This window comes from Sus scrofa, chromosome 15 (genome assembly GCF_000003025.6).
Source record: "Sus scrofa isolate TJ Tabasco breed Duroc chromosome 15, Sscrofa11.1, whole genome shotgun sequence".
NCBI classification, from domain to species: Eukaryota; Metazoa; Chordata; class Mammalia; order Artiodactyla; family Suidae; genus Sus; species Sus scrofa.
Genome location: NC_010457.5, coordinates 6,605,013 through 6,893,370, shown reverse-complemented (window position 1 = coordinate 6,893,370; position 288,358 = coordinate 6,605,013). Strand labels below are relative to the sequence as shown.

Sequence of the window (288,358 nt, the reverse complement as noted above, 5' to 3'; positions counted from 1 at the left end):
AATACAATATTTGCCAAAGGAAAGGTTTTTTTTCCAAGTTTTTGCTTAAATTAGGAGATCATTAATATTCTTTGTTTATTGTACTTTATGACACAGGTTGCAAACTGGCACCAGCCATATTTTGTTTGACTTACACAATATATAAAATATTTTAAAGTTAGTTTCTAGCATTTGAACATCATGTGATTTTTCTACAATATCTGGGTATCTACCTTTAGTTGAAAAAATTCCCCATCTGAAAATCCTGAGCACTTCCTCTTAGAGAGCAAAGAGAGGAGGGGAACCAGTAGAAATTCATCTGTCTCAAGACCTAAAGACCCTTGAGTTTTCCAGTCGATAAAAAAATACTGAGCAAGGATCTATGAGAAATATGTATTAACTCTATATTCACTCTTGGGGAGCCCTCTATGTGAAAATCACTAGGACATGATATTAAGGGAAACATTATAAAAATAATAGGAAAAATGAGAAGTGAATGGACTCATCTTAAAAGACACAGAAAGATAAGTTCATATTCCTTTTGCTTTAGTACTTCAGAAAACCATGGGTGAGTCTTGGCGTATTTGGCAAATATTTCTCTTAGATTAAGAGAAATGAATTCTTAAATTTTGGTGCAAATAATCTTCCCATATGTAGTATGTGACATTTTAACTGAAAAATATTAAAATACCTTTGAGTGAAGATTGTTAAAGATGTTTGGGGTTAACTGTGTTAGATGCTTTCCTCTTCTAAAGACCTTTGCTTTTAACTAAATGCTTGCTTATCTTTCTAATTTAACATAGTCCCACATTCTTCTTTGTAGTAATTTTGGGCTATCTGATAACGTATAATGGAAAACATGTTTATGTCTTCCGCCCGTTCTTGTTGCATATTTCAAATGCTTAGAACAACAATTTTCAGAAGCTTTCATTAAGGTTAATTTAAAAACTACATTAAATACAAACAGATTTTCTCACAAACAAAATGCAATGTGTACTTAACAGACTTCTGTATGTTATATTTGATAAACTACCTCATATAAATGCAAATTTTGACTTTCTGCCAGAACCAGGTGGTATGGAAAATATTTCTATTAAACAAATAATGCTGGAAGAGCAAACTTCAAGCACTAGTATGTTGCATAGGAAAAGAGGATGTTTTCATTCAGGTTTGATGTGTATTTTCAGATTGACCTTTTTGTCTACAAAATGAAGGAAATATACTGAATATTTACCACCAAATATATGGTGAGCCATTGTCTTTGGTGTGAAAGAAGGTTCAGAAAAATATACTTGTGGAGGATTTTACATATTCAGAAAAATAGGCTAAAATATTTTCTTCTATTTTCATGGTTATTTGCTAGCATCATCTCATCTCCTCTGGTAGTTATCTGAATAGCTTTCATCTCAATCACTAAGTAAGACTGAACAAGGAGAGCCCAGTAAAGCAGGATGAGCCCAAATATTGCCTCACATGGAAAGCCTTTTTGAATTCTCAGCCAGATGAAACACAATCAGCACATAAAAGCAAACAGAAGACCTCTCCCAAACTGATAACTCTAGTCTAACTGTGAGAAAAATATTAGGGGGAAAAAAAGCACAATTATGAGATTTCCTACAAATGATTGGTACCCCTCAAGATTTGTCAAGGTCATCCAAGACAAGGAAATTTCGTGATACAGGCCAAAGGACACTATTAACATGTGAGAACTAGATGTAATGTTGTAATTTCTGTGGTATCTTGAAACAGAAAAATGATGAGGAAAAACCAGTAAGATCCAAATAATGGGTGAGTTTTAGTTATCTGTAATGTATCGATGTTGGCTCATTAAATCTGATGAATGTACCATAGTAATGTAAGGTATTAGCTGTAAGAGAAACTGAGTGTGAGGTACATGGGAATTCTATGCACAACATTTGCAACTTTTCTGTAAATCTAAAACCATCCTATCAATATTTTATTTATTTATTTATTTATTTATTTTGGCTGCACCTGAGGAATATGAAAGTTCCCAGTCCAGAGATTGAAACTACACTGCCACAGAGACACATCCCCAACCTGCTGTGCCACAACAGGAACTCCCAAAGTTTTTATATTAAAGAAATGAATCCAGCAAGTATCCATGAGGATGCAGGTTCAATCCCTGACCTTGCTTAGTGGGTCATAGTGGATCAGAAATCTGGCATTGCCATGAGCTGTGGTGTAGGTCACAGATATGGCTTGGATCTGGCATTTCTGTGGCTGTGGCACAGGCTGGCAGCTTTAGCTCCAATTCGATCCCCAGCCTGGGAACTTCCATGTGCTATGGGTGTGGCCCTAAAAAGCAAAGAGAAAGAATTAAAAAAAAAAAAAGAATCAAATAGAAGATAAATGAGGGAAATGTTATATGGCCTGATGGCCTTATCCCATAAGTATCGTTATGGGATACTTCTTATTCACTCTTGGTTGGTTAAGCCCTTAGAACTGCTATCTCAGAGATTGTGATGAACACATACAAACGATATACACTTAATTTTTTTTTCTTTTTGGGCTGCACGTATGGCATGTAGAAGTTCCCAGGCTAGGGCAGAATCAAAGTTGCAGGCGCTGGCCTACATCACAGCCATAACAACACCACATCCTAGCCACGTCTGCGACCTATACCACGGCTTATGGCAATGCAGGATCCTTAACCCATGGAGCAAGGCCAGAGATCAAACCTACAGCCTCATGGATACTAGTTAGGTTCGTAACTCACTGAGACATAACAGGAATTCCCATATACTTTCTTGCTTAGTTACAGGCACAGTGTTCTTCAGAGGGTTAGGTGTGCCATTTGTAAGTTGTTGCCTGCATGAAGTGCAATGGCAAAATCCATGATCTTGACCCCACTGGTACTGGGTTCTAAATATTAGGCCTGACACACTTGCTTCTCACTATAGTCATGGATTATGTTTGTGAAGTATTATTATTAAATTGATCTGAAGACCCTAGGGAAATATTTGATTTAGGACAAAGTAGTAATATTTAAGAATGTTGAAAATCATTCAAATACTACATTGTTGATAATATGCAAAATTAGGAACAGGAAAATAATACTTTCAATAATAGGTTAAATATCTAGAATACCAAAATTAAAATATATACACACACACACACACACACACACACACACACACACAATGATGAAGAAGGAGGATAAGCAGGACAAAGAGAGGAGGAAGAGGAAAGCTTCTTTATTAGGGACCTCTGTTTAAGCATTGAGCTTAGAACTTTATTTACTCTGTGCATTTGGTATTACTGTTCCTAGTTCATAGATTAGGCAATAGAATTCAGAGAGAATAAGTAAATTATACTCATACCTTGTAGATAATACAACTTTCATCTCATCAGTTATTCCTAATAACACTTATTGCTGTCTTTGTCGAATGTTCTTGTATTATTAAGTCCCCAGGTGTTTATCTTCTTGCCATTCATTCCTGACCTTCCCTTTAAATTGAGGACTCATTTTCATGGTCTCAGAGATCTCATGTGATAAACTTGGGATTCTAACCGAAATCCAGATAAACCCAACCATCTAAACCAGCTAAACAACTGAATTAATGTGCCTCTGGTAGGGTGTATTTGCTTTTGAGGTATTAGTAAATTAACATATTTAATTCCTGGAAATGTTAAAAGATTTCCTGACTACAATATCCATTACCAATAATTTTTTAAAAAATAAAATCTAGATTTAAATTTTCTCGTTGAAATATCTGTTAGCTTCAAAGTATATATATTTCTGTATGTATGAACTTCAAAATGTAAAATCTTATAGGAATTATAAAAGTGAATAGAGGACAGAAAAGAAAAAGTATGACACCATGAGACACTTTGAAAAATCTTAATGGAAACTTACCGGAGAGGGAACAGTAGATATTTTGTTGATGTCATTATTCTTGTTTGTTTGTTTTTTTGTTTAATGTAAGACCTTAAGTTTTCATCCCTCTAAAAAATAGTTAATGCTTTCGTAAAAGAAATGTATTCCTCCTGCTAGAAAATATGGACTAGGCTGATTGAGACTCTGAGATCTCTATAGACCTCTGGTCTGATGTGTTATTTCTGCTAAACTGAGATTAACACTACTGACTCATAAAATAACTTCAAAATTGCCTCTAATGACAACATCTGACTGAGCATACAACTCCTAAGGGACAATTAGTGTGAATAAAGTAATTTTCATTAATATCATAACATATTTAAATTTATTTTATTTTAAAATCTAAATGGCGGCAAAGTGTGTAGAGTTCATGAACTTTCTAAAGGAGATCTTTTCTCTCCCATTGCAATGAGAACTGTTTCCTAAGAAATCCTGTCTTCAGAGAGCTAATAAGTTAGGTATATATATAATTAGCACAAACATTATTCTGTTTCAAGAGGAAGTTAAATTTCAAAATTAGAGACATTTTTATTAATTCTTCATATTAAACATTTTTTGAATCCGTAAGAGAATTCTAAAGTCAGAAAAGGGTCTGATTACATAATGTATGATTTTAATGGTGGGTTAATAAAATCATGTGTACTCTAGCATATTTAATGCACGAAAGCCTGACAAATGGCATCGATTTTATAACAAAATCAATATTTGCTTTGCTAAGTTGGGTAAACTCATTTCTCTAAATTTTATTTAATATCAAAAGAACAAAATTCAAAGAATATGCAAAAAACCAGAGACTTCCAAAATTGAATATGAAGTGAAACATTATCAAAAACTGTATTAAGCTGGTCCAGATTAGTTATTATTTAAAGCAGATAGTCAAAAATATTCAGCTTTTAAAAGGTAAAGTTCTCATATATTTTAATGTGAGTGACTTCAACTTTAATACTATTATTATTTCTTTGGATTTTTCCAGGAGAATTTTCAGATTTTGAGCCAAATATGGAATTATATGGTTGGAGGTTACATAACGCAGAACTACAGAGTGTTTTATATTATGTCTCTGAGACAGAGCATTAGATTTCACAGAGAAAGTCATGGAGATGCCACATCATTGAAATTTCTGATCCGGTTGCAAAGCTTAGGTTTGAATGAAAAACCCAAGGGCCAAATTCACCAAACAATTACATTTGCTTTTTGTGTGCTTGATGCACTCAAAACACTAGAATGTGCACTTTTAAACAGGCAAAATAAATTCTCTCTTCCCTCCTTACTAAACTTTCAACTTACAGATATTTCTTACCTAACTGTAACTACCCTCCTTAGGGTATTTGCTGGCCTGAAAAAACTGCAGGGCATCCAAGAAAGGTGTCCCTGCTCAGCCCATCTTGCTTATCTATCTGCTCATCTCCAGTTCGGTTTAAAACACAGGCCCGTAAAGAATCCTACCGGGGCATCTATAAAATATGCACCATACCTTTAAAAAGTGGCTTATGTCATTACTTTTTTAACACGTTGCATTTATTTCCCAAAGAGGATTCAATAATACCACCAATCTGGTCAGATTTCTCTTTACTATCGAATAGCAAATTGTATTTTTTGAAATTTCACTTCTAATATTCTTACTCCAAGTGTACATGCACACATTATATACAATATTACACATATTAAATATATATCCTCATTCCTTCTTATTCTAAAGTTTTTCTTGATATTATGCCTTTTTAATGTCAAAAATCTATTCATAATTCATGTTATTAATTACCCATAAAAACATGACTTTCTTGCTAATCAAAAATAAATGGAAAATACATTTAGAATTGATACAAAGATGGCATTTGTCTTATAGATGGATACTCTGTCTCTCTTTCTGATTCTTTCTAAAGCTACGCCTACCTTCTAAGTACTACAGCAATCTTTCTCTTATCAGTTTCTCTTGACAACAACTAATACTATGCTTTTCAATCTTTCAGTCCTATCAAATATCCTAAGTCTTCTTCCTCTTACATTGTTTCCTAGCTCTCCCTTTAGATTAGGTTCTTTTCTTCATTATGTCTCATATTCAGGTTTTTAGTTGTGTAAGTCCTATGCGCATTCTTCAGATTGTCCTCCAGTGCAGCAATACACTTCTGCCTGGATAGAGGACTCTTCCATAACTGGAATACCTATGCATCCAGGATGGCCTATGAGTATTCCAGTGGTGAAATTACCAATACCTAGGTTAACCACACATCCAGGGTTGCTGAGGCAGTTCTATGGATACTTGTTATCCCCCAGTAATTACTATTTTTGGGGGGTCTTTTCATTTTTGAGGGCCACACCCATGGCATATTAAGGTTCCCAGGCTAGGAGTCCAATGGCAACTGTAGCTGCCAGCCTATGCTAGAGCCACAGCAGCATGGGATACAAGCTGTGTCTGTGACCTACACCACAGCTCATGGCAAAGCCGGATCCTTAACCCACTGAGAGAGGCCAGGTATTAAACAGCATCCTCATGAATGCTAGTCGGGTTCGCTAACCACTGAGCCAGGATGGGAACTCCCCAGGTAATTATTAATAGCATCCACTGTACTCTCAAAAGTCCCTATTTGAACACCATGTTAATATAGTTTGTTAATATGAGTCAGAATAAACTCATGAGACCTGAGGGACAGATTTTTAGGCAGAAACACTTTTTGAATTATGTGAAATGAATGTCCCTGTACTGCTAATAAGAATAAATGAATAGAAACCAAGCTATTCTGTAAAGGGTCTTCTATTTCAATTCCAGAGCAAGACCTTGGAGAAGGCAAATAAAGGATTTTCAGTCCAATAGCTTAGTGATCATGTGCTAGTAATTAGCATCCATAAGTTTAAATATGCCAAGTTGGTCTCAGTAACTAGATTGTGATAAATAGCTAATAATAAAAACATCTCAATTATATTTATAGTAATAGCATTATTCTGAGATACCTCCAATAGCAGCCTGGATTGAAAAAAGAAAACATCACATTTTAAGGGACAGTGATATGTCAGACATTGATAGGCACTGTAGTTATGCAAAAGGGCTAAAAATGCCAAAATGTTAACACAAGTTGATGAGAGGGCCTCACAGAGGATCATTAATGAAAAGATAATTTCTTGCAATGAATGAGAAGCCAGAGGAGAAGAGAAATAAGACAGGTACTGATAGGGTAGAGTGATTTGCCTTTCTACATGGACAGTGGAGAAGCTCAGCAATGCCTGGTTGACTGCTCTGTGAAAAGCTCATATTGACTCTGTAGGTGGGAAGGGAAATGTCTACAGTCAGGAATTGGCACCAGCGGAGAAGATAGATCACTGTCTCAGACATATCTGAGAGAGAATTTCTGACCAGTTCTAAGTAGTGGCATATACTGGGAAATATGAAGGCTGACCCTAGCTGTAAGTACACTGCAGTTTAGCACATGCACAGCTGAGAACAGAGAGAAAGAGGCTGGGGATGACAAAGGTTTTTCATATGGAGGACAACCAGAAATCTCTAAGGTAAAATACGGTGTATTTATTTAATACTAATGTGCATTTCCTAAGTTATAGTTTTTTTCCCTGTAATCTTTACAACAAAAGTTATTGTCCTATAGGCAGAGGTGATGAGAAATATTATATTTATCAGTGTCCTGTAAAACTTTTTACTTGAGGAACTTCATTAACAATTGAATACATGTAAGAATGAGTGTACTGAATATATGATATTCAATCTATCCTTAAAACAACTTCAGAAGTAGATATTTTACCCACAAGACGGATAGGCTGACTGAATAATTTATCCAAGGTTACACAAGCAATTAATGGCAAAGCTGCTCTAAATCCAGATAATTTCTTTTTAACCATGTTATTAGGACCATAGAACTGGGCTTTTCAATTATATGCTTGAAGCTATCACCTGGTTTTTATTTTTGTTTGGTTGTTTATTTTTGTTTTTATTTTATTTATTTTATTTTTTTATAACCTTTTTTTCCCACTGTACATCAAGGGGATCAAGTGGGTATAGAGGGAACCTTCCTGAACATAATCAAAGTCATTTATGACAAACCCACAGCAAATATAATACTCAGTGGGGAAAAACTGAAAGCCTTCTCACTCAAATCTGGAACAAGACAGGGATGCCCACTCTCAGCACTGCTATTCAACATAGTTTTGGAAGTCCCGGTTGTTTATTTTTGAAATGAATACTATGTAGCAGGTGGTCTGGGATAGGCCTGAGATATAATGATGACAAATCTGTGGGTACCCACACTACACTTTGAGTAGAAAGAGTGAAGCAGAATGGGTAAGTCAAATAATGCCTTTATTTTAAGTTTTCAGGATTATTGATGTATCTTTTGTTACAGGTTATTTAGACTTGTTTGCAGCAATTTCTTTTGAGTTTCATTTCTTACTATTTAAGGAACTCTAAACCATTGCATAGGAAATTGATTCCCATCATATTTGTATTTTCTAATCATGTGTAATGTAGTGTTGGAATGAATAATTACAGATGGATGCAACCCTCTGTGAGTTAATGATAAATTTTCAAAAATTAAACAGGACATAATGTAAGGTTGATGTAAAGTAATATTTCTTCATAGTCTATAGTTTGTTTCCACAGTTACTATCAAATTGACCACTGGTAATATTTTTGTTGCTCTAAGGTAGGGCTCAAAAATATCTCCAGGTTGTAAATTTAAATTTTAGTGGAACTGACTCATGCTTTTTATAAAGCATATTTAAAAATGGAAAATAAATACAGTGCAAGCAAACAAAAACGGATACCCCAACATTAAAGTTCTATAATCCAACCAGCTATCACCAGTGTAGTTTTAATGAGACTATTTTCATGATATAGATACTGAATGTTGAAAGGATTTCCTCCTCTATGTACTTCATAGCTTTTAATATAATTTCAGTTACATTAATTTTTCCCATTTCAGACTCTCAGAACATCTTTATTCAGGAGGCAGGGCATCTTAAACATCAAATATTCACCTGAAGATCAAGATTGAAAAAAGCAGTATATTTCATTTAACTACTTTAAAATTATCTCAGAAATTTATTATTTAAAATAATAGTAATTTTTATATATCATTGAGATAAAATAATAGTTATTTTAAATACTCTCATGTTTTCTACTAAATCCCTTCCTTAGACTCTAACCTTGTAGAAAAAACTCCAAGTATTTTATTCCTGAAACATTCCAGTTTTAAAAATTACAATAATCACTAGTATAAGTAATTAACATTAATCAACAGCAAATTTTCTATTATAGAAAAATATAAGAATTATCCTTGCCAATAAATCAGCTCTTATAGTAATTCTATCTCTCTGTGTAGTTCTTCTTTACCATGATTTTTTATAAAGGAGAGTTCTATAATTTGTACACTTTACTTTATTTCTCAGCCAACATAGAAAGAGAAACAGAATATTTAAAAATGTCTCCTTAAAAAAATGATTGACAAAGTGATTCAAAAGCTTATACGGAGAGTTAAAGGACTCAAAATAGTCAACACAGTATTGAAAGATAAGAACAAAGTTGGGGATTCATACTACCTGAGTTTAAGGCTTATTGTATAGCTACAGTAATTAGAAAAGTGTGGTATTGGCAAAAGAATGGATACATAGATCGATGGAACAGGATAGAGATCACAGAAATAAACCCACTGATATTTGACAAGGGAGCAAAGATAATTCAATGTAGAAAGTATAGTCTTTTCCATAAACAGTACTAGAAAAATTAGGCATCCATATGCAAAAATATCATCATCTAGGCATTGACTGTACACCCATTACCAAAATTAACTCAAAATGTAATGTGAGTTAATTACACACCTAAACATGAAACACAAAATCATCAAACTCCTAGAAGGTAACAGGAGAAAAACTAGATAAAATCTTATGTTTGATATTCACATTTTAGATTAAGTACCAAAGTTATAATCCATAAAAGATAGGATTGATAAACTGGACTTCACTAAAATTTAAAACTTCTGTTCTGTGAAACACACTATCAAGAGAACAAGATCAGCAACAGACTGGAAAATAATATTTACAAAAGACATGTCTGATAAAGTACTGTTACTCAAGAGAAAATAAAATGTGTACATGTACGTGTGACTGGGTCACCATGCTGTACAGTAGGAAAAAAATTGTATTGGGGAAATAACAATATATATATATAATCTCTTAAAATTCAATAATAAGGAAATTTTAAAAATGAACAAAAGATCTGAACAGACACTTCATCAGTGATGATATACAGATGGCAAATAAGCATATGAAAAGATGCTTAAAATAGTCCACCTTTAGGGAATTGTGTATTAAAATAACAAAGAGATACCATTACACACTTCTGAAAATAGCTAAAATCTAATCTCCTGACAACATGGAATGCTGGTAGGGATGTGAAGCAACAGGAACTCTCATTTATTTTTGGTGTGAAGACAAATAATACAACCACTTTGAAAGAGAGTTTGGTAGTTTCATACAAAGTGAAACACACTCCTTCGTATGATCCAGCAGTTACACTCTTTAGTATTTATCCAAACGGGCTGAAAAGTTATGCTCACACAAAAACCTGCACATGGATTTTTATACTAGCTTTTTTCATAATTGCCAAATTTAGAAGTAGTAGGTGCCTAAACTGTGGTACATTGAGACAATGGAATATCTTTTAGTGCTGAAAAGAAATAGGCTGTTAAACCATGAAAAGAGATGGAGGAATTTAAATGTGTATTGTTAAATGAGAGAAGCCAGTCTGAAAATTTTACAAACTATACAGTTGTATGAGTCCAACTATATGACATTCTAGAAAAGACAAAACTATGCAGGAAATAGAAAGGAGCAGTGGTTGTCAGGGATTTGAGGTGGGAGGGATGAATAGTTGAAGCATAGACATTATTCTGTATATACTATAAAGGTGGATACATGCCAACACACATGTGTCAATACCCATAGAATGTATAACACAAATAATAAACCTTAATTTAAACTATGGACATTGGTTGATAATGTTGCATCAGTGCTTGTTCATCATTTATAACTATTGTACTACATTAATTATGGATGTTTATGATAGGAGTGTTTGTGTATGTAGGAATTCTCTGAACTTTCCTTTAAGTTTAGCCATGATCCTAAAACTGCTCTAAAAAAAAAAAAGGCCTACTAATTTAAAAAAACAAAGGATGTGATGAACTTAACTTTATACATTCACACAGGAAAGTATAATATTCTGGTTTTTGTTTTGTTTTATTTATCTTAACACAAATGAGTTTTCTAACCCTTAACCCAAAAACGTGTCACACACACACATTTCCTACCATGTTTTAGTGCTTACCTCACACAAAGGTTATTTTTCATTATCTGGGAGATAATGTATTAAGGAAAATGTCTTATAATGAATTATTATAAATTTCGGGTCTAAGGCATTGACTTTCTTTGCCTCAGGCCAATAGGAATGATGATGGAAAGTATAACTGGTCTATCTAAATGACTGAATCTATCAAGGGACCAAACATATCTTAGATTCTATCATAGATTCTTTACCTAGAAGGGTTTTAGCACTAAAATTTCATATCTAAATGTTAAAAACTAAACTAAAAACTAAATATGACCATTGCTCAAGATAAGGAATAGGCTTAAGCATTGATAATCATTGGCCAAAAATTTTTTAACTCATCTGAGGTGATGAGTGTACTGACGGAGGACACACCTTGGTCTCTTGGAGTTCATGTGGAGGGCACTTACGAGGATATGGATGAATTCCTGGTCACCAAAGTTTCAGATTTGTATTAGTGGTTCATTAATAAATGAAAGTATTACAATTTTGATATACAGAAATAGAAGCCTGCAGCAATGTGTACGTGTTATCCTTTACAAAGAAAATGTAACAGCAATAATTTTATTTCTTATGCTATTTTCTCCAACTTTAAAAATCTGACTTTTGTGGTGGATCATGGATATGAGATTTCAAGCATACGGAAAAAAGAAAAACAGGAATATATGCAATATGTACGGAATCGTCTCTGGTGCTTTGCACTTGAACCAATTCATTCACCATTTAAAAACAATTAAAAAATTCATTAAGCTGGATTCTGCCCTTGGATACACACAACAAAACCCCCATTGAAGTCAATGGAAATTGTGCATGCATATCCAGGGGCAGAATTTGGCCCGCTGTGCTTAATTCACTCTGATCATTCCTATTAATTCAATATTAATATTTCCGTTCATTTATTCAATTAGTTCTGTGGTATTCAAAATTCATTGTATGTAGTACATTGTGATCAGTCAATCATTACATTTCCAGTCCACTTTCTAACAATCAATATTTGAAGTTAGTCAAGGCAAAATGCACTTAAAAACCAAACAGAAATAGAAGTCCCACTGCAGAGATATCTCCTACTTTGTTTCCTGGTTTCTTGGGCCTGACCTCTCCTTAGGGATTTAGTCAGCGTGAGAGACATTAGCAAATTGTGGGGCAGAGTTGGCCCTTAGATCAAATGCTGCTTTGTGGGATAGCCAAGTAGGGCTATCTAATAACAGCCAGATGTGAAAGACTAAGCTCATGAAATACCCTCCACTTAATTAGGTCACACAATACCATTTGGCTCCCAATCAAATTTGGGTTATCGCTGTTCTAAGCAGAGGGATCTTTTCTGTCTTCAAGGAACATAGATCAAAATGAACACAGTATGTTAACATCACAGTATAAACATCACATGCATGAATAAATGGGACTAAACTCAAGAAGTGTAATGATTCCTATGCTCCAAATTTGTCTAAGTGTAATTTCTTTGGGCAAGCGAACTTAAACTTCTTGTGTAAATTTTACATGCATTATAGGTATTCATAACACGTGAGATTATCAGCAAATCTGTAGAAGGGAATTGTGTGGGAATTGACAATTCATAGTTAAATATTCATTAAACATTGTAAAAATAATCATGTTCACCATTTTTGTTTTGTAACAGATTTATTGAGGTTTAATTGACAATAAACCACATATTTAAAATGTACAATTCGGGTCTTTTGCCCATTTTCAATTGGGTTGTTGGCTTTTTTGCTGTTAAGTTGTATAAGCTGTTTGTATATTTTAGAGATTAAGCCCTAGTCAGTTGCATCTTTTGAAACTATTTTCTCCCATTCTGTAAGTTGTCTTTTGGTTTTCTTTTTGGTTTCCTTTGCTGTGCAAAAGCTTGTCAGTTTGGTTAGGTCCCATTAATTTTTTTTTACTTAGCACTGGGAACTATGTCTAGTCACTTATGATGTAGCATGATAATGTGAGAAAAAAAGAATGTATACATGTATGTGTAACAGGTCACCATGCTGTACAGTAGAAAATTGACAGAACACTGTAAACCAGCTATAATGGAAAGAATTAAAAATCATTATATAAAAAATAAAAAAATAAAAATAAATAAAATGTGCAGTTCTACAAATGTGCACTCCTGTGAACCCATCAATACAATTAAGTTAGTAAACACATCTATCACTCCCAAAAGTTTCCTCATGTTTCTAAACACCTCCCATGTCACTGTCCAGGCAACCACTGATCAGTTTTCTGTAATTAGAAATTATTTTATATTTTTTAGAGTTTTAAAAGATCAAAAATATTATTTTATGCCTGGCTTTTTTCATTCAGCAGAAATATTTTGAGATCCAGCCATGTTGTTGTTTCTGTTAGTTCATTCTCTTTATGTCTGAATAGTTGTCCACTATATGGATAGAATTTATTTACACAGTCCTCTCTGCCTTTAGGCATTTGGATGATTTCCAGTTTGGGACTATTATGAGTAAAGCTGCTATAAACCAATCTTTGTATAAATATCTTTCCCCCACCTTGGGGAAATAAATAGGAATGGAATACTTAGATGATAGGTCATGTGCCTGTTTAACTTTTTAAGAAACTACTATACTGTTTTCCAAAGGGTGCATATTTTACATCCCTATTAGTAGGATATCAGAGTTCCAGTTCCTCCAAACCCTTAGCGATATTTGGTATAGTCAGTCTTTTAAATTTTAGCCATCCTCAGAAGTGTACTGAAAAATCTATTGTCTCTTTACTTTGCATTTCTTTAATGACTAATTATGTTGAGCATTTTTTAATGTGCATATTTGTCATCCATTTTTTGTTCTTTGGTAAAATGTTCAAATAGTTCACCCATTTTTAATTAGGTTGTTTGTTTTCTTATTGCTGATTTTAAAGATTTACTTACATATTCTGAATAAAAGTCCTTTATAAGATATATATTTGTCACATATTTTCTCTGAATCAGCTCTTTTTATTATTTTAACACTGTCAATTAAAGATGAAAAGTTTTTACTTTTGATGACACCCAGTTAAACAATTTTTTTTCTTCCGTACATCATGCTATCACTTTTGTATCTAAAAAATATTTGCCTAATGAAATGTCAAAAAGACTTTCTTCTGAAGTTTGTAATTTTGAATTTGTATATAGGTCTATTATCCATTTAGATATACCTTTCATATAGTTTACAAAATAAGGACTAAATTTCAATTTTTGTGTATATTTATATTCCCTTGTTCCCGCATCATTTGTTGAATAGACTAATGATTCTCCACTGAATTTTGCACTCATGTCAAAAATAAGTTGTCCGTATGTTGTGGGTCAATTTCTGACCTCACTCTTCTGTCCCACTGATGTATTTTTCAATCTTTACACTTATACTATTCTATCTTGACTATTGCCATATTGTAGTAGTCTTGAAATTAGGTAGTGTTCGATCTCAAGTTTGTTCTTTTACAGTGTTGTTTTGGCTGTCTAGGTCTTTTAAATTTTCATATGATTATTGGAATCAACCTGTCAATGTCTTCAAAAAACCTGCTGAGATTTTTCTTAAGATTTTGTTAAATCTATAGATAAATTGGGGGGAATTGATATCTTAAGTCTTCTAGTCAATGAACACAGTATATTTCTCCATTTATTTAGGTTGTCTTTAATTTACCTCAATAATAGTTTATAGTTTCCAATATACTGGTGTTAGGATTTTTTGTCAGGTTTATTTATTTTATTTTATTTTATTTATTTTTTTTTGTCTTTTTGCCATTTCTTGGGCCACTCCCACAGCATATGGAGGTTCCCAGGCTAGAGGTCTAATCAGAGCTGTAGCTGCCGGCCTAAGCCAGAGCCACAGCAACGCAGGATCCGAGCCACGTCTGCAACCTACACACAGTTCACGGCAACGCCGGATCGTTAACCCACTGAGCAAGGGCAGGGATCGAACCTGCAACCTCATGGTTCCTAGTCGGATTCGTCAACCACTGTGCCACGACAGGAACTCCTGTCAGGTTTATTTTTAATGATTTTTCTAAGCTATTGTAAGTGATATTTTTAAAATTTCAATTTCAGATTGTTGCTAGCATATGATTTCTTTTTTTTTTTAATATTAGAACTGTGTGATGCAGTCTTACTCAACTAACTTATTAGATTCAGGTATTCCATTGTAGATTACATTGAATTCTCTGCATAGATGATCATATCATCTGAGACAAAAACAGTTTTAGTTCTTTGTTTCTAAATTGAGTGATTTTTTTTTTTCAAAGCTTATTGTGATGTCCAGAACTTCCAGTACATTGTGGGAAAAGGGGTGAGAGCAAATATTCTTGTCTTGTCCCTGATCTAAGGAAAAAGCATTGTCTTTCACCCCAAGTATGATGTTAGCTAAAAGTCTTTCCCTAGATGCCATCAACAGGCTTTGAGCATCCTCTTTATTTCTAGTTTGCTGAGATTTTTAAAATTAGTAATGAATGTAGAATTTTGCCAGATACTTGCATGGATTTTTGTATATGTGCGTATCCATTAAGATGATCATATTTCCTCTTATAGTTTATTAACATGTAATGATGAATTACATGGATTGATTTTTTTGTAAGTTGAATCTGTCAGCCATGCATTCTGCAGATAAACTCCACTTAGTCATAAGGTAGTATTATCCTTCTTCTATATTGTCATATTTGATATTTTTCAGTGAGAATTTTGCATGCATGCCATAAGGGATATTCATCTGTAGATTTCTTTTCTTGTAATTATTTTATGTGTGTGTTTTTTTTTTTAATTTCCCCAATACATTATTTTTTTTCTACTGTACAGCATGGTGACCCAGTTACACGTACATGTATACTTTTTTTCTCACATTATCATGCTCCATTGTAACTGACTAGACATAGTTCCCAGTGCTACACAGCAGGATCTCATTGCTAATCCATTCCAAAGGCAATAGTCTGCATCTATTAACCCCAAGCTCCCAATCCATCCCACTCCCTCCCCCTCCCCCTTGGCAATGCAAGTCTATTCTCCAAGTCCATGATTTTCTTTTCTGTGGAAAGGTTCATTTGTGCCAACAAGCACATGAAAAAATGCTCAACGTCACTGATTATTAGAGAAATGCAAATCAAAAATACCATGAGATACCACCTCACACCTGTCAGAATTGCCATCATTAATAAATCCACAAATAACAAATGCTGGAGGGGGTGTGGAGAAAAAGGAACCCTCCTACACTGCTGATGGGAATATTTTGTGTGGTTTTAATATCAGGTTAATGCCAACTTCATAGAATGAGTGGGAAACTAATCTCTCTTGGAATTTCTAAATGAATTTGTGTAGAAATGGTACTATTTCTTCAAAATATTTGAGAGAATACACTACTGGAAAAGTTTTTGGAAGGTTTTTAAACCCAAATTCAATTTATTTAAAATAAATGGGGTTATTCATATAATCTCTTTCAATTTTAAGTGAGTTTTGGTGGTTTTTTATCTTTCAAGAAATTTCTCCATTTTGGTGAACTTTTAAAAATTTTTCACATGACATTTCTCATAATGTTATTTATTTTCCTTTTAATATCATAAACTCTTTAGTGAACTACTTTTTTCTTTCCTGATGTTGATAATATGTGTCATTTCTCTTCTTGTCTGAGAAGTCTAGCTAAATGCTCACAATTTCACTGATTTTTTTTACAAAGAAAAAAATTTTAGTTTCTTTTTTTTCAAAATTTTTCCAATTTGATTTCATTAGTGTCTGCTCTGATGTTTGCTATTTCCTTTTTTCATTGCCAACAACAACTTCTCCGTTCCTCTTCACTCACACAATCAGAATTTTTTGTTTGTTTGTTTGTTTTTGTTTTGTTTTTTTTTTTGTTTTGTTTTGTCTTTTGTCCTTTTAGGGCTGCACCCATGGCATATGGAGGTTCCCAGGCTATGAGTCTAATTGGAACTGTTGCTGCCAGCCTACACCAGAGCCATGGCAACGCCAGATCCGAGTTGTGTCTGCAACCTACACCACAGCTCACCCGGAACCTTAACCCACTGAGTGAGGCTAGGGATCAAACCCACTACTTCATGGCTCCTAGTCAGATTCCTTTCTGCTGTGCCACGGACGGGAACTCCTTACTAATTTTTAAAGATAAAACATCAAGCTGTTGATTTGAGACCTTTTTCATTCTTTAATATAGGCATTTAGTGCTATAAATTTCTAAGCTTATTATACTGCTTTGTACTGCTTTAGCAAAATCCCACACATTTTGATAAGCTGCATTTTCATTTTCATTCAGTTCAAACTATTTTCTTACATCCATTTTTATTTCTTTTTTCTGGCCAAATAATTATTTAAAAATGTGTTATATAATTTCTAAATATTTGTAGTATTTACAGAAAACTTTATATAGTTGATTTCTTATTTAATTTTATTATAGCCAAAGAACAAGTTTATTTTGATTTTTAAATATATTAAGGCTTGTTTTCTGGACCAAAATTTAGGATATTTTAGTAAATGTTCCCACATACTTGAAAAAAATGTATTTTACTATTATTGAGTGGATTGTTTTATGTATGACAATTAAATTGACTTCGTTGATAGTATTTTCAGTTCCTCTGTATTCTTACTGATTTAGTGTATTTTATCAATTATTGAAAGAGAAGCATTGAAATCTCTAAAAATAATAAGTTTATCCATTTTGCCTGGCAATTCTACCAGTATTTGCTTTGTTTATTTTGAAACTTTATTAGGCACATCCAAGCTTTATAGTGAAATGTCTTCTTGTTGAATTGATATGATTATCACTGTGAACTTATATTATTTTCTTTGGTTATATTCTTTATTCAGAAATTAACTTCCTCTGAAATTAATATAGTGACTTCATATTTCCTTTTGTTACTGTTAGTACAGTAGATCTTTCATTCTTTTAACTGTATTTCTTGTAGGCAATTGTAGTTAGGTATTGCTATTTTATCTAATCAAATAAATCTGTCTTTTAATGGGATTTTTAGAGTATATCTGTTTAATGTAATTATTAATTCAATTAGGCTCAAGTACATCATCTTCTATTTATTTTCTATTTCTCCTATATGTCATTTGTTCCATTATTTTTTTCTATTTTCTTTTGTCTTTTGGATTGAGTAATTTTTATGATTTCATATCCTTATTTTAGTTTATTAACTGTAACTCTTTATTATTTTAATGATTGTCTTGTGATTTAGAGCATATATCTTTTTTTTTTTTGTCTTTTTAGGGATGCACCTGCAGCATATGGAGGTTCCTACGCTAGGGGTCGAATCGGAGATGTAGCCGCCAGCCTACACTACAGCCACAGCAATGCCAGATTCAAGCCATGTCTGTGACCTATACCCTCTCGGCAATGCCAGATCCTTGACCTACTGGGCGAGGCCAGGGATTGACCCTGCAACCTCATGGTTCCTAGTTGGATTTGTTAACCACTGAGCCAAGATGGGAACTCTCTAGAGCATATTTCTTTAACTTATCACAGTCTACCTTTCTGTATAAGAACCTTACCATTGTATACCTCTATGACTCTTCTCCTAGAAATAAGCTGTGATTGTTTTACAATTTACTTACATATATGCTATTAAATCCCACAGTATATTTTTATTATTTTTGTTTAAACAGTCCCTTCTATTTTAAAGAAATTTAATATTAAGGTAAAAGTATTTACCCACATAGTTTTCTTTCCTAGTACTCTTCATTTCTTTGTATATATTCATATTTTTATCTATTAATATTAAGCCTGAATGAATTCCATTAACATTTCCTATTGTATAGCCTGTTGATCATTAATTCTTCTGGCTTTTGTAGGTAAGCAGAAGGTTTCTTGTTTAGCTTTATTTATTTATTTTTTGAAAAATAACTTTATTGAATGTAGAATTCTAATTTGACAGATTTATTCATTCAGTACTTTAAAGATGAGAGTCTGCTGTCTTCCTACTATCATTAGTTTTTTAAAGAAATATGCCACATCTTTATCTTTCTTTCTCTGTGTGTGACAAATTATTTTTCCCCTGGATGTTTTTAAGATTTTTCTGTCTATCCTGGTTTTGAGCAAAGTGATTTTATTTATTTATGTTTTGCGTGCGTGTGTTATTATTATTTTTTCTCTTTTATCATTTTTATTTTTTTCCATTATAGGTGGTTTACAGTGTTCTGTCAATTTTCTACTAAACAGAAAGGTGACCCAGTCACACATACATATATACATTCTTTTTCCCACATTATCCTCCATCATATGTGACTAGATATAGTTCCCAGTGCTGTACAGCAGGATCTCATTGCTTATCCATTCTGAAGGCAATGGTTTGCATCTATTAACCCCAAAGTGCCAATCCCTCCTGCTTCCCCCTCCCCAACCACAAGTCTGGTCTCCAAGTCCATGATTTTCTTTTCTGTGGAAAGGTTCATTTGTGCCATATATTAGATTCCAGATATAAGTGATCTCATATGGTATTTGTCTTTCTCCTTCTGACTTACTTCACTTAGTGTGAGAGTCTGCAGTTACATCAATGTTGAGTGGATTAAGCGGATGTGGTGTATATATGCAATGCAATACTACTCAGCCATAAAAAGGAACAAAATAATACTATTTGCAGCAACCTGGATGGAGCTTGAGCAAAATGATTTTAATGTGACTAGGTGTGTTTTCATTCATGTTTCTTGCACTTAAAATTTACCATGTTTCTTGGATCTATAACTTATACTTTTATCAAATCTGGAATATTTTTAGTTTTTATTTCTCCTAAATATTTTCCTGGCCACCTTCTCTCACCACAGCTACAGAGACACCAACTGCATAAATATTATGATATCTGAAGTGTTTCCACAGCTCCCCAATTTTCTGTTCATTTTTAAAATAAATATTTTTGATGTATTTTGTTTTGGATATTTTTATTCCTGTGTCTTCAAGTTCACAGTTTTTTTTTCTACAATGCTTTAGCTACTATTAATTCATTTTAGTGTAGTTTCATCTCTGATATTGTACTTTTTTTTTTTTTTTTTTTGTCTTTTTGTCTTTTGTTGTTGTTCCTATTTCTTGGGCCGCACCCGCGGCATATGGAGGTTCCCAGGCTAGGGGTCTAATCGGAGCTGTAGCCACCGGCCTATGCCAGAGCCACAGCAACGCAGGATCCGAGCCGCGTCTGCAACCTACACCACAGCTCACGGCAACGCCGGATCCTTAACCCACTGAGCAAGTGCAGGGACCGAACCCGCAACCTCATGGTTCCTAGTTGGATTCGTTAACCACTGCGCCACGACGGGAACTCCCCTGATATTGTACTTTTTGTCTTTAAATGTTTGATTTTGTTATTTAAAATATATATACATATTTTATCACTTTCTTTGACTTTTACAAAATGGTAATGAAAACTATCTTAACATTTTTAATCTGCTAATTGTAATATCTGTGGAATTTCTGGGTTGATTTCTTTTTATTTTTCTACCTAGTATGGACCATAGTTTTCTGATTCTTTGCATTCCTGAATATAGTTGATTAGATATCAGACATTATGGATTTCATCTTATTAAGTGTTCTACATTTTTGTTTTATTATGAATATTCTAGAGTTTTATTCTGGACAACAATTAAGTTTTATGAAAATTGTTTGATTATTTTGCCTGTTTCTATTAAGATTTATCACTTGAAACTAGAGCAATGCTCAGCCTGGGACTAATTATTCAGACAAGAATTTCTGAGTATTCTATTCCATGACATATATATTATGAGGTTTTCCAGTGTGATTGGAAGGCATAAGCATTTTTCCTATCTCTGAGTGATCACTAGAAAATGTTTCTTCTAATCCTTTTGAGTTCTTTTCCCCTCAGCCTTGGGTAATTCTTCAATAATCAGTACTTAGCTGAGTATTAGAGGAGAACCCTCTACAGACATCTGGAGTTCTCTCTCTGAGTAGCTCTCTTCCCTTTAATACTATATCATGCCGTATCACATCTTAGTCTTTCCAAATTTTTACCCTAGTCCCTTCACGTCAAGGAGTTTGCTTGGTTGGCCTGAGTTTTCCTTCCTTGGACAATACCCTGGAAATACTTTCAAGGCAATAATCTAGGGCAATTTCCCCATATTTCAGGTATCACTGTCGTTCATTATCTTATGTTCAGTGTCTTGAAAATCATTGTGTCATATATTTGCTGATTTTTTGGTTTGTTTCAATCACAAGGACAAAGCTGTTCCTTGTTACTTGTTTTGGGCGAGAAGTGGAAATCTCAGGTCCATCGCTGAGTCATTATTTATTATGTCGTGGCCTTCTCATTTGTACGTCAAACAGGACATTCAAAAGAATAGTTCATAGTCCTTTCTTGCTATGATACAGCTGAATTTTCACAAGATGAAGACCTGGCACACTGACAATTTTTAGGTTGGCTGACTAACTGTAAATAAGATCCATGATTTGTAATAAAGCATTATCTAGGGTTCATAATAATTTATTTTGGATAAAGTAATTCTAGTTTGAATTCAGTGACAGATTTTCATGTGACTATGCTCTTTTTATCACTGGATAAGTTGATGTGATTCCAATCATCCCGCACTAGCTTAGCAGAAGGAAATTCAGTAATTAGCTCAGTCATTTTAGCCTTCTCTTTGGGGATACTACAGTGTACCATCTATAGAATGAACTAATTATTTATATGTCTATACTGGTCATCTTGCCATTTGCTTAAAAAAAGAGCTACAGCTTTACTTTCCTATCTCCAGGAACATCTACTTATTTTTTTCTGTTATTTTATCTTTAAAGATACAGCTAAATAAGAAAATTATCTTGCTCACTTAAAATATTCTTTTCGTTTTCCCACATTCCAAAATTACATAAGGTTTTCCATTATTTTAATCCAATTATTTAAACAACTGTTGTGATTTCATAAGTGGAAGCATTTGACTACAGGTGGGGATTAATTTGCAAAGACAGGAAAAACTGTTGAAAACAAAGAGCAAGTGTCCAAGTAAGTATCTCTTGAGAAATTAGGAAGTACAAGCTACATTGCATGAGAAGAATTATTGCTAAGTATTATGATTTAAAGAATTCCAGGTGGTCTGCGTGGGTCATAATGCTAGCAATTAATCTTGGAATAATCTTTGTTGTTTCCAATACATTAAAAAAATAAAAAACTAGTACTTTTCCTGCAAAGTGCTAGAAAGTTTGTTCATTAAGACTGCAGCTACATAACACAAAATAAAAAGTGAAGAAATGTTCTGATGGAGAAATGTTCCTCTGTGCAAACTATAGAAATAAATAAATGAGGTAAGAGAATCTGGGGGTGATGATGGGTAAAGGACAGTTGAATTATCTGGGTCATATGCCTAATTCACTTTCCTCCTGTGGATATAGCCCTTGTCTCCACAGTTTGAAATTTTATTTTAATTCAATGCTTTTCTAATTTTTATTTGTGAAAGGAGTAAGGGATTAAAGTTCTTTATTCTTTGGCAGAGAAGGAAATCTATGTAGGTATATCATGAACAGGTGAAAGAGTAGGGGTTGGTGGTTAGAAATGATGAGCAGATTAAAATAATCATGGCCTCCCTGAACAGTTATCTTTTCTTCATCTGTCAAGACGGACCTATGGATCTGTCATAAGTGACTCTATAATAGAAAGTAGAAAATCCTACTAAAAACTCAAACAGCTTGTTCTCTTCAAGACTCATGAGCAAGTTTTGTTTCATCTTCTCTATAATTCTTCCATGCCTCCCTATTGCCTAAAGAAAAAACTCCTTGGCAAAGAAAGGCCTCTTTTACAATTTAATCCCAACTTGCTTCTCCACTGGCATCTCATGTTACATTGCCCCTTGCACATTATTCCTTGGTTGCCCCAAACAGTGACATTTCCTCCCAACATCATGCACCTTTATGCCACTTCCCTCTTGGATCATTTTTCTACTCAGACATATTTTCCTCTTCCTCACCAAGTGCAAACTTCATTTCTTCTTCAAGACACATAATGAAATGTTCTTATCAGAGTTCCCGTTGTGGTGCAGTGGAAACAAATCTGATGATGAACCATGAGGTTGTGGGTTTGATCCCTGGCCTTGCTCAGTGGGTTAAGGATCTGGCGTTGCCATGAGCTGTGGTATAGGTTGCAGGTGAAGCTTGAATCTCGCATGGCTGTGGCTGTGGTATAGGCCAGCAGCTGTAGCTTTGATTCCATCCCTAGCCTGGGAACCACTACATACCTAGGGTGCGGCCCTAAAAAGCAAAAAAAAAAAAAAAAAAAAAAAAAAAAAAAAATGTCCTTATTGAAGCCTTTCTCACCTCCCTTAGAAAGTGTTACATGTTTGCCTGATCATTTACCTTTATTATTATTTTTTGGTTGTATTCATTCATTTGTTTTATTTTTAGATTCTACATATAAATTGAAACACAGTATTTGTCTTTCTCTGTCTAACTTATTTCACTGAGCAAAATATACTACAGGTCCATCAATGTTGTAAATGGCAAAATTTCACTCTTTTTTATGGTTGAGTTCCAGGGATGGAACCCACAACCTCATGGTTCCTGGTTGGATTCATTAACCACTGAGCCACAACAGGAACTCTGATTCCATATCTTCTTTATCCATTCATCTGTTGATGGATGCCTTGGGTTGCTTCTATATCTTTGCTGTTGTAAACAATGCTGCTATGAACATTGCAGTGCATATATCTTTTTGAACTAGCATTATTTTCTTTGTATGTATAACCAGGAGTAGAATTTCTAGATCATATGGTACTTTTATTTTTAATTTTTTGTGGAAGTTCCATACAGTTTTCCACAGTGGCTGTACCAAGTCACATTCCCACCAACAGTGTAGAAGGGTTCCCTTTTCTTAATATTCTTGAGAACATTTATCATATCTTTCTTTCTTTCTTTTTTTTTTTTTTTTTTTTTTTGGCTGCACCCACAGCATGTGGAAATCCTGGACTGGGGGGTCTCGGGGATTGAACTCACACCACAGCAGTGACTCAAGATGCTGCATGCTGCAGTGATAATGCTGGATCCTAAACCCACTGTGCCAACAGAGAACTCCTATTTTGAGTCTTTTTGATGATAGCCATTCTGACAGGTGTGAGGTAATGCCTCACTGGGGTCTTGATTTGCATTTCCCTCATGATTAGTGATGTTGAGCATCTTTTCATGTCCCTGTTGGCCATCTTCATATACCTTTATACTAAGATTTAACACACGTTATTGACTGTCACCTCCAGAAACAACATATTCTATCTCTATCCTGTTATCTAACATAATAGGCACAAGGTAGGCCTTAAGTAAATGAGTATATGTATATGAATGTGTTAACTTAAATAAATGGATAAATGAATAGTTTCTTTCACACACAGAGATGTCACTCAGAGATGACCATATTCAGTTTGTCTTTTCTGTTCACATGCATAAATAACACACTGACCTTATCGGTAGAAATCATTCTAGCTCATTTGGGAAGGATTTTGTTGTGTTGGGTAGCTATTGCCAGCAAAGAAGCATTGGTGTGCTTGGATAGACAGAATTTAGTCTAAACTTCAGAAGTAAAGATTGCTGATGTTCAGCTAGCCACTGAATTGATGCTATGAGCAGAAAAATTAAAAGCAGCAAAGCAATGGAAGCTTCATGTCAGGGAACAGAATAGTCATGAGCCTATCTTTGGCTTGATCCTTAATCAGAGACTTTGTAAAGTGGTTCTAGTAGTAGTCCCCCAGTTGTGAGTACAGTGACTGCAGGTAAAAAACAAAACAACAACAAAAACTTAACAGCAGTTAGATATTATAATTGCAACCACCTTGGATTTTAATCCCTTCACCATTCTCCTTCAATATTTCCACTGTCACATATGGCTCAAGAAATGAAGTCCTTTTATAGTGGGTTTACGGAAAATTATCAGATAATATCCATAGATAAGCAACACATGAATTTTTAAAGATCATTTCTATTCTTAATACTTTGTTTAAAAAAATGACACCAACTTTCCTTGTCATGAGTATTAGTATTTCAAAATTGGGTTTGTTCAAACTAGTAAATAAATGATATAATTGTGTTTCATATTTTGTTTGTTTCTAAGGCTAAATAATAAATAAATTCAGTATATCTGAAGTCTACTAGTGAAAGATTTTGGACTGGCTGAGTGAATAAAAATCTGCTTTCATTTTTTTCTTATCTCTGCCCTCTAGCTTAAATAAATGATGAAATTAAGGTAAATGAAACTATTTGGTAAAGCCTATAATCTTTTGAGAAAAGATCTTAGAGTTTAGTCTTTTCAACTTCCGGCCTGGCTCTTTGAGACTATTGCCACTTTTCACATGCCCCCTTTAAGTAGAGGAAAGGACAAAAAAATGCATGAGACAACTGTGAAGTATTTTGCAAGATTTTAATATTACTAGCAAACTTTCATTCCCTTTGTTTAGTGGCCAGCTGTAGCTGACACAAATATATAGTTGCTAGCTGCTAGCCTGCCTTGAGAGTGAGATTTTATATGAAGATGTATTTATGGCTAGTTTCTTTATCTTTATATTGAATATAACACTTGCCAGTATCTTTCAGCTTATAATTATTTTGCTTCACATCAAAGAACAACATTAGAAATCAAAGTCCATTCAATGTCATGTGTGATTCACAGCCTATTTGCCGATTTTATAAAAGATGCTTGTTTTTCTTTCTTTTCAACCCTCTTCCTCTTTTCCTTCTGTTCCTCTGCACCTGTCTACCCCCACTTCACATTGTTTTATTATTTCAGTATTAGTAATATATACTAATATATATTAGAAATATATAAATGTCAGGAAAGAAATTTTTTCCTGCCCATCAGCCAGATACACAATCCAAGGAAACCTTAATTTCTTGGCTCTTGGCATCTAACTTTTACAGTTAGATTGTTTGTGCTGATGTCCTAGAGTGCTTGCTGATTAAGGACAATGTGGTTGGTACCAACATGCCTTCACTTTCTTCTCCTTAGTGTGGAATCCTATAGCACTGTGGAACTTATAAATAATTGAGTTATTTTTAAACCACTGGATGTTTTCCAGTCACTCTATTTCACACTGGATTAATTATGTAAGAAAACTGAATTGTTCCTCACCAGTGTTACAACTTTTGAAAACAACATGCTGTTTAAATTCAACTTTGGCAACTGCAGCCCAAACCCCCTCAAATTTATGGCACCACACCCATAGCATAATAAAACCTTTAGTGGTCCTTTGTCTTTTAGCTTGCCTTCTATTTTTTTCTCAAGGGTGTTTTAGGCTGGAAGATGCAAACAAAAGTTGTCCAGATGTTATTTGTATCAGAGCAGGATTTCAGTCCAGCTATCTGTGGTTGCAAATGTTTATTTTAATGGGTTATTGTGCAATCTTGCTGTGTAGACCTTCATGGCCTTATATGCATGTTCTCAGTGATGCCAGGACATTGTTTTTTAAAAGATATCATTTTAGTCCAATTGAAAGATTACTAGTCACTAGGGGAGCAAAAAAATGTAACACCTGTAGAAACACAAGGATGTTTTTGCCGATGCCCCCATTTTGACACTGCGCAAACTGCCTGATTATGAAACAATGACCAATGTGCTTTAGGTAAGCAGGAGGGAGGAAGGTGTGGTCCATGCCCTAGCAACAGTCCAGGCCCGAGACAGTTACTCAGTTACAGGGCTGCAGTAAACATAGCAAAGGGGCTGGGAAAAAAAAAAAAAAAAGCCAGCTGCTGCCCCATGCCGTTTGATGGAATGAAAGAGGCGCTCAGCTAAGTCACTGTAGTGTGAGCTGAGAGTTTATTTTAGCTCTTATAACAAGCGTGGAGCTGGACTTATTATTCATTTTTAGAATTCTAATAAAATCTTAACTGGTATTTCATTGATACTAAAGTAAATTGTTTACCCTGTATCTAAAAACACGTATTATGTCCAATGTACCAATTAGAAGTGAGGAAATTCTAGTCCTTAAAATAAATGTTGAAACTAAATTACCTCATATGAAAATGGATTTGGTTTTTGAGAAAGTGCTAAATTGGAGCTATTAGTTTTCACTGAGAATTTATTCCAAATCAAAAGATGCTTCTAGTACATATGCGAAAGACACGTTCTCTGCTGTTGAAAAAAAAAAAAAAAAACACTTTAAATTTAAAATCAGTTTTAGAAAGGACCCCTAAGAGGAAAATTATTTTAAGATGTTAAATACCAAGAAGTGCTATTACCTCGTACTAAAGATGTCACTAGGCAGTTTTTGATTGGCTCTGTAAATGAAAGCTAAATATTTGGTTGAAAATAAAAGCTGGAGATAGTCTTTTATAAATCCACTTTGAGGTAAATTAAATGTTGGTGTAGTTTCACAGATACAAGTAACCCTGATAAGATTTGATAGTCCAGAAATTAGTGTGTGATATGGAAAACAGTTTTTCAAAACTTAGGAAAGAAATAGCTTTTAGGTTAGTTCATACAATAGTGTGTATATGTCAGTCCAGATGTAACAATTTTATCTTACCTTTGTTTAGTAGTTAAATTTTACAAAGAATTTTGGGCATTAACTTACGGCTTTATACCTTTGGATATTTTACTATGTCACACTTTTGTCCCTACCCAGAGACTGAAATGTCCTCATGTACTGACTTGTTTCTCATAGGTGTGTGCACAGTGCTATTTCTGTGAGATTATCTCCCATGTACCCAAATGGCTTATTACTCACATGGATCAGGGCTAGAGTAGAACCAATCTGTACAATAGTTGGGTGTTGCATCAATTTCCCAAAATATAGAACTTACATGTAATATTGATTAATCCCCTCAACTTCTCTATCGAAATCACATGTAAGAGCAGTTAAATATGGTAAGTTTTTGGCTGAAAACAAAAGTACCAAAAAAGAAAGGCATGTTTTTGCTTTTCTTCTCTCTGCTCAGGAGCCTTTATTACTATAGTAAAAGCTCAGATAACCAGTATGCTTGGCATCTTAGTTTGGGTTTCCCCAGAAGCAGACTCTGAGATAAGGATGTGAGGGCAAGCACTTTATCTGGAAGGCACAGGAAACACCAGTTGAGGATGGCTGGGGGGAGATCTAGGGAAGTGAAGTCTTCCCTGGAGGAGTGCTTTTTTAAGCCAGCTGTCACAATGTATAGCTAGTGCCCAATCCTGTAGAGGAGGACCTCTAGCAGATAATGGGAAATCCCACCTCAGAATGGTCCCATCCTAGAGGCGATATATATATATCACCTCCTGAGAGTCACTGGGCAAGAGTTATTGGAAGGGGGTGGAGATAGGGGAGAAATCGGGTAGTTGTGATGCTTTGTTAACCCCTGGTATTTCTGGACTGTCCTAACTGCATAGAATAGCTTTTCTAGGTTCAGGAACAAATCTCTAAAACATACCGATGCAAATGAGGGTGGGTAGAAGTCAACAAGATCACAATGCAAAGTCCACAGCATGAAGATGGGACACAGAATCTTATTGCACTTGGGAAAGAAGGTAGCCTTAGATGTTGTATTTCCAATTAGATAATGGTTCAATAAAAACGTGTACTGTTTCAAGTTGCTGAAAATTACTCTAAGATATTATTTGTAAAATGTTCCTGAGTGAGTTGCCTGGGCAACATGATATATATATTGTTCTCTGAAAGTTTAAGATCACATCATATTGTGATCCTAATCATACTTTCTCAAGAAAGAGTAGTGAACACTCAAGGTATCCAAGGTATGTGGAACAAAGATGATTTTCTACTGACCTCAAAAAAATATTTCAGCAGTTTATTCTGATTGAAAATTTAAAACAAAATGCATTGGGATTTGCCACATTCTATTAAAAGTAGACTATGACAAGAAAAATTTAAAAATCCAGTGAATTGAAGGATATACAACACTAATTTCTGTTCATCAAGGTTTGATTATGGCTGCCAAAAGAAAGAAGTACCATTAATTCTAGAACTCATTCCTCTATTTAACCAGCACATTTTATAAAATATTTACCATGTACCAGGGAATTATAAAATGAATCACTTAAAGGTGGTCCAGGCAGTGATCAAGGCTTTTAGAGCAGTTAAGACTTGTTACTGAAATTCAACTCTGCTGCTTTCTGGCTAAGAGACCTCGTGCAATTTACCTTTATTCCCTGAGTCTGAATTTCCTCATCTATAAAATAAGAGTAGTAGAGTTAAGGAATTTAATGAGATTATGCTTGAGAAGCACTTTAGGTATGTCTGGCACACGTTAAGCACTCATTACATGTCATTTTCATAATGGTGGTGATGGTGATGCTAGGATTGCTGCCATCAAAGTCCTAACAATTTGCTTAAGGGGACAGATAAATACACTGTGTTGCAGGGCAAGATACAAGTGTTCTGAGCACTCTGAGAGAAATATCCTCCAAGGAGGTGGAACAAATAAATGGTTCTAGGAACACTGGATGGTTTCTGATATGTGAGGTTAGGGGTCAGATTGAGGGGGTGGATATAAATCAAAGCATAGAGGTCTAAATAGACCTGGTGTGCCTGGAACATTCAAGGATCCCAAGTGCCTAAGACTCAGAGCTCTTATATCTACCTCTAAATATTAGAGGTCCCAGGTCTCAGACCCCAGACTCTTCCCTTCCTGTCTACCCTCTGTCCTTTAGGCAATCTTCTATATTTTTCATAGCTTTAATACTGGCAGTTCACTGGAGAACTCCAAATTGGGGTTGAAGCATCCATATTTAGGTTTCTAGATAAGCTCTCTTCCATAAACTTTATTGTGCATTCAAACAAATCCACTCGTATATCTAATGGATATCCCAAATGTAACATGGACAAACTCAATTCTTTACATTTTCTCCTGAAATTTATTTATTTCCCCCATAGTCTTTCCCAGAATCAGTTAATGGAAACTCCACTCTGCTAATTGTTGAGGCCCCAAAACATAGTGTCCTCTTTCATTATTCCCTTTCTCTCAAATCACACATCTACTTCATCATCAGATCTGTTGTCTCAGTTTTGAAAATGTATTCAATGCATGACCTCTTTTTACCTACTCTACTAACACCATGTTGGTATGCTTCCTAGATTATTGCAGTAGTCTCTAAATATATCTCACTGCTTCCTTTTGAGAACCTCAAAAGTCTCTTCTCCAAAGAGCAACAAATTTAATCCTGTTTGAGTTGCTTATAGCATATTACTTCTCTTCAGGGGACTGCAAGTCCCCCGGCCTCATATCATCCTTATTAAAAGCTCAAGTCTCCATATGTTCTAGAAAGCCCCCCCCCCATAATTTCACCTCTGTCACTTTTGACCTCACTTCATTTCCCTCTTGATAATATCATTTCAGTCATATTCCTTATTCAACATGGCTTCACATTCCCAACTCGAGCCTTTGTTTTGACTATTACCTGTGCCAACAGCCCCAGACATTTTTCTGGATAATATCCTTATCTTTGAACTGTGCTTAAATTAATCTTCCTCTATGAAGTCTATACTGAGCACCCTGTTTTATGCTATAATCTCTGCCTCTGCTCACTTCTTTTTCAAGATGATTCTGCTCTACTTCTTTTTCCCTACCCCTTACTCTCTTATACCTCAGCGTAATATTTAGTAATTTTATATAATGTTTATCTATGCCCACTTCCATTGGGATAGATCTCCATGAGGGCAGCTGCCATTGTGTGTTATGTTGATTAAAAGAGTTCTCAACACATGTAGATGTCTAATAAATAATGAGAGACTTAATGTTCTTTCTTCTGAAATATGTTCCCGTACATTAAACACAAATAGTCCCTTCAACCCATAGTGCACAATACTTATTATTTAAAGGATCTTGGATATAATTTCCATACTCTTTAAACAGTTTCTCTATTGAAAACTAGAATATGATATGAAGTAAATAATTGTTATTTAATTTATGCTTTGAAAGATTCCTTTTCTTTCTGGAAAAGCCAATATTGTTAGATCTACATTAGGGGGAAAATATCTAATAAATAACATATTGAGTAACTCCAACATGGCAAGGGTTGTATGTATTATTTTATTCAAAAGTAACGCTATGATTGGGTGTCTTCTCTAATAATTTGAAAACTGCAGATCAGAAAGTTAAGTAATTTTCCAGGATTCACACGGTAATTAGGGTTATCTGGAGCTGGAACATAGATTTTTCTGCCTTCATAGCTCTTATTATTGATTAGCTATCTTGATAAGTAAATATCTCCTATGTAGGTATGAGAAGCATTAAAAATGTGCAAATGTATTTGAACCTAACGAGAGAAAGATAAATTCTTTTTAATAAATTTTTATCTTTATCCAATAAAATTTATCATATTCTTAACACTTATCTTGCTTTCAGGCCATTCCACATAGAGCATTTCCATTGATGAGGGGAAGACTTCATTATAGCTAAATAAGATTATGAGAATTAAGTATCCCTATAGAAAAAAGCCAGTTAGTAACTTATACTTACTAATTGTTGCAAAGATATATGAACATAGCAATGGTAATGTATAGCTGTACATTGGCTTTTTTTAATAGCTATTTAGAGTAGCATCCCATGATGTTACTGACTGCAAGTTATCTTTGAAATATTTTACTTTTGATTTATTGTTTGGAATTTTGTTCAAAACTTTAGTCTGACTTTACACAAGAACATTTTATTCTTGTATCCTATTTTTAAGCAAAATATTCACCTTTTTTTAGTGATATCTTTCCCATTCTGTTGAAGATAACATTCATGTTTCTAAAAGTTTATTTTGCTCCTTTCTTTATATATATCAACTGCATTAGGAGGCAAAAGCATCTGTTTCAATTTCTCTCCACTGATTTTGTATTACATCTTCTAAACTCAGATTACTAATTTGTATCATTTCCTTCACACTCTGTTGGAGAAGTCTTATTTTCCTTTCCAATGCAGTACTACTTGAGGAAGGAAAAATTTCAGATTTACTGAAGAAAAAAAGATATTTTGTGTTATTTCATTTCTTTTGTGGATTCCTATTAACCAACAACGAGGAGATCCAGCCCCACAATCACTTTGTACACGAATTTAGAAGCATAAAATCTCACAAAAAAATGTATTTTATCCACAGAAGATGTCATCTTGCCCATTTTGCTCACTTTGTATGTGATAAAATTGAAGCCCAGAGAGCTTAAATGCTTCCTTAAGGACAGGCCACTGGAAAGTTACTGGCCCAGGACCAGTCTGCAGGATTACTAAATTTTAATTCTCAAGTATTCTGTTTTATGACTTAGGTCTTCTTATTTTTTGAAAGTCAGGAATTGATACTATAAAGATGAATTTTCACTACTCTATCCGCAAAATATAGGGTGTCAATATTATTATTAAGGGATTATTTTAATTTATAACATTTCCCCAAATGACCATATTAACACATTTCTGTTTGGGGCAATGAAAATAATTGTCCATGAAATGTCAGACTTATTAAAGAAGGTTAAAATCAGAAAAGAGAAATTTATTTGTCAATTTCTGAATAAGAGTCAATGTAACAGACTATATAGCTGTTCTTTTTTATCTGTGTATGTGGTAAAGAAAAACCATGGTTAGCTTCATATACTTCCTTTTTTAAACCATACTGAAAAAAAAAGAGGTTAAAAAAAAAATCAAGTTAGATAGCAAGATTTCCAGTGAGATGAGTTTCCCCGTCCTTAGTTTATCTTCTGCAAATGAGCATGTGTAAAATAGCCCACCTCCTGTTCTAGTTGCCGCGGTTTAATGCAGTTCCACTGAATGATCCTGTTAACCTAACCTTCAATTTGCTGGGGTCTGAACTCTGAATTACAGCTTACGAACATAGTTTAACAGCTGGTACAAGGGCTCCTTTTGAATTTTTAATCATATGAATTAAAGATTACTGGAGATGCTTTTTTAGACTTCTCCTAAGAGTGATCTAATGTATAGAAAGTCAAGTATAGATAAGCCCAAGGGAACTGAAACACAAAGGTACCAGGCCTGGAGACATGAGGCTGCACACTCTGCCCATCAGATTGAGGTAGAAACTGCAAAGCACTCATTAAAAAATCGAATCTTAAGCAATGATAACATTATCAAATATTACACTGTCCTCAAATGTATAATATACATTTTGCAGTTACCTTCAGATAGGCATTAGTCAAGTAGAAGAGAGCATAGATTCAAAATTCTCATTACATCAAAACCTTGAATTGGTATGGAGACCAATCAGAAGGTAATCAACATACTAATGGATTATTTGATCGTAGCTATAGAATTTCTTAAAAACAGCAGTGTTTTTCAAATAAGGTTTTTGTGAAATTTACTGAATACTGAAATTAATTTAGAACAAAACAGAATAGGAAATGTCCGATATGTCTTATTTAGCACAGTTCAATCGTTGTGTGAAATTTTGTGTTAGCTGTGTGTGTCTGTGAGCATGTCTATGTGTGTGTGTATGTATGTATGTGCTGGGTAAAATGTGGCTTTTCTCTGTTTAAGAATAGTTTGAAAAACTTGTCATGTGGAAAGTTTTAATTAAATTTGTATTTCCAAAATTTTTACTATTCCAATGTACCTTCTTAAGAATATATTTCACCCTGCGTTGCTGTGCTATGGCATAGGCCAGTGGCTACAGCTCCGATTAGACCCCTAGCCTAGGAACCTCCATATGCCTTGGGAGCAGCCCTAGAAAGGGCAAAAAGACAAAAGAAAAGAAAAAAAATAATATATTTTGCATATAGGATCGGGTACATACAGAGTAATAATACTGACACATAGCAAAGTTCAAGTTTTAAGTAACTTCTAGAAAAATGCCCAAAGTATGGCAATTGTCCATAAGGTATAGCGATATGAGGGGAGAAACAGTTAGCATTAGCATTTGTCATTTTTTTTCAAACTATAAACATGTCTACATGCATTTTACTGAACCCTTTTCTCTACTGTTTATTCCAGCATGAGTGTCCTTACATGGCAAAAGTTGCAGGGGACAAGGTTAGCACAATTGGCTATGCTCTTGCATATTATGTCAGCAGACTGGTGTTTTGGAGTGTAGGGTGATTTTTTGTTATGTAGTATTCTAAGTTCCTGCACTTAACAAGTATAAGGACAATTATACAACTGTTTAGAATCATTTACCAAAATACATAGAAAAGTTAAATTAAAAATAAACTAAAATATCTGGTCATTAACCAAAGAGATTCACAGGTCTTCCTCATTCATAATTCTGTAAATTCTCTAAAAGCTTCATCTCCTGAGCACTTGCAGTGAAGCATTGTCTGGTTGTCTGGAAAAACACAGCTCAGCTTTATTTTCATAAACATGAAGATGCATGTTTTTCTTTTTCATAATTCCACCCCTATTTTTTTTAAGAACAAATATGTGTATTTGTGAGAAGCTTGGATTCTCTAGTAATGATTTCAAAAGTTGAGAAAAAAAATGATGTATTTTGTTCATTGGACAACTTTTCTTCTCATCTTGAGAATCTGTACCTGGCCCCTTTATTCCCTTTCTGACATTCAATCTTCAGAAAGACTGTTGAGAAGAGAAATTTACCTTTCTTTGGGCCTGTGTATAGACTTTAATTGTTTATATATATATATATATATAATTTGGTATGAACAGGGCAAAGCTAGATAAATGCAAAGGAATAAATGAAGACTGTTCAGTTAATTGAGACGGTGCAGGACTGGCCATGGAACAAGGAAATGCATTGAGACAATGGTTTCAATAACTGATATGGCTCCTTGTGGTGAGGCAATAAGGCAAGAAGTAACAGAGGAGAACAGATTTTGGAGCACTTTTGAATACTTTTCTTACCATGTGATGAAATGGTTGCTTAAAGCAGCTGGCTGCATTTAATTATTTTTATTTCAATTTTATTTTTTTAAATGTGGTTACTTCATAGACACATTTATTTTCCAACATCAGCTCCTTACTAGTATAATATAGAATGCCTCATTAGCAATGGAAAATGGGCTTAAGTTCGTAGCAGGAATGTTCTGAATAATGTTTTTAGATGTGGAAGAAGTTAGCAAGGGAGATTATAGAACCTCTCTCTTCCCCCTGGAGGACTTTAAAACAAGTAAGAACTTTTTATTTAATCCACAAATTTCACATAAGGCCTATCCTCATTTACTGGTACTGGTTTTAGTTCAGTTAAGTCCCCCAGACCCTCATTCTATATTATGCTGCCTTTGCTTGGAGAGGCCATGTGAGAAAACAGAAACATGCCTCTGCTGAGAGGAGGCTGTGGGTGTCGCTCCAGCAAATGTGCTGCTATGTTTCTCTGTACAATCCTCTAGAGTTCTCAGTTGTCATTTGGGGCTTTGATTGGTGCAGTAGTTTTCAAAGTGTGGTCTCTGGACCAACAGCATCAGAACCATCTGGGAATTTTTTAAAAATGCAAATGTTGAGGATGCACACCAAGCTAACGGAATGAGAACTCTTAGGGTTCAAGGGAGGTTGGATTTCCAGATGCTCACATAAGGAATGTTCTAGCATGATTGAAATGACTGAGAAATACAACCAAACATCTGGAAGACATGGTGAAAATCACTACCCACTAAACAACTATAAATGGGGACAGAATTTTTGACCGAGCAATATCCACTGCCCAATATGACACAAATATTTGAACATCAAATGTCTGTTAACACCTATTTAAGCCAAAAGAACCAATTAATCTTAGACAGCTCCAAAAAAAAGTTCATCTATTTGGTCAACAAACATCTGTTGAAGTTGTGTGTGGGCCATACACTGTACTAGGCACTTTGAAGATGCACTTTGAAGATGTTGGTTGTAGGTCCATTACATCCAATCCTCAGCAGAGATGAGGAAAATATTTGTAAAGCTGAATCAGGCACTCTTTTTTATTTTTTGGCTGCTGATGCAACCACAAAATTTCCAATAGTTTATACCCTGAAGGTGGAAAAGCCTTTCCTGCCATAGAGGATGGTTACATCCCCCCTGATGAAATTTCCTCAGCCTGACAGTATGTTTACCAAGAATGCTATCTTTAGGGCATTCTAAAGAAAGGCAAACGACAGTACCAGAAAGTGCAGCAGCTGAGATGTTCACATGTGCCTCTAACTCAGATCTGAAGGGTGAAGCTGAAGCATCGGCCACAGCTGTGAGAATAGGGAGCAGAACACTGGCGAGGGGCAAAATGGTTATTCATTTCCTCTCTTGTGATCTTTCAGATTTCATTTTTGTGAATCTCAATACATAGTTGAGACTTTTCCCAGATTCACAATCAACTCTGATTATCTTCCTCCTCTCTCCACTTTTCCCTTTTTAGTTTCTTGGAAGCCGTGAGAGGAAGAAGATTAAAAACTATCTGGCATCGAGCATTTTTGCTTTTCCTTTTTTTTTAGGTCGCTTAGTATTTGTCTAAGAATTGAGAAAAAGAGACAGAGAGAATCAGGCCAAGGGATAAAGAGAGACAGAAAGTTGTTTCTCCTCAAATATGTTTTTCATCTCTGACCTCACATAAAACTTTGCAGTGGATCCAGTCATAATATTTACACAATTTTAAACAGGTAGTGATTCTTTCGGTGACAAAATTATTATACAGTGTTAATCCCCTCTTATGCTCCTGTAGTTTGGTAGCTTTTTATTTTCCTTGGGATTTAGTGTGAGTGGATAATTTAGTTTGTGTGGACAGCCTAGCAATAGATTGACTGCTTTCAGCTGTTCGTAGCTTTTTGCTTCCCTGTGCTCACCTGAGCATCAACTCTTCAATGCCTTTTAACTCTTCCAAACACACACACAAACATGACACAGTCCACACAGGGGTTGAGGTTGTACTGAGCACAGGACATTGAGAGACACAGTTTAAGCTGTAGCCTAGAAGCCCCATCTGTCTTGGAGCCTGTGTCTTCATCCTGAACAGGAGTTTAAGATTGTGTATAGCAAGCCTTACTCAGTTAAGAGGTTTGTCAGTGAATTCCATATACATTAAAAGTCATGGGGCTAGTTTTGCAAAAAACAAAAGCTTTAAGTCCTGAAGGCAAGTGAATCTATCAAATGGTAAATTCAATGATTTCTCCCCACTCTTTGCCACTTCTCCCTGTAACATATATGAAAAGGTGAAAAATGCAAAAAGTCTGGAACCATGATTATATTTGATGGGAATGATTGTAAGGTCCTATGAGAAACAAGATACACAAAGGTAGGACTGGAGGAACTATGACTTAGCAACAGCGTGTGTGAAAGAGGCTTAGCCATTTAGTTGACAATAAGCTCCATAGGAGTCAACAGTACTGTGCCTGCCAAGAAGGCTGACTGGCCCCGAGGCTGTATTAATAGCAGCACTGCACTGAAGAAGGAGGAAAATTGTGCAGCTGTACATACAGCTCGTCCTGGTGGCCCCACATGGACCTATTTGAAGAGACTTGTGACAAGGCATGTAAAGACAGTAAGGGTTACCATGCATAAGGAACAGTTGTGGGAGATGAGGCTACCTTTTAGGAATAGTCTTGAGAAGTACATGATGCCATGAGTAATGGACTTGTCAAAAAAGGTTAGAGTTATTCTACATTATTGAGAAGAAGACAGAGAACCACTTGGTAGAGATCTTGGAGAGAGAAGCTAGAAAAATGTTATGGGCATTGCAGTCAGACAAGTCTGCATGGGCTTCTGGCTTAAAGGGCTACTCTATAAGTTTGAACATGATTATCCTTATCTTCTTTGTGCCTATTTTCATATTCATAACATGAAGATAATATCTGTCTTACAGATTTGATATGTGGATTAGAAATAATGTATTTAAAATACCTGGCAGAGTACTTGCCATCACAAATGCTCATAATCTATAACAGCAGGGATAAGAGAGATGTCTGGAGTATAATTGGCAAATTGGGAAGATATGAATGAAATTATGATCATTAGAAATGGTGCTGAGACAAAGAACCAAAGGAAATACAGGGTTGGAAGTGGACAGGTGATTAACCAAATGATATAAAGGGTTTCTTTGGATCCTGAGAATATGATAAATACCTGATAGAAAACAACACACTAAAAATAGACTAGGGAGTTCCCATTGTGGCTCAGCACATATGACCCTGACTAGTATCCATGAGGTGTGGGTTTGATCTCTGGCCTTGCTCAGTAGTTTAAAGATCCAGAGTTGCCATGAGCTGAGGTGTAGATCACAGCCGCAGCTTGGATCCAGTTTTGCTGTTGCTGTGTCATAGCCCAGCACTGCAGCTCTGATTTGACCTCTAGCCTGAGGACTTCCTTACGCTGCAGGTGCAGCTCTAAAAAGTAGAGAAAAAAAAAAAAACTAAAAAAAAGGAGCAATTGATCAATGAAGATACCTTTGCAATTTTTGTCCTTAGGTGTTTTATAAATATTTAGGAAGATCTTTTCCTTTTAAAATAAGAAACTTAGTAAAGGACTTCAGAAGACGGTAAAAGCAGCATTTTGTTGGGCACAGAGCTGAGATGAATTAAAATTATCATGAATGTTACCGAACATTTTTTTCTAAATTCTTTGAATAGGTAATTTATTTCATGGATCAAAATCCACCCTTCTTCCCCAGTTGAAATCCTGCTTTTTTCAAAACTCTGAGGATAGGATTCTTTAACTCCTACTGAGAACATGGTGTGCATTGTTCTCTTTCATGTAGCCTTAAGTCAGTTGACTTGTAAAATATGGCTTGCCCCTTTGGTATCTATTTCCTTTTTTTATAATTAAGGAGTATATGAGATGTATCTGAGATAAGTGTGGTTCAAGTATAGTCTTTAAAAATATGTTTAAAGGCCATTTGTGGCATTTAAAGATTCTCAAGGGAGTTTGTTGCAGTTCTGATGTTACTTCAAGACAAACATGTCCACAAAACCCTGGAGCTATTCAAGGACAAAAGCCAGAGTCCACAAATGACCTTCCCCAGTGTGGAAGGCAGTCCTTTGGTAAAGGGCTGCCCATTTTTGTGGTTCCTTAAAATACTTTGTATATACTCATGAGAATATATTCCACATCTGTTTTGTTCTTGAGTATGTATATTCTAACATTGACTCATAGAAGGTTACACTGTTTGTTAAGTGGACATGTAGCATTTTCTATATCAGTGGTTCTCAATCAGTGACATATTAGAATCACTTGTGGTACCTGAGCCACCCAGAACAAGGAAAAAACAGAAATTCTGAGGGTGTGGCCAGGCATTGGTGTTTTTCAAAACCTCCTTGTCAGTTCTTATTTGAAGGAAGGACTGAAAATAGCTATATTAAAATGATCCTGTTTGTATTCCTGAAGTCTATCTTCTCCTTCAAGTTCTTATAGACCACTTCTCTATCCTCTGTATTGGATAAAGGGTGCTAAGATTTGGTATTCCCAAAATCATAGCCCTTACCTTTATACCTTGGATTTTTATTTTTTTTAATTTTTTAAATCATTTTTGTTTTTTCCATTATAGCTGGTTTACAGTGTTCTGTCAGTTTTCTACTGTACAGCAAAGTGACTCAGTCACACACACACAGACACACACACACACACACACATATACATTCTTTTTCGCACATTATCTTACATCATGCTCCATCATAAGTGACTAGATATAGTTCCGGGTGCTATACAGCAGGATCTCATTGCTTTTCCATTCCAAAGGCAATAGTTTGCATCTATTAACCCCAAACTCCCAGTCCATCCTACTCCCTCTCCCTCCCCCTCCCCCTTGGCAACCACAAGTCTGTCCTCCAAGTCCATGAGTTTCTTCTCTGGACACTCCACATTTTTTGAACTGCACTGAAATGGAATAAGTGCAGGATGTGGCATCTCGTCACATCCTTGAGAACAGCATATTTCTTCTTGGTGTTTCTTTACTGTGTTAAATACTCTTTTAGACCTCTTCCTCTGGAATGATCACCGTACTTTCTTATTATTCATTACCTTTTAAAGTCTGTCTGCCTTTCACACTGTAAGAGCTGGGAAGTCAGGTTTTTCACTTCACATCCCCATGGGCTTCCTCTTCTAGGATGATCATTAACCACCTTCAAGAATAGGGTGCCCAGAATGGATCTGCCATTTGCCAGATGATCCAGCCAACTAAGGCAACCTAACTGAGGATGCTGTGCTTTGGATATTGCCTCCCTCCATCTGCCTAGGACCACAACAGCTTTGAGAACAGGTGTCATGCAAAGTTAGTAGCCAAGTGAGATCCCTAGTTTTTCTATGCAGGGAACTGCTTCTCCTGAGAACCTTCTTTTGCCATTTTCTTTTTGTTTGTTTGTTTTATTTTTTAGTTTTATATTTTAATTGTAATCAATTGTTATTTCCCCAATACATTTTTTTTTCTACTGTACAGCATGGTGACCCAGTTACACATACATGTACAGATTCTTTTTTCTCACATTATCATGTTCCATCATAAGTGACTAGAAATAGTTCCCAGTGCTACAAAGCAGGATCTCATTACTAATCCATTCCAATGGCAATAGTTTGCATCTATTAACCCCAAACTCCCAGTCGATCCCACTCCCTCCCCCTCCCTCTTGGCAACCACAAGGATACCTTAGAATTTTTGACAAGTGATATTATGCTGGTAGTTAGATGAACAAAACAATATAAGTAGTCTGTTTAGAAAATATAAAACATTTATTTTTGGTTTGTTATTCAGTAATTGCATTCTTAGGAGTTTTAACTAATAAGTCAAGCAAACCTTAAGATTAGTTGTATTTTAATTTTAAACTAAATATGACAAAGTGGGTTTGTTCTATTCAAAATTCTTCATGTGGGGAATTTTTTTTCCTATTTTGTTTTACTGAAGTATCCTATCTACCAAGAATACTATCTAGCAAAAGCAGTTCCTCAATAAGTATTTGTTGAATAAATGAATGGTGAGTAAATGAATGAATAAGTGAATGAATAAATTACCACCATTCATAAAAATCCATGCTTAATCTGAGTTCACAAAGCTACAATAACACATTTAAGAGAACAGAGCTTATTTTCCTTCAGAGAATTTTTCTACTGGACAGCGAAGTATGTTAAATTACATTATAAATATACTTAGGTTGAACAAGCTCTCTCTAATCCATACAAACTCTTCATATCTTATTGCTTATCATTAGCCTGATTCATGCAATACATTTTTTTTCCCTTAGGCTTTATAGGAATTTGAATAGATAACCACTCTATATAACTGTTTTACATATTTTGGTTCCTGGACCAGAAATATCAGTATCGCCTGAGAAATTGTTAAAAATATAAATTCTCAGATAATCTGTGCGTTAACAAGTTACTACAGGTGATTATGATACACTCTAAAGTTTAAGAACAACTACCAGTCTTACCCGGTAACATCTCTCAATTCAGTGTATACCTTAGAACAACAACACAAAAACAAACAAAGTAAAACAAAAGTGAAACAGAGTCTTATGCCCCTTCCCAGGTATACCCACAGAGCCAAAACCCATGGGATCAGATCCCAGAAATCTGTTTTTTTTTTTTTTGTTTTTTAATTAGTCTTTTCTTCCCTGCCCCCTAAAACAACTCTTTTGAAGTTAGGCCATTAGGGTCCAAAGATTGAATGTTGAGGGACTCTTGGTCTGGGTGACCTCACTTCTGCAAAGATGGCCACTCCCCTTTTGTGCTGTCAATGGAAGAAGCTTTAAATATGAGGGATCAAACTAGAGCAGTGAACACTGCTGTGCTTTCATTTCCGTGAGTATTGATTCATATCTCCTATTCTTCACTTTATACAAACCTCAGGTTCCCCTTTCTTCCCTTAGCTAACGTTCAACCTTGGTGACAAGCCTTATCCTGGTGAGCAGCATTCCTGAATTTATCCTAATAGAAACCAATTAACATATTTGAGATCCCTTAGCATATGGCACTATGGAGAATTTCATACCCCCTTTTTCTTTCTGCTCTCCATTTTCATTCTATATTTGTGTAGTGAACCTACTTAGCAGTATACTTACTTTTTTTTCCACCAAAAAGGTTGCTAATTAATTTAATTAATCAGTTTGGCAATGGATTTCTTCTATAATCCAATCCCAAGCCACCTTTCTATTCATGTCTCCAATTATTACCCAAATCTGTACACAGAATAGCTCTACATAAGCTCCTCCACCTCCTTTGCATATAGGTGTACGTTACACATCTTACGTGGACCAAATTGAACTACACCCCTTATGGAGAGTCTATATACTGTCTAGAAAAGGCTGAGAAGTTATTCTTACTTCCCCAGTAGTCATTGCTGAAAGAGCCCAAGTTGTGCTTATATTAGGAATAAAATGCAAAGAATATATAAAAAACACTGCAAAGATTTTCATAAGGTCACTCATAAAGACATCAAGGATGTATGTTTTTTCTCAAAGAATGAAGATCAAATTGAACTGTTACTGGGATTTCCCTTGTGGCACAGCAGGTAAGAATTTGGCATTGTCACTGCAGTGGCTCTTGTCACTGCTATGGCACAGGTTTGATCCCTGGCCTGGGAACTTCCACATGCTGTGGGTGTGGCCAAAAAAATTAAAGCTATTACTTGCCTTAATAATAATGCTTAATTAAAAAATGCAAAGGAGCCAAACCTCCACATCATAGTTTTTATATTCAAATAAAATTGGTCTTCTGAATAAAGTATCATGTTTGACTTAGTACTGAAAACAGTGGTAGTAGAATCACTATACAAACTTACTGCAAGAAGATCCTTCCCTCCCATTCTTCCATCTTTCGTCTCTTAAACAAATTCCTGCAGTGCAATGAGTATAACATAAAACAGAATACTTACTGGTGAAAGCAAAAGAGCAGAGACCTAATTCAAACAAGATAATTCAAATCACTTAACAAAGTATCATTTCATTAGGTCATGTTTTCACTTATGTAAAATAAGTATGGTAAAGATATATATATGTGTATCTATGTATAAATTATCTAATATAATACATATGTATAAGTGCTTATATAATAAGCTATAGAAGTTGGGAAATTTTTTAAAACCTCATTTGAATAAAGTTAGCATAATGTATAGTTTAAATCTTATCTTTTGATTTTTAATAAAATTGTAGGTCTTTAAACCTAACTTTTTATGTTAAAAATGATAAATAGATGTGAAAGACAATTCTTTTAGAGACCTTAAAAAAAGTCACTTCATTATATGCAAGTTTCATGACCAGGAATTATTTCTTGACTTAAAAAAAGTCGGAATTTTATTCCCCTTTCTATGAATGTCTTACGCAGATATTTGATGATTGTATTATATCATTTTATAAAATAAAATTGCTGAGTGGCTATGATTCCTGAGACATTTCAATTTTATATATCCTGATTTCATTCAAAACAGTACAAAAATACAGGGCTACTGTTTTTATGTCCTGAGTCCCACTCTTAGAATTTTTATACTAACTTTTTTAAAGGCATTAGTCAATAGAGAGAAGAAAGAAGATATTATATTGATGAGAATTTTTCCCAAACTTGATTTTGAGGAAGGAGGAAGAGAGGAGAATGAAAGAAAACAAATAGAAGAAAACGAAGCCCACAGTTCTGCATCTTAGTACTCCTCATGCGCTTGTCAATGTTTTATTGCTGTTTCATGTGCTTTCCTCTCTGTTGAAGGTGGTATGTATCCACTTGACCCTTCAAAATGGCAACAAATGTGATCTTAACTTGAAGGAAATTGAAGTGCCAAACGGCTGTATTAATCTAGGTTAGATGTTGAATAGATGTTTCAGCATGTCTGGTATTTTGACATTCCATGGAGAAATCTGATCCAGGTTGTTGCCTTTCAGACCAATGCATTGGATGATAACTGGTACATCGTCAAGGGACAGAAGTGTCAACAGGTAAGTTCCAATGTAATTGCAGGAAAGATAGATGTTTGTCCAATGTAATTGCAGGAAAGATAGATTTAAGACTCATGGATTTGTGATGTGATTGGACTATAAGAGGAATCTATTTGACATTCCACATTGCAAATAGCCAGGGATAAAGGATATAATGTTGAGCTCTTTTGTTTTTAAATCAGTGAATGCCTTAAAAACAAAAGAAATGAACCCTTTAATCTATGGAATACAAGGGTCTATCAACTAAATGATGACCACAGTTGGAAAGGTAGACAAATCTAAGATGCAATTCCCACAAAATTTTCCTGGGAAGAAAATAATGAAATATAAAATAAAATATAAAATAATAAAAACAGTGTATATATACATGTATGTATCTACAAATGTATAGTACATACATGTAAATTCAGTGCTATATTGTGCAACATAGGCAATTAATATTTTTGATGTTCAACGGAAGTATGTGCATTGGAATAGTTCCTTTGAGGAAGTAGCACTGCAACCAGATCTTTGAAGAGGAATAGAAATTGAATGGGAGGGGCAGGCATAGGAGGAAGATGATTGGACATTCCCATCAGAAGAAAACCAATATAGCACAAAGTACAGCCATTTGCCTTTTGAGGAAAGGTTGGAGCATACACCTGGTCAAGATTACCTTTGGGAGTATGTTGGGTGAGGAGGGTGGAGGGGAGAATTTTGCTGATGAAATTAGAAGGGGTAGAGATGGATGCTGAAATTCATAGGGCTGCCTACCACTTAGTCCTCCAGTCTGAACTAACAGGGATAAATCCTACTCCATTTTCCCATCTACTTAGTACAGGGAGGCAAAGTAATATTTTCCTGACCAAGAAGAATTGCACACACATTAAAAAGTGCTTCTTGTTTAGGTATCGTCTTACCTTTATGACATTTCACATCATTATGACAGATCTGGAGTAATGAAGTTATGATAAGAGAGATCATTTTAAAGTAGAGACATTTAAGTTAGAATTGAATGTACTGTGTTACATGTATATTACCCAGATCTCAGTAGCAACTGAAATAGTACAGTTTGCTATCCCTACAAGCACTTACTTCATTTCACTAGCTCTTAACTTTCTCCAAATGTTTATATGGAGGCAGGGAGCAGGGACAGAAGAGTAATGTGGCTCTAATTATGAGGCTTTCTGGGGTACAATAAACCAAAACAGCAAAGCAGAAATAATTTGAAAACAAATCCCTGAGTGCAAAACTATCCACCAGAAGAGAAAGGCAGTGCCTTTTCTGAGTACAGAAAATATAGGTCACAGGCAAAGGAACCTCTGGACCCAGGAACTCAAGAGAATGTTTCTTCAGTGGAGGCACAGCTTCAGAGCCAAAGTGCCTGGGTGTGGGTCCTGGTGCCATCAGTTATTACCTCTGCAACCTGGCTTCACTTCTCTAGAGCCCAATTTGCCCATCATAACTTGCTTCATAAAGTTGTGATGAAGGTTAAAAGAATTACAATTTGTGAAACTCTTAGCACTCAGCATGAGGTGTCACAGAAAGAGGGTAAGCCTGTACTATATCATTCCAAATGGGACATTTTTAAGAGTGAAAAGGGGTTCTAAAAGCTCTAAAGTTTATAGATTATTTTGAAATGTTTTATTTATTGGTTGAAAAAACCCCAAATTTCCTTGTAAACTAATAGTGGTTCATTCAAAAATAATTTTCAAAAACAAACATTTTTCTTAAAAGTGGAATAACATATATTTATATAAGATAAAGTTACTTATATTGTTTATTGAATATTATGAAGGAACATAAGTAGAAAATATATTTTTGGTACATTTTCATGAAAATAATCAGTTTTCTTATTTTTCATTATCGTGTTACCGGTTTTGTTCCCTAGAACATATTTTGTTTTTCAATGTTTTTTTTAAACATTTTTAACAGCTTTTGGAGTTCCCGTTGTGGCACTGTGGTTAACAAATCCAACTAGGAACCATGAGGTTGCTGGTTCGATCCCTGCCCTTGCTCAGTGGGTTAAGGATCTGGTGTTGCTGTGAGCTGTGGTGTGGGTCGAAGATGCGGCTCAGATCTGTGGCTCTGACATAAGCTGGTGGCTACAGCTCCCATTAGACCCCTAGCCTGGGAACCTCCATATGACATGGGAGCAGCTCAAGAAAAGGCAAAAAGACAAAAAGCAAAACAAAACAAATCATTTTTAATAGCTTTACTGAGGTATAATTTACATGCCACAAATTGAACTCATTTTAAGTGTACAGTTCAGTGTTTTGAAATAGACCTTAGAGTTCTATGAATATCATCAAAAAGGATTTCTATTTTTAACTGCATAGAATTACCTGTACCATCTTCTAAGCTTTCTTTTTTCTTTTTTTTTTTTTTTTTTGGATTACTCAATTTGAAATTGTTGATGCCATCAGTTAACACTTCTTCATGGAGCATAATAATTTTAAAGGAGAAAATGATATGTTAACAGATATTCAAGCACCTGACAAGCTTATGGTAAATTCTACTAAAAAGAAAATATAATCAATTCTAATTTCTTTAAAATAAAAATATATACATAGTGCAGTCTAATTACTTTCACAGATACTGTCTTTTTGTTTTATGTGCATTATCTTTCATCAATATCTAACAGCTCTTTTCTAAGATAACATTTTTCAAATAAATTATCTATTCATGACTACTTTGAATATTTCACCATATTTAAATCCTATTAAACTATAGGATTTCTAATTTTCCCATTTCAGTGTACATTTTTCCAATTAAAACTAGAAACTCCAATTTTTTTTCTCCCACAAGTTATTTTGCAACACCTCTGAATTGAAAAATTAAGTAGTGCATGCTGTTTGAGTATTCACATTCAAATTTCTTTTGTTTTCCATTGTTATTATAAGAATAACTTCTACTTTCTTTCTTGTTTGCCAAAAGTTCTCTGTTGTTTTTCAAGGTGGCTGCACCAATTTACATTTCCACCATCAAGGCACAAGTGTTCTCTTTTCTCCACATTCTCGGCATTTATCTCTTAGCTTTTTGATGAGAGCCATTTTAACGTGTGTGAGGTGATAGCTCATTGTGGTTTTCATTTGCATTTTCCTGATGTTAGTGATGATCGCCTTTACATGCCTCTGTTAGCCCTTTTATGTCTTCTTCGAAAAAAATTTGTTTAGGTCTTCTGCCCATTTTTAATGAGATTGTTTTATTGCTATTGAGTGTATGAGTTCTTTATGTATTCTAGATATTAACTCTTTAGCATCACTATGATTTGAAATGTTTAACCCATGAGGTGTGTTGCTTTTACATTTTGTTAACAGTTACATTTGCTCTATAGAGCCTTCCAGTTTGATGTAGCTTCTTATTTATTTTTGCTTTATTGCCTTTACTTCAGTATCAAAACCAAAAATTCATTGTAAAGACCCATCAATGTAAAGGAGCTTACTTGGCATTTTCTTCTAGTAGTTTTATGGTTTCCTGCCTTCTGTTCATGTTTTTCTTTCAATTTTGAGTTGATCTTTGTGTATGGTGTAAGATGGAGTCTAGTTTCATTCTTTTTGCATGTGGCTGTCCAGTTTCCCCAACAGCATTTATTGAAGAGACTATCCTTTCTACACTGTATATTCTTTTCCCATTTTATATTCTTGACTCCTTTATCTTAAGTTAACTGACAAATTATGTGTGGATTTATTTCAGATTTCTCAATTCTGTTCTGTTGATCTATGTGTATGTTTTTATGTCAATACCATAGTGTTTTGATTACTGAGGCTTTATAGCATAGTTTGAAATCAGAAAGTGTGATATATCCGTCTTCTTTCTTAAGATTTCTTTGGCTATTAGGGGTCTCTGTGGTTCCATACAAATTTAGAATTGCTTTTTCTATATCAGTTCTGATTTTTAACACAGGGATAACAAAAATTGTAAAAGAGTTTTAATACCTTTTTCGAATATTTAGGTTTACTTATGAAGCAGTTCTTCAAAAGATAAAATATTTCTAGACTGTTGATGGACAATGAAAAGTTAAAGCATGTACTACCATGGTTTTAAAAATATTACTTATAATTAACTTCATCATAAAAATTCTTTATGTTAGCCAGTCCTACTTTGCAGACATTTTTTTTTTTTAAACTGTAAGTCCTGACCACATCTACTTCTATTTTAATTAGAGATGTTCGGTTTGGAAACAAAGGATAAAGTATATGTTCACCATAGCCAATTCCAAGTATATTTCTATTCCATAGACTTCCTAATTTAGCTAGAATATTTTTAACATGACATTTTTCTTCACCAATATTTATATTTATGTTGTCATTACAAAGCCAAATAATTTTACTTATTTGTTTTTAAACTTTTTAAGTTGCATTTACAATGTTCAATGTTTCATTTCAGCAAAATAAACTACCTTAATCTTTACATAGATTTTATACATGAGATCATGAAATGTAACCACTATTGGAATTAACATGTTGATTTGAAACATCTGATAACAAGGACATAAAATTAACACAGTTTAACCATTTGTAAAGTTCTGTGGATATAACCAATACATTAAACCATCACTTTACTTTATGCTGTGCATAAGAAATTTTAGACTGAAGTATGAGCAAAATAAATGAGGAACATATATTTGATCTAAATGAATAGCCTTGCTTTAAGAGTAATATAAAAACCTAACTCTTGAGCAGCCCTTGTAGCTCAGTGGAAATGAATCTGGTTAGTATCCATAAGGATGTGGCTTCAATCCCTGGCCTCCCTCAGTAGGTCAGGGATCCGGTGTTGCCATGAGCTGTGTTGTAGGTCATAGACGTGGCTTGGATTCTGTGTAGCTCTAATTTGACCCCAAGCCTGGGGACTTCCATATGACATAAGTGTTGCCCTAAAAAGCAAAAAAACAAAAACAAAACAAAACAAAAAAAAAAACCAACAAAAAAACCCCAAAAAAACAAAAAACCTAACTTAACTGCATTAAATTGTCATCTTTGGCTAGTCATCTCTAATCTACTAAATTTTGAAGAAGATGATGATGCTTTTACAAAATTGTTGCATCTTAGTTTTCATATGTTTACTATCCCTGTAGTAGATAATAATTATCTACAAGCATGTTGGGCAAGTACAAGTGTATGCTCTTTCTTGGTGTGTAAAAAGTCAAATAGTCTTTTAAGAATATTTTTTAAAATATTTTTTATTTATTGCAAAATGCAAAAAAGCCACAAGGCATTTAAGGAAATATATATATATATATATATATATATATATATGTATAATACATAATTATAATTTATATATATGTATACATAGTCAGTGGCTGAATGACTGAAAGGTGGAGTTTGAACAAACCATCTCAATGTATTTGAATACAACTATTAATAATAATGCAGTCTTGGAAATTTAAAAATCTAGGACAATGCTAATAGGAAGCAGGGACAACAAATTTGAGTTTGGACTCACCAAGCAAACCCAGATATATTATCCCTCAAGCCCCATGCAAAAGAGTCAATGCTATTGCTTTGTGTGCCTGGATCAGCTGAACTATGCATGGGTCAAAATAAAGCATGATCACAAATTCCATTAGTTATGTGGATAGATAGCATTTTTATATAACATTTTAATATTGGATTGCCTGTGTGGGAGAAAACACATATCAAATTAATTTAGGACTGGCATTTTTTAGATTAAATTTTATTGCAGTATAGTTGATTTATAACATTGTGTTAATTCAAGGTATACAGCAACATGAATAATATACATATATCCATCCCTTTTCAGATTATTTTCCCATATAGGTCACTACAAAGAATTGAGTAGATTTCCCCCCATGCTATATGGTAGGTCCTGGTTATTCATCTATTCCATATATAGTTGTTTGTATAGGTCAGTTGCAAACTCCCAGTTTATCCCTCCCCCCAACATTTTCCCTTTGGTAACCATAAGTTTGGTTTTGAAATCTTCATGTCCGATTCTGTTATTTTTTGTTAACAAGTTCCCCTGTATCGTTCTTTATTGTATTCCACATTTTGTGATCTCATATGATATTTGTCTTTCTCCGTCTTACTTCGCTTAGTATAAGTTCTAGATCCATCCATGTTGCTGCAAATGGCATTATTTCATTCTTTTTTTATGGCTGAGTAGTATTCCATTGTATATATGTACCACATCTTCTTTATCCATTCCTCTATCAATGGACATTTAGGTTACTACTATGTCTTGGCATTGTAAATAGTGCTGCTATGAACATTGGAGTGCATGTATCTTTTCAAATTATGGTTTTCTCCAGCTATATTATCAGGAATGGGATTGCTATATCATATGGTATGCTATGAAATATTATATGGTTCTATTTTTATTTTATAAGGAATCACCACACTCTTCTCCATAGTGACTGCATCAATTTACATTTCCAGCAACTGTGTGGGAGGGTTCCCCTTCCTTCACACCTTCTCCAGCATTTATTGTTTATAGATTTTTTTGATAATACCAATTCTGACTGATGTGAAATGATATTTCTTGCAGTTTTGATTTGCATGTCTCTAATAATTAGTGGTGTTGAGCTTCCTCTCATGTGCTTTTTGTCCATCTGTCTGTCTGTGGAGAAATAGGGCTGGTATGATTTTGTCCACAGATGCTAACCTATCTCCTTCCCTAGCCACACACTGTATATCATTCCATTAGTTGAGGATACAAATAAGTTTGTTGTGTTTTTTAAGTATGTCTATTGAGAAGGGACTTAATATCTTTACCTTTTTGCTTTTTGATAATACATACAGGATAAGGACAAGCACATATGCTGGTAGCCTCATTTAAGGAGTCATTAAATAAGTGAAGTCTGTTGGTGGATAATCTGCATTGAACATCATAGGATTATAGTATATAACATTTGTTGAACATTTCTATAAACAAGGCATTAACTAGTTTTTCTGATACCCATGTGACCCTGGGTATCAGTCTTATCTCCTTTTCAAGTTCATTTCCTTGTATCTTAAGTAGACATGCATGATTATCTAAAAAGTCTGTATGGAATTCAATCTATTAGGAATATCTGTTACTTCAGGAAAAACATATTTGTTGTGAAAACCATAGTTTGGTCCCAATAAATTGTTAGCATGCTTGATCATTGAAATCTTTACACTTTTTAAAAAATTACTTTTATTCTCAGCTTTACCGATGAGGAAACAAGTACAGATAATACAAAGTAAATTGCCCAGGCCACACAACAAGGTCTGATAGAGGCAGGAGGGACTTTATAAAATCCAGATTCACATATTGCTGTTCTATCAGCTAGACCTCCATGTGTGCCTCACAAAAGTAGGTAGGAATAGCTTTCCCTAAAATGCTCATGAAGCAAAACAGCAATGCATCATTCCATGTGATTTTTAATTTGAAATGCAAACAATTGCCAATTTGTTTGACTTGTATTTATAATCATTTCCTTGTGAATTACTCATCACTAAATGCTTTATAAATATTTTCTCTTTCCCAATGTCTATGGAATTATCATAGCATAGAAAATGTTGGCTTTCAAAGATTTATTAATATCTCCCTTTGAAATAACATGTATTTGTTAAATAGAATAAAAGTGCTTTTAAAGAAACAAATCTTGAATTTGAATTCCCTCTCAGATAATGACTCATCTGGCATGCTTATTAAGATGAACTCTTATGTATGGTGACTTTTATGTAAAGGTAGCCATTATAAAACAAGGAGAAAGTAAACATACATATTCAAATTTAGTCAGTCACAGCCTTGCCATCAGTTCCTCCTGATAGACTTTTAGACTTTACTACATTTGTGTAAAGTATGGCATTGGATGTATTACTGAATCTGATTTTACTCTGACCTATAATGAAATAAACAGGCTGGTGGCCATGGCCATAAAATAGCAGCATGCATCATGTGCTTACTAAAATCTAGAATGTTTATCTACCTGAAGAACTGAGCCTTTTGTACTCAGTCATTTTGAACATGAGACATAATTTAAAGCATTCTAAATAGTAGTAGCATAACTACCCCTTCACTCAGAAACTTAAGTTCAGATTAGAATACAATGCTTGGTAACATGACTCAATATTGTTCTTACTCTGTTTGTAATCATTTCAATATTGAATTGTTTTTAAAGAAGAAAGAAAACAACAGTTCTCCCCCTTTTTGGTCCTGGTTGCTATCATATGGTGATTGTATGTGCTTTTCAAGCTTTACTGTGAAAATCCTGATACATGAATTTAAGTCAGCTTAAATACTAAAAAAAAAAAAAAAAAAACCAATATCTCTTTTAAAACCAGAAATTCAAAATTGTTAAATACTACAATGATTCCTTTAAGCAAGGGAGAAGGGGAACCATTAAAAGAAGTTCAGAGAAGTCACATACTTATTAAGAGCCACAGGATTGGCTTATAAGGAAAGATTAAAGAAAAAAAAATTAAAAAGGAAAGCTAGATTTGTTTCAGGAAAAGGCCATGATAACCAAAGCTGCAGTAGTAATATAAACAGTCTGGGTGGAGACATTTCACATTGTGGTGTAAGTGAGGGAAGAAAATGACCCAGCTCACTTGCTAATGATAGGTATTATTAAGTGCAGAATACAGGAATCAAAAAGCAAGTCCTTAGCTTTAAATATTATTTAAAACATATTGAAGAAAGACAATTTAAAGTGAGAAAGTGTGATAATAATCAAATAGATGTAGAGTTCTGAAAAATATTTATTCAATAACTCAGTCCCTACCCATTCCCACACCACCCAGATCTTCAAATAGTAAGAGAGAAAGAGTGTGCTACATAGATATAAAAGTCTCAACTCTATATTCTAACAGGGGACTCATTTTATGACTGACATAGAAATGTGTACAAAGGGGCAAAATAATATGAGGCATGTGGTCAAGGGAGAGGAAAATGCTCATTTTAAAAGGAAAAGAAAAGATTGGGTGAAACATGAAAAGCCACCCCATATCTGAGAGAGATTGAAAAGAGAAGTCAGAATATTGTGCAGTTTCCCATTCCTCTTACCTGATTTTTCTTGCCACTTCATTGGTTAGGTTTTATAGGTTGCAGTAACTGGCATGGAAGAGGTATGCCTGTCAGCTGCTCACAATGCAGAATTTTGAAAAGGTCAGCATAGTAGCAGTATGACAGGCCATGTAAGCCATTATGTGACTTATAACTCATTTGTAAGTAGAATGAGAACTAAAGCAAATTAATGTAAACTCTGCCATAAGACCTCTGAAAACATGTTAGTTATATTGAAAGCTAGGTTTTCCATTCTATCTGGAAAGACAGATATTTTTTCATAAACCCATGGCCTTCCTCAGCAGCAGCAGAAATGGAAAGTAAGTTCAATTTTCTCTGAAGGCATTTAAAGAAAAGACATTAGCAGAAAGAAGGCAGTTTAGGGAGAATCTATGTTTTATAACATATGTAAAATACATATATGTATACACAGATAGTATGTGTGTTTAGATTCTAGGTGGTGCCATTTGACATCATTTCCTGACAATGAAAACCTCAAGATTTTAAGTCATGTATTTTCCAGAAATATTTAATAGGCAAGAGAATAAATTAATGACATTCCGCAGTTTTATTGTGATGAATCAATTCATTGTGAAGCTTAATCTTACATTACCATAGGCATAGTTTTATACCATTAACCAAACTTTGGATTTTTTTTTAAATGAAAACTAGTAATGGACACAGACATCTGGCATATTCTTTAGTCCTGAAATGCTACAGTTGCTGAACATGCTACAGGTGATTGATATGGAGTAGTGAAAGAGTTAATTATCCATAATACCATTTTCCTGCCAGCCATCCCATTGTGCCTCTGTTATACACTTAGGCACAGTTCCTAATGGCAAAATCTATTAGAATGCACACTATTCTCCCAAGGGAGGTGGTGAAGTCTTGTCACTTGAGACTTTTAAAACCACATTGGATAAAGCACAGGAGAGCCGTGAGTGCATGTGCTCCAACCCTCAGGATAGAATACATGACCTAATGGGTGCTTTTCTATCCCTTAATGTCTTTGATTTGCTGGGTGTTTTAATAGCTACTTCATATTTAAGTAGATCTAGAACAACAGTCTATTTTTTCAATGGGAATTTAGTTTGGACTAAAAAGTGTCAAGACGGAGGTGACAAGGCAAACCACAAGGGAATGAAGGAAGCCTCGTGGAAATTTAATTGATTTAGAGGAGGGTTGAGCAAACACAACAGTGTATTAGGGTTTAGCAAATGCCTCCACTTTTTTCAAATGTTTTCAGTTCAAGGAAACCCAAAACACATTTGGCTAAACACTTTTTCCTTGATTTTCAAACCCATGTGTATTTCAAGGGAAATTTAATCCATGTGTTTCTGATTCATTTACACTTAGCTCATCAAAATGTGGTTTCGTAAGACCCATTTGATGTCTAAGAAGCCTTGTGAGCTTTTTTATAAGCCTTTTTTCTTTGAACCAGGAAGTTGCTTTTTGCCAAAAGTCAATGGAACTTCAGCCTGAAAAGAGTCAGTTGTGTTTGGGATTTTGGAATCCTCGAAGTTGGTAGGAGCTAATGAGGGAGGGTGGGGACAATGATTCAGATAGAAGAAACATTCCCATTTCTAATACATTATCTATTCACATGACAAAAAATCTTTTTTTCTTTTTCTCAATTTATAGGAAAAGATCCATCTTAAATCTTTGAAAATCTTATAGAAAATGTATGGATGGATTTTATGACTGGATGTGATCTTGCCATGTGTTCTGATAATTATCCACTAATGTGTCTCTTGGCGATGAATAATCAGGGCAGTAATGTCATATTTATCTCAGGACAATTATAAAGAAGTGACTCAAAAAGGTGTTTAGATTGGCCTTCTTTCTATGTTAACAGAAAAAAAAAAGCCTTCTGCCTAGTTTTTGTTGCTCTGTGCACTACACTACTGATTCTTTAAACAAGAGAGGAGACAAATAAGACTCAGTGAATTGCTGATTCAGGTGCACACAATCCCCTATCTCATTGCCGGTGTTCTTAAAGAGCATCTGGGGTAGGAAAACATACATCCGGTCCATCCGTCAAGAGTCCATGAGGAAGCCAACAGTGTTTGCACCTGCAGGATGAATTACATCTTGGGTGAGTGTGGGAAGCTACATAATGAGACAGCTGAATGGCTGATACATTTCTTTCTTCTTGCTCCTACCACACCTTCTTTTTTCATTACCTTTATTTTTTCCTACTTCCTCTCCCCTTTCCCCACCTTTACACGACAATAGAGCAAATGTGACACTTTCATCCAAGGATGGGTTGACATGGTTTACACATTGCTTTCATTTGGTTGTTCTTTGGATGAATTCTTCGTTGAGAACAAGATAATGAAAACCATACGGTCATTGAACACAAAAATCTGCCGTCACTTTGGCTGTTCTTTTGCAGCCCATTTCATTTCATGAGGGCTGGTCCCTGAGTTCACTCCAATGCAAGAGCCCAACCAGGTGGAATCCTGCCCCCTATAGGTTTGGATCATTCAGCAAATACTGCCAATTTAGTCCTTGCCTGTCTCCCTGCTCTTTTGAATGCAGCACCTCTTGCTAGCCTGGTGTAGCTTTAGAAACTTGGCCTTTTAAGTATTCATAGAGTTCTGTTCAGGGACCTTCATTGTGAGAACTGAAGACCGAAGAACCAGGCTAGATTACAACTGAGAACTAAAGAACGTTAAAAGTTTTTTCACTCTAGCTGACCTCAAATTCTGAACCACTGTCTAAAGGAAATGAATATTTTGAATGTTATGGTGAATTAAGGTGAATGTATCCTTAGTTTCAGGGCTGCATTTTGACAGTGTTCAGCAAAGTTATCTATCAATTTTTAACTATGGCAGCAAGTTCAGACTACAGGTGTGGCATAAAGAATTATTCATGGATTCAAACTCCCATATCAGTGAGTAAAAAAGCTCAAAGCAATAAAAATACAGATGAGGTCCCTGGCATTTGAACAAAAGAACTTTATTTTCATTTCTAATTTGTCACTTATTTTACATAGACACCAAATAGACATCTCAGTGCTATAAATTCATCCGTGAAAACACAAAGGTAAAAACTGTTATTTGAGGTTTAAGATACAACATTTTTTTCTCCTAAAATTGGCTGCAGACACTCCTTTGCAATGACAGAATTTATGAAAATACCCGATCTATTATGTCTAATTTCATTTCCTTTCTCAAAGACATGTAATTGCAAATAAAAACTGCAGTCAATATTCAAAATGTAACCCATACATCTTTCTAATACAGGAGAAATATTGTCAAGTTCTCTTTCAGTACAAATATATATTTTGCTTTTAATTATTAGAAATATTTGTCATTATTGATTAAGCAAAAGAAACTTTGTACAATATAGAATTGTCTTATTATCTCTCCCCTAAAAGTGTAGAAATGGAAGCAAAGTGATTAACAACAAAATATACCACCTGGTGAAATATATATTACTGAGGGATGGAAAGGAATCTAGAATCATTTTGTTCAAATTCCTAACTTTATGTGTAAAGAAACAAAAAAATGTAAAGCACTTAGAAAACTTGTTCAAAGTTTCCCAACTGGCTTGTGTCAGAGTGGGCATTAGAGTTTAGTTCTCTTAAGTATTAGCCCAGTGCTATTTGAATAAGCAATACAATTTCTGTAGGAGGAATATATTCTGGGATAGGACACATCAGATAAGACTACAGGGATTCTTTGAATTTGAAGTTCTTACTAGGTAGAAAGCTCATATTCAGAACAGATTAAAGTGGAACTCACTCCGTGAAGTGGAATTGGGGGCCAGAGATCTTCATATGCTTCTCTCTCTTACTCCCGTCTCCTGGGAGGACTCTAAAGCATCTTAGAGAAACACCAAGTCTTCCTTAGGACCATGTCTTGAAAACACCAGTAACTGCACCAATTGTGGAGGATAGACCCTAAGGGGACCTCCAATTACCCACTGTATTAGTTTGCCATTAAAAAGTACTGCAGACTGGGTGGCTTAGCAATAGAAATTTATTTTCTGGGGGTTAGAAGTCTGAGATCAAGGTGTCAGCAGGATTGCTTTCTTCCAAGTCTCCTCTCCTTGACGTGTAGATGGTCACCTTCTCCTTGTGTTTTTACTTGGTCTTTCCTCTGTATGTGCCCATCTCCTACCCTCCTTTTCTTATAAGGATACCAGTCCTGGTGGATTAGAGCCCACCCTAAGAACCTCATTTTAACTTAATTACCCCTTTAGGGACCCTATTTTTAAATGCAGCCACATGCTGAGATCCTGGGGAGTCACACTTCAACAAATGAATTTGGAGAGGCAGCTCAACCTCTAACACCTTCTTCTGTTCACACCTTTGTTATTATCTCATTCTTTGAGAGTGAGTGTGAATTTTGACTTGATTCTAATCAGTGGAATACAGCAAAAGTGATGGAGTCACTACTATGATTCCACATTTTACAATGACCCACCAATCTTGCTAGCAGACTTGTTTTAGAGATTTTTCTCTCTTGTCGGCTTTGAACTAGTAAGTGCCATGTTAGGAGGCCCACATGACAGAGCAGGGAAAGGCCTTTAGCCAATAACCAGCAAAAAGTTACATCCCTCAGTCTTACAGTCACCAAAAGATAAATTCTACTATCAGACTGAGTGAACTTGGAATTGAGTTCTTCTAAAGTCAAGCCTTCCAGTGAAAATCACAGCCTTTGCCAACACCTTGATTCTGGCCTTACTGAAGACTCAGCCAAGACATATCTGGACTCCTAACACACAGGGACAGTGAAGTAATGAGTATATGTGGTTTTTTTTTTTTTTTTAAGCCAATAAGGAGGTAGTGGTAATTTGTTGCAAAGTATAGAAAACTAACACCTAAAAATCTGTGAGTGACTAGGAAGCAGGTTGTGGTTGGAGATGAGGAATTTTGAAAAGCATGATAGAAAATGTCTAGATAGACTTGATCCAACCATTGGAAAATCTCTGGCCAACATTGCAAAAGATATTGTCAATGAAAGTGCACAATGAAGAAGGAGATTGTTACTAAAAGTTGGAGGAAGAAGGAGATGTTATGTACTTGAAGAAACCATGGCAAAATTGTCTCCTACAGATACACTGGAAGCAAAACCTATACATAATGAATTTGTTCATAGAACTGATTTCCAAGCAAAAGGGTGAAACTTCTGCCTGTTTATTTTTGATGATGTAGTAAAATGCTAGAAGAGGAACGGACAACTAAAAAATAATCAACATTAAGAGATTTACTGTCAGGAAAGTTTGCTCTAGAGAAAAAGTTGTGGATGTGACCTATAACCTTTTAATTAAGCCTCAGAAAATTAAGCTTAGGGTATTCAGTCCCAAAATAGGGCTTTTCCAGAGAGTAACAATGTACCTCCCAATCTAACTATAAAGAATCTTTTAATTTAAGTGTGGTGTCCCTTAGCACTTTAGCAAGACACCAAAGTAGAGAAGGGATTATCGCAAAAAGATCTGTGAGCCTGGTGTTTGTCGTATGATGTGAACCCCATTAAAATTTACAGGAGACTTAGAAAATACTTGAGTTAATAGTTTCAATGGGAGTTCCTGTCATGGCTCAGTGGTTTAAGGATCCAACTAGGAGTCATGAGGTTGCGTGTTTGATCCCTGGCCTTGCTCAGTGGATTAAGGATCTGGCGTTGCCATGAGTTGTGGTGTAGGTCGCAGATGTGGTTCAGATCCCATGTTGATGTGGCTCGGATCCCATGTTGATGTGGCTGTGCTGTACGCCAGTGGCTACAGCTCCAATTAGATCCCTAGCCTGGGAACCTCCATATGCTGCAGGAGCGGACCTAGAAAAGGAAAAAAAAAAAAGTTTCAATGAAGAAGTCACTACTAGAGGGATTAAAAAGGACAAAGAGTACAATATGAAAGGAAGCTGTCAGACACCCCCAAATTCTACTGGCAGGAAATTCTGATAAAGTTCCTCAGCTGTAAACTTATGCTACCTTTCATCAAAGAGGAAGAGTGACTCAAAAAGCCAAGCCAAGAGCCAGGGGTTGGAGCTTAGAGCCACAAAGAATTATCCTCAGTCCTTGAAATCAAATCAAGAAACTCCCCAACATTTGCCTGGCTGGATTTCAGGAGTTCCATGGAGCAGTGACTATCTTTTTATCTTCTATCCCCCCCCCCTTTTGAATTGCTTATAAATGTTATTTTTTGTCTGTCCCACCATTTCATATTGAGTTTGTTAAAGGCAGATAACTTTTTAAGTTAAAAACCCTGTTTTTAGTGTTACAGGGTTACAGATGGAGAGGAGTGCCTGAAGAGCTAGCTGTTCTTAACAGATTCTACCCAGAAACCTCATTCATACCTAGACCTGAGTTAGATGATGGGAGTTTTGAATTTTGAGCTTGTGCTGTATTGGGATGAGGCTCCTGGGAACTCTGGAGGGGATGATTTTATTTTTCATGTTTGAGGGACATGAATCATTGATGGCCAGATGGTGGACTGTGATAGACAGAAGATAAGATGACCCTAAAGAGACCTACTTTCAAGCCCCTGTATAGCCCCTACCCCTACACTATGGGAGGAAGCTTACCTTACTTCTAATGTTGCACAAGGTGAGGATAGAGTATCTCTCCCAAGATTGCATAACATCATTTAAGAATCATCTTGCCAAAGTCTTTTTTTTTTTTTTTTTTCCTCTTTGCTTTTTAGGGCCATGCCTGTAGCATATGGATGTTTCTTGCCCAGCCAGGGGTTGAATCGGAGCTGCAGCTGCCAGCCACAGCCACAGCAACACAGGATCTGAGCCACACCTGTGACCTACACCACACTTCACGGCAACTCCAGATCCTTAACCCACTGAGCAAGGCCAGGGACCGAACCCACATCCTCATGGATATTAGTCAGGTTTGTTTCCACTGTGCCACAATGAGAACTTCCTCATCTTGCTAAACTCTTAATAGCCTGAATCAGCTTGTGAGTGGACCTGTCCCTAGGCAAGCCTCCAGATAACAAACCCTTTTTCATTCTCCTTTTTTGTGTCCTCTCACCCATATGTGAACATGCCATCTTCAGGATGCCATATTCAGGATGGCATGTCCAGGAGATTGTAAACTTTTGAAATGAGGGATTATGGCTGTATATCGGTTATCCCCTGGCATTTCGGGGGGTTGTAGAGGAACACAATTGAATGATTTCAGGGTTAACTTGTTCAATGGCACAGATCTTTCTTCTCTGGTAATATAAGCAAGTTGGCTTATTCTTATGCTTAAAAGGTGGGTACCCTGGTTCCAGGTATTAAATGAGACAAAATGACACAGAGAAGTTAAGGAAGCATTTATTCTCTAAGTGTGTTTTCACTAGCAAGGAAATATTTTCCAGAATCCCATAAAATAATCTCGCCACATATCTCGCTGGCCATTCCTGGGTCACATTCCCACCACATAACAATCCCCCGCCAAGCAGACCTATAGACAATCAACATATTGAGAATAATCATGATTCTCCTGAGTTGTTGGAGAACTCAGGCCAACCTTGAACAGAGTTGGCATCTGCCAACATGGGGAAAAACGTGAATTGTCAGTTCTTTAGACAAACAGTATTTTCATCCAGAAAACAACGTAATTTTACAAATACTTGTATTGCGTAATGACTATAGAAGTCATGCATGTTAATTGAGCACCTCCTATGGGTAACACTCTAGGAGCTAAGGGTCTAACAGTAAAAAAAAAAAAAAAAACAGAACTTCTTCTATTTCAAATAATTCATGTCCCATATTAGTAACAGAAAAAAGATAGACTTGGTGAGGGTGCTGGAAGGCTTGTTTATGTAGGCTGGCCATGTATACATCTGTGGCAGAACTGCAAGTGATACAAACTGAACTGAATACATATTTGTCTAAATAAAAAGACTTATACCCCATTTTTCCCCCTGTGGCCAATTCCCCCATAGCCCTTGTCTTGAATTTCTCTCTCTCTTTCCCTAATATCTCTAACCTCTTCTTCTTTTTTTTTTTTTCATATATAATGATGTTTTTTTCATTATAGCTGGTTTACAGTGTTCTGTCAATTTTCTACTGTACAGCATGGTGACCCAGTTACACATAACATGTATAGATTCTTTTTTCTCACATTATCATGCTCCATCATAAGTGACTAGATACTGTTCCCGGTGCTACACAACAGGATCTCATTCCTTATCCATTTTAACCTCTTATTAACTATTGGTCACTTCTCAAGAACACTCTGACATGGCCCAAAGTCGTCTACTTTAAGAATGAGTGAATGAACAAACAGCAACAGTGCCACTGCACAGTAGAGGGCTGACTGTATACTTTACACCTCCATGGGGAGCCAGACACAGACTCAGGTATAGACATTTGCAGGGTGGAGTCCCTGCAATCATCCTTCTATCTCCAATCCATTCTAGCTAGGGTCTTATCTCTCTCTTCTCCTCTTCACTGAGAAACTCTTTAAAAATAATGTTTGGCACTAGTTGTTTCTTCATTTTATTCTATTTATTTCTAAAGCCACTGCAATCTGGCTTTCACTCTACCACTCCTGTGAGATCAGCAATGGCATCTTCTTACTAAACCAAAAGACCTTTTTCAGTCCTTATGTTATTTGACATTTTGACAACTCTGGATTCTCTTTCTTGAAATATTCTCTTCCCATTTCCTCTTCTCCCCATCTCCATCGGTCTCTCTGATTCTTCCTTCTTGGCCTTTCTGAGAATTTCTCACAATTTTGTGATGTTCTGTGTTCTTCCCTGGGCTCCTTTCTCTTCTCAAACATGTGATACAGAGAGAGCAAAACAGACTTGGGTGATCAAAATCTTGTTGGCCATTTTTTTTATTGGTGCATAAAAAATGATTTTCTGTATTTGGGTTATTTTAATAACCTAAACTATGTTCAGTTTAAATTTGGACCTTAGAGTTGATATTTTTGAAATGAGATGGATAGATAGATGTCTATAGATATATCTATAGACATGTCAAATCTATGCAATAATTAAGGACTATCTTACCTAAGACATTGTGATCTGGCACATACCTGACACATATTAGGTACTCAATAAGTAACAGTTGAATAGATTAATGAAGATGATATTCAGGGAAGTCTATAGAAAACTTAAAACCATGATCTCAATCTATAAAATACAGATGTATAATGGTAAAATGTGAAAAATAACTTAATGATTTACTTCCATCCCAAAATATTTACTTAAGTTCCTGTTTTGTATAAATAATCTGGCACTTGGGAAGACTAAAATTTTACATCCAATTTGAGATGGATTCTTTATCCTTTCAGACTTGAGGTTAAAGGTCAAACACTTATGTACTATGGCCTGTCCTTGGTCACAGTTATAAGAAGACAAACAAAAGTGAATAGAGCAGGGAGATTTATTTATCTGGTTATTTGGATATAAGATGCAAAGACAAAAGATACCAAATTATTTAAGGGTAAACTTTGATTATTTAGTTTATGATTTATGAGCAAGAAACTTAACTATCAAAGGAAATAGGAAGCTGAAGAAATTACATTCGTATACTTTTTGAGCATAAAAAGGAAGAAAAATGATTCAGACTTCTAAACTTCCAGCCAAGCTTCCCAAGGGTCAGTTAGACATTTTTATTAAAATGAAAAAACACACAATATAATACATCCATTATTCTTTCATTTTGCAAAATGTCAAACTCCATGTGATCCTTTTAATTTCTATGGGTGTTCTAAACAGCTTCTATCTAGAGATGGAGCTAATACACAGCTTGGCAAGTATAGATCAAAGTGTGCATAAAAAGCCATTATGACATACTCTCTCTCTCTCTCTCTCTCTCTCTCACACACACACACACACACACACACACACATTATAGGATCAAAAACCCTTGAACCTGATAGATAAAATAAAGTGAAAATTTTCTTTTTCTTGAATTTGCCATATCTACCATATCTATTTTTTGGCCAATTTGTTCTCATGAAAATGATTTTTATGTCTAAAGGCTACAAATTCCACAATGCCTCTGTGCTCCTCTTTCACCTCCTGGAGTTGAGAAAAGGTCATGAGCAGTTCACTACTTATTTCTTGAGTAGCCAAATGGGTATTATTTTCTAAAGTTGTTCATGGGAGTGAGACCACACAATGACAATGTTGGATAATTTCATCTGAAATGTGCAGCTTCTTTTCATCTACTCTCCGCTTGCCTAAGGCTAGAAGTCACTTATTTATGCTCATCTTAATATTTGAGATTTTAAACAATTCTTAGATGCAGTGAATAGACTGATCAGATATATGTTTAAAGTAAAAAAAAAACAAAAACAAAACTTTATTCCTCCTCCACAGAAGAGAAAGCTAATGACTTAAATGTAGAAAAGTGGATTTTTTTCTTCTTCGCTTATCAAAACCCACAAGGACTTCCTGTTTCATCATTCCTTAAGTATACCTATAGTGGTCTAAAGGTGAAATGCCTGAATATTAAGCCATAATCAATCATTGTACACACACTAATTACTTTCTGTCCTCCCCTTTTCTTGTCATCATGGTCCAAAGCAGGTTTTTGTGACCAAGTACATTCATCTGAGCTGTTAGCTGCTACGCTTCACTGCCTCCTCCTATGATCTGCTTGATGGAGACCCCTGGAGAAAATTTGTGCGTGCATACTGTATGTGAACTTTAGATAAATAAATAAACACACGAACCAGCTTCCAGATAATTGAAAGCGAATGAAGGAGGGAGCAAAAAGAAAACAATGTCTCCAGGGATAAGCAGCTAAGGTGGCAGGTATGATTAAAATCCATATGATTTATGGGTAGGTGGATTACTAACATGACAACCCTGTTAGTGTTTGTTTGTTTGGATGCATTTGACAATAAAGTTTTGTTGTTGTTGTTCTGCTCGCAGTGGGTTTTGCTCAGGAGTTAGCCACTCAGGAATTCCTAGTGCCTGACTGAGCAGTAATTTAGTAAGCTCTCTTGTGCTCTTTTCCTGTCAGCATTAACATGTCAATTCATTTTAATAGTCTGGGCATGCTCAGTGGGCAAGCATTTTCTCAGTAGGCATCCCAGGAGCCCACCCCGTGGTGCAGAAATGTGTTATAGCTTGTCTCAGACCTCGGAGACTTCAGCAGGTTTATTTTCATTATAGCCAAGTCTATTTGTTAAAACAAAGCCAAAATAATATAGAAAATCAAGACCTTAACAAATGAAATGGTTTATGTATATTTGATTGGTAATTTAAGCTCCTTCAAAGATCATGCTGGACAGTCTTTCTTTAAACACAATTATTGCAGAGTAGAGCTCTAAAAAAATGTGTGCTGTCACTGCCTGTAGTTTTTGGAAGTTAAATGATATTCTGTCACAAGGGGAATTTTCTGTAATCATGATTAATCGATGAAGTGGCTTTTATATTAAGAATTTGCCTACTATCGTTTTGTGAAAGTAGATTTTTGTCTAGTGTTTTGTTCATAAATAAGTGGATGAATGAATGTTGAAATAAGTATGTAAGTACATAAACACAGCCCCACAAATACTCAAATACCAATTAGATGTCTTGATGCTTCATAAATCTGTCCCTCAATCATCAATTCTCAATTTAAATTCAAATTTCAGATATATTAAAAAATATTTTGTCAAAGTAAAATAAAAAAAAGAAGTAAAAGAAAAAAAGAAGAAACCTAATTCAAAAACCCCAACAAAATTTGGTTCTCAATTGCAGAAGAGTTGGCAATTTATGCCATTTATAGAAATAATTGCTTTTGAAGGCACAGTTTAAAGTAACTAAAAATTTCAAGGTGTTGTAATTTTGACACATTTTTGGATCCCAGAATATTTTAAACTTCTAAATAAGTCTGTAATATCAAGAGTAAAGAAGAAAGTTGGGAGAAAGATATCAGGAGAGAGAATTATATCAGCTTTTTCTTTGAATGTTTCATCTAATTTTTTTTCTATTTCATCCCTTTTTTCCTGACCTTGAGTGGCAAGCTTTATCCATTCGATTACCTAAGGAAAGTGAGTTGAACAGCAGACAGGTTCATGAGATTTTTCTGTAGTACAGCTGCTGGGAATTATCTGACATTTGTGCATCATTACACGATAGAACAAAATTCTAAGATAGAATTTGGAATTCAACAGGAGGATATTATACCTCAGGTATACCCTTGTCTCCCATTAAACTTTCTTTAAAATAATTCTAAATTATATTTTAAAAATTATTTTGAATATAAATCATTTTAGCGTTTCTTGGCACAAACTTTTAGAATTCTCCACAATATTGTAGTTTTCACTTTCACCTTCTCTCTGTTTTAACCATGGAAATTGACTAGTTACCTATTAGCAAGAATTCTTTTAAGGCTTCTAAATTTCAGTGGTTGAAAATATAAACCTGGGTATCTAAGCAGGGATAACTTACTGCTAAATAATTGTAATAATATAAACTGCTATCACAATTCATAGGAAGTACAATGCTTTTTAAGGACCAAAAATAGTCACCAAACTCAGGAAGTAGCTGCTCATAAATGCTTGTTCAGGTCAGGGAAAATGTTTTCCATGCTCTGTATCAATGGGGCAAAGTGGAAAGATAGAGGATAATAGGAAGGAATACAGAGGAGATTAGATGGTTGTGAAGGCAGAGGTCAGCAAAGATGGAGCTGCTCTCCTTGCTGACACTTTCCTTTCCTTCCTGTGGCTTTTGCATCATTCTGCCTGGTTCAGGCACTGCTAGCGTCTTCAGGCTGCCCTCTGGCCAACCTTTGTGTGAGTGTATCTTTGAGTGTGCATCTACCTGTGTACTCCATGCACACTCAACTTTCTTTTCTTGAGAAAAGAAAATGAAGGAGAAAAAGATATTTCCTGTCTTCTGAATCTTAAACCATACACACCCTTTATGATGCCTCTGACGTTTGCATATTGGGAAAACCTTGACTAGCATTTAGTCATTTGCCAAGATGAAAAATGATAACTTTTGCCCTAAAATAGCAAATATAATCTAATTCACCAAAACTTTGTTCACATAGAGTAGAAAAAAGTCCTTCATCTATAAAATGCTTTCAAATTCTCAGTGAGAGGTACTTGATTTTCATGATTCAGTCTCCTTACACATTCATTAATATTATTATGAAAAAATAACAATCATAATTCTAATAAAACAAACTAGAGAATATATTCTGCCTGTCGCCTTCTCTCTGTGTTCAGTATGCAATGGATTACCTGGTAGCAATACACTCCCCGGCTTGTATTTTAACTCAAATATAGTGCTTCCAATTTTTTTAATAAAATTTTACATATATATAATTTACATAATCTGTGACTGATAGTGTTTATTAATAAAGCTCCAAATCTCTGTCTCTCTTGTTCTCTCTTACTTATACATAACTTCCCCCTCCTCCCAACATTGCACACAAACACACACACTCTCTCTCTCTCTCTTCAGGGATCATTCCAATCTAATAAGGATTATTTGCACAGCATTCCAGACATAATGTTCCAAATTATTATTCTATAATCCTAGTTCTGTTGTTGCAGATAAAAAGAGGATACATTTAAAGAACCATTGCTTGGAAGTCTCTTTTGCTTAAATGTTCAAACAATCAAAAAAAGAATTAGCTGTGAAATATACAAGAAAATTCCATGGGATTCTGAATAACTCCTCTAACATTCGAATGTTTATATATGTGGTATTTGACTAGAATAATGGAAATGGTAGAGAATACCATACTTTAATCAATTTTCAGAATTTTTAATAGGACTTTAGAATAAAAATGTAGCACATAAATGTCCAATAGCCAAAATATACAACCTAATCATTTGCTTTTTTATGGAAGTAGGGGTGGGAATAGTAAAATTATTATTTCCTTTAAATATCTTTGTCAATTTCTTTTAATCTTAGGATTTATGGCTTCCTTTTTTACAGTGATCTACCTTTCAAAGAAGTACTTATTCTTTGAAAACTTTACAAAGGCATCATACATGATTCATTTTCTTATTATTTACACCAAATATGTAAATCATATACTAATAACAGTAGTATCTTTGTAGTTCTTTTTTAAATATGCATGAAATATGAGTTTTCTTCCAAGGTACAAAATGTCATTAAGGGCTCAGGTGGTTAAAATCAACATGAAAAATACATGCTGCATTTTCTCCCCTTAAATGCAATAATGTAATCAGATTTCAAGTCATCTTACCTACCTCACTTACAGCTTTATGGAGATTAATTAGTTTTTAGACCCCAGTCACATGATCTTTTCTGACTGTCATTTAGCTGGCTGACTAGAACCTGTAAGCTGTCTCCTGCCCCAAAGGACAGATTAAATTTTAGTATTGTTTGTCTTCTTTCTTTGAATTATAGGTGGATTTTTAAAGTTACAACTTATTTTATTTTGTTCTTAATTGGAAATTTATTACAATCTTATTGGGGGGAAGGTAAATATTTAAATAAGTATAAATACTAGGTAAAACAAAATGTTCTCTCTCTTTTGCTATAAAGAATGTTATTGTATCAACACCTAAAAACTGGCTTTTGATTATTTATGATATAGATGTTACAAGCATTCAGATGAGTTTTCTAAAATAAAATTCCACCTTATAGCAGAGGTGACTCAGTTGCCCTAAGTTAAGGGCATTGGTAATTGGTGGTCCCCAAACAGGTTTCTAAGGTCGAAATGATGATCAATTTTTTTAATTACTTGGAAATTTACTAAGTAACAAACCAAAAAATAGAGTATAATTTGTCTCAATGGCAAAATTTCTGTTAAAAAAAGCAAACGGAAAACAAAAATCAACCCAACAAATGTTTGATAGTTATGCATTTTTTTACTCCTTAATAATGTCTTTTCTATGGTTGCTATTATCATTTATTTATTATTCTGTTGTGACTGAGGTGAGGGTTAAAAGGGAAAAATCACAGCCTTAGTTTTTAAGTTAGTATACTACACCGTGAATTCCCATTCGAAAAAAAGAAAAAGAAAAAGAAAGCATTGATAAAGTACTTCAATCTGCTTTACAATATGTGATTAAAGAAAGAAAAGAAACCTTGTCTGCTACAGTTGTTAAAACATTGATATTTCTAGCTGGGGTCCTAATTAAGGTGTAATGAGAGATTTGAAGTGCAGTGAATTCCCTTCATTCACGTCACTAAACCAGTGAACCACAACTCCACGTAGAGTTTCAGGGAGAAATAGGACCAAGTGAATTAGTTATCGTATAACTCTTGAGCAGTTGGTTCAGAACTGGAGCCACTGGGGCGTAGACGCATGGGGAATGTGTGACTGTCTGGCTGCTATTTGACTGCAGATTTCCTTTCATGGATACTAAACAATAAACAGTCACTCTGCTTAGGAGAGAACTTGATTCCATAAACACATGGAATTTCCTGGCTTTTGAATGAAGACGCCACAGGATTTTCACTGCTCAGGTGTTACTGGACTCAATGTTGATTCGGGAACCGAAATCATCTATTTCCCCTGCCTGTGGAGTTGGATCATTGCCTTTGGCAATAACCCCAGACTCCTGCAAATGATGAAGACATCCCCCCATGCCTACATGGAAAATAGCGCCAACGTGGATGCCATTAGAAAGATTCAATTGAGTGTATGCTGAGAAAATTGCGTCATCCATACCTTACATGAAGAGGGAGGCTTGAGAACGCCAGTGCAGGTTGAAGCCTATTCCCTTGAGTGGAATTACTGGGTTACTCAAAATCTCTTAAAGGACACTGATATAATATTTTCCTTTCTTTTTTTTTTTTTGCTTCTAACACATTGTTCATCCACTTGAGCTTCCTGCCTGACTTTGGCAATAAGAAAATAATCACTACTCTTTATGCCTATCTTCAAAGAGTCTTTAAATGTTTAGAACGAAGATAAATTATGTGAAAGGATCTCAATACTCATCCTGGAGCATTTGTATAAATAATAAATTTGATAAGCTTTATATTCATTTTCTTTATAACAGCCTTTGGCAAGTAAATGCCATTTCAAATTCCCAATTTGTAAATAACAAAGAACCAAAAGCAAGAGAAGGGTAACAGGATAACCCAAATCCACTATAGATTCACTGGTTTCATCAAGCTTTCTGTTATACTTAGGAAATATGTTAGTATGTTTGAGTTCTTTACCAGAAGGCCTTGGTACCATACCCTATGACATTCTTTTGGTACTAAACATAGATTTTGTATATACCATTATGCTGTGTTTCATTAAAATAATAGAAAAAATATTCCCCCATTGCCAAGTAAACATTACAATCTAATTAGTTGTCTCGAGCAGTCTTATAACTTTAGAGTTAAAATGGCGTAGTTACATTCTTTATTGGCACCTGTGAGTGCCCTTCTCGCCTTCTCCCACAAAAGAGACCTATTTCAGAGAGTAAGCACCTCCCCACCCCATACAATCCATAGAAATGATCATAAATAAACACATGCTTGAATATATCCATTTCTATCACCAGTAGGCAGCATTCCAAGCCAGGCATGTTGATCCTGGGTTTCTGTTCCATTGATAAAAGGGGATATGCCATTTTTGTTCCAGCCCAGAGCCGTCCAATGTGCTCTTGTAAGGCAAGTTTCCATGTTGAGTGAATAAGGATCATTGTTTCCTACATAATGAGCCTCCCTCTCCTTTGGCTCTCAGTGAAAGGCTGCCACCACACTGGCTAAGAAATAGTCCTGTTTAACCGCCAAGTGTCTGCTGAACACAGCATGGTAATGGGAATGGTTTTCTTATCCATCATTACATGACTGGCATGTGAATAATTTTGCCCACCAGGTCATAATGTCACATCATCCATGGCAACTAGCTTGATCAAATGTAAAAACTATATTACTCTACCAAAATGATCGTTTTCACGAGAAAAATAAGAAAATGTCTTTATTTCTACTCCCCTCCACCTTCATATATTGAAGATGTTGGTTTCAGAGATGAATGGTTAAGAGAAGCCAATAAAGTACATTGACTGAATTCATATTGTAATTTAAAATATGTTTTCAAGTGGTGCATATGTTTTATACCTGTTTATGGCCGGCATAGCCAGACTAAGAATCTAGACATTAATATTAGATCCAGTTCACTAATATTTATTGCTCTAAATCCAATCTATATTAGCATGTCAGCCCTGAATCAAAGCAGAAGACAGCAGTATTTATGATTATTAGTACAATATTGAATCATCCTGAACCAATTACTGATCCAATTACTGTGTCATTATTATCTTCTGAATAGGGCTTGATTTGTCTGTGATAAATATGATGCAATTAAACCACCTTTTTACATAATAAAACACTGCAGGTGTTTATTCTTAAGAGTCCACAGATACCAACAACCAATAGATTTAATTTAAAAAATCTTTTAAATAAGTGTGAATTTCATTAAATTTTTCTAACTTTAATGTACATTTAAAGTGTATCTTATTGAAAGATACAATTGTGTAATCTCTTGTTTGGCTATTATTTAGAAACTATACTAGCCATCAAACCAAACAAAAATTAACATGGTTGCTTAATATTCTGATTAAAAATATCATTTACTTAAGGCATATAAACATTAACTGAATTACTAAAGAAAGATTTTAGTAATAGATGTATTACAAAAAGAGATTGTAATAAATTCTATAGTATATATGTAATTTGAAAATGTTTTTTCCACTGCATATTTAAACATACTGTTATTTGAATGACTCACACCTCAAACAATTTTAACATTAAGAACTCCAAAAAACCTTCATATAAAAGACAAAAATCATTAAATGGAAAATGTGTTTAAAGTTATTTTAAATATTGAAGATAACTCAAGAAATTGTCTTAGTTCTTGATGTGTTTCCTCTTCTTATTCTCTCTAGTCCCAAATTTAAAATCAACATTTCTAATGAGAGGAATGGAAAGATATCAGGGTTATAATTTGGGAGGATTTTTTTTCTTTTTTTTTTTTTTTGTCTTTTCTAGGGCTGCACCCACTGCATATGGAGGTTCCCAGGCTAGGGGTCTAATCAGAGCGGCAGCCACTGGCCTATGCCAGAGCCACAGCAATGGCAGATCCGAGCCTCGTCTGTGACCTACACCACAGCTCATGGCAATGCCGGATCCTTAACCCACTGAGCGAGGCCAGGGATCAAACCGGCAACCTCATGGTGCGTAGTCGCGTAGTTGGATCCATAAACCACGGAGCCATGATGGGAACTCCATAATTTGGGAGGATTTTACAAAGATATGTTGATTATTACAATAATCTTATCATTATTATATTTTAAAGCACTAAAATTCAATTTAAATTGGAGATTTTTTTATAGAAATAACAACGTTGATTATCAATTTCTAAGATTTTAGCATAAATCAAGCAAGGAATTTTATGACCTTATTAAAAAAGTCGTATTAGAAAAATGGATTCAGAAACAAAACCACCTTCACAGGATCAACTTACTGCAAATTGGCCTATTATATTATCTATATTCTGCGTTTATCTTGATACCTTTTTGGGAAAGAAAATTTGATATGTCTTAATCTACCTATCAGGCTAATAGCTCTTTAACTAACGTCACTTGGCAATGAGTTGGTGGTTGGCCATCACCACCTTTTATAATATTCTTAGATGTGTTCATGGAACAGAACATTGCCAGCATTTACTGACTGTGTTATTGCCATCAGCCAAGGATTTCAAAGTGGTTGATAACATATAGCTTTTATTATCCACCTTGCTGTTGGCCTATCTAGGTCATTATAGAAAGTTTGCTTTTGCTTTGAGGCTGTAATTATACAAATTACAGTTTTTGTCCTCTTTTATCCTCTCTGTCTCTGTCTCTCCTTTCCATCTTCTCTTTTAATGAATGGTTCTAAATAGGAGGGAGTTCCCATTTTTATTGCCAGCATTTCAATAATTGTAGATGTGCTCTGGTAGAAATCAATTGATAATTCTGAACACCTACCATCAATATCCAATTCTCTCTATATTTTTAAAAGGCAAGAATAAACTCAAACCTACTCCAAGCAGATTAACCAAAATACATTTCTTTTTCAATCTGCATTGTATATAGGGGAAGGGGGAGAGTGCCTCACATAAAAGAGTATTAAAAATTAAAATAAACATTTTCATTGGTACAGACTAAAATTTACTCCTGTAACCACAGAAATTCAGTATAAATTAAGAGTTTGTAAAAAAAAAATGAAAATGGGTACTAGATTCCAGACAATATTTAATTTAATCTAAGTGTTAAAATAAAAGCAATAACACTGAGAATAAATTAATGAACTACAATTAATTATATTTACAATAAGTGGTTTGGGTTTGAAACCCCTACTCTCTGCACTGATAAAATAAAACCTACCTCTTGCAGAAGCTAAAGTAAGTTAAATGAAGATGCTTTTAACAAGGTTATTACTTAAGCAATGACAGGTTTACAGATTTTAGCACCACTGGGTTTTCACAGGAGCTACAGCAAGTGCTAAAATAACACACACCTTCAGGTTCATTAAATTCACCAGTGTGATGAAATAACTGATATTTTGCTATATTACTATAGTCCCTCAAAGAACCATCTATAAATAAGATACACTAATAACAACTGTTTGTATGGGTAAAATAATGAAATAATTCTTCCAAGGTTTATCTGCAAGGGAAAATTGTGTTTAAGCAGTATTGTTAGCATAACTATATATAGCAATTTTGATTTCTTTGGAGTCACATATTTTTATTTACCTAAAATAGGTATGTTCTGTAAAAGGTTTTCCATGGTGATGCACTCTGAAGGAAACTTGTAAAGAGGTGGTGTGTATGAAGAGGAAATAAACTGAATCTCACCCCCCAAATATTTACTTTATTGTGTGATGTTTACTAGGATATTTATGGTGGCTGTTTTATTTAAAGAACTTATAAAATTCCAACAACTGCCAGAAACAGCAGCATCTCTGATAAATCTTTTACTGTAGTTTGTTGTGAGATGAGCCAAAAGCATAAATAGTGGGTTTCTAATAAATCAATGGAGCCTGGCCTTTGGAGACCTAGAGACATATGGGCTGTAATAGACTATCTCAGGTTGTCTCATGAGTGATTCCATCTGGATGAAGTCTTGGTGTTATTCACAGCCTACTTCTCCCCTAAAACACCTTCAATCTTATCCACAGCCTCCATCTCAAATGTCAGACCACCTGGGATATGCAGCTGTCAGGCTGAAAGGGGAGCTGCCTGGGACCGGCCCCGGCCTGCTCATCAAGGAGACACTGTCACCAGCCTGCAGGCACTGCTAGGTACAAAGGGGTGACAGAACTACCAAAACATGGGCTAAGCCTGGCTCAGGATTTGAGATCTTAAGGAAAAAAATAAAGCACTTAATGGAGACTAGGGTTATCTCTATAGTAGAGCTGCCTCGGATGTGACAGTCTCTGCTTCAAGATTTTTTTCTTGTTAACATCCATGAAGATATCCATATATTCTGCTTATAAATAAATAAAAATGTGTGACATTCATAAGTATACTTCTTCATGCTTCATAAGATTCTCAAGCTTTTTGCCATAGGTTCTCTTACCCTGGTATTTATATTTTCCATTATTGAACATATTTAGCTTGATCAGTACCTGCCTTCTGAGAGAATCCCTTCTTTATTGTAGCTGTGCTTGTTAGTCCCTTTTCTTTTCTCCTCTGCCTCCTTATCCCCTTAGTGCCTGCTGATATTTGTGGCTCTGACAACTTGGGAGAGAAGCAGAACCCTAATACAGGCAGTTATTTTAATTGAGAAGTGACTAATAAGAATCTAATCAGGGAATTCTGGTCATGGCTCAGTGGTTAATGAATCCCACTAGGAACCATGAGGTTGTGGGTTCAATCCCTGGCTTTGCTCAGTGGGTTAAGGATCTGGGCATTGCCATGAGCTGTGGTGTAGGTTACAGAAGCGTCTCACATCTGGTGTTGCCATGGCTATGGTGTAGGCCAGCAACTACAGGTCCGATTAGACCCCTAGCCTGGGAACCTCCATATGCCATGAGTGCAGCTCTAGAAAAGGCAAACACAGACACACACACACAAAGAATCCAATCAGGGATTTCCCTGATGGCCTCCTGGTTAAGAATCCCGCATTGTCACTGCTGTGGCATGGGTTCAATCCCTGGCCTGGGAACCTCCACACACCACTGGCACACCACCCCACCAAAAGAACTTAGTGTTCTCTTCTTCAATTTCCTGAACACTCCCTCTAAGAAAATAGTAAATACAAAATTCCTATTGCAACTTCAATAATTGTACTCTTTCTTTTTTAGGGATTGAATTATGTTTCTGTGATTCTTATTTTTATCCTTTTTTTGCAATAGCATTGAAGGTCTCTTAACCCCACTAAAAATGGTCTCCATGAATCCCAAGTGATGATTTCTATAAGGGATAGATGCCATATCCAGCTTATATACTTGTATTTCTAAGTTTCAGCAATGGTTCTTGGCACTTCAAAATATTTATTCACTGAATGAATGAATTTACTTGTATCTTCCTATTTTCCTATAAACAAGAAATGGTCTTCATGGATAATCAAGACCCAATGTGAGGTAAAATTTTATTTGCCTTAAAATTTTCCTCTCTTAAATTTCTTTCCCATGTATACTTGTTACAATCCTTTTACTCTTTGTTTAGCTCCTTTCTCAATGTCAGGCTATACTTAGTTATTGTTTTTTGCTTCCTTTTTCTAACCTTTTTTCTACTGAATCTGGCTTTAATATAGGTTCTGGCAGTTAAATAAGTTATTTGTTGGTTGGTTTCCTGTTTTATGAAAATTTAATTATAAGTTTTCCAGGGAGGCAGCACAGCATAAAGGTTAACACCATGGATTCTGGAGTCAGGTAGGATAAGTTTCAAATTCAGCCCTGCAATGAATGGCCTGCATGATACTGCACAGGACTTCAGTGTGTGCTTATTTTCTCCCCAGTGAGAATGTGACATAACCTGCCTTGTTGGGTGTAGAAGAATTAATTGTGACAAGCATATGAAGCTCATGTCACATAGTACAGTGTTACCACTGAATGCCTGATATTTGCTCTATGATGTTGACTTGCTCTATAAGATAAATATCATCCCCAGTTCACTCTTAGGAAACTAAGCATGGAAGAGTTGATTGATATCACATTAATGGTGAGATGGGGTTTGAATCAAGGTTAATCTGATTCTAATTTTTTCTGTGAGTTACTCAAGAGACAACTTTTGTGCCTCTTTTTAATTTTACACTCTGCATACACAAATAGTCAAGAAGACTATTGTCCCCCTGCCCCCACAAAACAGGTCCAGAATCTTCTCTGTACCTCCACTGCTACCATCTTGGTCTCAGCCTTCATTATCACCTGCCTGGAATTCTCTATTGACTTCTTCCCAGGTCACTCTCATTCTATCCTGGTCCTAGGCATTCTATTTTCAACACAGCCAACTGAGGCCTGTCATGTTGTCGTTCTGCTGAAAACCCCATACCAAAACCCCATTTCACTAAGCCGTAAAAGCCAATATCCTTGCAATGGCAACCATGTCACATAAAGGGTTGGCAGTTATAACGCAAAATGCCAAATTTGCTCACCACCATTTTTTAATAACCCATGATCTAGGGATGGTATTATATTTTAAATAGTTAAAATTTTTCTTTTCTTTTTACTTTTATCATTTTTTTAACCATGTGATACATGGAAATTACATTAAATTTGACTTTCAGTGTCCATGTATCTTGCCTGTGGCTGCTTTGGCACTACATAAGCAGAAATGAGTTATTGGCAACAAAGTGTATTGCAAAGCCTAAAATTCTTAACATTGGGCTCTTTAGAGAAATGTTTGCTGACCAAAAAAAAATTGTCCTCAGTTATTCCTCTGACTTCATATACAACGCCCCTCCACTCACTGTGCTTTAGCGACACTGGCATTCCTATTCCTGTTTGAGGGCCCTTCCCCTAGATCTCCATTTAGCTGATTTTCTTAATCCCTTTCCAACATCATTTGCTGCATGGGGCATCCTATTTTTCACTGCAAGATACACCCTCACTTTAGAGTCTCATCCCCCCCACCTCATCTATCGTGTTCTACCTTTTCTTCTTTCATGGCCTCACCACACTCTAAAAGGCTATATTATTTGCTTACATTTTTTTTTTTTTACCTTTTCATTATTTTTTTTTTCTACTGTACAGCATGATTACCCAGTTACATATATGGAACATGTAATGTGAGAAAAAAGAATGTATACATTTGCTTACATTTTATGTTGTTGTTATTGTTTTATTCTGTCTACCCTTGCTAGAATAGAACCCCAAGGGGGCACAGATGTCTGTCTGCCTTGTTCAGTGGTATACCCTAAGTGCCTAGAATATTGTCTGAAAGGCAGTTATACTCAGTAATATATTATATTATGTAATATGAGTTATATAATAATATAATATGATATAACACTTGACTGTAGACTGTTGAGTGTTATATTATACTGCTACCTAAGCAAAGTATTTTGACATCTGACCTCTGGTACCTCACTAGAGCTGCTATATTTTCCCTCAGGTTCATTACACATGAAGGAAAATGTGCTTAATTCTATTGTTAAGTAAGTATTTGATTATGGTAGTATTTAGTACATTCTCAATTTTCCCCAAAGAAACCCATCCTTCTACTGTCTTCCCCCCAAAATGAAATAATTTAAAATTCTTAAATATATGAACATGCCTGATAATTAATGGTTTTACAATTTTGAGTTGTATATACAGTTATTTTAATATCTTTTATGTGAGAAATAAGATTGTCTAAATATTTAAATAATATAACTATTTCTTTATAAGGAATAACAATGAGAACAAATTATTCATATATATTTTAAATAGTGTCATAGATAGTCATATTAACAAGAATTTAAAAATGATAAATCATGGGGAGTTCCTGTTGTGGTAGAGTGGAAACAAATCCAACCAGGAACCATGAGGTTGTGGGTTCAATCCCTGGCCTCGCTCAGTGGGTTAAGGATCTGGCATTGCTATGAGCTGTGGTGTAGGTCGCAGACATGGCATAGATCCTGCATTGCTGTGGCTATTGTGCAGGCCAGCAGCTGTAGCTCTGATTAGACCCCTAGGCTGAGAATCTCCATATGCCATGGGTGCAGCCCTAAAAAGCAAAAATTAATTAATTAATTAATTAATTAAAAAATGATAAATCATGGTAAATAATCTATGATTGATTTGAAATGGAACTTTGTAAAGTACTTTGAGGAAAAGAAAAGTATCCCAAAATAACATTTCCTTCATTGCCTATGAATTCTCAAAATTTTAAATTTTTGGCCTTATTCATTTAAATAATTAATTTGAAATTAATTTTAATTGAAAAATCTTAGTTTTTTTACTCTAAATTTGATTTATCTGACTAATTTTCATTGAATGCTGCTGCACTGTTCCAAAGTGAGCAGAAAATTTGCTCATACGTATGGTAAAAATGACTGATACATGCATGTAGAAACTTGTTTTATGTAAGAACTCAAACAATTTCAACAAAGGGTCTGAGAACAGAAAACAATTATAGCATATTATAATATATAATATTATTAATATATTATCAATATGTTATAATAATATAGTTAAACTATTTGCTAATATGTTAAAAGCAGAAGTTACAGCTATGGCATTCCACCAGGTGAAAAATCATTTTAACCTCTTGTCTGGCCATATATAATAGAATGAGACTTGATATTCAAAAAATATAAATCTGAGAAATTTTAAAATCCTACAAGTCCATTTGAATTATCTCATTATACTTTATTTTTACTATCTTAGTAAATTTTATTTCAATTTCCTTATTTCAATGTTAGCCATCTACTTTAGAATAAAGACAATGCTTTAGAAAAAATCCCTACAGAGGATGTGAGTAAAACAGAGGATATGTTCATATTACACTGATTTAATCAAACATTTACCACTTGTTTGTGGGTTGGTAGCAATCTACTCTTGCTGCCAACACCAATGGTCCACTGCGAATGATCACATATCTGCAAAAAATTAACTAGCACCTTCCATCGAGGTATGAATAAAATGGCAGGGGAAGAGAATGATTCATTTAGTGAACTGGACAGGGATTAGAATCTTGAAAAAAGAGCCCATTAACTAAATACTATAGTTAGTGTGCATTTACCCTGAGAAACTAGTTATACATTGAGTTGACTTGATGTCAACTCCCATTGACTTTCCAGTTGATGCTGAAAATACGTGGCCTGGAGTTTATTTCAGGTTATAGGCAAGTTTTTACAGGGCCCCTTGCTCTGAAGAAAATCAAGTTCCCCCAATAGTTGGAAAAATAAATCACTCACTCAGGAATTAAAGTATCTAAAAGCAGATTCTAAGACAATGGATATTGAGAAATAATGCTTATGAAAATAAATAAAAGGAGAATGGCAGAAAAAAAATTGATCTTGTTTAGTGGTTCTAGATATTTTTATATGGATGATGTAGAAAAGATAGTGACCTCGTATCTGTAAGAGATAATCAAACACTGCAGCGCTGTATATATACAAGACATTATTCAGTTGCAGGAGTACAACTTCATAAACACTCATTATGAGTATAATGGGACAGACAATGGGAAGTGAAAATATGGAGGTGAAAACATTTAATGAAGCAGGAAACCCTATGGAAGCTTATCCTTAAAGCTTTACACAGGGAAGAGGGTCTCAACTTTGGAAAATTCCAGGAAACTACTGGGAGTTACAAAGGGAAGATGTGAGTAAACAAACAGGTATTGCAGTTGTTACAAGGTAAGGAGATTATGACTTGTGATGCTTGAGGGAAGGTAACTAGATCACATACAGATCAATCCAGTGGCTACCATCAACTTCTACCTACCAGAAATGTGCTCAACTATAACTTACTATTTTCCAATATCATTTTTTATACAACAGCTACACTTAGTAATTGTGCTCTTTAAGTGTTTCAGGCCTTCTTTGTAGATTTTTGAAGGAATTTTACTTGGTAACAGAGTTCTATTAAAATTAAGATTGTGCTACAAATGAAGGTCTTCTTTGGGAATGGCCCTCTCAGTAGATGGATCTCAGGAAATTTTTTTTTTTTTTTATGTAATACGCTGTGATACTTTGACTTTGGAGTGTGACAGTGAGTTAAAGAGATTGAAATTGTTTTATTTGAATAGTTCTGGGCCATTTTATTGCATTATCCTCAATGCTCTGTGTATAGAGTTTTCTAGAAAAACAAATGTGTCTAGGTTTCTAAGCTAAGACTTTCTCTGGACCTTGGTTTCCTTATACACCAAGTGAGGGTGATGACAATTTTCCACATCTAATATGTTTGAGTGTTTCTTTCTTCTATTCTTCTCCACCTCGGTGGAGAAAGGGTATCTTTGAACTCCTCAAAGTAGGCCAGTGGGAAAAGAATTATAGCAGGTTGTTTTTATTCTATACATTATTTTTTTCAAGCTCGGGTAAAAAGAGTGATTAGTGGAGAATGGAAATTGCCTCCTAATTCTTGAAGATTAGGTATTTTTGTGGGAGCTACTCTGACCAAAAATCCTTACTATCTCCAAATAAATTCTAGACACTACTTTCTTTGAAAATGAAGCTATTCATTAGTATTTCATTAACTGTTTTATTTATCAGTTTATTTGTTTCTGGAAAATACAATGTAATATCCTATTTAAAATAATTAATCCTGAACTAATTTTTTTCTTTGTTCTCAGTGTGGCTTCATTTCTTTCTATTTGGCAGACTTCTGTAAGAACTCATTCATCCCCGCTTTTAAGAGGCATTAGGCTAAATTTGCTTGCACCTATTCATAATGGTGTAAGCGGGTCCTAACCTATACATAGAAGAATGAATATGGTAGAATGATAAAATTGTTGTAGAATGGAAACATTTAGGACAAAGTCAGGGAATGCTCAAATTAAGTGATTCTCCAAATGTTTCAAAAACATCAGTAATAATCTCTTTTTAAAATCACAATGCAGCTGTGATTTTTTGAATACCTTTTAGTCTTCTGTGGTCTTATATTTCCATTTTACTGAAGCTCCATATTCCCAATAGCTTTCATTTATAAGATTATTTATTTATTTATTTATTGCTTTTTAGGGTCACACCTGTGGCATATGAAGGTTCCCAGGCTTGGGATGGAATCGGATCTACAGCTGCTAGCCCATGCCCCAGCCACAACAACGTGGTATTGGAGCTACCTCTGTGAACTACACCACAGCTCATGGAAATGCTTGATCCCCAATCCACTGAGCGGGGCAGGGATTGAACCCATGTTCTCGTGGACATTAGCTGGGTTCATCACTACTGAGCCACAACAGTCGTTCTTCCTCTTTTTTTTTTGGTAATGTTGAGAGTTTAGTGTAAACTTTTTATTTTATTATTAGTAGAGTATAATTTATTTACAGTATTGTATCAATTTCTGCTGTACAGTATAGTGAGCCAGTCATACCTATATATACACTCTTTTTCTCTTACAGTATTCCACTATGGTCTATCCCAAGAGACTGGTTATAGTTCCCTGTGCTATACAGTAGGACCTCCTTACTTATCTGTTCTAAATGTAATAGCTTGCATCTACTAACCTCAAACTCCCTGTCCATCCCACTTCCTCCCTTCCCCGCCTTGGCAAGTCTGTTCTCTATGTCCATGAGTCTGTTTCTGTTTTGTAGATAGATTCATTTGTGCCATATTTTAGATTCCACATATAAGTGAGATCATGTGGTATTTGTCTTTCTCTTTCTGACTTATTTCACTTAGTTTCTGCAAACTCTAATCTCACCCATGTTTCTATAAGTGGTGTTATTTTTGTTCTTTTCTATGACTAAGTAATATTCCGTTGTATATATATACCACTAATTCTTAATCCATTCATCTGTGCATGGACATTTAGGTTGTTTCCATGTCTTGACTGTTATGAATAGTGCTGTAATGAACACAGGGATGTGAGTATCTTTTTGAATTACAGTTTTGTCTGGATATATGCCCAGGAGTGGGATTGCTGGATCATATGTTAATTTTATATTTAGTTTTCTGAGATACCTCCATACTGTTTTCCACAGTGGTTATATAAATTTACATTCCTGCCAACAGTGAAGGCGGGTCCCCCTTTATCCACTCTCTCTCCAGCATTCGTTATTTATAGACTTATTGATGATGGCCATTCTGACCAGTGTGAAGTAGTATCTCATTGTAGTTTGTTTTTCCTTTGTTTTTAGGGCCACAACTGCAGTGTAGGGTTCATTACCACTGAGCTACAACGGGAATTCCTCATTGCAGTTTTTGATTTGCATTTCTCTAATAATTAGTGATGCTGAAGATTTTTTCATGTACCTACTGGCCATCTGTATGTCTTTTTTGGAGAAATGTCTATTTAGGTTTTCTGCCCATTTTCAAATGGGTTGTTTGTTTTTTTCATTGCTGTTGAGTTGTATGAGTTTTTTGTATATTTTGGTGAGTAAGCCCTTGTCAGTTGCATTGTTTGCAAAGATTTTCTCCAATTTTTTGGGTTGTCTTTTTTTAATGGTTCCTTTGCTGTGCAAAGCTTTTGAGTTTAATTAGGTTCCATTGGTTTATTTTTGTTTTTATTGTCTTATTCAAGAGCTTTCTTGACACATTTAATCTAATCTTCTTTTCTACCTGTTTTGATTTACTTACAAATAAATTTTAGTATTTTGCACATTAAAAAATCCTTGCCTTCTACTTATTATTGTAGATATTTTGTTCAATTATATTGTAATTAATGCCTTCATGTGGTGTTTTCAGTTTTTCTTGCTAACTAATTATAAATGATATCAAATATCATTTGTGTTTGTATTACAAAGTACAAGTGGATAAGAAAAAGTACACCCTTGTATTCTTTCATTGAGCTTGTCCTCAGGTCCTCAAGAGTCATAATTTTACCTGACAGGCCAAAATGGATTATACTGATGAAGAACTTGAAACCAATACTTAACAATAGATGAAATATTTTCTGTCTTTGGTAAGTATGTATTTTTTAACACATTCAAAACATAAAAATGGTAAACACAGCATAAACCATGTATTATGTATAGCATAGTATAGTATTGAAACAATGAATGTAAAGTATTTTGTATTATGTTTGGCCCATTATAGTGTTCAGTTAATAGTGGCAATAGTGATTGTAATTTACTATACTTATTATTATTTCATGGTGATTGTAATTTACTATACTTATTTCATGGAGTCATATCTTAATTCATGAAAACTTATAGTTAAATAAATTATAGTAATAAAATCAATAACTAATGTACAAATAGAATAGATGAAAAAGACTGGAATCTATTTGCTTAATATATACTGCAACAGAAATTTTGCTCTTATTTTACTTATGATAGATATCAATCTCAAGGGAAAATTATGACCATTGATGTACCAAGTTATCAGTAATACTTAGTTGAAAAAATAAGACCTGTGGGTTAACTTTATGATTTGACTTCAAAAATCCATTAAATTAAATAATTCTAACACTTTAAGTGGCAAAATGGCTAAAACATGATTATTTCTTCATTCATTTTGGGATATTTTCATTTGAAAGAACATTATATAAGTAACTAGAATCATGGCCATGTCTACACAGAGACAAACCATCTTGGAAAAGAGGGAAGGAAAGGCAGCTATCTCTGGGTCTTTGGTCTACAGGAATGATCCCACATACCTGACTACTTAGAAATATTTACATAGTTATAGAATGGATCAACACAATATTTGGATAACTGAAAATATTAATTTCTTTACATAGAAATATTTGGACATTTTTGCACAGGTTATCCCAAACATGGATGATATAATGTAATATGTCAAAGATATACTTTTTTCTTTGTATAATCCATGTATTCACTTGCCTGGCATGACAATGGCTTTAGTTTGTGAGATATACCTGGGTACCCAAACTTTCAACTATGTTAGCAGAATGGACTTCTAATTCTACTCTGTTGGCCTAACTCACTCTAAACCTATGGCTGAAATAGGCAAAAAGATTTGCAAAGAGTGACAGCACTGATGATCCACCAAGAAACTCATGCCAGATCTGTTATCAAAAATAAAATTTCCTGGAGTTCCCCTTGTGGCTCAATGGTTAACGAATCCAACTACGAACCATGAGGTTGAGGGTTCAATCCCCAGCCTCGCTCAATGGGTTAAAAATCCATCATCGTCATGAGCTGTGGTGTAGGTTGCAGACATGGCTCGGATCCCCACATTGCTGTGGCTCTGGCGTTGGCTGGCAGCAACAACTCTGATTGGACCCCTAGCTCGGATCCCCACATTGCTGTGGCTCCAGCGTTGGCTGGCAGCAACAGCTCTGATTGGACCCCTAGCCTGGGAACTTCCATATGCCACTGGAGCAGCCCTAGAAAAGACAAAAAGACAAAATAAATAAATAAATAAATAAAATTTCCATCTTTGCAGCTTTCAATATAGCACCTTCCACTGATGCTAAATTGGTTGATTATTTTTTAAAAAGAACAATACAAACAGACAGGGAAACAAGGTGCCTGCAACACCCCCTGTTGAAAGCTGCACTACTTATTCCACTTGGATGAATTTATGTTGGATAAATCTAGTATGAAGTGAAAACCCTATTTCCAGCTGAGACTTGAAGATGTTTTACTAAAATATGCTTAAGAAAATGCATTTTGATGCCTCACAAAGAAGATACACACAGAGCTCTTTGAAGAAGTTCAATAAATTGTGTATCAGCAGCTGAAGAAAGATTTTTTTTTTCCTGATTTGAACTCATAGGTTTTCATTGACTTAATTTAAAATACATGGTATGCACAGAAGAAATGGTTAAATGTGACTTTGGGGTGATACCGAACAAAAGAAAGTAACTTTCTCTTTCCTGGTCAGTAGTTAGCCATGCTGCCAAAACACATGCTTTCCCAGAAGCTACTTTTAACAGAGGGTCCCTTCACCATGAAAGTCTAGGACAGTGGAACTTCAACTGGCATCTCTCCACTTAACAGGATTCCAAAAGCTTTCATATCCACCTCAAGCCTAAGCAGTGGTGGAGTGGGAGAGGAAATGAGGAAGAAAAAATAAATATTAAAGTACCTAAGAATTAAATATTACCTATTTAAATGGCAATTATGCAGTTGAAAACAAGATCATCACACCTGTACAAGAAAAGGCATGCAAGCCCAAAACATCTGCTTGGATCCACCTGCCAGGCACCTGTTTTGCTGTTTCAATGCCATTTGATTGCTGGAGATGTAGAGGCTCTTGTGAGGTAATGAGTGATTTTACATTATGCATGATTGAAAACAGGTGTTCTAATGCTGTACAATTCTATGCATGAATAATTCAGTTTGTTTAGAGCAAGATCTTTAAAAGAAGTACTGCATGGGCTTTATTATTTCTATAAACATGAAGGTTATTTTTTTTTAATGTACAACAATTGTTCCTTTTCAGTCAGCTTGTTTATGGCAATTTTTGTGTAATTTTATGGATGAGGAATAATATCTTGAAAGGTAAAATTGATCATACTTAAAACATGTAAGAAGTAAAATTGAAAGGTCTGTTAGCAAGAGGAAAAATGGTATTAAGATTCAATGTTCTAAGTGAAAATGCCTGATTATTTCCTTCCTGCTTTGCCTGCTTTCTGATGGTAACAAAACATTTGTCTGAAAGCTATAATTAGGGAGGGGTGAACTATTTGGGAAAATAGAGAAATTGTTTTGTATCTCAGCCCAAACACCAAGCAGAGCCCAGGCTTCCTTAAAGAGAGAAGTGATGTCAGCAGCCTCTCTTCTGCTTAGAGATCATGATTGCACACCCTCTTGTAGTCTCCTGGAGGATACCACTGAGAATGACAATCTCTTTTACTCCAATTCCCATTGCAAGTTTTGTCTACCCCGGTTTTCTAGAGTCAGAAATGTTAGTAGCAGGATATTGTGTTTCAAGTAGCAAATAAAATCCCTACACTCTCAACGTTAAGATTTAGAACCTCACCAAGGACACATGAGACCTGTTCTATTAAGGACGTAGTCTCTTGGACACCAAAGACCAAAGACACTGCGGTGTCCGGAATCACATATTATAAAATATTTCACATTTCTGAGGGGTGAGACAGAGAAGACACATTTGTTTCAATTAGTACTATTTAAGTAATGGAAAGACAAAGAAAAAGAGTTATAGTCATCTTCACATTGCTATTACTAATTTACATCGGTTGACTGTTTCATGCTTTCCCTGTAAACCATGGTATAAGAGAGTTATTGACACATAATAATCCCTTCTTAAAATACACTGCCTCGGCAAGTAGTCAGCTTTGAGTTTTGAGGTTTGGCTCTCTTCCCTCATTTTAAGAGCTGTGGGGGGAGCTTCACAGGGGAATCTATTATTGAAAAGCTTTTCAGTTAGAAGTAAATTGTAAGACTGGTCTTTCATGTGGGGAGCGACACTGGGAAAGTCACAAAGAAAAATAGAAGATTTGGTATGAAGGAGAACACTTTCATTGCTATTGACATAGTGAATTGACCTTATTCCATCCCAGGGGGATAAGGTTCGGGTGCAGGCCTTTACAAATATTCACCAAATGTAAGTGTCGGCCTCATAAACTCAGAGAACCAATGCCAGGAAGGGCTTCAGGAATCTAAACTAAAGGATATAAGTAACCAGAAGATAAAAACGTTGGTCTGGCAATCCTGACCTAGCACAAAATGACCTCTTTCTCTAAGCGTTAAGATAGCAAAGCTTTCTTTTTGAATCTGTTTAAATAAAAATCTCTTTTTTTTTAACAACACATCTCAATGCTGATGGACAACTAAAATACTAAGTTGAATCATACAAAATTGCAGTTTTTATTGGTCAAATCTAGTTGGATATTAGACATGTCATTTGGTTCAATCTGCCTTTGCTGAAGGTCCCTCAGTTGAAGCATCACTTCTTGAATATGATCAGCCATACCTTTCATTGTGTGAAATTAGTAACTATTAAGAAAAACCTTGCTCTCTGATAGGAGGAATTGCAGAGACAGACTGAGTTTAAAACATATTCAGCAACCACTTTATGAGAAGGCACTTGAATACATGGTAGAAGTTGGGAAATGCTAAGAGGTGGAGAATTTTTTCCCCATGAATGAGCTGTTCTTAATGAACTGTTTGATCAGGAGATTGAGATGGAGCTTTGAAGCTCGTCCTGTGTGTCTCGGATTGCGAGCTATTAGGGCTGTTTCTCTAACTTGGTCAGATTATGAGTAGGCTCACACAGGTCGAAAGCTTCATCTGAGAGTTCAGCCAATTGCCAACATTAATTCGCAAACACACAAGGGAGGAAATTTGGCTGTCCATCCCAAAGAGCCTTCAAACGACCCCAGCCCCAGCTACTACCTGACTGCAAATGTCTAATTGATTAAATATGGCTTCAAATACTGTGACAATCCTCCCACTGAGAGGCAGGGCCTATTTTTCACTGTTGGTGAATGAGGCCTTACCTTGCGCTGCTTTGACCCTTGGAAGATGGTAGAAGTTGTATTCTGACAGTTTCGGGCCTACATGGAAGACAACTGCTAGTTTCTGCTCCTTCTCTCTGGGAACACATGCCCTTAAAAGCCAGTGTCCTTTAAGAAGTAAGCCTCTTCACCCCACTGCTCTGTGACAAACCTGAGCCACACCAAGAGGCTCTGGATCCAAGATGCAGTGTGGGCACTGAGGCAGCAGGCATGTGAATGAAGAAGCCACCTTAGAAGTGGGTTCTCCTGCCCAGGCTGCTCCAGAAGATGATCCCAGGATCAGAGAGGACCCCAGTCAGGCCTTTACCACATTCCTGACCCACCGATGTGTGAGTAAAACTAAATGGTCATTTTAAGGAGTTAGATTCTATGGAAGTTTGTTATAAAGCAATAGATAACCAGAACTTCCTTTAAGAAAACAGATTCAGCCCCCAAACTTAAGACAATTAGTTAAACTCAGCCTCAACTTTCCCATCTCAAAAATTGAAGACTGGTATCATCTGCCTCTAAGACAGAGTCATTGTAATTGTAATTATGAGTCATTGTAATTACCACAGTTCTAGGAAAATGCTTAACCTAGAATGTCCAAGCCATTTTAGAGAGAGATAGAGAGCTTAAGGATTCTTTACTTGTTACCTTATGCTTTTTTAAGTGACAAACATAGGTCTCCTCTTAGTTTGAGGTGGAGACTTTGCCAACTTTCACCAAGGCCTTATGGAACATGTATTACACACTGTCTGTCTCTGCCTTTCTCTTCTCAGAGATATTCACTTTGGAAGTCTGAAAGCCCAGACTAGAAAGTAGTTAGGTACTGTGCAACTGTAAATTATTACTTTAAGTGGAAATTTTCACTCAGAGCACAAAGAGCATAAGACAGCTCTTTGTGATTATCTGAGGTTTCCAAAAGGTGGGGCTGGGGTGGAGATTCAAAGTTAGGTAAGTTGGCAAATATAGATTGGTATCTTCTAGTTTTATCCAGGCCCAGACTATGTTGAGATGCCTGGTGTGTGCCCATGGGCTGATGTGACCAGTGATAAGTTTTTTGGGGATCAACAAAAGGTTAGCAAGCCTATTAAGAGTGTCTTTAGTGTGTAGTTATGATAATCCCACATATGATAAAGCTCAATTTCTGCTAAATGTATCATCAATGCTTTGAGAAATTATCATCAGTGGTGAATTGAAGAAGGTGAGTGTTATTGATCATTTGATGTAAGCATCTATACTAAATTGTCAGCACCTTAAGTATAGCAATTGTGTCTGTTTAACTTGTACATGCAGACAAAATCAAAGCATTTTTAACTGGAGAGACAGCATCATGTAATGGTCAAGAGCATTAGCTCAGCACTGGCTCATGACTTACGAGCTGTGTGTCCTTGAGTAAGTGACTTTACCTTTGTGCCTTTTCTTTCTAAAGTGTGTGGGGGGAAGACTAGCAATATCACCTCATTGAGCTCTTATTAGGATGAACCAAATTAACACTTGCAAAACCTTAGAATAGAACCCAGCACACTGCAAGAGTCATGTGAGTATTTGCTAATTGATAGTCTTAATATTTATACTTTGAGGAAGTTGAGCCTAGATAATTAAATAGCTTAGATATCCTTCATTGCAAGGTCATAATGGGACAAGAGTCAAAACACATACTACAGAAAAAGGAAAGTATTAAAATACTGATGAAAGTATATGGATATAATAAAAATGAAGGTTGAAGTGAGGGTTAAGAATTATATAAAACTGGAGTTCCCATTGTGGCTTAGCGAGTTAAGAACCTGATGTTGTCTCTGGGATGATTCAGGTTGGATCCCTGGCCCTGCTCAGTGGGTTAAGGATCCAGCATTGCTACAAGCTATGATGCAGGTCACAGATGCAACTCATATCTGGTGTTGTTATGGCTGTGGCATGGGCTGGCAGCTGCAGCTCTGATTTGACCCTTGACAGGGGAACTTCCATAAGCCACAGGTGCAGCCATAAAAAGAAAAAAAGAATTATGTAAACTGTTTAAGGTCATCAGTGCTATCATACTTTGATTTATATTAACAAAAAGGTAAAATAAGGAAATTTTAGAGGTGCACAAAGTTACGGTCATTTGAAATAAGTATTCAAATTACTTGGAATCCTCAATATTGGCAAGCACGGTACTGTTTTTGCCTTTCAGAACCAAATCAAACTATCTGCTTAACACTCCTGAATTGGAAAAACTTAAGTAAACCAATTGAAAACTTCAGAGAAGTGTTTTATATGGCATTCTCTATCTTGCTCTCTCTCTCTCTCTCTAATTATACTGGGGTATAGTTGATTTACAATGTTGTGTTAGTTTCAGTTGCATAGCAACATGATTTAGTTATACATATATCCATTCTTTTTCAGATAATTTTCCAATATAGACAATATTATTGAGTATTTTATATAGTTCCCTGTGCTATACAGTAGGTCCTTTTGGATTATCCAATTTATATATAGTAGCATGTATATGTTAATCCCAAACTCCTAATTTATCTCTCTGCCCCCACATTTCCCCTTTGGTAACCATAAGTTTGTTTTCTAAGTCTGAGTCTGTTTCTGTTTTGTGAATAGTTCATTCGTAGCTATATTTTAGATTCCATATTTAAGTGATATCATATGGTATTTATCTTTCTCTGTTTGACTTCACTTAGTATGATAATCTCTAGATCCATCCATGTTGCTACAAATGGCATTATTTCAATCTTTTTTATAGCTGAGTCATATTCCATTGTATAAATATACTTACCCATTCTTCTGTTGATGGACATTTTGGTTGCTTCCATGTCTTGGCTGTTATAAATAGTGCTTCAGTGGAGATTGGGGAGCATGCATCTTTTCAAATTAACGGTTTTCTTCAACTGGATGCCCAAGAGTGGGATTGATGGAGCATATGGTAGCTCTATTTTTAGTTTTTTAGTTTTTTAATTTTTTTTGCCTTTTCTAGGGCTGCTCCCACGGCATACAGAGGTTCCCAGGCTAGGGGTCTAATCGGAGCTGTAGCTGCCAGCCTACGCCAGAGCCACAGCAACGTGGGATCCGAGCCGAGTCTGCAACCTACACCACAGCTCACAGCAATGCCAGATCCTTAACCCACTGAGCAAGGCCATGGATCAACCCACAACCTCGGGTACCTAGTTGGATTCGTTAACCACTGAGCCAGAATGGGAACTCCTATTTTTAGTTTTTTAAGGAAACTCTATATTGTTCTTTATAGTGGTTGTTCCAGTTTACATTCCCATCCCAGATAAGTGTGTTATAAATTGAATTATTGCAAGAGGGTTTTGCAGTACTGGGTGAGGTACTTGTGAAAAGAGTTTAGAATAAGTTAAAAAGCAAAATGCCTGATTCCCAAATTTCTATGAGTATGCTGAGGAATGAAGATCTGAATATTTAAAACACCCTAAGGACAGTGTAGGCAAGACACATCCAAGAAAGGGATAGAATCATTGTCTGGAACAAACTCACACATGGTGTGAGGAAGTCAAAAATGGAAAGAAGAGTATCCTTCAGTAGTCATACACAGAAAGTAGGACAAAAAATAAGCACATTTATTTGGAAAGTAATTGTACAAATGTGTATATACATTTATAAAATTACAACATAGTCCATTTATGAGAAAAATTTGCTCACCCAGTAGAAGTTGGTTCTCCTACCCAGACATTGAGTCTACCCTATTCTAGCTTCATTTATTCTCCCCTAATTGTCACTTATTTAATTCCATCTCAGAGCACATTCCTTCTTATACCCATTGCAGATACAAACACACTCAACAAGACTTTGGCTTGTAGCAGGCATGAATGGCAAGTCAAATTTAGGTGTATGTGGAATTTAATTTTTCTATAACTGAACTTATTTTCCATGTAAACTTCATCTTACCATGTATTGAAAATTAAATCCCCATCCTAAACTCTGTCCTTAAGAAAGGAATACCTAGTATTAAGCACTTGTGGGTAAGAGATGGGTGGGGTGAGAAGAATCTTGTCCAGGTTGTCAGCATCCATCCAGACTGACATCCACTGAGACTAAGATCCCCAAGTGACCTCTGCTCCCTATAACATGCTCTTTATTTCTATTTTCTCCTTATTGCAAATTCAGGGCATCTCCAGGCTGCTCTCTCCCAGGAGGCATCATGTTCTTCTCTGCCTCATAGATAACTTTTACCTGCTTCTATTCTGGGATTCCTGGACACATGCTCAGGCAAGCTCTCTCTTGATGTTCCAAGAAGCCATGTGTGCTGCTGCCCCATTACAGTTCGGGTAGTGGGCAGGTCTGGATCTTGCTGGCTCCCTAGACTTGATCTGATCTGAGGACTATTCACCATTTTCTCAGCATCCAATCCCATTCAGGGTTTGTATCATCCCTATTTTCCTCCCTCCCTCTCCTCAACCTGTAGAATTTTTTTTTGTACTTTATGAGGAGAACTTCTCTTACTAGGGATTAGTCCAGGTCTTTCCTGGTCAAAATTTTATGCCATAAGTACAATAATGTTTAGAAACACCATAATCCGAGGCTCTGTGGCATTGCAAAACCCTTTCCACACTGAGGCCAGACTTTCAGATCCTGAGGGTGAGCATAAAAGGAGTCAGAGTCACTGACTGGAAAGGGCTCAGGGTACATTTTATCCAAGGTGATAAGTTTTTCACTTTTTGTAGAGTAACCCCTTGTGAATATATTTGCTGTAGTTTTTTATGTTGTTATAAGAGTCTCTCCAACCTACATTATATTATAAACTCTGCTTCTGCTACATTAGTACACCAGGAGGAGTGGGAGAGGGTGGAATAGAAGGAAGGAAAGAAGGTAAAAAAAAAATATTTTTACCAAAATATTAGTAGAACTGATATTTAGTAGAAAATTATCCCTTCTTTTTTGTATATCCCTTCTTTTTTGAATAAAGAAAAAAGTTAATGGAGATAGAATTACATATTCAAGTTTATAGGTCACATGGAAAGCAGTTAAATCATGACTCAGTTTAACTCTTAAGACTTCTTTCATCTTGGGGTTTAGTGACTGTAATTCTACTTTTTGTAGGAGTGTGCCTTCTCTGAAAAACGTGAAAATGATATCTGGGCATTAAAGACAGAAGAGATTTTGGTTCTGGAAACTAGACCCTGGCTTCTCTCACTGCTCTGCAGACCTGCCTGGCTTGTTCAGGATATAATCCCAGTTTCTTAAAGCTTTACTATAAAACTTATTGACTTGAATCTTGTCCCAATGTCTCGAGTTTCTTGCCACAGATACAGTTTTTATCTTAAAACAAATCCTTCATTTTCTTTGTCCGTACAAAATTCCAGGGCCTGGATATCATCTAGTCTTTGGGTAACATCTTCCAGATTTGTCTTAAGCTGATTACATGTTGCTGAACAATCAGATTTTCTGCTCCAAGCAGCACAAAACCAAGTGATGACAGCTCTGGCTTCTGGCCACCAGCACTGTGATGATGCAGCTTGGGGCTCCAATAGCCACGATTTGATCTTGGGTGTTCTCAAATGGCCACAGGCCCCTCAAGACGGAGAAAGGACCATCTCCAGTATTGTGACACAATGACTGTCATGTCCATTTGCACCTTCCCCATTCCAGCCTCTTCTACATTCAGTCTACTTTTCACATTTTTTTGCACAACTACTTACATTTTTATACACACTTACATTTCTAATTGAGGACAGCTAAATATTTTAAAGTAGCTACTTAAAGAAATGGAATACCAGTGGAGTCCATATTCTGTATGGAAATGCAGACAGAACTTTCATATATTTTTAGGAAATGTCAAACCTAAGATGCAGAAAATCTTGAGTTGGGAATGCATTTTTCTGATCTTAAATGTCCTATTCAAGTTTTCTTCTCTTGTTTTTGCTAGTCATCTCATGAGCAGCAATTTCTGATGCCATGTGCCAATGCATGACGGTGATTCCTGTAATTTGATTTCCTTTTTTTCAGTCTACTGCAATGGGGACTAACTGTGAAGGCAGAAATGTGAACTTGTTTTTTTTTATTTCTCCAATACATTATTTTTTTCGACTGTACAGCATGGTGACCCAGTTACACATACATATGTACATTCAACCACAAGTCTGTTCTCCATGCTCATGATTTTCTTTTCTGTGGAAAGGTTCATTTGTGCCATATATTAGATTCCAGATGTAAGTGATATCATATGGTATTTGTCTTTCTCTTTCTGACTTACTTCACTCAGGATGAGAGTCTCTAGTTCCATCTAGGCTGCTGCAAATGGTATTATTTTGTTCTTTTTTATGTCTGAGTAGTATTCCATTGTGTATATATAACTCATCTTCCTAATCCAAACATCTGTCAATGGACATTTGGGTTGTTTCCATGTCTTGGCTATTGTGAATAGTGCTGCCATGAACATGCGGGTGCATGTGTCCTTTTAAAGGAAAGTTTTGCCAGACATATGCCCAAGACTGGGATTGCTGGGTCATATGGTAGTTCTATGTATACTTTTCTAAGGTACCTCCATACTGTTCTCCATAGTGGTTGTACCAGCTTACATTCCCACCAACAGTGCAGGAGCGTTCCCTTTTCTCCACACCCCCTCCAGCGCTTGTTATTTGTGCACTTCTTAATCATGGCCATTCTGACTGGTGTGAGGTGGTATATTTTATGGTAGTTTTGATTTGCATTTCTCTAATAACCAGTGATACTGAGCATTTTTTTCATGTGTTTGCTGGCCATCTGTATATTTTCCTTGGAGAAATGTCTATTCAGGTCTTTTGCCCATTTTTCCATTGGGTTGTTGGCTTTTTTGCTGTTGAGTTGTATAGGTTGCTTGTATATTCTAGAGATTAAGCCCTTGTCCGTTGCATCATTTGAAACCATTTTCTCCCATTCTGTAAGTCATCTTTTTGTTTTTATGGTTTCCTTTGCTGTACAAAAGCTTGTCAGTTTGATTAGGTCCCATTGATTTACTTTTGCTTTTATTTCTGTTGCTTTGGGAGACTGATCTGAGAATATATTCATAAGGTTGATGTCAGAGAATGTTTTGCCTATATGCTCTTCTAGGATTTTGATGGTGTCTTATCTTACATTTAAGTCTTTATGGCACTTTGATTTTATTTTTGTGCATGGTGTGAAGGTGTATTCTAGTTTCATTGATTTGCATGCAGCTGTCCAGGTTTCCCAGCAATACTTGCTGAAAAGACTGTCTTCTTCCCATTTTATGTTCTTGCCTCCTTTGTGAAAGATTAATTGACCATAGGTGTCTCGATTTATTTCTGGATTCTCTATTCTGTTCCATTGGTATGTATGTCTGTTTTGGTAGTAGTACCACACTGTCTTGATGACTGTGGCTCTGTAATATTGCCTGAAGTCTGGAAGAATTATGCCTCCTGCTTAGTTTTTTGTGAAAATAGAGATTAAAAAAACAATAGAAAAAATCAATAAAACAAAGAGCTGGTTCTTTGAAAAGGTAAACAAAATTGACAAACCTGTGGCTACACTCACCAAGAGGAGGAGACAAAAAACCCAAATAAACAAAATAAGTAATGAAAAAGAAGTCACAACGGATATTACAGAAATACAAAAAACCATGAGCGAATACTATGAACAATTGTATGCCACCAAATTTGACAACTTCCTAGAGACTTAGAGCCTGCCAAAACTTAATCAAGAAGAAATAGATCAAGTGAACATACCAATCACCAGACATGAAATTGAATATGTTATAAAAACACTCCCTACAAATAAAAGTCCAGGACCAAATGGTTTCACAGGCAAATTCTACCAAAGAGGAACTTATACACATTCTTAAACTTTTTCAAAATGTTGCAGAAGAATAAACACTCCCAAAGACATTCTATGACACCACCATCATCCTATTTCCAAAACCAGACAAAGATACAACCAAAAAAGAAAACTATGGGCCAATATCTTCGATGAATATAGATGCAAAAATTTTCAACAAAATTTTAACGTCTGAATCCAACAACATATATAAAAGATCATATACCACAACCAGGTGGGACTCAGCCCAGGTTTACAAGGATGGTTCAACATACTCGGATCAATCAATGTCATACACCACATTAACAAAAGAAAAGTCAAAAACCACATGATCATCTCAATAGTTGCAGAGAAAGCATTTGACAAAGTCCAACATCCATTCATGATCAAAACTCTTACCAAAGTGGGTATGGAGGGAACATAACTTCACATAATAAAAGCCATTTATAACAAACAGCAAATATAATACTCAATGGAGAAAAGCTGAAAGCCTTACCACTAAAATCTGGTACAAGACAAGGATGTCCACACTCATCACTGTTATTCAACTTATTACTGGATGTCCTAGCCACAGCAATTGGGCATTCAAATAGGAAGAGAAGAGGTAAGACTGTCACTGTATGCAGATGACATGATACTATACATAGAAAACCCTAATGACTCCACCCAAAAACTACTTGAACTGATCAACAAATTCAGCAAAGTAGCAGGATATAGGATTAACATTCAGAAATCAGTCACATTTCTGTATAGTAACAAAGAAATATTAGAAAAGGAATACAAAAATACAATACCTTTTAACATTGAACCCCAAAAAATCAAATACCTCGGAATATACCTGACAAAAGAGGTAAAAGACATATGCTGAGAAATATAAAATATTAATCAATGAAATTAAAGAGGATTCAAAGAAATGGAAAGGTATTCCATGCTCCTGGGTTGGATAAATATTGTAAAAATGGCCATACTACCCAAAGCAATCTACAGATTCAATGCAACTCCTATCATATTACCCATGACACTTTTCACAGATCTAAAAAAAAAAAAAAAATCTAAAAATTTATATGGAACCACAAAAAACCCAGAATTGCCAAAGCAATTCTGAGGAACAAAAACCAAGCAGGAGGCATGACTCTCCCAGACTTCAGAGATGTGTACTTAGAATACACAGCCAGCTTTATTCAGTTTCTCCTCTTTTTGGAAGTCATGGCATGTCTCACCATTACAGAATGGAGCACTACTAACTTGAAAAAAAACATAGGGATTGAGAAAAGACAAGCAGAAGGTCCACTGAGATTTATTAAACATTTACTGGGAGTAGTGTTCTGGAATAGAAAATGCAAAGTATACCAAGCATAAGACAAACCCTCAACTTTAAGAATTGCAATCAGTTTGGGAGGTCCCAGCAAGATGAAACTAACTGGAAATACTGAATATGACATATAAAGATCCAACTTATTACTTGATGAAGTAAGTTCTATAAAATGTCTGAAAGTGAAATGGGGATCAGTATGCTTTTAGTGATCAGAGGATGCTTTAATAATCTGGAACATAAATCTCTCTGTGAAAAGAGAGTAGGATTCAGATATTTCAGGAGCAAAAGGAATAACATTCCAGGTAGAACGATATGTGAATACAATTCCTGTCTAGGAGGATTGAAAGAATGTGGGGAAACTAATGGATTAAGTTTAGTTAAGGGGCTCACATAGGTTTAAAGCAGAATGACTGCAGCTGCCACCTAGGAGGATTCAAAAAACATTTTTGAAATACATGAAAGGGTTTTTTAATGGGTTGATGTCACGGTGTGATACATGGTTATTTTCTCTGTACTTTTTCTAGTTGGTTAAAAGTGACTGTTGATGTGATTAAAATTAATGGTAGAATCTTAAAGTAGGCTTTCTAAATATGTGCTAAACCTTAACCTTAAATCTTAATCTTTATCCCTAATCTATAGAAAATGTGTTAGAGTTACAAAGACAACTGGGTGTGACCAGGTAAATGGGTGAGATGAGAGGTATCTGCTTTGTTGGAAAAGGACCCAAAGTGTGTAAGTAACATCTTAAAATACCCACCTGTAAATGGACTCTGTGAAAGCCAGAATTTTGTAAGCAGTTTCCTTTTTCAGTTCTGCAAATGAGTGTGCCAATGTTTCATTGCAAGAGTTAGAGGGATCACCCTGCGTTACACTGGCCTGTTTATTTGACTCTTTTCTCCAGATTCTGAACTCCCTAAAGTAAGAACTGTCTTCAACATTGTAACCCTTGCACCTAGCAGAAGGCCTGACATCTATTCAGTGCTCACTAGATATGTTACCTGAATCAACCTATTAAAACACCTGATGAGGTTAAGTCAGAGTCACATTAAGTCAATAAAAAGATGAACTGAGACAAATTAAATGTACACAATGGATATAGGTAGATTAGTCTAGGCATGAATACAACTTTAAACAACTACAGCTGGTGGACCTATAGCTCTGTCACCAGTTCTTCCTCAGGTACAATTAAGAGAACAGTATCTAGTTTGGACCCTCTGAGTTCCTCTACTTGGTAGGTTTTTGAAAAACTGCTGATTCTCTCTCTTTCTAGTTCAGGAAGGGGTCATTCCCAGTGTTTGCAGATTTTCAAGGTTTTTGTAATTTTCAAAGTTTATTTTTAGAATCATCCTGAAATTCCGAGGCATTTTGTTCTCTCTAGTGCTCTGCTACATGATTTTTATCAATCCCTTGTCCTAGAAATGACAAATTTGTTTCTCCAGAACTACAGCCTCTACCTGGAATCTCTGGTTATTATATCATCACTACTCTATTTTTCTTGCAGTACCAGGAAGGGATAGTTATAACTTGGTCCTTTTTGTGACAGAACAATTTTCTGTTGGAATTAAAACATGAAATGTAACATACTCTAGCAATCATCTCAATGCAATGCAAAAATTATTTAGAAAAACCAAATAAAAGCAAAACAAAAAAGAACCTGCCAAAAATAATTTTGTACATTTTTCTTAATAAATATAAGAAAATTAACATACCCAACACCACAAACATAAAGTTATAGATGTATATTGTAGATATGTGTAAAATAAAGTGTCAAATATAATTTTACTTACATTTAAAACAAGAATTTTAAAAATCTCTAAATAATGTTGAAGAAATTCCTGAAGTCCAAATATATTTAGAACAATGCCTAGATATACTAGTACTAAAAAATAAATTCCTCTCAAGGAAAAGATTATCATAAAAATTAAGAGGCTAAAGTCAGGAGTTCCTTTTGTGGCTTAGCAGGTTAAGAATCCAACATAGTGTCCACGAGGATGTAAGTTCGATCCCTGGCTTCACTCAGTGGGTTAAGGATCCAGCATTGCCACAAGCTGAGGCATAGTTTGCAAATGTGGCTCAGATCTGGTGTTGTTATGGTGATGGCTTAGGGCTGCAGCTGTGGCTCCATTTCAACACCTAGCCTGGGAACTTCCATGTGTGGCTGTAAAAAGAAAAAAAAAAAAAAAAGCTAAAATCAATAATTTTTACGTATGCTATAAAAAGAAGAAAAATGATAATTCACTTTTCTACCTATCCACTCTGAGTCTTAATGTTTTTAAATTATAAATAATTGTATGATGAGATTTGTAATAATTTATTTACATTTCATAATAAAATTCTCATAGATATTTTGAAGTTTACATTTACATATGAAATTCTTGCTCCTGGTTCATTTTCAATTGTCTCTCTCCATTCCCGAGGGATTTATTTGGAATTAACATTTGGTTGACTTGAAACAAAAAAAGCTTACAGGTGCTGAATTTCCTGAGAAATTCATACTTGAGTATGTTCTTTCATGTTATATTTAAACAGTATTGGGTCTGTATTAAATATTTTCAAACCTTTTATGCATTATTTCACTGCCTTCTGGCATTGGATTAGTGCAAAGGTAAACTCTTTGAGGGAGGATAGTTTTGTTTGTTTTGTCTTGTGGCCTGAAACAAAGCCGTTTGTGGAATGAAAAAATACTAGCCTGGATTTCATTCCTGTTAAGATACCTTTCATAATTCTTAAATTTTAATAGTTTAACTGGGATGTATTCTGACATTGACTTTCCATATACATTCATTACCGCGACACAAATGGACTTTTCTGTATTTGAAGAAAATATTTCTTTTTCTTTTTTTTTTGTTATTTAAAACCATCAAATTTAGAAAAATTCCTCCCTTAAAACCTGGGGATAGTAATGATATCTACCATGGGTATTTAAGTGAGTTATTACAGCAAAATATTACGTGGACATAACTGTTTTTTGATCTGACACATTCAACATAATTCTATATCAGATATTGTATTTTAATATGTAATTCTCCTTACCAAAGATCCACATAAGAGACTATAGTTGCATTTCTCATCTTGAACAATTTATGATTTCTCTGGAGTTAATAATTATCTTGATATTTGTTTGCTTTGGTTTTACTTGTATTAATGACTAAAGCTTCCCCCAAATCTTGCCTAGGGAAACCTCATTTCAGTATCTATCAATTGTATAATGTCTAGGACATCCCTCCTGGAGTCTGCTCTCCTGGTCTGATATAGACTAGATGATTGTTCTTCATGCTCGCTACATGGCTATCACCCCAGTTCTGCCCTAGCCAACTGCCCCCGTTCCTGGATTATATGTTTGTGCCTTTCTTGGATTATTCTTTTATTTGCCTATCCTCTAGGAATTTACTGAGAAGTATATACTGTAGCTCAATAATTTAGGAGCTTACATATCTGGGAGACAAATCACATTTATTTTCTTATTCTACTGAATTTTCCCTTTTGCTATAATATACTTTCCAGAGGCTCTGAACTTTCTTTATTGTTGTTTCTTTAACATGCATTTTTAAATACCATGCTGTTCTTGTTTCATGGATACAGCACCTGTTCTATTATCTATCTCTATCCATTGCATGCACTTAATTTGTGTCAATTTATCTTATAAATTTGGTAAAACTTAAATCTGTATGTATAACTCAACATCACTAACTGTGTCTATTAATTTATTTAGAACTTCTTCTTTTCCATATGTTCAGAGCTCTAATTTGGTAATACCAAATATTTTTGTATTGCCTATATGCTCACAATTTTATTGATATTGCTATTTTTTAAAAATCTTCAACCTTTTCCCTATAATTACAAATATTTTATGACACCTCTCTTACTGTTAGAGGTATAGTTCTTGTGCACATTCTTTAGCTTGTCTTTTCACACCTATTATAGCGATGTTCTCTTAGGTAGACCAAATCCATTTTCATCTAATTCTATTCTTTTTTAAATTGCTCATCTTTGAGCCCTGATGCTGTTCCAATTTAGGTTGCTATGTAGTGTCAATCAGTCATAGGGGATATTATTTTGATCCTTGTGCTATACGTTCTTCTAGACTGTGACCTTCTTCTTCTTCTTCTTTTTTTTTTTGAAACCTATATTCATTATGTGTTACTTTTCGCTTTCATTGCATTAATAGGGAATCTTTATTCAAGGTTTTATGTTCTAATATAATAGGGACAGGTTCTCTGTACCCTTTCTTAAGAGTAGATTGTCTCTACCTCAGAACTACAACATGGTTTCTCTATAATAAGAAATATTACACGGGAACTGTGTGTATATGTGTAGTAGATGAATTGAGGAGTAAGGGGGAGAGGGCAGAGAATATATAAATGCTACCCTGTTAGAGGTTCTGGATTCTGCTCCCTTTTCCAAAATTTTGGCATACCAATATTTGGGAACATAGGAGCAATGATACAGGACTTCAATTAATCAAATATTTTTTTCTATTTCCCTTCTTACCACCCCCTACTTCCACTTCTCTCCCTCTTCTTCTGCCCTTTGCCTTCCTTCCCTCTTTCTGGTCAAACTTAAGATCTATGCTTCTGTCATGGAGCCCGGTACTTGTTAATTTCTTCTAATCCCTTGCTTTTTGAAGTATGTTTGGACCAACAGCACAAGTATCATAAGGGAGCCTGTAAGAAATGCAGCATCTCTGGCCTCACCCAATATTTCCTGAATGAAAATCAGCATTAACTAGGAAACATATTAGGATGCTAATAGCACCAATGCTGACAGCTCGGGGCAAAGAGGTCACACAGCACCCAGGGCTTGTTATGTGTCCTCTTACATTGTCTATTTCCAAATGATAAGATAGTGTCTTATTTTCTCTTTATATTGAACTCTTACAAGTTCTGTTTTATTATCTGAGATATTTAGCTTTATTTGACTTCAATTATTGGCAGCTACCTCTCTGGTCACCCCCTCTCTAAACTAAGATTATGGATAATGGGAGGATCCCAGGTGGTCATTTCAGTGTTGTCCCCCAAGATCCTGCCACTGTAGAAAGGAGCTTTTCCCAGTAGATTCTTAGTAATTGCCCCACCCCACCCTGGGTAGTTGCTGTTTTTCTAATTTGGATAGTTTCTTTAAATTCTACTCATTCACATTGTCCTTCCAGCACTATACTTAGGTAATGAGAGGGAGAGCAGATGGCCAAGCAAAAATACAAGCCACATGAGAATCTCTGTTCAGGAATCTCTCCTGACTGCCATATTGAACTTACTCTTTTTATATTGCCATTGAGGCAGTCGTGGCAGTGGTGGGTTTTCCTTTTTTTCCTGGATCAGAGAGACATTGTGAGGAAAAGATACTGCTTTTAGTTTTACTATTCTTCCTTTACTTTTAGGTCCCATCTAAACTTACTTTAGAAGTAATGAGGTTTTTACAGAAACACAATCTTATTTAGACAAATAAATGTAGTTTTGTCTTCTTCCTAAAGAACACAGAAATAAAAGACAAAATACGCATTGATTTCATAATGCTTTCACAGTTGGATAACACTGATGTTTCTAAAGCTCATGTATTGATGGCACTCTATCACTATGGGTTTTACTGGCAGGTGCTTTTTACCAATATCCCCTCACTACACTTCTCTCAACCTACTCAAAAAATGCCCATTGAGGTGTCCTTATGAAAGTCGTGTTGTAGGCAGAGGCTGGTAAGCTGTGATGCTATTAGTGTGAGCTTCTTTGAATCTTTACCAGGAAGGGCGAAACTCCCAAGGTAAAAAAGAATTCTGTTTTTATGATCACTCCTGCTGGATTGTGCTATATTATATTTGGTATGACTGGAATGGTGCTAGGCAGTAACCACCCACTCTACCTCTAATACAGAGTAAGAGAAGGACAAACAAGAAATTATTGTTACTTATGGGAAAAAAAGACCCATAGGCTTTATATTGTAGACTTAACGTATACATGGAATTGTAGCATTTCTGAATAACATCAAGTAGCTAATGGATTTATGTTCTTACCCAACTGGTCAGAAAGACAATGCAATTCAAAATATAAAAGAAATGATGGAGTTCCCGTTGTGGCTCAGTGGTTAACGAATCCGACTAGGAATCATGAGGTTATCGGTTCGATCTCTGGCCTTGCTCAATGGGTTAAGGATCCGGCATTGCTGTGAGCTGTGGTGTAGGTCACAGATGTGACTCGGATCCCACATTGCTGTGGTTCTGGCATAGGTCAGTGGCTACAGCTCTGATTAGACCCCTAGCCTGGGAACCTCCATCTGCCACAGGAGCAACCCTAGAAAAGACAAAAAAATAAAAAATAAAAGAAATGATAGCAGGAAAAGTGATGAATGAAGAGGAAACAGGAGGGGACAGAGAGAGAGAAGAATTATCGGGATTGTCAAAGCTTATTTGATTGGATGATGATAATCTAAGAGTACAAACTTATGCAAAATTTACATTCTGGAATCATAAATTAGTCTTAAGCTTCATCCAGGGAAGTAACACATTAATTTATCAAACAATGAATTTTTTAGAAGGACATTGGCAACATTGTTTCCTCTTAGTATTTCACGTTAAAGGTATTCCTTCATTTTGTTGGAATGAATCTTTAGATATTCAGTTCCTTGTAGGATGTTAAGCAACATCTCTGATCTCTACTCACTAGATATCAGGGGCAACCCCCTGGTTATGACAACCAAAGATGTCTCCAGACATTGCTAAATATCCTCTGAGGACAAAATCACCCTGACTGATAATCACCACTCTAAACAAATTCCTACCAGCTAAAGGGATAGAAGAACCTGAAAATAGGTAGCTAGCCTCATAGCAAAATTTATTGGATTAATTTAGAAGCATTTTATGACTATTTAATACTATAATATCAATAACTTTGATGTGTGTGTTCCTAAATACTTAGTATTAGCAATAGTGAACAGTTACATAAGCTCATGCAGAATTTTTGGAACATAAGCAAAATACAACTATTTTTTGGCTGTCGGTATCCCTTTAAATTGTATTTAGTCAGCGAATGGTCTTTCCTAATCACTAGAGAAGTTCTATCAGGTCAATTTCCCCTCCCCTGAATGCAGGGCATTCACTGGTAATAAAAATCCTCTGATTGCTTTAAGTCACAAACCCAGTCTCAATTTAGAAAATATTATACTCGTCTTCTGGAATAATCCTGATTCCTAACTTGATCTGTCACTAAATCTCTCCTCCAGGCCAGGGCCTGCTTGGGGCAGTAGAAGAGGGCAGGGTGGTCTGGGCTTCTCTTTGAATCTCCCCTGCCATCCATTTTTCCTCCTCCCCCAACATTCTGTTACTTCTAACCTCTTAAAGGTCAGGCTGAAGGGTTGAGAGATCATGGGGGAAGAGTATGACTAGTCACATGTGGCAGGTGCCATTGTCTCCCGGCTTGGAGATGCTCTGGTGGGGAGATGTTTAATGCTGACTTTCATTTTATGAGCACTTTTCAGAGTTCTTCCTTCCCTGCATGGTCCCTCTATTTTGTGTCAGGGATGTTGCATCTCTTATTCCTCTGACTTCCCTTCACCGCCTGGTTTTCCAGTGTCCACTCCCCCTAAATGTTCATCCTTGGAGTTGGTTGTCCTGCCAGGTCTTCTACAGGAACCTCTGAGGCCACAGGTGGGCCTTCTCCATTTGTCCCACATCTGGTGCATGTAATATTTATGCCCTCTGCCCTGGGAATCTTGAGCACAGACTCAAACCCTAGGCCTCTTTACCTCTGGAAGGCAATGTAATTACTACACAGTCACAGTCACAGGCATCAGTGTTCTGAGTCTTTCAAAGAAAGCCCCTTATTTAATTTCTCACTAGGCTTGGGGCAGACCACTGAACCCAGATCCCTGAATAAGTATGACAGCAGTTCAGTAGCTCTTTTAAAAACTAACCATAAAATAATCTCTCTTTATTTTGAACTCTTGACTCTGTATTGAATCCCAAATAGAAGGTGAGTCTCTGAGCATCAGCTAATTGGGTCCTGGATAACCACTTTAAAGTTTTTTCATACGGGGTTGTTTCACCTTCAGTTTGGTTTTTGACATTGGTAAATATTGGTGCCAATGTCATACTGTTACTTGATCCTCTGATGTAGCTATATAAGAAAGTTTTTGTTTTATCCTAATTATTAAACTAAAATATGGACCTTTAGCTTCCTAAGAATAATGTACTAAACACTAATTATCCATGATTTTCTAAAGTCCACTTAAACCTGTCTGGACCTCTATATAATCACCTACAAAATGATTGAATTGCACTAGATGATTTTTATGTTCATATAAAATTTAAAATTCTGAGATTCTATATTCTATAATTCTCAGAACAAACCTGTACGGAAAAGAAATCTGACTTGATATTTCTTGGTTTTCATTAATTCGGAGGAAAATTGTATTTTCTTACTATTAGGCCAATTTAGGAATTTTAAAGCATGGAAAAATAGTTTAATCAACAATAAATATTTACTGAGTACTTATCATAGACCAAGAACTGTGCTATTAGAGTACGTAAATGTCAGTGTATAGCTTAATTTACTATTTCTTTCAATCTTTTTCTCCATATTAAAAAAAATCAATCAGCCTCTACAAGAGGATAAATTAAACTGCCCTTAAAGCACCTTGTAATGGATAGGAGACATCTCCTATGAAAGTAAAGTGATCATTTTGCCAAAAGGCTCTGTAAATCTTTAGGACATACATAGAGTTGTGGTCTTTATTAACTAGAACTGTCACTGAAAGTTGCTAATTCTTTAACTGTGTTGCTAATTCTTTCTTTACACTTAAAACAGTCTCCTTAAGAACTTATAACAATTATTCCCCAATTTAAACAATATTTCTAGGAAATCTTTTCCCAATTTCCCCAATTTTAACATTCCAAGGTATGTATTGCCATGATGCATGGAAGGAGAACCAAATAATGAAACTAATGTTTTGAATGGAATTACTCAGCGTTCAGTGAAAAAGTATCTCATCTCCTATTCCATCCCAGGGAATATGACTGACCATGATAGCTGATCTTTCAAAATAGTTGTGTACCAATTAAATTCACCTCTACTTTCTCCAGATGCAAAATAGCATTTTCCCATTTTATTGAATTTGAAAATTCTTGACTTGTCACTGAAAGATATACTCTTGGGGAGATTCTAGAGAACCCGAACTGTCTATGGGGGATAAAAATAAGGGAAGTTTTCCATGTCTACAATTTCAATTTTAGAGGAAGGAGGGAGAAGATAATGGAGTAGTAGGACATGAAGCTCACCTACTCCCACAAATACATCAAAAATACATCTGTATTGTGGAATGATTCACACGGAAATTTTTCTGAATGCTGGCAAAAACCTCAGAGCAATAAATCATGAAACCAGGTAGAACAAAAGAAAGAAGAAAAAAGGAGAAAAGAGAAAATAAGAAAAGAAGAGGGACAGGACCTGCATCCTTAGGAGGGAGCAGGGAAAGGAGAAAAGTTATTGTGCTCTCGGAAGTCGCCATCACCTGCAGGGACATCAGCTGGGACAGAGGAGGAATTTCAGAGTCTCAGAGGAGAATACAGCAATCAGTTTGAAGCAATTAAAATGGAAACAGTCTTGCACAAATGGTCAGTGCTCCACCCTGCATTTTCCAACCCAAGATGACCATCTGCTGTTGTGGGCAGAGGTTGGGAACTAAACCTTGAGCTTTGACAATCAGACTGAGAGAACTGGGGCTGGCTTCATGGGAAAAAAACTGGGTTGGCTGCGTGGAAACATTGTGTAGGGACTAGAATCTAGGGTGATCACACTTGAGGGCATAAGCTTAGGAAATCCAGATGGGCTTGGTGGTCAGGAGTCATTGTTTAGGGGTGCTGGAGGGGAGGGGTAGAACTCACCACTATAGCTTTGTTCCCTGTGCATACTCTCAGGCACCAAGACACCACCTGCTCCACCTTGAGGAGTCCTGGTGTGAGCAGCTGCTGTCTGGCACTGGGAGGGAGCAGCTTGCTTCAGCCCTCAGCATAGTTGCAGAAAGTCATCCTGCAAGCCACCTGGCAAATAAAGGGACCACAGAAGCTGCTTTTGACATTGCCAGCTACAGGGAGTGTTCTTGAGAGCCACCTCATAGCAGGAATGGTCACAGAAGCAGTCTTGTAAACCATGAACCACTGCCACCTCTCCCACAGACTCCATCCCTAGGAACAACCCATCTCCGGGAGAGGTGAGGAGCCACTGCTACTCCGATCATGTGCTCTAGGTGCATGTGAACTGCCATCACCACCTGAGAACTCCACTCCAGGACTGGGCACCAGCTGCCACACCTACATACCTGCTAACAAGATGACCAAAAACGTAGGAAGTTATACAATATGAGATGACAAATATGTTTCAGAAAGAGGAACAAGATAAAAACACACAAAAACAACCAAATGAAGAGGAGATAGGAAATCTACCTGAAAAATAATTCAGAGTGATGAAAGATGATCCAAGATATTGGAAAAAGAATAGAGGCACATATCAAAAAGTTATAAGAAATGTTTAACAAAGAGCCAGAAGATTTAAAAAACAAGAAAACTAAGGTGATAGCACAATATCTGAAATGACAAATACACTAGAAATAATCAATAGCAGGATAAAAGAGACAGAAAAATGAATAAATGAGTTGAAAGACAGAATGGTGGAAATCACTGCCAAAGAAAGGAATAAAGGAAAAAGAATGAAAAGAAGAGTGCCTAAGAGACCTCTGAGACAACATTAAATGTACCCACATTCACATTATAGCGGTCCTAGAAGGAGAAAAGAGAAATAAGTGCTAGAGAAAATATTTGAAGAGATTATAGCTGAGAATTTTCCTAATATGGGAAAGGAAACACTCATTTAAGTTGAGGAAAAACAGAAAATCCTATACAGAATAAACCCAAGGAGAACCACAGCAAGACACATAGTAATCAAACTGCGAAAACTAAATACAAAGAAAAGTCACCACTAGAAACAAGAAAATTATGAATAGGAAAGTTCACCAATAAAGATAAACATGGTCAAGGTAGAACACCAAGCCAGCATGTGAGAAGAGGAAAGAATAAATACAGGACATTGGAAAAACATATAAAATTAAGAGACCAGAAACTTAAAACAATTTTGCATATATATACCAGATGCTATATCATAACCTCGTGGGAACCGCTAAGCAAAAAAGGACAATAGACACACACATTAAAAAAAAAAAAAGCATGGTTTCATGCCTTGTCTGCCCAGGCTGGTCTTGGGGCTGGGAGAGGAATTGAGAATCCTGTCAAGGAAGGAGTATATGTACATAGTTTAATCCACTTATTTCCATAAGAAGATAAAGGAAGCGGGTGGCATGTTAACTGGGGGGAGGGGGGGGGGAGAAACAACTCTGTATTCAAACAATATTGTTTTTCCATAAGGATCATCATGAGTTTTCCCTTGTCATCTCAGAACCTGTTGCCCACTCCTCTTTTCAATTTAATTTTTTAAATTTTCATTATGATTTTTTTCTTCCTTCTCTTCTTCCTCTCTCTATGCCTCCTCTCTCTTCACTTTGACCCCCTCCTCCTCTACATCCTTCCTCTCTTCCTTCTACCCATCCTCTCTTTGTTTCTCCATCTTCCCCATTAAGCTCCTTCCCCTGCTCCCATTTACCTAATAGGGAGAGTATAATTTGTTCTTTGAACACATTCTCTCCCTTACTTATTTTTAACTCTGCAATAGATAATTTTCCTTCTATTAAGAGGAGGTAAGCTTTAAGCAAAGTGTGGAGAATGATGGCTCTGCTCTGGACAAGAGCTAGAACAAAATTACTCCAGGGCAGGTAGTCAGATTAACTTGGTTGATGAATAATAAGTAGCTCAGGGCCCTGTTTTCTTTAAACATAGACTTGACTTTCCTCCAGGAATTTGGGGTTGGGAGCTTTTCCCCACCACACTATGGAAACAATTTGTTCAGATATATGAGTGCTAAACAAATGTATTCCTTAATTTATTGGTTGTGTAAGCAAAGACTTTCTCCAGTGGAGACTTTGATTCTTCTTTTGTATGGATTTTGATGCTGTGGCGAAGACATTCATTCCTCCATCCTGGGCGCAGTGGTGACTGAGAACAGTATTTAAATCTACACTGCTGGAAAAATCTACACACTGAAAAAATAGACCATACAAGTGAAAAACAAATTACAGAACATTTTGCAGAGTAATGTGTCAATAAATCAAAATTAATTTGGCATAGTACAAATAGAAGACAGAACTGCCCCTTACCTGCATTATCTACCATGAAAATGGCTTTTGATTTTATTTTATTTTTTTTTTTTTAGGACCATACCCATGGCATATGGAGGTTCCCAGGCTGGGAGTCTAATTGGAGCTACAGCTGCCAACTTATGCTGCAGCCACAGCAATGCTAGATCTGAGCAACATCTGCGACCCACACCACAGCTCATGGCAATGCTGAATCCTCAACCGAGTAAGGCCAGGGATTGAACCTGCAACCTCATGGTTCCTAGTTGGATTCGTTTCCACTGAGCCAAAATGGGGACTCCACAAAATGGCTTTTTTGACTTAGAAATATATTTAGGGGTGCAGTAGTTGAATTAGTTAAAGTTAACACCCATTTAAGGAAAGATAACTGAATTTAGCATCCAATCTTGTTTAGCATGAAAATTTTGGTTCAGTTAAAAATTTCAATTTGACAATCTGTGAAAAAAAGTAGTTTAAATCTTAAGATCTGATATAATAGTTTAAATCTTATGATCATGTGCAATATAATAGAACATTTTAAAATATTGGCTTAAGGAATCATAACAAGTATAGATCAACCAAGGGTAATAACAAGTCTCCACTCTTACACATATTTGATATGTATTTGAAGTGTATTTTATTTCAATGGCCTTTTGAGCATAATATGCCATTTTGAAATGATGTCATATAGGAATATTTACCTAAAATGTAGGTATTTGCTTTATTCTATAAATAATTTATAATAATCCTATCATGAAGCTTTTTATAAAATAAAAAGCTACTCTTTATTCCTTATATTTTATTTTTTACTTTTATTGATCTTTTAGCCATGTCATTACAGAGCTAATATTACAACACCTTATAAATAGCTTCACGACAAGAAAAAAGCTACCTGTTTGCCACAGAATAGTCCATTGTTTTAAAGAAAATTGGTTAACTAATTTTAAATGACATTTAAAAATTGCCATGTATCATAACTCTTTCTAAAATCTCTTTTCCATTGGCATCAAACTTATGGAAAAGTTTTGGAAATAATGAATAAAGCTGACATCATACAAGAAAATAAAAATATAATCAACATCATTATTGAACATTGTGGGAAGGTGGCTGAAAATCTTCAGATAATTGTATTTAAATGTAGGTAATGATCATTCTGAATATAGTGTGAAGGTAGGATCCATTAGATCTGTAACAGAGACAGTGCTATGTACTATAGCATTAAATAATTTGATTTAGTTCCTTTCTTAAACATCTCAACTTAAAGTAGCACCAAATATTGCATGCAATTCATATACTCAGTGTCTTTTTTCTTTTTTTACGATTGAAGTATAGCTAATTTACAATATTATGTTCGTTGTAGGTGTACAGCATAGAGAACTTTTGCAGATTATATTCCATTATGGGTTATTACAAGATACTGTGTCTTATTTCCTTTGCTATACAGTAAATCTTATTACTTATTTACTTTATGTATAGTAGTTTATATCTGTTAATCCATATGTATATACAGTCATTTGAATTTTTTAGAGTCAACATATGAATGAAATCATGTAGTATTTGTCTCTGTCTTATTTCGCTAAGCATAATATTTTCTAGGTCCATCCACATTGCTGCAAATGGCAATATTTCATTCTCTTTTATGGCTGAGTAGTATTCCATTGTACATATATGCCACATTTTCTTAAGCCAATCATCTGTCAATGGGCACTTGCATTTTTTCTATGTCTTGGCTGTTATAAATAGTGCTGCTATGAACATTGGGGTGCATGTATCTTTTCAAAATTGTGTATTTGTTTTTGTCTGGATCTATACTCAGAATTTAAATTGCTGGGTTATTTTGTAGTTCTACTTTTAGTTTTTTAAGGAATTGCCATATTGTTTTTCATAATGGCAACGCTAATATTCCCACCAGCAGTGTGCAAGGGTTTTCTTTTCTTTACATCCTCTACAACATTTATTATTTGTAGACTTTTTGATGATAGCCATTCTAACAGGTGGGAGATAATATTTTTTATTTTGATTTGCATTTCCTGTAGTAATTTCTGATGAACATTTTTTTTCAAATGCCTGTTAGCCATCTGTATGTCTTCTGTGGGAAAATGTCTTTTTAAGTCTTCTCCACATTTTTTGATTGGATTGTTTGTTATTTTGATATTGAGTTGTACAGGCTGTTTATAAACTTTGGATATTAACCTTTTATTAGTACTATCATTTGCAAATAATTTCTTCCATTCCTTAGGTTATATCTTCATTTTGTCAGTGGTTTCCTTTGCTGTGCAAAAGCTTATAAGATTAATTAGGTGCCATGTTTTATTTTTTATTTTATTTCTCTTTGCCCTAGGGGAAAAAATCTAAGAAAATAATTGCTATGACTTATTTTAAATAGCATTTTGCCAATATTTTCTTCTAGGAGTTTTATGGTGTCATGTCTTGCATTGAAGTATTTAACTATCAAGTTTTTTTATTGTAATCGTGTAAGGAAATGTTCTAATACTTTTTTTACATGTAGCTATCCAGCTTTCCCAGTACCACTTATTGAAGAGACTCCACGATACATTCTTGATACCTTTGTTGGAGATTAATTGACTGCAGTTGTATGAGTTTATTTATGGACTCTGTATTCTGCCCCATTGGTCTATGTATCTGTATTTATACCAATACCATGCTATCTTGGTTACTGTAGCCTTGTCTTATAGTCTGAAGTCTTACAGGGTTATATCCCTGGCTTTGTCCCTTTTTCTCAGGATTGCTTTAGCAATTTGGGTTTTTTTGTGTTTCCATATAAACTTTGGAATTGGTTGTTCTAGTTCTGTGGGAAATGTTCTGAGTATTTCAATAGGAATTGCATTAAATCTGTGGATTGCTTTGGGTAGTATGGCCACTTTAATAATATTGATTCTTCCAGTACAAGAGGATGGGCTATTTTTTTCATTTCTTTAAATCATCTTCAATTTCCTTCATCAGTGTTTTATAATTCTCCGGACATAGACACTTCACTTCCTTGGTTAAGTTCATTCCAAAGCCCATAGCCAAAAAAGTTCATTTTTTGATGTGATTTTTAAATGGGTTGTGTTTTTACTTTTTCTTCCTGATATTTCATTTTTAGTGTAAAGAGATTTCTGTTTATAAATCTTGTATCTTATAATCCTGCTGAATTCATTTATTAGTTCTAATAGTTTGAAGGTGTGTATAGAGACTTTCAGACTTCTCCATATTAAGCATCATGTCATCTGAACATAGTGTTAGTTTTACCTCTTCCATTCCAATTTGGATAACTTTTTTTTTTGTCTGATTGTTATGACTAGGACTTCCAGTACTATGTTAAATGAAAGTTTGAGATTGGGCTTCCTGGTCTTGTTCCTGAATTTAGCACAAAGAATTTCAACATTTCACTGTTGAGTAGTTGAGTGTTATGTTGGCTATGGGTTTGTTATAAATAACTTTTGTGTTGAGATATGAGATATGAGATATGCTCTCTATATACCCACTTTGATGAGTTTGTATCATGAATGGATGTTGAATTTTGTCAAATGTTTTTCTGCATCTTTTGAGATCATCGTGTGTTTTTTTTCTTTCCTTTTCTTAATGTGGTGTATCACATTGATTGATCTGAGTATGTTGAACCTAAAATAAATCCAACTTTATCTTCATGTATGACCCTTTTTATGTGTTGTTGGATTCAGTATGCTAATTTTTGAGGATTTTTGCATCAATATTTATCAGAGTTTGTCTTTTCTTGTAATTTTTTGTCTCATTTCGGTATCTGAGTAATGTTGGCTTCATAGAGTGAATTTGCAAGTGTTCCTGCCTCTTCAATATTTTTGGAATAGTCTGAGAAAGTTAGGTATAATTGCTTTTTGTTTGATAGAATTCCCCAGTGAAGTCCAGTGTCTTTCTTGATAGTACAGTATTTGAGGAAACTATCATTTTTTAAAAAAAGACGAAGATGGAATTGTGGTTAAAAGGAATGGAGGTGTACAAGTCTTTCTGATTATATATTGAGTTTTATCCTATACTGCATGGAGAGTATTTTGTAGCACTTCTTCTCAAAATAATTTGATTTTTCGGAGTTCTGTTGTGGCCCAGTGGTTAATGAATCCAACTAGCAACCATGAGGTTTCAGGTTTGATCCCTGGCCTCGCTCAGTGGGTTAAGGTTCTGACATTGCCGTGAGCTGTGATGTAGGTCACAGATGCAGCCTTGGAGCCCACGTTGCTGTGGCTGTGGCATAGGCCAGTGGCTACAGCTCAGATTAGACCCCTAGCCTGGGAACTTCCATACGCTGCGGGTGCAGCCCTAGAAAAGAACAAAAAAAAAAAAAAAAAAAGACCAGAAAAACAATAATAATAATTTGATTTCCTTAGAAATTAGTTTGAAAGCCCTAAAAGAGGAGTTCCAGTTGTGGCACAGCGGAAACGAGTCTAACCAGTAACCATGAGGTTGCAGGTTCGATCCCTGGCCTCTCTCAGTGGGTGGTTAAGGATCTGGCATTGCCGTGAGCTGTGGTGTAAGTCGCAGATGTGGCTGGGATCCTGCATTGTTGTGGCTGGCATCCTACATTGCTGTGGCTGGCGGCTACAGCTTTGATTCAATCCGTAGCCTGGATACCTCCATATGCCACTGCTGTGGCCCTAAAAAGCAAAAAAAGAAAAAAAAATAGTGAAAAAAGAAAGCTCTAAAAGGGCTTATAATAGAGGAACAATGACAATGCCATTTTTAACTAAGACACTAATGGTTATAATAATATATGTACTTTTAAAAGTTGCAGGTGTTGAAGCTATTATGCATTGCAGACAGTAATTTTTAGTAGGTTTTGGAAAAACATGGTAATAAACCTCTTTTTTAAAAGTTTAATGAAATGAATAGTGACCAGAGAAAAGTCAAGTAGATTAAAGACTTATTGTGCTAATTCTGAAAATTGGGTTATGTTTTCCATGAGATTACTATTATCATGTTGAAAGTATGAGTTTTATGGGACTATTTGATGTCTTTTTTAAAATTTTTAACCCAGTTTACATATATAGAGTCCTTGATATAGTACAATATGTGGAAAGACTAACACAATAAACAGGGAATTTTTAATCTAGAATATCTCAATTCCATTTATATTGTAACCCCTGGAACACTCTACATGATCAGTGTTCTGGCCTTTAAGTTCATCGCTAGGCAATTACAAGACCAAAATCAACTTCAAAGACCAAAATCAACTGTGCCATTGTTGCATTTGCTTTATTGTAATGTGTTAACAGACCATGGTTATTTGCTGCCTGCCTTTGAGGACCTCTATCCAGAAGAGCCTTTTGCAAAATCACGGAGATTCTTTCCAAAGGGTCATTCAGACTTATGGCATGAACCAGATGTTAAAAGTGGAGGCCACATGTACAGTTGAGATCTTGAACGGGATGGCTATATCTGTCAGCTTCCATGATTGACTATACCACTTGTTTAAGTTGTTCTTTCCCAGAAGGCTCCTTGAGGATTACTTGTGGTCATTATTGACACCTTTAAACTTTCAATAGCCATTACACTTACACATATTTTTATCCTATCATAACATTTTCCATCAGAATTATATTGATTTTTTGTGAAAAATATAATAATCCTCAGAGTGACTGAATTTTTCTATTTCTGCAAGAAAAAAAGCTATTAAAACACTTGCACATCTCCCTCAAACTGATGCTATGCATTTAAAATACATTTGTAATGATAAATACCACACAGACATATGTACCTAGTAAAGGGTTTCCATTTTTATGACACTTGCTTCTCAAGAACAGACATATTCTTTAAAGGAAAAAAAAAAAAGTTGCCAGCTCTGAATTGATTGACATTTGTTTACTTAACTCTCTCCTTTTGAAAGCCTGCACACCTATTTCAACCTTGAACAGTTTCCAACTGTGGTATACTGGAACATTTTTTCATTTATTAAGTTCAGTGTTGCCAACCCAAACAAAGTATAATCAGCGATGATCCGAGCAGACCAAGCTGTCTAGCACCATACAATGTATCTGCATACTAATTTCCAAATTCCCTCACATTTCCAGAGAACTAATGGGATCATTTTCATTCTGTTACAGCAACTCAACAGTTACTGAATCACCATCTGTGTTTTCGTTAACCTGAATCAGATATGAATTCTGTTATTGCAAGGTAGAGCAGCTTGTTTAATGATTCTTAATCTTTTCTTTAATTAAATCATGCAGCCAACCTGAAAAATCTATCTTAATGCAAATTAGGAGCTTTTTTGGCATTCGCTTACAGTAATGCACTAATAAGGTTAATTTATGAAGGTTCTCTTCCAGTCTGTACAGATGATATTTGTTCACTGCATATTTTTAGCATATTGTCCCTTTTTGTAATATTTTAAGTAATAAAAACATAGTTATTTTTCACTTACACAAATGAGAGATACTGCAAGCAGCACTCTGTTAACCAAAACTAAGTACAAAAAATATAAGAAATCTAGGTAAGATGAGAGAATACGTTTTGTTGAGTTTCAAATGCCATTTCTCTGGAAATAACTGTCTCTCTCTAACCATTTTCAGTTTCTTAGCTATCTATATAAGAAGAGAGAAAACTAAACAATTAGATGAGGACTTGCCTTGAACTTTTTTTATTCTTTTGGACATGAGTTGGTAATATAAAAAGAAAATAAAATAGCATAAAACAATCTTATCAAAACTTATCAAGTTACACGCTTATTACAAATTACATTTTGATAATTTCAAAATACCTCATCTAGATGACATTTTTAATTATGTATTATAATGTATTTCTTATAATGCTAAATTCAGTGTAAATATATAATCATGGAGCTGGAATAGATTATAAGAAATAGCTCAGATTAAAAAAAAAAGTAGCTTGTAAACAGTGGGATTGAAAGTTAATGAATGAAAGAATAATGCTAACCTTACCATTCTATTATTTACCAGCAGGGCTTTTCCTCATGATAGAGTTAGCCGCTGTATTCACTAAGTCTCTTCTAAATCTAGATGTAGCGTTTGACCTAATAACACCAAAAAAGATTAGTTAAGGTAGAGGGAATATCATCTGAGTAAGTTTGTTATGTTAAGCATATGATTTTATTGAGAGCCACATACTTGCTAGGCATATTATACATATATACGTGTAGTGATGTGAATATAAACAAGACAAACCTGTCCTCAAAAACTTTATTATTTATTGGAAGATCATTAACTTTGCACTCATAAGGTTTTCAAGTGTGATTTCAACTCAGGTGTCAGTATTTCCTGAAAGAATTTTTATCTCCCTTGCATGGTTTGGCCAAGCAGCATGATTGCTATCTAGTAGTGAATGGCCATCTAAGAATAAAACCAAAATTTCAATAAGATTATTAATAACATCTATCTCGCACTATGCTTTCAAATGTCCTACAGTAGAATGCAATTTAACTGGTGAAATGAAAATTAACATGTTTTTTGCTTTGACCTCAACGTCTATCCCCATGATACTTACACTCAAATCCTAAATAGTTGTCTGATTAAATATATTTTTATAGCACAACCTTTTCCTTAGAACAAAATTGGGTAGAGATTATTTCCAAAACAAAATTCCCTGATTTGTTACTTTGGTGGAAATTTTAAGTGTTTTAAAAATGCATTTTAGGAGATTTCATTACGGAGTTCTGAAGTATGAGTATGTCATCCATCCCCCAAAGCACTGGGACATAGTGTAAGTAAAAGATGAGTGCTGTGGCCTTACAAAAAGTAATAAATTGTAGAACACATTTCTTTGGTTATGACCAGGCCCCTAAGCTTACCTCCTTTATCTATAGTATAAATATATGCAAATCTTGACCTGTGGTTTTATATCTCCTAGACTTTGAAAAGGTAAAAACAAGCTGATTAATGGGGTGACAAATACATTATTACCTTTAAATTCCAAAGTCCAGTATAGCTGTTGACTATATTTATTATACCTCTAGGTAAAATTCAGTCCAGAGGGAACTGGATCCAACAGAAAGTATCAGTCGTTTAGAGAATGATTGTATAGCTTAATGATAATTAGAATGAAAGTAAGACACTGATGTTCGATTGCCACTAGCAAGTGGGATAAAGTATTTAAAATACTTTGGATCAGAGATTAGAAGATATTTCTTTGGCATGAGTGAAATCCTCCTTTTGAAACCAAATGACACAGAAATAGTTTTATCTAGCAAATTGCTAAGTTACATTGCCTTTTTATTTCTTTGAGGCAGAATCTTTAAAATACTGAATTATTACTTCCAGCAAAGTTGCCATTTTAAGAATTTTAAACTAATATTGACTGCTGTCAGATCAGTTTCTAGATTTATTGACTTAAGTAGTAAATATAAACTGAGGTGAAGGCAAGGTCAGGTCAATATTTATCTTGTGAATCAATAGATTTTGATACTAACAAAAAATGAAGCTCAATGAATGTATGTAGTTGATAGGAAGAGAAAAACCTGACCAAAAAGTTTGTAATTTTGAAATTTCCTAAGCAAATTTGACTTGCCAGCTTTAAATATTTTGGTACTATGTACTGTGAGGATGTACAGAAGAAAATAATCATAGTTCTGAGCACCTGAGCTGGGTAAAAGACATTGGCAAAGTTCCTATTCCTCTATAAGACACATGTTTTTCAATCACGCATTATTTCACTTCTTTCCTCATTTTAACTTTTATTTACCTGCCTCAGAGAAAAAGAAACAAATTGGAGAATGTGTGATGCCGACACGGAAATTTATTCAGTTTTTGACCCAACATCACTTGAAATGTGGTTCATAAACATATGTAATTGCTTGGAGTACTTGTACTTCTTATTTTTTTATAGCTGATTCATGATGTTCTGTCAATATCTGCTGTACAGCAAAGCGACCCTATTACACACACACACATGTATGTATATTCTTTTTCTCACATTATCCTCCATCATGTTCCATCACAAGTAATTGTATATAGTTCCCTGTGCTATACAACAGGATCTCATTGCTTATCCATTCCAAATGCAATAGTTTGCATCTATTAACCTCCAAATTCCCAGTCCATCCCACTCCTCCACCTCCCACAAATCTGTTCTCCATGTCCATGTGTATGTTTCTTTTCTATAGATAGGTTCATTTGTGCCATATATTAGATTCCAGTTATAAGTGATATCATATAGTATTTGTCTTTCTCTCTTTGACTTACTTCACTTAGTATGAGGATCTCTAGTTCCATCCATGTGGCTGGAAATGACATTATTTTGCTCTTTTTTATGACTGAATAGTAGTCCATTGTGTATATTTACATTTTCTTAATCCATTCATCTGTCAATGGACGTTTGGATTGTTTTCATGTCTCTGCTGTTGTGAATAATGCTGCATGAACATATGGGTGCATGTATCTTTTTCAGTATAACTTTTGCTGGATCATAGAGTAGTTCTATATTTAGTTTTCTGAGGTATCCCCATTCTGTTTTCCATAGTAGTTGTACCAATTTACTTTCCCATTCCCACAAACAATGTAGAAAGGTTCCCTTTTCTCCACAACCCTTCCAGCATTTGTTATTTGTAGACTTATTCATGACAGCCATTTTGACTAGTATAATATGGTAACCTCATTACAGTTTTCATTTCCACTTCCCTAATAATTAGTGATGTTGAGCATTTTTTCATGTGCCTGTTGGCCATCTATATGTCTTCATTGAAGAAATGTCTATTTAGGTCTTCTGCCCATTTTTCATTTGTTTTTTTTTTGTGTGTGTGTTTTTGCTATTATCTGAGTTTTTTGTATATTTTGGAGATAAAACCCTTGTCAGTTGCATTTTTGCAACTCTTTTCTCCAGTTCTGTAGGCCATTTTTCCATGCTTTTATGATTTCCTTGCCTGTGCAAAAGCTTGTATGTTAGACTAGGTCCCCTCAATTTATTATTTTTTTTTATTTCTATTACCTAGGGATACTGACCTAAGAAAACATTTGCATGGTTGATGTCAGAGTATGTTTTGCCTGTGTTCTCTACAAGAAGTTTTATGGCATCTTGTTCTATGTTTAAGTCTTTAAGCCATTTTGAGTTTACTTTTGTGCATAGTGTCATCAACCTAATACCGAAACCAAATATAATCTCCAAAAAGAAAATTATAGGTCAACAACTTTGATGAGTATAGATGCAAAAATTCTCAACAAAATTTTACCCCACCAAATCCAACAATATATAAAAACGATCATACACCATAACCAAGTGGGATTCATGCCAAGTACACAAGGATGCTTCAACATATGCAAATCAATCATCATATGACACAAAAACAAAAGAAAATTTAAAAACCACATGATCATCTCAATAGATACAGAAAAAGCATTTGAGAAAATCCAACCTCTATTCAGGACAAAAACTCTTACCAAAGTGGGTGTAGAGGGAACATATCTAAAACAATAAAAGCCACTTCTGACAAATCCACAGAAAATATAATATTCATCAGAGAAGAGCTGAAACTCTTCCCTCTAAAATTGGGAACAATACAAGGATGCCCACTCTCACCATTTTTATTCAACATAGTTTTGGAAGTCCTAGCCACCAAAATTAGAAAAACAAAAGATAAAAGATATTCAAATTGGAAGAGAAAAGGTAAAATCATCACTATATTAAGATGACCTGATACTATACATAGAAAAACTTAAGGACTCCAAACAAAAACTACTGATCAACAAACTCAGTAAAATCACAGGATACAAGATTAACATTCAGAAATCAGTGTCATTTCTGTATACTAACAATGAAATATTAGAAAAGGAATATAAAAATATAATACCTTTTAAAATAACACCCCCCCAAAATTAAATATTAGGACTAAACCTGACCAATTAGGTGAAAGAATTATAAGCTAATAACTATAAAACATTGAGGAAATTAAATAGGATTCAAAAAATGGAAAGATATTCCATCCTCTTGGATTGGAAGAATTAATATTGGTAAAATTGCCATACTACCCAAAGCAATTTACAGATTTAATGCAATCCCTATCAAATTGCTCATGGCATTTTTCCACAGAACTAGAATAAACAATCCAAAAATTTATAGGGAAACCTAAAAGTCCCAGGATTGCCAAAGCAATCCTGAGGAGGAAAAAAAAAAGCAGGAGGCATAACACTTCCAGTCTTGAGACAATATTACAAAGCTACATTAATCAAGGTGGTCTAGCACTAGTATTGAAACAGACATACAGACCAATGGAACAGAATAAAGAACCCAAAAATACACCCAGACACCTATGGTCAATTAATCTTTGATAAAGGATGCAAGGATATAAAATGGGGAAAAGACAGGCTCTTTAGCAAGTGGTGCTGAGAAAACCAGACAGCAGTTTACTTGCATTTTATTCATCTTCATAGCTCATGTGTGCTCTAAGGTACTGGTCTACCTTAGTTTATTCAGAATGCTGTAACAAAATAGCACACACTGTGTAGCTTAGTGGTTTGCATTTCCATCAACAGTGTACAAGGGTTCCATTTTCTCTACATCCTTGCCAATGTTTGTCATTTGTGGTCTTTTTGATAGCAGCACTTCTGAAAAGTATGAAGTGGTCTTTTTGATAGTAGCCATTCTTACAGGTATGAGGTGATATCTCATTGTGGTCTTGGTTTGCATTTTCTTGATGACTAGAGGTGTTGAGCATCTTTTCCTGTGCCTATTGGCAATCTACATTTCTTTAGAAAAATGTCTATTCAGTTCTCATTTTAATTGGTTTGTTTTATGATATTGAATTATATGAGTGTTTTATATATTTTGGATATTAACACTTTGTTGGTTGCATCATTTGCAAATATTTCCTCCCATTAAGCTGTCTTTTCATTTTGTTGATGGTTTTCTTTGATGTGCAAGAGCTTTTAAGTTTAATTAGGTCCCATTTGTTTATTTTTGCTTTTATTTCCTTTAGGAGACAGATCCAAAAAACATTGCTACGATTTATGTCAAAGAGTGTTCTGCCTATATTTTCCTCTAGTTTTATAGTATCTTCTCTAATCTTTAATTAATGAGCAGATTTATTATTCATCCATAATTCTGGACTTCAGATTCTCAAGACCTCAATAAAAACTTGTTCCAATATCTATTGAAGGCTACCTCTGTGTAGGGAAATATAAATGAAAAATTCACAAAATATAAAGCAAGAATGTGGCGAGCAGAGATCATCAAATGTGGGATGGCAGGCCATATCAGACACTGAAGAGAATTCAGAAAGTATTGCACAGTTACTTAGGAATTGTCAAAGTGCAAACTATGTGCATGAGGCTCAGAGAGGTGAAGTGTAGTCACATCAGGGAAGACTGTTGGGGTCCTTAATAAAATGAATTACTGAGTAGGAAATAGACCTTTATTCCCATATATGTAAAATGAACAAATAAAACCCAAAAGTACAGAAAACAGCCATTCATTATCTTTGTCAGAACATTTGTTGAAATATTTTGATTAGAAATTTGTTCTCAAAGAAAAATACTTGCAGACAAATATATAAAATCTTATTTATAAAGTCTAAGCTGGAATATGACCTTTAATATTACAGACTTTCACATTTTTTCCCAACCAATAGGAAATTTGTCTTTGTCACAAATTTTATATCCTGATAACTAAGCTCTTTTACACACACTTCTTTAAGCTTTTTGAAGACAGAGAGTATAATTTATGTAATCATTCTGTCACCTCCTTGACAAGGAGATTAGTTTGCATATAGTAGGTCCTTATTCAACAAATGTTGTTGGTCAAGTAAAACTTCAATGAAAAGTATTTTTTGCAATACATCAGTAGTGTCCTAAACTAGAATTGGTTGTTAATATATTCTCTAACAAAATATTCCATTACCTAGATGTCTGTGATAAAAGATACTGTTGCAGTTCTTAGAGTAAAAATTAAGTGAGTTAACCATCTTGGGTGTCTCTATGGCATATTACATATTATTCCAATGTAATGTGCATCACAATTTAAAGAAATGTTTGTCTATTTGCTCTGTTAGATTATGTTCTTCTCAAGAAAGGAGTATATTTTCTTTTCTTGGCATCTATGGAAGGAAATAAGTCTAAATATGATCCTATATATTGGGGACTCAATCTTTGTTGAAATAAAATCCTTAAATAAAACCTTGTGATAAAGGAGTTATTATAATGAAACACATTCTATTATGTGAGGAGGGAAATCTTTTAGGACTGTTTATTTTTGCTGTGAAGACACCTACTTAATTTGTGAAAAGTAAGAGGAACAGATAGAATACTGTAAATTCCTCAGTTTTTAATATGTCCTCTTATTTTGCACCTATTGGCAGATTTATCTCCTATTGGCAGATAAATCAGCTTTACACATAGCTGATTTACTTTCAAGTGCACAAACAAATTTTCATAATTTTACAGGCTCAGGGAAAAACTCTACACCTTTTAGTGTAAATGTCATTAAGTGTAATCAGGTGGGGAGGAAGGACCAGTAAGAAGAAAACCATTTTAGTGTGTAGAAGTTGATAGTTAACTTTACAGCTAGTTCCAATCCACCACATCAAAACTCTTCGTTGAAACTTGGGAGCTCTGCTTTACTGAGAGGCAAGGACTGTGTTTCCTAAAGTGTAGTATGAGTAGGGTCACTATATTCTCATCCAAACCTAAACACTTTCAAGAGTTAAAGGGAGTACTCTTTTTTTTTGTCATTTTTAACCACCTGGTGGCATATGGAGTTCCAAGGCCAGGGATCAGATCTGAGCCACAGTTGTAAACTAAGCCACAGCTGCAGCAATGCTGGATTGCTAATCCACTGTGCCAGGCTGAGGATCGAACCCTCATCCCCGTGTCTCCCAAGATGCCACCAATCGCATTATGCCACCCAGGAGCTCCTAAAAGGAATACTCTTAATAATATGTTTACTGCTAGTATTAAGAATATTGCTGGGATAATCTAGTTAAGACAGGGTCAATCATTACCCTAAGTTGACCACTTGCATTGGAATTATCTAGGGTCCTTATTTTAAAATGTGAATTCTGGGCTCTGGTCTAATCTCCCTCCTATATCAGACACAATCCCTAAAAGCTGGGCTAGGCATCCATGTTCTAACAAATACCAATGTACATGGATGATGGCAAAATTGGAGTTGAATTGATTGGTCAAAAAGAATAAACCCAGCATGAAGGGGCAGGTTGTAAAATTTACACTGACCCAGGATAGTTTTATTCCTAATCAAACCTAAACACCTTGGACTTATTGTTCAGTAATATTTGCAAGATTTATGATATAAAATTTTCCAGTGGGGCCTTGAACACACCTTAGTGTTTTACAGATCCTTTATTTCACAAATACGGCACAAAAAAAAATCAGGCTGAGAAAAGATGAAAACTTTAGCATTCAGACAAAGTGGGATGATTTTGTTCTATACCATGAATGCCTCCTGGTGACTCACCCCTCCCCTCCCCCCAAATATGGGAATGAAACAGGAGGAATTTATCACTCCCAAACCTAAGATCCCCAAAACATTAACTATACATTAGAAAGAAACAAAGTTTCCATCCTCAAAAAAAAAAAGGAAAAATAAAAATCTTAAAAACAAATTCTTTAAAATCACATTTTTTAAACTGAAAATACCTTAAGATCACATTATTTTAACTTACAATACATTCAAATAGGTTCAAGGAAAATATCTTTTTCTCAGAAAAAAGTCACTCTCTCTGACTATTGCACCTATCATTCACCACGGTGAATTCTAGCCTATAAAAGAGCACAACATCGACCAGAACCTGAGAAGAAATCATTTATATTCAACTTTTCCAAAACATGACTCTTTTATTCTGTTTTTTTCTAAAGAATGCTTCTCTGCCAAGAAATGAGCAAGGGCAGGGACAACCAACTATAACAAGAGGAAGGTTGTTTTTTAAGCATCACTTGTGATATATGCAGATTTCTATATTTAAGATGAAAATATTAAAATTATAGCTTAAATGTTTAAATATTATTTGACCCAAAATAAAAGAAATAAATTTACCAATTGTAGTTTCTCAAAGCTGAAAGGACTATTTCTCATCGAGAACAAAAACGGCACCATTTGTTTGTTATCATTTTGATGAATTATTAATTTTATCACAGCTAAGATGACAGCTAATATTAGAACATTGAATTATTAATTTTCAAATGTGCAATAAAAAAGCAGAATAAACATAAACTGAGATGTTTTACATATGGGTTACATTGCTTACATATTCTATTTAAGAAAAATACCAAAGGAAACAGAAGGAATTAAAAATCTTGTCAACAGTTTTGATGGATTCTGTTACTCAGTACTTTCTATGCCACTTGAAAATATAAAGCACAAATAACATTATGTATTGTCTGATAATAAATGCGGTTATTGAACACTAAAAATACACATTAGCCACATTGCAAATCATCTTTGGTGGTTCCAAGAGGATAGTTAAATTACAAAGTGATAATAAGAGGAGAAATATCTGTGATCTTAAAGAATTCACCTCCAATCCTTCCAAGATTTTGAGATGAAAACTATTTCTTCAGAATAACTTTATATTTTTTAGTCACTATGTTTTGTCCTGACAATTATCCCTGTTATTTTATAGAATAAACCTCACGAGAGGTCCCAGACTTCCTCAAATATTGATGAAGTTTCTGTCCAAAAATAAGGACAGTATCTACACAGCTCTATCACACTAGGGGCCAATGCTGTGTCCTCTCAAATATCTTCTCATCAACATCCCCTGAACTGTTGAATCTCCAAAGCCTTAAGACTTGTTTCCATTTTATTGGTGTCATAAGAATTCAAGCAGTGTATTACAGAGCCACTGCTCAAACCAAAGGGACAGTTATGGGACAGGGCAAAGTGCGTGTAGACGGATGTATATTTTTAGGACTTAATTCCTTGTTAGAAGAAAGAAACTAGTCGTTCATCCCAGAGTTCACAAGGATTTAATTTGGATAAAAGATAAATTTACATCCATTAAAATAACAATTTTTGTGTATTATGCCATGTACTATTTAGGCTCAGGGAACATTGAGTACAAAAAAAAAAAAGATGGGAGTTTCACAGTAGATAGATTTTTTCTTTTCACTAAAGTAGGACTCTGAGTAGGAAATGTTATGACATATTTTATCTAATTTAGACAAAAATGATTTTAGCCAGAAATGCTTTTGCAATGATATTCAAATCAATAATGTTTAATCACTATTTTTACACTCCACCATTGCCATATATGCCCCTACTCTTCTGTGAAAGCTGCTAGATTATTTTGTTAATTATAATATCTAACAATGAAAACACATAATTTACATGTTAGAATATATATCAAGTTAAAAACTTACTAATAATCCAATTTACATATGAATAAGGTTTAGCTTGTGTTCTAAGCCTTTTCATTCTCATCAGCTTTCTAAAATAGATATTATATATGCATCTATTTTTAAAGATTAAATAACTTGCCCAATATGGCATAACTGGTAAGAAACTAAAGTAGAATTCAAATGTGTACTTATGTAGATTCAAATTTCCTCTTTTTCAGATAATTTACAATGTATGTTAAGCTATTAAAATGTCCGAGAACTCAAAACTCTGTAAATTGACTTAGCATTTGTTCCATTGGCTTTACATAATTCACTGAGTCCTCACAACAGCCCTTAAGATCTGTTTTGTTATTACTTCACTTTTACTTAAACGGGGCCTGAGACATGAGAAGTAAATTGTGGGTCAGTAATAGAAATAAACTGAGGATGGTTGACTCTTCATTGTGGTGAGTTAGTATGCTCATGCAGTAGAATGCATTGATAGAGGCATAATATAACACAACATCGTAGACTGAAAATATTGAAAATTCCAGGCAAAAGAGACTAATAGGCTCTGTGGCTCCTGACTCATCAGAAAGAAGAAATTTCATTTGTTTCTTTAAACAAAAATAAGAATTGAGTCAACTCCCTTCCTTTTCCCCGCCCCCCAAAAAAACACCCAGCTTTGAGTCTCAGCACACTTAACTATCCCATTCATTACCCTTCCATGGTATACTTTTTACAAATATCCTGGATCCCTCTCCCTGATTGCTGAAAGGTTTAATTTGTATGCTTATTGTTGCTTTATTCAATAACACTTCTGATGTAATTTCTGAAGATTTTAGTATCCACATAGTCATAAATGATCATATTGATATGCTGGCCTCTCCATTCCTTGATTTTTCTCCCTTCTAATGATTTTGGCCTCTATCTTTTTTTCAGTCACATTTGGTAGAACATGCCATTACCAGTGACTCAGCTTTTTCCCTAATGTCAATTTAAAACCTCTCACTCTTGCAGCACCATGGCATAGCCTTACAGCTAGTTAACTCAATTCCAGCAGTTCTTCAGACATATTCAAACATCCCACCATGTTTTCATTTTTCCTCATTCCCCTAGATCCTAACTTATTATCTAATCCTGCTTAATTCCATGGCCCATTATTATAATCATTCCCTTACACACACCCTCATATCTCTTGCCCTTTTCTCTCCTCATAGCACTTAAATGGCAAAACCTCAACCTTAATTAAACTCAACTGAGCCCTTAATATGGTCAGGCAATCACACCACTTTCTTCTAGTGCTTTCATTCTCTCACATTCCTAAATGACTATGACCTCTCCTTTTTACTCAATTTCCAACAACTCATTCCCCATTATCACTCACATAGATAACAATCTTGCTTCCTATTTTAGTGGAAAACTGAAGCAATCAGAAAAGAACTCCATGGGACTCCCACTGCCATGTTTATTCACACATCCACCATCTACTCTTCATTATGTGCTCTTGGTTAAGACAAAGCCCTTTGGTTATAGATTAGATCTCATACCTTCTGGTGTAATGAAGGATCTCACTCCAACAATTCTCTACTCTTTTCAGTCATGAACTCGTCTCCATCCTGGATCATTTCTAACAACATATAGATGTATATATTTCCCCCACATTATACCTAAATCAAGTAGACATTCTTTTTATATTGCCCCTTTCTCTATTTTCTTTTACAGCAAAACTCACCAAAGTAATGTATATATTCACTGTCTCTAATGTTTCTCTTTTTATTTGAACCCACTCCAGTCGGGCTTTTACACCCACATTTCTACCAGAACTGGACATCAATGGCCTTCTGATCTAAATCTGACAGCTAATTCTTATATCTCATTCTACTGAACCTATGATTGGCAATAGACACAATGAGTCATGATATATTCCTTGAAATACATTCTTCACTTGACTTCCAAGCATCACATTTAGTTTTTCTCCTACCTCAATAGTTTCTTTTCTTCTGTTTACTATGTTTACTTCAACTCTTCTTTAAGACTTCTTTTTGATCCTCTATTTGTCTCCATCTATACTTGCTCTAGTGACTTTAAGACTTATGTCTTCTATATCACAAAGATAAATGTCACCAAAGTCCTGCTGCATGTATTGCATACTTATTAGTCCAATTGCAGAGTGGTTACTTGTCCTTATATATCTAATAAGCAAATCAAATTTAAATTCCTCATCATCTCCCAGAAACCGTCTTATACATCTCATCTCTATTAAGGGCATTTAGTTCTTCCTATTGCCTAGGCCTAATATCTTAAGGTCAATAACAATTTCTCGCTTTTTCTTCTCCACAGTTCATAAATAAGCATATTCCATTAATGATATATTCAAAATATATCCACTAAAACAGCCTTCATTCTTAGTCTTCTTGTTTAATCCCTATCTGTTCTTACAATATTATTACTGCAATAGTTTCCAAATTTATTTTCCTTCATTATTTCTCATGGTAGAAACGTCTAAATATATATGTATGTTTTACTTGAAGGTGAAGAATACCTATCAAAAGGCTAAATTTTCCAGACCCCTACCATATAGGTAGAGCCATGTGAGTAATTCTAGTCAATTGAAGGCAGAATTATTAATTTTACAGTTCTAACTTCTTATATTCTCTTCTTCTCCAGAAACCATGGATATTGTTTGTAGACTATGGCATCACAAGATGAAAAAAATATGGATCCCTGTGTCACTAATTGGAAGAGAGTGATCAAGAGAGCTATGAACAATACATATATATTTTATTAAGCTCCTGAGATTTGGGGATTGTTGGCTACAACAGTCATACTTACACATTTTCCCATATCCTATTCTTTACCAAACCATCAGAATGAACCTATTAAAACCAAGGTAAAATTACATCACTCTTTCGTTCACTTACTTTATTCAATCACATAGGCCTTCAATCTGTTCCTGGAGTGTACCAACTACTACTTCACTTCAGGCCTTTTACATGCTCTTTCCTATCCCTGGAGGGATCTATCCCTAGTTCTTTGTAGGCCTGCTCCCTTATCTCCTTGATCATTCTCTTTGTGAGGCTTTCCTAGACCTACTTACTTAAAATGGACTCTTTCAATCTAATATATTGCCCTTCCCATTTGAATTTTCTTGAGAATGTGTATCTCACACATTCAGTATTTTATGTTTTATCTCTTTGAATCCCAGTACCAAGAAATATGTCTAGACCATTGTAGGAATTCAGTAAGTATTTGTTAAATTATGAATGGATTAAGAATATGTGGCATATATACATAATGGAATACTACTCAGCCATTAAATGAACAATAACAAAATAATGCCATTTATAGCAACATGGATGGAACTAGAGACTCTCATACTAAGTGAAATAAGTCAGAAAGAGAAAGATGAATACCATATGATATCACTTCTATCTGGAATCTAATATAAGACACAAATGAACCTTTCCACAGAAAAGAAAATCATGGACTTGGAGAAAAGACTTGTGGTTACCAAGGGGGAGGGGGAGGGAGTGGGATGGACTGGGAATTTGGTGTTAATAGATGCAAACTATTGCCTTTGGAATGGATTAGCAATGAGATCCTGCTGTGTAGCACTGGGAACTATATCTAGTCACTTATGATGTAGCATGATAATGTGAGAAAAAAGAATGTGTACATGTATGTGTAACTGGGTCACCATGCTGTACAGCAGAAAATTGACAGAACACTGAAAACCAGCTATAATGGAAAAAATAAAAATCATTTTAAAAAGAAAAGAAAATAATTTGTTCAACTAACTCATTACATTTTCATCTCTTCAAGCATTCAACATTTATTGAGTTCAATACATGTGAGGTTCTCTGGCCTAGAGAACTCTAACCCACCCACATGTATCGTCCCATCCTTTGCATTATACACATCTTTTAGGTATCAATGTAGATATCACTTCCTAAAGCCAGAACCCAGTTCTCTTCTGTTGAGTCCTCTCCTTCATTACCTATCATGCTCTGCTCATGTGTTATCATAGAAGATTTCATATGATATAATAGCCTGTCTGTATTCCCAAACTCTGTTTACTTTCCATGAGAGCAGAGATTATAACAATGTTGTTCATTCTTGCATCTCTACCATATATTACTGTTTAGGATTCATAAATTAACTCATTAAACTTTCTTGAGTTCACATATTTATGTAACACTATTGCCTTTGAATTTGGCAATTTAGAAATTTCTGATAATTATGGATCATTGTTTCATAATAGGAATAAGGCAGAAGATTGAAGAACAGGTTTTTGAAAAAAAGTATAAATTTTTTCATTTAAATTTTATGGCACAAGGAATGAAGCAAGGATGATTTTCTGGCACAAAGTGTTCATAGTGAGGCAAGGAGGGTATGGGCCCTGGGCATTGAGGAGGGAGAATATTTTAATTTTCTGTCTGAACTCACAAAAGGACCCAAAATACATGTGTCTGTACTTCTTATACACAAGTTGAACCAATATTAAGAGCTAGAAAAAAAAAATCATCCTCGTACTTCTTTCTTTGAAAACCGAGTTGGTTATCCACATTTTTTCCTGTAGTTGTCCAAATAATTTTTTCAGTAAATATTCAATCCCCTCTTATATCCATCCCTAACTTAGAATAGATTCTATGGTTTCATGCTGGGCAGAATGTACTTTCCCACTCTTTGACTTAAATTGTGTATTTGAGAACAGTCTGGTGTGACTCTTGAAACATGCTTACACTGTCAGGCTTGCATTCTCCTACTCCTGAATTTCTAAAGAGATAAATGCCTTAAACATGCATCACTGCCAGTCCAAGGAAGATGAAAATTATGTGGAGTAGATATGAGCCCAACCAACATATTGGACACAAGTCCAACTGAGCCTCATTGAGATCAAACTTTGGGTATGGAGAAATAAGTCACTGAGTTTTGTGATGGTTTTAGTAAATAAACATTGTGAAAACTGATAAAGAACTGACTGTACTTTTCTCTAATTTCCTTCTCAAAATTTTTGAAAAGAATTGAGATTAGAATAGGTAAGATATTCTACTTTTATGGCCCTAATGAAAATACAAGTTTTGGGTGGGATCAAGATGGTGGAAAAGTAAGAAGCGGCACTAAACCTTCTCCCACAAACACATCAAAAAAAAAATCTACTGGTAGAGTGAGCCACAGAGAACATCTACTGAATCCAGGCCGGAGACCTTAAACCTTCAAAAAGGGCAAGAAACCCTCCACATAAATGGGTAGAACAAAAGACAAGAGAGAGAGAGAGAAGCGGGGGATAGAAAGAATCATGACTGGATCAGCACTCCTGAGAAGGAGCTGTGAAAGATGAAAGGAAACTACACCCTGGGAGACAGGGAGATTAGCTGAGATGGAGGGACCTTGAAGCCAGGGAGAAAAGTCCTACAGCTGGACCAAGGAGGACAAAGCAGATAGCTGCATAAACCATCAATACCACTGCCTGGGACACCACAGGCTGACAAGCTTAGGCAGAGCCTGGGTGCTGAGACTCAGGCTCTGGAGGTTAGTTTAGGGGAAAGGACTAGGGTTGACTGTATGGAGACAGCCTGAGGGGAAAGAGAGTGGTGCATCATGGACCGGGGGGCAGAACACCTCAGCTAAGGGAAACTAAGTGGTGGCCTGGGCCCACATGAAAAGCAAGGCACCACTGTGGGGGAGGCCAAGAAGAGGAGGAGCAGACCATAAGAGGAATAGCTTTCTCTGCACACAAGTGTGCCAGGTCTCAGGCAGTGGGATGCCTCTTGTACAGGCTACAGATGGCAGGGCATGTTTTGTGTGGGTTATGGGCAATACAAGCAAACCACCACAGCTTCTCAGACTCCAGAGTTGGGAATGACATGCCACTAATGAACAGGCAAAACCTGAAGCCCTGGTTGCCTGATCAGTACAGAGAATGGCACTGCAACTGCTCACCAACTGTTGTTGCTATTATTTCCCTGGGAAAGTGCATTCCCTGCTGCTGCCATTGCAAAATACCCTGGGCACTGCCTACATCTGCCTGTGGGTCACTGCCACTTTCCAGGGCCCTGCAACCAGGAGCAACCTGTGCCACATCCACACAGGTCCTTGCCACATTCAAGGGCCCAGCAGCCAGACACTGGCTACTAGCCCTTCTCATTGCCTACAGCTCTCTGGAAGCATCCTCAGGCATACACTAGCACCCACTCTCAAGAGGATAACAGCCTGCACACACACAGAGGAAAGAGACAGTAAGCATCCAAACCAAAAGCAGCCCTCTTATCAAAAGAAAAAAAAGTAAGCCCTCATAAACTATGGAAGGGTGTGCTTGAATATATAGAGCCCTCCAAGACTATAGTAGTTGGTTTCCCTAAACTCACAGAATAAGAAAAATATAAGCAAAATAAAGAAGCTCAGGAACCATTCCCAGTTGAAAGAATAGGAGAATTCACAAGAAAGAACAAACAATGAAAGACCTCTGCAGTCTAACAGATCCTGAGTTCAAAAAGGAGATAGAGAAAATGTTGAAGGAATTAAGGGTGAATATTAAGAAATTAAGAGCAGATATGAATATTAATGCAGATTAATTTAGAAAGGAAATGGAAAATATAAGGAGGAGCCAATAAAAACTAGAAAATTCATTTGAAAGGACACAAACTGAGTTAAAGGAACTAAAGAGCAGAATGAATAATGCAGAGGAATGAATTAGTGACTTGAAAGATAGAATTATGGAAATCACCCAATCAGGACAGCAGACAGAAAACCAAATGAAAAAATATGAACGCAATATAAGAGGTCTATGGGATAATATAAAGTGGTCAAACCTACACATAACAGCTATTCCAGAAGGAAAAGAAAAAGGAGACTGAAAATATATTTGAAGAAATTATGGCCAAAAAAATTTCAAAATCTAAAGGAAACAGATGTCAAGATACAGGATGCCCAGAGGACCCCAAATAAGTTGAACTCAAACACAGCCACATCAAGACATAATAAAAATGGCAAAAGTTAAAGAGAGGACTCTAAAGGCAGCAAGAGAAAAACAAGGAATTAATTATAAGAGAAACCCTGTAAGGATATCAGTTGATTTCACTACAAAAATACTACAGGCAGGAAGAGAGTGGCAACATATATTCAAAGTTCTAAAAGTGAAAAATTTGCAGCCTAGAATACTCTACCCAGCAAGAATATCATTTGAAAAAGATATAAACAATTTATACAACAAACAAAAACTACAAGAACATAGCAGTACTAAACACATTTTAAAAGAAATATTGAAAAGTCTCCACTAAATAAGAAATAAATAAGAACACATACATGGAGGAAATAACAATTGGAAAGTAATCACGTAAATAAGCCAGTATACAGATCTAAAAGGAAAAGAAAAGAACAACTATCATAAAAGTGATGATAAACACGAGGAACAGAAAAAGGATAAACATTAAGATGTTAAAAAAGGACTTCAAAATCATAAAATGTGGGGAGGAACTTAGGAAAATCTAGACCCTTTTTTATTAAAAAAAAAAAAAAAAAGATGTTTGCGCCTATATGACCATCAGGTTAAAGCAAATAGATAGAAAGGGGTAAATATGTTTGAAAAAAAGGCAACTACAAATCAAAACCAAACAACACATTCACAAAAAAAATAAAACACGCATAAAATAAAAGGAAATCATTCAAACAAAAAAAAGAAAGAAAAAAAGGAGAAACATAGAATTAACCGCAAACAAGGTTTAAAATAGCAATAAATACATATTTATCAATAATTACCTTAAATTTCAATGGACTGAATGCTCTAATCAAAAGACACAGAGTGGCAAAGTGGATAAGAAAGCAAGACCCTAAAATATGTTGCCTACAAGAGATTCACCTTAGTGCAAAGGATACATATAAATTCAAAGTGACGGAATGGAAAAAGACTCCATGCTAATCAAAAAGACAGGAAAGCAGGAGTTGACATACTCACATCAGACAAAATAGACTTTAAAACGAAGGCCATAAAGAAAGACAGAGAAGGACATTGACGATAAATAGATTGATTGAAGAAGGGGTATTACACTTGTCAATATATATGCCTTGAATATAGGAGCACCCAAAAACATATAACAAATACTAACAGACATAAAAGGAGAAATTGATGGGAATACAATAATAGTGGGAGACTTTAACATCCAACTCACACCAATGGACAGATCCTCTAGACAGAAAATCGATAAGGAAAAAGAGATACTAAATTACATAATAGAAAAGTTAGACTTGATTTATATTTTCAGGACATTACATTAAAAATACCAGAATATATAGTCTTTTCAAGTGGACATGGAACATTCTCAAGGACTGACCACATACTAGGCCACAAAACTAAACTTATCAAATTTTAGAGTGTAGAAATTACTTCAACCACCTTCTCTGACCACAATGGCATGAAACTAGAAATCATCCACAGAAAAAGAAGTGAGAAAAAATTGACTACTTGGAGACTACACAAGATTACACTAAAAAACAAATGGGTCAATGAGAAATCAAAAGGGAAATTTAAAAAATACCTTCAGTACAAAAAAGGGAAATTTAAAAAATACCTTCAATACAAATGATAATGAAAACACAACCACTCAAAATCTATGGGATGCCACAAAAGCATTGTTTAGAGGGAATTTCATAGCAATACAGGCCTTCTTCAGAAAAGAAGATAAATCTCAAGTCAACAACTTAACCCACTACCTAAAAGAATTAGAAAAAGAAGAACAAACAAAACCTAAAGTCAGCATAAGGAAGGAAATCAAAAGATCAGAGAGTAAATCAATAAAATATAGATTCAAAAACCAATAGAAAAAAAATCAATAAAACCAATAGCTGGTTCTTTGAAAGGGTGATCAAAATTGACAAATCTCTGGCCATACTCACCAAGAATAGGAGAGAAAGAACTCAAATATACAAAATAAGAAAACAAAAAGGAGAAATCTCAACATATACTGCAGAAAAACAAAACAAAAAAGCAAACACTATGAACAATTATATGCCAACAAATTTGACAACCTAGAAGAAATTACAACTTTCTAAAGACATACAGCCCTCCAAAACAGAATCAAGAAGAAAAAGATCAGTTGAACAGACTAATCAATAGAAAAGAAATTAAATATCTAATAAAAGCACATCCTACAAAAAAAAAGTCCAGGACCAGATGGCTTCAAAATTGGAATTATACCAAACATGCAAAGAAAAACTTATATTCACTTTTCTTAAATTTTTCCAAAAGATTGAAAAAGTAGGAACAATTACAAAGATCCATTAAGCCACCATAACTGTAATACCAAAACCAAAGATACCACCAAAAAAGAAAATTATAGGCCAATATCTTTAATGAATACAAATGCAAAAAATTCTCAACAAAATTTTAGCTAACTGAATTCAACAATATATAAAAAAGATCATAAAAAAGATCATACAGCACGACCAAGAGGGATTTATCACATGTTGACAAGGATGGTCCAACATACGCATATCAATCAATTTCATTCAACACATTAAAAAAAGAAAAGTCAAAAACCACATGATCATCTCAATAGATGTAGAAAAAGCATTTGAGAAAATCCAACATCCATTCAGGTTAAAAACTCTTACCAAAGTGGGTATGGAGGGAATACCTTAACATAATAAAAGCCATTTATGACAAAAAACACAATCAATATGATACTCAACAGACAATGCCCGAAAGCCTTCCCTCTAAAATTGGGAACAAGACAAAGATACTCACTCTCACCACTTTTATTCAACATAGTAATCAGAAAGGAAAAGATAAAAGATATTCAAACTGGAAGTGAGAGGTAAAATCATCACTATATGCAGATGACTTGATACTATACATAGAAAAACTTAAGGGCTTCACACAAAAACTACTTGAAGTGATCAATGAAGTCAGCAAAGTCACAGGATACAAGATTAACATTCAGAAATCAGTGTCATTTCTGTATACTAACAATGAAATATTAGAAAAGGAATATAAAAATATAATATCTTTTAAAATAAAACCCCCCAAAAATTAAATACTTAGGACTAAACCTGACCAAGGATTTGAGAAACTTATAGGCTGAAAACTATAAAACATTAATCAAGGAAATTAAAGAGGATTCAAAAATATGGAAAGATATTTCACACTCCTGGATTGGAAAAATTAATATTGGCAAAATGGCCATACTACACAAAGCAATCTACAGATTTAATGCAATTCCTATCAAATTACCCATGGATTTTTTCTCAGAACTAGAACAAACAATCCAAAAATTTATAGGGAGCCCTAAAAGTCCCAGAATTGCCAAAGCAATCCTGAGCTGAAAAAAAAACAAGCAGGAGGCATAACTTTCCAAGACCTCAGACAATATTACAAAGCTACAGTAATCAAGGCAGTGGCATTGGTCCTAAAACAGACATACAGACCAATGGAACAGAATAGAGAACCCAGAAATACACCCAGACACTTACAGTCAATTTATTTTCAACAATGGAGGCCAGGGTAAAAAATGTGTAAAAGACAGTCTCTTCAGCATGTGGTACTGAGAAAAGTGGACAGCTGCATGTACATCAATGAAACTAGAACACACCCTCACACCATGCACAAAAATAAACTCAAAATGGCTTAAACACAGAAAAAACACCATAAAACTAGAATTGAACACAGGCATAACTTTCTCTGACATCAACCATACAAATATTTTTTAGGACAGTCTCCCAAAGCAATAGAAATAAAAACAAAAATAAGCCAATGGGACCTAATCAAACATAAAAGTTTTTTCAAAGCAAAGGAAACCATAGAAAAAAGAAAGGAAAGACAGCCTATAGAATGGTGGAAAATAGCTGCAAAGAATGCTACCGACAAGGGCTTAGTCTCCAAAATATACAAAAAACTCTTACAACTCAATAGCAAAAAACCAAAATCTGAATTGAAAAATGGGCAGAAGACCTAAATAGACATTTTTTCCGAAGAAAAAATATGGATGGCCAACAGACACATGAAAAAAATGCTCAACATCACTAATTGTTAGAGAAATGCAAATCAAAACTACCATGAGTTACCACCTCATCCTGGTCAGATAGCTACCATGAATAAGCAAACAAATAAAAAATGCTGGAGAGGGTTGTGGAGAAAATAGTACCCTCCTACAGTGTTGGTGGGGATGTAAACTGGTACAACCACTAGGGAAAACAATATGGAGGTACCTCAGAAAACTAAATATAGAACTACCCTATGATCTAGCAATCCCAATCCTGGGTATATATCCAGACAAAACTTTCATTGAAAAAATACATGCACCTGTATGTTCATGCAGCATTATTCACAATAGCAAAGACATGAAAATAACCTAAATGTCCATTGACAGAATAATGGATTAAGAAGATGTGGTATATTTACACAATGGACTACTACTCAGCCATAAAAAAGAACAAAATAATGTCATTTTCAGCAACATGAATGAAACTAGAGATCCTCATACTAAGTGAAGTAAGTCAGAAAGAGGAAGACAGGAGTTTCTGTCATGGCTCAGCAGAAACACATCCAACTAGGAACCATGAGGGTGAGGGTTTGATCTCTGGTCTCACTCAGTCTGTTAAGGATCCAGCGTTGCCATGAGCTGTGGTGTAGGTCGCAGTCATGGCTTGGATCTAGCATTGTTGTGGCTCTGGCATAGCCCAGCAGCAACAGCTCTGATTAGACCCCTAGCCTGGGAACCTCCATATGCTGCGGGTGTGGCTCTAAAAAGACAAAAGACGAAAAAAGAAAGAAAGAGGAAGACAAATATCATACTTTATAACTTATATCCGAAACCTAATATATGGCACAAATGAACCTATCTATAGAAAGGAAACAAACTCATAGACATGGAGAACATACTTGTGGTTGCCAAGGAGGAGGGGGGGAGTAGGGTGAACTGGGAATTTGGGGTTAGTAGATACAAACTATTGCATTTGGAGTGGATAAGCAATGAGATCCTGTTGTATAGCACAGGGAACTATTTCCCATCACTTTTGAAGGAACATGATGGAGGATAATATGAGAAAAAGAATATATACATATATACACACACACATATATACACACTCACACATGTATATATATACACACACAAACGTGTGTGTGTGTAGCTTGGTCACTTTGCTGTACAGCAAAATAGGTCATTGTAAATCAACTATAATAATTTTTTTTTAAAAGAAAAGAGAATACACATGTTCCCATCATGGCTCAGCATTAATTAACTCAACTATCCATGAGGACTCAGGTTCAATCCCTGGCCTTTCTCCGTGGGTTAAGGATCTGGCGTTGCTATTAGCTATTGTTTAGGTCATAGATGTATCTTGGATCTGGCATTTCTATGGCTGTAGTATAGGCCTGCAGCTGTAGCTCCATTTTGACCCCCAGCCTGATGATTTCCATATGCTGCGGGTGTGGCCCTAAAAAGACAAGAAGAAAAAAGGAAATAAAATAAGGTTTTACTGTCCTTTATGCTATGTCATTGATGAATGGGGAAAGTTGGAATAAATCACCTATTGGTTCTTTGTTACAAGCTTCATGTACATTAAAATGGCCAGTGAGGCTTCTACTTAAAATACAAATTCAAATGTTTCTAGTTGTAACTGAAACCCATATTTTGTATCCTTTGGAATTGGGTATCAACAGAGTGAAACCACATCTTTGGTGCTTATAAATGTTGTCAGTTCCTGAAGCTGCTAGCTACATTCTGGGAGTTTGGGAATATTTCAGGATAATAGCTAACTGCATGGAAAATTGAAAGGTAAAGACTAAACTTCTCTTAAACATGATACAGTCTCTGTGAGAGCAGTCTATCATTTATTTCCTCAAATGCATTCAGCACAACATTTTTGCAGCCGAGGTATCTTTGGCCACGCCAAGCAGGATGTTATTCTCTTATATCTGCTGCCAGAGGGACTGGAAGAGCAACAGCCTTAAAGGAAGTGTAAACATCTTTCATTTAGCTAAATGGAGTGTGAACTAGAGTTGCTATATTAAAGAAGGAGCCAAAATAGATAAACATACACACACACATGCATGCATGTGCACACACACAATCATCTTCTGGCTCTCTTTTCTGAATCTGTGAGAACTCAAACACATGATGCTATGAGATTGTCCTTTTATACTGTCTAAAGCATACCTTATTGGAATTTTCTCTTGCCATATAATTACATTTTAAAATAGTAGCAAATATTTATATGGCTCTTGCTATACCTGAGCCACTGTTCTAAACATTTTATTTATATTAGTTCATGTTATTAAAAAACGACCCTATAAGGGAAGTAATTTTATTATCTTCATATGATTCATGGTGTAACTACATCACAGAAAACTCAAGTGATTTGCCAAACATCACACAGTAAAGGGTGGAGGTGAGATTTTATTTCAGAATTCATGCTCAAAAATCTGAGACAAGGTTGAATCAAGATGGTGGAGCAGAAGGACATGGAACCCACCTCCTCCTACAAACATAAAAAATACATCTACATGTGAAATAATTCTCATTGAAAACAAACCAGGAACTGGCGTAAGAACTCCTATACAACCAAAGCTGCAAAAAATATTTTTGTGTAACTGGGGGGAGGGAGGGGGTTGGGGAGTTGCTGTCATGGTTCAGTGCTTAACGAATCCAACTAGTAACCATGAGGTTGTGGTTTTGATCCCTGACCTCTCTCAGAGGGTTAAGGACCCAGAGTTGCCGTTAGCTGTGGTGTAGGTCACAGATGTGGCTCAGATCCCGCATTGCTATGGCTCTGGCATAGGCTGGCGGCTACAGCTCTGATTCAACCCCTAGCCTGGGAAACTCCAGAGGCTGCAGGTGCGGCTCTAAAAAGACAAAAGACATAAAAAAGGGGGGGATTGGGAACCACACCATTGGGAAGGATCTATAAGGAAGACAACGTCCATTCAGGCAGACCCTCACACTGGGGAGCGGGAAGGTCAAGCCACAGACTGAGTGTCCCAGTCCTAAGGTCCTGCACAAAGGAAACAAGCTCCACTGGCTGCTGGGGGAACCACTGAGACAGACAGAAGGACTTGAGAAGCCTAGACTCCACTCCACACCACAGCTTGGCATTGGATCTGCGGCAGACAGGCCCCAAGAAAAGACTCAATCTATAGATGCATAGATGGCCCAGGACCCTTATGTGTGGGATAGTGGCAGTCACTGTTGGCGCTTACCCAAATAGCACCTTGGGAATCACAATATCAGCAAGCTGCAGTCCCACTCCCAGCTCAGCAAATGTTCTGGCCGCACCCACTTCATGCCACACTTGATACTGTATCTGGCACTACAGATTTTGGAAGAAGACTCAATCTAGGGATGCAGAGGAGTTTTGGGGGAACTGGAATATGATCCAGGCAGGGCCATGGCAAAAATGTTGGTGCTAGCTCAGTCAGCACCATAGAAGCAGCCCAGATTTCTGACAGCAGTGCAGCCATTTAAATTCCTGTACCCATAACACTCTGAACCTCAGTCCCAACTTAAGGAATGCTCCTGACCTGTCCACTTCACACCACCCACTTGGACTAGAACTGGGATGACCATAGCCGGGGAAAGGATGCAAATCTGGGCTACATCTGAGCTGAGCTTCAGCTATCTATACAGACAACAAATCAGACCTCTGTGAATGCCAAGTTTCATTACTTCATCACTCCCCTCCTTTGAGGCAAAATATGCATTCAAAGGGAACAGAGTTTGCTCAACTCCCAACCCTCAGGACTTCTGCTCCAGCAACTGGGAAGATTGCACCCCTGACAGAGCAGTGACAGCCCAAGAACAAAGAAGTCCTACCTGACACCCTGTACAGACTTTACATTCTCCAACAACAACCACACTTCTATCAGGGCAATAGTGGCCAACATACCCTAAGGAAAGATATGATTGGGGTCCACATCACCCTTTGCACCAAAAGCAGTGGATACACCAGTCTACATAGGGACCCTCTGACATAAAAAAATTATCCTTTCAAGACCATAATAGATAACAGTTTTTCCTAAATGCATAAAGACAGAGAAAGTTAAATAAAATGAAACAGCAGAGGAACTATTCCCAATTAAAAGAGCAAGGTAACCCCTGTGAAAGACTAAATAATTAAATTGAGATATGTATCTACCAGACATCAAGTTCAAAAAGGAGGTAATAGAAATGCTAAGTAAATTAAGAAAGATTGTTGACATAAATGCAGGTCATTGTAACAAGTCACTAGAAACTATAAAGATGACCCAGTCAAAAATAGATAATGCAATTTCTGAGATAAAAAAACAAACTAGAAGCAATTAATAGCCAACTAAATGACACAGAAGAATAAGTAATCTGAAATATAGAATAATGAAATCACCCATCAGAATAGTAGAGAAAAAAATGAAAAAACAAGAAAGTACCATATGAGAGCTAAGAGATAATATAAAATGTGCCAATTTATACATAAAAGGTGTTTCTAGAAGGAGAATAGAGAGAAAATGGGATCAAAAATGCATTTGAAGAAATTATGTCTGAAAATTTCCCAAACCTCAAGAAGGAAACAGATATTCAGGTGGAGGAAAGACAGAAGATCCCAAACAGGATGAACCCAAATAGACCCATGTCAAAACATATCATAATTAAAATGGCAAAATTAAAGATAAAGAGACAATTCTAAAGGCAACAAGAGAAAAACAAAGAGTCATTTAAAAGGAATCCACATAAGGATATAAGCTGATTTCTCTGAAGAAACTTTGCAGGCCAGAAGGGTGTGATGTGGTATATTTAAAGTGCTAAAAGGGAAAACTTGTAACTTAGGATATTCTACACAGCAATATTATCATTTAGAACAGAAGAAATAATTTCTCAGACAAAAAGAAAACTGAAAGAATTAGTGATACTAAACCTATCCTAAGAGAAATTTTTTTACTATAATGATTTTTATTGTTTCCCTTATAGCTGGTTTACAGTGTTCTGTCAATTTTCTACTGTACAGCATGGTGACCCAGTTACACATACATGTATACATTCTTTTTTCTCACATTATCATGCTACATCATAAGTGACTAGATATAGTTCCCAGTGCTGTACAGCAGGATCTCATTGTTATCCATTCCAAATGCATAGTTTGCTTCTATTAACCCCAAATTCCCTATCCACCTCACTCTCTCCCTCCTCCCCCTTGGCAACCACAAGTTTGTCCTCCTAGTCCATGATTTTCTTTTCTGTGGAAAGGTTCATTTGTGCCATATATTAGATTCTAGATATCAGTGATATCATATTGTATTTGTCTTTCTTAAGAGAAATATTGAAGAGTCTTCTCTAAATGGAAAAGAAGCAAGAAATTATAGGAAAGGGAAATTTCCAACAAGGCAAATATACAGTAATATTGAAGATCACTTAAGTCAGTATATAGATTAAGAAACAAACCAAAACAAAAAAGAATTGTAGAAGCAACTATAACTACAATCAATAGTAAAGGATAAACATAAAAATGTAAAATAGACCATCAAAACCACAAAATATGGGGGAGAGATGTAAAAAATATAGATCTTTTAGAAAGTATTTAATTTTAAATTATTATCGGTTCAAAGCAAAGTAGCTATAGTTATGATAAAACATACATGAATCCCAAGGTAATCATAAATCAAAAGCCTATGATAGATTCACAAAAAACAAAAAGAAAGGAACTTAATACAAAAAAGAAAATAAACTACAACAGGAAAAACAAAAAGGAGAATGATCAAAAAAACTACAAAAAATAATTGGAAAAAAGGCATAAAATTACAATAAATACATACCTATCAATAGTTATTTTAATGTCTAATGCACTAAAAGCTTTGATCCAAAGACATAGATTAGCTGATTGGATTTTAAAAACAAACCAAAATATCAAAGCAAGAACATGAAACATGCTGCCTTCAGGACACACCCTTCAGGGCAAAAGCCACACACAGACTGAAAGTGAGGGGTTGGAAAAGGAAGGGTATTGTATATTGATAAAGGGATCAATACAAGAAGAGGGTATAACACTGGTAAACATATACATGCCCAATTCAGGAAATAACAAATATGTTAATAAAAGCAAGTATTAATAAATAAAAAAGGATAAATTGACAATAACTTAATAGTAGGAGACGGTAATACTCCACTGACATCAATGGACAGATCATCCACACAGAAAAGAAATAAGGCAATACAGGTCCTAAATGATACAACAGACCAGCTAAACAATTGATACCTATAGGACAATACATACAAAAAGAGCAGAATATACATTCTTTTCAAGTGTATATGAAATATTGCCCATGATAGGCTACATACTAAGTCATAAAAAAAGCCTTACCAAATTTAAAAGAATACAAATTGAAGCAATTAAGTGTCCATCAACAGATGAATGATAAAGATGTGTTATGTATGTGTATATACATCTATATATACATATGTATACATACACATACACTGAAATGTTACTCAGCTGTAAAAAATAAATTAATGTCATTTGCAGCAACATGGATGGACCTAGAGATTATCACACTAAGTGAAGTAAGTCAGATGACAAAAATAGATAAATAAAATTAAAAGATAAAAATTAACTTATTTACAAAATAGAAACAGGGAGTTCCCATCATGGCTCAGCAGAAATGAATCTGACTAGTAACCATGAGGACACAGGTTCCATCCCTGGCCTTGCTCATTGGGTTAAGGATCCAGCATTGCCATGAGCTGTGGTGTAGGTCACAGATGCCACTTCAATATAGCATTGCTGTGGCTACGGTGTAGGCCAGTGGCTATAGCTCCAATTCGACCCCTAGCTTGGGAACATCTATGTTCTGTGGATGCAGCCCTAAAAAGACACACACAAAAAAATAGAAACAGACTCACAGATATAAACAATCTTATGGTTACCAAATGGGAAGAATGTGGGGAAAAATAAATTATGAGTTTTGGATTAACGCATACACAATACTATAAATAAATGAACAAGGACATAATGTATAGCACAGGGAACTATATTCAATAGCATTTAATAACCTATAATGGAAAATAATCTGAGAAAGAATAGATCTACATATATATGAATATATATGAATCATTGCTGTATACTTGAAACACAACACTGTAAATCAACTATTCTGTAAAAAATAAAAATTAAATATGAGAGTAAAAATTATAGCAAGTATCTCTTCTGACTACAACAGTATAAAATTAAAAATCAACTACAGAAAGAAAAATAGGAAAACAACAAATGCATGGAGGCTAAATAATAAACTGCTAAAATATCAATGGGTTAATGATGATATCAAAGAAGATAGCAGAAAATACCTTCAGACAAATAATATTGAAAACACCACTTTATGAAACCTATGGGATGCAGCAAAAGTAGTTCTAAGTGGAACATCATAGTAATATAGGCCTTCCTCAGGAAACAATAAAAATCTCGAATAAACAACGTAAACCTACTATTCAGAGAACAAGAAAAACAATAAACAAAGCCTCAGGTCAGCAGGAGGAAGGAAATAATAAAGATAAAAGATAAATAAAACAGAGATTAAAAAAATAGAAAAGATGAAACCCAGAGATATTTTTTATGAAAATATTATCAAAATTGACAAAATTTTAGCCAAACTTATCAAGAAGAGAGAGAACCCAAATAAACAAAATAAGAAATGAAAGAAGAGAATTACAACAAATATTACAGTGATACCAAAAAAAGTCAAAGAGAACAGACTGAACAGCTTTTGCTATCAAATTGGACAACCCAGAAAAAAATGGACAAATTTCTAGAAACGTACAGCCAGCAAAAACTGAGTTGAGAAAAAACAAACAATTTGAATACACCAATCACTAAAAATGAAATAGAATTGGTAATTAAAAGAAATAAGCCTAAACAAACAACAAAAAAAACCCTTCTTACAAAGTTCAGAACCAGACAGCTTCACTGGGGAATTCTGCCAATCATATAAATCAGAACTTATGCCTATCTTTTGAAATTTTTCCAAAACACTGAAGAATCATGAATTCATTATACAAGGCAACCATATTCCTGATACTAAAACAAGAAAAAGATATTACAAAAAATTCAAAACCAAAATCTTTGATAAATATGGGTGCAAAAATCCTCAGCAAGATGTTAGCAAACATAATCCAACAATACATAAAAAAGATTACACACCAAAATAAAGATGAATTCATTCCATGGTCACAAAGATAGTTCAACAACTGCAAATTAATAAATGTGATACACCATATCAACAAAAGGAAGACAAACAAAACAAAACACCGCATGATCATCTCAATAGATTCAGAAAAAGCATTTGACAAAATTCAATATCCATTCATAACAAAAACAACTCTTAAATTGTGCATAGAGGAAACATATCTCAACATAGGCCATTTACAATAAAACCCACTGACAATATAATAAACTACTCAACAATGAAGCTGAAGCCAAATTTAGGAATAAGACAAGGATACACACGCTTGCTCCTTCTGTTTAACAGAGTATTGGAAGTCCTAGCCACAGCAGTCAGACAAGAAAAAGAAATTAACTGTATCCAACTTGAAAAGGAAGAGGTAAAATTGACACTATTTGCAGATGACATGATGCTTTATTTGGGGAAACCTGAAGTCTCGATCTAAAATCTACTAGAAATAATAAATAAATTCAGCAAGTTTTCAGGATACAAGATTAACATACAGATATCTGTTGCATTTATTTACACTAATAATAAAATATCAGGAAGAGAAATTAAAAACAATGCCATTGAAAACTGCATCAAAACAGTAAAATATCTAGGAATAAATTTAATCAAGGAGGTAAAAGATCTATATGCTAAAAACTATAAGACATTGATAAAGGAACTGTCTTTAGATGAAGATGATCCAAAGAAATGGAAAGCTATCCTGTGCTCTTGCATTGGAAGAATCAATATTATTGATTCAAAGAAAGATTCTTCAAAGAAATGGAAAGATGATCCAGAGAAATGGAGATGAAGATGATTCAAAGAAATGGAAAGATGATTCAAAGAAATGCAAAGCTATCCCATGCTCTTGCATTAGAAGAATCAATATTATTAAAATGGTCATACTGCCCAAAGCAATCTACAGATTTAATGCAATCCCTATCAAAATACCTAAGACATTTTTCACAGAACTAGAATAATTCTAAAATTTATATGAAACAAAATATCCTGGATTGCCAAAATAATCCTGGGAAAAAGCACAAAGCAGGTAGTATAAACCTCTTAGACTTCAAACTGTAGTATACAAGGCTAAAGTAATCAAAACAGCATGATATTGGCATATATATACACAATGAAACAATGATATGGAGCCCAGAAAGAAACTCATATCTATGGTCAATTAATCTCCAACAAAGCTTGTAAGAACGTACAATGGAGAGAAGGTATTTCTTCAACAAGTACTGCTGGGAAAGATGGACAGCTACATGTAAAATAATTAAATTAGAATATTCCCTCACACAATATACAGAAGTAAATTCAAAATAGTTTAAAGACCTAAATGTAGGACATGACAACATAAACCTACTAGAAGAAAACATAGCCAAAACATGCTTTGACATAAATCACAGCAATATTATCTTAGATCAGTCTCTCGAAGCAAAATAAATAAAAACAAATATAAACAAATTGTACTAATAAAACTTGAAAGCTTTTGCACAGCAAAGGAAACCATCAACAGAATTAAAAGACCGACAAATTGCAAAATAATATTTGCAAGTGACAGAACCAACAAGGGGTTAATATCTAAAATTTACAAATAGCTTATACAACTCAATGTGAAAAAAAACAGCCCAATTTAAAAATGGATGGAAGACCTAAATAGACATTTCTCAGAGACATATAGATGGCCAACAGACACATGTTCAGCATCGTTAATTATTAGACAAACGTGAATCAAAACCACAATGTTATCACTTCACACAGACCATAATGGCTATCATCAAAACGTCTACAAATGGCAAATGTTAGAGATGATGTGGAGTAAAAAGAACCTTGTACACAGCTGGTAGGAATGTGGTTGGTGCAGCCACTGTGGAAAGCAGTACACAATTTCTTTAAAAAATTAGAAATAGGAGTTTCCATTGTGGCTCAGTGGTAATGAACCCAACTGGTATCAGGACATGGGTTTAATCCCTGGTATCACTCAGTGGGTTAAGAATCTGGCATGGCCGTGAGCTGTGGTGTAGGTCACAGACATGGCTCAGATCCTATATTGCTGTGGCTGTGGTGTTATGTCAGCAATTGCAGCTCTGATTTGACTCCTAGCCTGGGAACTTCCATATGCCTCAGATGTGGCCCTAAAAAGATTTTTAAAAAATTAGAAATAGAACTACCATTTGATCTGGCAATTCCATTCCTGGGTATTTATCAAGGAAAAAAACACACTAATTTGAAAAGATACAGGCAATGATACATGCCCAGTGTTCACACAAGCATTATTTGTAATAGCCAAGACATGGAAGCAACCCAAGTGCCCATGAATAGAGGACTGGCTTAAGAAGATGTGGTATATATGGAATGTTACTTAGCCATAAAATAGAATGAAATACTACCATTTGCAGCAATGTGAATGGACCTAGAGAATATTATATTTAGTAATATAAGTCAAACACAGAAAGAAAAACACTAAGTTTAACTCATATGTGGAATCCAAAAAGTAATACAATTAAATCTGTATACAAAACAGAAAGTGACTCACAGAGAAAACAAACTTATGGTTACCTAAGGCAAAAAACTAAGGGTATTGGATTAACAAATACAAATTACTATATATAAAATAGATAAGCAATGAGGATATACCATATACCACAGGGGATTATACCCAATATCTTGTAATAACCTATAATGGAATACAACCTACAAAAATTAGAATTAAATGCCTTTTACTTGAAATTAATAGAATATTATAAATTCACTATACTTCAATTAAAAATGAAAAAATAATTAAAAAACTGATAGTCTTTTGCATATCAATGCAAAAATAAGGCAAGATATAGTTTAAAATATGATTTACTTATGATCTCAGATTTCACCGGGTTTACAACTTTGTACAAATGAAACAAAAGGCTAGGATTCTTTTATGATCCACTCATTGATTATTCTGCTTTATTTGTCTAATTATGAAAACAATTTACTTTTTATTGATCAGGTCTTAGTTAACTAATTGTAATATGCTTTTGTCACACCTACAAAGAAAGCCTCATTTAAGGTGTCAAGAAGAGAGAAGAAAATGCTGCTCAAATTAAGAAAAATAAATTATACGATTTAAAAAATATATCAATTTTTCTCAAGTACCATAAAGTCAAAGCAAAGATGAAACACAACAAGTTAAATTCATCTAGCCTTTAGCAATAAATGCTGTTGTTTTCAAGTCATTATTGGAGACTTAGCTCTATCTAAAGAGTAGAAGTGCTTCCTTTAAGACACATATTTATAAGTAGTTGAGCATCAGTGTTTCAGACATTTTAACTACTCATTCCTTGACGTGGAATTTAAAGTTACATGGGTTTGGGTGTTCCAGATATGTTTACATCTTTTAGGTCTAATCTTCCATCCCACACTGGATAAGTAGAGAGCTACTGCAATGCCATGTTTTGAGTAATGTCAAAAAGCTATAATCACTGAGATTCTTTGAAAACTATTTTGTCCTGAGCACTATTCCCAGCATTCTGCCTACATTCTCTCATTTAGTCTTGAAATACACTTACAAGGTAAGTGCTGCTGTTATTGTTCCCATTTTACAGATAAGGAGGTTTAGGCCACAGAAGTTAACATGATTTTGCCCTTACGAAGGATGCACAACTAGGCAGTCTTGTTCCAGAAGCTGTGCTGTTAAGATCGTGATACTGCTTTTGTTTCTGTTTCTTGCCAGGGACTGTATTTTTTTTTTTTCAATGTCATTGCCTAAAAAATATGGCAGAGGGGTATCTGCTGGGTGTAAATATTTCAATAGAGAGCAGGAGGCATGAGGAGTGTGAAATTCTACAATGGAGAGTGACTTGGGAGAAGTCAACCTGGGATGTCAGAATGATGCATCAAGGCAGCAAAATCAAATGAAAAGAATTGGTAAAGACAACTTTCCTTATCCCAGAATTACTTCCATGATTGTCATTAACAACTACTGAAAATCCTTTCAGGCAATAACCTTGGTCCCCATCAGGTCCTGTGCCACAGTCTTCAGCTAGTATGGCAGCTGATTGCAGCTTCATCTCTATTACCAATCATGGTCGACTTGACTTTTCAGCACTAAGAATATCAGCTATATTTGTGGGGATCCAGTGTACCTGTCAGCCAATGGAGCTGGCCCTTCACCTGACACTACTCTACCTGACTGGTGTCACACATTATTACTTCATTTGTCTGATTTCCAACTAATATTCCAGCAACCTAGTTCCTGCGAAAATGAAGCATTGCTTTAAACACTTCATTACTTAAGTGGTCCATATGTCTTTCAAAGAGTCCCACAAAGACTTTCAAAGACTGTGCTACCTCACCTCTTTCCACTGTTTAGCAGCTACCAAGAATCCAATCTTTCTCCAAACTAGCTACCCCAAACAGCATCCACCTCACCCCTAACATTTTGAGCATTTCTGCTACTTAGCAAATATCATTGTCCTGCCTCACCTACCAGGCCATTCCTCTCAGGACAGAAACCACATAGAATGTTATCCCTGTTCTGCAATAATAGCAAGCTCTGCATCATAGGGAACAGCTCTTCTTCTATTTTCTGTAACTTGATAGTTACTCTTTTATTCCCATCTTCTATGACTTTCCTGGACCTTTATTTGAGTCCCTAAAGATATTGAGTGCCTAGCTCACATAGGTTATGACAGCCTTTACTTCCATCACTAGCTGGAAACATTAAGAAAATCTAAACTGAAGAAAACCTTTTCAAGTTGAACTTCTGTCAAGCAATTGTAGAAGCATGTGGTTTTGTGGTAAGATTTGTCAAAGTGAGTTGTGGAAGTGGCTAAGTGTTGCAAGTGGTAAATGACTAGTTCTGTGCTCACAGGGCTGTGTGAGGGATGCTCTACTCATTACCCTTCTGTTTCTCATTTCTTTCAAAGCTGAGAAAAAGTCCCACTGTTTTTGACACAACAATATCACAGGTATGAAGAATGAAAATTATCACTTGTTATTAAAAACTATAGCTTTCTGATGGAAATGATTTGAAGAAAAAACTCATTTTTTCAACTAGTGCAGGACTTTTCAGTAGATAATCTCAGTGGAGCAATTATTCTTTTTTTTAAAGATTAACTTAATACATATGGACCAGGTTGTGTTTTAGGAGCTTAGGATACACATGGGTTTATAGTCTTACTGGGGAAAAAATAAAGTATTCTATATGTGAGTTCTCTGATTGTCCAGTTAAATCACACATGACAAGCAGGCAAAGGAGAAAATAAGTGTGGGCAAATTGGAACAACTAAGATAAATTCAGTATGGCTAGAGCAAGGTGGGAGAGTGACAAGCCATGATATGATCTCAGAGGGGAGAGAATGTGTGTGAGCATGTGCTGGGGACATTTTCCTGGTCGATGAGAATTTAGTCTAAGGATTTAAGCAGTAGCATGACACACTCAGAATTTTTCCTTTAAAAGGTTATTCTGGTTTCAGTAAGGGGTTAAGTAAAAGCAATAATAAGGGAGATTTAGTGGCTTTGAATTAGGCTGCTAACAGTGGATAGAGAATGAAATGGAAAGAACAGAAAAATTGGACAAAATTGACATTGTTCAGGAGGTTAAATTTTTAACTATGATAGATTCCTCCGCTCATGATCTGAGCAAATGTACCTCACCAGTTTCAGCTAAAACCACTCTGCCCCTTCACTCATTATGTTCCAACCACAATGACATTCTTTCAGTTCCTCAACCTCAAAAGCTCCTCTTGGTCTTTTTCTTATACGTTCCCTCTCCCTACAGAACTTATAATAATTTTGCATATTTTAAAAGACATATGGATGTTGTTGACATTAAACATGAGTCACTAATTCTTTTTTACAGATGAGTAAACTGAGGCTTGGAAAGAAATGTTGGAATAATTTGCTCAAAGCACATATAGCAATTGGAGGAGACTGGATTCAATTCCTTGTCTATACAGCTTCTAAGTCCTGTTTCTTTTCTCAGTAGTAAACTGAATTCCCACTTTATTACTGTCATTTTTTATCTTCTTTTAAAATATTTTTAAATGCAAATGTATTTGAATAAATTTTTTCATCCAGTTTGTTGTTCTCACATAACCATCATTTCTGTACTTCTTAGAACTCTTACCATTAACTGACATAGAGTAGAAATAAAAGGACTCTGAAAACTTAAAACATTTAGAAAACACTCATTGGTCAAGACAATTCTCTAGAACTTGGCATAAATTTGCATAAAGTCCTAAAAACTGGAAAAATGTTGCCTATAATTTGTCTAATTACAATCATCCTTTAATCCTATTCGATGCAGAGAATTAACATGACTGAAAGAAACCAAAGATGGCATGAAGGAATCAGGCTAGTGTTCTAATAGAAACAAGCTTGAGACTTTCTCCAGTTAAATGAAATCATAGTAAATAACATTAAAGGGTGAGGAACTGCCTCTTATTTTTCAAAGTAATATTAGAAAGCCCCCCCCCCCACACACACACACACACTGATGGTAAATATTTCTATTGGTAGCGATGTTTGCAAATCAGCTGCAACTTTAAACTTTCAGGAAAACCAAAGTAGGCCTGAGAGCTTAAAGTTGATTCATGGTTGCATAATGCCTCTCACTGACACACAGTTTGGTTAAATTTACAGGGAGAGAAATCTTTTAAGTTTCTGCTATTTTTTTGCTATGCATACTGTGATCAATTTATAAAATAACAAAGAGTTATAAACAGAGTGTGTGGGTTCATCTCTGGATTCCTTGTATTTGAACAGAAATTAGCATTAAAGAATAGAAGGTTCTAGTTAATCAGCAAACACTGAAAGTGTTTCCAAAGGTTTCTGTTTTAAGTATTACATTATAGCCATATCTCATTTTATTGTGCTTCACTTTACTGTGAACCACAGGTAATGCTTTTTTGGATTTTGTTTTGTTTTGTTTTATACAAACTAAAGTTTGTTGAAACTTTTTGAGCAAGTATGTTAGCACCAGTTTTCCAACAGCATTTGTTCATTGCATGTTTCTGTATCACATTTTGATAATTTTCTTAGTATTTTAAACTTTTTCATGATTAAGTTTGTTATGGTGATATCCCATCTTTGATGTTATTTTTGCAATTGTTCTTGTGCACCATGAACTGCACCCAGGTAAGACAGTGAACTTGATAAATATTGTATGTGTTCTAGCTGCTCCTTGGACCAGTGATTCCCCCATCTCTTTCCTTCTTCCTATTCTTGGACTTGCCTATTCCCTGAGACGCAATAATTTTGAAAATAGTGCAGTTAATTACCCTACAACAGCCACAAAATCTTCAATGAAAAGAAGAGTTGCACGTCTCTCACTTTAAAGTAAGAACTAGAAGTGATTAAGCTTAGTGAGGAAGGCATGTTGAAAGCCAAGATAGGCTGAAACCTAGGCCTCTTTACTCATTAGCTAAGTTGTGAGTACAAACAAAAAGCGCTTGAAGAAATTAAAAATGTTACTCCAACGAACATATGAGTGATAAAAAAGAGAAACAGCCTTATTGCTGATATGCAGAAAGTTTTAATTGTCTGGATATACAATCCAACTCAACACAACATCTTGATCCCTAATCTGGATCAAGGCCCTAACTCTTCATTTCTAAGAAGACTAAAACAAGTAAGGAAGCTGCATAAGTTTGAAGCTAGAAGAGGTTGGTTTACTAGGCTTAAGGAAAGAAAGCATCTCCATAATATCATGGCGCAAGGTGAAGCAGAAATTGCTGATATAGAAGCTGCAGCAAGTTATCCAGAAGATCTAGCTAACTATTGAAGGTGATGACACTAAATCACAAATTTTCCACCTAGACAAAACAGTCTTATTTGGAAGATGTCATCTAGGACTTTCACAGCTAGAGAGGAGAAGTCAATGTCTGGCTTTAAAGAAGAGGCTGACTCCCTTGTTAAGGGCTAATGCAGCGGGCAAATTTAGATTGAAGTCAATGCTTATTTACCATTTCAAAAATCCTAGGGCCTATGAGAATTATGATAAATCTACTCTGCCTGTGCTCTATAAAGGGAAAAACAAAGTCTGGATGAAAGCACGTGTTTACAACATGGTTTACTGAATATTTTAAGCCCAGTGTTGAGACTTAATGCTCAGAAAAAAAAAGATTTCTTTTGAAATATTATTGTTTATTAACAATGCACCTGGTCACCCAAGAGTTCTGCTGAATATGTACAATGAAATACATTCTGTAAAGCAACAGCTGCTAAAAGTAGTGTTTCCTCTGATAAATTTTGGTGAAGTAAATTGAAAACACTCTGGAAAAGATTCACTATGCTGGATACTATGGAGAGTATTCATGATTCAAGGAAAGAGTTCAAAATATTAATATTAACAAGGGTTAGGAAGATTCTAGCCCTCATGCATAACTTTGAGTTTCAAGATTTCAGTGAAGGAAATAACTGTAGAGGTTGTGGAAATATCAAGAGAACTAGAAGTGGAGCCTGCAGGTGTGAATTTCTGCAATCTCATGACAAAACTTTAATGAATGAGGAATTGCTTCTTAAGGATAGAGAAAGAAAGTGATTTCTTAAGATGGAATCTACTCCTGGTGATGATACTGTGAAGATTGCTGAAATGACAGCAAGTGATTTAGAATATTATATAAACTTATTCGATAAAACAGAGGCAGGGTTTGAGAGGATTGACTCCAATTTTAAAAGAAATTCTACTGTCAGTAAAATGCTGTCAAACAGCATTGCATGGTACAGAGAAATCATTTGTAAAAGGAGAAGTTGATCTCTGCAACGAACTTCATTGTTGTCTTAAAGAAATTGCCACAGCCACCCTAACCTTCAACAACTACCAAAAACCTCATCAGAGTTAGTAGCCATCAACGCTGAGGCAAGATACCCCACTAGCAAAAAAGATTATGACTTTCTGAAGATTCAGATCATGGTTGGCATTTTTTAGCAGTAAAGTGTTTTTTTAATAAGGCATATATTTTTTAGACATAATACTGTTGCACACTTACTAGTTTATGGTATAGTATAAACATTATATGCACTTGAAAACTAAATATTTTTGTGACTCAGTTTACTGCAATATTCACTTTATTGGGGTGGTCTAAAATTGAATCCACAGTATCTCCAAAGTGTGCCTCTAAACAAAATTTTTGTGTAGAAGTTAAGACACTTTTTCTTCTATAAAATAACAATTGTTCTGAGTAATGCATTTGTAACCTACATTATAGCTAGAAGAAGAGAAAAAGTCAGGAGCAGACTGATATATCTTAATAGACATAATTTTCTTTTATGACTACGCCTAATATATAACATTAAAATGTACCTCAGATAACTCAGAAATATTGCAAAAGCTTACATGAATAGAAAAAATAAACATGAGAATAACTGGATTAGAAGATAAAACATGAAAACAAGGGCTTTCAAAATCAAGTCAATGAAAATATTGGTAACTAAAGTGGTTCCACACTCACAAATCAGACATTTGTCTGGCTGAATCTGGCAACAACCATGTAACATTATCTCAGGTAGGCAATATATAGTATTTATAGGCACCTTTGGTCCTAAAAATGTCTGCATCTCTATTATCTAATGTAGGAATGTCATAATAGGTACCCAAGACATGTTTGAGAGAGTTTGAACAAGTGAATTTCAAAGTTGATAATGATGCAGTTGCTGGTTATATGAGTTTAGTAGGTTCTAGCAATGCGTTTGGTTACTAGCTCTTTACATCTGTTATATATTCTCAGCTATTGCTGATTAAACATTATGCAGTAGTATTCTCTCATGCATATTGAATCATCATGATCATCTGAAAAGACCAGTGCTTATTTCCACCACCCTGAGATTCTGATTCTGTTGCTCTGGAATTAGACTGGGGTATCAGTACTCTAAAATATCCTCAAGTTATGCAGCTGTGCAACCAAGATTAGGAACCACTGAAGTTTAGACTAGGTTGCCTATGCTATCAGTTTAAAAATCATGGCCATCACTTGGTTTAAAGCTCATGATCATCACTTGCAAGCTGGAGACAGTCATCATCAAACATCTATTTCCAGCAGTAGGCCAAGTAAACCAAGTATTTTGGTCACACTGGTTTTACAATGATAGTCATATTTATTAGGATAGACTTAATAAAGACTCACCATCTGAGTTTGCTTATTTATTCCACAAAAATACATTGAGAGCCTACTCTGTATAGGCAGTGTCATGGCACTGGGAACGAGGTAAAGAAGAAGGTAGACAAGGTACATATTGTGGTGGAAGAGAAACTATCCCTCTCTATACTAAAGTACCTAAGATAAGTGATGTACACAAAAATCAGTGTGAAATGGGAATATATAATCTAGATTAGAGACTCAAGACAAGCTTCTAGAGGGAAGAGCTTGGAGGGGTTGACAGAGAAAGCATTCAAAAATTGCTCTCCAACTGTTTAGCTATATCTATTTTCCTATAGCTGTGGCAAAATAATTCAAGCATGACAAGAGAATACATATGACATAGAACTATGATGATGGATATCCTGTCATTTCTATATATAAGTAATGCTTCTTAAAAACTAGGGATATAGACATGATCCCTGACTCATGGATCTTATATTAATATTGGAAAGAAATCTAAGAAAATTCCTTATCCTATCGCTTTAATTTCAGCCTATTAGATTTTCTTTGTACTGTCTCTTTCAAGTCAAGATGAAATGGAGAAGCAGAGTCAGCTGGAGAGCACCTTTCCTCTTTGCAGTTCTATCTCTGTTTAACAGTAATCTCTACCTACTTTTCAGGAGAATTTTGAACATTAATAAGACAATGTCTGTGATATGAACTCCTCTGAGAAAGCAGAATATAAATGCAGGAAATTATAATTCACTGCTTCTCAACTATTATATAAGGTATTCAATGGGATCTGTTCTATTAATAAGAAAGCAAAGCTTTACAATAAAGAGGAAGTCAGATTTGGAAAATGTATGGAATTTTTCATTACTTAATATGGATATGCTGTCTAACTTTTAGAAGTCATTCTAGCTTCATGAAGTACTTTGTCATTTTAATTAGATAGGTCTTCTAGAAAAAAAAATAAAAGGATGAAATTGAGATGTCTCTTGAGGTACTTAGGAGGCCAAAGAGAAGATAAAATTATTTTGAGGTGTTTCAGTTTATTAAGTTGAACCATATGTGATTACTGAAACAATCATTTTTGTTCTACTAAATTGGCAATTCCATATGACTTGTTGTGGTTTGTACATAAAAATTGCCTTTACTTTTTTATTCATTGAGAAAAATACTGAGGTAACCTGATACTGTGTCAGATGCCACATTATGCTGATCATGATACTGCATGAAGAATTTGTATTAGTCATAAGAAATAACTACTTTACAGTTACTTTTATTAATTGGTAATTTATCCTATAGATTTTTGAAAGATGTTAACTATTCCCCAGATATGCAGTTGATGTTGTTCATGGATTTCATTCTAAGTTTAGCTTCAAGGATAATATCTGGAAAATCCAAAGCACTGGGGGAGTCTGCTTGGGAAAAGAAGATTTACCCATCATCCTCTGAAACTGGTAACAAAGGTGGAAATCCCTTTAAAATATTTCTGAAACCAAGTTCCATGACAAGGAACAGTCCATAGTTTAAATTATTAGCATATCTAAACTTAGGGACCCAAAACAGTAGACAACCTAATTTTAGGCTATTTTCCACACGAGAGGCAGACTTTGAAATGGGTATGTCTGAATTCCAAACAGCACACTTATATTACACTCATGTGTATATTTTCAAATAATGATATCCCAGAAGCATGTAATGAGTAGTCTAGAATATTATTCAGATCATTAGCAAGTGGTTGTGTTGTTCTGATGAGACCATTGCCAAGGATAGGGACTTGGGGACATAATTTTTTATTCTTCTGGGATGCCTCATAGAGAAGATAAAGAGATAAAAGACTTTCCTAGAAAATTAAACAGATGAGAATTGCTCCCACTGCATTATATAAACAACATAGTGTAAATATATTTGTATAAAAATTAGTTATGCAGGGATTCCAAATATATCATGAGAATAAGGTATATTCTTAACTGCTGAACTCGAAAGAGTGATAAGTGAATGCATATCTTTGGCCTGTATTTATAAATGAAATGAGGCTGAAATTCTAATGCTCAGAGGTGGTATCAGGAGTTGGAGTAATTCCTTTCATGATGAATGATCCTTAAGCAAATTGCAACAACATTTCTTTCTATTCATTTTAAGTTAGTCATCAAAATTGGTCCTTAATAATTTATTAAATGGTTAACTAACATTTGTCAAAAATAAATTATTTCATGTTATCTTTATAGCCATCATAGAGGATAGGAACAGATATTATCATTTTGTAGAGAAGACTACCAACAATTAAATAAGTTCCTGCAATTGACAGACTGCTAATAGCAAATATTCATATCTTTGGACTTGAACATGAACTCTGGTTGTTGTTCCTGTCTTTCACATTCCATTTCTGTATTTCAGAGCACTTGCTATTATAAATACTAGGGCATCAGAGACATTCTTTTTCCTTCTTCAATCTCTATTAAAAATCTTCCATTATAAAGAAAATAAAAATTGTTGCATTTTTCCATCTACTACCTCATAATATGATCTCTCTTATTGCTTTTCCCAGTATGTGATTATTAGCTTACAATCATACCATTAAAGACCTGATTTGAGTTGTCACAATAAAACAGGCCTTTTCTGTCTTTTTCTGTTGTTTCCACCATTTTAGAACATTTCATGGTAAGAGGGGAAGGCTTTTATTGGCTATAGAGTATCCTTCGAATTTCAGTCAATGTTACACTATATTTTATTTTTTATTTTATTTTATAATGATTTTTATTTTTTCCATTTTAGGTCGTTTACAGTGTTCTGTCAATTTTCTACTGTACAGCAAGCCATCTGCAGCAACATGGATAGAACTACAGACTCTCAGGCAGTAAGTCAGGAAGAGAAAGAAAAATACCATATGATATCACTTATATCTGGAATCTAATATATGACACAAATGAACCTTTCCACAGGAAAAAAAAATCATGGACATGGAGAACAGACTTGTGGTTGCCAAGGGGGAGGGGAGAGAGTTGGTACCAGATTTTAAAGAGGAGAGGATAAGGATAACAAAACTTTGTCTTGAATAAGTTTTCTAAGCTGTTTAGAGAGCCAAGAACAATATCATGGGAAATGTATTATTGCAGCCCTTAGAGCACCTAGGGTAACTTAGGTGATGTGAGTAGGTCTCTATGCCAAATTCTGAGGAGTTCAATGGCAATTTCCCCAAGCTCTGCAGACTCCCACAACCTTTGGTTCCCATGATCACCTTTGGATAGATACTGCTTGCTGAAATTATAAACCCTTGTTTCCACACACGTCATTCCCCATGGCTCATTTCCATTCTCCATTAATTGCTGTTATCTAGATATGGGACTCAGATCCTTTTGCTTAATTTTCCATTGAACAATTTAGAGATCATTTGTGTGTGGTGGGGTCTTTATTAAATTTTGGGGAAAATGATCAGGAGAAAATTAAATGACAAAAAGAAAAAAAAAAAAAACAAACAAAACAAAAAAAAAAAACCATGAAATAAAGTACACTTAGAAGTCTTTTGACCTCACCCCAACACGAGTGACTGTATTTCTTTGTAAGCTTTAGTTGATTATGACATTGTTGCATCTTCCTGCTCCCATTTTCTCTTGCTGTCATCCACCTCAAATTCTTCTTTTCTAATGCAAAGTGATATACCTATCTCTTTCTTCTCACAAACTATGACTTTATGGTCTCACCATTTGTATCCCAAATATCATGTATTTTCCTTCAAAATTAATTCTCTAAGAACTATGGTACAATGATGTCTTTTCAAATGCTGATAGAGTTCAGCCAATTCTATGTGTATGTGTGTGTTTGTGGTATGTGTGACTTGTTTAATAATATATTAACTGTGGAAGTTTTCATTGAAATCTATATTTTTAATTCTTTTAGAAAATTGGGGCTCTGGCAGCACCAATCACCCATATTTGCATGAGAACATTTATAATATGCTAAACAGTGACTGGCCTTGTTAGGAGAATACCTTCTCTGGTTTTCTGAAGCCCTCACCATTCCTGTCTTCTAGGATTCCTTCAGTCACACGTTTGGCCTCTACAGGCTTATCAATTTGCCTGACCTCATTAAGACCACTGAGAAAAAGGAATAGCCTATGAAATGTTTGTGACTAGGCAATATATAAGGGAAAAGAGTCAATCTCTAACAAATATGGTAAACTCTTTGAAAAGAAAATAAACTAAAATGAGTGAAGATTTATAAAGTGTCAAGTACTGCTTACAAGAATAAATTACCTAACATGACTGAAAGGAAGAATCAGAATGACCTGGGAAGCTTTTTAATTATACTCTACAAAACAGAATCTATAGAGATTCTGAATTTAAAACGTCTAGATTGAGACCTTAGAATTAGTGTTCCTAAATCTTTTTCAGTGATTCTGATATACAACCAGGAATTTAATATGGGCCATTGGTTTATAGTACCTAACATATAAACCAATATTTATTGAGCCTTGTGCCTGAAAAATATTAACTACACTATCTGCTAAGTATGCTTCCTATTCTAGGTGAAGTTTCCACTGCCAACTGTCCTGCTAAAGAAGAATGATTTTGCCATATGACCTATAGGCAATTAAACAATAGAATGCCAGAAATTCCACATGCTGATTTGTCTCAAAACAATAAACTGGACCAGTTAGAATCTCTCATTCTACATCTGAATTATCAAGTATGGAAAGAAGCATAGGGATATCCATTTGCAATAAAAGTTAAAAGGTCATAATAGAAACACTGGAAGGACTCTAACTGGGTCACATACAGTCAGAAATTAAGAGAAAGCAAAAACTACAATTAAGTTCAAAGAGCTATGACATGGATGAGAGAACAAACACACTAAACTTTGGTAAGAAAATAACTAAAAGGAGAGTGATTTGGGGAACAGACATACAAGCACGCACACACACAAAAAAACACAAATACTAACTAAGGAACTGGGAGTAATTTGGGGCCATTTAGAAGACCCAGGAACTTCAACAACTGAAACCACCAGTAATTAGTAATCCAGACCCACACTCATATTTTTTGTCTGATTATCTGTTTTATAATTTCTCCTGGGGTCCCACACATGTGTATCCTTGGACACATTTGTATTACTTGACATAATTTAAATGAGTCCTTTTTCTTTATAATCAATGATCAGTAACACATATCTCTTATATACACAGATAAAGAAGGAAGATAAAAACTTTTCAGATAACCAGCCTACCCATGAACATTAGACCTTCAGCAATGTTATTGATTCCCCACACCTACACCACCTTAGATCTGAGAACACTTTCCAGAGGATGTGTAAAAACTATTAAGCATTTGTTTTTTGCCTGTGTAATTAGGCAACTAAGGTTAGTAAATTTATCTTGAGTGCTTATTATAACATTATATAAGCATTTACAAGAATGGTATCACTTTGTTTCAGAGTGCCCTCTTGAGTTAAGGAGAAATGGCGTGAGCAAAGCCCTGAGAATTCAATAAGGGAGGACCAGACTTGAAAGTGGAATGAAACCGAGGAACAGGCTCAGTTTCAGGGATGGGTTGAGAGGAGCCATGAAGTTAGACTTCCTTTTGGGTACATTATTTGCAAAGTTGGTATTGTAGAAAGGTATTTTGAAAATATTCTAATGGCCACCTTCAACAAGTTGAATCAAATAACTGTATTATTATGTCATGTACTCAGAGTATTTAGAAAGTTGACATCAAAGCAAATAGTCAACTGCAGGGGAGAGAGGTCCATTTTCCTCTAATCACAATACAACACTTTTCACTTCACCAGCAAACTTAAAAAAAAAGAAAGAAAGCGCGACATTTACCACCTCCTTTTTGTACCTCTTGGTCTCTGTCATCCCTTCCAACTTAGCATCTGTCCTTATTACTACATAAATGGCTCTGAGTAAGGTCAACAGTAATGTCAATATCTTACAATTTGGTGCATAATTTTAAGCATGCTTTTTCCTTGTGAAGCCTGTTTCTGAGAACACCTTGCTTTGACTTCATGACCCAACTGCTCTCTGAGAGATCAGGATGCTTATGCTTTTCAGGCTCATCATTGTCTATCCAGCCATGAAATTGGAGAATTCTTCCTGTTTTCCTTCCAGATCTTCTTATCCTCTCAGTTTAATTTTATCCCTTATTAATTTCACCCCTGACCATGGGTTCAATAATATCTGCATACTGATGCTTCCCAGTCTCGACCTCTATCAAACTTCTCTTTTTTTTAAGGGGGCCATGCTTGAGGCATGCAAAACACAATCCACAGCAGTGACAATGCCAAATCCTCAAATGCTAGGCCACCAGGGAACTCCCAGAGTTCTTTTAAGAGAGGTCTAATCAGCTGCTGACTCAAAATGTAAAAGTATTTCAAATTCAACATATCTACTCATTAACTCCTGAATGTTTATCTACCTTTCCCTTCACTACACATTTCTTCTAAAGCTAGTAAACTTCAGAATATCTCAGGAAGAGTTACCTCCTTCCTTAGCCATGAAGCTTTCTTACATTCTTATATACAAACCATCACCAAATCCTTCAAATTTGGCTCTAAATATTTCTCTATTTCCACTACCAAAGTACAAGGCTCAAGTTGAAACTAATGTGATTGCTTGACTGGGAGTACTAGAATTGTCAACTAACTTGTTCACCACATGCAATCCAACTTCCCACCAATCTTCTCTCAAACAGCAGTCAGAATAGTACTTTCAAAATACTAAAATAATTCTATGATGCTAACTCATTGCTTATTGTTCCTTCTATTACATTCCATTATTCTTCGATAAAGTCTAAATTCTTAAATGCCCTTAAACGTGTTATCTAGCCCTAGATCTCTAATAACACCTTGTTCATCTCCTGGTTAGTCTTTTGCTCCCACCTATTTGCCTGACTTTATTTCCCATACAATTTAGTTTTGTCCATGACTTAGGGAATTGTGTATGAGCTTCTCTTCATGTCTCTTAAAATATATACAAGCTCCCCAGACCCACCCCCACCAACATCCATCCTACTGTTCAGATATCAGTTAAAATGTCATTTCCTCACAGAAGCCTTTCTTGATCCCTAGCCTCACCAATTTTCTTTGTATAAATGCTCATGGAAACATAATCTTTTACTTTGTTGCCCTTATCTCCACTCATTATTACAAAATAATTACATTGATCTAATGGCTATTACTCTCCTCACTAAATCCCCAATTCAGGAGGTAAGGGGTTGTGTTTTTGTTCAACATTCTACCTTAGGTTTAGAACAGTGCCAGCCTCAGAGTGGGAATTCAACTGAATGCCCAGTGAATAGAAATGTTTACTGAACATATGAAGGCAGCAATAAACATGAAAAAGAGAGGTACAGGCAAGAGAAATATGAGAAGAGATTTCCCCACAATGCCCTTCATCAAGGCCTTGGACTGTGAGGAATAGCACTTCACAAACTAAACCAGCTCAGTCAGCATGCTTGATGGAAATTTAGCAAAAAGGTACAATAGCATCTCTTTGAATCCAAATCAAGAAGCATAGCAGGGCTTCAGTGAGGACCGAAAATGGGGGCTGTAAAATTAGGAATTGAGATCGACTTCTCTATTTTTCTGGGGCTATGTGAATTTAAATTTATTTTTCTCCATTTCTGTTTTATTATACATATTAACTGCACAAATTTGTATTCTCACCAACAATAATAGAGGTCTCTTTACAATCTTCCCAAGACTTGTTTTTTGTCAGCTTTTTTTGTGATTTTTGTTTGTTTTTTTTTGTTTTGTTTTGTTTTGTTTTGTTTTTTGCTTTTTGTCTTTTGTCTTTTTTAGGGCCACACTCATAACATATGGAGGTTCCCAGGCCAGGGGTCCAATCGGCCTACACCACAGCCACAGCAATGCCCAATCCAAGCCGCATCTGCAACCTACACCTCAGCTTACAGCAACACTGGATCCTTAACCCACTGAGCAAGGCCAGGGATCAAACCCTCAACCTCGTGGTTCTTAGTCGGATTCATTTCTGCTGCACCATGACAGGAACTCCTCAACTTTTTGATAATAGCCATTTTTACAGGTGCGAGGTGATATTTCATTATGGTTTCAATTTCTATTTCCCTGATGACAAGTGATGTTGAACAACTTTTCATGTGTCTGTTACCTATCTGTATATCTTCCCTGGAAAAATGACTATTCATGTCCTCTGCAAATTTTTTAATCAGGGTTCTTTTTTAAATATATTGACATATAAGTTCTTTATATATTTTGGATATTATCCCTTATAAGACATCATTTATAAGTATCTGCTCCTATTCAGTCGGTGGCCCTTGTATTTTAACAGCTAATGGTTTCCTCCACTGTGCAAAAGCTTTTTAGTTTGGTGTTATCTCATTTGTTTGTTTTTGCTCTTGTCCTTTCCTGAAGAGACAGATTCAAAAGAATATTTCTAAGACCAAGGTCAAAGAGTGTACTTCCTATGCTTCCCTCTAGATTTTATGGTTTTCAGCCTTACTTTTAAATCTTTAATATATTTTGTGGGATTTTTTGTGTGTGATGTTTAAAAATGATATAATTTCATTCTTTTACACATAGTCATCTAGTTTTCCTAATACAATTTTTTTAATTTTTTGATTTTATTTTTTTACTCAATGGATTTTATTATATGTATAGTTGTACAACAATCAAACACAACCCAATTTTATAGCATTTCATCCCAAACCCTCAGTGCCTCTCCCCACACCCCAACCTGTCTCATTTGGAAAACATAAGTTTTCCAAAGTCTGCGAGTCACTATCTGTTCTGCAAAGAAGTTTATTGTGTCCTTTTTTTAGATTCCACATGTAAGTGATAATAGCATATGTTGCTGGTATCTCACTGTCTGACTGACTTCACTTAGCATGATAATTTCTAGGTCCATGCATGTTGCTGCAAATGCCATTATTTCTTTCCTTTTAATGGCTGAGTAATATTCCATTGTGTGTATGTACCACATCTTCTTGATCCATTACTCTGTTGATGGACATTTAGGTTGTTTCCATGTCTTGCTATTGTACAGAGTGCTGCAATGAACATTGGAATTCATGTGTATTTTTGAGTCATGGTTTTCTCTGGATAGATGCCCAGGAGTGGGATTGCTGGATCAAATGGTAATTCTACTTTTAGTTTTCTGAGGACCCTCTATACTGTTTTCAACAGTGGTTGCACCAATTTCCATTCCCACCAACAGTGTGATAGGGTTCCTATTTTTCCACACCATCTCCAGCAACTACTGTTTGTAGACTTTTTGATGATGGCCATTCTGGGTTTAATTTGCATTTCTCTAATAATGAGTGATGTTGAACATATTTTTATGTGTTTTTTGGCCCTCTGTATGTCTTCTTTGGAGAACTGTCTGTTTAGATCTTCTGCCCAGTTTTTTTTTTTCCATTTTTTTTTTTTTATTGCTCGAGTGAATTTATCACATCTTTAGTTGTATAATGATCATAACAATCTGATTTCACAGGATTTCCATCCCACAGCCCAGGTACATCCCCCCACCCCCTAAACTGTCTCCTCTGGAGACCATAAGTTTTTCAATGTCTGTGAGTCAGCTTCTGTTCTGCAAAGAAGTTCAGTCTGTCCTTTTTTCAGATTCCATATGTCAGTGAAAGCATTTGATGTTGGTGTCTCATTGTATGGCTGACTTCACTTAGCATGATAGTTTCTAGGTCCATCCATGTTGCAAAAAATACTGGTATTTTGTTCTTTTTAAGGCTAAGTAATATTCCATTGTGTATATGTTCTGCCCAGTTTTTGATTGGGTTTTTCGTTTTTTTGGTATTGAGCTGAAGTTATTGTTGATGTATTTTGGAGATTAATCCCTTGTCAGTTGCTTCATTTGCAAATATTTTCTCCCATTCTGTGGGTTGTCTTTTTGTTTTATTCAGGGTTTACTTTGCTGTGCAGAAACTTTTAAGTTTAATTAAGTCCCATTTGTTTATTTTTGTTTTTACAGTCATTACTCTAAGAGATGGATCTGAGAAGATGTTGCTGTGGTTTATGTCAGAGAGTGTTTCGCCTATGTTTTCCTCTAAGAGTTTTATAGTATCTGGTATTATATCTAGGTCTATAATACATCTTTAGTTTATTTTTCTGTATGGTGTTAGGAAGCTTTCTAATTTCATTCTTTTATATGTGGCTATCCAGTTTTCCCAGAAACTCTTATTGAACAGGCTGTCATTTCTCCATTGTGTATTCCTGCCTCCTTTGTTATAGATTAGTTGACTATAGGTGCCAGGTGCATGCATTTAATTCTGGGCTTTCTCTCCTGTTCCACTGATCTATATTTCTGTCTTTGTGCCAGTACCAAATGGTTCTGATATCTTTAGCTTTGTAGTATAGTCTGAAGTCAGGGAGCCTGATTCCTCCTGCTCCATTTTTTTTTTTTTCCGAATATCTTTGGCTATTCTGGGTCTTTTGTGCTCCAAACACACTTTAAAATATTTCGTTTGAGTTCTGGGAAAAATGTCCTTGGTAATTTGATAGGGATTGTATTGAATCTGTAGATTGCCTTGGGGAGTATAGTCATTTTGATAATATTGACTCTTCCAATCCAAGAGCATGTTATGTCTTTCCATCTATTTGTGTCATCTTTGATTTCTTTCATCAGTGTCATAGTTTTCAGAGTACAGGTCTTTTGTCTCTTTTTTTTGATGTGATGGCAAATGGGATTGTTTCCCTAATTTCTCTTTCTGCTCTTTCATTGTTAGTGTATAGAAATGCCGTCAATTTCTGTGTATTAATTTTGTATCCTGTGACTTTGCCAAATTCGTGGATGAGCTCTAACAGTTTTCTGGTAGAGTCTTTAGGATTCTCTGTATAGTATCATGTCATCTGCAAATAGTGATAGTTTTATATCTTCCTTTCCAATTTGGATTCCTTTTATTTCTTTTACTTCTCTGATTGCTGTGGCTAGGACTTCCAAAACTATGTTGAATAGTAGTGGTAAGAGCAGACATCTTTGTCTCATTCCTGATCTCAGTGAGAATTCTTTTAGCTTTTTGCCATTGAGAATAATGTAACTTCTGGGTTTGTCATATATGGCCTATATTGTGTTGAGGTAGGTTTCCTCTATGCCCACTTTCTGAAAGGTTTTTATCAGAAATGGATGTTGGATTTTGTCAAAGGCTTTTTCTGCATCTATTGAGAAGATTATATGATTTTTATTCTTCAGTTTGTTAATGTGGTTATCACACTATTGATTTGTAGATATTGAAGTATCCTTGCATCACTATGATAAATCCCACTTGATCATGATGTACAATCCTTTTAATGTATTGTTGGATTTAGTTTGCTAGTATTTTGTTGAAGATTTTTTCATCTATGTTCATCAGTGAATTTGGCCTATAATTTTCTTTTTTTGTGGTATCTTTGGTTTTGGTATCAGGGGGATGGTGGCCTCATAGAATGATTTGGGAGTGTTTCTTCCTCTGCAATTTTTTGGAATAATTTCAGAAGGATAGGTGTTAACTCCTCTGTAAATGTTTGATAGAATTTGCCTGTGAAGCCATCAGGTTCTAGACTTTTGTTTGTTGGGAGCTTTTTAATCACAGTTTAATTTCAGTACTTGTGATTGTTCCATTCATCATTTCTATTTCATCCTGTTTTAGTCCTGGAATATTGTACTTTTCTAAGCATTTGTCCATTTCTTCTAGGTTTTCCATTTTATTGGCATATAGTTGCATGTAGTATTATGATCCTTTGTATTTCTGTGATGTCTGTTGTTACTTCTCCTTTTTCATTTCTAATTTTATTGATTTGAGTCCTCTTTTGTTCTTTATAAGTCTGGCTAAGGGTTTACCAATTTTGTTGATCTTCTCAAAGAACCAGCTTTTAGTGTCATTGATCTTTTCTATGGTTTTCTTTGTTTCTATTTCATTGATTTTTGCTCTGGACTTTATGATTTCTTTCCTTCTACTAACTTTAGGCCTTGTCTGTTCTTCTCTCTCTAGGTGCTTTAGATGTAAAGTTAGCTTGTTTATTTGAGGTTTTTTGTTTCCTGAGGAAGGCTTGTATTGCTATAAACTTCCCTCAGAATTGTTTTTGCTGCATTCAGTAGGATTTGGAGTGTCGTATCTTCATTGTCATTTGCTGCTAGGTATTTTTTAATTTCCTCTTTGATATATCTTCAGTGATCCATTTGTCATTTAGTAGCATGTTGTTTAGTCTCCACGTGTTTGTGTTTTTTGCAGTTTTTTCCTTGTTATTGAATTCAAGTTGTATAGCGTTGTGGTCAGAAACGATGCTTGATATGATTTCAATTTTCTTAAAGTTACCGAGGTTGGATTTGTAGCCCAGTATGTGATCAATTTTAGAGAATGTTCCGTGTGCACATTAGAAGAATGTGTATTCGGTTGTTTTTGGATGGAATGTCCTATAAATATCTATTAAGTCCATCTAGTCTAATGCTTCATTCAGGGCCTGTGTTTCTTTATTGATTTTCTGTCTGGATGATCTGTCCATTGCTATAAGTGGGGTGTTAAAGTTCTCCACTGTTACTGTGTTATTGTTGATTTCTCCTTTTAATGTTGTTAGCAGTTGCCTTAGCTATTGTGGTGATCCTATGTTGGGTGCATAGATTTTTTTTTCCATTTTTTCATTACTCAAATGAATTTATCACATCTGTAGTTGTACAATGATCATAACAATCTGATTTCACAGGATTTCCATCCCACAGCCCAGATGCATAGATATTTAAAATTTTTATATCTTCTTCTTGGATTGATACTTTGATCATGTAGTGTCCTTCCTTGTCTCTTAAAATATTCTTTATTTTAAAGTTTTTTTTTTGTCTGATATGAATATTGCTACCCCAGCTTTCCTTTGATTCCCATTTTCCTTGAATATTTTCTTCCATCATCTCACTTTCAGTTTGTATGTGTCCCTAGAAGTGAAGTGGGTCTCTTGAAGATGGCATATATAGGGGTCTTGTTTTTGTATCCATTCAGCCAGTCTATGTCTTTCAGCTGGTGCATTTAATCTGTTAACATTTAAGGTAATTATTGATATGTATGTTCTTATTGCCATTTTAACTGTTTTGGATTTGTTCTTGTTGCTCTTTTTCTTCCCTTCTCTTGTTCTCTCTTCTTTTGGTTTGATGACTATATTAATGTTGTATTTGAGTTGATTTTTCTTATTTATTTCCATATCAATTGTACATTTTTGGTTTGCAGTTGCCCTGAAATTTTGGGTGATATAGAAGTGTGTGTGTGTGTGTGTGTGTGTGTGTGTGTGTGTGTGTATGCCTGTGTATATATATATGTATATATATATATATATATATGCCTGTGTATATATATATCAGTTTCATTTATATGTTTTACGTTGTTGGTTTCTTAATTGCAAGTGTATCTCCAGTGTTCTGCATTGGTACTCTCCTCATGATTTCTGATTTTGGTAGCATAATTGTGCATGGATGATTTCGTATCTTTACTGTATAAATATCTTTACTGGTGAGCCTTGCCATTTGTGGTATTTTTGTTTCTGGTTGTGGCCTTTTCTTTTCTGCCTAGAGAAGCTCCTTTAGTATTTGTTGTAAAGCTTATTTAGTTTTGCTGAATTCTCTTAGTTTGTGCTTATCTGTAAAGCTTTTGATTTCTCATTCAAATCTAGATGAGAGACTTGCTGGGTAAAGTTAATCTTGGTTGGAGGATTTTTCCTTTCCTCATGTTAAGTATATCATGCCACTCCATTCTGGCCTGCAGAGTTTCTGCTGAAAAATCTGCCAATAACCTTATCAGGGTTCCCTTCTATGTTATTTGTTTCTTTTCCCTAGCTGTTTTCAATATTTTCTCCGTCTTCAATTTTGGTCAGCATGATTAACATGTGTCTCAGGGTGTTCCTCCTTGGGTTTATTTTATATGGTACTTGCACTTCCTGGATTTGAGTGAATGGTTCTTTTCCCATGTTAGGAAATTTTTCAGCTATTATCTCTTCAAATATCTTTTTTGTCCATTTGTCTCTCTCTTCTCCTTCTGGCACCCCTATAATATGGAAGTTGCTGCATTTAATGTCCCAGAGTTCTCTGAGACCCTCTTCATTTCTTTTCAGTCTTTTTCTCTTTTCTGTTCCACATCAGTGATTCCCACTAGTCTGTCTTCCCCTCACTTATTCATTCTTCTGCCTCCTGTATTCTGCTGTTGGTTGCTTCCAATGAATTATTTATTCAGATGTTGTATTTTGCATCTTGCTTAAGTTTTAAATCTTGTATTTATTTGCTTATCATTTGCTCTAAATTATCAATCTTTGTCTCCAGTTTATTTCCAATGTCTTGTATCATCTTTAGCATAATCAGTCTAAAGTCTTTTTCCTGGAGCCTGATAATCTCCTGATCACTTAACAGTTTTTCTGGGTTTTCCTTTCTCCCTTATCTGGGTTATAGTTCTCTGTCTTTTCATTTTTATATGTTTTTGGTGTGGCATCCTTTTTGCAGACAATAGCCTCTGTTACTTCTGGTGTCTGCCCCACTGATGGCTGGAGTTGGTATGGGGGCTTGCTGTAGGCTTCCTGATGGGAGGGACTGGTACCTGCCTCTATTGGTGGGTGGGCTTTGCCTCTGGGTGAGATTAGAGGAGGCTGAGTGACTGGAGGGTCTTTAGGCAGCCTGTTTACTGGTGGGTGGGACTGTAACCCCACCTGGATTATTGTTTGGCTTGGGGCTTCTCAGCACTGGTGGGTGGGGTCAGATTTTCCCAAAATTGCCACCCCCAGAGAAATGCATGCTGATGGATATTCCTGAGAGCTTAGCCTCCAATGTCATTCCCCTATAATGAGACACAATCCACCCCTGTTTTCTAAGGAGATCCTCTAAGAACTGGAGTCAGGTCTAACCCAGATTACTCTGGAGACTTTGCTTTGCCCTGGGATCCAGTGTACATGAAAGTCTGTGTGTACCTCGCAAGAATGTGGTCTCTGTTTCCTCCAGTCCCATGGAGCTCTTGTGCACAAGCCCCACTGGCCTTCAATGCTAAATGCTCTTCAATGCTAATGCTCTTTATCCCAATGCCACATCCCCAGGCATGGGGATTTGATGTGGGGCTCAGAACTCTCACTCTTGTAGGTGAGTCTCTATGATAGAGTTACTTTCCAGTCTATGGGCTTCCCATCCAGGAAGTATGGGGTTGCTTATATCACGTAATCACCCCTTTTACCTCTTGATGTGGTCTCCTCTGTCTTCCGAATTAGGATATCTTTTGAAAGTTTCCAGTCCATTTGGTCGAAGGTTATTCAACAATTGGTAGTAATTTCATTGTTTTTATGAGAAAAGTTGAGTTCCAGTCCTTCTATTGTGCCATCTTAATTCTTTTTAGTTTTCCTAATACTATTTTTTAAAGAGGCTGTATTTTCCCCATTGTATATTCTTCCCTGCTTTATTGTAGATTAATTTACCATATAAGCATGGATTTATCTCTGGGCTCTCTATTCTATTCCATTGATCTATGTATCTGGTTTATGTCAGCACCATACTATTTTGATTATTAGAGTTTTATAATAGAGTTGAAATCAGGAGTGTGATGCCCTCAGCTTTGTTCTTCTTTTTCAATATTGCTTTGGCTATTTGGAATATTTGGTGGTTCCAACAAATTTTAGGATTATTTGTTCTAGTTCTATGAAAAATGCCATGGGTTTTTGATAGGGATTGCACTTAATATGTAGATAACTTTATGTAGTATGTACATTTTAACAATATTGGTTCTTCCAGTCCATGAGCATAATATTTCTATTTATTTGTGTCATTTTTAAATTTCTTTCAATAATATCTTAGAGTTTTCAGAGTAGAGGTTACTTCCTTTGTTAAATTTAGTTCCATGTATTTTATTCTTTGTAATATAATTATAAATGGTATTTTTCCCAAATTTCTATGTCTGATAATTTTAGTGTATAGGAATGAAAAAGATTTCTATATACTAATTTTGTATCTTGCAAATTGTTCATTGAATTCATTTATTGGTTCTAATAGCTTTTTAATAAATCCTTAGCTTTTCCTATATGTAGTATCATGTCACCTACAAATAGTAACAGTTTTACTTCTTCCCTTCCAATTTGGATGCCTTTTATTTCTTTTTTTCTCTTTATAGTGGCTAGGATTTCCAATACAATGATGAATAAAAGTGACAAGTATAGGCATCCTGTCTTGCTCCCGATCTTAAAGGAAAAGTTTTTAGCTTTTAAGTGTTCAGTATAAGAGCTGTAGGTTTGTTATATATGGACTTTATTATGTTAAATTTTATTCTGCATATATGCACATTGTTTAAAGTTTTTATGCAAAATAGATGTTGAATTTCATCAAATGCTTTTTCTGAATCTATTGAGATGATTGATAGTGAATCATCCTTTGGGTTTATCTTATTTGAGACCCTTTGTGCTTCCTTACCCAGGTTAGGAAAATTTTCAGTCACTATTTATTATGAATATATTTATGCCCATTTCTCTCCTCTTCTTCTGAGACCCCTGTAATTCAAATGTTAGTATATCCCATAGGGCCTTCAAACTATCCTCATATTTTTTGTTTTTCTTTTAGCAAAGAAAAATCATTTCTGATTGGGTTGTTTTCACTATTTTGTCTTCCAAATTGCTTGTTTGTGCTTTGTGCTTTTTGTGTCATCTAATCTGCTTTCCTTCCATCTAGTGTATTTTTCATTTGTTTTACTGTATTCTTTATCTCCAATTATTATATTTTTAACTCTTTGTTTAAATTCTGTGTTTCTCCATGCTTCTCCCAAGTTTGGTGAACATATTTATGACCACTATTTTGAACTCTTTATCAGGTAAATTACTTATCTCTATTAACTAGGGTTTTCTCCCCCTGGGATTTTATCTTGTTCTTTTATTTCTAGTATATTCTTAAGTCTCATTTTGTTTGATATTTTGGTTTGTCTTTATGAAATAGGCTAAACAATCACCTCTACTAGTCTTGAAGGTGTGGCTTTGTTTTAAAACATGTATCTGGGTAGACTATGGATATTAGGTGGCCTAGGCTGTCTTAGGCATATGCTGGTGGTATTCCAGGGTGCACCAGGCCAAGGTATCCTTGGCAGGACTGCTGAAGCTAGAACAGAATTGGCTGATGTTTTTCCCAGGGCATGCTGGGCCAGACTGGTGCCATGCAGGGAGGATGGCTGGAGCTGCAGTGGGCATGGGTCAGAGGCATGATGGGGGTAGCATTGGCAAACCCGCTAGATTACCAGGGGTTTTTCAAACTTCTACCTCTCTGCTGGGAGAGAGATTGTGAGTTTGTGAGCAAGTGAGTTTGTGCGTGAGCCCTTTAAGTGTGGCGTTATGGTTTACTAAAGCCCCTGGCTCTCTTCTCCCTTTGCTTTTCAAAGCTAGATGTTTAAGTTGCTTATCTCCTTTGTGCATGTCCCCAAGGCTGAGTTGCCTGATGTGGGGTTTGAACCCATCAGTTTTTGAGAGGACCTCCATGTTTGTCTCTATGCTCTTGTTTCATTCTCATTTTTAATGAGACTGGCTTTCTCTGCTTCAAGTTCCTTTTGAATGCTTGGAAAAATGTAACATCTTGTTCCCATGAACCAGAGTGATTGATGAAACTTCTATATCTGTGACTTCACATTCTTGAGATTATTGATGATAGAGTGTAAGTATGATCCAATAAGCTATGCACAGAGAATAAAAGTGTAACATGGCCATCCATTTCTCCTTTCAGGGTAAAAAAATGGTGGAGTCATTCTCAAAAATAGAATTGGGTTGTAAAACTGACACTCAGGAATGTTACACTATGCTTGGTAACAGAATGTGTATGGGATACACTAGAGTGTTAGCAAGGGGAAAGGTGGAAAATCTAACACATCAAGGCTGAGCGCTAATGGCAGGACTAAGTTAAAAGAACTATATTGGAGAAAAACATTGATAATAGGATATCATTGCATTGTGAGAGACATTGTGGATTTAGTTTGGAGAAAATTATTTATCATGGTCCATAACAATTTCCCCTTGATATGTAAGAAGGTGACCATAATAAAAATTTTTTCTATTTTAATGATTTTTTTTCCATTATAGTTGGTTTACAGTGTTCTGTCAATCTTTTACTGTACAGGAAAGTGACCCAGTCACTCACACACACACATTATTTTTCTCACATTATCCTCCATCATGCTCCATCACAAGTGACTATATATAGTTCCTAGTGCTATACAGCAGTATCTCATTTCTTATCCATTCTAAATGCAATAGTTTGCATCTATTAACCCCAGATTCCCTGAATAGAAGTTGAATCATATCTTGATTCCTCAATCTAACCTACCAACTCCTTTCTTTCTCTCCAAGATTTATGTAGATGAAACCAGACTACCATTTTCATCTGGCTATCCTCTGGCTGTCTTCTATGGCATAATTGACAAGGTTCACTGATTGTTTTAAATTAAATAATAGATATAGTTGTGCAAATTCAAGAACAATAGGGGCCATGATAAAACAATTCTCTGAAATGAAAAATGGTAGTAACTCAATATTTAAACTAAGGGTAAAATTACATTTAAGCACCATATCTCTAAAAGTCTCATGGGCTCAAAAATTTGCTCTGAATCTAGGAAAACTGAACCACAGTATAAAATATGCTTATTTTCCTTGAATTTTTTAAATTGCTATAGATAGGGGCCAGAACTTTTTGACTTGGTAGTCAAACTGTATATACTATGGACTGCAGAGCTTTATGGCCCCTGACTTATAACTATATGGAATTTAAGGATATAATTCATAAGTGTAATTATAATCAACTTTGGGAGAAATTCAAACAATTTATGATAGGGAAGTACTAAATATTATTGTTATGCTATTTTTTATAAAGCTTCTTAACAATATATTATATTGATAGTAAAAATGGGAGAGCTTTATGTCCATTTTCTAAAACTACAAATGCAAGAAAAGTTATCAGAGAATTAAATAACATGACAAAATATATCAGAAATTGAGATAATGAGAATTTATACATGATAGCATGTGTTTGGTGGGTAATGATAGCCTACCGAAATCTAATTTAATCAAATATTTAAAGAGGTAATAATTAATTTTTAAAGAATTGAAGTGAAACATAACTAGAAAAAAGTTACTGTTTTTTTTTTGATGCCAGAACAGCATTCCTGATGTAATTTTAATATTTCATTAAGGCAGTAACTTTCATATTACGGGTGTTATCCAAGGTTTTTATGTTTGATGATGTAGTTTTTCTTCTTGAAAAAAGTTATAATTTTATTGCATAACAGTGGTGGATTATGAGAATGCTCTTTTCCCATCCATGTGAATATTTTTTATTACCACTAAATTACTAGGACTTAAGCAAAAGTATATTGGCTTATGTTAGAACATAATTTATTAACAATACACAGCACTCTATATTTTATGAGAATTATGCAAAAACATTTTGCTAGATGCTTATTTTCAAAAATTTTCTTATGCTAGATAGCATGCTAGATAGCTCTTAGGTGTTCAAATTATAATGCAAAATCTCCTTTAAATTTGTCTTTCTTTTTTCATTAGTTTCAGAAAGCAAAAATGTTTCTCATACTTTGAGCATTTGCTTCTGAATTTGGGAAAATTTATTTAAATCTTTCTTGTTTCAGCCATACCTAAAAGTGTAAATTACTAAATTTGAAAGGGTATACAAACATTAACATTGTTTATGGAAGAAGAATGCAAGCTAAATGAATGTTTGATAAAAGAGTATTTAAGATTTAAAAAAAGAAAAAGATTCCTATATTTGATAGATGAAGACAACATATATTTGCAGTTTTCATTTGTGAAAAAGATATTCACACAGAATAGCACTTAAGATTTTAGATTTTTTTTTTTTTTGCACACTTTACCCTGGCTTCAACATGTGATTTTATGTTTCATCACTGGTACATTTATATTCTACCAGACTTAAAAACTTAGTCATCTGTGACTTCTCTGGCTGCTTTAAGGTCTGTAACCAACAAGACATTTTTATTTTATTCAAAGAGATGTTATACTTCCATAGGGTATTGGTTAATTCCTGAGAACAGTCTTTCCTCAGCAGCAGGGAATAATTAGTCTTAGACTGGGCATTGCTTTGGTCCTGCTTAATAAGCCTTAAAAATAAGACCCCAAATAATAAAACTTAGCTAAGTTTCTAAGAAACTTAACTGTGCCTCAGAAAATAGTTTGAGAATATTTATGAGAATGTAAAAAATATCTAGCACTCATCAAGTTAAGATGCACAATGTATGGCATCTGATAAAAAAAATGATGGGGCAGAAAAACTAACAGTATTATACAACTTAATGGTGATAGACCAATCAGTTGCAACTGACCCAAAACTGATACAGATACTAAATTTATAGACAAGGGTATTAAAACTGTTGTTATAAAGTACTCCAAATGTTTAAAAAGTTGAATTAAGATATGAAAGAATAATAAATACAAAGAAACCACAAATTGCATTTCTAGATAAAAGCCAGAATGTATGAAGTGTAAAACACAATGGATGGGATTAATGATCTGTTAAAAATTTGAAAAAAAAAAATAGAAGTATTAAACTTGGAGATGTAACTATAGAAACCATCCAAAATAAAACACCAAGAAAGAGAATAAACATTCACAGATTATCAGGTTATCTGTGGTATTTCAAGATGGTTGATATATATTTAATTAGAGTCCCTGAAAGAGTATATGAAGAAAATATTTTTGAACAAAAACTGGATAAATATTTTCCAAATGTAATGACAGTAAATTGGAGGTTCAAGAAGCTCAATTAAAACCAATATATGTATGCATATGCACACACACACAGTAACATAGTAAGAAAATAAAGAGATCTACAACTGGCACATCACAAGAAAATTGCTGAAAAAAATTTTTAAAAACCTTAAAACAAACTAGAAAGGAAAAATATAAACAAAATTCAGAATGGGAGGATTTTTCTTGTCAGAAACAAGGCAAGTGAAAAGATAAAGGAGTGACATGTTTATGGTATTTAAAAGAAAAAAACTGTCAACCTAGAATTCTATACCTAGCAAAATATATTTCAAAAACAAAAGCAAATAAAATACTTCAATACATAAAAAGTCATCAACAGACCTAGAATATAAAACACGTTAAAGAACATTCACATGACAGAAGAAAAATATAGACAGGAAGGTTAAAATTGCATCTACAAAAAGAATTAAAGATCACTAAGAATGATAACTTAGAGAAGATACATATTATAAACCCTAAAACAACAACTGAAATATCAAAACATTATAGCTAATAATCCAACCATGGAGCTAAAAAGTATTCAATTTATAAAAAGACTTGTTATTAAACCAATACTTATTTTTAAATATATCTATTTCAAAGAGCTCAATTAGAGACTTATTTCAGTAAAACAAAAACAAAACAAGAATGACATCACAACCTAAGGTACAAAATCTTACATAGAAATCAAAGAGAGAGATATTCACAGGCTCTAAGGATCAGGATGTGGACACCTGGGGGTGGAAGATGGGAGAGCACTATTCAGCTCACCACTGTGGCCTTTCTTGCTTAAGCAAAGTCTGATTTTCATAGCTTTGCTAGCCCCAAGCCTCACCAGGATGTTTTTCTATTATTGAAGTCTTCATTTCTCAGGTTCTTTCTCTTCACTTTCTAGCCAATGGGAAAGGAGATAATAAGTGCATTAGAATTTTGTTGGACTGTAAATATGTGGGGGCAAAGATGGCTTTATCCATCTATCCCCAGTGCTAAGAGAGGTCAAACTATATGTTCACTCAATATAGCAGGTGGTGGTGATCGTTATATTATGAAATGAAGGAGGGTGCAATTTTATAGTTTTCTTAAAGATGAACATAGAAATTAGATTCTCTAATTGTAAGTATGAATAAAGATCTATTCTATGAAAATCAAAAACATAAAACAAATAAAGAGAGAGAAAACAAGATTCCCCCTCCCAAAAAAAAGAAGGAATGAAAAAGAAGATAGGAGAAGATTATCAGCCCAGGTCAGGAAACTTGCCTATAAGAACTGCATTGAATAGAATTCTTTCAGGCACTTATTAAGGTCTGTGAATTTCCCCCAACCCCTCAATCAGAAAGGAGAAGTAGAAACCACATAGAAAGAGGTTTATATCAATACTAATAATCACATTAAATGTAAAAGGTCCAATACCCCACTCAAGATGTATAAATGACCTAACTGGTGGAAATAAAACAAAACATGATATTGCCTATAAGAAACACTTCATACAGAGAATAATATTTGATGAAAATAAAATAAGAGATTAGCTATGCTAACATTAAAAATAAACAACTGGATTAGCTGTTAAATGTCAAAAAAGGTAGATTTAAAATCTGAAATTGAGTATCATTTAATAATAAACAGTCAATTCATTAAGAGGTGAAACAAGCCTAAAAATGTACCCAATAACAAAACTTCAATATTCATGGGGCAAACACATAAAACCAAAAGGAACAATACATAAATCTATAATTATACTAATATTTTAATAGTCCTCACTCAATAAGCAATATAACATGTAGGTAGAAAATCAGTATGAACAGAGAAGATTTGAACACTATAAATCGACTTAACCTAATTGTCATTTAGAGAACACACCATGTGACAGCAATAAAATATACAATTTTTTCCCTAAGAGCACACAAATTTACAAAAGTACACCATTTTTGCACCATAACGCAAGTTCAATAACTTTTAAAAGAAGTTGTGTCATACGAAATTGTCCTCTCATCTCAATGAAGCAAATAATAATAATAATAATAAAAATATCTCAAAAGTTTCCACTATTTATGAACACAAAAACCTACCTTATATTACCTATGGGTCAAAGATGCAATCAAAAGAAAAATTACAGAGTGTATTATCTAAACAAAAATGAACACTCAATGCATTCAATTTTGTGGGATACTGCAAAAGCAGAACCATAAAAAATTATAGCACTAGCAAAAGAAAGCTCTTCAATGAATATTTTTCACCATAAGAAAAAAGAGAAGCATGTCCATTCTCCAATTTTGACTATTACTGTTCTACATTTTACTGAAGATTCTATCTAGCATAATTAAGAGAGATGGGGGAAAAAAGACATCCAGATTAGAAAGAAAAAAAATAATATTCACAGATTATATCATCCTCTATGAAGATTATCCAATGGGATCTATAAAAACTCCTAAAACTAATGACTTTAGCAAAATTATAGGCTACAAACTAATTATAAGAATCCATTATATTTCTATATATTAGTACTGAATAACTGGACAGAAAAGTTGAAAAAATCTTTATAATAGCTTAAAGATATAAAATACTTGAGGATAAATATAACAAATTATGGGAAAGATGTGCATATAGAATTCTATTAAATATTGCTTGATGAAATAAAGAAATACATCATAAATATGCATCAAAAGTCACAACAGGAAGATGCCAATTCTCCTAAAATCGATGTGCAGATTCAATGAAATTAAAAATAACATTCTAGTACATTTTTTCAAATTGATTCTAAAGTTTATATGGAAATAGAGGGACCTAGAATAGCCAAAATAACTTTTTAAAGGTAAAGCAAAGGTGGAAGACTAAGACTATCATATTTCAAAACATTATAAATCTTCCCTAACCAAGAGAGTTTTATTGGCATAAATTAGAAGAATGGATATATGGAATAGAACAGAAAGCCCAGAAATAGACATACACATATATGTGCAATGGATTTTTGACAAAGGAACAAAGGTGATAAAATAAAATAGAGTGGAGAAAATATTTTATTAGAAATTATACCTAAAGAGGCAGGACCAAGATGGTAGAGAAGTTAAGACATGGTACTCACCTTCTCCCACAAACACATCAAAAAATAAAACCAAAAAACCATAGGTAGAAAGATTCACACAGGACATCTACTGAATGCTGGCAGAAGACCTTAGACCTCCAAAAGGGGCAAGAACTCTCCACATAACCAGGAAGAAGAAAAGGGGAAAAAATGGGAGAGAGAAAAAAAAAGGAATAAGAATGGGGAAAAGAATTCCTGAAAAGAAGCTATGAAAGAGGAAAGGAACACACAACCTGGGAAGCTAACTAACTGACAGGGAAATCGGCTAAGACAGAATGACCCCAAAGCCACAGAGAAAAGCACAGAACCATCAGTACCACAGCCTGGGACACCACAGCATGAGATACTCAGATGGGGGCTGGGCACAAGAATAGGCTCCAGAGGTAAATTCTGGGGAGAGGACTAGGGTTGGCAATGTGGAGACAGCCTGAGGGAGGTAGGGAGTGGTGAGCAATGGGCTAGGGAGGGAAGTGCTACAGCTGATGGAACCAGGGATGAGTTCTGGGCCCACAGGATAAGCAAGGTGCCATTGCTGGGGAGGACAAGAGGTGGAAGTATGGACCACATAGGAATATGTTTCTCTGCACAGGAGAGAAACTTGGAAGGTGGGGCTATGGGTGGCGGTGCCTCCTGTGCAGTCTAAGTGTGGTGGGGAACTCTTGCATGGTCTACAGGTGTTGGGGGAAAATCACTGCAATTATCTCTGATTCTAGATGTGGGCATGACCTGCTACCACTAGGGGTCCATGAACAGGCACCACCAATGTCTGCTCACCTCAGAGGTCAGCACAGAGGAGAGTACTGCAACCAAACACCACCCACTGTTGCTCCCATGCCCCTGGAAATGCAAAGGCCCTGCCACTGCAACTGCCAAATGTGCCTACACCAACCTGAGGATCATTGCTACTTCCCAGCATCCTGCACCTAGGAACAACCTGAACCACCTTCCTGCAGGGCCTTGCTACTGTCAAGGGCCAAGCAACAAGGCACTGATTACTAATCCTGCCCATTACCTCCATCTCCCTGGAGGCAGGCACAGCACCCTGCCAAGGGGAAAACAGCCTATACACACCAAGGAAAGCCAACAGCAACCATCAAAACCCTCACACACAAAAAATATATAATAAGCCCTCAAAAAATACCCAGGGGCACTCTCAAATATAAATAGCCCTCCCAAGATTATAGTAATTGGTTTCCCTAAACTCACAGAATAAAAATAATAATAATAATAAGCAAAATGAAGAAGCTCAGGAACCATACCCAGGTGAAAGAATAGGAGAATTTACCTGAAGGAGAAAACAATGAAACAGACCTCTGCAGTCTAACACACACCAAGTTCAAAAGTTAGATAACGAAAATACTGAAGGAATTAAGGGTGAATATCAAGGAATTAAGAGCACATATGAACAGTAATGCAGATTAATTTAGAAAGAAACTAGAAAATATGAGGAGGAGTCAAGAAAAATTAGAAAATTCATCTGCAGAGATTCAAATTGAGTTAAAGTCACTGAAAAGCAGAATAAATAATGCAGAGTAACTAATTAGTGACTTGGAAGATGGAATCATGGAAATTGCCCAATAAGCAAAGGCATTTGACAAAATCCAACGTCCATTCACGTTAAAAAAAAAAAAAAAAAAAAAGCTTACCAAAGTCAGTATAGAGGGAAAATATTATAACATAATAAAAGCCATTTATGATAAAACCAGAGCCAGTATAACTCAACAGAAAAAAGCTGAAAGCCTTCCCACTAAAATCAGGAACAAGACAAGGATGCCCACTCTCACCTCTTTTATTCAACATAGTATTGGAAGTCCTAGGCACAGCAGTCAGACAAACAAAAGAAATAAAAACATGCAAATTGGAGGAGTAGAGGTAAAATTGTCACTATATGCAAATAACTTGATACTGTATATAGAAAACCCTAAGGTCTCCACAGAAAACTATTCAAACTGATCAACAAATTCAGCAAAGTAGCAGGATAAAAGATAACATTCAGAAATAAGTTTCATGTTTGTATACTAACCATGAAATATTAGAAAAGGAATATAAAAATATAATACCTTTTAAAATCACATGGCCCCCAAAATTAAACACCTAGGAATAAACCTGACTAAGGAGGTGAAAGACTTATATGGTGAGAACAAAATAATCAAGAAAATTAAAAAGATTCAAAGAAATGGAAAGATATCTCATGCTCCTGGATTGAAAGAATTAATATTGGTAAAATGTCCATACTATGCAAAGCAATCTACAGGTTCAATGCAATACCTATCATATTATCCATGGCATTTTTCATAGAACTAAAACAATCCAAATATACATATGGAACTATAAAAGACCCAGAATTGCCAAAGCAACCCTGAGGAACAAAAACCAACCAGGATACATAACTTTCCCAGACTTCAGAAAATATTACAAAGCTACAGTAATCAAGATGGGGTGATACTACTACAAAAACAGACATATAGACCAATGGAACACAATAGAGAACTCAGAAATAAACCTAGACTCCTATGGTCAATTAATCTTCGAAAAAGGAGACAAGAATATAAAATTGGAAAAAAAGACAGTCTCTTCAGCAACAGGTGTTGGGAAAACTGAACTGCTGCATGTAAATCAATGAAATTAGAACACACACTCACACCATGTGCAAAAATAAAACTTAAAATGGCTTAAAGCCTTAAACGTAAGACAAGACACCATAAAACTCCTAGAAGAGAACATAGGCAAAACATTCTCTGACATCAACCATACAAACATTTTTTTTAGTCGGTCACCCAAAAGTTATAGAAATAAAAACAAGAATAAAGCAATGAGACCTAATTCAACTTACAAGTTTTGCACAAATAAAGGAAACCACAGAAAGAACAAAAAGACAACCTACGTTTATGAAATGAGAGAAAATAGTTTCAAACAATGTAACTGACGAGGGCTTTATCTTCAAAATATACAAACAGCTTGTACAACTCAACAGCAAAAAAAGACATACAACCTAACTGAAAAATGGGCAGAAGACCTGAATAGACATTTCTCCAAAGAAGACGTACAGATGGTCAATAGGCACATGAAAAAATAACATGTTGATATCACTAATTATCAGAGACATGCAAATCATAACTACAATGAGGTGCCAACTCACACCAGTCAGAATGGCCATCATTAGTAAATCTATGAATAACAAATGCTAGAAGGGTTGTGGAGAAAAGCGAACCCTCCTTCATGTTGGTGGGAATGTAAATTGGTAAAACCACTATGGAAAACATTATGGAGGTACCTCAAAAAACTAAATACACAACCACCATGTGGTCCAGAAGTCCCACTCCTGGGCATATATCCAGATAAAATTCTCATTGAAAAAGATACATGCACCCCTATGTTCATTGCAGCACTAGACATAATAGCCAAAACATGGAAACAAACTAAATTTCCAATAACAGATGAATGGATTAAGAAGATGTACATATACACAGTGGACTACTACTCAGCCATAAAAAAGAACAAAATAATGCCATTTGCAGCAGTGTGGATAGAACCAGAGACTCTCATACAAAATGAAGTGTAAGTTAGAAAGAGAAATACCATATAGTATCACTTATATCTGGAATCTAATAAATGGCACAAATGAACTTATCTATAGAAAAGAAACAAACTCATGGACGTGGAAAACAGACTTGTGGTTGCCAAGGGAGAGGGGGAAGGAGTGGGATGGACTGGAAGTTAGGGGTTATTAGATGCAAACTATTGCATTTGGAGTGTATAAGCAATGAGATCTGCTGTATAGCACAGGGAACTATATCTAGTCACTTATGATGGAACATGACGTACGATAATGTGAGAAAAAAAGGTGTGCATATATGTATAACTGGGTCACTATACTGTACCACAGAAATTGACAGAATATTGTAAATCGACTGTAATTAAAAAACTAAAAAAAGAAATTATACATAAAAAATGGGTATCCATATCCTAAAAATCATCTACAATACAACCCTTACACTATATTGTATATTAAAAGAATATGCAAAATGAAACAGATTTTAATATAAAGCTAAAACTGTACAACCATTTTGGAAATATTTTGGCAGTTTCTTAAACAGCTAAGCACACATCTACCATGTGATCTAGCCATTCCAGCCCAGGCATTTACCCAATAGAAAGAAATCATATGTTCACACAAAAAGGTTTTTTTTTTTTTTCCTTTTTCATGGCCGCACCTGCAGCATATGGAAGTTCTCAGGCTAGGGGCTGAACCAGAGCTGCATCTGCCAACTTACGCCACAGCCACAAACATTCCAGAACCAAGCCACATCTTCAACCCATACCACGGCTTGCAACAATGTTGGCTCCTTAACCCACTGAGTGAAGCCAGGGATCAAACCTGCAACCTCATGTCAGTTTTTTAACCCACGGAGTCATAATGGGAACTCCCAAAAAGATTTGTAGGAATGTGCATATGTGCTTTATTTCTAATAACCCAAACCTGAAAACAACTCAAAACCCATCAAGAGGTAAGTAGATAAGCAAAAGAAAACTATTCAGCAACAACAAAAAAATAAACTATTGAAATATGCTACAATATGGATGAATCTCAAAATAATTTTGAGTGGAAAAATCCAGACCATAAAAAAGAACACCTAATTTATGTTACCATGCATAAAAAGTTTAGGAAATGCATCTTATGCATACTAACTTGAAGCAGACCAGTATTTGCCAGATTTGGTGGAGGGTGAGGGGACTCAGGAATAAGTGGGAAGAATTAGGAGGTGCTAAAATAAAAATATTGTGGGTAATGTAATATATTCATTATATATTCATAATGGCTTCGTGAATGACGATTCAATATGTTCATGATGGTTTCATGGGGGTATACATATATGTCCAAACTTGAAAATGTGTGCATTTCAGGAGTTCCCATCGTGGTGCAGTGGTTAACGAATCCGACTAGGAACCATGAGGTTGCAGGTTCAATCCCTGGCCTTGCTCAGTGGGTTAAGGATCCAGCGTTGCCATGAGCTGTGATGTGGGTCACAGACGCGGCTCAGATCCCGCGTTGCTGTGGCTCTGGCATAGGCCGGTGGCTACAGCTCTGATTAGACCCCTAACCTGGGAACCTCCATATGCCGTGGGAGCGGCTCAAAAAAAGGCAAAAAGAAAAAAAAGAAAATGTATACATTTCATATACAGATTATGGTATGTCAATTATCTCAATAAAGCTGTTTAAAAATGTAGAACTAAATACGATCAGGAAATAACAGGAATAAGAATACTTACTTGAAACAGGTACTAGGAAGTCTTCACTGGAATGGAAGAGCTCCAGCCATTCCTACCCCATCATTGTCCATCTTCTCCAGACTCAAATTCTGATACATATGCAGACAGAGGGGCACAGAGACACTGTTTTTCCTGACTTGAGTCAGGTATCTACCATTTGCCTCGGAGTACTCAGAATACTTCTGCTTGAAGTCTCTACACATACTGCAGAGAGAGAAAATTCCCCAAAGAACTTAGAGATGTTATGAAAAGAGAAACAAATGTCTAACTAACCATATTTTTACCTAGGTAAGTATATTTCCTCCAACTGACTTAGCATTCAACAAATCCATGAAACCACCTCACAGCCTGAGCCAGCACACAAAGGCAGGAAGCAAGAGTGAATATTATCAGACCATAAACATAGAGGAAACGTTGCAGGAGTAATGAATACCTGGCAGCAAGCATTTAGTGAAGAGGAGTGGAATAAAACAAGCTCCTTTAAATACAGTTAAAAACAGAAGAATGAGCAATTGCAAACCAAAAATTTAAGCACTTTCTACAAAGAGTAAAACAAAACCTTCCTACAAGTAAATCAGAATAGCATGGACCAATGTCAGCTCAGGATAAGAATTTCTAAAGGAAAGAAAGATTATCTGAAGCTGAACAGAATCGACTTCTAGAGATGTTACCCTTTCATTGGACAAAGAGAATTATATAACTGGTCAGGGCATAATATCTGTAGGAGGGGAAACCTATGCTGATAAACCTCCCTGTCACTTATGGGTGACAATTTAACTTGGAAATTAAGTTCTCACCTCATGGTCTGATATATTCAATGTTGATAATATTAGTAGCTGCTGAACATGTGTCTTATGAAGAAAGCATGGAAGAATGTGCATAAATCCCTCAATAAAATACTTTACTCAGTGAAAGGTAGAAAATAGGTTAGAGCTTATTTTTGGAAACTCACTCTCCATTACCTGTAGCTTATTAATTCTCCTGAAATTTATATTAGCTACATAGTAACTCATATGTATTCATCTTTTATTTTTGTATGCTCACAATGTCTCTATGAAAGAAATTCTCCAGTTATGGCTATTGCTAAATATCTATTCGAGAAAAAACATGATATGGACACAATACCTCACTTATCATTCCTCACTTTCCCTGCAGTGCCCAAGTTGTGGCCCATAGTTATTGAATAACAGAAATGATCTGGGTGAATTCCACATGCCACATGAATATAACAATCAGGATGCAGGTGATCAGAGTCAGTTATAAAGCAGCAGGGAGAATATTATCTAGTTACCTGAGAAATGTATTCCTAATTATATTCACAATTGAGTTAGGCTTCTTGAATCTCTCACATAATTTTTTAAGTTTGAAGGCTGCTCTTTCTGGCCTCAAATGTGATATTGCCCCATGTGATTTAATTTTTTTTTTTAAGAACACCTCTCACTACATCTTATAATTATAGATATTTCTATGTATGTGTCTATACATATTTATATTTAACTTACAATGGGTCAGTAAAATAAACCAACTAATCACCATTTTGCTTTTATTAAGCCCTGTGAATTTTTTCTCATGATACATGCAACAAAAAACTAAAATGTTTCTTTGTGTGAGCAAATGTACCTGCAATATAGGGTATGCTCATTCAGAATGAGATATATTCTATTACATTCATTCAACGTTTCTTCAGTTTTATATTTTTGGAAAGATTATTGGTCCTTTAATATACATATACCAAGTTAATGTATTCTAATTATTGCACATTTTTTAGAAGTTTAAAATGTAACAATGCAAAGATGAAGAAAAGTACTTGCTCTCTAACTTTCTCCCCCATAGTTTTTATGGAGGCCTCTCCTTCTAATCAGGATTTTTGAGCCCTTCAATTGCTGAGCCAGCAAACTGTTTGTAAGTTACATATGGTACTAGCCAAAACTGCAGACTTTGCAAGACTTTCCAAGAATTTCAGAAATCACACAAAAGGAAATATTAAGTGTATCCAGTAGTAAAGGTATGATGAGGAACACACATTCAATGGCAGAGTAAATTCATTCAGAAAAAGAGCGGCAAGGCAATCAAGATAACCCGTGTTACCATATTACCGAGAAAGGTATTGAAAATCCTAGCCTCCATCTTTGCTGGAGATAAACTCATCACTTCACAGCTCAAGCCATCCAAAATAGAAAATGCTTGATTATTACTCTCTCACAAATGGGTGGAAATAACAAACCAAGTAAAGGAAGCATTTTTCAATGGTCAGAAAATCCACCTTCTATGGTCCCTCACTCCCTCCTCTCAAAAATACTTCAATCCAATCATGATCTCCATAATAGCTTTGGACCAACAACTTAGCAAACTAATGAAAGTGACTTCTAACTCGGAAGCATTTCTTTCCATTTGGAAATATTGCAGTCAAGGACATTTTTTTGTTTTACTTTTGAAAAAATATAGAAGGCAAATAATAATGTCATAAGTGATGTGAATTGTGAATAAAATAGTATCCTGATGATGAAGAGGAAAGATGCCCGCTTGACTTTGCCAGGCCCTATGCAGCAAGGGCCTTTTTGGAAGTTGGGAATGACTGGCTTGGCCAGAGTCCGTCTTGCTGTGTATAGAGCTTCCTGTTGGCTGGCCTGACATAGGATGTTATTTAGCAATTTGGGCTGGAGTATTATTATTCTCCATGAAGAATTTAAAGAAGATCTTGACTTGAGCCTATTGTAAAAGGAGTCATGCTGTGCCATGCGGTATAAAAATATCATCAGTCTTATGCCACTGGCACATTCAAGCACCTAGTGGTATAAGCCAGGCACCAATGTTCAAGGTTTTATATAAGGTAACAGCTGCTTTGGTCAGACAGTTAATTAAATATGTTAATTTCCCATACAACCAACAGTAGCGACAACAGATCAAAGAGGGATTTTATGACTTTTTTGGGTTCCCTCACATACCCAGGAGGATGTTTTGTGCCCATATCATCTCCTAGTCTCTTTTGTGCAGTAATGCTGCTTTTCCCCTTTGGAAACAGCCTTGTTCTATGACACTGCAAATATTGTACATGCTTTGGTACCACACTAACCACTGCCAATTGTCACCACTCCAGTCTTGAAATGCTATTTGGGTCTGATCCCAAACATCCCATAGTGTTTGGTTAGTCAGTAAATATCACAAATCATGGTGAAGGCAGGGAATGGGCTTTTTCTCCATTTGTGTCATTCTGGCTTGGCATTTATGTTTTATCTTTGTGGAACTGATAGAGCACAGATTGTAAATCACATAAGAGTGATGACTAGATTCCATCCTAGGCATGAGGTTGCACCAAAAGATTGTTCTAGATAATATTATGAGTTAATCATATGGAGTGCACATATCTGAGAATACATTGTTTAAAAATAATATGCAAATGTGCTTTCTGGCAATATGTGGCACTGTAAAAGGAAGAAAATGCGTTCACTCAATTCGTGAAGTCATCACAATAACCAGGAGTTATAAACATAACAGGGACATGAAACCCATATTTTGTGTTGTACAGAAATCTTTGAATATTGAAAAGGAGATGGCAATCTAGTTTTGATAATGCAACTGCTTTTAGGCACCTGAATGCAGGGTTCAGAAAATCTGTACTATTGACAAAGAGTTGTAACAGGTCAGGTATTAGTAATTGGCATTTAGTGATTGGTATTTTGATGGAAATATTTATCAGCCTATAAGTTTCTCGGGGAACATCAAAAATCCCATGGTTTTTGATCAGCTAATCATCAGTAGAAAACCTATATCCTCATGTCAAATGCCACTTTTTTAGAAGGCATGATTTTTGTATGGCACATGTATTTTCTATGGCTTAAGAATATCTACAATCTAATATCTTTAAACCTGAATGCAAAGTGATATGGTAGGAAATGCTAATGAACCAGGAGTTCTGTCACAGTTGCTAGCAAGCCTCTATTTCTCCCTTTGTAAAATGAGGGGCTTGTGGAAATGAAATTTGAAATCACTCCCTGGTCTGATTTTCTATTTGAAGAAATATGATAAAAATCAAACCATTCTGATCTATCACCAACCAACCAACTGGTTACTTTGAACAATATACTCAACCATTCTGAGTCTCTAAAATTCTATGTAAGGATGTAATACATGTGAATATGATTAGTGAATTACAAAGTACTATAAAATATTATAAATTAGATTATTTGTGCTTTTAATTCATAGTTCATTCTTTCAATAAAGGATAAAATTAAATCTTAGAATATAATAGTTTTGTTGGCATAAATCAGTTCAAGTCCAAAAGCCTAAGAAAAATAAGCTCTGATGTCCAAGGTCAGAAAAAGATGAATGCCCCAAATGAAGATGACAGAATTTTCTCTTCATCTTCTTGTTCTTTGCAGGCTCTAAGAGATGAGATGATGCCTGCCCACGTGGGAGGAAGCAGATCTCTTTACTCAGTTTACTGAATCAAATGCTAATCTCTTCCAGAAACACCCACCCCAAACACACCCACAAATGATATTTTATCAGCAATCTATCTGGGCATCATTTGTTAACCCAAAATTAACCATCACATGTAACTATTAACTTATCTTCCTCCTTTTAATGTCACCAAAGGGATCAGTAAGAAATCCATTAGGTGAGAGTAGAGTCAACATCACAGAGTTGAGGAGGATTTTCAGGACAAGTGAGAAGAGAAAAATCAAACATCTAGTTTTTTAATCTGATTTCAAATCTCTAGGTCCATTGTAGTTTCTTCCTGAGGGAACAAGTATAGATTCTATGACAACAGGATGCATAAAGGAGAGGAATAAGGAGGCTTACTCTGGAAATTATAATGATCTTCACGAAAATTTTCAGCAACATTAAATATATGGTTTATAAGCTATTAGGAAAATAATAGTGACGGTTGATGTAAAACTATCTACTCTTAGCTGAATAGGCTCCTGGAAGATGGAAGGGCTATGTAGCCAGCAGTTTCCCAGGGCCAATGCTGGTGTATTACTCAGGGTTATCCAAAGGAGCAGAATTGATAGGAGATATAGATGTTATATATATCTATCTTAAGAGATTATATATAATTGGCTTACATGATTATGGAGGCTGAGAAGTCCTAAGATCTGCCAACTGCAAGCTGGTGGTGTGGTTCAGAGACTTTTGAGCCAGCGAATCAATGGTATAGACACCAGTCCAAGTCTTCAGACCTGAGGCCAGGAACACCAAGAGCAGAAGATTGATGTCCCAACTCATGTATTATATGAGGATAATTCAAATTTTCTCCATCTTCTTTTGTGGAGGCATTTAACATATTGGATGATGCCCAGCTGAGTTGGGAAGGGCAATCTGTTTTACTCAGTCCATCAATTTTAATACTTATCTCTTCCAGAAACACACTCAGACACAGAAATCTTTAAGCAACTATTGAGGCATTCCTTAGCCAGTCAACTTGACATATGAAATTAACCATTACTGATGGGAATATAGATCCAAGGTCTGATGATAAAAGAAAGTATTGTATGGGATTTCCAGTCAGTACCAAGGTAATCAAGGTTGCACTCATTTTCCAAATGCAAATGTACCCAAGGAAATAAACAATAATAATAAAAGATAAGATTCCTCAGCTGCCAAATCATTTGATTTCAGTTCACAAGTAATAATTTGTGCAGTAAAGTTGGATTAGAGACAAAATGGCAGAGTAGAAGGACCTGTGCTCACCTCCTCTCATGAAAACACTAAAATCACAAATACCTGCTGAACAACCATCAACAAAATAGACTTGAGACTGCAAAATATTTCAAATAGGCACCCAAAGACAAAGAAGAAGCCACAACAAAATGGTAGGAGGGGAACTTTTGCAAAACAAAATTGATAAATTAGACTCATAAGGAAAAGGCCCAAATCAACAAAATTAGAAATGAAAAAAGAAGGTACAACTGAAATACAACTAGATCATAAGAGACTACAATAAGCAACTACTTGCCAACAAAATGGGCAACTTTAGAAGAAATGTATAAATAACTAGAAAGGGGCCATCTTCCAGTATTGACCAAGGAAGAAATAGAAGATATAAACAGACTAATCACCAATGCTGAAACTGAAACTGTGATTTGAAAACTTTCAAAAAACAAAACTCCATGACTAGATGGCTTCACGGGCAAATTATATTAAATATTTAGAGAAGAATTAATGCCTATCTTTCTGAAACTCTTCCAAAAAATTGCAGAGGAAAGAACATTCCCAAACTCAGTCTATGAGGCTACCATCACCCTGATACCAAAGATATCACAAAAAAGAAAATTATAGACATATATCACTGATGAATATAGATGCAAAAATCCTCAACAAAATACTGGCATCCAACAATACATTATAAGTATCATATGCCATTATCCATTGGATTTATCCAGGGATTCAAGGGTTTTTTAGTATCCTCAAATCAATCAGAGTGATACATCACATTAACAAGTTGAAGAATAAAAACGATATGCTCTTAATAGATGTAGAAAATTTTCCTTCACAAAATGTTAACACATATTTATGATCAAAACCCTCCAGAAACTGGGCATAGATGGAACCTACTTCAACATAATAAAGGCCATATATGACAAACCCACAGTTAATATCATTTTCAATGGTGAAAATCTGAAAGCATATCTGCTAAGATCAAGAAAAAGAAAGATATCCTCTTTCATAACTTTTATTCAATACTGTTTTGGAAGTCTCAGATATGGCAAACAGAGAAGAAAAAGATATAAAAGGAATCTAATTTGGAAAATAAGTAAGTCTATCACTGTTTGCAGATGACATAATATTATACATAGAAAATCCTAGAGATGTGTTTAGAAAACTATTAGAGCTAATCAATTCATTCAGTAATGTTCCAGGATATAAAATTAATACACAGAAATCTTTTGCATTTATATACATTAACAATGAAAGAATCATAAAGAGAAATTAAGTAAACCATCCTATTTACCATCACATCAAAAAGAATAAATTTTTAGGGAATAAACCTACCGAAGGAGACAAAAGACCTGTACTCTGAAAACTCTAAGACACTATTGAAATAATCAAAGATTACACAGATGAAGAGATATATCATGCTCTTGGATTGCAAGAATCAATATTGTCAAAATGATTATACTAGTCAAGGCAATATACAGATTCAGTGCAATCCCTATCAAATTACCAATGGCATTTTTTTACAGAACTAGAACAAAAAAATTTTTTTTTTTGTCTTTTGTTGTTGTTGTTGTTGCTATTTCTTGGGCCGCTCCCGCGGCATATGGAGGTTCCCAGGCTAGGGGTTGAATCGGAGCTGTAGCCACCGGCCTACGCCAGAGCCACAGCAACGCGGGATCCGAGCCGCGTCTCCAACCTACACCACAGCTCACGGCAACGCCGGATCGTTAACCCACTGAGCAAGGCCAGGGACCGAACCCGCAACCTCATGGTTCCTAGTCGGACTCGTTAACCACTGTGCCACGACGGGAACTCCCCTAGAACAAAAAAATTTTTAATCTGTATGGAAACACAAAAGATCCAAAATAGTCAAATAAATCTTGAGAAAGGGAATATGGAGCTGGAGGAATCAAGCTTCCTGACTTCAGACTCTACTACAAACTTACAGTGATCAAGACAGTATGATACTAGCACAAAAACAGAAATATAGATCAGCGTAATGGGATAGAAAGCCCACAAATAGATGGTAAGAGCAGTTAAGATGGTGGAAGAGTAGGGGGACATGCTCGCCCTCTCCCACAAACACAACAAAAAAAAAAACGCATTTACAGGATAAACGACTTGCACAGAACAGCAACCAATTGCTGGCAGAAGTACCTAAACTCCAATAATGGCAAGAATCTCGTGACATTACTACGTAAAATGAGAGAAAAGAGGAGAGTGAGAGAAGGTGAATCTGAGCTGGCAAAGGGAACTGTGGAGGAGAAAGGGATCCCACACCCTGGAAGGTCACCTACTCGACAGAATGATCAACCAAACCAGAGGAATCTCCAGATGCAGAGAAGAGTGTAGCAGTAAGTCAGAGTTCTGAAAAGCAGAACGAGAACTGAACAAATCATCTGAACTACTGGCACAGTCACCAAAAATTGAGACGCTTGTATGGGGACTGGGCACCAAGACCTTGGCTCTGGAGGTTAGTCCCTGGGAAAGGGCTGGGGTGGGGGTGGAGCAGAGACTGCTTGGGAGGTCTAGGAACTTGTCTGTCAAGTATGACGGGGCAGAGACTGCCTCCTGGGAGATTAGAAAGCAGAGCGTCATGGGGGGAGGGAGCGATACGATAAGGTCAGGGAAGTAGAAAGCCACATCAGAGGGAACCTGGGAGAAGAGCTGGGTCTGCGCCAGTGTTGGGGAGGGGAGATAAGGGGTGGGCTCCCATAGAATACTCCCCAAGCCACAGCAAGCTTACTGGCCTGCCAGCTACCAGAAAGCTGTGCTTCTCAGTGCATCCCCCCCAACCCCTCCACCCCTTATGCATATGCCAGACCTGGGGCTGCCTGCCATCTGGGAGGGCTGGCTGCAACAATTGCTGGAAGCCTACCACTGCAGGGGCTGTCCCTGTACTGGTCTGCTTGCCCTTTGGAGGGGCTACACCCCCGCAGAGCAGCACCTCCAGCCCCCAGGAAAAGGCCTGCAGCCCAGAAAAGCTAGAACAAGCTTGGCCAGGCCATGAAAAGATCTGCCTACATTCTCAGACAGTCCTTCTGAGTCAGGCTGCCATGGGAAAGAGCCTCTTGGGTTTGCAGCAGCCCAGCTAACTGCTATAGCCCTCGGGGGGTGCCGCACTCCCACGGAACAGCTGCCCAGCACTTCCAGCCCCCTGCAGGAGCCCCTGCAGCCCAGAAAAGCTAGAACTGGCTTGGCCAGGCCGTAAAAAGATCTGCCTACATTCTCGGATAGTCCTTCCAAGTCAGGCTGCCCTGGGGAAGAGTCTCTTGGGTTCTCAGTGACCCAGATAGCTGCTCCAGACCTTGGGGGGTGCTGCACTCCTGTGGAAGAGCTGCCCAGCACCACCAGCACCCTGCAAGAGCCCCATATCCCCCAAACACCAGAGCAAGCTCTGCCTGGCTGAGTGAAATCTGCTTCCATCGTGGTGTGGACCTCCTAGTCCTGTCTGCCTTCAGGAAGTCCTCCTTTGCTTCAGCAAGACCCTGTCAGCCCTGCCCACCCTCCAGAAAAGCCACACTGCCTCAAAGAAGACTGACCAACAATGCCAGCCCTCAGGAAATATTCCACGGCAATGACAAGGCAAATACTGCCTGGCCACGGAGAGTACAACTCCTCCAGGAAAAAGAAAACAACAAGCAAGATGAAGAAGCTGAGAAACCACCCCCAGTCAAACCAACAGGAGAACTCACCTAAAACAGTCAACAATGAAACAGATCTCTGCAGTCTGACAGACCTGGAGTTCAAAAGAGAAATAGTGAAAATACTGAAGGAATTAAGAGAAGATATGAACAGTAATGCAGACACCCTCAGAAAGGAACTAGAAAATATAAGGAGGAGCCAAGAAAAACTATAAAATTAATTTGCAGAGATACAAACTGAACTAAGGGCAGTAAAAACCAGAATGAATAATGCAGAAGAATGAATCAGTGATGTGGAAGATAGAATAATGGAAATCACCCAATCAGGTCAGCAGACAGAAAACCAAATGAAAAAAATATGAAACCAATATAAGAGACATATGGGATAATATAAAGCAGGCCAATCTACACATAATAGGAATTCCAGAAGGAGTAGAAAAAGATAAGGGGATGGAAAATATATTTGAAGAAATTATCACTGGAAACTTCCCAAATCTAAAGGATACTGACTTCAAGATACAGGAAGCACAGAGGGCCCCAAACAAGTTGAACACAAATAGACCCACACCAAGATACATTATAATAAAAATGGCAAAAGTTAGTGATAAAGAGAGGATCCTAAAGGCAGCAACAGAAAAGCAGAATGTTAATTACAAGGGAATCCCCATAAGATTATCAGCTGATTTCTCTACAGAAACACTACAGGCCAGGAGGGAATGGCAAGAGATATTTAAAGTACTAAAAGGAAAAAATATGCAACCTAGACTACTCTATCCAGCAAGAATATCATTTTAAATAGAAGAAGAAATACATTTTTTTTCCAACAAACAAAAGCTAAAAGAATAAAGCAATACAAAACCCAGGCTAAAAGAAATAATGAAAGGGTTTCTCTAAACCAAAAAGAAAGGAAGGAAAGAAAGGGAGGAAAAAGAAAATAAAAAAGAAGAGGAAGAACTAGGATTGAGGAAACCACAATCAGAGAGCAGTCACTCAAATAAGCCAGCATACAGATTTAATCATGAACATGTTTCAAATTAAAATTAAAAAGAAAAAAAAAAAGAGTCATCAAAATCATAAAATGTGGGCAAGGGATGTTAGCAAATAAATAGACATTTTTTTGTTTGTTTGTTTGTTTCTCTTCTTAATTTTAATATAGTAATTAAGTGTTTGAACCTACAGGACCATCGGGCTAAAACACACAGTTATAGGAAGGGGTTAGTGTACTTAAAAAACAGGGCAACCACAAGCCAAAACCAAATATTGCATTCGCAAAAAATGGAAAATAAAACACTCAAACAGATAATAACCAGAGACCAACCAACCAAAAAAAGAAAGGAAGAATGGAGAACCATAGAATCAACTGGAGTACAAGGTTCAAAATGGCAATAAATAATCATCAATCAATTATCACCTTAAATGTCAATGGACTGAATGCTCCACTCAAAAGACACAGAGTGGCTGAGTGGATAAAAAGGCAAAAACCTTCAATATGCTGCCTACAAGAAACTCACCTTAGGACAAAGGATACATATAGATTGAAAGTGAAGGGGTGGGAAACAATATTTCATGCCAATAGACATGACAGGAAAGCAGGAGTTGCAATACTCATATCAGACAAAATAGACCTTAAAACAAAAGACATAAAGAAAGACAAAGGACACTATTTAATGATTAAGGGATCCATCCAAGGAGAGGATGTTTCTATCATCAACATATATGCCCCAAATACAGGAGCACCCAGATACATACAACAAATATTAACAGACATAAAGGGAGATATTGATGAGAATACAATCATAGTAGGAAACTTTGATAACCCACTCACACCAATGGACAGATCCTCTAAACAGAAAACCAATAGAGCAACAGAGATCCTAAAGGAAACAATAGAAAAGGTAGACTTAATTGATATCTTCAGGACATTACATCCAAAAAAATCAGCATATGCATTCTTCTCAAATGCACATGGAACATTCTCAAGAATCGACCACATATTGGAACACAAAGCTAACCTCAACAAATTTAGGAGCATAGAAATTATCTCAAGTATCTTCTCTGACCACAATGCCATGAAAGTAGAAATCAACCATGGGAAAAGAAATGAGTAAAAACCTACTACATGGAGACTAAACAACATGCTACTAAAAAACCAATGGGTCAATGAGGAAATCATGAAGGAAATAAAAAAATAACTTGAAACAAATGATAATGAAGACACAACCTCTCAAAATCTATGGGATGCTGCAAAAGCAGTGCTCAGAGGGAAATTTATAGCAATCCAGGTCTTTCTCAAAAAAGAAGAAAGACCCCAAATTGACAACTTAACCCTCCACCTAAATGAATTAGAAAAAGAAGAACAAAAAAGACCTAAAGTTAGCAGAAGGAAGGAAATTATAAAGATCAAAGAAGAAATCAATAAAATAGTGATTCAAAAACAATAGAGAAAATTAATAAAACCAAGATCTGGTTCTTTGAAAAGGTGAACAAAATTGACAAACCCCTGGCCAGACTCACTAAAAAGAGGAGAGAAAGAACCCAAATAACCAAAATTATAAATGAAAGAGGAGAAATCACAATGGATACAGAAGAAATACAAAAAAACATAAGGGAATAGTATGAACAACTATATGCCAACAAATTTGACAATCTGGAAGAAATGGACAATTTTCTAGAATCTTACAGCCTGCCAAAACTCAATCAAGAAGAAACAGACCAACTGAACAGACCAATCACTAGAAATAAAATAGAAGACGTCATAAAAACACTCTCTACAAATAAAAGTCCAGGACCAGATGGCTTCACAGGCAAATTCTATCAAACACATAAAGAGGAATTGGTGCCCATCCTCCTTAAACTCTTTCAAAAGGTTGAAGAAGAAGGAATACTCCCAAAGACATTCTATGATACCACCATCACCCTCATTCCAAAACCAGAGAGAGATACCACCAAAAAAGAAAACTATCGCCCAATATCATTGATGAATATAGATGCAAAAATTCTCAACAAAATCTTAGCCAACCGAATCCAACAACATATCAAAAAGATCATACACCATGACCAGGTAGGGTTCATCCCAGGTTCACAAGGATGGTTCAACATATGCAAATCAATCAACATCATATACCACATTAACAAAAGAAAAGTCAAAAATCATATGATCATCTTAATAGATGCAGAAAAAGCATTTGACAAAGTCCAACATCCATTCATGATCAAGACCCTCGCCAAAGTGGGTATAGAGGGAACATTCCTGAACATAATCGAAGCCATTTATGTTAAACCCACAGCAAATATAATACTCACTGGGGAAAAACTGAAAGCCTTCTCAGTCAAATCTGGAATAAGACAGGGATGCCCACTCACCACTGCTATTCAACATAGTTTTGGAAATCCTAGCCACAGCAATTAGACAAACAAAGGAAATAAAAGGCATCCATATAGGAAGAGAAGAGATAAAACTGTCACTGTATGCAGATGACATGATACTATACATAGAAAACCCTAAGGACTCAATCCAAAAACTCCTTGAAGTGATTAATAAATTCAGCAAAGTAGCAGGATATAAGATTAACATTCAGAAGTCAGTTGCATTTCTGTATACCAGCAATGAAACATTAGAAAAGGAATACAAAAATACAATACCTTTTAAAATTGCACCTCACAAAATCAAATACCTCAGAATACACCTGACCAAGGAGGTAAAGGACTGATATGCTGAGACCTATGAAACTTTAATCAAAGAATTTAAAGAAGATGTAAAGAAATGGAATGATATTCCATGTTTGTGGACTGGAAAAATCAATATTGTAAAAATGGCCATAGTACCCAAAGCAATCTACAGATTCAATGCAATCCCTATCAAATTACCCTATGACATTTTTCACAGAACTAGAACAAACAATCCAAAAATTTATATGGAACATCAAAAGACCCAGAATTGCCAAAGCAATCCTGAGAAACAAAAACCAAGCAGGAGGCATAACTTTCCCAGACCTCAAGATATATTACAAAGCCATAGTCATCAAGACAGTGTGGTACTGGTATCAAAACAGACAGACAGACGAATGAAACAGAATAGAGAAACTGGAACTAACCCTAACACCTATGGTCAATTAATCTTTCACAAGGGAGGCAAGAACACAAAATAGGAAAAAGAAAGTCTATTCAGCAAGCATTGCTGGGAAACCTGGACAGCTGCATGCAAAGCAATGAAACTGGAACACACCCTCCCACCAAGCACAAAAATAAATTCGAAATGGCTGAAAGACTTAAATATATGACAGGACACCATCAAACTCCTAGAAGAGAATATAAGCAAAACACTCTCTGACATCAACATCATGAATATTTTCTCAGGTCAGTCTCCCAAAGCAATAGAAACTAGAGCAAAAATAAACCCATGGGACCTCATCAAACTGAAAAGCTTTTGCACAGCAAAGGAAACCCAAAAGAAAACAAAAATACAACTTACACAATGGGAGAAAATAGTTTCAAATGGTGCAATGGACAAGGGCTTAATCTCTAGAATATATAAACAACTTATACAACTCAACAGCAAAAAAGCCAATCAATCAATGGAAAAATGGGCAAAAGACCTGAATAGACTGTTCTCCAAGGAAGATATACAGATGGCCAGCAAATACCTGAAAAAATGCTCAGCATCGCTGATTATAAGAGAAATGCAAATCAAAACTACCATGAGATACCACTTCACACCAGTCAGAATGGCCATCATGAATAAGCCCACAAATAACAAGTTCTGGAGGGGTTGTGCAGAAAAGGCAACCCTCCTGCACTGTTGGTGGGAATGTAAACTGGTATAGCCACTATGGAGAACAGTTTGGAGATACCTTAGAAATCTATACATAGAACTTCCATATGACCCCACAATCCCACTCTTGGGCATATATCCCGACAAAACTCTACTTAAAAGAGACACATGCACCCGCATGTTCATTGCAGCACTATTCACAATACCAAGACATGGAAACAACCGAAATGTCTATTGACATATGACTGGATTAGGAGGATGTGTTATATATACACAATGGAATACTACTCAGCCATAAAAGAGAATGAAGTCACGCCATTTGCAGTAGCCTGGATGGAACTAGAGACTCTCATCCTGAGTGAAATGAGTCAGAAAGGCAAAGACAAATACCATATGATATCACTTATAACTGGAATCTAATATCCAGCACAAATGAACATCTCCACAGAAAAGTAAATCATGGACTTGGAGAATAGACTTGTGGCTACCCTATGGGAGAGGGAGGGAGTGGGAGGGATCGGGAGCATGGGGTTATCAGATACAACTTAGAATAGATTTACAAGGAGATCCTGCTGAGTAGCATTGAGAACTACATCTAGATACTCATAGAACAAAGGGTAGAGGAAAAATGTATACAGATAAGAATAACTTGATCTCCATGCTGTACGGCAGGGAAAAAAAATTAAAAAAAGAAAAAAAGAAAAAGAAAGCCCACAAATAACCCACACACCTATGGTCAAATATACTACAAAGGAGGCAAGAATATAAAATGGAGAAAGTACAATCTCTTAAATTTGTGGTGCTGGGAAAACTGGACAGCTACATGTGAAAGAATGAAACTAAAATACCCTCTAACACCATACAAAAAAGTAAACTCAAAATGGATTAAAGATCTAAATGGTAGACAGATACTATAAAACTCCTAGAAGAAAATATAGGCAGAACACTATTTTACATAAATCATAGCAATATCTTTTTTGATTCACCTACTAGAGAAATGAAAATAAAACAAACAAATGGTACCTAATTAAACTTAAAAAGATTTTGTATGGAAAGGAAACCATAAACAAAATTAAATGACCATCCACAAATGAGAGAAAACCTTTGCAATTGAAGCAACTGACAAGGCTTTAATTTCCAAGATACACAAAAATCGCACAGTTTTATATCAAAAAAAGTGACCCAATTGAAAAATGATCAGAAGATCTGGACAGATATTTCTCCAAAGAAAATAGGCAGATGGCCAAAATGAACAGGAAAATATGATCAATATCACTATTGGAAAAATGCAAATCAAAACTACAATGAGGTTCCAACTCACACCAGTCAGAATAGCTATCATTTAGAAGTCTACAAACAATAAATTCTACACTGTTGGTGGGAATGTACATTGGTATAACCACTATGGAAGACATAGAGGTTCCTCATAAAACTAAATATATAAATACCATATGATACAGCAATCCCATTCCTGGGCATATAGCCAGAGGAAACCATAATTTTAAATGACACATGCACTCCAATGTTCATTACAGCACTATTTGCAGAAGCCAAGACATGGAAACAACATAAACATCCATCAACAGAGGAATGAATAAATAAGATATGGTACATATATAAAATGGAATATTATTCAGCCATAAAAAGAATGAAATAACGTAATTTTCACCAACATGGATGAACCCAGAGATTATCATATTAATTAAATTGTCAGACAAAGAAAGACACATTCCATATGATATGACTTATATGTCAAATCTGAAAATAGGATACAAATGGATTTATTTGCCACAGATTTATAGACTTTGAAAACACATTGTTACCAAAGGGGATATATTGGAGAAGAATGGACTGGAGGATTGGGATTGGCATATGCACATTATGGTATCTGGGATGGCTGGCCAACAGAGAACTGCTATGTAGCACAGGGAACTCTATCAAATATTCTGTGATAACCTATATGATAAAAGAATCTGAAAAAGAATGGATATGTGTATGTGTATAACTGAATCACTTTGTTGTACAGAAGTTATCACAATATTGTAAATCACTATACTACAATAAAATTTTTAAAAGTGATAAAGAATTTGTGCAGTCAGAGTTGAAAGTTTCCTTAAACTTCTATGTAGTGACTACTGTCTCAGGTGTAGGTCTCTAAGAAGATAGTTAAAAGAATGAATTTGCTCTTGTGAATTCGGGAACAAACTTTATGATCCATTCACCTCATTTACAATTTGAGATAATGTTATGAAAATGTCACACAAAGCTTTCCTTGAGTTCAATCTGACATTGCACACTCTATCTTATAGATTTGAAATTAACATAATAAATAAGATGGGCAAAGTTTAGGTGAAGATTAAAATTCAGCCATTTCAGTCATTATCCTATTCCTTTTTACCTGCTTTCACCTCAAATTTTTTTTAAATTTATATAAAGTTACTTTTTTATCTGTGACAAATTTTACATCAATTTTATAAGGAGGCAATTTCCTAACAGGGAAAGAGTGTTTTAACAAGTAAAGAGCCCCAAACCTAAAGATAGAAAGTGACTTACCCAAGGTCACCAAGCCAGGGCATAACTGAGGAGATCAACCCAAGATTATCTGGATTCTTAAACTGAGTTCCTAACATTCCACCTCCCAACTCTCAAAAGCTGAAGCTACAGAAGTCACCAAAAGTTACCTGGCAGGAAGTGGGCCAAATAAAATTATTACTACATTAAAATCGGGTCATATATAGACTCTTTTCTTTAAATAATGTGTTTTGAGCTTACATGACTATCAGGCTAAGGCAAGCAGATACAGGAAGGGGTTAATATACTTAAAAAACAGGCAACCACAAATCAAAACCGAACATTACATTCACAAAAACTAAAAAGTACTCAAGCATAAAATAAATGGAAATCATCCAACCAAAAAAAAAAGAAAAGAAGAAAGGAGAACTATAGAATCAACTGGAAATCAAGGTTTGAAATGGCAATAAATACATATCTATCAATAATTACCATAAATAACAATCGACTGAATGCTCCAATCAAAAGACACAGAGTGGCATATTGGATAAAAAAGCAAAAACCTACAGTCTTCTGTATATAAGAGACTCACCTTAGGGCAAAGGACACATAGATTGAAAGGGAGAGGATGGGAAAAGATATTTCATGCCAATGGACAAGACAGGAAAGCAGGAGTTGCAATACTCATATCAGACAAAACATACTTTAAAATGAAGGCCATAAAGAAAGACAAAGTTTAAAGGATCCATTCAAGAAGAGGATATTACAGTCATCATTATACATGGCCATAATATAGGAGCACCCAGATACCTACAACAAATACTAACAGAAACAAAAGAAGCCATTGATAGGAATACAGTAGTAGGAGACTTTAACACCCCACTCACATCAATGGACAGATCCTCTAGGCAGAAAATCAGTAAGGAAAAAGAGATACTAAATTACATTATAGAAAAGTTAGACTTAATTGATATTTTCAGGGCATTTCATCCCCCAAAAAATCAGAATATACATTCTGCTCAAGTGCACATGGATCATTCTCAGGGATCAATCATATATTGGAGGAAGAAGCCATCTTCAAAAAATTTAAGAGTATAGAAATTATTTCAGATGTCTTCTCTGACCACAATGGCATGAAACTAGAAATAAACCACAAGAAAAAGAAAGAGAAAAAAAAACTAACCACATGGAGACTAAACAACATGCAACTAAAAAACCAAAGGGTCAATGAAGAAACCAAGAAGGAAATTAAAAAGTACCTTGAGACAAATGATAATGAAGACACAACCATTCAAAATCTATGGGATGCTGCAAAAGCAGCAGTCAGAGGGAAATTCATAGTGATACAGTCCTTCCTAAAAAAAAGAAGAAAAATCTCAAGTCGATAATTTAACCTACCACCTAAATGAATTTGAAAAAGAACAACAAACAAAACCTAAAGTCAGCAGGAGGAAGGAAATCATAAAGATCAGAGAAAAAAATCAATAAAATAGAGATTCAAAGACCAATAGAAAAAAAAATCAATAAAACCAAGAGCTGGTTCTTTGAAAAAGTGAACAAAATGACAAACCTCTGATCAGACTCATCAAGAAGAGGAGAGGAAAAACCCAAATAAAATAAAAAATGAAAAAAGGATAAATCACAAAGGATACTGCAGAAATACAAAAAACAGTAAGAGAATACTATGAACAATTATATGCCACCAAATTTGACAACCTTGAAGAAATGAGCAACTTTCTAGAGACTACAACCTGGCAAAACTAAATCAAGAACAGATAGATCAACTGAACAGACAAATCACTAGACATTAAATTGAAAATGTCAAAAAAACACTCCCTACAAATAAAACTTCAGGAGCAGATAACTTCACAGGCATATTCTACCAAACATACAAAGAGGAACTTATAACCATTCTCCTTAAACTTTTTCAAAAGTTTGCAGAAGAAACACTCCCAAGGACATTCTATGACACCACCATCTCCCTAATTCCAAAACCAGACAAAGATACCACCAAAAAAGAAAACTATAGACCAATATCTTTGATAAATATAGATGCAAAAATTCTCAACAAAATTTTAGCCACCCGAATCCAACAACATTATATAAAAGATAATGCAACACGACCAGGTGGGATTCATCCAAGGTTCACAGAGATGGTTCAACATATGCAAATCAATCTATGTCATACACCACATTAACAAAAGAAAAGTCAAAGACCACATGATCATCTCAAAAGATGCAAAACAAATCATTTGACAAAGTCCAACATCCATTCATGATCAAAACACTTTACTGAAGTAGGTGTAGAGTGAACATAACTTCACATAATAAAAGTTATTTATAACAAACCCACAGCAAATATAATACTCAATGGAAAAAATCTGAAAGTCTTCACCACTGTTATTCAACATAGTACTGGAAGTCCTAGCCACAGCAATCAGACAAACAAAAGAAATAAAAGGCATCCAAATAGGAAGAGAAGAGGCAAGACTATCACTGTATGCAGATGACATGATACTATACATAGAAAACCCTAAGGACTCCACCCAAAAATGACTTGAACTGATCCACAAATTCAGCAAAGTAGTAGGATATAAGATTAACATTCAGAAATCAGTCCCATTCTGTATACTAACAGAGAACTATTGGAAAAGGAATACAAAAATACAATACCTATCAACACAGCACCCCAAAAAATCAAATACCTGGGAATAAATATGACAAAGGAGGTAAAAGACATATGTGAGAACCATAAAACTTTAATTAAGGAAATTAAAGAAGATTCAAAGAAATGGAAAGGTATTCCATGCTCCTGCATTGGAAAAATTAGAATTGTGAAAATGGACATACCACCCAAAGCAACGTACGGATTCAATACAATTCCTATCAAATTACCCATGACGCTTTTCACAGAACTAGAACAAACAATCTAAAAATTTATATGGAACTACAAAAGACCCAGAGTTACCAAAGCAGTTCTGAGGAACAAAAACCAAGCAGGAGGCATAACTCTCTCAGACTTCTGGCAATATTACAAAGCCACAGTAATCAAGACAGTGTGGTACTAGTACCAAATCAGACATACAGACCAATGGAACAGAATAGAGAACCCAGAAATAAACTCAGACACCTAATGTCAATTAATCTTTGACAAAGGAGGCTAGAACATAAAATGGGAAAAAGACAGTCTTTTCAGCAAGTATTGCTGGGAAACACAGACAGATGCATGCAAAGCAATGAAACTGGAACATACCCTCCCACCAAGCACAAAAATAAACTCAAAATGGCTTAAAGACTTAAATATAATGCAAGAGACAATTACACTCCTAGAAGAGAACACAGGCAAAACATTCTCTGACATCAACCTTACAAATGATTTCTTAGGTCAGTCTCCCAAAGCAACAGAAATAAAAGCAAAAATAAACCAATGGGGCCTAATCAAACTGACAAGCTTTTGCATAGCAAAGGAAACCATAAAAAACTTAAAGACAGCTTAACAGAATGGGAGAAAATGGTTTCAAATGATGCAACGAACAAGGCTTAATCACTAAAATATACAAACAATTTACACAACTCAACAGCAAAAAAGCCCACAACCCAATGGAAAAATGGGCAAAAGACCTGAATAGAGATTTCTCCAAAGATGATATACAGATGACCAACAAGCACATGAAAAAATGCTCAACATCACTGATTATTAGAGAAATGCAAATCAAAACTACCACAAGATACCACCTCAAACCAATCAGAATAGCCATTATTAAGAAGTCCACAAATAACAAATGCTGGATGGGGTGTGGAGAAAAAGGAAGCCTCTTGCACAGTTGGTGGGAATGTGAGCTGGTACAACCACTATGGAGAACAGCATGGAGGTACCTTAGAAATCTATACATAGAACTACCATATCACCCAGAAATCCTACTCTTGGGCCTATATCTAGACAAACGTTTCCCTGAAAAAGGCACATGCACCCGCGTGTTCATGGCAGCACTATTACAATAGCCAAGACATAGAAACAACCCAAATGTCTATTGACGTATGACTGGATTAGGAAGATGTGTTATATATACACAATGGAATACTACTCAGCCATAAAAAAGAACAAAATAATGCCATTTGCAGCAACATGGATGGAACTAGAGACTCTCATCCTGAGTGAAGTAAGTCGGAAAGAGAAAGACAAATGCCATAAGATGTCACTTATATCTGGAATCTAATATATGGCACAAATGAACCTTTCCACAGAAACGAAAATTATGAACACGGAGAACAGACTTGTGGTTGCCAAGGGGGAGGGGGAGGGAGTGGGGTTAATAGATGCAAACTATTGCCTTTGGAATGGATAAGCAATGAGATCCTGCTGTGTAGCACTGGGAACTATGTCTGGTCACTTATGATGGAGCATGAGAATGTTAGAAAAAAGAATGTATGCCCGTATGTATGACTAGGTCACCTTGCTGTACAGTAGAAAACTGACAGAACACTGTAAACCAACTATAATGGAAAGAATAAAAATCATTATAAAAATAATAAAATTGGGTCTTATACATAATTAATCCAGCATCCTTGTATTACTTTTGTGGAGAGGGGAAGGTATCTATCAGAGTATTTCAGAGAACAAGAAAACTAAAGACAAGAAGGTAATGAGCCTGAAGACAGGTCTCTAGAGAGTAGCTAAAGAACGCTCTCATATCCCAATTTATTCATTTAAAAAATTGATTAGTTGTAGTTCCCCATTACATAAGAACATTGTTTCATGGCTTATAGAGTATTTTAAAATAGAATTCCTTATTTGATTTGATTCTTTTAGAAGTTTGATGTAATAGTGATGAGGATGTTATCTTGATTTTATTGATTAAAACCAAAAATTTTCACTATAAAACTATTTTGAAATGGTATAATGAGTAGATGTAGATCAAAACACGTGTTTTTATTTCAAACACATATGTAATAAATAATTTTTAAAAGTTTAATACATTTAGTATTATTTTAAAGTTGTTGAGCTCAAGTTAGAAATGAAGGAAATAAAGTTCAGTACAAGGAAATGTAAAGGCAGCATCTAGATTTAAAAACAATTTTTTTCTGAATTGAGAGAATTTCCTTGTCACAAGCTTGTCAGGGATCAACAGTATAATAGAGTTTTTTAGAAATTATTAATGAAAGCAAGGTAACATTAGGAGAAATACATTGTTCTATGGAATGGGAGCAATAAATTTGTCATCTCTAAATTGGTCAGAACAAAAATAGAGGCTTGAATTCAATACCTGGTAGGAATTTTAAGAGATTCATAGGGGAATAGAAGTGTAGAGGAGGTGATTAAATAGTGAGGGTGTCAGGAAATGGATCTGTCTCTTCCAGTGAGGTGACTAAGGACATTTTCCAGCACCATAAATAGAGATCTTAGCATCTGACAACTAGAATTTTCTTTTATTCTCACATTGACCTTAAACAGTAGGAAATAATATTATTCCCATTTCACAGATGAAGAAAATAAGAAGTGATCACTCCAATACTCAGAGTAATAAGCTAGAAAGCAATTTATTAGCCATGAAAGAATTTAAGGATGCACCTGAAAAACTAAGAAATTATGCTAGAGAAATCCTAACACCACATAAGGTCCTGGAGTTGTTTTCTGATGTACTTTTACTGCACCCTATACTTCCTGGGCCTAAAAATTCAACTAAAGTTGAAGAAGTTTATTTTATTTAGCATAAATATGAATTATGATATTGATATATAGAAATATACCATATGTAATATTATTATATGAAACATGAAATATAGATAACTATAAATTTAAATTGGCTCTCAAGGCCATTATAAAAAAAGGGACCTAATCAAATGTACAAGTTTTGCAGAGCAAAGGAAACCATAAGAAACATCAAAAAGATAACCTACAAAAAGGGAGAAAATAGTTGCAAATGATGCAGCAACTGATAAGAGCTTAATCTTCAAAATACACAAACAACTCATACAATTCAACACCAAAAAAAAAATTGATAAATGTGCAGAAGACATAAATAGCATTTCTCCAAAGACAATGTACAGATGGCTAGTAGGCACATGAAAAACTGCTCAGCACCACTAATTATTCGAGAAATGCGAATCAAAATCACATAGAGGTACAATCTCATACCAGTCAGAATGACTGTCCTTAATACTTCTCCCAAAAATAAATGCTAGAGAGGGTGTAGAGAAAAAGAGAACCCTCTTACACTGTTGGTGGGAATGTAAATTGGTACAACCACTATGAAAAACAGTATGGCAGTTCCTCAGAAAACTAAGTATAGAACTACCATGTGATCTAGCAATCCCATTCCTAAGCATATATCTAGACAAAAGTATAATTCAAAAAGATCCATGCACATGTATATTCATATCAGCACTATTCACAATAGTCAAGACATGGAAACAACCTAAATTTCCATTAAGAGAAGGCTGGATTAAGATGTGGTACATATATACAATGGAATAATATTCAGCCATAAAAGAGAATAAGCTAATGTCATTTGTAGCAACATGGATACCACTAGAGATTCTCATACTAAGTGACATGAGAAAGATAAAGACAAATACCATATGATATCACTTACATGTGGAATCTAAAATAGGGCACAGCTGAACATACTTATGAAAAGAAACAGACTCACAGACGTAGAGCACAGACTTGTGGTGCCAAGGAGATAGGGAGGGAATGGAATGAACTGGTAGTTTGGGGTTGTAGATGCGAATTACCACATTTAGAATGGATAAGCCCTACTATATCCAATCTCCTGGGATAGACCATGATGGAAGGTAATATAAGAAAAGGGAATGTGTGTGTGTGTATGTGTGTGTGTATATATTCATGCGTGTGTCTGTGTGTGTGTATATTCGTGTGTGTGTGTGTGTCTGGGTCACTTTACTGTATATCAGAAATTGGAAAAACATTGTAAATCAACTATGCATTAATTTAAAAATAAAACAAAAATAAATTGACTTAACCATATTTTATGTCATAAAACATTTTAAAAACCTACATTTCAGCACACTAATGTTTTTTCTATTTCATTACTTGAAATAGCTGAATACCTTCTTTGTCTTACTGTTTTGCTATTTTTCACTTCTTTTATTATTTTAATTTTAGAGCTTGAATCATTAGGTAAATAAAAATAAACTAATAATAGAGAAAAAGTTCTATCACTGGTCTATCACTGGTCTGTTTTCAATTCTGACACACTGGGTGTTCTTCAATTTAATTCAGCTCTGAAACTAACTACTTGATTCCACAAATTAAAGACATAGTTATCCACAAGACTACTCAGTTCAGGCACCAGCTATAACTCTTCAGGCCACCTGTATTTCTGGTTCAGCTGCATAAATTTGGAGATCCTACAATCCCCTCAAGTTTGGTAATTTGCTAGAACAACCCAGAACTCACTGAAAGCACTACACCTATGATTATAGTTTTATTATAAAGGATACTGGTCAGGAAAAGCCAAATGCAGAAATGCATAAGAACACTTAATGCATAATTTCTATGCCCTCTCCTTGTGGAAACCAGGCACATCAGCCACCCAGCACACCAATATATTTGTCCAACCAGGAAACTCCACCAACCCTATGGTCCAGAGTTTTTATTGGCGTTTCATTTCCTAGATAGGGTTCATTAAATCATTGACCATATGATTGACCTCAATCTTCAGCCTCCTTCCCTTCTCCATCAGGAAACTGGGCTGATGGCAAGTTCCAACGCTTTAATCACATGATTGGTTTTTTAGTACAGTGCTCGCATCCTGAAACTATCTTAAAGGTATCCATGAGTCACCACATTAGCATAACAAAAATTTCCGTCACTCAGAAAGTTCCAAGGATTTTTGAAGTTTTGTTCTAAAAGTCAAGGACAAAGACTAGATATATTCTATATGGTATTATTATTTTTCTAGCCATCAGTCTGCCCATCCAGTTGTCCATAATTTAAGCAGATTAATGTAGCATACTGTAAAAATGCTAGGTCCTTTTCACACAACCACACAAACTTTTGAGAAAAATATTTAGTTATGATTGAAACACAGGAAAATTCAAGCTCAAAAAATTGCCACTTCGTTGATGATTGAGAAAACTGAGGGATAGCTTATATTGATTAGGCATTCCCATGATGATTACAATGACTCCCCATGTCTTGTGCCCCTTAGAAGTAGTTAAATGGAGTTAAAGAATAATCGGTCGCATTGGGGTGAATCTAAGTTATAGGACTGGGAGGAGTTTGCAATTTCTTTCCCTCCTCTTTTGCAAATGAAGCACTGGCTTTAAGCTTTCTCTTCACCAAAAAGCATTTTAATGTGATATTTTATTTGAATAGTTCTGTTTAGCCAACAACTCAATCTGATACTTTTTATGGGGATTTATTTATTTATTTTTTGTCTAAATATATCTCCAGGAGCAAAGGTATATTATCATTTATGTGAGGAAGTGACATGATCTTCATACTTGTTAATCCATAAATAAGTATATGTCTATCACAGGCAGAGAAAATGAAGGGGTGGGGGAGAAACAATGCAGAGCAGCGGGGTTTCTGTGTGTGTCTAGCAGAGCATGAGAAAATGAGAATGATGTTAGTTTAGTTTTCATTCTATTCATCACACATGTTTTGGAGATAATAAATGGATATTGTCGTTTTTTTTTCAGGCAATATAATGCACATGAACTTTTTTAAGCTTTGTAGTTTTCCTTAGATTTTGTGGCAACATTTATAGAAATTTTAGAACAATTCAAAAGTCTAAAGGGAATGAAGTCCCTGAAAATTGGAGTGCTCTGTTGGATGGAATACATCCTGCTTATACATCTGAGTTTTGATGCAAATGCTGAAATGACAGGTAGAGAGAGGAGAATTATGGTGTCTGCTTATAGTCCCTGAAATGACATCCCTTGGCTAAATCCCCCTGCCAGGGGAGAAACAGACTATCTGGTATTTTGACAAGGAAGTGTTTATAAACACTAGAAAAAACTTGGACCTTCAGCAAAGAAGAGCTTATGAGAGGGGGCAGGGACAGAGTTAAACCAAGAATGTCTGGAAGAAGAGCAGCCAATACTGAACAACATTGCTTAAAAATCTAATGATGCGAGTTTCAGTTGCAGAGAAGGCTGAGTAGAATTTTGGGGGCATCTTTTACTTATTTTTCTTATCATACCATAAAAAGAAAAATTGAATTTCTAACAAAAATCATTCTGAATAATTTCTAATTAAGTTGAGACAGAGAAAGAAAATGATATAAAGATCTACTTTTACTTCAAAGCTCTCAGGAATAAAAGATGTTTACACTCACAAAAACAGATTCAAGTAACTTAGGCTACCCACCTCCCTGAAGAATTTCTGTAGCTGTGGCTCATTAGTTGAGGAAGGAAGAAGAGGGCAGGGGTCTGACTGAGGATTCTACTTGTGCCGCAAGGAGGCTCCAAGAGAGGGAGGCAATGCTACCTTGGCAACACTCGCAGTATCTTACAGTGACAAGTTCTCATTTAATTTGCTGCATATCCTTCTGTGTGGCCATAGCTACTGTAAAGGATCCATTACTCATTAAATAAGTGATGAATATACTCAAAAACTGCAGCCACATGGGCTGCACAAATGCATTTTCATATTATTAACATGTTGCCAACTTGCAACTCTTGGAAGTCTGAGTAAATGTTTTGACAAGAGGAGACAGCAAGGACAAATAAGAAGTAGCGGTCTTGAAGAAATTCAGCCCCACTTCTAACAGCTTTAAAGTCTTAAAGAGTGTTTTCACTGGGGCAGTACCAGATAAATTGCTCTTATATGTGCATGCAAGAGGCTAAAATTCCTTTGAAAGTTTATAATTTCTCATGGGAAAACACAACATAAAAGTTACTTTTACTCATAGAAAAACAAAACCATATTTTCCTGTCAACCTTTGCTGTTGGGAATTTCAAACTTTTTGCATTTTTTTCCTGTGATTCTTAGCTGGCCCAGGGGACAGGCGTTTACAACATAATTTACTTTCAACGTGTCTCTGTAAATCATTGTAATACTCTCTATTGCTTGTGGGGAAGAAAAAAAAGCTCCCAATGGGGCTTCTTGTCCCACTTTCCCAAGACTCTACCAGGCTAAACACAAACAGAAACTTTCCCTTTTTCATGTCCAACCTCAAAGACAAAAGCTCACAAAGGAAACATCATGCAGTGAGTACAGGTAGAGTTAGAAATATGGGAAGGCTCCCAGGGAAAAGATTATATTTTAAGATTAATTGTGGGGTGGGGGGGGATTGTCCCTAGGTGACATGGCAATTGGAGAAGGCTCAGGGCATTCTAGAGTAGGTGGGTTGCCCTCAGCCAAATAATTTAAAATCTTTTTTTCATACAAATATTAAGGACCTGTAGCATGTATTTGCCAAGCTATTAATATCAAGGATCATTCAGTTTTACATGAGAATTTGATGACTTATACACTGGCTGAACCTTCACCTTTTAGAACCTTAATGGGAATTTATTAGCTATTTCACAGTGTGTAAATTTGAATCTAGTTCAGATGAGAAAGAAAAATAGGGCATATCCAGGCCTAAAGAGTAACCTGAAAAGTAATATATCAGGGCAAAAAAGGATAAGGTATGAAATTAAACAGATGATTAAAAATGTCTTAAGCAGTCTGAGATTTGAAGACAGAACCTGAAAAATTAACACTCTATACAGATCATGGGGGTGCAAATTCAGGTGACGAGTGAGCCTGGTTCCTACACAAGCTGCAGATTAAGGAGTTAACATACCGTATTAACCTGCTTCTGCTAACTGTCCAGAACAGGAAATGTAACCCAGGTGGGTTTGATATTCACAAGATTAAAGCGTATGTGTACCATCAAATGGTCACCACATTAAAGCTGTTTTAATGAGGACTTGGGAGATAATAAATGAATGTCCCTAATTCACTGCAGAAAAGACAGCCTGACCTCCTTCTGACCTCTTTGTAGCCAGGTATCTTAAACAACATATTAGTTCTGCTTAAAGCCAAAATGGGATGGTCTGCAAGATAAAAACAAGCCAAATGCTTAAGAGAATGACTTTTGCTGGTGTTAAAGCCAGAGGAAAAAAAAAACCTTCTCCCTAGTGTCCTTATAAAAAGAACACTGTGTAACGGGATTAAAATCATCCTTACTGACACTTTTTCTCAGATACAACCCTCAGCTACGTCAGGCTGTTTCATATAGTGCCCCTCAATACCATCCAACAACATCATGCCAGGAAAATACCACTAGGTAAAGGTGTGGGCGGAGGACTATTATTTAAGGATATAACTTTCTGCCAGTTTATTTTAATCTGAGTAAAATTTAGAGGATTTAGAAGGACTGCTCATCTTTCAGGTAAAGCCTTTATAAATATCAAGCTTTTGATAGATTTATGACAGCAGTAATTGTGCTTCCTAGGAAATACTCAGGGCACAGCCAATTTATTGTGGTCCCACTTGTTTTTCCAGGGAGCAGGAATAGGGTCAGGTTTTGTAGAAACTGAGGACCCAGTGATGGTTTTTGCCAAATAAGAGACAACTTGTCTTCTGCTAAGAGGTGAACCAAAGGAGAAGCTCTGATTAGGGACGAGAGGACAAACAGGAAGTACTCCAGTGCCTATTTGGGTCATTGACTGCAAACGCTATAGAATAAACTTAAATTCATACAAGTGAGAATTCATTTTAAGTCTTGACCAACATAGATACTATCAATACTTTAAGCTACAATGGGTTTCAGATTTTTTTCCCCTGTAAGAAAAAAACCATGCTGGATGGAATTGGCTGAGTTTATATGAGCCTTATATTGGAGTGTTTTCTCTTAAATAAGCTTATCGAGTAAGTTTTCAGATGAATTAAATGATTATTTTGGTTTTTAGGTCCACAGCTTCAGCTTTTAAAGCATATCTTTAGTTTAAAATACTGAAGAAAACTTAAATGAAAGGGGAAAGTCCTCAAAATTATTTTCCAGGCCAGATTTATTTTGGCAGTCACATGCAGGAAACTATGTAGTGTACCAAGTTTTGAGTATTGTATTTGGACACTAATCCATAACTGTAGTCATCAGTTTACTGACAACCATCTGCTTGGCCACTACTCCCACATTCTAATAAGTAGTGTAGGATTAAAGGCAACAGACAATTTCGGCAATGAAAGTAAAAATGGTAATTGCACCCTTAAACTCATACAAAGATTTAGGAATAAAATAGTGATCCTGTTTTATATTTATCCAAACACATTTAGGTAACTCATGCTATCTAATTCTTTCCATTGCAAACAAGATCCTGAAAGTATAACCTATATTCCACTTCGCTTCTTTATCAGTCTTACTTCACTACACACAGCTGCTTTGCTTTGCGTGGTGTAGTGCATTCCATTAATGAATCCTAGTCTTCAAGTCAAGATTTTCTGTCATTATCTTACTCTGTCTAAGCCACTTGCTGTCAAGGAGGTAAAATAAGGGCTTAATAAATGTTGGGGAAACTTTACATTTTTTGTGTGTTTTCTTTTGCCAGCTACCATCTAGATCTCAGTGACTCCTTGACACCCACATCTGGCCTAGACTTCTTGCAAGAAGTATAGACCTATATAATCAATGACATGAAAGATATATTCTTTTAAATGTTTCATAGACATAGTTAACAATGTTCAAAGCCAAACATACTTTTTTTTCATACCATGCATTCCTACACAATATTCTTCTGTTTAGTTTTGTTAAAGTCTCACTGGATCAGGGAATCACTATCTACTCAGTTGCCTATTTCCAAACCTAGACTTGTTGTTGACTTCTCTTTTTCATAAACCAATTAGTCACTAAGTCCTGCACATTCGGAAGTTAACAGAAATTCAATATAAATTTGCTTCTGAAAAAAGAATTTAAAAAAGCACAAAACACTGGCTCATTTAACTGAAATGTTTGGTCCCACTTGGCTCTATGGCTTGGGCCTTGGGCCTTCTCTGAAGTTTTTCTGTCCTTAGGCCTTCTCTGAAGTCTTTCCACCTCTTAGTTCTGCTTCTTTCTGCATTTCTACTGCTGGTAGTTTCTCCAGACAGGGTGGCCAGATGGCTGCTGACAGCTCTAGACCCATGGTTCATCCTCTCAACAAATCCTGCTGAAAAATGCACCCTTTACGCAAAAGTTTCAAATGAAAAATCAGAAACTCTAATCTTGCTTTTTCCTCTTCTCTGTTTGGCTGGGATTAAATCAAATGCATATCTGTGATCTAGGGGTCGGTAGGAAGAGACAGCAATCTGACTGACCAGTCTGAACTACAATCCACACCTGGAACAAGGCTGATGTCAATACCACGTAAGGCAAAAGAATGAGAATTGTCAGGTGTCAATAGCATAGAAATCAAGGTGATGTACCACTAAAGTGGATACTAGCAGGATATTCCAAGAATGTACCTTTTTTTTCTTTTTTTCCTAAACATAACCAAAATATAGAAAATTAAAAATAAAAGGGTGAATATATTAAACTCTTACTTTGATATATTGTTAACAATACAATGGAAACTGGTGAAAAGTAGACACATTCTTAGAAGTCATCTGGGTTCCCTTGGAGAGCTTCTGTCTTTAGCTCCTGAGCATGGAGCAATTTTTGTGTGTAGCAAGGCTTAATGGTTGTACTCTCTCAAAATAAATTCTGGATTTTATAAATAGATAATTAATTTAGACTTTCCTAGCTTAAGAAGTAGGATAACAGTTCAAGAGGGAGATTGAAGGTAAGAAGATAAAGTGTCTTTTAGTTTGAAGAAAAAATTCAGGGATGACATATCATGGACCTTAAATACAAAAAGATTCTTCACAGTAATTTTACCCACCAAGAGGGTAAGAAGTGTTCTTTTCCACTGCAAATTAAACAAAAGTAAAAGCTTAAGTTTTAGAAAGAAGATTTAGAGTAGGCATTAAGGAGTCTGATGGTTCCACACATATTGAATGCACCTGTCCCTAGAGCCAACCACCATGTAGCTGTATCAGGCATTGTGCTGGGCTTGCTGAGGTAGCCTAGTGATGGCTTCTCACCCCAAGTCCCTCTTTGATCCTTTCTGATCAAGGAAGCAGAAAAAGTTCTAAGTCAGGTGCTAAAACATACTCACCATGGTAAGATGGTTATGCCTTTCTCTTCTGCTACATCTCTATTAAGCTAGGAAAAATGCTGTCTGCTCAGAATGGTTCACACCAGAGTTTCCCAAAATTCAAGAATGGCAAACACTTGGAGGGCTTGTTAAAAAATAAATGGCTGGGCCCCATCCTCAGAGATTTCGATTCAATGGGTCTAGAGTGGTCTTGGGAATTTTCACTTCTAAAAATTTCCCAGGTGTTACTGAAGCTGCAGCTCCAGGCATTTCACTTTGAGAAGCATTAGCTTCAACACTGCTCTGCTGTGGCAAAAAAAAAAAAAAAAAAAAAAAAAAAACTTTGAGGATTCTTTTAGAATTGGGTGTGATGGAAATGTGAGTGCCCAAGAACTAAGTGTAAGCAGTATGTAAGTAAATAAGCAGTATTTTTTTTTTTTAGAATCTTTTTGATCAACAGCCCTCATATAGATGAATTTCCTCACTTTTTAGAAGTTTTAGGGGACTGGAATTCTTAGTTTTAGAGAACACTGGCTCGTGACCTTTCCCCCAGTGGTTAAGTATTTTCCTGCTGGCCAACTCCACTCTCCCATCCTTTCTCCAGCCAACATATATCCCATCCTCAGCTGGAAAACATACGCCTAATCAGAATTTCATAGAATAAGGCTTGGGTCTTTACATTCTTTTAAGACCTCATACCCAGGCAAGTGCCCAAATTATCGAATATTTTTCCAGTGGAGCCTTATGGTTTATTGCGTAAGGTTTATTTAATACTCAGCAACAGTATTACACACAGATTCAAAGGTGTTGCATTTTAAGCAACTTTGAGGGAAATAGAGATGGGATGGAAAACTTAAGATTTTCCTGAAAGGTAGTCCTAGTTGTGAAGAAGATGCTGCAATCAAAGAATCATACAGAGATTCTGAATATAATCATTTCATTACTTATAAGCCTGAGAGTAAATCAGTATTTCTAAATGGACATTTTATAGAGAAGGTGATAAGTATGCATAAATAATAAAATTATAATTTAGATATGTTTATAAGAAAACAAAATCTGTAAATGAACTATCCTTTTCTATTGAATGTTCTGGGTCTTTGGTTACTTTGAATAGTTCACTTATGAACATCTCAAGGTAGGTCCCAAATTCCATAGGCATGTAACCAAAGTATGAGTTGTAGCTGGATTTGAGGAAAAGTGTAAACCCTTCTACTTTAAGTTGATAAAAATCTCCCCTTACAGTTTGTCTGATGTGCCGTGCTTAGACTTTTGCCAATGATTTAAAGGACAGGAGACCCTTGAGTGGTTTAGTCCATTGTTTTCTTCTTCTCACATCCCCTAACCTTAGTGGTTATAGGGCCTCAGTTTATTGATAACACTTCAGTGTTAGCAGAAAAGTCTCCCATCAGTTTGGATCTAGCTTGTTTAAACTGGCAGAAAGACATAGTCCACTGTCCATTTTATATATGATGAAATTAAGGAAAACTATTGAGATAATGCATGTAAAGCACTCATTTTAGGGCCCAGCATATAGTAAGATGCTATTATGCACAAGGCAGAGTACCTCTTTTCAGGAATTTATATGGATGAAATGTTTAAACGATTCACATGATACATTCTATAACAGAGTTAGCAAATGGAACAGAGGGAAAAGAGTAACCAACTCAGTGTAGAGAGGCTACAGAGAGGTTCTCAATAGAGGACCCTTAAAGCTTATGTAGGAGTTCAGCACATGGTAAAAACACCTTATTTATTGAATGAGTCCATAACAACACAGATGACTTCACAGTGCAATTTATATAAAATGATATGTCATTTTGATGCACTGTGTATAGATTTGACCACAAATGCTTTTTTTTTTTTTTTTGGTTGAACTATAATGTGGGGTCAATGATTCCTATTGGTAGTGATTCATCAAAATAATATAAGAACTGCTGATAAACACAAACTGGGATACTTTGGAAATTCCAGTTCAATTTCATAGACAGAAACAAGGGTGGAGTGGGGTAGCCTAGGGAGCCATACTTTTACAAAGCTCCTGGGTGTTTCTGGTTATCAGCAAGGTTTGGAAACTATTGGGTTAATTCAGCTGTTCTCTCTGTCTGAACATTGGGATCACCTGAGGCTTTTCAAAGCTACTGGACCTAAGCCCCACCTATTCACCCCAATTTTATTTTTTAAATTATCCAGGTAATTGTAATATATAGCCAAGGTTGAGAGCCTTTAATTGAAGCAGATGAGTATATGGCACTTAGCAAAAGGAGGAGGGAAGGGAAAAAACAATTGTTGGAAATAACTCTTATGGAGGTTTTATCATGCATTATAACCACTTTGAATCTATTTTTTGCTACTATTGTTTTACCCCTATCCCAAGCTTCAAATCTCATAAGGACATAGCAGAAGGCAACTATTAGTTTTGATGCTTTTTTCTACCAAGCAGTTTAACCTGAAATGCTTCTTTGAGCAAGTGCTTGCAGCTTACAGTGAGAAGAAATGAAAACACATTCTTCATCACTTCCTAGTCTAAAATGGAGCAGAATCTCTGTCCTTTTGATAAGAAGTGGTATAGTTTAGCAAACTTTTACCCTACAAATTACAGTGTGTGGGCATTTGTCCAGTGTGTGTGCAATCCTGCATTTCACTGATGTCAAAACGTAGGAAAATATCCCTTCATTTTGGAGAAAGTGTTCTGAAATAACATTTCAGAATTTCTTTTTGAATGTAACGTGTCAAATTTATTTTAAAAAAAAAGAGAACGAAAGAAAATAAAGACAGCCAAGGTGAGAGACGAATCAAGTAATCATTTCCTCAGATCACAAGTTTTAAAATGAAAGTGGATGGCATATTTTGGAAAGGATCATAATTCACTTATGGAAGACATTTTTATTTTAGTTACATCTCAACAATCATTAAGGACAGGTCTTCAAGTGAGGTGGGTTCTTAATGAGTCCTCATTTTGGCTGGTCTCATGTAGGATGAATGTGCTAATGCTTTCCTTCAGTTTGGATGTTTGTGGTTCTGAAACTGAACAGTACTAATGGACTGAACCTAACCAGAGCACAAATTGGGACTTGAACCCACGTGCTGGGACTCAATCCCAGCCTAAACCCAGATTAGGACTTGAACCCATGGTTTTAAATTAGAATCTCTCACCCTGTGTCTGGACTCACTGAGGTTCAGGTTCTTTATGTCTCTGTGCAGAAGGAATTCAGCAAGAGACAAAGGGATAGGCAAGAAATGGTTTTATCAGGATAGGATGCTTGTGAGAGGTACAAGTGGGCAAGCAAGGAATCTCTGCCCCACGATCTGGCGGGCTACAGTTTTATTATCCAAGGGGAGTGGGGATCAGAAAAGACCACCTCTTCCTTTACTAGCTCCTCCTTGGTATCTGGTAAGGTGTGTATTCAAATCAGCAGAAGGCTGGTCCTCAAGCTCCTGCCATGGGTCTGAATCTGAATTCAGGCCTCATCCCATCACCCACCCAATGACGGGAGGCAATTCTCACACTTCCATTAGTCAAGCAAGGCTGCCTTGTTCTGATGGCTTTTTTGAGCAATTTATTAACTTACAGTTACCTCCCAAAGTGCCCTAGATTTCCCTCTCTACCTATGATCCTTTATTGGGACATCTACAACTACTTGTGCCTACTCTATCCCTATCGTTTCTACATCTGTTGCTTGGCACATAGAAATCCTTAAAGGCTTTGAAAAAGGGGAAAAAATAGATATTTTATTTAAGGTTGTTAAAATCAATTGAGTTAAGTTTGTGGTTCAAATGTTACCTTGAAACAATATGAAAAATTATTTCCATAAAGGTTTAGATTCTATAGTCCTGGAGCTCTGGATAAATAAACTAAGTAGATGTAAGTGATATAATGACAAAGTTTTAATATTTATGGTGTAGTGATATTGGTGACACTATTTCCAAAGTGAATAACATTTTTACAATTAAAGTTAAGCAATATACCTTTAATTTTCTATCAAATTTGTATTTTTTCTTCCCTTTTGGAGGGCAAATTTGCCAGTGGTTTTCCCCGGCAGTTAGCTGACAGAGCTCCAAAGTTAGAGAACTACTTGAAGTATATGTGTATAGGGGGAAGGGAGGAGGTATGAATTAACCATGTATGTATTTATAAAGGTATTTTTTCCTTTCCTATAAGCATTCTTTTCTCCCTATCTTCCTCTGTTTTGGGTATCTTGAGTGTCTGTCTTTATTGGTAAAATTGCACTATTTTAATCCAAGTAAAATCAGAGGTAGAATGACATCTTTTTGGCTTTTGTCTAAACTTTGATGTTGCTGCTGAGTAGAATAATTTTTTTTAATTTTTAAAGCAAGGGAATACTCTGGTGCGTATTTTGCATTAAATGCCAGAAATCCTTTACATAGGTCATGGACTAAGCCCAAGTGTAAGCTATTAGTTATTAAGCAATCATATTTCTACCATATATCATTTATTTATAATATATGAATGTTTTATGTTGCGTGGAGGTACTATAGCTGCTTCCTGGTTTATCTCTATGATTAAATTTCCTGCATGGTATGGTAAAGTCTGGAGCATGCTACAACTCAAATCAGTAGAAACAGTTGTCTAAGTCACGAATCCCATCCAACCTCAACACACTTATTACAATATTCCTCTTCAAGGATCTTCTTATATCCCATTAAATAATTAAAAAGTTGATTTATTCGCTTTCTTTTATCTATAATGACCTTAAAGGAGGAAGGCGAGAAGGAAAAATGGAAAGTTGATCCTGTTAATGACTGTTACGCAGTCTTTTACCACGGTTTACTGGAGTAAAAAGAGAGAGAAAGAGCTCGATTTTCTTCTTCCTGGGCAGGTCCTTGGTGGCATGAGGAGGTAGGGTGGGGGAAAGCATTCCAGATTGGTACTCAAAAGCATCCTTTTGTTTTCAGCAGGTACTAGACTGTTCTGACATATTGCCTGGATACCTACGTGTGTGTGTTTGCATGTGCATGTGTCACATAAAAAAATCACCTTTATAGAGAAATCAAAGATGAGGTAAGACATGGAAGGGAAATCAGACCCTACTACCCTATCTGGTGTGATCAATATTCTTCCTTCCAGACAGCATGTAAATGCAAAAACCCTACTGGCCTCACATTATTCTAGTATTAAGAATCTTTCCAAGATTCAACATGACTCAGTCTTCTAAATGTTGATTGGTTATTATTATACTTTATGGAATTTAAAAGTAATTAACAATTTATAATTAGGCCACAGTTACCGTGAATTCCAATAATGTGTTTTTACTTTTATGTAATACCACCTGGATCCAAAGGTTGTAAAATTTGTCTAAGTATTTCTTTTTTCCCCACTCAGAAATTTACCACAATTACCATGTTTCGAGAATATTTTATTTTTACTTTGATTTGGCTTTATGTAAAATGATTTATTACCTACCCACAACAATACCTAAAGTTTTATATCCTCTCTGAGACTTTGCTATATATTATTTTTTCATTCACCTATTCATTTAACAAGTACCTATTAAGTACTCAAGCATGAACTCTCAGGAAAGAGGACTCTTAGGACAGGATCCAGATGAAATACTTGGACTTCTACTTCTAATATATATGGTTACTTTTACTCCTTGTATCACCAAATCCCTGGGAAAAGCTGGCAAACAGGCAAACAATGAAACAGTAGGCCCAACATTTCATTTGTTGATTTTTATTCTATTATTGTATTCTTGCTGTCTTCCGCTAGCCCAAGTTAGTTTTTTCAGATTGTTCTTTTGGCTGTCTACCAGTGTGAACACTCAGACACTCATGGGGTAGGAGGTCCTTCATCATGCCTTAGTTTGCTATCATGCTCTATTATTTTACTTATGCCTCTCTGGAAAGTAGACCCAGAAACTCATAATGATGGAAACCTCATGCATTTGTGTCCCAAAGCTGCTGTGACAAAGTACCGCAAACTGAATGGCTTAAACAACAGAAACTTATTGTGTCAGAGGTTTGGAGCCTAGAAGTCTGAGATCAAGTTGTGGTCAGGGTTGGTTCATTTGAGGGCTGTGAGGAGGAATCTGCCCTAGGCCTCTCCTCTAGCTTCTGGTGGTTAGATGGCCAACTTTGACATCCCTTGGCTTGTGGACACATCACCCTTATCTCTGCTTTCATTTCACAGATATTCTGTGTGTATGTGTCTAGCCCAAACTTCCTCTATTTATAAGGATACCCATCACGTGGGATTAGGGATTCACTTTACTTCAGTAGGACATAATCATAACTAATGGCTTCTGCAATGATCCTATTTCCAATCAAGGTCACATTCTGAGGGAATAGGGGTTTCAGACTCCAACATAGGACTTGTAGGCAGGACGTAATTCAGTCCATAACACCTTTTGATCAACGGTAAATCAATGAAACATGGTAGAGGGAGAGATCTAAAAACTGATCTCTGTGTGTCTGTTCTTTATCATCTCTTCCCAATCTCCTATATCTGATTGAGTCTTGTCCAAATTTTTTTACAATTTTGAAGAGAAACACATGAATATACTCCTTTAAGAAGGAAGGTGACTGGAGATTATATTTTGTTTGAATATAGAGAGTGCAGTGTGGGACATATTGTAACCTCCACTTTGACGTGTAACTTTAATCTTATAATTTGTTTTCATCACAAAATTTTTGTTGGAGTAATTTTTTTTTTTTTTTTTTTTTTTTGTCTTTTTGCCATTTCTTGGGCCGCTCCTGCGGCATATGGAGGTTCCCGGGCTAGGGATCGAATTGGAGCTGTAGCTGCCAGCCTACGCCAGAGCCACAGCAACGCAGGATCCGAGCCGCGTCTGCGACCTACACCACAGCTCACGGCAACGCCGGAACCTTGACCCACTGAGCAAGGGCAGGGATCGAACCCGCAACCTCATGGTTCCTAGTCGGATTCCTTAACCACTGCGCCACAACGGGAACTCCTGGAGTAATTTTTATTATATTTCACCTAATAAAATATATGTCCATTTTTATTTATGTGAGCTTCCAGAAATGTGGCAGTAATAAGTGTATAACATGCTTATCCTGTGATTATTTTTGCCTAATTCTCATGGTTCTAGGAGCTGCAGGGTAGGGAGAAGATTTAGGGTCACATGTCTGCCTTGGTAGCTTCATAGCTATTTGGAATTTTTTTTTCCCTTTTTTGTCTTTAGGCCACATGCATGGCATGTGGAGGTTCCCAAGCTAAGGGTCAAATTGGAGCTACAGCTGCCAGCCTATTCCATAGCCACAGCAAATCAGACCCGAGCCGTGTCTGCGACCTACACAACAGCTCATGGCAATGCTGGATCCTTAACCCACTGAGTGAGGCCAGGGATCAAACCCACAACCTCATGGTTCCTAGTCAGATTTGTTTCCACTGTGCCATGATGGGAACTTCTTGAATTATTTTTGAGACATCAAAAACAATGCTAAATAATTTCTTCTTATTTTTCTCAACTTTACATGAAAACTGGATTATTCTGGGTGTTGGCATCCAAATAGGTTTTAAATATTTGATTTCATTAACTTTCTTGTGTGTTCTCTACTTTACAATAGGTGAAAATTCAATAAAAATATACCTTTACTTTAACCATGTAGATACTTGTCCCCATATTGCTTCCAGCAGCAACTGAACACTTTAGTTCTAGCTGATTATTAAAAGTTATCTTTCAGAAATGGGAAATAATTTTATATAATTTTTTACTAATTTTGGACTTCATGGATTGCCATTGACTCTGTGTGTGTGTGTTTGAGAGAGAGAGAGAATGAGAGAAAAACTAATTTCACATGGCTGTAATTGAGAATTACTAAAACCACAGAGGAAGATGCTTCTCTACAGATTCTTTTGCTTGCCTTTGCACATATCTAAGTTTGGTACATCTGGGGATCTTGCACTACTCTGTGTCTACCCAGGATTATAAATAGTTGTTACCCTGGTTATAATCTTCCCATAAAAAAGGAAGAAAAAAGCCCAAAGAAGCATAATTTACTCATATGAATGCAGTTACAATATAGGGGATTGTGTCTTGCTTTCCTGTAAATCAATGACTGAAATCTGTCTAACTAGAAACACCTCAATGTAAAATAAGGCTGCAGGTTTCCGGGAAAAAAAAAAGTCTGCAGCAACTGTTGCTTGGTAGGTAACATAGTGACTGTATTAGGTGAGGATATTAGAAGATGCATATATGTCAGCAAGCAGTTGGACAGTTCTTTCCAGTTCTTCCAGACATTGGCTTCACTATATTTTTACAATTTAAATGATTTTTTTCAAGATAGGACACCACCATAGTCTAATACTTTTTTGACAGTCAGTGATGCATGTCTTATCAATAGCTTTGGAGTCAAATTGTTGTAGCTTATATGTCGTATTAACATGGAGTATGAGAATTAGGAGAGAACTAATGAATGCATTTTGTAGTATTTCATAAGGTCTTCCGGAAACCTTAGAAAGCTGAGAAAATACTGTTGTAAAACTTGTCCCCCTGACCCAAAACTTTCTATCCCTGTCTCAGTAAATTAAACCATAGATTCTGAACAATGCCTAAGGATTCTCATTTTATTTTCAGCTTTTCAGATTGCATAGTAAAATATCTGATTCGAACAAGGAAAGAATAAAATACAAGTTTCTTTAAGGAAAATGTGCTCCAGGTTTATTTTTTCGTTTGTTTCCAAGATTTATAGAGCACTTTGACCCAAGTTCTAGGGCATTTTCTTTAGGTCGGCTCCTTCCACACCTTTTTAAAATTGATCACTTGAGATGAAATCTGTGAATCACCTCTGTGACTCCCTCTAAGCCCCCACTGGCATCACGCACTGGCCGCTCTTGTCAGAACCTCAGCAAAATACAGCATGTCAGGTCTATGCAACGCCAGCTCTCCACAGAGAAAGACATTCATCAATGTCTTATTGCAACTGATGCTCTCCTTGGGAATTTTTTGTTGTGAAATTGCGGTCATGAGACTAATAAAAAAATCTGCACATATACAAAAAGAGGCAATTGGTTATTATTTTCCCCTTTTTTATTTCCATCAGAGAATAAAATCTTAACAGAAAATGTACATTGTATTACTTCTTTAAAGCATACACATCTTCAAGGAGTCAACTGATCCAGTTGAGACCAAGTGAAAGGAGGCAAATCAGGGGTCTGGGAAGAGAAGAGTGATGGCATAACCACTTCAGGTTTACTTCTAAGAGCAAAGCTACTTTTCTGATGAGTAAGCTTTTTCTACAAATGCCCTCTGTTTAAAAAAAGGAAGGATGATAGAAAATGCCTTGGTTAATTGTCAGCTCACACCTTTCTTTAATGAGTTTCCTAGAAGTTTATGGTTAAGTTACCCTGGTGACTCAGGTAGGGTTTCTGTCAACTCCAGCGGAGGCTGTCAGAATAGGAAAATAGGGGTCCATTTTCTGATTAATGAAAATAATAATTATGTACAGATAAAAGGAAAGAGAGAAGCAAAGAGCTTCCATGTTACTTTAAACAAAGAAGAGTTAAGGCCTTATCTTAACTATGCATTGGCACCGCAATGCGAAATGGTCATGCAAAATTAATTTTTAATGTGTTCAATTTATATTAAAAATTTCTGCAAGTGTGTGAATTTTTTTTCCAAGGCTGGAGTGCTACTTCATTTACAATATTCCCTGAAGGTGTTTTTTTTTAAAGAGACTCTTAAACTGAAGCCATTTTAAGGGTTTTATGAGACATTATGTGAGCTTTCATATGCAAGTTAGTCGTTAAGTACCAGATATTATATTCTGTAATATGCTTAAGTGATATTAGAGGCTGTATATAGCCTGCAGTAATGGCTATTGCTGCTTTTTTAATTTATCAAGAAAATGTTGCTTAAATAAGGAGCAAATCAATGCTGGGTTGTACAAAATATAAATGTAAGGAAGTAACCATATTTTTTATATACTTGCTGCTCCCAGCTTCACTGAAAGGGAAAAATACAACCTACTTTCAGGGCTTATATTGACAGAAATTGTCAAAAATAAAATAAAATAGCATATTTAGAATTAGAGCACCGCTAAGTATACACAGAATGACATTGAACAATGGATGCCCTTTGCTACTCAGTGCCTCGTGATGGCTATAAAGACGAATTTTATGCCCTTGATAATTGTTTTTTGTATGTTTTCTGGCATTCAGACAGAGTGAAATCCCTTACTTGGATTTAAACCAGTTAAGGCTTTGACTCTTCTGCCTACAAAGGGAAATATTTGTATTAAGCTGGATTCACTGGTCAAGGTTTGGGAAGCATGGATAAAACCCTGGTGAGTGAAACAGACTTAAAAAAATTAAAGAGAGATTCTTGTGCAATGCTCCTCCCACTCTACAATCCAGTCACCACCACCGCTACCATCTATTTCTAAAGGCTGATAATTCTGTGGATGTTTACACATGGTTTAACATCCATGTCTTTTAGCATGGTTCTGAATTAAAATTTTCATTTGGCAAGAAATAAGATATGACCAGTTATTGACAAGCTATGTATTGTATCCAAGGGCTTATCGTTATGGAAATAGGACTGAGACTAAAAATAAATCATTTCTCATTTGAAAAAAAATCTGAAAATAGCGAAAGGCCCTAAGCAAAATGAGGATTCCCTCAATTAGGCAGTATAAAATGTATTTTATACTTATATTTTCATATTAAAATGATTCCTTAGCTGAGATTATTCCCTTTGAACATTTTGTCTTGTTATGGGCATTATCACTATACATTTACCTATGGGGTTTCTTAAATAGTATCTTAAATACCATCAATGTGCCATGGAAGATTTACACTTTGAACTCACATTAATCAGAAATGAAAAAAAAGAGTGAAACTGGGTTTCCTTGACACTATATTTTGTAAGACAAAGAAAATAATAAACAAAATAACTTTCAGAGATTACTACAGGCTCAGTACATGTTTAGCACTTTCATATTTCAAATATGGGTTAATGATTGTTTACTAATTATTTTTTTATTTTCATTCCACAAACATCGACCAAGCCCTAACTATATTCCTGACATAATTCTCTAAGATTCTGAGAACACATAAATTGCCTTCAAAATCACCAACCAAAAGCACTGTATTCACTGGAATTTCAATGGTCAGTGTATTTTTGGTCAGCGTAATTCTTAAAGAATGAAAATACAAATATTTTATACAGGAGATAACTATCCAATAATCAGAATGTTGTTTCTATTAGAGCACCCTACGGCCAGCAAACAATTTCCTGTGTTGTCTGCTGCTTTTTGAATCTTGGGATGAATCTCATTATTTACTAACTACCCTTATTGTCATTTTTTTAAAAAAATGTCAACATGGGCAGGCAGAGTTTTCTATTCACAACCCCTTCAAGCTGGAGAATCTTTCTGTGTATGCACGAGTTTTCTGGTCCCCCTGGGTCCCAGTAAACTCAAAGCTGCGTGTATAAAAGGAAGACAATATTCTAACTTAGCTCTCCGCCTTCCTTGGCCCAGCTGCGAATCTCTTTCCTTCGTTCTCCACTGTGCATTATGATTAAATACATTTAAAATCAAAATCATCTTTTCCACTTGCCTTGCCTCTCCCAGCTGCTGATTCCCACTCGATCTTTCTTTTGGAGTCAGAATTAATACGAATATTTAAAACCCTTGCCCTAGCTTAGCAGCTGCAGGTTTCTACTGCTCTGTCTGCAGCTCACCAAAATGTTTCTCAGAAAAATAATGTGAAGTTGGTTTTCCCTTCCAAAACTGCTAGTGCTTCCGTAATCATCATCTTAACCTGATTTCTTTCATAAAAACCGTGAACATGATCTTGCCCAAAGTGTCTCAAAAATTGTGAGTGTGTGTGTCAGGGGGTAAGCTTTTTTTAAGTTAATTAACGTTAGTATAAAATGGCATGTGGGGCTGTCTGTGCCATTTATTCTTATGGAACGTATTTAAATGCATATGTACATACTGTACATTTTTGACCAATCCATGAAAATAAAACTGAATAGAGCTTAGCTCTACCAGATCTTAAAATAAACATTAAGAAGAAATAAGGAGAAATAAGCAAATAAAGTTTTTTGGCAGATAGTTTATTTATTTAGCAACAGTGATGCAGTTGCTTACACTTTCTACAAATGTTTTATCTCTTTTTCCGTAGCACCTGTCCCTGAGTGAATAGAACCACATCTGTCTCATCTTGGCATAACAAGTACACATCTACATCTGTGAATGATGATTCCATTTTTGAAGGAAACAGTGTATACTTTTGCACTCCTGCAGTCTGGTAAAAAAAAAAAATGCACAATGGATTTTTGTGTCTTGAAGGAAGGCTTCAAAAGTGAATAGAAAGTTTGCAACTGGTACAAAAATATTGAACTTGCAATTCTCAAAAACTATGAATTTACCTAATCTCTGTGTGCATATTTCTCATATAAATGTGTACATTATTTGATCAACATAAAATATCAGATAAAGAAAGGATTCCCTTAATAGATGGCATTTTAAAAATATTTTAGAAAAGAAAATGCCTTAGTAACCACTTTGATATTTTACAAGCTTGTAAGATAGTAATGGTTTGCATATTGCTTCAGAAATATTTTCTGAAAGAAAAAGATTACTTTTAAGGAGGGAAGAATTTGGGGTCTTAATTGTTACCAGTTAGAGTTACTGATTGTTATAATTTGGAGTACTATGTATTTTGCACACTTTGATTTTAATACAAATAACCAATCTCTATGCAGAATCCTCTAATAATTAGTGAAAGGGTTGAGGGAAGGTGGAGGATCCCAGAAGCTATAACTTTAGACAGATCTAAAGCAGAAGCTACAGTTTAGAAGATAAACGATTTTTCTTTCCCCCAAACCTACGCTAATTTGCTGTGGTCTCTATTTGAAACCACAAACTGTGGCCATCATCCTTTCTTCTTTTTTCTTGTTCCCATATCCAGCCCATACTCCTTGTTCCAGTTTATTTTACTCCATTCTTCTATTATCTTGCTTCAATTTACCATCATTTCTTTTTAGATTCTGCAAAAGTCTTCAAACCAACCCCTGTGCCTCAAGACTATCTTCTCTCCAACTTCTGCTCCTATTGCACCCACAAAAAACATATTTGAATTCATCCTTGATCTCAGATTTCCCTGCTAGAAAAAAATACTCCCCCATTGCCCTCATGAGAAAACCCAAACCTAGCCCCTCATCTGGTTTATAAGGACCTCCAGGATAGGTTCAGAGAGCTTTGCCTTTTTTCACCTCCTCTGGCCCTCCCCATTCTCTGTTCCAGCCACTGGCAAATTATTTTCACTTCTTGAAATTCCTCCGGTTATCCTCTCTCCCTCCCCCCTCCCCACTTTTGAGCTTTTTCCTCTGTCCCTCCTTGTGCAGATGCAATTGTTTCTGCTTCTACCCCCTCTGTCCTCACTACTTTACTGCACAAGAGCAGTTGAGGATGGATGGGTAGAGTTGTATAACAGGTGTCAAGTCCGTGGGTGCAGGAACATGAACTCAAACTTCATGACATTCCCATTTTGTGTGTGAATGCCTCTTTAACTGTGTGCAGAACACTGACTTAGGCACTGTGAGAGTATTTTTAAAATGCTGGACAAAAGTTTGACAAGATACTTAGGAAAACTGAAGAGATATAAGCAGAGTGTGCTCATACACAAAATAGAAATGACACAAGCCAAAGGTATAGGAAATAGGAATTACTTTGCTGTTTGATGCAAAGAGTGAAAGCAATTCCTTTGGCTTATTATTATTATTATTATTATTATTATTATTATTAATTTGATCTGTCATGTCCTCATATTCATTTTTTTCTGGAAGTAAAATAGCCAGGTTTTGATAATGCTGATATAATGATTTGAGGCTTTCAAAAATAATTCTTTAGGTGATTCCGTAATCTCCCTCGTTACCATTTCACAGAGTTTCACAGGCCTCGTGTTTATGAGTCTCATCTCTGTTCTTCCTGCTTCTCTGGAAGTCTATTTATTTTTTCTTGATCACTCCACTGTGAGAAGCAAGAACAGCTGCTCTCCATGGCTGTGTCTCTTCATACCGCTGAAGAGTCCTGTATCCCACCTATCTTTAACAGCACCGGGTTCTTGAAGGAAAAACTGTGTCTGCAGATTCATTGGATTTTGTTTTGATATCAGGGACAATGCTTGTCCCAGGGGGTTGCTGCACTGCTACATTAGTCCCATGAGAAAGCCTGTGCTTCTGGATTCTGAACTTTACATCATGTACCATAGAGTGGAATTGCCTGAGTGGACTGCAATTCTGACCATTGGCACAAACCTTCCTCAGTATTTTTTTTCCTTCCATCTGAAGGTGAGAAGAGCAAGCTGCATAATTTACCATCACTTCCTGGGTGGCCACACCTTCTTTTTTCTTCCTGTCTGGCCTAACCCAAGCTGCCATCTGTTCTCCTAAGCACCCCGGGCCCTCCTGTGCCTGACAATAAGCTGCAATGTTACATGCAGAAAAATGATCTGTGATGGAAATCTGAAATTCTTTCTCCTTCTATAATGTGTCCAATTTCTGGTGTTTTGTTTGTTGCAGGCAGTTTGTGTGTGCAGGATTTTAAGTTTCCTTTTGCTTAGTTTTTTTTGCCCAAAGAAAAAATTTAAAAATTGTTTTAAGTAAATAATGTATATTACTTATTGACAGCACACTGTATTAGATAAACTTATAAGCAGGAAGTTTTTTAAAGTACATGTTATCATCCAAGGAAATAAAAGTTATTTAAATCCAGTGGGGAAATAAAATACACCGGAAAATTTTCAAATTATGTTGCTCCATAAATTTTACTAGTCAATTGTCTGTTTTTAAAACACACTCAAAAGAATATAGATGAGAAGGATATATTCTCTTTCCCCTAATATTGTTATTTATTTAAATATATTTAGTGAAAGACAAACATCACATGATATCACATACTTGAAATCTTAAAAAAAATGATACAAATGAACTTATTTTCAGAACAGAAACAGACTTACAAACTTTGAAAAGCAACTTACAGTTACCAAAGGGAACAGGTTGGTGAGAAGAGTGGACTGGGGGTTTGAGAATGGCATATATACACTGTGGTACATGGAATGACTGACCCGTGGGGACCTTCTGAAAAGCACAGGAACTCTACACAATATTCTGTGATAACCTAGGGAAAAGAAGCTGAAAAAGAATGGATGTGTGTATATGTATAACTGAATCAATTTGTCATACAGTGGAAATTATCACCACAATGTAAATCTACTATCCTTCAATAAAGCTTTTTTAAAAATGAAAAAAATGTGTTTATTTATTTATTTATTTATTTTTGGTGTTCCTGTGGCATGAGGAACTTCCTGGGCCAGGGATCAAACCCTTGCTACATCACTGACCTGGACAACTGTAGTGACAAAGCCTGATCCTTAACCCACTGTGCCACAGGGGAACTCCCCTTGTGATATTTAGACATTTTAGACACATCTATCATTTACAAACTCCTTAGATTTCCCAGCTAATCCCTGCTATTATGTTTGGAGTTAACATTATTATTGAGAAAAAAAATTCTGCAATAAAATACCTAGTATTGGATAAACGACTAAGATTTACTGCATAGTACAGGCAACTATATTTGATATCTTGTAATGACCTATAATGAAAAATAATTGAAAAAGTATATATGTATATACTTAAAACCCAATCACTTTGCCGTTTGCCTAAAATTAACACAATATTGGAAATCAACTATGATTCAATTTTTAAAAATTGCACTAAAAATTGATCTGTCAAAAATGTACACTCAGATTGTATCTCTTTTAATATAACATGCTTCAAGATTTTTATAATATATTCATTAGTTTTAAAAATTGTACTTTCAAAATACAGTGACAGAAAAAAAAATACCCAGTAGTGAACAATGAGTATTAAACATTACAGTAGAGATTTTGAGTCAGTTCTTTAACAGTGTCATTTTACTTCTGAGAGGAAAATACTCCTTAGTTCCAATAAGCAACCTATACACATATAACTTATAAGTAATTTTTAATCTTATTACATTAATTTATATTGCTCTAATTAAAAATAACTATATATATTCAAGTCAAAAATTGATCTATTGAATTTTATTGATAAAACCTTACTTTAGTAGATATTTCAATTTACTTTTTTTGTACAATTAGTATAATCAGTAAAAATTTAGAATGACAGACATTCAAGTGTTGGATTCAGGAATAAAATAAAGAAATAATCTTAGGTCCACTTTGTTTTCCTTTTCAGCAAAGCTAAGTTGTACTTTAAATTTTGAATATCTATCTACTTCAATTGTCTCTAGCTTAAGGAAGGGAGATGGTGAGGAACAGGAAAAATTAAAAACAGAACTGTCAGCTAAGGCTGGAAAATATCATAGTATCTAAAAAGAAAATAAAGTAACATTTTTCTACTCGCTTGTAACCTTAAAATAGTCTCCATTTTATATTATATGTGTCTGTGTAATAGATAGAAATAGCATATATCTATGGGTATATCCCATAGATATATATATATACTATCTGACACTAGTGACATATCTAATTATAGTTGATTTTTTAGGGTTTATTATAAATGCTCTACATTAATCTCCTGTTTACACAGAGTATCATATTTAACTATAGTTTACTCTTAGTCATGTCTACAGGGCAGAATTCCTCTGCCCCTTACTAGGTATATAACTTTGGTAGATTTACTTAATTTCTCCAAATCTCAGTTTCCTCCTTTGTAAATGGAACTGATGCAAGTTTTACTTTGATGAAATCAGGGGTCAGCAAGCTATAGTCCACAGGCCAAATCCGATCTTCAGCCTATTTTGGAGCAGACCAGGAACTAAAAATGGTGTTTATATTTGTGCTGAGATGTCAAAACAAAACAAAACAACAACAAAAGAAATTAAGACTATATAAGAGAACCTAGGTAATTGCAAAGCCTGAAGTGTTCACTATGTGTCCTCTTATGGATAACTTTTCCAATCCTTAAGTTATATCACGTAGCTAAAGATTAAATGAGATTACTCACATAAAGAATTTGGCGGGAGGCCAGACATATGGAAAAGACTCACTATATGTCACTTGTTATTGTTTTGGTGATTATTGTAAGAAAATTATATTAATATTGCTCTTAATGAGTCTACCAATTGGTTAAGTCCCATTTTATCGGCACTATCTCACACTTTGTCCTATTGTAAATACCATCTTCTACTAGATAAAACCAAAAGACATTCTTTTCCGGAGGTGTGTAAAAAGTTCTATATTTTAAAGAAAAATTAACAATGGACGACTTCTAACTTATTTTTATTCACTAATTAATTGATTTTATTATTATTATTTTTTTTTTTTTGTCTTTTTGCCTTTTCTAGGGCTGCTCCTGCAGCATATGGAGGTTCCCAGGGTAGGGGTCTAATAGGAGCTGTAGCCGCTGGCCTACACTAGGGCCACAGCAACGCGGGATCTGAGCTGCCTCTGCAATCTACACCTCAGCTCACGGCAACGCTGGATCCTTAACCCACTGAGCAAGGCCAGGGATCGAAACTGCAACCTCATGGTTCCTAGTCGGATTTGTTAACCACTGAGCCACGACGGGAACTCCTTGATTTTATTATTCTTAATACAACCCTGATGTGAGAAGCTGGGTCTTGAGAGAAGGGAAGTCTGGAGGTAGGTTCGTAAAAACATGTCAAAGATCACTGGAAAGGAAGTCACTTAATGTGCTTTCTTTGTGTTATTTTTATTTCTCTTGTAAAAGAAAGAATGTTAGTCACTTGATTTCTCCTTTTCTGAAAGAGGCTTCAATTTGGAAAGAGTGATGTTTTCCCAAGGGGCTGAGGGGCAGGGAGATTTGGAAGGGAAGATACAAAAAAGGGAAATAAGTCTGTTGTTTTGTTTTACCTTCAGAGAATGCGGAACATTAAATCCCATGCTTTCAGAATGCCCTGGGAATTTTATATAAGCCCACCATAAACAGTTTCATACAAGTAAGTATCCCTCTCTTCCTTACACATTCGATTAAAATGTATTAAAAAAATAAAACTTTGTCAGCAGTCCTGATAATAGAATGCTATGGATCCCAGCCAGTGGGTCCTTGGGAATGCCATCATAAGGGTATTTGGCCAGCTGAGGGACAGAGCAGTGGAATCTCTGCTCAGAGCAGTACTGTTTGGACTCAAGCCTGAGTCCAACTAAATGTGTGGGAAAACATAAAAAATGAAGGCTCTCTTCTACAAAAAGAAATAAATAAATAAAGTAAGAAAACCAGTAGGGGTTCCAGGTAAAAGGGAAGGCCTTATAAACAGACCTGATGTGGTCAGGCACTAGCAGGATTCATGAGGGCCATGGCTGAGTAGAAATGAAATAGGCCATGAATTCCCCACCAAATTCCTTTGCAAATAGGATTCTGGTGTTTCTACTAGGGCTTTCTTTTTTCTTCTGCATCTGGATAGCCAATCCTTGGGATTCTAGTTAGGAGAATTATCATAATCCTATGAAAGTGCCAGACACATACTTAATAGTAAAAGGCAGCCATTGGATCCCAATGAAAGCACTAGAGCATGAACATTTTTGTGACAAAATTTCTCATGGTGAAACATAAAAATCATAGATTATCTATGTTTTTAATAAGATGGAGAAAATCATCCCATCTCATTATGATTTGGGTTTGGGACCAGTTCTGAAAATGTACTGAGGCCAGTTCCCTTAAAGTCAAGGTGAGGTTGAGGAGAAGCAAGAGGGTCTTGGAAGAAGCCTGGCAGGCAGAGATAAATCCCAAAAGAAGCTAAGCAGCCTGAAGGAGATTGTCTTGGTAGTCATAGAGATTGCCTGCCAGGACTGCAGGAAGATGCTATGTTAAAACCCCTGCTGGGTAAGGTGAGTCCCCATGTGAAACCCATCTTTAAAGTGACAGACTCGAATTCTTCAAATCATTGCTAACTTTACCCCATTCAGCTGCACTCCAGACTCAGGGTTCCTAAACTTAAAAGCAGATGCACATTTCTAAAGATTTAGGACTTTACTGCATCGCTCCTCACCAAATCTGACTTGAACTCACTCACGGGATGATTGGTAAACACTCTTCCAATTCAAAACTAACCCTCTTAGAGATTTTTTTAAAATAGCATGGCTGATCAACTTGGTAACATTTTTTTATTTATTTTTCAAAGCATTATGTAAATATATGAGCTAAAGCTCATTTAAAGGTAAGATAGTATGTGATCTCACTTTGCATCTTAAATCCTTATTCTCACCTGCAAGGCCATCCATCCTGAATTCACCCCAAGGCCTAGCAATGATTACCCAAGGGTCTTACCTTTTTAGGAGACATAGGCTACTTCTGTTACAAAACTACCCATAGGGACAGAGTTGGGACACTGAGGGAACAAAATGTCTACTGTTCCCACCTAAGATTACAAGCCCTGTCTCTTGAAATGGGAATATTTAAGATTCATTTCAAGCCTACCGGTAACCTCTAAAGATATCTGTGTATGTTGTCTCTATATAAAGAGAGTTCCAGGAATAGCCTGGACTCATGTCAAACATTTTAGCAAAAACTATTTCCTACTAAGCCCTCCTTGAGAATCTGAAATATGCCTCCAGAAATGCCTCAGAGCATTTTTCTATAGGAAAACTTTTCCTCCCTAAATGCTAATACATTTTTTTTAAATAAGTAAACAAATACTGGAATATAACCAAGTTGAAAAATGCTAAATATTGGGTTGTTTTGACTCTAACTATCCATGTTTACTTCCCATTCAAAGGGGGAATAAAAAAGGTAAGGGATCAGATGTTCCCTCAACATATAGCACCTGTGAAATGTCACATTAGTCAAAACTCTTGGAACAGAGCTGCTCATTTCCAAAGAATGCAGAGGTATAGAGGGCCTGGCAGCAGGTACTATGTCAAAGAAGTCAACGAGAACTTCCATGGAAGGCTTTCCTAATTTCAGAGCTGCCCCTGTGTTTTAGGTGTCTTCAGTGGATACTAAGCCAGGACTGGAAGGTCTGTAAATGTCCTCTCAATGTCTTTTCTTTTCTTCACTGTATCGTCCTGTGCTTTCTGCTTCCCCTCTTCTTGCTCTGTCTAATCCTTCTCCTTGTCATTACATATTCTGTGATTTAAAAGGCAAGGCTGAATGTGGCTTAGATATTTGAAAATTGGAAGATTGCTTTTGTTGACTTTTATTTTCTCGTATGTTTGGGGTGACCCTGGGCCTGGAAGGGAGTGTCACTATGGGTGGGAAAGGAATAAAGAGAGAGGACAAATATTTATCACCTGATAGTTAAGTGCCAAAAACAGAGTTAGTCATTTTTATGCACATTATTGCACTCAATGACCACACTGATTCCATGAGGTAAATATTATCTTTTCCTTATTAAAAGAGATAAATGTTTTATAATTACAAAGATGCCCAAGATTGTGCCATCTGTAAGTAACAGAGGTTGATATGAATCTACATCTGTCCAACTCTGAAGTGCATGTTCTTTCAGATAAATATACACAGGAAGGTAAGGTTTTTATGAGCTTACAGACAAAGGAATACTGTAGGGAAATTCCATTAAATATATCACTTTGTATTTCTTAGTATAGTAAATATCTTAACTTCAATTTATATGCTAGGCTCTGTGCTAAACATCATAAATGTAATGTTGAATGTAGGAGCCTATATTCTAGTAGGGTAGGCAAAGACTAAATAATTTAAAGTTTAGTTAATTAACAATTAATTAAGTTTGGATCGTGATAGGAAGCAAAGTGAGATGCTAGGCAGTAGTTGAGAGTGGAGGGCAACCTTTTTATATATTATGTGCCCAAAAAAGGTTACTTTAAGGAAATAACATTTAAGCTGAGACCTGAAGGATAAAAAAGGATTCATTTTTACCAAGAATTGGAAGATGAGTGCCCCAGGCAGAAAGCACAGAAGGTTGGGGTGGAAGGAACATAAAAGAGCGAGGTAAACACAGAGATTGGAAAAATTGGTGGGAGTCTGATGATGCTGAAATGTATGTGCACTTTAGTACATTTAATATTCATTAAAAATGTAGTGGAAAGCCATCGAAGGGTAAGATACAGATGAGTGATATGATATGATTTGCGTTAAAAAATAATCTATCTGGTTGTTGAATGCCTCTCTCCATCTGGTCCTCTAGCAAGTGAAAATGTACCATACAACTCTATATTATGACATCTGAGAGGATGGAGGCATATCACAAGTTTTACTTTCTTTTCTCATTCCAAATCCATTACTTAATTTGAATGCCATTGCTTTTATCTATTTGACAGTAGATAAGCAACAGTTTATAACATTTGAGGTTACAAGACTTAGTTCAGATTGCCACTGTCTCTCTCTTATCTGTGTGAGAGTGAACAAACAAGAAAGATCACCCTTCTGTTGGTCAGGGACGCCTCATGATCCACAGTCCTGCCAATAACATTTTTTATTGGTTTAAGCATTATGAGACATAGTTGGTTAGACTATGGAATCACATTTTTTTTTTTTTTAAATCTTAGCCTTACTCCTTACTAGCTGGGAATCCTTGGGTGACATTCAACTTCTCTCTACCTCAGATTTCTCACCTCTCATGTGGATGTAGTAATAGGAACTACTGGGTGTGATTACTGTGAGGAGTAAATGAATTAAAACCTATGTAGCACCTGGAACAGTGCCTGAAACATAGTAATGAATTAATAAGGGCCGACTATATCTAAAATCATGGGCTAGAGCAGGGATTAAGTTTATTCTTGGAGGTAGTTTGCCAAAATTTGTTTTACCCATCCCTTTGCAAGTGGGCAAGAAGGTAAACCCCCCTTTTCCAATATGTGTGTATTAATGAAGTAATTGTAGATACTGGAAAAGTTACATGAAAAATTAGGACTCTTGTGAAGAAAAATTAGTACTCTTGTGAACATCAATATTTAAGAAAAGAAAGGGGGACAATAAAATTTGACCATCAGAAAAAAATGTTCTAAAAAGTTAGAATAGGCAAAAGTAGTGTTGGATTAACAAGCGATAATAGGCCAATAGTGGTAAAGATATGAGTGGAAGAAAAAGCGAAAATAGATCCTCATTGATTATAAGATTAGGACAATATTGACTTTTGCTCAATTGGTCTTGGGATAGACTTAAACAAGACGGTGGTTTGTAGCCAATGGTTAAAAACCTAAATATGAAGTGAAGAATTGTAAATAACTCTTCTAATGGAAAAAGGAAGGAGAGAGGGGAAATAATAGCTTTGAGACAAGGCTGGAATAGTGTGTGTGTGTGTGTGTGTGTGTGTGTACAACCAAAATGTATGGAGAGAATGAGAAACCATTTGCAATGTTGGAATATAATGCAATGGAAAAGAGAATGTAAACATCTAAAATTTAAGACATATTGAATTAAATGAGTTTTCTAAAGGAAGATGTAATCGATTCTGATTACGAGAGGCAGTTATGAACACCCTGCCTGCATTTGTATCTTATCTTCAGTGTTTCCTAGCTTTAGCCTTGGGAATGTTGCTAAAGCTCTCTGTGGCTCAGATTCCACATCTGTAAAACTGGGATAGTAGTAGGCCCTTCCTCATATGGCTGGGGTAATGTATTGTGCCTCTGCATCCCAAGCATATAGTAAGTGCAATGGAAAGTAATGGCTAATTTTGTAAAAGAAGGGAGATAACATTTTCTTTGAGATTGAGAGGTAAATCAGGCAAAGGAGTAACTTAATTGTGAAAGATAGTGGAGGAAATTTTAGAAATTTCTTAACTGAAACTCTCTACTTTCTCAATAAGAAAACCTGAGGCAAAAGAAGGCAGGCATGGGGTCAAATTTAGAAAAAGTAGTAAAATTTGAGCATAGATCCTAGAAAGTGGCAAAGAAAGAGAAAACAAAAAGGTGTTTAAGAAGGACTTAGGAACCAGCTGATATGAATACACTTGTCAAACAATCAATGTGCCTGCTTGTAAGAGTTTCTCCAGCAAATTTTACCAGCTAGTGAATGCTGTAGTTACCACACTACAAGGACTGTGCAGGTCAGAGGGACAGTAAGTCTATCAGGAATTCTACCACTTTAAAATATTTATTACTATATTATTTCATTTTTTAAGTTAATTTTTTTTTTCTTTTTTAAGGCCATACCAGTGGCATATGGAAGTTCCCAGGCTAGAGGTTGAATCAGAGCTACGGCTGAGGCCTGTACCACAGACACAGCAACACTGGATCCAAGCCTCGTCTGTGACCTACACCACAGTTTGTGGCACCACCAGATCCTTAACCCACTGAAGAGAGCCCAGGGATTGAATCTGCATCCTCACAGAGACTATGTGAGTTCCTCAACCCATTGAGCCACATGGGAACCCCTATATTATTTTAAAATATTTTAATTTTAGTATTTTTAATTTTTTTGTAGAAAAATATATGTAGTATAAAATTTAACAATTTAGTGGCATTAAGTACATTTACATTATCATGCAACAATTACTCTTACACTGTTGGTGGGAATGTAAATTGGTGCAACCACTATGGAAAACAGGATAGAGATTACTCAAAAAACTAAAAATAGAACTACAATATAATCCAGCAATCCTACTCCTGGGCATCTGAAGAAAAACATAATTTGAAAAGATACATGTACCCCAGTGTTCATTGAAGCACTATTTATAATATCCAAGATACAGAAATAGCCCAGGTATCCATGAGGAATGTATAAAGACAGTTCAGTACATATATACAATGGAATGTTACTCATCCATAACAAAGAATGAAATAATGCCATTTTCGGCAACATGATTGGACCCAGAGATTATAAGAAGTGAAGTTAGTCAGACAGTGAAAGATAAACATCACATGATATCCATTATACGTAGAATCTAATAAAATGATGCAAATGAACTTATTTGTAGAACAGAAACTCAGACTCACAGACTTTGAAAAAACTTACGGATACCAAAGGAGACAGGTTGGGATGGAGGGTAGACTGAGGGTTTGGAACTGGTATATGCACACTGTGGTATATGGAATAATTGGTCAACAGGACCTCTGTATAGCGCAGAGAACTCTACCCAGTATTCTGTGACAATCTATATGGGAAAGAATCTAAAAGAGAATGAATGTGTGTACACGTACAACCAAATCACTTTGTTGTACAACAGAAATTATCACAACATTGTAAATCAACTCTACTTCAATAAAACTTTAAAAAGTGAAAAAGAAAAATAATTATTTTAAAGCCAAACGAATCAAGACTGGGAGGGATTTGCTTAAGAATAGACTTATAAATCAGTTGAACAAAATGGAGAGCCAGAAATGAATCAACACATAAATGTCGGTTGATTTCAGACACAGGTGCAAAGGCAGTTAAATGGGGAAAGGAAATTATTTTTTTATGGTTGATCAACCATTATCACTATCATTTTAGCACATTCCTATCATCCCCAAAGTTTGCTGTCAATTCCTGCTCCTATCCCCACCATTAAGCAATAATTAATCTGATTTTAGAAAAGATATTCTTTTTCAATAAATGGTCTATAGCAACTGCACAACCACAGGGAATGAAATTAACCATAATTGTCTTCCTCACAATACACAAACACTAGAAATGGATCATAGGCCTGAAAGTAAAATCTAAACCTTTATGAACATGGTTTACATGAATATTTCTTAGCAAGGAAACAAAAAGCAATAGCCATAAAAAATTTAATTTTAAAAATGAACTTTACCAAAGTAATTTTTGAAGTGTCCATGAAAAAGACACCATGATGAAAATAAGAAGACAAAGCACAGACTAGAGAAAATATTCATAATACATATATCTGACAGAGGATTTGCATCCAGAATACATAAGTAACTTCTACAAACTATTAAGTTAATTAGCCAATACAAACAGGCAAAAGAATGGAACAGCCATTTATCAAAAAATATGGCAAGCCAAAATCTCACTGAACCCTTCTCCATTTGGGGGCAAATAAAAATCACTTTATGCTCATTTGAAGAACTACATTAAAGGCTGATAACACTAAATATAATGATATGGAGGAAATAAACTTCCATATGTTACTGTGGGGTACAAAGTAGTACAGCCATTTGGAAGAATATTTGGCTGTTTCTTATAAAGTTAAACATATTCCATCAATTCATTGTCCAGAAATTTGTCTTAGATATTTATAAGAGAAATTAAGAAAATGTTTACAAATAGCAGTGTACCAAAACATTTATAGCAACTTATTCACTGCAGCCCCAAACATCCTTAAGAGAAAAAAAGATAAATTTTTATATATTCATATGATGGAATACTACCCAGTATTTATAGTAGAATAAGCCATTGTATAATGAACAATGCTGAAGGATTAAGCAATAACAACAACAACTACAAAAACAATAAAACAACTTACACAACTCAACAGAAAAAGGGTCAAAAACCCAATCTAAAAATGGGCAGAAGAACTGAATAGACATTTCTTTAAAGAAGATATGCAGATGGCCAACAGGCACATGAAAAAATGCTAAACATCACTAACTATTAGAGAAATACAAATCGAAACTACAATGAAGTACCAACTCACACCTGTCAGAATGGCCATCATTAATAAGTGTACAAATAGCAAATGCTAGAAAGATTGTGGGAGAAAGGGTACCCTCATTCACTGTTGGTGGGTATGTAAATTGATACAACCACTAGAGAAAACGGTATGGTGGTACCTCAGAACTACCATATGATCCAGCAATCCCACTCCTGGGCATATATCAGGAAAAAGCTTTCACTGAAAAAGATACATGCACCCCTATGTTCATTGCAACACTGTTCACAATAGCCAAGACATGGAAACAACTTAGATATCAATCAGCAGAAGAATGGATTAAGAAGAGGTGGTACATATACACAATGGAATACTACTAAGCCATAAAAAGAACAAAATAATGCCATTTGCAGCAACAAATGGAATTAGAGACTCATACTAAGTGAAGTAAGTCAGAAAGAGAAAGACAGATACCATGTGATATATATTTGGAATCGAATATGTGACATAAATGAACCTATCTACAGAAAAGAGATGAACTCATGGACTTGGATAACAGACTTGTAGTTGCCAAGGGGGAGGGAATGGGATGCACCTGAGTTTTGGGTTAATAGATGCAAACTATTGCATTTGACATGGATAAGCAATGAGATTCTGCTGTATAGCACAGGGAACTCTATCTAGTCACTTGTGGTGGAACATGATGGCGGATAATGTAAGAAAAAGAATGTATATATACACAGAATGTCTGTATATGTGTGTGTGTGTGTATGACTAGATAAGTGTGAATTATAGCAGAAATTGATAGAACATTGTAAATCAAGTATAATACAAAAAATAAAAATCTTAAAAAAAAAACAAACCCAAAAAAACCAACCAAACAAAACAAAAAATAAAACGTTAGGTTAAATGAAAGAATCCAGACACAAAAGAGTACACACTATACAATTTATAAGCAATTAAAATACAGGCAAAAGTAGTCTATATTGATAAAAATCAGAGTAGCAGATGCCTATGAGTGCTGGAGAATGATTGTAGGGCAGCATACAGAAACTTTATGGCATGATGAAAATGTGCTATGCATTGGGTACCTGGTTGTGTATATTAGTTTAAAATCATTGAATTATATACTTAAGATGGTATATTTTATTGTGTATAAAGTTTGCCTTAATTTAAAATAAATTTTACCACAGATGGTTAGTAAATAACAAAAACATGAAGAGGAGGCCCTTGTTGCAGTAGTGTTGACTTTTTTGTGATTCCCTGAGTACTGTACCCTTTCATAGTCTTTGGTGTTCACCTCTCAACTCCAATTAGCACTTCACAAAAATTTTCCTTCTCTTTTTTATCATCTCCCTTACATGGCAATGTGTGCTTTTCTTTTCTAAAACCTCTCTTCAATTCTCCCCTTTTTTTCTTAAGACCTATTCTCATAGCCCTTATTCCCATTAATGTGAGTAATAAATAGTATGTTAAACTGTTGACTTTTTGACAAATATTTATTTTTATACTTGAAATGCTAGGATTCAGTGTCAATGAAGTATCTTAAAATAATTTGTACTCTCAAAGCAATAAACTTAGAACTTTCTCTTTTTTAAAAAATCAGTTCTTCAATTAATATTGAGCTGTCATAAATTTGATGGACCTGGAGATAAACTGAAGAACTTTCCATCTGGGGTGGGTCTTAACCAAATAAAGACTTGATGAATGTACATAAATAAAGTGATAAATGTTTCTGAAGGGATAAAACCTTGTCAGACTGTTTCCTCTTCTCTTTCATACATTTTACATTCTATTCTGCCATGGAATGTTTGAAAAATCACTCTAGTGTGTCTCCTCAATTCAGTGATCATTCATATTCATATTACTCAAATCCTGCTGTCTTTCACTTGTCCCAAGATGGCCTTTTATTTGCCTTTAGTTGGGTTCATTTCCTTTTTTGCCAATTTTTCTTCTCCTTTCACTCTTCATCTTCTCATTGATTCCCAGCCTCCATTAGACTAAGTGTGAATGGTTTGGAAATAGAATGTACTATTTCATGTTTCTATACCTTAGCATAGACTACTTCCTTTCTCTGGGAAGTCTACACCTAGACACTGACTTCAGGTAGATTCAAGGAGTTAATTGACTTCTTGTGGGAAGATTTCATCTGCTCTCTTCTATGCATGATTCCCTTTCATGATTTTAGCTTATTATTACACAGTGCATTTTGTCTTTTTGCCTGCTAGATTGTAAACTCCTTGAGAAATGGATTTTAATAATCTATGGATTCTAATTTCTGGCCCAGGATCTGACCCATTGTAAGCATTCAACGAATATTTGTTGACTAAATGTTTTATAAGAGATACTTTAAAAGATAACTAATCATTTCTGTGTATTTGAAATGTTCATATCTATGTATATTTGCTTCAGTTTGTTTTATTTTTGGTCTTATTCCTTTATTTACATATGTATCCACACATGGAAAACTATTAACAAATGTTATTGCAGGAAGGTGCCAAAAGAAGCAACATATACGGGTGTATTGTCTGGAGTTGAATATTTTTGCCTTTTATTTTTCATGAGATAACTTCTGAAACAATGGTCCTCATGGTAAGAAATAAATTGAGTCAAAACTGGGTTTACTTCAGGAATAATATTTGTAAAAGAAAAGTAGAAAGACTAGTTAATATTCTTTTAAGATGATTTTCCCTTACCCAGTTTACTTGTGTCCAAATCACTGACCCACTTTTAACATGATGAGGATAATAGGTAGGTTTGGGTTGGTATCAAAATTAAAGTCTGAAGTCTGCATCTAAATTATGACTTGCTTGCTTGTGAGAAATTTCCTAACTGGGATGGCTTCCAAAAGCACTTTACTGTAGCTTCATGGAATTTTCTCAACTGTTTTATTTTGTTCCCTCTCCACACCTCCTCTCTCGTGCATAGAAGCACATCTGTCTGTTTTCTGCCTTATCAAGCATGCATCTACATCTGTGAGGAAAACTCCACTTCCTCAGCTAAAAACCTGTATCTGATTGTGGTAATAAAACTCTACTTCCTCAGTTCAAAACATACATCAGACAAGACCAATTACTTCAAATGACTCATAGTAACAGGCAAAGCAATAGTCGTCTTTTCAAAGCCTTTGAACTTTTCCTGCTTCAAAGGTGTACTAAAATGTGGTTATGAGGCGATTGTCTAAAATTGCCAAATTACCAGTTTCCAAGCTTTGACATTTGTTATTTTGCATAACTAGACAAAGGAAATCAGTGAGATTACCTACCAGGAGGAAAAGAGACCAAAAAGAGCAGACAAAAAAAGTAACTATGACATAGGTAAGGCTGGTGGATGTTATGCCTCTTAGGCAAAGGGCAGGAAAGGGCTTTAATTAACTATTGATAAAATTAAGTTACTAAGTTAAGCAGGCAGATATTTTTCATTCTTATTTTTGCTCTGAAAACCATAAAAGATATATTACTCTGAGAATTACCAGCAAATAAGATTTTTCTAAAAGAAGTCAATGTCCATAAATTTTGCCTGATACTTTTAATGTGGTGAAAAATCTACTGATTCTCACTTATATGTCCAAAATGTCAATAGTGGTAAAAAAGTAGTCAGAACTCATAATTGCCTACCAGCTGTTTGGGGAATTGTGTGAATGGAATTTGAAGCTGTACCTGTTCCTGAGCTTTCTCCAAGAGTGAATTTAGTCTGACTTTCTTCAAAGGAAATATTTTCTATAGGTTTACTACAGTTTCTTTCAATAGCATTAAAGGCTTTTTATTTTATTTCTTATAAACAATTTAAAAAATGTCTTCTTTCTTTGTAAAACTTTTTTCCTAAGCTCAGTAAGTTAAACAGCAGCTGAGTCTAATGGTTATAGGCAAGTTCTCTAGAGCCAGATGCCTTAGTTCAAATCCTGGCTCTTTCCATACATTCAACTACTTACCTTTAGATGGGCTACTGACTTCTCTCTGTCTTGCTGCAGCTGTGGCACAGGTTGAAATTGCGGCCCGGATTCAGTCCCTGACCTGGAGACTTCCATATGCTGTAGGTGAGCACCCCCCCCCCAAAAAAAGAAGTGTATTTATTTCTTTAATTTACTTTTCAGAGTTTGATTGAATTAAGAACACAATGATTTTGTTTTTTAAAAGTGAGAAAATCTGATGCAAAACAATGCTGAGGCCATGTCCTGAATCTAAGGAGAAGTTGTCAGTGGTGGAAACTAGCCAGCTTCTCCTGTAATCTGCACCACACTGAGCCACTAAAGGTTTCACCCAGCAGAAAGTCCAAAGGTTTCACTGAATCCGGTGAACTAAGCCTTGTCTCCAAATACCTTGCTTATTTTTTTAGTGTGTCATCCCTATTAAAATAAGGAGCAAAAAATTTCCAACCCATGAAAACATACACTTTCTTAGCAATAAATGAGCAATTTTGATGAGGTGGTATTATTCACACTTTATAAATACCTAGCAGTCAGGCCTGGTGCTACCACTGATTCCTAGACATTTAGAACAAGAAAGACACCCTAGGTTATTTAGTTTAAGCATCTCACTTTACAGGAGAAGAAAGAGACTACAGTGAAACAGACATAGATAGATTTTCTAAGGTCATAGTCAATTTGCAAAGGATTTGGACCATACAGGTGGAAGGCTTGTCTTTTGGAGTCAAGCAATGCTGAGTTCAATTTCCAACTCTTCCAACTTCTATACCACTGAACACATCCTAATCTTAGTTTCCTCAACCCTGAAGATACAATGAGATGATATTTGTAGAAAATAACTATAAAGCAATTAGCATGTTGGTTGGCTTTTAGCAAATGCTCCATAAATCGTACCTATTTTAATTGTTTGTCTTATTATTTCCTTCTCTCCTGTGTGTTTTCAATCATAAAACCAAATACCAGATGTTAAAATGAATATTAGTCTCCTCTGTGTGATTATTGTCAAACCACACCCCCTGTGATTTGCTCCCCCTCACAGTCTGATCAATACAAGGTGGTTCTTAGATGCCTAGTTGGCACATTAATATGTGGGGCAAATGATGACTGAGTCACACTTTCATAGTCTAATTTATATATAATACAGATCTGTAAATAAACCTGCAGAGCTGAGTTTTATCTTGTCTACTTTGTGTCATCAAGCTCTTGTACAGGAAATGGAGTGTATTTAATATTGGTGACTGTGTGTGTCATTTAATCGTCTCTATTGATTGGATTTCATCTGAGCGTAGGGGCTTGGACAGAGCTTTGATTAGACTGTAAGGATTCTTGGCCATTTTCTTTTACCCAACACCATATCAATGTACCTTCTGGTGTGATATCACTTTCACAATCAATATTTGAAAAAAGCCATGCACACAGGCCTCTAGGAGGAGAAGGCACTGCCTCCAAGTCTCTTTCTATGCACATATTAAACCTTTCCAATTGTAAAAAAGGTTTACTGCATGTTTTAGAGCAGGCTAGAGGAGAAAATAAGAACTGAAAGAGTCTCCATAGATTTCTTGTGTAATTTACGCATCATTTTTTATTTAAAAGTGTCAAATTCTCCCTTTTAATGTTGGTTGACATTTGAGAATGGATCATTTTTATCAGTGAAATTTTACAGTTTCAATCTAGTGCTTTTTTTCCTAGATGTAATAATAGTCTATAAATATATTATTTGGGCAAATTGATATCTTAGACAGACTATTCTTGCCCAAATTCATTTTGCATGGATTTTACTGCTGTGAAATGTCCACTGGGCCTCCTGGACTAATCTTCCACTGAAGCAAAGTTTATTTTTCTATTTGCCAAGGTTGTTCCATCACGAATTCACAGAGCTTAGGCTCCAGATTTAAATAACACAAACTAAGTAGCATTAAGCAGCCAATGTGTCTCTTTATACTAGGTTCATGGAGTTTGTGGTGGTGTTGTAATTCTGGCTGGAAAAAGGGCTGGAATAAAATGCTTATTTGTCTCTCTTCTGAAATATAGAATTAACTCAGAAGTCAGTTACTGGGATCTTAGTGTCAGGGTTGAACTGAAATTCCTGGGAGTAGATGAGGCAATTTGAATAATTTCAGACTATTTTAAGTATCATAACCCAGGGGTTTGGAAATAATATATTCTATCATGTAAAATGTAAATTTTCAATAAAGCAAGTTTCCTAGAATCTGGAAATAGAGCCATATATCCTGAGATGGAAGTTTTCTGCCACAGAGTGGTAGGGACAAAGGGATAAAGAACATGAACTTCATTCTATACTACCAGTGTCCCCCTTTTTCTGCAATACTTCTCTGTCTATAACTTTATCATCTCCTCCTATAGGTGCTTTTATCTTTGTCATATATTACTTTAGAGCAGTGGTTTGCAAACAAAAGATCATGAGCCAAATCTGGCAGTTTGTTGTGTAAATAAACTTTTATTGAAACATGGCCACACCCATTTGTTTAAATCTTGTCCATGGCTTCTTTCCCATTACACTGGCAGAGATGAACAGTTGTAGCAGAGACCATCTGGCTAGCAAAGCCTAAAACATTTGCTATCTGGCCTTTTGCAGAAGAAAGTCTGTAGACCTTTACATTAGAACAAGTTTTTATTATGAAAAACAAGTTCTACATGGAACAAGTTAGAGCAAAATTCAGTTCCTCACCAGAACACTATCCTGCTCTCTGATAATTGTATCTTCCATATCCCTTTTCTAAAGTTTTAAGTATTGGGCTGTCATTTCTACTTATATTTTTGTACAATATTCTCAATGTCAGGAAATATTAAGTTGCTGAAAACAATATTAAGTGTAGTTCTGTACATTTTGCTATTGTATTTTCCATGATGTCTCCCCCGACCTCATGAAATGGATAAAGTATGTGGTTGCTTCTGAAGAGAGAGAAAGTATATATTTATTTATAGATATTTTAATGTTTTGAATTTTGGTTTTTATAGACATGTTCACACATACATTTGCTTAATACAAATTTTAAAATTAATTATTCCCAAAGAGTTTTTTTTTTCCAGATCCTAGTCAATATATTATATAGACTATAGAGGTTTTTAACATTTAGCAAGAAATGATATGATATGACATCATGTAAAAATCAGTTTGTAACAGTAATTTTCACATACATACTGATTTAAACTTTTCCACATTTAGAATCAGGGAACCGCAAACAAAAAAAATTATAACTCCCTTTCACTAAAGCGAAGATTCTCGGGAATGACCTTTCCCAAACTGTTTTAGAACTTAATAGAAGTAACCACCATTTACTGAGTATTTACCGAGTGTCAAGTGTTTTAGGTATAATATTTCAGTTAATCTCCCTGACAACACTGTGAGGAGAGTTGGGCATGAGAAGACGGAGGCCAAGAGTTTAGTCATAGGCAGTCATAGGCAGGTGTGCTGAGCCTGGAGCTCAAGGTTGTTCCTTAGCATCAGGTGCTTCATACCAAAGGCAAATCTCCATGGTATGCAGACTTCAAATGTTTCACTGGGTACTTGGGAATAGAGAGATGCCACATACTTTCAGAACATCCCTAGGAGCTTTGATGAATTCATTGAAAATCTAATTAGTACACATTAGGAAAAGAGTCTGTTTTTTGCTTATTTTCAGTCCATCAGGGTGTGGAACCTTGGGGGAAAGATGTCTACTGCAATTCATGAGTGGGAAGTAGTTCCTCAAGTTCAGTTTTATTTTCCAGAATCTGAACACAGATTCAAAGTACATATTCTTCTCTGGCCCAGGCTGAAAATCATCAGTGAAGATGCTGTTTATATATCATGTAAAGGGTTTCCAAGTTATGAAAGCTTGTTTTTAAAGGCCCAGAGGGGTCTGGGCTGAAAAAAAAAAAAAAAAAAAACGGGGCATATGTTCATATGTTCTTGATCTGCCCTTCTGACATAAGGTATGCAGAGGTTAATTTTGCTAAAACTTTGTTTTCATTAGGTCACTTCTCTGCTCACCAGCCTTCCCAAAACAACAAATAGTTAACATGTCTAGTGCCCTCAGGCAAGCATCTCTTTGGCTACAACTTTCCCAAATTTTGTGTGCCAATAGAAGCTGTCACTTAAAGTCTAAAATATACCAATGGTCTGGATCATGATGTTTGTTTGTTTAGAAATCTGTCTGAATGGGTTGTTTCTTTAAGCTGGTGTGGAATAATCTCACTGTTCGCAAATACTTGTGTGACAATGATAAGGGTGGTTCAGCTGAGTTCCTTCTCTCTACAGGTTTTTTTTTCTGGAGAATATTTTCTCTGTGCATTTAAAAAGTTTGCTATACATCAAAGAGATCCTGGAGACATATATGCAGTGTGTCTGTGTGTCTGCATCTATGTTCTTATTGATCAAGGTCTTCAGGTGAGAACCTGAAAACAGAGTACAGTCATCCCCTGGTATATGCAGGGGATTTGTTCCAGGGCTTTCCATGGGTACTAAAATCTATGGATGTTCAAGTCCCTTCGTAAGATGATGTAGTACAGTTGGACCTTCTTGTCTGCAGGTTCTGCAACCACAGATTTGGGGTGACAATTCTACAGTGATTTTAAATATGAGAAAAGAGCCTCACTACTTGATGGAGGTGGGAAAAGGGTTGGGCAGAAGTTGGGAGCTTGGGGTGGTCTATGGGTGATGAAATTTCAAATGAAAAACTCTGAAACTAGTATTGAAAGGAGAGTCTGATCTAGGTTTTGTGGTGCCTGAAACTGGTACAATTTGGAGGGGAGGATTTCTTTAAGAAAAAAAGATTAAAACAAACAAACAAAAAAACCCCACAAGCACAAACTCAGATAGAGTCTTGAAAGAAAACTTAGGTTTCCTTAGCTTCACAGTATAGCTGTTTCAGGTTGGACATTGCCATTATAACCTGATTTTCCATCTGGAAGCAAATACCCCCATGAGCAGATAAAGAGTAACTCCAGGAGCCTGTCAGATATCTTAGGAAGAGGTCAAATTGAAGTTGTGTCGTAGACTGTTTGGAAGAGGTAACTTGTCTTCTTTTGGTCTCTAGAAGTTGATCCAGATCACCTAGAAGATGCTAAGGTTCAGACACACTAGAATGTTCCTCATTGAGGTGCTGATCTGACTATTGTCATCCAGAGAAAGACTGGAATCCAGTTGAGTTCATGCCAGGTGAAGACCCCTGAGGATGAATTTAAGCTGCAGGAATAAGGGCAGCCGCAAAGGAAACAGTGACACCCTGATGCTCTTCCCTATTGTTATCTTCAAACCTGGAGAGAAGTTGGGAAGGCTGCCAGATAAGTCCCTGCTGTTCTGTGAGGATTCCAGGAGATAGCCTGCTGTCACTTTGCTTGTGTAGTGAAGACAGCCACTGTGCATCCTGCCAGGTCCCAGAGGGGGTCTCTGGGGAAGCAGCACCCCCATAGGTCCAAGAGCAGCAGAGGCAGGAACAGGATATGAGCGATTCAGTTCTGAGTGGAGAGGAGATGGCACCTTGCAGAAAATAACTGGGAAACATTTTGATAGTGAAATGTTTTTCCACTTGGGCATATTGGATCTCAAACTCACCCTAATTTGTGTTTATCAAATGTATCAACAATCTTAAGGTTGGTGTTGCCTGGTAGACATATATTCAGAGCAATTGAACACTAAATAATATCACTATGTTCCCATCACTGAGCTTTTGTTCTTGAGTCCCATCCCTCTTGCTTACTTTCTCTATCAGGAAAATGACCTGTCCTATGAGGTCCAGCTCAACTGATCATAAATCTGAAAACCTACCCTGATCCCCTTAATCACAAATGGTCTTTTTGTGTTTTAAGCATTATGTCTATATCTCTCTTTATAGCTTTACACACTTTCACCTAGAAGTGTGGTTACTTTCGTGCCACATCTGGACTACCCTCTCTTGTCTACAAAAATTAGAATGCCACTCAGGTTGTCTTAAATCTTTGACTTTCTTTTGCTTAATAGTATTTGAATACAGGCAAAATTGCACACTGAAATCTCAGGGAAATAAGAGACAGCCTTAGAACTAAGCTATACAACAAAGTGGAGAAGCTAAAGAAACCTATCAGCTGTGTGTACAACGGTCATCATCTTTTACTGACCCAGCCCAACACCATACAAACCCTGTAGAAAAGAAGCATGACTTATTCATCTTGGTAGGCAGCAAGCTAGTACTGCAAACACAATGGTGAGGGGGCATTAAACACATGTTGCACAGATGGGTTGAAGTTTGCCTGGGTTGTAGCATGAATGTTCCTTAGAGGAAGATACCATTCTGATAGCAAACAAATGAGCTTGGTTACCCATGTACTAAAAAATTATACCTCAGCTCCTCTACTTCCCAGAGCCAAAATTCTTCCACCAAAAATTATGTCTTTAGGTACTATGGCAATGTTAGTTTCCAGATTCATATTCTGATCTCCATCTCACTCTCTGTGTGTCCCTCAGAGCAAGACCCTTGGTTCTCAATAAGTGTTGAGTGAATTGGTGGCTAGTAACCACCTATAATATCCTTCTGAACACATATCAAATGTTAGCTATGAGGGGTTGAGGATTTTTTTCCCTTTTAATCTGTATTTTCACTAAGAGAAGGAGTGAAGTCATTATTCTTTGATGCATATAAGTGCCTCATTTTTTTTTATGCAGGTAAATTGCCTGTTCAGAAAAAAAAACAGTACATTATACTGAAAAGACAACTCTATGCCTCATAACAGCTACCCTATTATCTGACTAAATTAATTTATATAGAAGAAACAAAAGACTAGAAAATATATATTTACATATTAAATAAATACCTTAAATGGAATCAAATTCTTGGAGAAGATATGAAAACTCTCCATCTGGGTCAGAATGGAATGGGGGAAGGCTTGAATCTTTAACTGATTTGCTGAAGAAAACTTAGCAGTATGTAGTATATTGTGAAGAGTAATCCTGAATTGGCATGAGCAAGAAAGGTAGGATTTGCCTGCTTCTTTGAACATTAGTTCATATCCTTCATGTTCATTATACTGTAGACCATTAAGCTATTTTATGGGCAAGAGAGAAGTTCAAGTACAGCGTAAGTTGCCAAAAGGATTATGAAGTTCATTTTGATTGATCAATAATTAACTGTACCTTGTGAAATTACAGGCTTGACTAACTGTGGAACGTATTGTAGTGAACAGCCCAAGCTGCCAGAAAGAACAGAGAAGACAGAAGAAAAGGCAATGGAAACTGAAACATCTGTCCCCTTTATGCTGCAAGAGCTGGAAACCAAGATCTCACTATTTCCTTCGCCATCTAAAGTACAAACAGCATAAAGCAGGGATTGGATTGATACAGGACACTACAGAAGATGTTTGCTTATAATTACTTCTAGCACTTTTTTTGAAGCTCAGGGATAAAACACTTCCAATTATTCATCAAGCTCTTGGAACCCATAGGCCTCTATAATAGGGATTTAGCAGAACAACAAATAGCACACAAGGATATAGATGAAAGAAAGGAATGTGAAGGGATTATTACCATAAAAAAGCAAATGATCGTTTGATGGAATTACAACAATATAGTGTCAGAGAGAGATGGAAAAATAATGCCAATTGATAAATACATAGCTGTTTAGCATTAATTTGAATTACATCATGGCTGTGAAATGAATAATACCTGTAAGTTTCTTTTCACATGTGAGTATATATATTTAACTTTTGAAAGATAACTATTCTGGACTTTTGCTGTCTCAGTGGCTGTTGGAAAAACTACCTATTTTCCTTCAACCATTGAGAGTTCTAATTATTAAAATATTGGTGGAAATTCCCTTTACTTATATCTGACAGACTTAGTTTACTTGAAATACACAATTATTTGTACTACTCAATTCTGGCTTATACCTACCTACTTCTAAACAGGTTTTGACTATTGTTTAACATGGACCACTATTAAAAGCTAAACCAAATCTAAAACAAAGCATAGGACTGACTATCCCTATTTCTGTTCTGTAATTCCTCTACATGCTTTTCTTCCTTTGTTAGTACAGATAAAAGTTAAATTATCTAGAGATAACAGCGGCTTTAGCACAAATATTGCATTTGGCAGATTTATGGATGCTGCGGAATCTCAACGTAGAAAGTTGAAATCACTTTCTAACAACATCTAGCTGAGCCATCCCTATAACAGTAGAGATCAGACCAAGGAATAGATTACCTTTCAAAAAGATATTGAATTTAAATATTTCTTTCCAGTTACGTCTGATTAGATAAAAGTTTTCCATTTATTTTTTAATAAAATAAAATATTTGGGAAAAAAGTACCAAAGGAAATCAAATGATAGGGCAAGATGGGATCTAAAATGCTCCTGTTGCCCCAAACTATAAGAACCCACCCATTGAACTGTATTTCCTCCTGAGTGTCCTTCAGAGAGCAGAGAGCAGTTCAAAGGCACTGGATGGATGGATAGGGCTTTGAGGTTTTGTGTAGTGTTCTTAATCTTTGTTTTCTAAACTTTGCGTTATGTACAACACAAATTTTAGTTTCACACAGAAATAGTATACTTGCTAACTTAGTCAACATGTGAGACTCATGATGGCACAGAATTACCAAATACATCAGTTTTGCTACCTAGTCGTGTGCTTTAAAGAATAGAGAAAGTTAAAGTTGCAGTTTAGAAAGACACATATTTCTAAATTAAGATATGTCTGTAATCAATATACTATTAATCCATATTAACTCTACCAATCTACATACTTGTAGTTCTAAACACAACCATTTCTGGTCAGTTTGTAGGGGGAAGAAGTAAAAAGGGTGAGATCATACAGGATTCTAGAAAAATTAAGACTTTCAGAATACTAGATAGGTCAAGAAATAAATGTGTATGAAATAGGATTCTAACCTTTTTTTGAGAGAGAAGGCATTTACAGAGGAGGAACAAAAAGATGACAAGGTATCTAGTCATTTTCTGTCCATATCTCTTCTGAAATTGGGGATAGGAAAATATTTCAGTTTTATACTGATTTTCTTATGGCTTTTGGAAATTATTTATTTATATTACACTAAAATAAATACCACAATAAAGTTTTTGTTTACTATGATTTAAAGTAAAGTAAATGTTTCATGACCAGGATTTAAAGTTACATTTGTGACTGGAAATAATTCTTAGAAATGAATATTTCCCTGTTTTACTTTTATACTAAACAAATCTGCAGCATGTTACTTTAAAAATGAAATAAAGCTTGCGTTCATAGTGACAGTCAATAACACTACAGCATAATAATCAATTGCTATTTGTAGCAGCAGGACTAGCAGTGGGGGCAGATCAGTGCAAATTACTGTCACTGTGTGCTGTCATGTATGCAGCCAGCCTGTAGAACCCAAGAAAAATGAAGCCTGATTCCAGGGAAAGAGACAGTCCTTAGTCATACCTGCACCACAGCAGAGGAATGCAGGGTTGGCATCAAATATAACAGGAAAGTGCATATAAATCTAAAACCTCGATGGGTAAGAAAAATAAATTAAACCAGCTCAGAGTTCTGCTCCCCAGGTTCAAAGTTAAATGGTCACGCTTTTTTTCTATGAGCTGGAGATTGGTGGATTACATGTGTCTAGGGATCTACAAAAAGGTTAGATGGCTTTTTAGTGAACATCAGAGAAGTCTGTGCTTTACTTTACTCCAGCATTTCAGAGAGATGACTCTAAAACCTGATATTAGGTATAAATCACTAGTATTAGACAATAATAATGACAGATTTACGTGATAATATATTCCACATACAAATAGAAACAACTAAGAGGGGAAACAACCATGTTTCTCAACATCTTTGTGCATTAAACTAGTTTTTTTTTTAATTTTTATATTTAATTCAAAGAAAGAAAGAAAGGACGTCACCAGTTTATCTTTGGGAAATCTTTAAATATTTTTTGGCAAATCAAGCAAGTGGAACCACCTACTTTCCATTTTAGTCTCTTTCTGTGATGAATCAGGCCACTTGCCTTCTTTATGCAGGCAGATGATACAAAGAGTAATAGAGATGAAGGAAACTGGTACATTCAAATCAACAAAAGAAACCAAGTTGAGCAAACTGACAACATATTAATCCCGACATTTCTAACACTCCCCAGTAGTTAATAAAGTTTGCAGAGAGGTCTATTAACTCATTCAGGAGGAAAATATTTCAAATGCTACCTTGAACAGGATTAGGACAAGCCATGTAATTTACTACACGCTATATTTGTATTAAATGAGTCTGTGGTGCCCCCTGTTCAAAAATAATTAAGAATTTCAAGACCACAACAGCAGACCATTAAGCAAAGTGTAAGCCCTTCTAAATGTGGGACCTCTTGCAACTATTCAGATTGTGCATCCATGAAGCCAGCCCTTGATGGGATAGTTTATCTTCCTACACTTCGACCTCCCCACGAACACTAGCCTAGTTTGGTTTATAGTACTTAATCAACCTTCAACAAATTGATCTCTAAAGCAATGTTTGCAGATTGATGTCCCACAGGCTGAAACTGGCCCAGAGACATATTCTGTTGAACCTGATAGGTGACATGACAAGACTAACAGCTGATCCTTTCTGATGAGACTTCCTCTCTCAATCCTTATTATTACTTATTTGTTTAAAATGAGCTACTTTCACCCCTTACATACCTGCCTACCCCCTGTTCACATTTGAGTTTACCACCCATAAAATGGCAATGAAAATCTTAAGGTAGCATTCCCTGCTCCTAAAAGCAGTGCAAATAATAGTAGTAAAAGCATCAGGCTGATAAAGCTACATAGATTTAAGAAAATAATATTTAAAAAAATAAGTTAACAGTATTGATGAAATGCACATTCTGTGAACTATGGTCTCAGGGAAAATTTACATTAACCCAGTACCCTCTTTAGTGAAAACCTGTTAGGAAGAAATGCCACTCTCTATTTTCACTCTGTTTACTTCACTGATCCAGATGGAAAAAATAATAAACCTCAAAAATTCACTTGCGAATATGCTGAGTCATTTACAATTCTGAAATCACATTAAAGGCAACAAACGAACACCAAGGGGAAAGGGGCAAGAATGCTTAAGTACAATGAAAAGAAATTGAAGTGACTTTCAAAAGCAAACTGTGATGAATCAAAAATAGTAAATCTTATGCCAAGTAAAATGACATTATCAAATATGCCTAAAATATGTGCATTATTTAGAAATGTGACAATTCACTTGACTGTTAAACAGGGTGGTGATAAATTGTACTTTCCTAAAAGGGGCCAAATGTCCAGAAAAATAATGTATTTAAGATTAAAGACATTTCTGCCAAATATGATAATGCTTTGAGTTCAATACAGTGATTTCCTTATTGATAGTTCATGTCATTAATGGCTTAAATATATAATTCTGTTTTATAATTCCATATGGGTAGAATCCAACTACAAACCCAATGTTCATTTTTATTACTTTCACCTTGCTTGATTATTTTCAAGATAGAAAAACTATGTCAGTTTAATTGGGATTAGACTTAACTTCTGAATTAAGCTCACATGTTAAGAAGATGAACAAATTCTAGAATTTTTTTGTAAGTCATCTTACTTGACTACTCCTTCAACTTCCCTGCTAATAGAATTAAGAACTTATTATAAACTTTTGGTCTCTGCTGTATTCTGATAAAAACTGTTTGCTGGGAAAGCTTTGGAAAAAACAGTGCGCATAGCAATACATTTGAATCAACCTTATGCCACTGTCAGCCACGCTTTCTGAGATGTCAGGTCTATATAACTTTGTATTATAGTGGATTTTTCCTTAGTTCCACCTCTATTCCCTAAACTGTAATTCCATTCAAAGATATATTTGCTTGTAAGCTAGCATGGATTAGAAATAACTGTAGGAGATTGCTTTTACAATATTACTGGTATTTACCTGGCAGAGAACAGATAAGGCTACTGCTACCATTATTGTAATTTTCCTGAAGATGCCCCTTTTTAATGATGAAAAGTGCATAAAGACTTTGGCTTTTTCTGTTTAAAATATTTGCCACCAGGTTCAAACCTTAAACTAGGTTTGTTAGATGTGGGATTTTTTTTTTTTTTTCTTCACAGAATACATTTAAGGTGGAGCATGATGTGCCACAGAAAATGTTTCCTAGAGAAAAATCTGTCTCATGAGGGTGTGATTATTTGACCCAGGGAGACCATTAGGCTAGCACCACTAACCCACACTTGTGGTTTGTTTTTTCATTATGAAGTAGTCTAGGTATTACTTCCTGACCTTTCTTGATTGTCATTTTTATACATTAATCTCCTTTTATAATTAGTGAATTCCACTTCATCTTTTCTATAATATTCACACATTCCTTGAGTAAGAAATATGGCTCATGGAAACATGAATAAGACTTGGGCTTATTCCTATTAGCAATGAGCTGAACACTAAATGGAGACATGCTTTGCACACATTCTATCATTTCATATAACTATCTGGAACAAAATGGGTGATGACTTGGCAACCCTGTGGCTTACTAACTTGAACAAATCCGCATGTCTAATAAGTGTGAGGGCAAAATTTGTACCTATGTTTACTGGCCCCAGCTCTCCATTGTGCCATGCTGTCTTTCTTTAGGATCTATGGACTATAGGCCTTTGTGCCCTAAAAGCCTTATCAATAAATGAACCAGATGACATCTTTGAGGATTTTTTTGGCTTGTGTTGGAGGTAAAGTTTACAGAACTTGAATTTCAAAATAAAAATGGCTGCCATTTCCCTCATGACTAAATAAAAAATAAATTAATTAAAATTGGAAACGTCTTTGAGTTCTAGATTCTCAAAAAAGTAGCAAATACTATATAAACAAGTTGATAACAGGGATTTGAGAAGTTCCTTTCCTATGATATCAATGCATGCAGTATCCAATTCATACTGCATGCATTTGCCTAAAGTTGAAATTTAGTAGAATCTTCTGAATCACAAGATAGATATCAAACTTTATTCTTTATATTTTTAGTGTTAAGGTTTTTTTAATATTTAGTTTAATTTTTTAAAAACCAATTATTTACTAACAAGTGTGTGTGAAGGGATAGTATACATACTGAAGGAATAAAAGACACGTCCTCTTCTCAGTTTGCTTGTAATGATTAATAACACACCTGTGCAATATTTCTCAGTTAACTAAAATGATAATTATATAGTTCTGTTTCTAAAATTTTCTGGGCACATACAAGTAAAGAGATTATAAAAACACATTTGGAGAAAAAAGACACATGCAGGTATATTAAACTGTCTCATACATGTAGTTTTATTTTTGCATTTGTATTTAAAAAATATAAAATGCAAACTCAGTTTTATAATGACTTTGTCAATTAACTAATTTTACAATGTGTAATTTCATCACAAACTTTCCAAGTACTGCAAACACTAGTTATTTTTGATGCCCTTTCTGTTTTCTGCAAACTCCCATGTAAAATAAATAGCAGTGTATTCAACTCCATCATTCACCGGTACTCCTGCTTCTTATAAATAGAGAGAAAAAAGGAGCCCTAGAAAAGCCCATTTATTTTATGTAGCATGTATAATGATAAAGAGCATATCAAGATTTCTATTAAAATAGAAACACATTGAATGTTTGCCTGCAATGCTGACAGTATGCTCACAACTGTTAGTTCCAAAAAACATTGTGAAGAATTTTAATGATTTGAATTGTAAGAAATACATTAGCATTAACTAAGGTGGTGAAAAATCTCTAGCTCTAACTTGCAGACTTACCCCACCCACCCACCCACCCTTTTTTTTTTTTTTTTCACTATTTCCTTTTCTTGCATTGGATTTTATCACATGGATGGGTAGAGCCATATGGGGAAATGTGAGATTGACTGGGTAGCAGCAACATAATATGAAGTGAATGGATCTAAGAGTCAAGATTTAACTAAATGAAATATTCTTAACTTTCATTTTTACTAAGAAAAGGAAATTAGATGGGAACAAATTTATCAATATTACTATTTAAAATTCTAATTATTAAGAATTGTAAGAAGAAAGATAGACTGTCAGAATTGTAGTGTGCTCTGCTGTCTTGCATGATGGTGGTAAAATAAAGCTGAAAACCCAGACACTAAGAAGCGGAAAGCTGAAGCAAAGAAAGACTGATGCCAGTGACAAGGCTGAGGACAAGAAGAGGGACAAAATACCCAAGAAAGCTGAAACTCTGTCTTAGTCTGAGGAATCTGCCAGTATTTCCCATCTAAGGAAATCCCTGTGCAAGAGGAAGAGCAGCAATTAATTCAAAGATTGAAAAGAAAAATGAAATGCTTCTTGCTACTGTTGCAAGTCAGTTGGTGGTAATAAGAATGGGGGCACCCAAGTGTTCAAACCTACCGATATGCCTAGTTATTACCCTACTGAAGATGTAGCTCAAAAGCCGTTGAGCCATTGAAAAAGCTCTTTATCACCATGTGAGAAAACTTAGAGATAGTGTCACTTCTAGACCATCTCCACTGGTCACCACAGAAGCAAAAATGTGACTTTGTAATTGGATCTCTGGTCGTCAGTTTAGTTTCTCTATGCTGCTCACACTCGAAAAATTGTCATTGCCACCTCGACAAAAATTGATGCAAAAATCCCTATCACGTTGATGTCTACTTCAAAAGGAAGCTGCATAAGCCCAGCTACCAAGATGAAATTTTGGACACAAAGAAAGGAATAACAGGTTACAGAGCCTTGCACAATCTAGCAGAAAGCTTTGGACTCTTAATGTATGCCAATATTCAAGTCTGCTCTCAGCTCTGTAAATATCTGTGTTCAATATTTTCTCTCACAAATGGAAATAATCCTTACAAATTGGTGCTCTAAATTTCTAATAAAGAACACTAATTAAAATAACTGAAACATTGGAGTTCCCACTGTGGTACAGTGGGTTAAGGATCTGGTATAGGTCACTACTTCAGCATAGATTTGATTCCTGGCCCAGAAACTTCCATATGCCCTGGGTGTGGCCAATAAATAAATAAATAAATAAATAAATAAATAAATAAATAACAAACATTAAAAATATAGTATTGTTTTTAAAATCATTCATATTCACATGCTCTCAGTTCAATTATTTTATCCTGAGATATTGGAATATAGAGAAAGTTTACATTTGACCAAAAATAAAATTTTCATGATAGTCAATTCTTAAAAATCTTTTCTTTAAAATTAGATGACATTTTTGCCATTGACAAGTTTGAGTCCATATGCAAACTTTAAGTAACATGTAATGAAAAATGAAGTAACTACTCAACACAAATAATAACAGTATTACTTTTTCCCAGAAATAAAAGTGAGGTTTTAAAAAAACACAGTCATAATGCTATTGATTACATAACATTTTCATGCACCTAGATTTTTCTATCATGTATGAAATGATGTGAATGTGATGATTAACGATTTTAAAAGACATTGATTCCATTTATAAAAATAAGAATAGACACTAGTAAATAGAATGCTCCATGTATGAGAATATTTTATGTTATTTAATAAATATTAAGTTTTTCTGGTTTGGAGGAAAAATCTAGATTCCATAGAAAATAGATATAATTATTTAAGAAAAAGAGTAACGCCAGGCTAACGGATGACTCTGAAGAAGAGATGCCTGCTTGATATGTAGGAAATTATTGGAGCTAACATAGGGTAAGTTTATTTGTTTTACAGTTTTAAAAACTAACAACCCTGTATAAAACTTTCAGGAAAATTGATAACCAATGATTCAACCACCAGAAAAGTGATTCATTCCTCAAAGACATCCACTGAAATATTTTGTAGCACTTAGGATTCATCAAAGTGTAGCATTTGTGATATGGGAAAATAGCCTTCAATAATAACTCTTCCCTTAAAATGGTGGCAATTGCCAAGAGCCTAATATAATTTGGCAAAAAGTGCCTTGTGTACTTCATTCAAGAGCTGATTTAATCTTATTACAAAAACAATAATGGTTTTATTGAACTCCTATCTAGTCTCTATTGGTCTAGTCATGTAGATGGAAAATCACTTCCCCTTTTTGTTCTTTTAACCTAAGATGCTTTGGAAAAGGAAATGAAAGTTATCAAGATAATGTAGCTGATTCTAACAACAAGAAAGCTTTGAAGTTAAAGTAGATTAGTTTGGGAATGCCAATGTGGCTTCCATGGAGTGCTCAGATGCTCTGTGCCAGTTATAATGAGGGCACACTTCTTCCAAAGATGAGAAAATAGTATTTGTTTCATAATATCTTTAACATCTCCAGCAAGCTACCTTCTCTACACAATTGTATATTCATATAGCACCACTGCTTCACATAAGAATAGTTGTACACACCTATTTAAGAGATTGACAAGCCAAATATAAGTAGCTTTGGTGAATATTTACACTCTCAAAGAAAGCATTTATTTATATATATATATATATAATGCATACCTAACTGAAAAATTTTGGAGACATAGTTAAATTTAGAAATTAAACTCCAAGGGAGGTTGTTTTTGGATTCACTGAGCGGTTATTCCTTAGTTATCTCTATGCAGTAAGAGGGAGTTAAAGAATAACTGATTAATAGAAACGATCAGAGTGAGCTTAGATGCCTTTTCAGACAATCTCAATCCCAAGGGTTGTCTTGCTAATCTCACAACTTCAGTCACAAAACTGGCTCTGTCTCTGGAACAAATCTGGCTCTTAGGTTGGGAAAAAAATCATTTCTCAGCATCAGATATCCTTATTTTTGTTTGAGATATGCAGTTCCTATAACTAGGCTTAAGAGTTCTTGAAGTTCACATCTTATGTTCCATCTTTCAGTAACTCAGCACTTGGAGCACAAAAATACCCAGTGTCGTGGACCCTCTGTGAAACTATTTCTCTCGCTGATGTGATGCTCTTAGTGTTTAGAGGCATGGTTTTAAATCTTAGTCCTTGTGACTGGATTCTTGTTACTCATCCTGGATCTCTACCGATTCCAACAAGGTCCCTGCTTCGAATTTTGCCCTTTATTTTTTTAAGAAATTCATTGGCTTTTATCATTGAATAAACAAAATATGATTAACCACCTAAAATTTATTTACTGCATACTCAATAGGTTCCAGTAACTGTGTTGAAGGTAGAGATATAGTAGCAAATAAAACACTTTTTAAAATTTATCTCCCTGAGGGCTATAAGCTAGTGGGAAGCTGGCACTAAATTTGCACTCTGAATGGTGATAGGTATTGCAAAGGGTCACAACAGAGAGCTATGGAAGTATAGTCCATGTACCTAACCTGGTCTGGGTGATCCAGGAATGGCTTCTCATAAAAGGATACATGACCAGAGATAAGAATTAGCAAAGTAGGAGTTCCTGTCATGGCTCAACAGTAATGAACCCAACTAGGATTCATAAGGACGGGGGGCTCAATCCCTGGCCTTGCTCAGTGGGTTAAAGGATCTGGCATTGCCATGAGCTGTGGTGTAGGTCACAGACATTGCTAGGATCTGGCATTGCTGCGGCTGAGGCCTAGGCCAGCAGCTACAGCTCCAATTCGACCCCTAGCCTAGGAATGTCCATATACTGTGGGCGCGGCCCTAAAAAAGATTTAAGAAAAAAAGAAGAATTAGCAAAGTAAACATGGGTAGAATATTTAAGCATAAGGGATCACCTATATGAAGACCTAGAAACATAAAATGGTGGTAGATTAGGGAAAATAAAAATCCTGATGTCTGGACTATAAATGGGATTGCACCTGCCTGAATTTTTTCCAGCTTCCCTGGACTTGATGTGATTACCTGCCCTGCCTTATTTCCAGTTGTGGCCACTCCATTTATTTTTATTACATTGATCTCTGAGGCCATGATCTGGATATAAGGTAACTTTAAGGGTAATTATCAGAGAAGCAGGAGTCAAAACAGTGTGGTAAGAGTAAGATGGATTAGATCAATGAATTAGATGTGGTGTAGGATTCATTCCATGGAAGACTTAGCAGTGAATGCTTCACTGCAAGGAACAGAGTGGGGAATGATGAGGGTTGAAGAGAGCTTAGCAATGGTGATATTAAGCACTGTTCAGCTGAAGCAATTAGAGAAAGTGACAGGTTAATAGGTTACTGTTTGTTTCTAATTTAATATTAACATGTCTCTTTAGGAAAAAAAGTTGGGACTATTATTAAGATGTTGGGCTTGATCAAATAATCTTGTTTCGACACTTTTGATCGTGATATTTAGATTAATATTTACTTTGTGCATATTATCAGTGACAACAATTTGACTCAATTTTTATGAGTCTTCCCTTGTTAACAGAATGAGGCACAAAACAAGTGCATACTGTCACTCCATGCTTGTGCACTTAAGTTTTCCAAATCTGCGGAGAAATCAGTATAGGAAACAAACGTGGAATTGCTATTTTAAATTCTCTCTAGGATGACCAAGGGTGGGACAGAGGATGCTGCCTGGGGCAGATGGGAGCTCCAAAGCAATGGTGTGATTCAAATTGCTGACCTGAACAGAAAGATTTGGGGCAGGCTAGAAGAGGAGTCAGATAAGGAAGGGAAGTGATTTCGTCTCTGCCCATAGCCCAGATCTCATCTTGACAATTTCTAAGGCAATTTTAATATGCGTGATCTTTTTAGCTAGGTGCAGACCTATCCCACATTTGAATAGATACAACTTAAGTCTTTTTCTAATTAAAAGGCTGAAGAGTGAGCATAAGGATCAAATTTAGGAATACTGGAGAATTTACCAAAGCATTTTCACAAACCTGAATCGATCTGGGCCTACTTGGCCTTAAGGCTATTGTATTTAAAAACTTTCATATCTGAGAGAAACAGAGACACACAGCTTCAAACATCTTGAAGGAGTAGCAAGGAGAGGTATGAGGCAGCCTCTAAAATGACCCCTACTGATCCCTGCCCCCTGCTGTGCATGCACTTTTGTAATAAATTCCCTCTGAGAATGGCAGTATGGGTAGACCTAGCAACTCACTTCTAACAAAAAGAACATTGCACAAATGTTTCTTGTAAGACTAAACATGCAATTAGCCAGCAGTTGCACCACTAGGCATTTATCCCCCCCAAATAAGAACATAGGATCATGCAAAAACCTAGCCTGGATATCCTTCAGTGGGTTGATGATTAAACAGTGTCACATACCTAACATGGAATACAAGTCAGCAATAAAAGGAACAAATTACTGATACACACAACTCGATGAATCTACAGATAATTTTGCTGAGTGAAAAATCAGTCCCAAAAGTCTGCATACTGAATGATTCCATTTATATAAGAATTTTTAAATGACACAGTTACAGAAATGTAGAACAGATTAGTGGATGTTAGTGTTTAGAAGCAGAATACAATGGAGAGAAAGAAGTGGGCTTGCTTATAAAAGAGCAAAATGAGTGATAATTGTGTAAATGAAGCTGTTCAGCATCTTGCTATAGTGAGGGCTACACAAACATGTGGTAAAAATGTGTGGAATTAGACTTAACTGAAGACACAACAAAGTAAATGTGAAACTGGAGAAATCTGATTAAGATTGATGGATTATATCAATGTCAATATCCAGGAGTTGATATTTTACTGGAGTTTTGCAAGGTGTTACCATTGGAGAGAAACTGAATGAAGTGTACAGGGGATCTCTCTGTATTATTTCCTAAAACTACATATGACTCCATAGTCATCTCAATTTTAAAAATTCCATAAAAGACTAATGAGGTGTCATTTATAAAATTAGCTTGCAAAAAGACCTTATCTCTCTCTCTCTGTTTCTTGCTGTCTCCCTTTATCTCTCTTTCATAGCCCGTCTGAAAGAGACCAGTTACTGCTGGGGGACACCAGTTACTGCTACGTTGTGAGTAGCCCTATGAGAAGTCCCATACATTAAAAATTGGCATCTCCAGCCAATAGCCAGAATGAGCTTGAGTCCCATGAATGGCTACATGAGTCACCTTAGAAATGGATCTTCAGAGGTTTGCCCACAAACATGCAAATGATATTAAGAACAGATGCTCTTCCCCTGTCAAGTCTTGGAGTGACAGAAGCCCATGCCCCATGTCTCAGCACAGCTCTCTGAGAGATCCCAATCAGAGGAACCCCAATAAGCCAAGCTAGATTCGTGACCATAGAAATAGTGAAATAATAAACGTCTGCTGTTGGATAATTTACAGTTGCCAAAATATGGAAGCAAACTAAATATACATTAACTGATGAATGTTTAAAGAAGATATGTAATATATATGCAGTGTAATATTACTCAGCCATAGAGAAGAATGACAATTTGCCATCTGCAGCAATGTGGATGGACTTGGAGAGCATTATGTTAAGTGAAATAAGACAGACAGGGAAAGAAAAATACTTATGATATCACTTATATGTAAAAACAGTGAAAGATGAGCAATCCTGAGAAAGAAAAATGGAGCTGGAGGAATAAGCCTCAAAAATACTATACTACAAAGCTATAGTCATCAAAAGAGTATGGCACTAGCATGAAAACATAAATATAGATCACTGGAACAGGAAATAAACCCAAAGGCCTATGGTCAATTAATCTATGACAAAGGAGGTAAGAATATACAATGGAGAAAAGATAGTCTCTTCAATAAGTGGTGCTGGGAAAACTGGACAGCCACATGCAAAAGAATAAAATTAGAACATTCTATAACACCATACACAAAAATAAACTCAAAATGAATCAAAGACCTAAATGTTAAGACTGGATACTATAAAACTCTGAGAGGAAAACATAGGCTGAATACTCTGTGACATAAACCACAGCAGTACCTTCTCAAATCCATCTCTTAGAGTAATGACAATAAAAACAAAAATAAACAAACTAAACTTAATTAAATTTAAAAATTTTTGCATAGCAAAGGAAACCATAAACAAAACAAAACAACAAACCACAGAATGGGAGAAAATATTTCCAAATGAAGCAACTGACAAGTGATTAATCTCCAAAATGTACAAACACCTCCTGCAGCTCATTATCAAAAAAATAAAAACCTAATTAAAAATTGGGCAGAAGATCTAAATAGACATTTCTCCAAAGAAGATATACAGATGGCCAAAAAAAAACACATGAAAAGATGCTCAACATCACTAATTATTAGAAAAATGCAAATCAAAACTACTATGAGATACTACCTTATACCAGCCAGAATGGCCAGCATCAAAAAGTCTACAAATAAATACTGGAGAGGATGTGGAGAAAAGGGAACACTCTTACACTGTTGCTGGGAATGTACATTGATGCAACCACTATGGAAAACAGTATAGAGGTTCCCCAAATAACCAAAAAAATAGAACTACCACATGATCTAGCGATCTCACTCCTATGCATCTATCCAGAGAAAACTGTAATTAGAAAAGATACATACACCCCAAAGTTCATTGCAGAACTATTTACAATATCCAATATATGGAAGCAAACTTAAATGTCCATCAACAGAAGAATGGATAAAGAAGATGTGGTACATATACACAATGGAATATTACTCAGCCATAAAAAAAGAATGAAATAATGCTGTTTGCAGCAACATCATTGGACCTAGAAACTATTATACTATGTCAAGTTAGGCAGTGAAAGACAAACATCATATGCTCAAGCTGCTTCTGTGATCCAGGGCCAATCTCTGGTCCAGAGCAGTGAATTAAGGATCCACATTCAACTCCTGGCCTGGGAACTTCCATATGCCATGGGATGGTCAAAAAAGAAAAAAATTTAAAAAAAAGTAAACAAACAATCCATGGGATGTGTCTTCACTCTGGCCCTCCTCCACCCTGCTCTTAGCTTACAAGGCTGACCAGCATGAATTCCCTGCTCTCTGTTTTTTGCTGGGTGAGGCCAATGAGAATGTCTCAAGAGCCCAGAGTGAATAAGAGCAGCGAGGTTATGTTTGTCTCTCCTGGCTCCTTCCCTGTAGAGTCGTCTTGAATAAGCTATCTGGATGTATCCCTTGACAGAGGATTTTCGCCCTCCTAAAGCTGCCTGAAGTCCTGGACTCTGGACTCTTCCTCTTCCCTTCAGGTCCAGGAGTGAAGAGCATCTGTGAGGCTGTTATCACTGAGTTGGTGAACTATCTATCCCTTGTGGCTCCTCTACACTCCAAACATACCTCTGTACATAGTCCTTGGCAAATTATCCCATTTTGACAATGTCATCTGCTTCTTGATGAGACTCAGTGGTTTTTCCATCTTATTCCTCTTTTTCCTCCCTCACACCATTTTTCTCTCTTTGGGTACTTTCCTTTCATCAAGAGAAAAATTTCCCTTCTTTCTTTTTTTTTCTGGATTTACCTTGCTGCTCTTTCTAATGTTGATCAATTTGACCTTTCTAATTCTCTTTCAGGGCTCAGAACTGGGCACCACCAAGATTATTGCTTAGAAGGCAGAAATTGGCAAGCAGTTGCAAGGATGTTATTGTTTTAGTCCCAGAGCCATCATTTAAAGTTGTGCAGTTTTTGTATGGCAGAAAAATCTTCAGACAGAGGGAGCAAAGGAGGTTTGAAATCCATGCTACACTACGCTCTACCTCGTAGGCCTTGGAGCAGGGCAGCAGCTAACTTATGAAAGTGGTACATGAGTTTTCTTCTAAAAGCAACTTCTGCCGGTAAGTGTGCTCCCAAAGGGGTACCTCTGCTGCCCAAAGAAGACTCTCTTTCTGAATAACACCAAGAACATTCTATGCTCTCTGAAACTGTTTTGTCATATTAAGTTATCATTTAAAATATACTGAAGATATGAAAGAAAAGTTTGTGGATCAGGTGTGTGATTTTTTTTAGGAATAGAAAGCTAAAGAGGACATTTGTACTCTACTTAGGTAAAAATAACCATCATGTTTCCTTTTAGTTGGCAATTTTTCCTTTATTTGTAATATCCGTGTATTCATCATCTATCAGATTTCTGTAGCCTATTGAATGACAGCCAACATGATTGGGCTTCAATGAAAACATGAAATTAGGTCATAACATAAGATATTTTTATCTAAGATTCACCAAAGCTCTATGTGTTTAGCTATCCTCTCAGCCGAATAATGTACCCTCACAATTTATCAGTTGAATGAAATTCGAACACAAGTGACAAACACACACAAGCTAAGCATGCACATAGAATGTCATCTTTGAAAAGTGTTATGGAGTCTGGATAAAAGCTGATCTGTGAATTATCCAGAAACAACATCTCTCACTCCTTCATTCACTCATTCACAGCATGGTCTCTTTTATTTCTTAGGGGATTTTTCGTTTTGAGGTTCCTGAGTCTGCATGCTTTACTGTTTTTTTGTTGTTGTTGTTCTGTACTGAGTCTGGAGTGCAGGGAGTGATGACAGACATTCTCTGGGAAGCTTGTTTCCACAAAAGGTGTTTCTAAAGTTCCCCTGTGACATGTCTCTCTCAGTGGCGCTAAACCTTTCCCTGTGTCACCTAACCAAATATACCGTGAAGGTTCTGGGCAATGATTAAATTTGGTGTGACTGTGTGACGATTAAAATGGATCCATTTCAGTTTTCCTTGAGTTTAAAATACAGCACAGTTTTACTTTTACTGTTTTCTGCATAAACATTTAATTTCTTAAAGTTCTAAATGTTCACATTCTCATTAAAAAATTTACTTTCATATCTCTGCTGTGTTGATATAAAAATACTGAGGTATGGAAAAATCATTTTACTCTATGATATGTATTATTTGAAATATCTGACCTGTAAAGTATGTAATGAGAAGATGCCTTGTTTATATTTTATTGTATTTTAAATAACACTTTATTAAAAAATAAATATAAATGGGAAATGAGGCAGTCATCGAGAGTAAGATGTTTCTCAAAGAAAATAATAAGGCACCTTCAGAATGTGGTTTTATTTTCCCAAATTAAAGAAACATATTCTCTCCAATAAGCATTTAGCTTTTCTAAATAAAATAATGTAGTAGACAGAAAAAGAAAACATTTTGTACACAGAGAGCATTCACTATTTTTATGGGCATTTACTTATAAATATATGCAAGCATTCTTTTTTCCTATATTTTCTACTCGTTGGCCAATTGCAAACTGATCACTTACAATTGTACTTGAGTGCTTAGTGACCAGAAAATCTACAAATGCTGCTGCTGCCAGAGAAACTGAAAAGTCCGCAAGCAGATTGAAGGAAATACTACAGGCAAAAATTAGGCATCATTAGTTACCCTTGCTAATATTGCAGAAAATTGGAATGCTTGCCTCACTGAGAATTGGAAAACATTTCTGAAGTTTATTTAGAGCAGATGACAAGGCTTTTATGTATACATAGATATCATGATTTTGTGACATCGTGTTGTTATACTTTGTAACAATGTTTTAAGAGACAAAAATCTTAGGGCATAAATGCCGGAATTTATTACCAGCCCTAATTCCACTATTTCTTTACTAATACCGTTGTCATATTGATATTTTAGGCTGTCACAAAATTATGTCACATTTAAGATCTTTTTTCTGAACTTTTCCTTACCAAGTCATCAATAAACCATTAGGCAGTCAGAGTTTTCTCTGTAGGCTGACTAAACTTAGTATCACATTTTAAGATTTGGGGGAAAACATATTTATTGAACATGTACTATGTTTAATAGCATTATTTTAGATATAAAGAATTACAAAATAAATTAGAGGAAGTATATTATCTTGTGAGGCAGACATACATATCGATAACCAGAATACAAGTCAGAATGTTCTAAATATTTTGATGGAAGTAAAGGCATGCTAACAACATTAAGAGAACAATTATTGTGTGTTGCCTCATATATATCCTTAGTTTTTGTAGGTTTTATTTTTTGCCGTGTAATGACCTCCCTCTGTCTCAGACCTCCTTCTCTTTTTCTGTATATGAGAATGAACAAGTGAGAGAGAGAGAAGTACTGTGAGGCAAAATAAATGTTCTTTTACAATGAATGTGTGTCTGTGTATGTTTATTATATTTGTTTGGGGGGAGACCACAGTTGAGTCTTCCTATGTATTATATTTTTTCTCTCTCATGTCACTAGTGGCTATGTATACTTCTTGATATTTTCAGTGTTTACGCTTACAGATGACCTTACTGTCAATATCTCTGTCAAGTACATTTCCTCAACACCTGTTATAAAATGCTACAGGCTTCCATGCACATGTGACACCATATTGGAATGATCCAGTTCATTTGACATAATGCAAATAGGTAGAGTACATGTTGCCTAACATATTTAAGCACCATTATATTTTGATCAAGGGAGACTTTGGGAAGATTTTGGATGGCATAACATATAAAGATTCTTTCAGCATGCTTATTATTGAAATCAATCAACCAGAGGTACTATTGGGAAACATGCCCTTCTTGGTTAAAGATAATGCTGAGACATATGATAAAAGATGTGTAATTAAATTAGGGCTTTCACATAACCATCACACCTCTATCCATAAATATAAGTGGGTAGGCATTTTATTTTGTAAAATATGTGGATTTTTGGTTTACTTTGAACCTTTCCTGAAGAGTTTTTGATTCATAAGTTCCTCTAAAGAAATAAAAATGGGCACGTTGTAGACATTCAGCTGTAATTTTCATCTTTGAAGCATGTCCTACATAGAGAGGAACCATGCAGTATTTTGCACCATTAGGATGGAACTGATAAAAAGTTCTATCAATCATTGATTACTTATGCTGTTAGTATGGAACAAAATCAGCAAAATATAGAATAGAAATGGTTTAATATTAATTAAAATATTTCATTTATGCAATAACAATGTTTTAGATGCCTACTACATGCACAGCCTTTTTATCACATACATACAACCACACAAACACATATACAGACATACACATCTACCAAGATTTTTCTCCCAGTTCAGGCACAAAATGGTAACCAGAATTAGGACACAATTATTTGGGAATAAAAAGCTAAAAACAAAACAACACTGCAAAAAGTTTTTTTTTCCTTTTAGGACTGTAATTGCAAAGGAATCCAGGAGACAGGTAAGATGCTTGGGTTCATAGAAATAGGCACAGAAGGTAGAGATACCTTCCTAGGGCAAGTACTGAGAATCAGAATGACAGGTATATGCATGTCTATTTCTGTGCAGGCTACTAAGACAAGTACTTAGAATACTATTACTTTCACTATTACTGAAATTAATTAGTATTGCCACCACCATCCTTAATAAAGACCATATGACAAACATGTGCTTCACTATAAACATTACATATGTTCTGAGCTTAGGTCCATGATGTTTTTACTTCTATAAAAAAAGATATATGTATTCCATTATGGTAGTGTAAGTGTCTGAGTTGTGTGACTAAACTTATTTTATAGTATTCGCTTCTTCCTGAAATAGCCCGAGTTTTACTTAGTGTTGCTAAAACTGAAGACTTCAGTTTGTAATATGTTACTTTCCATTTTTCATTTTAAAATCAAATTTTAAAGCCTACTGCACATTGTTTTACAAAGATTTTCACCTGTATAAGTTATTGCATAAATTATAGGTTTCTGATATGAAGAATTTATTAATTTTTTTAATTTGCAGAAGTCAACCCAACTAAATGGTCATTATACATTACCTAAATATTTATAGTAAATGTTGTCTTTCCATTGAGTGATTATCAGGAAAGGAAAGCTGACATCTCCTGGAAATGCATAGCTCCACTGTAATATGACATACTCTCTGAGCATGGGTAGTCTTAGTTCTTTTTAGTCTTTGAGACTTAACAAAAATGCAGGCATGACTATAATACATGTCAAATAACAAATTGAGTAGGAAGAAACATAAATAATATGGATTCATAAGCTGCACTGCTATCGTTGTTTATACACAGGGCTTAGACTTGATGAGGTGGCACGGGATGATGCAAATGGCATAACAAATCTCTATTAATTGGGAAAGATTCTCAAAGGATGTAGATTTTAAATTCCTCTCTAAAGGAGCTGAGTAAGAATGTTGAAGAAGAGACTCTTCCAGATATATAGCTTGTTTCCACACAGAAGTAAGAGAAATTTAGTTATGTTGGACAGAAAATTTACTTTGGGAGCTTTGTGGGAGGCCCTGATGCCTGCAAGTAAAATTGCCATGTACATGCTGTGACTAGCAATGATTAAGTTAGGGTCTGGGAAACTGAATGGCTGTTGTGATGGCAACTTTATTTAAGAGGCGCAATTTGAGATGGAAATCCCAATGAGATTATGATAATATGATCAGGTGATAACAGTGTTAATATACACATATACAACTTATTTAGATATATATAAATCTCCGTTTATACAGTTTTTCTTTTTTGCTTTTAATTTTCACAAAAATCTGTGTTTAAGGCAATTGTTAAGAAATATTAAAAGATAAATAGATATGAAATAACATGTAAAGATTCAGAAATATCGAATGGCGAAGGGAACAGAATCCAGATTTTTTGATATCTGGTCCAAGGCTCTTTTGGAGAGAAAATAGCAATGCTTGCTAATGAAGCAGCTGGGTAAGATGACTTTTCTAAGGTTGATGATTCATTTATTACTGTATAATGTGATTATCAATCAAAGATGTCTTGCTATCTTCTTGATAATTCAAATTTGTCTACTGAGAAATTTGACTAGAAGAAAACAAGGCCATCTTCATTATTTTTGGAAGAAAAACTTGGGAAAATTATCAAACTCTTTACTTCCTGAAGTTGATTTGCTTACTGGTGCAAGAACTTTTGCCAATGTGCACATTGCATGAGTTTTCACCTAGAAAAGCCTGCTAAACAGTGTAATGATGACCTAATTGTGCAAAAGGCATTGATGGCCATGGGAAATTTTCCCACATGAAGACTGGAGAATCAGACCCAAGATCTTGGGTACATGGACTTTAATTGGCTGGAGACTTTAGCTCATGAAAGGTGAAGAAATTCAGATGACTTTAGAGTTTCAAGTAAACACATTACCATTTCAAGTGAATTAATAAGGTATGGCTTGAGTCGTAGTTAAATATGTGGTCACTTGAGACTGTATGTAGCTTTATTGGATGTAATAGAGGAGACTCTTGTTGAAAATATGTTAACCAACAGTTCCTCCCCAGGGCAGTTTTACTTTTATTTTTAGTCTTAAGTTTCTCATCAGAAAACTGGTAACTACTCTTTTAAACTCATCCATTCAAGAGAATGCTGCTCTTACTGATTAGGATGGTTGCATAGAGAGGAGATTGTTGTCTATTCTGAGGGTGAGCTAGTCCAGCCTTGAAATATTTGGTGTAGCAAGAACATTATATGGTTTATGGGCTCATTCTAATGGTATGCAGCCCCTTCTCTCATTTTCCAAGGATAGTTTCACCATTAAAGAAACAGTTCGCAAGTACCAAATTAAAAGAAGTTGACTTGAATCTACAGTGCATATAAACTGTTTTGGTTTCCAACTATGAATGTTCAAATGGCTAAGAATCAAGTTTAATTTGATAATTGGTAGAGGAAGTGCATATTTAGGGCTATCTCCCACTACTTAGACCTTTAATTCAGTAAATATCATCTGCACATTCTGGCAGATGCTATCTGCAACGATGCCCAAATAAGAAAAATTCCCCTCGTCAGTCACACATTTACTAAATGATATTATGGCAGTTGAAGGGTTCTTAGTACGAATTCACCTCAAGAAGCCAAAATAAGGCTGACATTTTGTGCGGAGAAATAGAAAATGAACTAATTATTCAGCATGGAATGACCAAAAATATTGCTAAAGCATGTCTTGCAAATCCAGTTTGTAATAGGGTGTATTGTTCATTATAAAAGATTACTGTTCTAACTTTTCCAGAGTTGTATAAGTTTGAGGATACTTGTGTTCACAATCACAGCCCTTCTGTTGTCCACTATGAGTTTAATTCTATGCTACTCTTGGAACTTTGCATTTTATCATGAAGTAATCAGTTAATAATTTATATTTCAGTTCATTGGATCCAAAACCCATGTTTTACTGATTATAGAAGCAATATTCAGGAGAAATAGAAGATAGGGAAATAGAATCCAAGCTGAACAAAAGACAATAATAAGATGTATAAACAATAGGATTTTTAAAAAATTCTGGAATATCCATCTCATTGATATTTCTGTGATGACTCATAGATGCTTGCATGTCCTAATGCACAAAGCTGTTTATTTCATACCAAAGTATGAGCTACAGATGATTTTTCAAGTTTTTTTTTTTTTTTTTCTGCTAGACATTTAACAAAACCTGGTCACAAATAAGCTTTGGAGAAGAATATTTTTCTTATTGGTGATTCAGATTGAATCTGAAGAAACAAAGGGTAATTTATAACTTTAATTTACTAAAAGCATGTGAATTGAATATTCTAGGATTCAATAACGGTACTGTGATGCTTAACTCCAGCTGTATCTTTCTTTGTGCATGGTGATTAAAAAAGGCAAATTTGCTTACATCTTTCCTTGCTGACACTGAGGTCATTGCTTTATGGGTTTGGTTTCATTTGCTCATCCATAGTAATTTCTATTTTTGGCTACTCTTGCAAAAAAATAAGATGCCCTGGATCAAAATAGATATTCTCATAGTGCAATTATAGCACCAGGCAAAAGCTACTGTATATGAAATAAAAAAAGAAGAAAAGTAATATGGCCAGTTTTATCATAAAACATAACCAATAACTTTATATTTAACTTGGAAAAAAATTCCACATTCTGCTCTTTGTTACCACAAAAAAAAAAAATGCCTTCATAATGGTCATTCTTTGACATGAGTCTTTATAAAAGAAATAATTTATTTCTTTACCTGTAACTGAAATAATGGCTAAATCATTTTTTAAAAAGTCTAGTAGCTCCTTCAGAGTAAATCTTCCGCAACTTGCTACAGTGCTAATCATAAGCATGTTATACAGTAAGTTAGCCCGAAGCTAAGTTAAGCAGGCAGATTAGGACTGTAATATAGTATCAGGACTCATAAATCAAGCGTGCTTGCAGATTTCCTTTCACTTACTGCTCCTTCTTACAGTTCAGACAAGTCATAATTACACATCAGTAGGCATTGTGAACAGAGGAATGAGCTACAACATAACGCACAATAAACCCTGTCATATAAAAGCAAACTGGATAAAATAACAGAAGCAATACTCCATTTTACAACATCACACTAAAGAATTACACCGTGCCATTGTATATTATTCTGATCAATCATGAATCCATCCACAATTGACAGCTCAGTGGGCAAAAATTTACCATTGAAGAATAGTTTCTAGTTTTATTATTTTCTTGCTTGATTATACACATTAAACACAAGACTGTGTGTGATTCTGAAAAGCCACAGGTACATAATATAACACTGCCCTGCACACATTGCAATTAAATAAATTCTGCTAATGCTCTTTTAAAGCTTTCTTTTATTAGACATGCTTAAAATAATTCATACCGGATGAACTGTAAGTGGTTCTTTATTCATGTTTTATTAGTATTATAATTTTGAGTAATTATTCAGGTATTCTTGTTATCTTAGACCAAAGAGATGTTGACTCTGAAGTCTTTTCTGTTATTTTCAGGCTTAGATGATATTACCACTAAGCTCAAAGGACCCTCCTTTATCACTAGGTTTGAGCTGAACATTGAAAATGGGATTTAATGAAACATGAGCAAATATTGGTTGTTTCAATTCTAATAAAACATTTAAAAGAACTAATAAATGTAAGGTAATTGTTGAATGCTAATCTAAAATTGTTGCTACCGGTTTTATTTTATAGTTGGAACTCAGCAGGTGTTGGGGGATATATTTTTCACATTATTCATCAAATGCAGGTTTGAGAGGCACCAAGGTGTTTTTACCTACTCTACATTCATAAGAATTTAATTATGGCTAATATATTAATGATATCAGAAAATAATTTTAGAACTAGAGAGTAAATTATATGCCACAATGGAATTTCCTTTCAGATATTACTGGGTCCACATTTTAACTTTAATTCATGCATACATGAAGGAGCTCCTGCTTAAAAACATAGAGTTCATAAAGCTACTTTTATTTAAATTACTGATTTTTAAATTTTTTTTTCTCCATAGGATACTGTTTAATGACTATTACAATTTAGACAGAAACAAGGAAATCTCTGATTGGAGGGAAACTGGAAGAACTAAAAGGGGGTGAGTATGATTTAGGTACTTTTTTTTTTTTTGCAAATATCAATGACCTTGAAACAATAAGGCTTAAATTAAGACTTGAGTTAACTTAGACTGTCTCATGGCCTTAAATGGAAGAGCCATATTTTTGATAATTTTTCATAAACGCTTATTACTGTATTTGGGGCATAGTTTTCATTATATCCAGAAAAAATTCCTCTATACCCTTCTGCTCCCAGAAGATTCTGTGCTAACCTCTAACATAGCAAATAACTTGTTGCATTATAATTGTTTACTTGTTTTCTTGTTTTTTTTTAAACCAAAAACTTAGTCTTATTTAACATTCTATACCCATGATTAACGAATAGAGTTGATTGTTGTAGAATTAAAGCTCAACTATTTGTTGAGTCTTGGCTCAAACATAATGATATTCACGATATTTGTTCCTGGTGTTGTATATGCCAGATGCCATGATATATGCTTTATATGTTAGATCTCACTTAATCTTCAGAAAAACTGGATATATATTATACTCTAATTATTCCAATTTTGGATTTGTGGAAATTGCTTAAGATCATACAGCTAGCAAATGATCTAGGGTCTTAACCCTACAGTCCAACTCCAGAGGCCCGGCTGGTGACTATGCTCTTACTCCCTTTCATTTCAGGTCATCTTCTTAATATTTCATAACCTCAGGAAATTTAATTTTCCCTCCATGAATAAGTTTATATCGCAGTGGGTGAGGTCAAAGTTTGCTTCTGGGAAAATCTCACTCTGGTCAGGCTGGAATTCCACAGAGATAACTACTGACTGAGAACATTTCATCACAGGGGTTTGTCGTGGCCAGAGCCACTGGAACTCATCTTCCAGTATTTGTCTGCATCTTTCCTTCCTAAACCTGGGACACTGCTTTATGGGTTTCTTGTAGTTAATAATCATCTAGTACTTGTTTGATTTTTATTTTGTCTTATTTGCTTTTGTTCAAAACTTCTGAAAAATCAGACAGCTTTCCAAGAGGCTAATTAACTATTTCTCCAGTATAGAGGGCTGGGTGCATGGTTGAAGACTACAGGATTAGGTTAGAATAATTTCTTACATTATTGGTTTGCTTTATTGAAAACATGGGCATTATTGTGTCTTTCCTACCCCAAATCATGTTTAATTGAGATTGGATCCACTAGCCCATTTAGACTCCATCAGTCAATTAAGTGGGGATAAGAGTGAGAAATTGGTAACTTGGCATTCTGCCTAAATTGGTTGATCAAGTATTTAACAGCTTATCTCTTTGTTATTGTTGAAATGTGACCTTAAGGGAATGAAAGAATCCTATGAAGGCAGATCAGACCTAGATTCAAGCGAGAGAGAGAAGCCTTTAGATAATTATGTGTAGGAATTCTTAATTGTATATAATTAAAATGTTTCATAGCCTTAATATTTCATTTTAGCAAACAATTTTCACCTCTTTCCTATTGTGAGTCAGCTGCTAGTAAATACACTTCAAGGAAATAGTAACTTTGTTATATATATTTCTGATTAGTTACATATAATGAAATTAATAAAATGAGAATAAAAAGAGGGACAAGAAGACCTTCTTAGGCCTTACTGTCTACAAACTGGGAAAACAACACGTAAATCATTGAGAAGCCTCTGTCTCTTTTCATACACACGACCACAGTTAATTTATTAGAAATTACCCTTAATACCAAGATCAGCAGCTTAAGTTTTGAACTGTTTGACTCTTCTCCATTAAAATGTGGATCGAGTCAAAATTTATGACTTGCTTACTTAAAATTCACAACAGATGAGGCATTTTCCAATAAGGAAACAGAGATGGTTATGAAGATATAGAAACCTCAAATGTAGAAACTGAGTAAAAAGGGATTAGCAGCTCTGTCAAGCTGAGAGAGGTGGCAGAGGGTAATTTTGTCTTTATCTTGAAATGTTGCTAACATCAGGAGGAATTAGTATAAAAAGTCTTCTATGAGACATCTGTTAACTTGGTCAGCCAAATTAGAAAAAAAATCTTTAAAATTTCTAAGCAGTCATCACTTTTCAATGGGTATCAATGTGGACAGCAAAACTGCAGGAAATACAAATACAGTTGAACTTCAACTGTATGAAAAAGACATTTTGGCAATAGCAAATATCTGTTGGAATATATAGATACTGAAATAATGAGTAATTCATAGTTGATTTGCAGTTTGGAGATTATATAAGTATATGCAGCCGTATGGTTAAAAAGCCTTTTTCTTCCTCATTTATTTTCTTAGAAAGTGTTATTATCTAGCCTATTTAAATAGCAACTATGCAAATTTTTCATGCTTTATAAGTGTTTCACCAAAGAATTCTCAACCAATCAATTAATTCTACTTATTTTTTCCTGATTGTCTGCAGATAAGTATTTTGTGAGAATGGTTCTTTTTTTGAAGTTGGTTTCTATAGAGCTCCAACTCCACTTCCTGTAGACGTCTTTTGGGAAGGGATAAGAGTGGATCATATGAAAGGAATTGTTTTATCTTCGTGGAAGTTTAACTCTTTATTTTTCCTACCTCCTCTCTCCTTCATAGCTAGAGGAGAGAAATAGGATAACAACTTTGATATGAAAATCTGGTTTAATAAGAATTACTTCGTATGTATTCAGATCATTTAGTAGGCATGTGAGTCTATATTCATGTCAAACTGCCTCTAAGTTTTATTTATATATATTTCTGTAGGTGCAGAAGACTGAAATTAAATCTTTGAAACATAGAATCTCAATTTTAGAAGGAACATTTGAGAGTCATCAATTTACAGGTGCTACCTAAAACCATGAGCCTGAATGAGGCATCCAGGGGAGTGGAGATAGGGCAGAAAGAAGATGGAGGCTATGAGCAAGTCCTTTGGCATCCAGCATTATGAGGGTGGGGAGAGGACAAGAAACTAAGAGGCTGAGTCTGGGGAGAAGGAAACAGTGAGGTGGGAGGAAAATTGAGGGAGTGTGGCGTCTGGAAGCCTAGTGGGAAAAGTGCTTCCAGATCAAGCATACTAGAAGCTGAAAACCAGGCAATTTGGGAAAGGACAATATGGAGACAGTAAATGACTGACAAAGCAGTGTTGATGATGTTTCTGACAGGCTTCAGAGAGAATGGATGTAGGGAAATTGGTGAAAGCAAGTCTGAAGACTTAGAAGGAAATTTCCTGTAAAGGGGTAGTAACTGAAAGACGAGGTAGGGTTTAGAGAGAGATTAAGATGGAAAAAATACCAGCATGTTTATATGATAATGGAAATATGTAAAAAGAGAAAGACTGATGTTTCTAGGAGAAAATTGATGGCATAATATGTTGTGGACAGAACTGGGTCTAGGACACAAATGGAGGTATTGACTTGAGTTAGGAACAAGAGTTATGTCTATAACTCTAAGCTATGTCTATGTTCATCCATACCCAGATAGCTCTATCTTTGTACATGTGAATGTCTATTGCCACACACATATTATTAATAACAGAGTTCCATGGTTTCACACGCTGGTTAGGTCTGTAGATGTGGTATTTGAAGTTTGTGAAAATTCTCTTTTCGATACTTCAGCTTTCTCGGTGGAGTGGGAAATCTGACAATCCACTGGATATAGGATTTGGGAAGATATTTGGGTTTGGGTAGAGAGAAGGATGCAATAATCTAGGATAAAGTATAGCATGTTTGTCTGACAGCATTAAGGTTCTTATTTAGAATTTAAGGCAAGAATACATTGTGAGTTGTGTTTTTCCTCCAGTTATGGGCAGGCATAGAGCAAGGAGACAGCTGTATTGACCCACTATTGTGGTTTGCAAGAGAGTAAAATAAAGCAGGGAGAGAGGCAAAGGAGTTGGGGTTGTAAGCAAGGGAATGACTACACTGATTGACCCTGGAATTCAAATATATAAAGACTGATGTGACCCTCTTACAACATCTTCCTAAGTGGCACCCTTGGTTGCTCTCTCCTCTTTGTTTCTATACTTCTATCCTCTATGCTGCCATGTATTAAACTGCTCATTTCTCTTTTTCTTAGCAGCCATTGTCCTTAGGAGCAAGTATAAATGTCTTAGCATGACATTAAACTCCAGCTTTTGCATCTCATTTCCCTATGCCCTAGTTTGTTCTCATCATTACTCACATATGGCCATTTCTTTCAAACATTCTTTTGCCACGTTGTTTTCTTTGCTGGAAAGGTCTTTATCTCATGCTTCTAGCACCCAGTCATCTTGGAAAATCCAAAGAGAATTCACTGCTTTGTAAAACTTTCGTCATTTTTTTTCAAGACACAGATAATTCTTCCTTTATTTCTATCGTATCTGGTTAATATATTTTAGGATGCTAACTTTGTATTGCAATCAACTATCAACTAACTTTTTTTAATAGTTATTTCCCCAATACAATTTTTTTTCTACTGTACAGCATGATGACCCAGTTACACATACATGTACACATTCTATTTTGGCACATTATCATGCTCCATCATAAGTGACTAGACATAGTTCCCAGTACTACACAGGAGGATCTCACTGCTAATCCATTCCAAAGGCAATAGTTTGTATCTATTAACTCCAAGCTCCCAGTCCATCCCATTCCTTCCCCCTCCCCCTTGGAAACCACAAGTCTATTCTGCAAGTCCATGATTTTCTTTTCTGTGGAAAGGTTCATTTGTGCTATATATTAGATTCCAGATATGAGTGATATCATATAGTATTTGTCTTTCTCTTTCTGACTTTCTTCATTCATATGAGTGTCTCTAATTCCATCCATGTTGCTGCAAATGGCATTATTTCATTCTATTTTATGGCTGAGTAGTATTCCATTGTGTATATACCACATCTTCCTAATCCAGTCATCTGTCAATGGACATTTGGGTTGTTTCCATGTCTTGGCTATTGTGAATAGAGCTGCAATGAAGATGAGGGTGCATGTGTATTTTTTTAAGGAAAGTTTTGTCCAGATAAATGCCCAAGAGTGGGATTGCTGGCTCAACTAACTTTATATTGTAATCAGCTACTGACATACATTGGGGCTAAATGTCTTTACATATTTGGTAGAAAATGGGGGAGCTTGAATTGAATTTGGTAGAGAGAGATTTTAATTTGAAAAAGAAAATAAGAAATATAATGTAAAAATATGGCAGTTCTCTTTTGGGAAGAGTGTGCTGTAATATCTAAGAGGAAAAGCAGGGAGCATGTTAATTCTAAAGGAAACTGAAACTGACCTGAGCAGTTAGTAGAGAATCATCTCTCTGGACTAGTAACTAAAATCAAACCCAGCATCCTTGAAGTTAACCATCGTAAATTGCTCTTGTCACCCGATTCAGTGGGATTTGTGAATTTTCCCAAGATTGTGTTAGTTAACATGTCCTTAATCAGGGTGTGTGGCTGATCGTCTGTTCATCTGGCAACATTCACAGCTTGTTTGTACAGTGCCTCCCATCCACTGATCCTCAGTTTCCTTTCAGAAAACTGGTGGTGATATTTCTTGTTCTACCTGAAATGGCTGTAGAATATAAGTAAGGTCATGCAGACGAATATTTTTGAAAGTGCTGGAAAAATACAAGGCATTATTCATTGTCTAAAATGAGAAAAAATATTAGTTGTTGTGAGAAATGGAAAGTTAGGCATGCATTGGTTTTATTTGCTTTATAAATGATTGCTAATTTAATGGGCAAAGTAAATATTTATGTAAAATGTTTTATTTTAGTTCAAAAACTGTACTCTGAGGGAAAATGAATATTTTCAAGCTTAAGATATTGACTAACTATGGAAAATCTGGTAACAGCACTAGAATGTTCCCACAATATCAATGGTGGTTTTTTTTTTTTTTCCCACCAAACAGTGAGCTAACGACATACTGAAAGTTTTTCTCAAATAAGGGAGAGTTTAGGCTTTGAAAGAAATTAGGTTGTAACATAGAGATGAAATAACCTAAGCAAAATCCAGACCATAAAGAAAGCCAGGGAAGGGAGGTACAGAAAGGGTAAAAGGAGGTTTTCAAAAGCTGAAGAATTGATAGGAAGAGAGGGAGACTAATAAGATAAATTACCCAAGAAAATTCATTCAGCACTCTGGGCGTATAATATCTAGAAGAAAATATTATAGTCTGAAGGGCACCCAGGCTGCCCTGCACCTTTGTCACTAGAATCATCCTTAGGATGGTATGAATGTTAATTATTGGCCAAAATTTTACATGCTAGTTGAAAGAGCTGTGACCACCTCTTATTTTGAACAGATAGTCTAGTTGTTTGGGGACTTCTCACTATGGCTGACATAATATTTGAGTGAAGTCTGTGATTATGTGTCTGGCACATTGCATTTTCAATTCAAAGTCTTTTATTTTGTCTTCGATATGGGTATACATCTGAAAATCATTGAGGTAAAGCCGGAAAAATGGATCGATGCTTTATTTCCTGAATTTAAAAAATGTTTAATATGGATAAGAAGAGACATACAGCAAGCAAAATCTTTAAAGGGGTCAGTTGTCATTACGATATTGTATTTAGAGGGAATCATAAAAGTTCGAAATCACAGAAACACATGTTTTTTAAAATACATTTATTTTCCTGTATGAAATCTTTAGAGAATTTGGTGTTATTTGATATAAGGGTAGGAGAACCTATAAGCAGAGGAAGTCTCAATTACAAAAATGTGGAACTTTTGCTAGATGTTGTGCTATAACTCTATCTTATAAATGAGATTGCCTCCAAACAAAATTTACTTAGTAGATGTCTGTGCCAGGTATGGGCACTGCAAAGGAACATTTGCTATCAACAATGTCTCAAAAACTATTGAACTGACTACAAAGATTTAAAAATTGAGATATTTCAAATTTTTAAAAAATCTGAATTTCCAGAAAAAAAAAGTCTTAAGATGAACACACGTGGTAACTTGGCAGCAAATAAGTGGGTTTCATAGCAGCTGTTCTTTCAATGAGGTATTCATTCTCCCTATCCCTGAGATCTTCCTCAGGTCGTATTGGACTTGAAACAAACTGACTTCACTCAAATTTAAGTTTGCTGACTAGCATTTGTCAGCATCTGAATCTGAAAGTTTGTCCTTAATGAGGTCCCAACCATCTTTGACAAAATTTCACTGAATCTCATGTTGTCACATTAAAATTCCTCTCATATAATGAGGGCTCAGTGCAGCTGCAGAGATAAGAACAAAATTTTATGTATCAATTGTAATTGGCACCCCCGCCAAAAGAGTGACTTAGTATTTTAATCATATTAAGAGCCATTTCTTAAGCAGAAATGAGGAGCTTAATCCAGATTATTTAATATAAGACTATTTGTATCAACTAAAACAAAATCAGAGTTGAAATTGTATAAGCACTTGTCAGTAAGGAAAAGGATCACTTAGATATAAGAAATGGGAAGCTATTAGAAAAGGTGCGATATAAAAGAATAGAAAACTTTAGTAAAATAAAATTTTAAAAGCATCTATATCAAATCTAGACAGAATTGTCTTTAAAAAATAGTATAGATTTAAAAACTGCCACATTGCCATTTCTAGATAAAATAAAGCAGTTTTTTAGAAATATAAAATGATCACATGTTATTCTTTCCCCATTTGAACCAGATTTCTTGGATTAAATTGCTATTTAAGTTGAATTTGATAAAGATAAAATCCATAAATGCATGCAGAATATATTCATAATAATATTGTACCTTGTGGAAAAAGTAGATGAAGTACATAATATGACATTTTTTATTGGACCGATAAATAAAAGGCAATTCTCAAGCCCCAAAGTCTCTAGCACATTTTCACTTTAAATAAACACATTCATGAAGCATTTTACTGCATTTTCTTGTGGGAATATATAGGTAAATGGCTGCAATGATGTGAAAGTGCATTGTAAACTGTAAAGCTCTATTTAAAAATTCTTCGTGTTCCTAGCATACAGCTAGACCCTGTCGTGACTACTACATGTGCCATGATTAACATCTATCTTATAGAATTAAAATAAATTCCAAGAGAAAGAATCAGTAAATATTTCATCACATGGTGAAAATGATTGAAACTAATATGACAAAATTGTTGAATTAGCAGCAATATCAATAAATATAATTATATGCTTATAATAGTAATTTGTGTAATTATTATATAGTTATACTTCCAGCTATATAATTGGATTTCTAATAGCTAACTTTTATTGAGTGCTAACTATGCACCAGTAAGTACTTCATGTGTATAAACTAATTTAATTCTCAATCCAACCTGGGAGTTTGAAACTAGTACTTGCATTTTTAAGAAGGGAAAACCGAGGCAGAGAGAGGTTACGTAACTTCTTTGAGATCACACAGTTAGGAGGTGGTAGAGTTGGGATTTGAACCTAGTCAATCTGCTTCCAGAGCCTGTGCTGGATTAGATGAAAAATCTCAGGGCAGAGCCAGTGAGTTATTACAATGATAAATTCATGTTCTGCCTTTCTCAAAGTGTGTGCCTTTGACAAACTGCCTAACTTTTCTATGTCAGAGTTTGTTCTTTGCATATAATACAAGCAAATCCATAGGTTCGCAATAAATATTAAGTTAAAATATAGAAAACACGTAGCAGTGTATACAGATCTAAGTGTTCAAGAATAGGGTGTCAACTATTTTTACTACTACAGTTTATTAACACTGTTCTCAAGGTTATTAATAACCATAGTCATTCATTAGCACCTATTATGGTGATTTACAAATGAATAGATCATTCACTTTTACAAAAAAGAAGTGAGGGGATGTTAAAGACCTTCTTATGTATAAAATCCTATATTTACTACCAAAAGTAAAATAAATGCCCCTATGTTATTGTGGAGTCTAAATAAAATACCAGCAAGCACACTTCTGAGTAGTTGAGCAAAAAATAACTACTAGTACTTCAGAACACAGTCCCTTAAAAGCTAGCTCTCCATAATAAGATACTACTTTAAAAGAAATTCATGTTTTTTTGAATAATTATTTTCTAGTCATTTTCATGATCATAATCATTTAATACCATTAAATTAAATCTCCCTCAATATACACACTGATTATGAAATAAAACTTGCCAAATTGTATATGATGGCATTGGCCTTAAAGATATGCCCCATGTGATAAAAGTATTAGGGCAGCAGAGTTTTTGGTGGGGTACTGGACTTAAAAGTGTCTGATGACAGAGAGTGACAGAAAAATAGGCCAATCTTTTCCATGTCCCTGTGCAGGTATATAAATTGAGGGAAGGTTAGGGTGTGGTTAACTGGGGTGGGAAGAAATGAGGAGAGAGAGAAAGAGGGGGAGAGCCCAAAGGCATCTCAAATTTATCAGGGTGGAAAGTATGTACAAATCTTCAGGATACACCATGTGATTAGGAATAAGGGGGATATAAATACTATCCACAGAATGGGATAAAATCTTTGTAAACAATGAAACTAACAAGGGATTAATCTCTAAAGTATATGACTATCACACGGAGCTTTATATAAAAAAACAACAAAAAACAATTTAAAAATGATCAGAAGATCTGAAAAGACATTTCTCCAAAGATAACAAACATGTGGCTAAAATACACATGAAAAGATGCTCAGCACTAATTATTAGAGAAAGGCAAATCAAAACTACATTGAGGTATTACGTTACACCAGTCAGAATGTCCATCATCAAAAAATCTATAAACAATTAATGCTGGAAAGGGTGTGGAGAAAAGGGAACCCTCCTTAAGTGTTGGTAGGAATGTAAATTGGTGCAACCACTATGGTGGATGGTATGGATATTCTTTAAAAAACTAAATATAGAGCTATCCATGACCCAACAATCCTACTCCCAGGCATTTATCCGGAGAAAACTAATTTGAAAAGATACATGCACCGTAATGTTCATTGCAATGCAATCTGCAATAGTTAAGACATGGAAGCAACCTAAATGTCCATCTACAGAGGAATGGATAAAGAAGATCTGGTACATATATACAACGAAATATTTTTCAGGTATAGAAAGAATAAAATAATGCATTTGCAGCAACATGGATGAACCAAGAGATTACCATACCAAGTGAAAAAAGTCAAAGACAAATATAATATGATATTACTTATATGTGGAATCTAATAAAAATGATACAAAAGAACTTATTTATAAAACAGAAACAGACTCCTGGATTTCAAAAACAGTCTTAAGTTACCATAGTTGAAACTTTTGAGGGGATGGAAGAATTGGGAGGGTGGGAATAACATGTATACACTATTGTATGAAATAGACAATTAATGAGAACCCACTGTATAGCACAGGAAAATCCACTCAATTGTTTGTAATAACATATATTGGGAAAAATAGATATATCTATATGTGTGACTGATTCACTTTGCTGTACACCTGAAACTAATACAACATTTTAAGTCAATTGTATGCTAATAAAAATTAAAAAAAATAAAACAACATTAATCCTTCCAATCCCAGATCATGAAAATAATAAAGGGAGTATGGAAAATTTAAGCGATAACCAGAATGCCAGTAAATGGGGAATGGGGATTCCAAAAGGTGTCAGCAGAGAACAGATGTCTCTGACCAGGGGCTGTGCCTCTACTTGATGCCATATGGGACTCTCTCACCAGTACAGTAGAGGAAACAATCAAAACATAAGTTGGTTGAGTTTAAACCTAAACTAAGAGATAACATTGACGTGATTGAATTTACTAGAAACTAATTAGGTTAAATAATCTTTCACCAGGTTGCATGGAGTCTTAAAAGTTATATACTTGACAAGCCTATTTACAAAATTACATTTTCTAGTGTCACTAGATAATCTAGGTAAATCAAGCACGAAGCAATAATACCTAAAAATGATAGTTTTGTACATGACATGTATAAAATTTATTTCCAAAAAAATACCTCCTGCATAAGTTAAAAAATAAACACATTAATAAAATTAATATTAGTTAACAAATATACAATATACCTGGGGCTAAAACTAACCAAGAATACAGGGCCCGTATGAAGAAAACTGTGCTCTTATATTGAGTTTGAAAATTAAACAAATGAGAGAGAAGTATGTGGTGTTGTATAGGAAGACCATGATATCAAATCTTCCTAATTTAATATGATTCAATTCAAATTAGAAATAATTTGTGTCTATTTGGCAAAATGTTCTAAATATTGATTGAAATTAATCAGGTAATAAAAGCAATGAAATTCTGAATGAAAGATAACTCCACTCTAAACTATTGGAATATATTAAAGGATAACAATAGCTATCATAATGAGGGACTACTTCCAGAATAAAAATGGGATGCCCATGGAATAGAGAGGAAAAGCTAAGAAACAAACTCAGATTTGTGTGTGTGTGCGTGTGTGTGTGTGTGTGTGTGTGTGATATGTGTGTATATCCCACATGACATTATTATTTCAGATCAGTGGTATGAAGAGAGATTTAATAGATAATGTTGAGATAAAGATTAACTACCTAAAAAAAAAAAGAATCTACTTTACTTATGGCATCACAGTACTTTTGAGATGGACATAAGAGTTAAAAGTCAAAAATAATGCTTAGGAGAAGCAAAAAAAACCTGACTGTATTTTTAAAATTATAAAGTAAAAAGCTTGTTTAATAATATCACAAATTAATAGGTTGATATATTTGACCATATAAAATGTAATTGTTTTTCCTATTGGCAAAACACAACATAAAAAAGTCTCACCACAAACTGAAAGACAAATGAAAAAATGGAGAAATACTTGTTACATATATAAGGTATATTAATCTCTTCAATGTGTAATGAAGTCTTATAACCAAATAAAAAGAAAATAAAAACAATAATAGAAAATAAAAGAAAGCACATGCAAAAATGTTCAGCTTTCTTAGTAAAGAATATATTGATTTTAGGTTTATCAAATTAACATTTTTTAATGATAACATCTATTTTGGTTTAGGAAAAAACAGTTTAATACATTGTCAGGAGCAAGGTAAATTAATACAGTCCTTCAGGATGATAATGTAGTAATACATTTCATAAGGCAGAAATAGCATGTACATTGACCCAGTAATTCCATTATTTTTAAGGAACTAATTAGACAGTTATATAAATGATTTTCATTACAATGTTGTTTATGATAATAAAAAACTTCAAAACAACCTAAACATCAACAATAGTGAAAAAAAGATAGTAAAATTCATAGAATGGAATATTACTGGAAGTGATATTGATCTTTTGACAAGGGCATGTGTGTGTGTGCCTGTATGTGGAATACTACTTTAAAAATAACTTACAAAAATTATATCCACACACAGTCATACAAAGAATACGGTCATACAAAGTCATATACATACACATATATGTACTTGTATACATATATACGTATATCCGCACATAAGACATGCTTAAAACTCAGAAAAATAAATTAATATACATGCATATGTATATACATACACACTATAACTGTATATATTTTGTATGTCATGTACTTTAATATCATTTATATTTATCTGATTTATGTGTGTGCATATTATCAAATGATAAAGACCATAGTTAATCTTGATTATCTCTACATGATAGGAATAATGATTATTGTTACATCTTCTTTAAGCATATACATTTCTTTGAACTTTTCTGTACTAGGTGTAATGCTCTGTAATTAAACAAATAATGTGAATAATTTGCTTATCATGAGTTAGTAACTAACATCTTGCTTCTTTGACATATGTGATTAGTGCAATTCTGATTCAATTTTGTGCTTGGGTGAAAATAAAAGTTCATTCCTCATTTTAATCAAAACATGCATTAATCTCTGGCAATAGTTGGGTATGTTGAACTGTTCTGTCAGTGATGATCCTGTGGAAGGTAATCATTTTCCCACAACTGTCATGTCCCTAAACAACCACCTATTGATACTAGGCTGTGATTCATGAGCATTCTTCAATAAGGTGAGATTTGAAAACCAGGAAAGAAGAGTTTTAGAACTGACACAAAGTCCCAGTAATGAAGTGCAGTCAGGTTTTTTTCCCTCAAATTACAGTGAGTGGAGTTCTCTGGAGTTATCTTAAATTCTTGGTGAATATTCTCCATTAACAGTGTCCCATCTTTCTTTGACTGCAGAGCATGTCATCCTTGCCTAGTGGGAACCCTAATTTGCTTTAAATTGCCGAAGTGCTCATTATGGAATGCTTAGTAGCTAGAGTTTGTACATAATATTTGAAAATCAACCTTAATTTTTCTGCCTGAGATGAACACTTGGATTCCACAGTAAACATAATCAGAGATTTACAGAAACCTAGTGAACTCTGTTTATTATACTTGCCTGGAATAGCTACAGAAAAGGTCAGAGGTCCAATGTCTTCATGCAGAGACAGATCATGTTCTAGCTGGTTCTGAGGAGGAAAAAAACAGTAGGTGATGCTTTAATGAATGGCTTATCATGTGAAACACACTATGTGATAATAGCAGTGTTGGTAAGACAAGAGGGAAGTCTTTTTTTTCTTTTCTTTTTGTAAGGTTTAGTTACTTTTACATTGCTTTAATGCTTACATTTCAATTGTAGCAGGAGAAATGATTCACTGAGAAATTATTAAATTCTTCAGTTACCTAAAGTAACTTTGATTTCCTAAACTGGATTGAAATTTTCATTTATATTATTTTATTATTTTATTTTATTTGATCAAAGCTGATAGTTTATAAATTTAAGTACCTGGGTTGGAATACTTTTGATTTCTTAAATTATGATTTTCTTTTATTCTTTTCTGTTTCAGTTGACTTTAAGTGAAGAAAACAGAACAGAAGCATCATCGAGGTCAAAATTTTATTGTAAAAATTGGTCTTACAGTGCAAGAGAATTTTCTAGAATGGCAGTAGCGATGCACAAAACCATCTTTTTGCATGTGCATGAGTGCCTTATACACAGTGCTATAAACCAATGAAAAAATTGCTAAGCAGATACTCATGGCCTAGGCACCCTGTCCTCTCATTCAGCTTGCAAAATAAGAATCATCTTAATGGTTAAAAGAAATTGTTATGGACCAGTTTCCCATTCAAACTTGAATGAGCATCTGACTACTGTAGAGATTCTGACTAAGTGGGTCTGGGATTCTGCATTTCTAACAAGCTCCCATGATGATGATGCTGTTGTTCATCAGATCACTCTGTGTAGCAATGTGTGTACAAAATAACAAAAATTTAATAACTGGAGATAATGCCATAGAACATTAGATCAATAGAACCGAATTCAACAAGAAAGAGGTAAGTAGTAAGAATGTAGTAAATGATAAAGATGAATGCTTAAATTAATGAGGAAAGAAGAATCTAGTTCATCATTGATGTTGGAATAATTAAGTCTTTGGTGCAAAAAGAATTGCATTCCTATGTGCCACCAATACCAACGTCATTGTCAGGTATATTAACAAATTCTGTGTAAAATTCAATATTATAAAAATAATTCAAAATTATGTAACTATAAAATAAGTACAAATGCAGCATGGGGGATATTACTTGAAATATAAAACAGAAACAGAACTCTAGAGGGAAAAATTGGTATATTTGACAATGTACATATAAAGTGTTTTTACATTAAAATAATTAAAAGGTAAATAATAAATGTGGACATATTTATAAGGCATAATATCCCTAGCAAAAAAGTGATTCTTAAAAACTTCTATCTTCTGATCCAGTAATTACACTTATTTTAGAGATATGCATAGAGATATTTTCAACAGATATTAATCACAGCATAGATTATATCATTAGAAAGTAGAAAATATCCAAGTTAATCAGGAATGAGCTAGAAAATCTAGACTATGAAATACTATAAAAATATCAAGTGATAGGTTAAAAATGTATTTAGTATTATGTATGGGAAATTCTCACAGTTTGTGTGTGTAAAATTATGAAATACTTTTAAATGTATATGTGTATAATATGTACATGTAATTATCCACATATGCATATATGGATGGATGGATAGATAGGCAGATAGATAGAAAGATACAAACATAAATTAAGGAAGAAAACATTAAAAAAAGACAGATGTTAACAAATATTTTTCTCTGGTTGGTTGGGATCACAGGTTGGTTGGGATCACAGGTGATGTTTATTTTATTCTTCATTCTCATATATTCAAATTTTCTGCCTCAGATGCATTATTTTTATAATGATCAAAAGGACTATAGTAGTTGTTTTAATATAAAGGACTTTGAGTCTAGAAAGAATGTGTTTTTCATGCCACAGCAATTTTAGTTCTGACAAAACCCAGATCAGAGAAGGCCCAGAGCATCCTGTGTCCTGGTAGCCTTTCTTCTGACCCCTGAATAATGCAAAAGGGACTAAAAGCCGAAGGCAGAGTCCAGATTCTTCTTCAGTTTTTATTTGTCAGTCAGAAGCCATTATAAAGCATCTATGATAGATCTAGCACTTTGTTGATATATCTTTGTAAGAATAATTTAATCAGGTAGTGTGACAAAC

General features: G+C 35.3%; 1 long non-coding RNA gene across 2 annotated transcripts; it reads right to left on the bottom strand.

The window, feature by feature from the left end:
* Positions 51,441–254,877, bottom strand: LOC106506175. 2 transcript variants are annotated; one of them, XR_002339485.1, is made up of 3 exons: positions 242,010–254,877; positions 181,976–182,179; positions 51,441–54,875 (listed from the first exon to the last, which is right to left on the bottom strand). It is a non-coding gene; the product is annotated as an uncharacterized LOC106506175 (long non-coding RNA). The 2 variants fall into 2 exon arrangements; XR_002339484.1 differs by lacking the exon at positions 242,010–254,877 and adding an exon at positions 187,045–187,156.